Below are 275,873 nucleotides of genomic sequence, written 5' to 3'. Positions count from 1 at the left end.
TACGAAAATCATTTATAGAAATACAAGGCCGAGAGAAGCCAGGCGCAAAAACTTTAAAATTCTGAGCTTTAATAAGAAGGTAATAGTTTAGACAATATATTTAAAATATATAAATTATTAAAAAAAATATATAAATATTAGAAAAAAATTATTAGCATGAAAATTCTAATTACATCTTTTTGTTTCCACTTATATTCTTTTTTTAAATTTAATTTATTCATTTTAAAAATTAAATGATAGAATTATATTGGTGGGTGGGTCCCCTTTGTCTCCAGGCAACCAATATTTTCAGACCCATTCCGCCACTGAATCTTCCATTACAATGTCATTTTATTTCAAAACACTCCTATACTCTCACTCCAAAACATAAATAGGTATACAGTAGAGTGTAAGGGTAAGGGGAATTATTAATTAGCGAATAGAATAAACATGAAAGTGGGATGAGGGTAAGGGGAATTATTAATTAACGAATAAAATAAACATGAGAGTGGGATGAGGGTCTGAGAGGAGTCATCTATCTGCCAGTACCATACCAAATGACCGACGAAACGTAGAAGACACGCTCCTATGCAAAAGATTTGAGTCTAACATGCAGCACGTTCATTGTACGCAATTATTCAATCATGACTACCAAAGTAAGTACCGTAGACGGAGACAAATACATAATGTTCTAAGCACACATATAATATACTTAATGTATATTCTATTCCGTAGACTTACATCAAAATAATTAGTATCAATATCATAACAATAAAGTATCAAAGATCAGAAGTAAATCCTAAAAAAAAGCCTTTTTGTAACATTCAGAAACACTACGAATTTGGTTTTGTATAACGTCCTTGTAAAATAAGAATCCGTTCGCATTAAATATTCGGTGCATCGAAGTAGAATAAAGAGTTTCCTCCCTTCAGTACTCGATTACGGTGTATTCAGTCCGGCGAAGTCAGTTGGACTACGATTATTGCACAACAGATTGATATACCGCGTGATCATTTTACTACATTATGCTGACTTGTGTTATTTGTTTAATCACTAAGGTAATTATGTACACTACCTGGCAACAGTTTGATAGTTACCTGCATAGGTAAGTGGATTAAGTAAGGGTATCTGAAGGGGTTTATTGATTTCTCCAGATATAGATATATGTAGACTACAATCGGTATTAACCTCAAAAGAGCCCCTCAAATATTTCTCCGTGTTGTGAAATATGGATTTATTGCTACGCCAGCACAATACAGTAGATTTGTCACAGTGTATATCTGTAGGTATATAAGGCTTCGTATCTCAACCGATCGACATTGTTACATTCAAAGCTGTAGAGACACACAACGTCTTTGCAGTGTAGCAATCACTACGCTTACTTCGATGGCTCTACTTTGTACTGAAACTTTACGTAAATGACGCTTACTTCGGAACTGAACCACTTTCTAGTGTGTTCAACCAAAATAACTATACACATGTATAACTAACTCGGTCTAAGAGGGGATCTCCTCACAAGCGACCACGCTATCACACCTCGAGTGTGCTATGTGGTAGAGGGGTGAACCTCAAAGATCCCAATTTGTACGGGTTGTTAGGGTAGAGATATTTTATAACTCATCCTACACTTGTACTTGATGGGGTTTAATTTCAACATTTACTGGAATATGCTATGTGGAAGATGGGTTGAACCTTAAGGACACAAATTTGTACGGGTTGTTAGGGTAGAGATATTTTATAACTCATCCTACACTTGTACTTTATGGGGTTTAATTTCAACATTTACTGGAATGTGATATGTGGAAGATGGGTGAACCTGCAGGACCCCAATTTGTACAGACTGTTAAGATAGAGATATTTTATAACTCATCCTACACTTGCACTGGATGGGGTTTAATTTCAACATTGATTGGAAGTTTCAAAACGACTGTTGATATAAAATCAGTAAAATCAAAGGTGCTTTTATTTCAGATTTTGTGGTACATGTTATTATATCTTTTTTTTAAATATAAATAATCAGCAGTTACGAAGGCTAGAAATGGTAATGGAACAGTCAATATTATATTTCTGGTAATAAGGATTCAACTGACAACAAGTGTAATAGGCCAATTGTCACCTCCACCGGATAAATTAAACATTATTATATGGACCGAAGTAAATCTGAAAACCCAATTCAGAAAACTAGACTACACATTTTATTTCCCTGTTTCATAAATCTGCAGTTTGTAGAGCCACGGAAAAAATCGTTTTTGCTCCTGTTTTCCGGACCCATGGGTAATAATTCTGTTTTTGTCTCTACAAAATGGTACTAATTCAACTGGACCAAGGTTATAAATTTGATAGTTTATCTATTGTGGGTCTATCTCTCTTTCAACTCATCAAAAACTAGTTTCATGAAGTATAATCTCTTTAAGTTTATTATCATTTAACAACAGATGATAACGATTAACTGCAAAATATATGAAAATAAAAGAATATTGAGAAATTGAGTTTTAAACTGACAAAATAAGTCTTTCTATGTTTCAAAATGTTCATTGTTGTTTCATAAATGTTTTGATTCCCTGCTTGATTTCAAATTCAAGACGAAATATAACATAAAACATTTGGAAATTCTACTTTTCTATTTAAATCACATGCACTGTAAATAACAACAAACTATGGCCTTAGTCCAAGACAAAAAACATGCGGTGACTAATTAAGATACGATTTCTCACAATTGTATGCAAATGACACATGCTAAATTATTGTTTAAGGTGTTATTGAGACCTATTTGCGTTTATTATTACCGAATTGTTGACGACCACGTCCTATTTCTTTGAATTAACGTTGAAAGGTTACAAACACCGTATATTCGTCATACGCCGACTTCATTTTCTAAGAGAAGATAACTCACAGATAAGGGGGAAATCTCACAAGACAATAAATAACCAATATAGTGAAGTCTCGCAAAAACGATAAATAACACTTGACATCCCCATAGGAAATGAAATGAAATAAAATGGGGTTTAACGTCCTACTGTTCTGCTCCTAACCTGGGCTAATGAAGACGGGCATACGCCATACAGTGTATGAGGGAAATTTTGCCCGGACAGCGGCACTACGGCCTACTCTTATATCGAATTCCAACTGCCAAGGGATCTTTTACGTGAACGCCAATGTGTACATGGGACCTCGGTTTTTGGTCTCATCCGAACGACTAGACAGCTTTCCTTGTCAGCCCCTCCGTCCTGCATCACTTACAAGGGAGAACCACGCCGGAAAATCTGGATGAACTTTCTCGGCCAATGCAGGGATCGAACACCCGACCTCCAGGAAATAAGGTCAACATAAATTAAGATCTTAAACAAAATGATATGCATTTTTTTAAATTTACACCAACCCTTAGATAGTCTCTGTCACCCAGAACTCCCTAGTCTTCAACGTACGGAGGGTCTGGGGCCGTTGTCAAAATTTGACGGAAAGTCCATTGCCCGTGTCACGTAGGGTGACCCACCATAAATAAATATCTCCAAATATCTCGACAATTACGCCACAATATTTATATATATGCCAAGCCTCAAATCAGTTTCACACAATTATAGTCACTAAATAAACGATCATGTTGTACTTATAATAAGCTATGACCATTAATCATCTAACCAGTCTATCGACCATTCTACGTCTGATTGACAAGTCGGGATAATCAAGACTACTTTTTTACGAAACATAACAGAAAGCTAGAACAAGAAATTGAATTTAGAAATAAGCACTTTAGACAACTCAACAATTGTTTTAAGTAACTTGTAAAAGTAAAATGAAACTACTGCTAGTATCATGTTCCTGCTAAAGAAAGTGATTCAGAGATAGTATTTGTACTAAACCAAAAGATGCCGCTCTTAACGGTACAGTTAATGATAAAGCAATTTAAAAAATAAAACTAACGTAATTTCTAAACCTGCTGTAATAACCAAGAAGCTAAATTTTACTGCTATTCAAAATCGTCAACAATAGATTTTTTACGGCTGTAATAGTTGATATATTTGTAGAGAATTGCACGTGCCATGGCTAGTTATCGACTCAAAGAGAGTGCGGGGTAGTCAGAAATCAGTTCGAGACACGCAAGTGAAGCGTGCACATTTAGCCGTGTCGAGACCAACTTTCTGTAGAGTGCACGGGTCACCCTACAATTTGAGGTGGGAAACTTCAAGTTTGTTTGGTTGACTTTTTATCGCAGACGACGTCGAGTTGTCAAGCGAGGCCATTTGAAAACAATGTAAATTCAATCGTAGGAGTTACCTCCCCCCAACTATGACAATAGGTCGCTGAATAGTGTTTTTGCTTTTAGCATTATCGAATTTCTGTTTTTGTCATGCAACGCTCAGCCGAAGTGGAGTATCGAGATTTAATAATACTTCACTTTATATATTATAATGTAAAGTAAATGTTTTCGAGGGCGTGTTTGTGGTGGAAACTTCTGTGTTAGGTAACATATTGTTTTAAACTCAAAAATTAAATGGTGTGTGTTATCGAGCATTATCGAATATTACATTCTCGGAAAAAATTATATAGTATTGTCTACAGTAATGCTAAACTTATAATAATGGATGGTGATACAAAGTCTACGCAATCAACATATATTTAATTCAACAAATTTAAAGATGTATTTGGTTGTTACGTGCCGTCATGAACTACACAAGCTAGAGAAGATTCCTTTTGAAATTTCACTGCCTCTATTGTTGGAATGACAAGCATCGGAGAAAATTGAATGCATGTACTCTATAACACATCTTGACAAAGAATTTGCCGCTGTTTTCTGTATCGATATTCACCTTTATAGAAATCTAAGGTACCATTGATTCTTTAGAGCAATCAAATATATAAACCCCACAGCCAGAACGTTCCATTACCGGGACCCCCCCCCCCCCCATTCAAAAAAACAAAATTTTACGGATGTAGTTATTAAGGACATATATCTGGGGCAGTTGAGATTTTATCATAATCGTGAAAACCTTATTTTGGCCTACATATTCGTTCAGTGTAAATAGTCAACAATACGTGTACTATCAATCTTTACGATAGCTGTATGGAACATTTTAGCATATGTTATATTGATTTAGGCTATAAATAGTTGTTGTCGTAGAAATATTGATCAGGTAAGTGCAATAAACAATTATGACTTCTTGAATTACCTGTAGTTGCTTTCAGGTAAACAAAGCACTATTTAGCATCTTTGAGCTTTTATTGGTACCATGAGAATTCATCTTTCAAGGGAATCTACGGACTCCTTGTTGAATAACATGCAGATTTGAAAAAAATGATTCTGATATCCAGGTACAAACAATTGCCCTATTTATAGTTACTATAGTAATGGCGGTTAACTATTATGTCCTTGTATTTTATGTGCAAATGAATGACGGCAATTTGATGATAAGCTTAAACTATCCAAATGGGTACGGTTGTCATTTCAGCCTCTAGTGGTCACCCAGAGGGATAACGCTGGGTGGAAATATCTACGTGAAGGGATGTCGGTGTGCTTTCAGGGGACCGCTTTCTGTGAGCGGGGGGGGGGGGGGGGGGGGGGGGGGCTTGTGACAAAATAACGCCTAGCCCCGTGAAAGCATATTTGTAACGACGTGTTAGGTTCCAGTCGGCGCATTACCTTAATGTGATTCAGGTTCAATAGATCACAGCCAGGACAGCAACGTGGTCCGGGCCGCACCTGCAGAACATATCCACGGCGGTTCTGGTTAGGCTATACGTCACTTGTACCCAGGAGCAACCTCGAAATTAATTATAAAGTTTTGTCTGGATTCACGTCGACTGATCCCTCCCATAAGGGGCTTCATGTTGCATTCGATCGGTATCGTGTTTATACTTATTTTCTCGGCTAAGGGTTAGGAACGCCTCCGATCGGACGATGTCCGCTGACCGTTCCTATCCGTCCATATATAGCTGCAATATTAAAATATCGCTTCCACACACCTCTGTTCTGAAGGTATTTTGGAATCCTTACTATTTTTCACCGTGATTCTTTATTTTTCGCCGAATGGGACCATTTCTAACCATATCTGACACAACTATAATAATTGAACACTATTTTCAAGTACAATGTTTGGATTAAAAAAACATACACAACATACGTTTGAACTGATCAGCCATTACGAGAATCGAACGTACGCAGACCACGTGTTTTTTAAACGCAAAATTCTACATTTTGAAAATATCTACTGCAAACTTTACAAACTTGAATTTTTTTAAGACTATATTGCCAATAGTTTATATACATGTAAATGAATGCTAAATCAAATGATCTTGAATGTGAATAATAGAATCCAATTTCCGTTATTAATCACTTTAGTTGAAGATGTATTATGTAAGAGCTAAATCGTCCTATTAACGGTCTTTATTTTGTGAAATGTAATATAAACTACTAGTTAAACATGCCTATAATTAACTCTCTAGAGCATCGGTTGGAGGAGATTGAAATGGGTTAGAACACATGCGAGACATAGAAATTTAACGATAAAATGAATAATCAAGATTTAGTCTCGGTTGTCATCTGCCGTTGCTTCGAAAATAAACAATCTACACTAGATATTCATATTCAGCACTATTATCCTTCGTTAATAAAAAAATAATTTGAATGATATATTCAATATATTCATTTTCCATTATCTATTTTTGAACTATTATAACAAGAACTTCCTGCTCTTTATCTAAATCTTACATAATGCATCTTTAATACTTGCTAATCTTTGTACATGCACACCGCACCTCACCAATATCGATAAGAAGTGATAAAGAAATACGAAATGTACTCAAATATATGTTTATATTTTTATTTTTTTATTTTAGGATTTGCGAAATGTGGGCTGTTTTATTGACAACAGCTTGTATCATAGTTAAAGGTAGATAACCCTTACTATCTTAAGTTACAGCATAAATTGCCCAAGAGCATATTTTTTCCGATAACTGGCGTATACTAAATTTTCAATTTGATATGGATTTTCAGTAACTGGAGATAATACAAAAGTTATGAATTGTTTTAGAATTGTTTATTGCAAGTTTAGAGTAAATCGAATTCCCGATTACTGATACTGACGATAGTAGTACCTGCCACTAGTAAAACAAATGTCTAACTGTATCGTCTAATTAAGCTATATTAATTTCAGTTAGTGGAGATATTGATTTGGACCTTAAGAAATTACAACAAGATTTTTATCAATGGCGATTAAAAGATTCTCCAGAATTTTCTTCGGAAATTGGACAAGTTGAATACAATGACCTTGTCACAGATTTCAGTGTTCAGCAATTCGATAGAAGAAAGGTTAGTTTTAAAGACGTAACGAAAGTTAGAAAATGGAAATTTTGATATGTATTTGAATTTTGCATGTCCCATCATGATACTTGGCTTATTTGCCTTTAAATGTTAATCTTAGTAAGGCACTGGCTCACTAACCTGAAGGTCTTAGGTGGTAGACCCCAGTGTTGGTCGAGTACGTTCCCCCGACATTAAAGGGACTATCCCGATTTAAACAGAGTCTCAAAATTAAAAGTCCGAGTAAGTATAAAATTTAATCGGCAAAATATAGAGGAATGGTGTATTTACCCTGTCCCAAAAATTCAGCTCAAAATATTGAGTCGTTTGGACGTGAACGCCAAAACTGCTTATCCGGACACGTAACCCTTTTAAGATTTCGGATCAATTTTTTCGTTGGGTGACCTGATAATCGATTCCCGTTCATTTAGAGGTCTATACAGTGAATGACCAATGTGCTGTACTTGATAACGAAAGGTAAATTTCACCTACACATTATTTTTATAAAATAAAAGTCTGGTTTTATCCAGACACCGCATAATACAGCTTGGGACACCGGTCTCTATTTCTAGATTAAGAGACTGACGGGTTTAAGTTGTTTGAAAACGTATCACATATATTGAGTTAGTTGCTCGACCCTAGGGTAGAGGATTTTAAGGGATTTTAACACAAACTAAGCAGTTTTATTCTCCAAACTATTTTCGGGATTGGCCCTTAAAGAAAGTTTGCGGACTGGTTTCCACTCTCCAGTGATGTACACACCTTCAACCACCAACAAGAGGTATTAGTTATGTGTTTCTTTCTATTTCTATTTCAGAAAATCGTTGAAGACTATATCATGAAATTAAATAAAATAGACAGAATACGCTTGTCTAAAGATCAACAGTACAGCTATGATGTCTTCTTGGATACCATGCAGACCTTCGTCGATAATTACAAATGGAGATAGTAAGTCTTTGTAGCGGCTAAATGAACAATATGACACATTTTCAGAAACAGTAGTCTTAAAGAAATTTATGTTTTAACTATTTAATACTAGCCTTCATGTTTCCCTAAATGTAATTGAAGTATATGATCTTAGTTTGTAATTTTCATACAGCTATGGAGCCCTGAATCCCATTACAGCCATAGAGGGGTTTCAGACAGATCCAGCTTTTTTTCTGAAGGTAACACCATTTGATACAAAGGGAGATTTTGAAAACTACATTGCTCGTCTTATAGCATATCCAAAACAGGTACAGTATAAAATCTTTCTCTAAATTGACAAGAATTGTCACTGGTCAAGAATGCCAACCTTAGTAAAATACAGATGGTTATTGTCCAAACTCCGCGATCATTAATTTGTTGTTACAGATGTATCATTATTGTTTTTATTTGATGTTAATTTTATCCATAGTTTAATATATGGCCCTGATTCAACCCTTAAAAAATGATGGCTTATGGAATACTGAAGCAAAAAGACGGATGATATAATAGCAGAGGGTGTTTTTGTAAATTATTAAACTGTTGCGTAATACGGGTTTAGTTTATCGCCTAGGACAAAAATCGAAATACAAGACCAAATCAAATTTATTTCTATGAACAATAGTCATTGTCATTCCATAACAAATTAGTCGTTTTAAAAATATTGATCTATAAATTTGCCTTGTACCTGATTTGGTATCATTCTGAATATAATGAACCGTTCCTAAATCAAATTGGGCATAATGTCTGATGTGAGGTTGTAGTTTTTCTCTTACAGATTGACCAGATTATTGAAAGATTCAATATGGCTATCAAGGTTGAAGCAACGTATCATAATGTGACCATAGTAAGTATTATCATGAGCTATTATAAGTTCAGTTGCCCAATAAATAGCATTGAATGGCGTTTGGCATCATACTTCTTTTTTTCTGAACAAACTGCGATATGCGATATTGTCGGGATTGCTGTACCTAAATCGCCTCTGTGGCTATTTTGTGTGTTTAGCCCGCTGTGTCTTGATTCTCGGTATGTTTTAGTAGCTACTGAACTTTGGGATGCTGAATTAGGGTTAATTTATAATACTGGAAAACACCCACGGCTCTTCCTCCCACCCTTCCCACAACCGTAACAAATGTGAAAGCCATGTTCATTTGGTCCATGTTTTATTGAATTTCAGTCTCATGTTCCAAGTCAACTGGCAAAGCTAATAGTATCAGATCCTACACAATCGGTTTACTTCACACCATTTAATGATACTATTAAGAAACTGACCGTACCACAAGCTGAAATGTGAGTTCGATATATTCTCCCTCCCACTCCCTTTAATATAATGTTCATCAAACATCGTATACCAATTTGTATATGCCCACATTTCACTTCCATGTGTATTGTTTAATCTCCTCTTTATATGTCTGTACATTGGTAAGTCCGTCCGTTTGTCCACATTTCCTATAAAGGTCATTTGTCCACGTTTTCTACGATTGGATCCCTATTTAGATTCAGTGGGCCATCTCTGGTTCATCATTAGGTCAAGCCCCGTGGTTTGGATCCCAGGATTACTTGCCTAGTCTCGTGAGTGTTCTGCGAGTTCTCCGGCTTCTTCACGCTGCTAAAGAACCATGCAAGAGAATTGTCGAAATACCGATATAGCAAGATGTATTAGTCCCGAAATAGCGTAGTTTATTTGCGTTGAGTGGACATTGACATATCTTGAAATTCGAAGTCTTTTCGCAATACAGACCCTGTCAAGGAAACATTGTAAACGTTCTAGTTTCCTAATTTGCTTCAATGGTTCGGCTAGTCTTCAGTTAAGGGCGTTCGGAATCGTGTAACCCTCTTTTCCCTGTACATGAACATCTGAAAGCAACACCCAACTAGCCAATGGGTGGTGTATATTCGTAGCAGTGCGATGCTAGGCTTTAAAACCCAATAATAAGATTTTTATAAATCAGAGAGTTATAATAGTCTTTTATTTTACTAAAAACAAAATAAAGTACAGCATCGAATAAAGGAGCGTTATGGGAGATTTGATAAAGAGTTGACAACTCACGCTATAATCGTTGCAAATAAATAACGTAAAGCGAATATGCTGAAAATTTCAGTCCAATTACTCGACTCTGAACAAAGATGCTAGATTTTGAATTTTAAGCTGGATGGTGTATATTCGTAGCACGGCGACGCTAGGCTTTAAAAACCTATAAGAAGATTAACATTTTAAAATCAGAGAGTTATAATAGTCTTTTGTTTTACTAAAAGCATAATAAAGTACTGTATCGATTAAGCTGTTGTTTTATTTAAATTATTTAGATACGATATGGTAAAAAGAGGAAAAGAAGCCACGGCTAATTTCATTAAATCTATAAAAGTATTAAAATCTTTCATAGAAACGGTAAGTACTTGAAACAAATCTCACTATATAGATATAGTGAATAGACATAAAAGTTATTGACTTGTAAGGCCTGTTCTGTGCACGCTATCAATGAAGTACCGACGAATAATCATTGTTTGTTTTGTGCACGCTATTAATGAAGTACCGACGAATAATCATTGATCTGCCGCGAATCCCACCCACTATCAATGAATAATCATTCGTCTGTCGTAAATCACAATATCGATGAATAACCATTTGTCTGCGGTGAATCACACTTTATCACCCAATAATACATTCTACAGTAGATATCGCTTGTGTGATATATTTCATAATCTACCGCTTTACAAGAATTTGATTGGTCAGTTGAAAAGGAACTACTTTTTTTTATTTTCAAAGAACAGTTCATTTCTTATTAAAAGTAACTTTTTTTTATATTAAAAATGAACTATTGTTATTCAATTGACCTTGATGGAAACACTGGGCCAATATAAGTGGTTGAATTGCTGTCGGTAAATGATTTATCACTACGCCGTAGTGTTCAGTAAAAGTGAAATCTACAGCAAATAATTATATTTATCTATTTGTGCATGCAAGAAGGGATTGGGTGATAAATAAAACCTCCTATTCGTCTTTTTTGATATCAGAAAATATCAACACTCGTTGATAAAGTAAAAAATACTCGGCAGAGCCTCGTTTTTTGTTACTTTTTCAACTTGTGTTGATATTTTTTGATATCAAAAAAGACTGGTAGGAGATTCTTTATATCAACGAGAAGTCATTGCTCTGATGAACGAATAATCTTTAGTCTGCCTTGAATTACACCATCAACGAATATTTTCTCCGATAGGTGGGTGAAATCTATTTCTCAATGCATGATTTTATAGTCAGTTCAACTGATTTGTTGTTTTTATTTTAAATAAAAATCAAACGTGTACATCTCCAATACCATGTGTTAAACCCATAATTTAGACTTGTATTGGTCATATGTTTTACATTAAAGAAGCTAAATCGCTAAATATTTGGGACCTAAAAATTGACGCAGCGCAAGTTATAATGTAATATGAATGTATATAAATCGATTTACATTCAATCGTTTCCGTTTTTACCCTAATTCCAAATCAGTTACCAGAAGTCTCAGTCGAATGGCAATCTCTATCGTCTGTTTATTCCAGTCTACACCGATAGTATTTATTGCGCATGCTCTCCGAATAAGAATATGACGTCACCGTTTGACATGACTTGTGAAATATGTCTAGCCTCGTTCATTGAGCCCCTTGTTACAAATGGCGCTGAAACACATTGTACCAATGATAAAATGTTTATTTTGTCTTAAATATTGCATATCAGATGCCCAACTTTTCTTGGTAAGATCACATCAAATTAAATTGACAAATTATTCGGTAAGATCACAACATCAAATTAAATTGACAAATAATTAGTGTTTTCAATGTCGAAGACTCTGGATGATATTGAGTTAGAGACTTAGCTACTTTAATATATTAGGAGCCACGGTGGCTAAGAGGGTAAGACGATGGCTCGCTAGCCTGGAGGTCGCGTGTTTGATTCCTGCATTGGCCGAGAAAGTTCATCGGGATTTTCCGACGTGGTTTCCCCTTGTCAGTGGTACAAGGCGGAGGGCCTGACAAGGATAGCTGTTAGTCGTTCGGATGGGACGAAAAACCGAGGTCCCTTGTATACATTGGCGTCCAAGTAAAAGATCCCTTGGCAGTTGGAAATCTATATAAGAGTAGGACATAGTGCCACTGCCCGGGCAAAATTTCCCTCATAGCACACCGTATGGCGTATGCCCGTCTTCATTAGCGCAGTATATGAGCAGAACGGTAGGACGTTAAACCCCATTTCATTTCATTTCACTTTAATATATTGCTAACTTAGTTTTTAGTAGATATCAAGTTTTCAAGATTTGTTTTTCTTAATTTAGACATATATGTCAAATACGAGAAAGTCGTATGGGGTAGATGGGTGGAAAGACGGACAGGAGTATTACAAAGCCTGTTTAAAATGGCACTTATCAACAGATATGTCTCCAGCAGAAGTTCACCAAAAAGGCTTAGATGAAGTTAAAAGAATTAAAGAAGAGATTACAAAGGTAAAAAACGCATATTTGTCTTTTCGTATTTCTTCATACTAATCGAATTATTGAAATAATGTTATTTCACAGTCAGAGGCATCCGCGGTATCCCCATTGGTTTCATTCCCTTTCACTCCACTAACCCCTGGGTTAATCTATGGGGGAGACACGTTTTCAAGTTACCCGCCCTGAATAATTGTGCTATTTTGATCGACCAATCCAATAAATCGTTAACTGAATAGGAAGTAGAAAAAGAGAAGTAACTCTCGTCGACAAGGTTTGGAGTTAGCCTAAATGAGAGAAGTCCGAATTAATCTAAATGCATATTTATTACTAAAAAATTATACACTATTATATTATTAATGAAGACCGGATGTTTATATATACTATTCAAAAAAGTAGGGGATATTTGATTTTTAAGTGTTATTAAAGTCACCTAATGAAACTGACGAAGAAACAAATGACAAAATGAAATGAAGTTCACATTCATCGATTTATTCCAAATGATCGTTAGACTAAGTAAGGCACAGACTGACCATTATAAGGGTAAAATGATACCCGGGGTCAAACAGCAAAGTTACCACAGCATCACAACCAAGTCAGTAACGGGTAAATCCTCCTCTGTTTGCCAAACAAGCATTGATCCGACGTGGCATACTCCTAATGAGACGTCTAAGGTCATTTTGGTCCAGATTGTCCCATTCCTGTTGCAACGCAGCAGCAAGTTCTTGGACATTGGCAGGACGTCGTTGACGTTGACGTAACCTCTGTCCAAGCATGTCCCAGACATGCTCGATGGGGGAGAGGTCGGGACTCAGTGCTGGCCAAGGTAATGTGGTGATGTTCTGTTGTTGGAGGTAACCTGTAACGATCCTGGCCCTGTGACATCTTGCGTTGTCATCCTGGAAGATGAAACGGCGGCCATGACGTCGTGCGAACGGCACAACATGGACTGCCAAGATGTTGTCCCGGTAGTACTGGCCTGTAACACGCCCTGCAACAACATGTAAAGCCTTTCTTCCCGCATCACTGATCCCTCCCCTCTCCATAACAGAACCACGTCCAAATCGATCATGTCTGATGACGTTAACGTCTTGGAAGCGCTCGTTTCGACGACGACACACCCTCCTAAGTCTGTCCAAAATATCAACAGTGAACCTTGACTCATCTGAAAACATCACATTGCTCCAGCGTCGATTATCCCAGTGTTGACGATCCCTACACCAACGACGTCTTGCCTGAATGTGATGATCTCTCAAACAAGGGATCACGCGAGGACGTCGGGCGCGAAGGTGACCACTATGCAGTCGATTCCGAATCGTCTGGCCACTCACTCTCACACCAGTGTCTGTTTGAAGACGAGCGCTGATCTGATTTGCTGTGATGACACGATTTCTCAAGGCCAAGGTACGGATAAATCGATCCTGGGCTTGAGTTGTCGCCCTTGGTCGACCTGAGCGTGGTCTGTCCTGTACAGATTGTGTATCACGGTATCTGGACCATAGCCTGCTTATGACAGACTGAGAAACATTCATCGTCCGCGCCACAACCGCCTGTGTTGTGCCGATCTGTAGCATGCCAAGGGCACGTAACCTTTCATTTTGGGTAAGCCGACGCATATCAAAATTTGTTTTCTGGTCACTAAAACAATTAAACTGATGTTTCCACCCTGGAATTCAATGCCACAATGACTGTAACATTCAAAGTCAGAGTCGTGCAAATCTTGGGTTGGACCCCCATGATGATCCCAAGCATCACCTGCATTCCATGCGGTAGCTATTGGTGCGTTTGGGCGTCACATGTAACTGGAAATGTTTCTTCTGTTAGGTTCTATAGTGACTTTTTTCGTAGTCATTTGCATATTTTAGTATTATGCCCCCAAAATCAAATATCTCCTACTTTTTTTGAATAGTATACATATGTAGGGTCAAGAGTTTTTTTGAGTATCGTTCCTTCGTTCGTTCGTTCCCCGAGTTTTATGTCCACGTGATATCGTAGACAAGTTATTGTGAATCAAATTGCCAAGTATAAGTTCAATAATAATAAACATAACAGAATAAAACGTTTCATACAAAGGACGAATAGTAATAATAATAACAAAAGTCAAACATATAGATGTTGTATATATTTAAAATCTGATCATACAATTAAATATAGATGAATTAGAAATATAGACATTATTTACATAAATCATTCAGTAAATCAACATAAATATGGTACGAATGGTTTGTAAACTGGTTTTTGACTGGTTCGTAGACTTTAGCTACAATTAAGGCCAGGGCAGATAATTTGAAATCGTGGAAACCCTATAGATTAACCCAGGGTATAGTGGAGTAGAACGGAATGAGAACACTGGGGATACCGAGGATGTGTCAGAGGTTAGTCCTGAAAAGAGCCTTTAGTTACACGGCTTTCAGTTATAAATCTGATCTGCTATAAAGAATGTAGGACATATCAGCTGAGAGATAAGTTTGTCTTTATATTTTCAAACCTTTCATTTACAGTTAATGAGGGAAAAGGAAGATTTTAAAGGAACGTTATCTCAGTTTTATCAAATTATTAAAGCACGGCCATCGCTTCACATGTCAAACGGTGTAAGTACGAAACGAAACATTCATGTCTATAACTGTATAAATGTATATCTCTTATTTAAACATAACTTTCTGTGTGACAATTAGATTTGCCCTAATAGAAGATGTTTTATGTTGTAAATTATGATGCACCGCACAGCTTAATCTGGATGGATACATAACAAGATACTACTGTAAATATTATGTGGGTCTTTAAACCTCGAAATAACCCTATATTTTTGGTCTATAATTTAGTCTACATTAACGGTCAACGCCATGAGAACGACACATCTCGGGCCTTTTAAACAAATAACAATCATCACCGTTTCATTAAGTTAAAGAATGGCATATATATCTAGTTTTTTTCTTATAACAAAATAATATATTGTTCTGATTAAAATTACTCAGAAATGATTCTTACTAACAATGACACCTATGGTCTTCCATACGACAGAAATGAGAAATGTTACATTCAAGGAAAGGAATTCGGGCCTTTTAAACAAATAGCAATCACCACCGTTTCACAAAGTTCAAGAATGGCATATGGCTATTTTTTTCTTATAACAAGAAAAATATATTCTTCTGATAGAAATTATTCAGTAATGGTTCTTACGATCCAAATGACACCTATGGTCTTCGATACAACATAAATGAGAAACTTTACATCCATGGAAAGGAAATGCAATGAAATGGGGTTTAACGTCCTACTGTTCTGCTCCGAAATGGGCTAATGAAGACGGGCGTGAGGAAATTTTGCCCGGTCAGCGGCACTACTGCCTACTCTTATATCGAATTCCATCTGTCAAGGGATCTTTTATGTGCACGCCAATGTTTTTCGTCCCATCCGAACGACTAGACAGCTGTCCTTGTCAGGCCCTCGACCCTGCATCACTGACAAGGGGGAATCACGAAGGAAAATCTGGATGAACTTTCTGAGCCAATGCAGGGATCGAACACCCGACCTACAGGCTAGCGAGCCAGCGTTTTATCCACTTAGCCACCGTGACGCCCAACCAAGGAAAGCACTTCGCTTTAAGAGATTTGAGCAATAGAATATAACTTTTTTTTTCAGTCCTCTTAACTTGTTTGTATAATGCGAATAAATTAGATAAACTTGCCAATATTTCGAAATGCTTTTCAGCTTGAAGGCAAATACAACAAGGAAGTTATTGCTTAAATACGCAATGATTTAAATTTAATTCAACCACAGAAAATAAAAGAACAAAAACTATACAACTATATAAATTATTAATTAGATATTTATTAACATAAAAAGATCATAATCAACTCTCGATGCCATCTTATGTGTCGAATTTTCACTGGATTTGAATCCGATCAGATGCTCAACGCTCATTGATGATTAAATCCAAAAAGTCGATAATCGAGACTATTTTTTTTTATTGTATCGTATTTAGTAATGATGATCGAGGCTAGGACTAACATTCAATTGCTAATATCTCGGTCCTGAGTGTGAAGCAATTTGACTGAAATTTTCAGCATATTCCCTTTACATTATCTAGTTTTTAACTATTATAGTGAGAATTGCCAGTTCTTTCTTTAATCTTCCATAATTCCCCTTTTAGCGTGGACTATCTTCACATATATTTATTTCTGCCTCAAAATGGTGCAAATGTGGGTTGACTGCAAGCAGTCGTTGGACTTGTTTGACGAAATTTAAAATGGCTATTGGGTAATGCTGATAATGTCGACAATAAAGAGAAAGTGTTTGTGAAAAATATATGTTTTATGTACTATCGTCTCTTTTGGGCCGTTATATCCAAGGGACATGTGGTTAGTTTTGGAAACAGCATTATGGCATTTTTAGGCTAAGTTGGGCGTAATGCCGCCTTTTGAACCTCCTTAAAGATGTATTACGACCCATACCGTTATCTGTTTTTTTCTTTCAGGGAGAATTATTACAGGAATACAATAACATTATATTTAAAAGAATTTACCCAGCTCTACCAAAGATGTTTAAGAATTTACCTGATTTAAAAGTTGTGTAAGTTTAACAAATATCTATTTCATTCATTACAATTAAATCATTGGCGAATATATCGTCACGTTGGATTTATACGTGGTATTGTGTATTATGTTACATTTTGATTTGATATTTTAGGGTAGAAGAAGAACCCTATGATGGTCCTGGTGGTCAATATATTATTGGTACTGAAGACGGTTCTAGACCAGGAGTATTTCAAGTTAACCTATTAAAACCTGCAGAATCGTAAATTATTTAAACAATTTTTTATCATTGGTCTTCCATTATAACTAGATACAAATCAGCAATGATTTGACCACATGCAGTTGATCTTCCACCTATTTTTAAGTGTAAACGAACATGGCTACTGGAAAAGCTAAACATATGGGTTAGAATCTAATTCACCAAGAAATATTCATCTTAAAGTACTTCCTTAAATTAAGTAGTTCGCCAATTAACTGCATTACTTTGGTGGTTTCCTGACGTTACAAGACCTCATTGATTTGAGACCCCGATCTGACAATTGAACGGCTAAAGATCAATCAAGTGTTGAGATATACCCAAATGTATGTTCCATAGTCGATCTAATATTAATATTATTAAACAAGACGACTTCCGCATAATCTTTCGAAGCAAATTTCAGAATAATTCCATTCAGTAATTTATTTTTATCTAACTCAAAGTAGGTTTGGTTACATTGTGTTGCCTGGTATAACCATTCTATTGTATTTTTCAGACCAACATTTAATATGATGGCTTTAAGTCTACACGAAACTGTTCCTGGTCACCATTTACAAGTAAATATAAAGTTATTTTCTGAGATACAAATCGGGTATTAAACCAAAAAATACAAAATCATATGATTTATTTTAGCGTATTTTCTACACACGCATTCAGAAGACTGTGTACTGTAGCCGGTGTTCTATCCCGTGCTATGAAAATAGAATACAGTGTCTGTCACTTGTTTAACATCGTGGGTTATTGTCAGGTTTTCCTGTTTTTACGCACCGCCACTGACCTGAGCACCAATCAAATTAGTTAGAAATATGCCATGTTTGCCCCGAAATATCTGTGTATAATTAAGGATGAACTGTATCACTGGTTATTTGTTGAACTCTGTTGTGGGTTATTATTTTCAAAACTTTTAGAAAAAATTAGACATGGGGCGGGGGGGGGGTGGATGAGAGACAGAAAATATTGATTATTGGCGGGCGGGGGCAGAATAGATGGAATTGTTCAGGTAGTCGTTTTATAGATTTAGAAACATTCTATCCAAAAGTCCTTTGAAACGCATGCAGTTTAATCTAAGACTCTTGAAATATTTTCCCAATTTACTGACCATGCTACCATCTGGAAAGCAGGAATTGTGGTTTATCGAATGAAGTTTCATTTATGTAAAGAATGTTATAGTCCAGGACACACGGCACCCAGAACAGGTCATGGGTCTATTTAAAGGGAATCGTTTTATTATGGAGTTTAGGGTCTTTTTTATTGTCGATCTACCCTACTTGTAATACTAACTACTCGTTAACTAGTTGGATATTTTCTAACGAATTATAATAAATATATATATATTAAACAGGGTGGTTACGCATTGAAGGCTGGTCTTCCAGGATTTCAGAAGAATATAGAATATGAACGATATTTCGCCATTCCTTACCATTTCCCATTCTATACGGCATATACAGAGGTAACTTAATTAGATTTACGCATAATCTTTTGCAAGAATGGGTGCAATTATATTACAGATTTGCGTAATGTGCTTTCTAACTGACCAGCTTGTTTTGTCCTAGTAAGTGGTGCAGAGCGTCTAGTTATTCGGATATTACGAAAAACCGAGGTCCCACGCAAGGAAACCAATGACAATTGGAATTCTAAATTAAGAGTAGATTGGGCAAAACTTTACCTCATGGCGTATGTCCGACTTCATGAAGAAAAGTAGGACATTAAACACCCATTTCATTTCATTTACTACACTTTTCTCAACAGATGGCCCCACATTCAATTTATTGATGGATATTCTCCAATAGATTTTGTATTTTAGCTGACGATTAGGATTTAACAGTGCTTATTTTCCTTTAAAAGGGCTGGGGTCTGTATGCCGAGTCATTGGGCGAGGATCTGGGACTATACAAGAATTACATGGAATTGTAAGTAATGACTTCATATTGTATTATAGAAGCAACATTAATATAAATCTGGGGATCGAAGATGCCCCCCCCCCCTACACACACACACACACCCACACACACCCACACCAGGTATATGCATAATTAAAGTCATTATATGCATTAATGCAAAATAGCCCTCTCTTGTCGGTGATTTGTAACACCGTTTTTGTCAAAATTTCAACTATACATAATTTGTTCAATGTTTTGGATATGATGTGTAGATACATGTATAAATACATGCATACAACATATTTTCCTTGTCGGCCACTTGGACGCTGCTGACAAAACCCTCTTGTTGATGATTATTAGAACCCATTTTGATGAAAACACAGATCCTATTTAGTTTCGTTTTTTATAGTTCAAACTTCCGTATTACTTTTCTTTACTACACTAGGACCTGGAAGAGTTGTTATATAACCCGCGTTCTGGTTGATGTAAGGGATTAGTCAATGAAAAGATCCCTTGCGGCGAGTTCTTGGCGTGCGGTGCACGGAACTCTGGGTATTTCACTAGATACATCAACACTGATTGGTTAATCAAATGCCTGACGTAACGGGGTCATATGCCGCTCGTATGACCCTTGACACCTCCCGCTACAACCTGTCAGATCTTCATGTAGTAGAGGCCATTGAAAGTATGAAAAAAAAACCCAAACGAAATATAGGTCTGTTATTTTAATCAGATTGATTAGAACCATTCGGGCCAAATTTAAGATTATCCTTAACTGTTTTATGAAATCGTTTCGATTTGGATATGATATGTAAAATGTTCATATCTCTCACAAATCTTTCCCTGTTGGACACTTTTTGCAATACTTTGGGCGCTGTTGACAAAAGAAACGCTCTTGATGGTTCTTGTAGATTGGTATAGGACCTGATTTGCAGATCGAAAGAAGCGATGAATAGTTTAATAGGCATATTGGGAACCGCGAAACATACAAATTAAAACCCGAGTTTGTAACCCCACGATCTCTGTCATACGTGATTAAATATTCGATGTATTACAAATGTAGACAGGTTTTCCAAAAAAACAAAAAAAAATACCAGAACAAAACCATTAAAAATTTAAACATATATTATGCAAGAGCGAAATCTGCCTATTGTAGGTCATTCCTTAGGCCTGAAATGTTATCTGAATTATTAATTAGACATTAATTAACTTCTCCAGACCATAAACAACTCTCGATGCCATCGCTAGTCTGTGATATTTAGCGGGTTGGAATACATTTATTGAAAAATAATTAAAAGTAAAAATGGATAATCGAGACTTTGTTTTTTATCGTACCGACTATAGTAAAGATGATCGAGGCTAGGCTAAAATTCAAATGCTAATATCTCGGTTCACATTGGAGCAATTTGACTGAAATTTAGTAAAGATGATCGAGGCTAGGCTAATCTTGGTTCACATAGGAGCAATTTGACTGAAATTTTCAGCATATCCTATTTACGTTATCTATTTTTTAGCTATTATAGCGAGAACTATCAACTATTGATCTGATCTCCCATAATGTTCCTTTAAACAGCGATAATCGTGTTATTTTTTAATAGTGGTTAAATGAAGCTATCCATTAGGCAACATATATATTAAAACATTATAAATATTACTATGTTTCAGAATAGGACGATATGGTTTTGAAATATTTAGAGGTTGCCGTCTGGTTGTGGATACAGGTCTGCATTATTTTAAGTAGGTATATAAATAATACATACTATTATGATTTTCGTTATTTCAACCACAATATCTTAAAGTATGCTATATCCTGAATTGAATTTGAATTTTAACTGCAGCCTGGCGGTTTTTTTTTTTTTTTTTTGCTCTTTGAACTATACCGTTTAATCAGGATTCACTGGATACACTGGGCATATACCATGGGTATATGGCGTAAAACAATTACATTTAGGACTCTCTCGATAACTAAGCATCCGAAGGCAACACGGGTCAGTCAGCATCTGCCCCCATCTACACCAGGGTCTTGATTAGGGTATGTTATAGGGTATATATCCGATTTGGCACGACAGCTCATTATGTCCTTGGATCGATGTGGCGAGTTTTTTATGTCCTCACTTTCGCATCCCACATACTGGGCTCTCTAAAATGATTGGTCTAACCTACAAATTTCCTACGAAAGACGTGTCTACGGAAACGAACCTTAAGCCTTAGCTACTACTACTACTACTACTACCAGAGGTCCGTTTTTGGCACAATTTGACCAATTTCCCCAAATTGGGCGGCGCACTAGAAAGAGGCTCCAGAGCTCACCAACTTAAAGAAAATCCCATAGCCTAGTTAAAGCTATTCATATCCTGCCATGTATTCATATCCTGTAACCTCGGACCTCCCAAATTGGGCTCTGCATTTTCCACAACCGGCCCTGACTACTATTACTACTATAACTGACCGATGGAAAGAACACACAGTAAACTGGGCCGTGTCTAAATTATCTTTAGACTAACCAATATTATAATTATGCTATTCATAACGTAAACAATTGTATTTCTTTAAGATGGAGTAGAGAGCAAGCAGTACAATATATGATTGATAATACACCTTTACCTCGTGCTGAAATAGAAACTGAGGTCAATAGATATATAACATGGCCAGGACAGGCATGTGCTTATAAAATAGGTGAAATGAAAATAAGAGAGCTGAGAGAAAGAGCTAGGACAGCACTAGGTAAAGATATAAGTTAAAATATGTCATACTTCAAATAACGTTCGGGGATTTTTGATTTAAAAAATAATTGCAATACCTATGTAGTATATCCCCAGGAACTGGCTTCAAGTCAATCATATTTGTCCCACAGGCTCTATAATTTGAAAGTGGAGAGGGCTCGCCCATTCTAAAATAAACGGGTCCCGGTTGGAGTGCTTTAGAATGTAGAATATTCTACCATTTTCCAAAAGCCAGGCATATTATACATGTATGCAATATTTCTGATTTTCGTGTGTGTGCATCAATCCTACATACTTATATTACATTGTCATATACATGTAATAGTGCTTAAGATTTAATGCAATAAAACATGTTGTTAGTTTCACGAACGATTTGATATGAAGTTTCACAAATTGTTTCACTTACTCGATTTTTTTAGTCCGACAGTTGAAACTCCCCTTGGGGCGAAATGTATTCTAGTCGTGTTTTCGTTTTCACTTTGATTTTTAGTAAAAAAAAATAATGTTTGATTTGTGGTGTTGAAATTATACATACAAATTGAGACAAATTGATATATACTTTTTCACTTGCAATTATCAACATTTAATTTTTTTTCGTGGGAGTGATCAGGGCTCTTTAACTTTAATAAAGTTTGTGATCTATCTGAATATTTTTTCAGGTAGTAAGTTTGATATCAAAGATTTCCATTCGGTCATACTCACCCATGGACCCGTTCCACTAAATCTCCTGGAAACTATTGTCAACGATTGGATAAAGGAAACGGTTAACTATCATTCCGCAGGAATTGTAGGTTGAGTTGCTATATGGATGACATTCGGAAATTATCTAATAAAATGAAAATTGTTTAGATAATAGTTGAATCGTTTATTGTTTTACTTTGAGTCTTCTTACTGCCTCTAATTTTTGTGAATACATCCGTGAAAGAACTTTACGGTTAGATCTATTTTATAAGGCCAACTTCAAGTTTGGTCAAAGGTCACGAGATGTAATCCCAACACTAAACCTAACCCCGGACCTAGCCCTAACGCTTACCTATATAGACTCTTGCCAACAATCACGTGCCCTAACCTTAATTACATCTCAGAGACCTTGACGAAAATTGAGGGTTTTTTTAAAGTCACATGTGATCGGTTGTAGTTCCGGAATGCAAGAATGATATTTAAGGAGATCGAATTAAGATACATTTCTATCGTACACTTAAATTCTAAGTAAGAAACTAAGTACAGTGTATTGGTTTAATTGTATATATAGCCTGTCTAGTCACCATTTACGTCTACTGTTCACACAATACCCAAAATTAGGCCTAAATTTTTAAATTTGATATGTGTGTACGCGTGGGTGGAGTGGGGTGTAAACAAAATGAAACGAATTGTACTTCAATAGTATTTGATTGTAAATCATGATTTTTACATGATAATAATATTTAAAACCGAATGTCGCAGGTCACCATGTTAATTCTTTACCCGGTTTTCACTTTTCCACAACTTGGAAGTACATCTAGCATACACGTAAATATGTAACTACACTCCAAAGCCTGCAGAAAATGTTAATTCTGGACAAGAAAGTCAACAGAGACCGCTATGCAAAGGATGGTTGCAGTACTGTGAATCACAAAGAACTACCTTACGGCTAGCCCCCGGATCCATTCACTTGATTTGATATTTGTTTATTTGGTGCAATGTCTATTTTCTGTCTTGTCCGCAGGTTTATCGTGTAGATTTGTGTTTTACGTGTAGTGTGGTCCTCCTGCACTTACTACTATAGACCGTTATACAAGACAGAACGATGGAAGCAGATGTGAATTAGGACGATGGCCGTAATGACTACAATCTATTTTGATATGTTATGTTCCTGTGTGCTGTATTGATTGATAGAATTATAGATGTAATAACTTTTAACGTGTGTTCCTGTATTGTTAAAATAAAGAAGTCAAATACACAGTCAGCGTTATCATTAGATCCTTTGATACTATGTTACAAGAGATTAACTATACGTACCGTACGCAGGGAGCATTAATTTTAACAACAGTACCAGATGTAATGTTTCCCTTAGTGTAAGTCTAGGTTTATGTATTATAGTTTCGAGATCAAATATCACATGTAAAGAATCTTTTTAGCAAAGCAAGCGAGTTTTCCGCCCCCCCCCCCCATCTCACACACACTTAGAATCTGATTTGTCAGTGATACAGTATTATTAGCTGTTATTTATTCTAAGAAATATGCGTAATATATTTACATACTCTCTTTCGGAACTCTCGTCCATCAATACCATTGGCATTACATATGATTCGTTATGAAGTCAAACATACAAAAAAAAATATCAATAAGCACAATAAAAATCAACAATAAATTTTATTATATCAATTCATCTATCTTAAGGAAGTATGTGCAAAATTAATCAAAAGACGCATATCTCTAGAAATAATCAATTTTGAATTCAGCCACTTTTATTCTTGATCCAGTTGTCGATTAACATCTCGAGAACACTCAATGGAACTGGTCCGTTTTCTAGAACAATGGAGTGAAACTCTCTAACATCAAAACTGGAACCTACACAAAAAATATAAAAACGTAAAAATCATGTTTTATCTATAAGCTACCAAACCACATCGCCAGTAAAATATGGTTATTTAGGGGTTTGAGAATATCACATAAAGTTTAAATATTCTTCAAAAAATAAATTCGTTAATGTTTTATTTCAATCAATACGAAACTGTTGCTATACAAACATCTGATATAACTGAGACGTGGTATTGATTGTTCTAAAAGATTAAGTAGACATTTTAGAATGAATGAATGGAATGGGGTTTAACGCCCTACAGTTCTGCACCGTAATATCTTAGAACACGTCTTACTAATAGCTTATAAAAACTTTCATGTGTATAAGTGATTGGACATGATTACTGAACTAGAATCAGCCTATAGAAGTGATTATTAAATGCATGGAATTTCCGCCTCCCTTCCGCCTAGGTGATACCTAGCTTAATGCAAGCAAACCATAAAGTAATAAAAGAAAATACGACTAATGCATACCCTTGTATATTACTTAGTTAATTAAAAGCACGTAGATTCATCAGCCGAGGATTATGCAGTCCTAATTCTTAACCCTTTCTAGAACATGTTCAATAACATCAGAATGTTTTACTGGAACTTATTTAGGATTGCCGTTAAAGTGTAATGGATACAACACTATAAATATAAGGTCCATGATCTCACTATAACTTACAATTCACCCACCGTTTGCATTTGTCTGCGATATAACTCTAGGTGGAAGTGGAAGTATTACCCCAGGAACGAGCTAACGAACGAACCGGGTAGACTATCTTAATTAAAACCAGCCAGTCAGACAGATAATAATTAGAGAGTGTATACCAACATATCGAGCTTACCAAATGCTTGTCGGGCCTTTTCTCTTAATTCCTTTATTTTCAGTTCACCTATTTTATAGGCACAAGCTTGTCCTGGCCATGTCATATATCTATCAACTTCATGTTCCAGATCGGTTCGGGAACTGGCGGTTCTCTCTAACATGTAATCTACGGCCTGATCACGTGTCCAACTGAAAAAAAATTAAATCGTGCACTTTTGGAGAGCCCAGATGTAACCCCCTTTTGTTTTAGTCTTTCTCTCCCTTACATCTTTTCTCGCTTAAAGCGTGGCGATTTGCGTATAATGGAGGGAAAGGGTTTGCATTTACATTTTCGGTCAGGTTTTGTATTCATGATTTTGAGGCTGGGGACGGGTTAGTGTCGATCAAAGACGAGAGAAATAAAATTAGTGCAAATGGCGAAATCATTGGTGTACCGTGGCCGGATGACTTGGGTTCTAACCACCATGATAATCATATTTAAATTCTAGAGATGGTTTTCATGAGGACAGCCTAAATGTTTAAAAATGGAAATATTTTATGAGTGTTGAGCTAATCCATTGATTTTCAACCAGTGTGCGAATTGTGCCGTGAGATCTGGCTAACACTAAGAAAATGTGAAAAACCAAGTGATCTCAAATGAGTATTCACTGGTGTCTACTGATAAGTTCATAGCTGTGTTTTTCTTTATTGAGTTTTAGTCATTCTATGTGTCTATGACTAGTCTCTATCTACGGTTGTATTCCGTCGGACTTACCATGTTTTTATTTTGCAAAATTCAAATATTTATTATATATATTTAGCCTGGTGTGCCGCAATTATTGCATGTGTTCCAAGGTATACCGTTGCCAAAAAAAGGTTGAGAACCACTGAGCTAATCATAAGTTTCAGGTCCATACAAAGTGATCCACAAAAATCACAGAAAACATAATTATTACTTACTTGAAATAATGTAACCCTGTATCAACCACCAGGCGACAGGCACGGAACATTTCAGAACCATAGCGACCCATTCTAGTAAATGAAAAATTGATAAAACTATGTTGGTAAAGTGTAAGTAAAAGATGGATATAGTTAAAACTTCGTAAATTAAGGCTTGGCGTTACATTTTATAATTACCATGTATCATAACTAAATGATAGGGGACTTACAATATATAATCATTATCATACAGTCCCAGTTCTTCTCCTAGATATTCGGCATATAAACCCCAACCCTGAAATAATATATAACAACCAATCATTAGTATAATCTGAAACTTAATATAATTAGAAGGAAAAAAAACATTATTGTATCATAATTTTATAGACAATACTATCACCTTTTCAGTTTTCCATGAAATGATTCAATATTGATTATAGTAATGTCTAAATATATTTGGTGAATACCCTTATCCTCTTTCATGTGTTCAAATTTCAAATTACACCAATTAAATTTGCAAAGGTTTACAAAATATGAGGAGTGTTATAAGACATTCTAGAAACGTGAAGTTGATTTACTCTCTGAAACACAAAATTGTCTAAATAATTCCGAATTTACCTCTAAATAAGCTGTGTAGAACGGGAATTTAAGTGGTGGTTGGTAATAATTAGAATCTTCCTGGAACTTCCGGTAGTTTGGTAATGATGCAGACAGGGCATATATACTCTATAAAATAAACATTTTATGGTATTTCAGTATTGATATAATTCAAATTAGGACAAATTCGTGATCGTCATCCACTTAACAAAAGAAGAGATGACCGGACTCCTTGAAAACAACTATTAAATACATACCAATCTTAAAACCATCTTTATCTCTGTACATGCATATATTGGTAGATTGATTACTATGGACATAATCTAATATATACATGACCAAGAATCTATTTAATTTGGAGACGACTAGTACAATAATATTAACTCTACCTGTAGATGATGACCTGGAACTGTTTCATGGAGAGCTAATGACATCATATCTATTGTTGCTCTGGAACAGATATATAACATTGTTAGTTACGGTAAGAAAGTCCACAATGTCCATGTATCGGAAAATGCATAGAATTCATTTGTTATCTAAGTTACAAACTGAGAACAAAATTAACGAAATGCACAGGAGTGCATAACCATAATTGGCACCGTATCTGAACGTCAATAATAATCACAGTAAAACCTACGTATCTTCTGGTCTTCTTAGATTGACATAAAAGACACCAGGTCTGGAACCATCGGCAGTACCAGATAAATATTCACCACCAGCTCCATCGTAAGGCATCATTTGTATACTGCACGTATAATAAAATTAAATGATATGAAATGGATTTTAACGTCTTTCTCACTGAGTCAACGTATAAAAAACAGTCATAATATGTTAGTTAAAGTTATACTTTGGGTACTTTAGGTTGGCATATAGAAGATAAACTATAAGGATATTAACCCGATATAAACCAAGAATGGGTACAATCCATCAACTTAGTGATCGACCAGAAACGAAAGGAATGTAATGTATCGTTAACACAATACTTCAGTCAATTTCAGACTATAAAATTCCATTAATTTTGTTTCTATGGTCACCTGTGCAATGCTAGGAAGGAGAAATTTACCGCCTACTCTTCATCGAATTCCAATTGCCAATGGGTCTTTTATCTACCTTCTGAAATATTACGATATGATCTTTTCGGTCAACGCCGGTATTGGAACCCTTGAACTTTCTAGTTGAGCGGAAAGGTCACGGGACCGACTAGCAGCTCATCGTGGTTTATGTTGAAGCAGTCGACCAGATATACTATAGCTTTGAGGATCTATCATTTGCAGCCAAAATATAACGCACAAGAATACACCTTGAATGGATGCTTGTACCGTAATACTTACGCTAATGGAAGATTTGGAATATCTTTGAATAACTGGTCTAGTTTGGGAAAAGCCTGATTGTAAATAATGTCTTCATATTTCCTCAGAAGAACTTCCTACAATACAATAAAATGTGTTGATTTACACACCTTGCCGTTCTTACAAGATTCCTTAAGTTCTTAAATATTTCTCTCACTCTACCCACAAATTGATAAATCTTCTTAGAACAAAATCTGATTTTTCTAATTTATCCACAATTCGAAAAATTCTGAAAATAATTGCTTAAATGATCCACTTTCGACAAATATGCTGAAATAGATTTCTTAATTTCTTAACTTACAGCAGAATGGATATGAAATTTGGGCTCATCTCGAATCATTTTAAAAAATTCCGGAATCGACCCACTAAAGCCAATAGCCTTCATTGTCTGAAAATGTAATAAGAAGGATTAAGTAGCAAACAAATGGGAGTTTTAAAAGTAGAATTATAACCAGATGTCCAATTCCTCCATATGAACCCGGTTTATCTTTACATCTTAGATCTATAAAGGGAGAAAAAATTCTTTTGGCTAAATTAAAGTCTTTACTTTCTTTACTAAATGGGTTTGGGTGGTTGAGTGGTCTAACGCGTGCGGTTGATACCATAAGATTTGTAATTGAGTCAGGTGAGATGGTTTCGACCCCAAGTTTGTACGTGATAAGAAATAAGATCGCTTGTCCAGCCCCGTGGGTTTTCTTCAGGTTGCTCTCACGGCTATATACATTGTACCTATAATTACTGGAATAAAACTGAACAATAGTTCGTCACGAATTGAATTAGTTTGTGTCGAGTGGACGTTAACCTTACTTACTTGATTCATACTCTTTCCAATTCGTTCAACTTCTTGTAGACCTTTATCATGAACTTGTTTTGGTGACATGTCTAAAGACAGATGCCATTTTAAACAAGCCTCATAATCCCCTTTACCATCTTGCCAACCATTTACGCCCCAAGTTGTTCTTGTATTAGGCATGTAGTCCTGTAAATAGTTTTATACCAGATAAATATAACAAAATGTTCTCTCATGTAGTCCTGTAAATAGTTTTATTTCAGATACATATAACAAAATGTTCGCTCATGTAATTCTGTAAATAAATGGTTTTATACACGAAAAATATAATAATAAGCTCAGAAAGGTTGTCGTCAGAGGGTTGTTGTGAGCCATAGTTTGATTATAGCTTTATTTTGACAAATTACACATACCTTTTGAATAAAAGATTTCATGTCCCTGTATGCTTCCATTATTCCTTCAATGGCTTTTTGGGCGCGCTGACGAATGCCTGGTCTGAAAGAAAACAACACACGATGTCAATTTATGTGGATAATGGAATATTTATTCTGGATATGACATATACCAAATAAAATTATTAGTTTCTACTCAATGGCATATGATAAATAGGGATTAGTAATTCTAAATAAAAAAAATACGTTGTGTAGTTAACTAAATTGACCAAACCTCATGGATTTGGGTACAAAAATGTGTCAATTTAAGTGAATTCACTGTGCGGATTTATTTTATCAAATATCGGACTATATCTGTCTCGATTATCCATTTTTTGATTTAATCATCAATGAGCCTTGAGCAGCAGATCGGATTTTCAATCCAGTAAATATCGCAGGCTAGCTATGACATCGAGAGATGATTATGGTTTGATAAGTTAATTAATGTCTAATTAATAAATTAGATAACATTTCAGGCCTCAAGAAAGACCTGCAATATGCAGATTTAGCTCTTGTATAATGTATGTTTAATATAATTAAGTACTGGACCATTCACTGCTCGTCACTTTCTGGAAACGATGGCGATATATCACATGGTTGTCTGCTTAGACTCCTTAGATCTATAGCAATAATTAGACTACACAAATACAAAAAGTCCATATTGCTGAAAGTCTTACTTGACATTGTCCGGTACCGAAGATTCATCAAGAAAAGTTGTAAAGGGAGTGTAATATATAGACTTGGTGACGTCATCAACAAGGCGTTCATCTATTTGACCTGGAACGGCGTTCTAGAAAATAAATATCTATTAATTAATGATAGAGCATTTGATACATCGGTGGTGGTAGCATGGCTTTTTGGCGAGACCAGCTTAGTGTTTTACTCTATAGTTCATATTTGTTTAGAATGTGATGTATATAATTTCTTTCGCTACTAATAAAGCTTATTTCTACATGTATATATACTTACCATTGAAACATTGTTATTCGTATTGCCTTGCTTAATAGCCTCTCTCATCAAGTCTTTATACTGTGAAAACTAAAAAAAAATAATATCATGAAATCATAAATTTAGTCTCTTCGACAAAGAATTTGCGCACAAAGAGGACGAGCACACGTGACTAGCTGACATGGTGTGAAAATGTAAAATACATGGAATTTAAAGTATACTGTTAGTGAATGTATTCGCTGTCGTGTAACACTTGTATGACCCTTAGTGAAATCAAATGAATGGAGGTTTAACGCACTACTTCGTCGGGCGGATGTGCCAAGCGGGCTAATAAAGATAAATTTTCTGAATTCATGTCAATATAAAAGATACGAACTTAGTGGATTTAAAGAATCGTGACATATACATTAATCCCACAGTCCTGTACAAAAGTACATAAAAAAATAGGAAGCTATATGAACTTCGCCATCTAAAAGTGATATCAAGTGTATTATAAGGTGAAGAACACCATCCCGCGTGACCATCTGATCTGTTCACGCGAATTGATATCACTTTGTTGTTTGTAATATCTGTTCAGTATAGTTTGTGTCTTGTCCGCTGGTTTGTCTTATCAGTGTTCTTTGCGTATAGAGTGAGCCTCCTGTAATTACTATTATAAAGGATCGGGTAGAATCTTGTAACCAATGACACCAACAGAATCGGCACCCACGTTAGTTAAATTAACAATATACTTTGGTAGCTATATGAACTGAAATGACAAGTTGTTACCTGTTTAGGTATTTTTTGAAGTCTTTCAATAAAGTTTTCAAAATCACCTCTTGAAACAAATGGAGTGGTATTAACAAAATGATCAGGATTGGCCGTTAATCCTTCCAGAAAGTTCACTGGGTTGAGGGTATTGTGACTGAAAATAGTCAAATAAAATTAATTAAGCCCATGATCGTCTAATTAAATAATAACGGGTTAATTTGAAGAATTGAATCAAGTCAAATTCGCAAAGTCACTTCTATTGCTATTTTAAAACTAAAGACCGTGTAAAGATAACCGCCTAATGTTCAACTAATATGGATATTCAAGTAATGGACTCCTCTCTCAAATACTTCATCATAAAAAATCATTTACTCACATATGCTGTATTTGTACTTTATTTCTTTACATTAGAAATCATAACTCACTCCTAAAATCTACAAGACCTTTAAATGCTATACAAATAAATACGAGAGTACTATATGGACCGAGAAACGGACCAAGGGGTCACCAAAGCCATCTTGGAATTGTGACGTAATATAAGCCCCTCCAATCAATGCGCAGTTGACCAAGAAACAACTATGCCAAGTGTCATGTCGGTTGTACTTGAATTGACAAAGCCTTAAGGCCTTTTACGAAGAGCGTTGCCCGTAAAAACAGCAACAACAAGATGTATAGCGCTTGGGGGACCATTTTCTGTTCCTTAAATTAACCAGATGGCGTGGAACATCTGGCCAAGTGATTTAGACCGAGCTTGTTATTCTCGATTCAGACTGTACTACAAACTGTTGGTTGAAGTATTCAGATGTTTCAATATTAGTGTCACAGACATACACTTTAGGAATCCAATTATGGTTGAATCCCTTTATATCATTTAATAAAAATATGTCATCTTCTGATAGCTTCCAGAATAATTTTGTATACTTACAGTCGCCATTTATATCCATCAACGTATGTTTGTAAACTATCTTTAAATATCAGATAATCAGCTAGTTGTTTTTGGTTGAAATCGTCGGTATCGATGGCATTTACTCTTTTAAGGAAACCTTCCACTTTATCCTGATTAACATAACAGATTAATAGTCACTGTATAGTTTAGCATGTTGTTATGTTGTATGTCTATTGCAATTATATCTTACTCTTTATGCGTATTGAAAAAGTGAAATGAAATAATACAAGATTCGTTAACACGTAACCCAAAAGTTTACAGAAATATATCGTTTGTATTTATAAAACGTAGAATGAAATAAAATACTCTTTACACGTATACAAAAATAGAATGAAATAATATTATATTCTTTAGTTACGCATACAAATGTACATTCTCTTTATATGCATATTATTATAAACGGTACAATGAATTATTACATTATGTATGCGCACTTAATTATTGTCATGCTATAGATTACGTATATAAATATAGTCTTCCCTATATGAATATCATTCATTTTCCACTAGATGCAGCATAACCAGAATTTAACTTACATTGCGTGGTTTAAAAAGATCAACACCGAACTGACGTAGTCGATCATTGCGTCTAAAATCCCCTGTAAGTGTGGCAAACTCTGGGGAATCATCTAATCTCCATTCCCAAAATTCATTTTCTATCGATATTAAGTCATCCACTGCACTGCCTTAAAATATAAAAAGATAAATTGCCAGACATCGAAAATACTTCCGCTAACAGCTTTATCGTCAAGGTTTTTTTTATTTAAAAGATAGGTTGCCAAGCAACAAAACATACGCCCACAGCAGCTAAATCGTCCGCGCAGTTGACAAGGATTGTCGCATATTCATTATTTTGTAGGTAATTAGGGGAATTTAATAGACAATTTCATACAGATGACATTATAATTTTCGTCGTTTGAGGGTTCACACGGTTCTAAAAACTAAAACAAGGGCCGTAACTCTGGAAGTAATCTACTGAAATTGTTGAAATTCCACAAGCTTTTTAGTTTTACTAATTCAAATAATGCATATAAATTTCATACAGATCGGATGATAACTTTTGTCGTTCGAACGTTCCCAAGGAACAACAAAGGGAAACAAAGGCCATACCTCACGGCGTAATTAACGGAAATTGCTGAAATTCAAAAGGCTTCTTCGTTTCAGTAATTTAAATGATGCATATCAATTTCAATCAGATCGAATGATAACTGTTGTCATTAGAGCGTTCACAAGATTCAAGAAAGTGAAACAAGGGCCATAACTCTAGATGTACTCAACTGAAATTGCTGAAATTCACTAGGCTTCTTTGTTTTACTAATTTGAATGATGCATATAAATTTCATACAGATCGGATAATAACTTTTGTTGTTAGAGCATTCACAAGGTACAACAAAGTGAAACAAGAGCCATAACTCACGGCGTAATTAACGGAAATTGCTGAAATTCAATAGGCTTCTTCGTTTCACTAATCTTAATGATGCATATCAATTTCAAACAGATCGAATGATAACTGTTGTCATAAGAGCGTTCACAAGATTCAACAAAGTGAAACAAGGGCAATAACTCTAGATGTAATTAACGGAAATTGCTGAAATTCAAAAGGCTTCTTCGTTTCACTAATTTAAATGATGCATATAAATTTCAAACAGATCGGATGATAACTGTTGTCATTAGAGCTTCACAAGATTCAACAAAGTGAAACAAGGGCCATAACTCTAGATGTAATAAACGGAAATTGCTGAATTTCAATAGGCTTCTTTGTTTTACTAATTTAAATGATATATATAAATTTCATACAGATCGGTTGATAACTTTTGTTGTTAGAGCGTTCACAAGGTGCAACAAAGTGAAACAAGGGCCATAACTCCAGCAGAAATTAACGGAAGTTATTGAAATTAAATAGGCTTTTTCATCTCACTAATGCAAACAACATATATCAATTTCAAAACAATCAGTAGATAAATGTAGTCTGTAGAGTGTTCACAAGAAATTGTGGACGACGGACGGACGGACGGACGGACCGACGGACGGACGGGGGCAACGGCAATATACGACCACATTTCCATGTCGGCGTATAAAAATAGTTTGATCGCCATTTTAATGTTTTAAAAAACACTATTTCCTTCACGACCAGGTAACAATTCCTGGCTGTTTTCAAAACATCAATCAGGGTCTACTGTTTATTTCAATACCCATAATAGCCTACAACATTCTTATCTTGCAGCTAAAGTGTAGGAAACTAATCGAAAGTCCTGTTGTTTGTGTATTATCTATCATAGATGCTTTCGTGCTTTAAATGAAATGAAATGAAATTAAATTGGGGTTTTACATCCTACTGTTCTGTTCCGACTGGGCTAATGAAGACGGGCATACCCCATTCGTTGGGCGCTGAGGGAAATTTTGCCCGGGCAGTGACACTATGACCTGCTCTTATATCGAATTTCAACTGCCAAGCGATCTTTTACGTGCATGCCGATGTGTACACGGTACCTCTGTTTTTCCTCCCATCCGAACGACTAGACAGCTGCCTTGTCGGGCCCTTCGTCCTGCACCAATGACAAAGGGAAACCACGTCGGAAATCCCGATGAACTTTCTCGCCAATGAAGGGATCGAACACGCGACCCCCAGGCTAGCGAGCCAGCGTCTTACCCACTCATCCACCATGGCTCCCTGTACATCTTTAACATATTATGTACCCCAATATACTGACAATATAATAAGTCTTACTGGGGCTTTTATGCTTTCGTAGCTATATAAACTGCGGTTGACATCTATAAGAGTGCAAGATATTTTAAGGTTAGAGTTACGAATTCTGGGATTATGTCTTGATAGCGTCAGTAAGAAGGGTCTTTCTCCATTACCTCAATACCAAAGAATACCGAATGCACAGGAGTAGTGACCTACTTGCGTAACTACTGCACTGCTGTAAAGGAGGCACTGTAAGGAAACGTTACACAGTTTACACCAAGAAATGCGATTTCTCGATTTTATATGTAGTGACCAATAACCTTTGTTGTTTGTTTCACTCACTGATATCAACGCCGTTATCGGTCCTCACTTACCTCGCTCATCCGCCATTATGTAAACGCTAGGTGTACGCTGTCAGTGGCCAATACTGATAACATACAGTCTATATTATAAGTCTCACCACTAATAGTCTATTCTTTACAGCAGTTATAAATTTACAAGTGACTAGCTCAACACTTGAGTGAGTTGCTTTTCAGCTTAAATTATAGTCATATATACAATACCAACGAATAGTATTCATGAACTGAAAATATTGCCTTGTATAACCTCAACACAGGAAGTAGATCTACGTATATTGTTAAACGATACCGAAACACCCATTAGTAGCTTGTTGTAATTCAATCACATGGCTATTGCCTTACTATATTAATGTTTCCCTATTTGACTTTAATTCTTCCTATAAAAGTTTACCCGAGAATCTATTTTGATGATTTTTAAAGACACCGAAACACCCATTAGTAACTTACTGTAATCCAATCGCATGGCTATTGTCCCGGTCGCCTTATAATGTTTCCCCATTTGACTTTAATTCTTCCTATAGAAGATTACCGGAGAATCCATTTTGATGATTTTTAAAGACATCATTGTGTATAAATTATACCAATAATCTCCGGAAATGATAGCATTCGATAACATTGTTAAAGTTTGATTCATTGACAATCAGTAATTATAAACTGTAAATAAAGTGTAGACCGTAGCGCCACTTCTAGGCAATATTTCCTTCATAGCACACTGTATATGGCGTATGTCAGTCTTAATTAGTCCAGTCGGAGTAGAACAGAAGGATGTGAGACCTCAATTTCTATTTACAAATCACATCTTCCAGAAGGATTGAACATACGCTGGCTCATATACCGCAATACGACAATCTCCATCTATCGTTTGACAGTACACTGTATCTGTTACATTTTTCAAAGGGAGCGATAAATATACTCTTCAAAAAAAGTTGGGGATATTGAAATGCAAATACCTACGCAGGTTGGGATATGATAAATAGTCATGGACAGTTGACATGCTTTGAGAGTATGTTCACAGATGAAGAACTTATTGCGCCAACAGAACCACTGAGCTGCATGTGCGACACGCAATAGCGCCATACACGTGGGAGGGGTTCATTGTCAAATTTGACACTTCAAGGAAGGGTTGATGAAAACTGCCGTTTGCTGGTTTATCCTATCCATGTTTGCTTTCCTATCGATTCTTGCATAAGATTTACTGTTTAGTGTATCTTTGCTTTAGTGTGTTACGTTTAATTTGTTCGTCGACGTCAACGTCAACCGACAACACTGTAGGAATTGACCTTGGCACTGCAAGAGGATTAGGTCAGATTGCCCCAAATCGTGATTGGACGGTCGATTAGGAGCATGCCACGACGAATTGTCGAATGTCTGATGATTGGTGGAGCAATTCCTCATTATTAAGACAAAAATCAAAAATGTCCATTTTCCCTTTTGATAGTGTATCTCTTTGCGAGTGAAATGAGGCCGTCAGATAAGCCGCCCAGATGAACTGTTTATGTTCATGGGTAGGCAATTGACCTGTTATTAACATACACTGGTTACTATATTCATAATAACACAACTTTATGGATTTGCTACTTCTTAGTTTATTACATGCAACGTTTCAATACTCTTACAGGTATCTTTATCAAGCAATGATCAATAATGAATAATAAGCTACATTTATAGTACATCCATGAGTAAAAACAATATAACAATCAAAACATAACATTAATTAAGATTTATAACAACAACTATTTCCCTTTGAATATGATTTCACTATTTCTATTAAATATACAGATTAAATAGGGGACTGAAGCCACCAACTAATTAAAATATAATCCTGCAATCAATACGCCCTTATCTACACAATTAACTAGGTTAATGTCTTTAATCTTATCTTCTAACTAATTCGGTAACCTTAAGATAATAATTAGGTTGATTATTGATCATTGCTTGATAAAGATACCTGTAAGAGTATTGAAACGTTGCATGTAATAAACTAAGAAGTAGTAAATCCATAAATTTGTGTTATTATGAATATTGTACCTCTACTTCTAAATGTCATTCAAGGAACATACACTGGTTACCTCTAATAAAAACAGCAGAGCATTTCCGCAGTTTTGTATTGTTTCTGAATATCCCCTACTTTTTTTGAAGAGTATATAATGTGCTGTCAGTTAAAGATACATTATGGGAGATTAGATAACGAGTTGGCAGTTCTCACTATAATAGTTAAAAACTAGATAATGTAAAGGGAATTTGCTGAAAATTTCAGTCAAATTGATCCACTCTACTGAGAATTTAGCGATTGAATTTTTAGTCTAGCCTCGATCATTATTACTGAAGTCAGTACGATATAATACATAGTCTCGATTATCCATTTAATCATTAAATCGTGAAGGAAAGTTATGCAGTAATCGAATCCTAATCCACTACAGATCACAGGCTAGCAAGTTGGTTATGGTCTGGATAAGTTATTTAATGTCTAATTAATAATTTAGATAACATTTCAGGCATAAAGAAAGACCTGCAATAGACAGATTTAGCTCTTGCATTATGTATGTTTAAGCACCCATTACGCAAGAGCCAAATCTGCCTATTGCATGTCTTTCTTTATGGTCATGGGGGCGCAATATTATAATTATAGTTCATATTACACGAAACTCCACACCCACGTATTCCGAAAGAAAACTCAAATTGAATCCTCATAGATGAAAAGACAATTGTGATTGTAATATTTCAATATTTCTTAAATTGCTAGAATAAATCCTATAATTATAATGAATGTTATAACTGTGGAAATATTGACACCAACTCACATACTGAAATACATGCTTTAAGAATATTATCTTACCTAGTATTTTGGGTAATAAACCTGACAGAAAAACTAACAATAAATTGACATGAAACATCTAGCTGTCTACAGTTTTCTCCTGAAACTAAAAAAAAGAAACAAATATCAATACACCCGATCGAAGTGGAATTGTAATTGTGCATATTTAACTGTCGTGAAACAATACTTGAATTTTCTAAGCTCACTGGTATATTTGTGTTGCTTATTAGAAATAACACCAAAAATTGACATTGCAGATAAACATTTTAATCTTTTAGTAACATTTAGTTACTTTGGTTTTACTTGTCGTATATAGATAACCTACATTCATTGCTAATAAAACTGATATAATAGTTGCAGTTTTCGATTATTACAAATAGTTTAAACAGTTAAAGGCAATGTAAATAGTGATGCAAATAAAACAAATCTAAACATCACATTGTTGAAATAATGATTTCATGTCATCAGTTCCCATTTGAGCCATAAAGGGGGGGGGGGGACAACATATAACTTATATTGTCGGTAAAAAAATTCAGAGAAACACATGGGTCTATATTAACGGGTACGTCGGTGTAATCTGAGTGATATAGTACGTTTAAACACAAGTCATCATAACGAATATTTTTCCATTTGAATTGTCTTCGATTTCTATTCTACAAAACACGACAACCTGCAAACGACAGACAAGATCAAATGAAAAATTGTCATAGAATAGATACCCTCCGAATCAAATTAGTCTAATCATCAATTTGTTTAATGTTGATTTATTGTTATACTTTTAAAACTATAAAATGTAAATTTATTTATTTATTTATTTATTTATTTATTTTTCCAAGAGGCATATCAAACATGACAATATAGATGATAATATGAAGTTACAAGATAATAAGATGAGAAAGTTTTGATGAGAGAAAAAGTAATGATGTCATGGATGACCAGCCCCTTGAGGATAACCCATAAAAACCTGCTTAAAATAAAACTAGGTTTATTTCCAATGGGGTCCTTGGATGAGGATCAGTTTATGTCATCATGGAGGGGCAGATTCATTTATGAAAGATGAAAGATGGAATATGACAATAAATAGTGAAATGTGTGTTTCCCATAAGGGCTGTGAAGTACAAAGAAGTATGAAAGACATCGGAGTATACATACATAAACTAAAACATTTGTATTTGTTTTGCTAGCAAGTGTTGTTTAACATTTTTCTTAAAAGTACCAATGTTACCTATTGATTTAAGTTGGTTTGGAAGTTCATTCCAGGCCTGAATACTTGAATAGTAGAAAGTTGAGTATTGGGTATTATTTTGCATTTTGGTACAACATAATTATAAATGCTTGATCTAGTACTATGTAGATGAGCATCCCCGACTAAGCGAAAATTTGCTTTCATGTACACCGGAGACCAATTATGAAAGATTTTGTGAACACGGTTCAATTTCAGTTGTTTGACTCTATTATCAAGATTTAAACTATTTAAATCTTTGTACAAATTTTGGGTAATTGAATCTCTGGGACCTAAGCCGTATATGAATCGGATAACTTTGTTGTGCATAATTTGTAGTTTGGTCTTCAGCTTCTTGTTTAAGCCTGAGAACCAAGCTGAACATGCATAATCTAAGTAGCATTGTATAACATAACAAATTCTAACCAAGTTTCGCTTTCGAAATGTGCGATCCCTAAATTGGGATTTCGCTAGGGCTGTTCTTTATGCCCATGTGGATAATCTGGCCATTTGTTCAAATAATTCCATAGATTTCATGTGTTTGAACGTAAGCGAAGACAAAAAGTCCCTACTGGATATCTTGAATAATCCTTGTGAAGCAAAAAAATAAATCTAGCCTGAAGAATGCTCATTAGTATATGTAGGCAGAAAATGAGATACTATGTAAGTTTTTTGAACAGTGATAATACACACCATTTTTTACAGATTACTTATAAATATCACGGTGTGATAGATGAATTATCTCTGACTTCCACGTTGGGTATAAAACTTCAGTGATCAATTAACTCTGGAACACTGACTGTGTTTGTATAACTATGTTTATATATGAAATACAGCATCTATGATATTACATTATGAGTTATTATAATATCTACAGTCTGAGTTTAACACGCCTAGAACTCAGATCTAACGGCTGAAACACTACATATTGTCTATATCCCGGCCTCGAACTAGAGGCTGAGAGTATGCCCTTCTAAGAACCACGATGTCTTCACTCTACCTTGGAGCCAGAGGCTTTGAATTAGTCATTTTAAGAACCCTACATGGTGTCTGTATCCCGGCCTCTTAGCAGCGGAGGCTGTGGGAATGTCCTTCTGAGAATACTAAATGGTGTCTGATTCCTGGCCTCTAAGCTAAGGAGGCTGTACAAAACGTCCCTCTGGGAACGATAATGATGTCTGAATGATATCTGATTCCTGACCTCTCATGATGCCTGAATCCCGGCCTCTCAGCCGAGGCAGCTAAAGGTCCATATTGGACCTCTCTATGTCTAATGGATGCTGGAAGTGAAATTTAACTCCACTCTTTCTATATATTAGGGCGGGGCAATTACCATTTCTGGGTAAGTGTTTCGTATGGACACCGTTTTACGTCAACGTTATTCTATTTTATTGGGCTAATCCGTGCCTGGACCATAGTTAGTCTATGAAAGTAGTAGAATAATGCGAGGTACTTCATTAGCCTAGTTTTTGTCACACATCATGTAGATAACGAATTTCTATATTAAACAAACCATCAGTTTTAAACAAACCTCTACGGTATTATAACGGTAAATAAAGGCTTCTAACACATCTTTTTCTTTAAAATTGTCTTTTATAGTTTTAGGTTTAGTCTTGTAATCTCGTATTATAGTTGACATATTATTGTACTTTCCAGAGGCTACACTATAAAGTGAAAGTTTCAGATCTTTTTACAATTGTTAAGGAACATGAAATAATCTCATATATTTTATATTGTTAGAGGTTTCCTGTATTTGGAGGGATGCGATAACTTCACTGTTATATTATTGATTTTTCAACATATCATCCGTGTCAATGTAACATGAATACTAAAGTATTAGTCACGTTATTTAAGCAAAACTGCTCTTTATCAGATTAACTAAAGATAAGTCATGTTTTATTCATATACTACGTATTCTGGTCGTCTGCCACTTGCATGTGCAGCCTAATTGTCATTGTCTAATCTCAAAAACAATGCTAAATAACACAAAACAGAATTTGTTTTAAGTCAATTATTGGGCGTATCTGGTAAGATGAGAATGGGAATGACCCCCCCCCCCCGCCACCCACCAATACAACACTTAATACACCACAACGATATTTACTTTCCTCTGCAAACTCGGTAAACGTCTGTCAAATTTGACTTGCTAACTGGCCTATAACATGTTCTAGCGAAAAGAAAACAGAGACAGGGCATTTTGCCTATTCCCTGATCTCCCAATCATTTATATTGAAAAAAATATCCCCCCCCCCCATTAAAACGAAAAAAAAACAACCCAAAAATGCCTTTTCATGCGGAATAAGTAGATATGTAGGTAATGAATTGCGATGGATTCATACTTGTCATTTCGATGTACCCCTCATGGGTCTATTATGTAGGTAATATGTAGTCTAACACTATGTATATTGCTTTCTTTTAACTGAAATTCGTTTCCAAAATTACATTTTGTCCAAATTCAGACAAGGGTTCAGACATCCTGTGTAGACGATAAAAAGAGCCAGCTCCTCTTATAACGTTGGGTAAAACCTTTTGATGGACCCCCTTTTAATTTTGTCGAATTAATGCCAGGCGTAACTTTGGTTTATGTTTTCTTAATTACATCTTAAAATGATAAAATCATCAGTTTAGCGTGGTTTAAGTCGTAAAAAATTAGATATTGTCCGAAAAATGCAATGGCTTTAAACGTACATTATTATCCAAGAGCTAAATCTGCCTATTGCGGGTCTTTCTTTAGGCCTGAAATGTTATCTAAATTATTAATTAGACTGTGATATTTACTGGATTAGAATCCGATCTGCTGCTCTACGCTCATTCGTGATTAAATCAAGAAATGGATAATCGAGACTATGTATTATATCGTACCAAAATTCAATCGCTAAATTCTCAGTACAATGGATCAATTCGACTGAAATTGTCAGCAAATTCCCTTTACATTATCTATTTTTTATAGCTATTATAGTGAGAACTGCCAACTCTCTATCTAATCTCCCATAATGTATTTTTAAGTAATGAAACCAGCACATTTTAGTGAAGAAAGATATACTGATGACGGATTTCATATCGTGAACAAATATTGTTTTACATTTGTTTAGGTAAAAGAAATTCAAATCAATTCCGGTTATGGCGTATTATGGAAGTATCTATATTGTTTTTATTCACATTCTATTGAACATGAATTCAGCCGTAAACCAGTTTTTAACGCAATAATAAGAAAATGTCTATAAATCTTTCATAAGTCATCCATTACTGCTTGCTTTAATAAATAAAATATTTGACAGTGTTCTTGAACAAAATCATCGCCGTGTAGATATTACCAGACATTCGCCACGAGATCTGACGGAAGATATTAATTTGCCGTTAGTCATTATTAGCGCGATGCGTTCTACGCTTAATAGCTCTTCTGCTACTAGAAATAGACCACATTCATGAAAACTTGCTGAAACACCCAGTAACGCGCGGTTGTCCTTGGTGCCTTTAGCGCATACTTGACAATCAGTGGGTACCGAAAATAGCACACAGTCCAAAACACGTTCTGTCCACTACGTCATGTTGAAATTTCTATATTTAGTTTTGTATAAACTAATCATTGTATAGGTTACCGCTTAAGATCTTTAGAAGTCATACTCACCCTCTCCTCATATGAGATTTATTTCAAAGTAACCCGTAAAGTTAAATTTTTTCTGTCGAAATAAAACAAAACGTCCAGATTCCAAACTTGTATTTTCAAGTTTAAAACACATTTCTAACTTCTAGGCCTATAGGGTTTCAAAATTACAACAGTCATTGTAGTGTTTATACCAGTAATCTTTGTCGTGGGGTTTTATGTTGGGATTATTTGGCGGAGGAGGGGGGTGTGAATGGTCGAATGGTTAGCAAGTGCGCGCTGTATCATATATGTCTGTCATTGAGTCAACTGTCGTGGTTTCAATCCCCGGTTGTACGTGACAAGGAGTAGTGTCGCCTGTTCAACCTCGTGGGGTTTCTCCAGGTCCAACGGTTTCCTCCCACTGCTAAATACCCCTACGCGCAAGCGAATTATTGAAATAAAATTGAACCATATATTAGTCCCGAAATGACCTAGTATGTGTCGAGTGGACGTTAAACCCCATTTCTCTCCCCACCCCTCACAATTTTCGTGACCCCTTGTTCATCTTGCTCCATGGTAAATTCAGCACTGGGAATAATTCTGCACCCAGTCCCAACTAATCAATAAAAAAAAAGATTCAAATGCGCATTAAAAGAAATGTCAAGATTACCGGAATAAAAAGAAAATATGTCCCATTTGAAAAGTTCAAAAACGAAATATTTGTTTATAAATTTCTGAAATGGATTATATCGACAAGATCAATAAAACAGTGAGAAATGCCACGTGTGAATGTCTTATCTACAGCAACTTATCAGTTTATCTGTTATATATTATATAGTGTGGTGGAAACATTGGTGGATTTTTGTTGGGGAGGCCGGGGGGGGGGGGGGTGTACTCCCGCCAAATATACCACACAAATATACCTTTTTTCACCATCTGAAAATATGACTGAAACGAAGTTATGTTATTTACTTTATCCCTGAAGAAGTATTCATTGTCGATCGAGTATCTATTTAATGCTAGATGTCCACTGGTATCAATCGAATGAAATTCGGCTTAAATCTAAAGATATGCCATTCATTCCACTGATATTTAGTTTATGAGCTATTTAACTAGGCGTTTTCTGATCGGACTCCAACATCCACAACGACGAATGGCATATTGCATAACGGTTTTCATTCTAAATGTGCCCAAACTAAAAGAAAAAGTTTAGAAACGTGAAAATTAAACTCCAAGCATCTTGATTGTTTCACCAAACTGTGCACATAAGATGTCAAAAGAAGCAGAAAAATGTTTATGCGTATGTGAATAGGTTGATGTAAAATGGGGTTCGTACAGTTGCAAATGGCGATATTAACTGACGGTTTGATGACAGTTTGATCACAGTGGAATAATAAACATACGCACAAGAAAATAAGCAAGAAAGCAAATCTCACTTCGCTTTACACAACAGTGACATTTTCAATATCCATTGCAATATAACACGGCATCAATACCAAATATCAGCATAAATGTATTTAAATACACACAAAACCTAGAACTTGATTCAAACAATTGTAATTACAAGAAAACATGAGCAATGTTAACAAAATTTTTTAACAAAATTCTCGCTTCTCTCAACAATCCCTTATTATTGGCGAAAACAAGAATAATTTGCCATCGCAACTTCAGATGTTTTTAAATTCAAACACATGCATAAAACGTACCCAAAACAACAAGCCAGTCTCAACACCAATGTTTAAGCAATATCAGCGTAAAAAAGTATCACGACATCTAAAGTGCCGATGATGACATTCAGATGAGTGTTAGCCCCTTCACTGACAAGATTCGCCCAAATAACAATCCACAATGCAATATTTTAGTAGGTGTTATTACACTCAAAGTGAAGTAATTAATTTTGACTTTGAAAAGCATTAAAATAATATGAAACAAACAAGAAAAGCAAAAATGGTGACAAACCTCTCAATATATAAGGTAAATCCAAATTAAACCGAACCGAACCCTACAGACTGTAGTCTCTTAAATAGATGTTCTCGTTTATGTTCCTTATCAATCATTAAGCTATTCACTGAGCTAATTGCTGCCTTCAGTTACCGTACTTGAATGAAAGAAATATCGAGACGAACTTTACAGTCAACTGCTTGCTGATTGTGTTTTCTGTCAATTCTCTGTAACGTGCTGGGTTATTTCCCTGGGGATAAGTCGGCTCAAGTCAGCCAATTCTATCAGACATTTGTTTACTTATCGAAGAATTGGAGATGAAAGGAATTCGTTTAACGACCCCGGATCTCTTTTTAAGATATTTCTGACAGTTGCATTTAGTCTAGGACTTTTGAAATCTTTATTGTAGTATCCACATTACACCGCCATCCAGATCAGCTTGATTTGTTATACTTAAACATACATAATGTGGTCCATTTTCTTCTTTATTTGGATTTAACCTGTTTGTATTGATTGTCGCTTATTTGTTTGAATTTTGAGTTAAATGGGTTTTTTTTTTAATTCAAGGCATATTATTCAAGAGCTAAATCTGCCTTTGCCGGTCTTTTTCTGGCTTCAAATGTTATATTAATTATTATTTAGACATGTTTTCACTTGAGAAGCCCATTATCAATTCTCTAGATCATCGGAGGTCGAGATATTGAATGGATTAGAACCTTTTATACTTTTAACAATCTGTTGTCATCAGTATTTTGTTGGAAATATTATTTGCGAAAATGATTTTCAATTCAAATATTTAGAACTATTACCACATAGATTTTTTCTCAATGAAACTCATCCAACTTATTTTTTACTCGCTTATAACTGTTATAAACAGAACTGCCAACTAATTAGCATTAAAATACAAATGTGACGTCATCCTTTGATGTTGGCGTACCATTATTTCCAATAATGTACGGGCAACTTGCAAATCGTACATTATCTATACTAGATGAAATATTGGACTCGCGTGACGTATTTCATTGAAAAGCACGTGCGGGATACTGTCTGTATTTTAAGTTGTTTAATGGTCTCGAGCTAAAGACATTGCGTAATATATTAAACAACACTCGGCTGACGCCTCGTGAAGTATCAATATATTACTTAATGTCTCCCTCTCGACCATTAAACCATTCAGACAGGATCTATTTACAGCGGGCAGTAGATAAACCTGTTAACACACACAATCTGGAACGAAGTAATGGCGCGAAAGTGGAATTACGAAGTCGTTTGATTACTTCTATTTATCATGATATTCTGGCCCTGGACATGGGGGTAATGACTGAATTGCTGCCAGGGTCCCCAAAATTAGTTATGTCTTTATTTATTATGTTGTGTATGTGTGTGCCAAATACCATACTGACATACACATTTCATTTGTGTGTGTTACCAGAATATGCCAATAATTTTGATATTTCTATAGTTTGTTTAGCTATATACAAAGAGGGAGTCTACCAATGAGCAACAAGTTCTGACATTAATTTCGGAGTTATTCTCCCAATTTTTATAATACCTTGACAACTTACAGTATTAGGGAGAGTGGTTTTACATAGGCTAATTCTGTTCTAATATCCCATTTAGATATATGAATAAAAATATTGCTTAAAAAAACAAAAAAATTCACAGTGTCCCGAATGTATCATCCGCACTGTTGGGGATCATTAGTATGATGATTGAAAGATTGGAATGGAGTAGTATTTAATGCCAACACAATACTTCCGTTAGTTTGAGAGTGACCTGTGGTAACTTTTGATTCTACTGTTACATGCACGTAAAAATATTTACACACGCGTTTCTTTGTCTTACGGCTAGTTACAATTTCGCGATCAGCCCTACAAGTGAAGACCGGGCTGGGAAAAACATTCTGAATGCCTTTCTCAACCCACGGTGCCGTCAACAGGCCTATTGTACATGTAAATAAGGTTAGGGCTCGTGATTGTTGACGAGATTGTTGGTTAGGGTTAGGGTAAAGTATCTCCTTCCGTGTTGCTCATCAGAGCGTTTAGTGATCAATATTGCTTTTAACGGGATTAAACGCCGATGCTATATTGTTTGATAAATATAAATCAATATAGATTTGTATGCTTCGAACTTAAAGCTCCAATATACCAGAATATACCAGAATAAAGATTAAATATATTATTCAAGACTACAAACAGGCAAATGCAATTGGATTAAAAGGAGAGAATGGTCAAAAACGTTATCAGATCAATCAATTTGAAATTTACATTGAATTCTATTGATTTAAAGCCGCCATTGTTCACACGAGTTGGTGTAAAACTGAGAAACTGATCGCGTAACTAGAACGTCGAAGGCGTCTGTGGTCTTTGACTTGCGTAGTAAAGTAAAGCCCCCGCCCCCACCCTACCTTGAAAATCTAGGCAAAGCCTACCGCCCCCCCCCCACACACAGACATATCCCTTTCCAACATATAATACTATTTCGAAATATCATTACTTAGTTAACTTTTTGTCCCATCGTTACTCTGCCAGCATAAAGTAAATAGTTGTCTTATTTGTTTTTAACCAGGCCGTTAAAATATCTCAATATCTGAGATGGCGAGAACAATTTGTCACTTTGAAATTTTGACCCCTGAACGCATAACGTATGTCATCGGCATGTAACAGTCATCTGTGAATAATCTCTCCGCTATATAAACTGCAAAAATAGCCTTTGATAAATTTGACAGAGTTCTGAGATAACGCAGACAGCATGTTTCTTAACGTGTTACTTGTAAGTTTAACTGTGATTCTAACAGATGCAGCTATTAAGGACGATATTTTGAATTTATATCGTCATAAATTTAATGGGGATGTAAGTATTTATTACATATTAAAGCGTTGATTGTTATTCCTTTGTGACGAGTGTTGGGTGGTTTTTCTTAATGAAACACCATATTACATACAATAAATGGTGAGCTTGTAGTTTTAACTAGTGAATACAGCTAGCACTGTATAATCTCAATAATGACTTACATTCTAGTTCAAATAATCCCGAAAATATCTGAGATAAAATCCGCTATTAGAAGTAGGTTTTGTTTGTCTTAAAATACAAATCAATAAACAAACAGAAAAGTTAAAAAAAGAACATTTGCATATTGGGTAATTGTCCTGCCCCTGCGGTTGGACTTAGATGTAGGGGTGTAGTTCAATGAAAATTGAACATCAACAAATTTGGACACTTTCTTGTGGTCGACAATTTAACCAAAAACCGAAATAAATAAACAAGTGAGCAACGCGATATTCGCTTACCCACTCGGAACTAAAATATACACGTGTAGAGCTTTAAACAGAACACTATGTGGAATACGAATATAAATCAATATTGTTCACTAAATCATACAACAGGGATAAAAACAATTCAAATGTGTGCAAAAAAAACAACTTCCAATTCTGATTTGAGTTCTGTCATTTTCTTGAATGTCAATTTCCCAAATGCAAATCACACTTATTATTTACAGGCTTAGCCATATGAGATTAGAATTCATTTCTGATTTAAACCGACTCGGCGGGGAATAAATAGTTGCGTGACTGGAAATAAGATTATTAACTCGACGGATTCGCTTTCAAACAAAGATAATCAGATAAGAAATGAGCTTACTGTGTTCACCAGACGACTTCTGTGGAATAATTGCACGAATCAATATTTTGTTGCCAGAAAATTAGCTTTTCTCTTTTTTCTTGTCCGTGAAATCCAGTAGCTTCATTTACCATTGTCAAAAGTTTTATATGCAATTTGAATAATATGAGATTGTTACTACCAGAAGATTTCCGCTTAATATTGTATTTTGTAATAATGGTTACCATTTATTCGAAATAAAATGAATTTTAAACGTATTTCCAGATTGTTAGAAGATACTTGAATTGGTCGAATAATAAGAGAGTTTATTTCTTTTTAGTTTTGCATTTACAAGGGATATTTTTTCCAAATGTAGTGGCATCAAATTGTTTTTGATTTTTAAATTCTAAATATGCTATTATTCACCATCATGAAAGGGGCAGACAATTCATTACTAGTATTTATTATCATCACAAGAACACACACATGTCCTATTTCAGGGAACTTACTATGGACCAGCTGATACCGGTACGTGTCAGTATAACCCACCAAGTCGTCCACCAGCAGCACTTCATCCTACCATAAAACATTTTGTAGCTCTTAATAAACCACAGTTCCTAGGTTCCTATTCTTGTGGCATGTGTTTTAAGGTAAATATGTCTTTGTAAACGCCTCTTGTTCTTAAATTAGAAAAAACAAAATTTGGAGAGTAAAAAGCAAGTTGGAGTAAGGCGATGGCTCAATCGCCAGGAGATCCCTTTGTAGTGTTGGCCGAGAAAATTCCTCGGGATTTCCTACTTTTGACGTGCAGGTAAAATAAGTATTGACAGCTGGAATTCGATGGTGAACAGACGGGAACGTTTACATTAACAACAAAATCCACTGCATGGCATATGAACGTCTTCATTATCCCGGTTTGTGCAGCAAAGTAGAACGTTAAACCCCATTTCATTTATAAACAAAATATAAAGGTTATAAGAATTGAACAGTTTCCTTGAAGCATTGAGAGATCATTATCAGTGCTATGACAGTTATTGTGGCGTGATGTTTCTGATTGGATTGAAGCACATGTCCGGTTCCTTGGTCAACTCTGGTGTAGGTAAATACATAAACTTTGTGAGACACGAGTCCATACGCTGTTATAACCTAGTACAGAAGCCTTGAGATTTCAATTCACAATTTATCTGCTATAAGCACTACAATTGTGACAAACTGCATTTTTTACCATAACCGTTTGAATGGCATATTATGGTTGATCAGTCGACTAGTGTGGCAATGGTACGAGGCCTGGCTGAAAAGTTCTAAGCCTAAAAAGGGTAGATAAGTTGGGTTGCAACAAACCTTTGTCACCAACAAGTACAATCATAGACATAAGAACTACAACTGTTATTATTGTCTTTGTACCAGACCATCTTGTGAATCTACCCATTGAAATCACGCAGAAATGAACAAAACTGGCTATAGTGCAGTCATCAAGTACCTGCAGCTCAAAGGACTAACCCCAACACAGATACATACTAACATGGTCACCACTGTATGGGATGATGCCCCTTCCTTTTCCACAGTAAAGAAGTGACCTATATGGTCACCACTGTATGGGATGACGCCTCTTCCTTTTCCACAGTAAAGAAGTGGGCTGTGGAATCTAAGCGGGACAGAGAGAGCCTTGGCTATAACCTGCGTCCTGGAAGGCCATCAACAGCAACCATTCACGAAAAAATTACCCGGGTGAATGACACGGTGATGGCTGATCGACGATTGACCACTCGACATATTCCCAACGTTGTAGGCATATCTCGTGGGAGGGTTAAGCACATTATCGCCAACGAGTTAGGAATGATACAAGTTTCTGCAAGATAGGTGCCAAAAGTCTTGATCAGAAACGTGTCAGATTTCTGACGTCCCGTGACAATCTGCGACGTTTTGAAGCAGAGCCTGATAATGTTTTGGCCCGATTTGTTTCCAGAAATGAAAGAAGTACTGGCCGGTCGTTATTTTCCTAGCTTTCAACGATTTATTTTTTTAGCGTGGCCGTAGAAAATTCCCCCCTGACTGCATCCAGGCCTTGCAACATCGTCGGCTACAGTGTGTACACCTCGAAGGGGACTATGTAGAAAAATAAATGGAAACCATCGACTTGGATAGACTTAGAACTTTTCAGTCAGCCCTCTTATGGTCGCTACAAGAAGTACGAAATAAAACGCGAGATGTTGTTTCGACTATTTTAATTAGCCGACAAGTGAATCCAATAGACCAACGAAAACATAATTGATATCAAGCGTGGCAATGATTAGTGAGCTGATAATGCTCGTTACCGTTGCTTTAGAATATGATTTTGAATGTTATAAGAACCGATTATTTATTTATCCATTCACAAAGTGACTCTTTGACATTAGAAAGAAAATAACCCCAATAGGTCAAGGGAATCAGATATAACTGGGATCTCAAGAGTACTCATATCATGCATTTCAATAAGTTGGAATAAGGCGGGTGATTATAAGTCTCTACAGAGATAATATTATTCTATATTATTTAGACGTTTCGTCTTGTTCCATTATATACGTGATAATCGATATTAGAACACGAATGGTAAAAATAAGTTTAAATATGGTATTGTCGTTATTCCAAGACTAATCATCGACATAATGAAACCTAATGGAACTCAGTCATTTTATCGTTTCTGATTTTAATAATAGATAGAAGTTCGTAAAATAACTTAAATTTTTTACCTGGTAATATAAGTCAATTTTTGTTATGCTTTGGTATTATTTACAATGATGTTGTATTAATTATTTTGATTAGTCGATCAATACGTTTGTAAGTTAAAATTTAATGCATCACCGAGAGACTTTTCATGATGACAATGGCGCGAATGTAAACAGTATAACAATTTGTGAACAAGAATACACACGTGTGAAAAACGAGCTACAACCCCAAATGAGAATATATCCCACATTATGTAGACGACATTGGAGTGGCATCAACAGTTTCCTTTAAAATCAAATTATTTTATTTTCACAAATCTTTCTAGGTTCATGCAGAGGGACAGGGGTTAGGTAGTAATCCTATTAATGGAGATTTTGTTGCATTTGCTAATGATCTGTGTCCAGAATGTGTTGCAGGTAAACATTATCTAATTAATATTAATACTGTATCACATATTTACCATCGATTGGGTGGGTTTAATGGCAAGTTCATATTACATGTACTCGTCCTTGGCTATCAGGAATACTACTATCTCCCCAATGATTTCATGAATTTATTGACCGCTAACAATATTGTTTTGAATAGTCCAACAAACTTAATCTATGGGGTTGGCCATCTTGATTTGTACCTACGTTCAGTCAAAGTCATCTATAGTCCGTGACGTAATTTTCAGGGCTGACTTCCCTAATTCAGCTCTGTTTACTTCATGAATATTTACAATATATAAACAAACTTCGTGAAACCGGGGTACACAATTAGGTCTGTTAGTCCGTCCGCCACTGAAGCATTAATATAATATTGAATGTCAAATGCCAGTTCCTTACCGTCCCTGAGAGGCACATGCAAACTACAAGATTATTAAAATTGGATATCTAATCAGCTCATCGCTGAAAACGGGCTCCGTGGATGAGTTTCCTATTATTAGACCAAAACTATGTACAGTAGTTGATAGCCCCTATTTGTAATGCGAGAACTGCGTACAGTAAGCAGTGCAAAAAAGGCCAGAAGATTAATCACATTAGCGCATGCATGATATTCAAAATGAGATAGCCATTCTAAACATAATATGTATCAAAGAAATATATCTACAATAATAGTAGTCATCAGTATATTAAATAGAACAAAATGTTCTAGGTGACGAGCATAACATTTCGTGATTTCCGATTTAAGTTAAGATGGTGTTTTGGCGTATCTTTGTGATTTCCAAGAATACACAGCATTATGTACAAACTCTAACATATCGGTTCAAATGCAAATGTATACCTGATGCGCTGGAGGTCATGGTGTTGTGTTTCATATGAAAGGCTAGTTAATAATTGGAAATTTAAATCAATTCTCTTTACTGTAGATTATTCAATTTCTGATTTGATCTGATATCATTAAGACACATGTGACTCTTTCCATAATACTTATCGGTAGCTAGGAATATTACACTAATACTATATTATATTATCATGGTTCTATTGATGTTTTTATATAATATGATATTTCAGGGGGTGTAAACATTTAACAGTTTTGTGCAAATAGCAACCACTGATAAATATTCAGATTGACTGTCATTTTTCGTTGACTGTGACAAAGAGTGTATATTTTAAATTTTATCAAACATTTTCATTAAATAGCAAAAGTTATGGCTTATTGACGTTTAAAAAATCATACTGCAGTAAGCAAATTATAACCAATTCACGTCAATTTCATGACTGTATGTTACAAATTTTAGCAAATAACATTCAACAAAAGTATAAAAAAATCGACTTATTTAATGATTCTTAAATATGCTCCGAATTTTTGGGAAGTGAAAATATAATTGCTAATCTGCAAGGACCAATAGTCACCGTTGACCAAATCACTTTCAGACCCGATAAAATTTCAGATTTATACTAGAGTATAAGTGTATAAATACTGCTGTAGGGGGAACAGAACATCCGGGAACCGAAGACATAATGACCTTTGCACTTTACATTTGTGGATCGCAAATGTACCAAATGACGCCATGTTCATACCTTTAGATAATTTTAAAAGTACATTATTTTATGAATGGATGCATTTTCAGGATCTCTGGATTTTGGCGAGAATGGTGATGGGCGGTGGAAGATTCAGATACAAGCAGTACAATGTCCTGTGGGGAATACTAAGCTAGAATATAAACTACAGGGCAGCAACCCCTATTATATTAAACTTCAGATCAGAAACGGGAGGTGAAGAATTACTTAACGCATTCTGACATGAAACAGTTAATATTTAGTAGCATTTAATGATGTGTTGCAGAATAATTAATTGTTAATCATATGCAGTAATAAGACAGGGCAGAATGGGAATAGCTTATACATCAAGATACTAAATACTTGACCGTACATGTGAATCTACCATGAAGGTTTTGTTTCATTTTGTCCAAACTCAAGGTCCAGATGATTTTAATTTCATCAAAGACAAATTGTATTTTAAACATTTCAAACTGCATTCGATGATCCAACAATTTTGATTGCAAGGGCCTTGGACCTTGAGTTGGTATTTAAAGTGCACATAAGATGGGTTTTGGAACTTTTGGATATGTGTAGCCAATGGTTACTATATCAACTTTACGGCAAGTTCACACCAATCTGATTGAAATTAATTCAGTTATCTTCACTCAAAGTCGTAAAAATGGACCTCCCGTGAAAACGACTTTGCCAATTATCGAAAACACTCTTAATCCCCTCAGACGCCAGTGACGTCACAGTGACCGAATGCATATTCGGAATGTTTATTCCTTAATTACCTATATACAGCCGGCGTGTGTACTCATTAACGCCTGACTGATTCCTTAATCTCCCTTAGTTCTTAATTAAATAAAACAATTGACTTCGGAATAATTCGTTTTGTAATTCATCTTAATTTAAGATCCAATTTAGATTGCCTACAACTTTTAAACTTTGAAGTCTTGAACTCTTAATTAATTTTTTACAATATGGAACTTATTGGACGAACACTTTTAATATGTAAATAATATACCGGTCCAGCTATGTGTTTTTTACTGCGAGCACTTCGCTTTTCCACATAAAGTGTAGTGTCGTTAATATTTGTCATTAATTAATCAATCCGACTATAAAAGTTATACAGGCATGGGTCATAAATTACACGTCGGTGTTAGCAGTGAGTGTTAGTGGGATTAAGAATGTTGATTAGGTAATTATCTTTTTTTACGCCGGCCAGATCAAAGACATCACTCTAAGTGGAACGTGTGCATAATACCTCATGAACGAACTAATGGTAGAATCGTACACCCACACATTAATTGTATAAAATCATTAAGTTTTACTCATCAGTTGTTTATAAGTATTATTTACCCAATAATTATTGCTCACCAGTGTTTTTGTAATCAAGTAGCCTCGTATTATTTGTTGATTGGCGTTTAAACAACAATCGTTTATCTTCTTTTTAATAAAAGTATTTTACAATTGCATTGACAGTTTAATCACTCACCAAACGGCACCAGGAACTCCACGTATGATCCCGTGCAATTTGCGTGCCGAAGTTTAACCTCATTTACTACACCCGTAGTACATGTAACCGTAAATGGTAATAAGATTCCCAGCGTTGATTGGCTGAGAAATGAGGGCGATCTATTGTACATGTTATGCATAGTCATCGGAAAATTCCATATTCACTGTAAATTTCAAATGGAGTTACGATAAAAGTTGTTCTTTATGTATAGAAATGGTTATTATTATTATATATAGCTAATAATGAATATATCGACAAATGACGGGCGCCATTATATCAAGTATTACGGGGTTATCCAAATTACCGGTAAATGCGCTAATTTCTTGAGTCGTCTTCATTTGACATGTGGCCTATTTGATGATGAGTTAGTTGTATTTTACGTCCGCTTCCACCGAGGTGATATCGCAGACAATGACGTGTTATGTGTACAAGGTGCATTAATTTACAATGTGATTAATGAGGCCTATTTAAACAAAGGCAGCTTAAATGGATCTACGGCATGATACGGCATTTGAAATTCACTCTAAAATATTCCAAATGAAAGACGATAATTCGGTGATTATGATTAGGCCAGTCATGTGGTAATTGGAACGTCAACAGACGCTTGTCAACTTGCCGTGTGTATTGATAGTGCTATATTGTACAGACGGTGAGATATTGTATAGATAATGTATATCCTATGTGTAGTGCCTGTGACGTCACCAGCCAATCAACCGGATTAAGGTCGTAATTGAAAAATTGAAAAGCGTTTTGGCGTGTCGGACACTTAAACGTTAACAGCCGACTTAATTTTAATCAGATTGGTGAGAAGTTGCCGTAAAGTTGATATAGTAACCATGGGCTATAAATACATGTAATTTAGATTTTCGATCTTACGTGGTCTTTAAGCACAGTTATGTGGTGTTTATTGATAGAAGAAAACTTACAACACTAAGTCATCCGGATGAGCCTTTGGAATAAGGGTTGATTTCATCTAAACCATGTAATTTAGACTGTAAATCACTTTGGTGTTGGGTTAGTTTTGATTCAGTGTTGGATATGACACATTGTCATCATTTGCTTTAAACAAATGATGTTATCTTCGAATTTATCTTCTATTATTCAAAATTTATAACATACTTAGAACCATAAAAATCGATATTTCTGAAAACTGTTATGTTTGGTTTCCGTTTCAAATTTTTGATATGTCTTAGTGTTACTGCTAATCAAAGAACAGTAGTAAATGTATGTATTGATAACCTAGGATATCAATGTGTCTGACTTGAATGCCCAAGTTAAAGCAAAATGAGAGCACCGCATTAAAACTATATAGTTTTAATAACACAACACGCAACTCTACACTAACAGAACTATGTTCATTCCAAAGCTTGAAATGACCCAATGCATGAACGTGTTTCTTTGTTAGAACTGACGACATTGTTTTCTACTTAAATATATAGAATCCCCGCAGCCGATTTAAAAATGATGCAATCTGGTAGATGGGTAGACATGAAACATACTGCTGATGGTTTCTGGGTTTTATCTAACGGTAAACCAGTTGATACAACTAATATTAGGATAAAGATAACAGCTGCTAATGGTGAGATTGTAGAAGATGTTATCCCTAAATTAGGTATGTATGTATTTTTACAGTTCCATAATGTATGAAACATGCATGATAGGTTGACATGAGTAGCATATTTCTTATTGGAAGAGGCTTGGTATTTGTCATTTCATATAAATGAAATGAAATGAAATGGGGTTTAACATCCTAATGTTCTGCTCCTAAACTGGGCTAATGAAGACGGGCATACGCCATACAGTGTGCTACGAGGGAACTTTTGCCCGGGCAGCTGCGCTACCGCCTACTCTTATATCGAATTCCAACTGCCAAGGGATCTTTTACGTGCACGCCAATGTGTACACGGGACCTCGGTATTTCGTCCCATCCGAACGACTGGTCAGCTGTCCTTAAGTATTTAATGTAGACAATAATTCTACTAGAACAGCAATCCAATTCCTATTTAATGTCATTGTGTACATAAACCAGGATAAACGAATAAACAAGCAACTATTACCAGAGCTAAAGACCCATGCTACTCCTAAAGACTAAAAAGCCAAGTGTACAGGGCATTTCTAAAACAATGATAAGTATGAAAACAATATCTAGTATTTGTTACCTTGGCAATCTGGGTTAACCAACATTATCAACGGAAGTGTAAACATTTTGGATCAATATGCAGCCTAAAAGGATATATATATGGTTCGTTATATCGTTGAAATTCATCACACCTATGGCCACCGAGATCATGACATATCACATATATAAAAGCATTCCTCCTGAATTATTAATGGCTATATCTTATAACTATATCGGTCAATATCTTATAACTTGAATTGTGTTTTCAGTTAATAATCAAGTTTTACATGGAGCAAAAGCAGTCCAGTTTGCCTTAGATAAAAGTCTTCCCACTGCCTAGATTGTATTATTATATTTATGATCGATTAAAAGTTATTATCCTGACCAGTGTTGTCAATGATATCAATACGTTTAAATTCTTCCATACCAATTTTTTAATTTTCTTCGTGATGCTATTATTCCCATATGACGTTTAAGATCATCATCTTAACTGGCATACACATATTTTAATTATTTGCAATTCTTGATTTTGAAATAATTATGTCCAAACCTCAAGTGGTTGAAAAGAATAATTGTGGTCATAGAAATATATAAATTCAGTGGTTGTGACAATAGACATTCCTCGATTAGCGCGGTAATTTCCGGAGTAGCGGGGGAGGGATTTCTTTAGAACACGCCTAGTGAGATAAGATCAACTCCCGGGCATATCAGTATACGTGGATAACATAATTTGTTAGGAACTTGATTATTTTCATTACTACTTTAGAATTGTCTTGAAATACGTTCCATGCCGACCATCTTTTATATTAAAGAAACGGAGGTTTTGGCCGAAAAAGTTCATTGGGATTTTCCAGTCTAGTTTCCATTGGATGAGAACGGAGGGCATGGAAGAGAAAAGTATTACGTCGTTCGGGGATCCCGTTTATACTATTAGAATCATGTTAAAGATCCCTGAAGCCTTAAGTGAACGAAATAAAGTTTCTCATAACACACTGCATGGCGTCCGCCAGTCTCCATTAGTTTGGTTGCTGCGGAAAAATACGTCAAACCCCATAGCAGAGGCTAGCATAAGATCTTAAGTAGGTACTGTGGGCAGTTTTCCCGCGTCACCTGACAATAGTACTTTCGGGAAAATATAGTTCTTAAGATAGGATTAATCATTTTGAACTACTATTATTAATATCGTATCAATTTCAAAAAGGCTAGTGGTTGCGTTTTGTAAATCAAGGGAGGCTACTCCAGATTTTACCGGGCAGAATACGGTCTCAGACTAGCAATTATTTGCCCATTGAATTCAATGTTAAATGGCTGTAACATCATAGGTAGTAACTTTTTACTCAACATTCCGTTGGTTCCAATCTTTATAGGCACAATGGGTACCACATTTGGCAATCCCCAAATTTTTTAAAACTCGCAATACATCATGAAATAAGGGGAAATAATTACTAGTCTGAGTCCATACGGATGAAGTCCATCTTGGAAAATGGCCGATGTCCGGTCGAAAAATAGTGACAGATCAAGAAAATCGAAAAGAGAAAGAATTTTCCATTGATGCGGGTCTTTCCTTAAGTTTTTAAGGTACATGTAATTCTAGAAATTCGGTCTCAATTTTTTAGAAGAGAAGGTATATTTTCGGAAGGGAGGACACACAGCCACACACATCCCTATACCCTGGTAGGAAATCTGATCTAATTCAACCATTTCCAGTTTCTTTTGTTTTGCATTTAGGGCAGGGTGGACAACCTGCATTCCGGCACAGCACGCCGCTGTCGTAAAGTGAACTAACTTTAACAGTGTAATTGTATGGTGTTCTATTTTGGCCATTTCCCGCGTCGCGCATCGCCCTTGAAAAAAGCGACGCACTACGTTGAGATGATTTTACTCCTCCAAATTTTTTGCCGAGTTTATTTTACCAACGCGCTATGTTGTATGGTGCCATTTCGTTTTAAATGCACACGTTTGCGTTGAAATATTGTTACTCTGAAGTTTTGTCGATATATTCCATTTGTGACCATATGCTATGTCAACATATACTATTCAAAAAAAGTAGGGGATATTTGATTTTGGGGGCATAATACTAAAATATGCAAATGACTACGAAAAAAGTCACTATAGAACCTAACAGAAGAAACATTTCCGGTTACATGTGACGCCCAAACGCACCAATAGCTACCGCATGGAATGCAGGTGATGCTTGGGATCATCATGGGGGTCCAACCCAAGATTTGCACGACTCTGACTTTGAATGTTACAGTCATTGTGGCATTGAATTCCAGGGTGGAAACATCAGTTTAATTGTTTTAGTGACCAGAAAACAAATTTTGATATGCGTCGGCTTACCCAAAATGAAAGGTTACGTGCCCTTGGCATGCTACAGATCGGCACAACACAGGCGGTTGTGGCGCGGACGATGAATGTTTCTCAGTCTGTCATAAGCAGGCTATGGTCCAGATACCGTGATACACAATCTGTACAGGACAGACCACGCTCAGGTCGACCAAGGGCGACAACTCAAGCCCAGGATCGATTTATCCGTACCTTGGCCTTGAGAAATCGTGTCATCACAGCAAATCAGATCAGCGCTCGTCTTCAAACAGACACTGGTGTGAGACTGAGTGGCCAGACGATTCGGAATCGACTGCATAGGGGTCACCTTCGCGCCCGACGTCCTCGCGTGATCCCTTGTTTGAGAGATCATCACATTCAGGCAAGACGTCGTTGGTGTAGGGATCGTCAACACTGGGATAATCGACGCTGGAGCAATGTGATGTTTTCAGATGAGTCAAGGTTCACTGTTGATTGTTTGGACAGACGTAGGAGGGTGTGGCGTCGTCGAAACGAGCGCTTCCAAGACGTTAACGTCATCAGACATGATCGATTTGGGGGTGGTTCTGTTATGGTGTGGGGAGGCATCACTGTTGCTGGAAGAACGGCTTTACATGTTGTTGCAGGGCGTGTTACAGGCCGGTACTACCGGGACAACATCTTGGCAGTCCACGTTGTGCCGTTCGCACGACGTCATGGCCGCCGTTTCATCTTCCAGGATGACAACGCAAGATGTCACAGGGCCAGGATCGTTACAGGTTACCTCCAACAACAGAACATCACCACATTACCTTGGCCAGCACTGAGTCCCGACCTCTCCCCCATCGAGCATGTCTGGGACATGCTTGGACAGAGGTTACGTCAACGTCAACAACGTCCTGCCAATGTCCAAGAACTTGCTGCTGCGTTGCAACAGCAATGGGACAATCTGGACCAAAATGACCTTAGACGTCTCATTAGGAGTATGCCACGTCGGATCAATGCTTGTTTGGCAAACAGAGGAGGATTTACCCGTTACTGACTTGGTTGTGATGCTGTGGTAACTTTGCTGTTTGACCCCGGGTATCATTTTACCCTTATAATGGTCAGTCTGTGCCTTACTTAGTCTAACGATCATTTGGAATAAATCGATGAATGTGAACTTCATTTCATTTTGTCATTTGTTTCTTCGTCAGTTTCATTAGGTGACTTTAATAACACTTAAAAATCAAATATCCCCTACTTTTTTGGAATAGTATATACTACGGCCAAATGGAATATGTTGACAATATAATATTAGCAATATATTATTATTAACAAGAGAGAGAGAGAGAGAGAGAGAGAGAGAGAGACTTAACGTCCACTCGACACAAACCCGGTCATTTCGGGACTAACATATGGTTCAGTTTTATTTCAATAATTCGCTTTCGCGTATGGGTCTTTAGCAGTGGGGGGAAACAGGCGGACCCGGAGAAAACCCACGGGTTTGGACAGTATATTAACGCAATCGCTTTTAAACCGCAATGACGACACACAACATGTCGTGTTGATTCAATTAACTCAGCAAAACTTAGGGTTAAAAACATCTCAACGACCACAATATTTTGACATATCACCCTATTTATATTGCGATATCTTTCACGAAATTGACCCCTATAGCTTCCATAGTCAAATAATGTTTCTGATGACGCAATTGCTGTTTCCGAAAAAATGTTTGTGCCATATATGTGCAATATACGGTGAAAGGCAACTTACTCTGTTTTTGATTTACATTTCCAGATCTCTTGAAAAGTATCATTTTAAAGATACATTATGGTAAATTTTAATAGAGAGTTGGCCATTCTTGCTATAACAGTTCAAAAAACGATGATGAAAGGAGAATATATTGAAAATTTCAGTCAAATTACTTTATTCTGAACAAAGTTATCACCATTGTAATTTTTGACTAGAAATAGGAGTCAAGTCTATCTTCACCGTCTCCGAGAATGGCCGATGTTAGCTGCGATGTTTATCAATTTCCATAATTTTTCTTTAAACGCAAGTGACAAAAGAGCGTATAATACCGACATCCAAACTCTGATTTTAACCACATTTAAACATAATATCAAGGCCGTATATCGAACTTTCAATCAAATTGACTGACATGCGGCCTCGCTCAACAGCGGCCTCGCTTCGTACGCTCTATAATTTGGCCTCGATCATCACTGCCTTTTATGGATAATTTCCGGGAGTATGATATGCAACGTAACGGTTAATCTCCGCTTACGGCGACATTTAAAAATTTAATCAATCAATGAAATCCTGTTTAAATCCAAGCCGAATCCAAGCCATCCGTGGGTCTACAGAGTTGATTTTGGGCTTGTTGTGTAAATAAAGATCTAATTTATAATTTCTATGACATCTGAAGCCTAAATAAAGACTTAAAATATGCTGATTTAGGTCTTGCATAATGCATGTTTAATTTAATATTTTGAATGATGAAAATGGTACTGAACGAAAAAACTAACGAGAAGCCACTTTCAGGTCAGTTTTGAACCAAGTGGTTTCTGTCCCTACAAATACAATTTCCCCCCACCCCCTCGCACTCAATGGGAATCTTATACACATTATTTAGGGATGTGCAGCGGTATTAAAGAGTAATGTTTTTACAAAGCTCTAAGAAAATCATCATTTATATCAACGTGAACTCATTTCCCGCTAAAATGCGCACATTAAGAAAACAAAACCAAAATATCAACTATATAGGACACAGATCCCCAAATATTTCTACGCCGTCATGTAGGGCGGAAGTTATTTTTAGTCTTTCTCTCCCTTTCCCCTTTTCCCCCTTTTGCATGGCAATTTTTGTTGACGTTTGGGTGTAGAATCGAAGAAAATACATTTTCTGTCAGGTCTTTGTGAATATTCATGATTTTGAGGCGGAAGGATACAAGAATTGAGAGGTTGGTTAGGTTGAAACAAAGCCCTATATAGGGAAAGTTACGACAACTCATTTCCAGGCACCATTTTGGGTCCCAATTATGACGCCATGAAAGCTATGACGACATGGCGTCATACAGGTTTACATACCAAAACGGGTTTTTTTTCTTGCAGTATTAGGCCTTGAGTGATAACGTTTTACCCTAAAAAATGCAAAAGAAACCAATGCAGTTTGGTTCAGTGATAAATATCAAACAAAATCATACTCAAAATCGGTAATTTTCTGAGAGCGATATCTCGTATAATCAGTGTGTTTTACTATTTACTCGTTGGATTATAAATGATTTCTTTTTAAATTCCTCAAACACGTAGTGGTTATGCAAGCGAAATGTGTTGAAAAATCGAATTTGACAAACAATAATTAAAAAAATGTATTTTTATATGGTGCCGGGCGTTTCTTTCATAATGGCTGCCAAATTTGGTATTATTATTATTATTATTATTATTATTACAGCATATTCATAGTGCGCCCTTTCATATAACATGTTCAGGGGCACTTTACAAGGTGACAATGTGATCATAAAAAAACAAAAACGATTATGGACATGTTAACGATTGTAAACAGAGTCAGTTAAAAGCCTGATTAAAAAATATGTTTTAAATGGTAGATTATTCCATAAAACAGGTGCTTGATAACTAAAAGGTTGCTGACCATAAGAGACTAGTTGGACATTTTTGGACTTTTAAAGTAGTTTGTCTGATGTACGTAATTTTCGGCCATTATATCGTGGTTATGTACGCGAAATGTGCGGAATAATCGAATTTGACAAACATCAATTAAAGAAATGTATTTTTCATATGGTGCCGGGCATTTTTTTTTAAAATGGCTGCCGAATTTGGTACTATAATGTCATTTAATAAAAACTCAATAAATATGGCAATACAAGGGCATCTCGTAAGATACGTAAGATATGTCTTTCATATGGTTTTCGGTAAACGCGCTTTAAATATCTGGATGCGATAGACTTCGTGTAGAAAAGTCAAGGTACAGTATATCATTGGCAATAATAAAGATCCAATTTTAGTTTTTAGTTACACACTGTTAACCACCAATAGATGGTTTAATCACAATAATTTAATCATAAAACTTATATATTCAGCTCGACGTAATACTTAAATATAAATAGCTACAGTTGGTTTAACTTGAATGGAGATTTAATTATCTATGCTGCATATATGCATATATCACCTTGCAGCTGAATCACATTACATCTTTTTTAGTTGATGTTCATATCGTCTTACGTATTTGTCAACATCAAGGTGAACTTGCTCTATTGTCCAATTAGCCTATTCAAAATTTCAGACTTGTTACCACGAATTTACTCACCACACCCTCGCATAGTTATGAATTTTCTTGTTTCACTTGACTAAAGAAACATTTTGTAGGAATGTATGCTTTTATAGATTGAACCCTTGTTTGCGATATCATTTTTGATGGAAACTGGCACTATATACTGTCCGTGTATTTGTTTTTGTGTAAATTTTGTGTGGTGCAGTCCCCCCGCACTTACTATTAAAGAATGAACAAAGCGGAGACGGGGTTTCAGCCGGCTGATTTAAATTTTTTCTTTAAATACAGTTAACCTTGAAATATGGCAGTTTTCACTCTTTAGAATGTTTTTGTAAACATGTTTTTATTGTAGTTTCCGTGACGTATTCCCAGTAAGCGTTAGAAATAAAGATATATACCCTTAATCCCGGTGCCGATAAATGTTGGATTGTGTGGAACATGCTAACAAATCTCAGGTACGATAAAGGTTTGATTCCGGTTGAGAACAGCATCAGAGCAACATGATTGTTTTCATAGGGGATGGGACGCAAATATTCAAAGGGGTCAGACAAACTCTAAACCAACTGCGCCCCCTTTACTGAGTCCCTTCAAGGGGGGGGGCTGTCTGTCTACCTGTGGAATAACATGCATTTGTATTTGTTAAATTTGTGTGGCACCGGGCATTTCTTACAAAATGACTGTCAAATTTAAAATGGAATTTTTCCGACAAGACCAGCGATAATCTCGTAAGATATGACTTTTACTATGTCTTAAATGGTTTTCGACGTCCTTTATAGGTCACCGTCGAGTGCCGAAGTCGTGAAACGCACATCTGAACTCCAATCAACAAATCAATCAATCAGGCTGTTGTCGTTGCAGTCATATTATGACACCAGACGTGTTACTGATGAAACAAATATGCCCGAAACACATGTCGCAGTTAGTGCGACCCATTTGTGACAATTTCTAGTTCCCAACTATTAGCGATTTAGCTCCTTTAAAAGCGAATGCAAGTTAAATATGTTTAATAGCGCTTTTATCTAGTGTATCTTTTATTTTGATTTTTCTTATAGAATAATGCTAGGCCTTTATAGCAATTATGTGCGCTTTTTTGTTGTATACTATTCAAAAAAAGTAGGGGATATTTGATTTTGGGGGCATAATACTAAAATATGCAAATGACTACGAAAAAAAGTCACTATAGAACCTAACAGAAGAAACATTTCCAGTTACATGTGACGCCCAAACGCACCAATAGCTACCGCATGGAATGCAGGTGATGCTTGGGATCATCATGGGGGTCCAACCCAAGATTTGCACGACTCTGACTTTGAATGTTACAGTCATTGTGGCATTGAATTCCAAGGTGGAAACATCAGTTTAATTGTTTTAGTGACCAGAAAACAAATTTTGATATGCGTCGGCTTACCCAAAATGAAAGGTTACGTGCCCTTGGCATGCTACAGATCGGCACAACACAGGCGGTTGTGGCGCGGACGATGAATGTTTCTCAGTCTGTCATAAGCAGGCTATGGTCCAGATACCGTGATACACAATCTGTACAGGACAGACCACGCTCAGGTCGACCAAGGGCGACAACTCAAGCCCAGGATCGATTTATCCGTACCTTGGCCTTGAGAAATCGTGTCATCACAGCAAATCAGATCAGCGCTCGTCTTCAAACAGACACTGGTGTGAGAGTGAGTGGCCAGACGATTCGGAATCGACTGCATAGGGGTCACCTTCGCGCCCGACGTCCTCGCGTGATACCTTGTTTGAGAGATCATCACATTCAGGCAAGACGTCGTTGGTGTAGGGATCGTCAACACTGGGATAATCGACGCTGGGGCAATGTGATGTTTTCAGATGAGTCAAGGTTCACTGTTGATTTTTTGGACAGACGTAGGAGGGTGTGGCGTCGTCGAAACGAGCGCTTCCAAGACGTTAACGTCATCAGACATGATCGATTTGGGGGTGGTTCTGTTATGGTGTGGGGAAGCATCACTGTTGCTGGAAGAACGGCTTTACATGTTGTTACAGGGCGTGTTACAGGCCAGTACTACCGGGACAACATCTTGGCAGTCCATGTTGTGCCGTTCGCACGACGTCATGGCCGCCGTTTCATCTTCCAGGATGACAACGCAAGATGTCACAGGGCCAGGATCGTTACAGGTTACCTCCAACAACAGAACATCACCACATTACCTTGGCCAGCACTGAGTCCCGACCTCTCCCCCATCGAGCATGTCTGGGACATGCTTGGACAGAGGTTACGTCAACGTCAACAACGTCCTGCCAATGTCCAAGAACTTGCTGCTGCGTTGCAACAGGAATGGGACAATCTGGACCAAAATGACCTTAGACGTCTCATTAGGAGTATGCCACGTCGGATCAATGCTTGTTTGGCAAACAGAGGAGGATTTACCCGTTACTGACTTGGTTGTGATGCTGTGGTAACTTTGCTGTTTGACCCCGGGTATCATTTTACCCTTATAATGGTCAGTCTGTGCCTTACTTAGTCTAACGATCATTTGGAATAAATCGATGAATGTGAACTTCATTTCATTTTGTAATTTGTTTTTTCGTCAGTTTCATTAGGTGACTTTAATAACACTTAAAAATCAAATATCCCCTACTTTTTTTGAATAGTATATAATACTAATAATAGTTCAGCTATACTTTTCGTTTAAAAAAATGTATGTTTTATCTCCTATAGACACTTATTCGCTGAAATCTATGACATATCTATCAACGTGACAACCCTGTTTGTCGGGACCTCCAACAATATAATAGGGCATGTAAATAGATAGTGAGTTGGTAGAGTTACTTGGGACTCAAGATGGCGTCTTTGTACACTTGACGTCATATTTGCATGGCGTCATTATGTAATTCCCGGCTTCACAGTACTGTTGTCGCAACTTTATCTATACGGCTTTGATATAACTTTACTTAACAAAACGTTTTATTTTTTTCTTGGTATAACGTTTTACGGGTCCTAAACAAATTGCAAAAGAAACCAATGCAGTTTGGTTCAATGACAAATATGTCAGACAAAATCATACTCAAAATCGGCCAAGGCAAAATAACACGATTAACAAAATTAAATTTGGCGTTCTTCAGGAATTATCGGAGAGCGATAACTTGTACTGGATGTCTTTCAATGGTGGAAGGATAAATAATTCTTTTTAAATTCCTCAAACACAGAGTGGTTATGCAAGCGAAATGTGTCGAAAATCTGTCATTTGGCGGCGGGCATTTCTTTCAAAATGAATGCCAAATTTGGTAATATAATACCATTTAAAAAAAATGAAAAAAAAAAAAACAACAACATTAATTTGGTAATAAAAGGGCAGCGATAATCTCAAAAATTTAATTTCTAGAATTCCTGATGGTAGAAATTCAAAATGCCCGTCAAAATGAAATCCAAAATGGCGGAATTTTAATTAATCGTCATTTCTTTCCGTTGGGGTATGGCTTGAAATATGTGGTATATTAATCCCAAAATGAATATAATGTTAACGCACTTTAAACATCTAGATGCAATAGACTTCGTGATGAAAATTCTCGGTACATTCTAATGTTGGCAATAAAGATCCAATTATAGTTTTTCGTTATGCATGTGCTCTGTTAATCACCCATAGATGTTTTAATGACAATAAATCATATACTTTATTCAGCTCGGCGCAAGACTTAACATGAATAGATGCAGTTCGTTTAACTTGAATGTAGATATTATATATCTATGTTGCATATATAGGACCTTTCGGTTGAATCATATCATAATAGTATCTTATTTCATAGTTTTACGTATTTGTCGACATTAAGGTGTACTTGTTCTATTGTTCCATTTAGCCCATGAATTTTCTTGTTTCACTTGACTGAACAAAACATTTTGTGGGAATGTAGGCTTTTATAGACTGAACAAAAAGCTGATAAATGTTGAGATGTGTGGAACATGCTCGGGACGGTTTGTAAAAAACCTCAGACACGATATATATTTGATGCTAGTTGAGCATCAGAACAACATGGTTATTTCATTGGAAATGGGGCGCAAATACCCAAAGGAGTCGGACAGACTTTAAACCAACCGTGTCTCATTCACTGGGCCCCTTCAATGTCTGTCTACCCGTGGAATAACATGTACATTATTTGTATCTGTTAAATTTGTGCGGTTCATATATTAGATTAATATTGTTATTAACACATGGGCGGGGACCGGGGAGTGATAACGTCTTACCCAAAACAAATTGCAAAAGAAACCAGAAAGTTTCGGAGAGCTCTATCTCGTATCACATGTCACTTATGAAACATAGGCCTGAAACACATGTCACACTAGACACATTTTTTTAAATTACACTGATTTTACACTGGTTTTAAGCTACGCTGATTTTAAATGTTTTATCCATTAGACAATTTAAAGAAATTTCTATTTTCGAAAAATTGATGATACAATTAATGATCGATGACCGAAAACTGACACACAATTTTCATTATTACATCAACAAATATCTGTTATAAAAGTATTATTATTTTTTCCTTTTCTTTAAAATGATTTTCTATCCCCAATTCTTTGTACACCTTTAACCTGTCATTACTAAAATTAAAGCAATATATGGGAGCATGGATTTTATCCTCAGTTGAATGCTACATTCTCACATAGTTTATAACTCTTACATCAGAGATTTTTTTTGTGTCTGTCCCTTATGATCGGCTGAAGTTTAGTGATTTTTTTTTCTCTTGATTTCTGATATTTTTAAAATCAAGTTATTCCATAAGATTATAATTTTGTTTTATTTTATAGTAAATCTAATGTTTTAAATCTGTATCATTAGTCGAGTTTAAATTTTGAACAGTTTTACAATTCAAGTAATCTTTGTTAATATTGAACCTATCATTGAACTCGCTATAACATATATTAACCATAACAAATTCATTATGCATATTTTGTACACTTTAGTCCATGAATGATTTAGTATAATTATAAAATAAAAATCAGCATGTTTATTTAAATTTTAAAATGACTTTGTATATATGTTTTTACATACCTATTGTATGCTGATTCACGCCTATAAATTCATATCTTATCAACAGAGCTTGTACATACTGTTTTTTCCATATTCATTTTCATTAAAATCAGAACTTTTGTCAATTAAAGTCATTACAGTAATATTTAATGTTTAATTTTTGAACTCCATGTATTAAAAATCTTAACTAATTCTTTATATATCAGACATGTGCAGCATACATATTTATTTTAGTCTATTATGGTACATTTTTTCTCAGTTGTTTGATGTTAATTATCAATGAATTAGTGTATGTGTAGTGTGTACATGTGTGTGTGAGTGTATGTAATATATATATGTGTATATTTATGTATTTGATTTATTATTGTAATTTCATTATGTTGTGATTGTAATGTTTATATCTGTTTGTATTTTTTTTTTTGGAGAGTGGGGTTGCCTGCTCTATAATCCAATTATCTTTAATAAATAAAGTTTTAAAAAATAATTTATTTTTAAAACTCCCATAGACCGCTCCTTTCAGCAAGACCATGTAGTCTATATATATTTTTTAAAATAGGGGAATGGACAAACAATGGACATTTTAGCCAGTTATTAGAACACAACCTGTATTATACCTATGCATTAATTTCAAAGAGTCATAATTTAGCAAACACAAATAACTGTCCACAAAACATCAGTTAATTGTTATTACATTGCCAAACCTTATTAGGGGTGCCTTTGGTATGGATGTGGTCGGGCTTTAGGAATTTCCGTTTTGTGGGTATATTGATATTAAAAGGTATTTCCAACCTTATATGGAGGGTGGGGGATTAAGCAGTGTGTGAGGGGGGGGGGGGGGGCTGGGCCTTGCATTTGATTTATGCATAGTTGTATTATATGGATGCTACAGTGTCAACTTTATTAGAGATGAGGAAGGGTGGGCTTAGGGGATCTCTTCTAACCAGTTAATATTAGGGTGAACTCGACAATGCAAAGTATGTATGTCTACACACCAAAGACAAATACAGTAGGAAGAGAGCCTCTAATAAAATATAGCTTCATACACCTTTATTGATTTTGATATTTGGCAATTATCTATATTTATATTCAATTATATATAGGCCTATATCATTGCTATCAAACAACATTTCCAACCCTTCTCAAATTATCTTAATACTCGGAACTGTGGTGGGACGTTAAACACGATGCATGCAAAAATTAATTCCACAGTGTCGTGTACTTTCTTAAGAATAATAAATTGATTCATCACATTTACACAGGCTAGAAACAGCCCGTCAGGTATTACCGACAGCGGCTTCACGGGGGTAAGAGGGGTAAAGCTTGTCTGGCTTCTGGGAAAACTGTCCGTCTGATGGGGTGAAGGGTCCGAAAACACTGCACATAATCGCCAAGTGGTAAGCAGCTTTCAGTTGGACACTCTACCCAATGAGTCATTGCTGACCTAAATCTTTCACATTTATGCATTTATTACATGTTAGCCGACACCGGTAAATACCAGTATTAATAGCGCGCACTTTCTTTTCATTAGAAATATGATTTACAACGAGTTTGGCTAAAAAAAATCGAGCTAATTGTATTATAGCAAAACAACGACGGTGATCGATTAAATTCTCCTTAAGGTCACGTTTATTTACTGTTATTCGCTATTTACTAGATTTTCATTGGCTGAAAGCTCGCCGTCTCACTACTTTTATTATTGCGAGGACAAAAAATGCTGTCGTTTAGATTATTTGTTTAAAACGTTTCTGGCACATAAATTGGAGTGTGGCAGTTTTGTTTACAACACATTAGGCTTATTTCTCGGGAAATAAATATTAAAACTTTCCACAGCGGTGAGTTGCAACGACTTTTGAAAACTAAGCTAGTTAGAACTTCCCAGTCCTCCGCCTAGAATAATCAAGGCTTTGTTTCAGTCACTGACACCACTTCCCCGCTGTGCTTCCCATTGACCCTGATCATTAAATGACACGTCAATCAGTAAGGGGATGAGAGGATGTTTGACCCTGTTACTATATCTGGTTTCAACCTCGTGCGGTGAACTTTAACTTCAACAGGGTAATTGCACGGCTCTTTACACACTGGCACAGTGTGCTAAACTGAATAACGATGAACAGACAAATAGTGCCTTGTTTCTTTACCGTCCTCGTTCTTGTTTTCAGCTATGATCTACAACAACTTGACAAGGATATAGAGGAAACCTTTAAGTGTCACGATAATCCTGGATTATCTGTTGCCATTGTCAAAGATGGACAGACTATATTTACAAAGGGATATGGAGTAAGAGATTTTGACAGTAAAGACAAAGTAACAAATGAAACATTATTTCTTATAGCATCGCTATCCAAGGCCTTTGCAGCAACTCTTGTAGTAAAATTACTACAAAAATCACAGTGAGTAAAACCTATCGAATCCGTCTACAAACTACATTAATTATCTGATCATTTTGAAATTTATATACGTTGTTTACATTAGTGAGACGAAGAATCCTATTTAATTTCAACAATTTCTGTTAATTACTTCTAGAGGTATGTTCCTTCTTTCACTTTGTAGAACCTTGTGAACAATATAACGACCAAAGTTAACACCAGGTCTGTATTAAATTTACATGCATTATTTTAATTAGTAAACCGAAGCATCCTATTGAATTTCAAAGATTTCCGTTAATAACTCTAAGGACAAAGGTTATCATTCGATCTAAATGAAATTGATATCAGGGTTTTGAAAATGCTCCCATTACGTGCAAAAGAATAAATATGCCTCAAGCAGTGTTCACTGTCCGTATGTTAGCCGCTGTGTGGTATGTTTCGTCATCCCTGCATTGGCCGAGAAAGTTCATCCCGATTTTCCGGCGTGTTTTCCCCTTGTCATTTACGCAGGACGAAGGGCCTGACAAGGACAGCTGTCTAGTCGTTCGGATGTGACGAAAAACTGAGGTCCCGTGTACACATTGGCGTGCACGTAAAAGATCCCTTGGCAGTTGGAATTCGATATAAGAGTAGGCCGTAGTGCCGCTGTCCGGTCAAAAATTACCTCATAGCACATTGTATGGCGTATGCCCGTCTTCATTAGCCTAGTTTGGAGCAGAACAGTAGGACGTTAAACCCCATTTCATATCATTTCATTTCGTATGTGTCATGGCTTGGCAACATATCTTTATACTACCTTAGTGTTAGCAAATGGAAACAATTACAGTTGTTATTAATCTTTGAGAGGCATTTAGCAACTGGATAGAACAATAAACTATAAAACATACTTATGGTTTAATTACAGTTGTATTTTGACAAATGTATATTATATAACGCCCAAATGTACATTTTTATAGTTGTAATAATTTGTTTTTAAAAAAAAAGCGAAAACTTCATATTATGACAATCTAAAATAAACATAGCGATAACAGACAGAGATATGCAGTCTGTTGTACAAAACATCTGTCGTTGCCTACACAATGTGGCCTATTTGATTTGGTTTAATAAATCACATGATATAAAAACTGCTTTGTAATGGTTTACTTCATTTGAAATATTATGTCCACAGGCTATAATACATTTCTGATTCCAAATGTCGACAGTGAAAAATAATACCGAAATTTACTAGATCTCCCAAAATTCTAATTTAATAGTATATTGGCTGGTCATATCAACTTGATTCAAAGTATAATTTGGCCCAAGTCATAATAATGTGATAATAATGTGTTGACCTGTACGTAAAATGCAAAGTTTTTAGGATGGGACGAAAGGCGATCTCGTGTACATCTTGGCATGCACGTAAAGAAAGCTTTGCGTTTAGAATTCGATAAAACTAGCGTTAAACCGAACTCCATTTAGTTTCATGTACAATGGATCTTGCTCGACTTTGTTTTATTGTTAATTCCAGTAAAAAGAATCTGAGAATAGCATGTTGATGACTGATGAACAAAAGTACATTAATATGACATGTTCTACAGGAGCACGATAAATTTACATTGATGACATACCACATGATTGTGAAATAGTAATGCACTATTAATTATCACATGGCAACACGCTATAAAGTGACGGCTACATCGATAACTTTTCAGTAATTATCATCATTTTCCCACTGCCACATTTTATATGCCGAGCCATATTCTTTTTTATACGCCACGTGGAAATGTGTCATATATTGCCGTCGCCCCCGTCCGTCCGTCCGTCGGTCTGGACGTCCGTCCATCGTCCACAATTTCTTGTGAACACTCTACAGACTATATTTATCATCTGATTGTTTTGAAATTGATATATGTTGTTTGTATTAGTAAGATGAAGAAGCCTATTTAATTTCAATAATTTCTGTTAATTTCTTCTGGAGGTATGGCCCTTGTTTCACTTTGCTGCACCTTGTGACGCTCTAATGACAACAGTTATCAACCGATCTGTATGAAATTTATATGCACCATTTAAATTAGTAAAACAAAGAAGCCTATTGAATTTCAGCAATTTCCGTTAATTACATCTAGAGTTATGGCCCTTGTTTCTCTTCGTTGAATCTTGTGAAGCTCTAATGACAACAGTTATCATCCGATCTGTTTGAAATTGATATGCATCATTTAAATTAGTGAAACGAAGAAGTCTATTGAATTTCAGCAATTTCCATTAATTACGCCGTGAGTTATGACCCTTGTTTCACTTTGTTGTACCGTGTAAATGCTCTAACGACAAAAGTTATTATCCGATCTGTATGAAATTTATATGCATCATTTAAATTAGTACAACAAAGAAGCCTATTGAATTTCAGCAATTTCCATTACTTTTCATCTAGAGTTATGACCCTTGTTTCACTTTGTTAAATCTTGTGAACGCTCTAATGACAACAGTTATCATCCGATCTGTTTGAAATTAATATGCATCATTTAAATTAGTGCAAAGAAGAATCTTATAGAATTTTAGCAATTTCCGTTAATTCCGTGAGTTATGGCCCTTGTTTCACTTTGTTGTACCTTGTGAATGCTCTAACGTTATTTTCCGATCTGTATGAAATTTATATTTATCGTTTAAATTAGTAAAACGAACAAGCCTATTGAGTTTCATCAAATTTCCGTTAATTACATCTAGAGTTATGGCCCTTGTTTCACTTTGTTGAATCTTGTGAATGCTTGAACGACAAAAGTTATCACCTAATCTGTATGAAATTCATATGCATCATTTAAATCAGTGAAATAAAGAAGCCTATTGAATGTCAGCAATTTCCGTCAATTACTTCTAGAGTTATGGACCTTGTTTTACTTTGTTGACCTTGTGAACGTTCGAGCGACAAAAGTTATCATCCGATCTGTATGAAATTTATATGCATTATTTGAATTAATAAAACGAAAAAGCCTGTCGAATTTCAACAATTTCTGTAGATTATTTCCAGAGTTACGGCCTTGTTTTAGTTTTTATAACCATGTGAATCCCCAAACAACGAAAATTATAATGTCATCAGTATGAAATTGTCTATTAAATTCCCCTAATTACCTACAAAAGAATAAATATGCTGTGGGCGTATGTTTTGTTGCCTGGCAACATATCTTATTGCATTGAAAACTATTACATGAGGCTGTTCTTTAAAAACATAGCAGTTCGAAGTTCAAGAATTTTCGAAATAATGAATAAACAATTAATTTACCAAGTATCTGATCTTTTGAAAATCTTGTTATTAAAAAAAAATATCTCCATCCGCAAAACAATATGCATATTAAAAAAAATATACCCTCGAAAATATAACAATATCTTTTTGAACTCTTGTGGTGAAAAAACTGAACACCTCCACCCAAACTTTGGCATGCATGACAATAAATTTTGGTGTGTAAGTCATTATACGTTAAAATAAATATTTTAATAATTTGGAAAGGTTTATAATAAAGCGTTTCATACTATAGACAATTAGTATGTTTATTGCATTCGAAATTTCATTACAAACATATTTATATATTTTTGTACCTTGTCATTTATTTATAAGATAATATAACAAATGTCCATTTTCAATACATTTATTGTGTTGGTGTATCATATGTGCTTTGATCAAACCTGGCAAGATACTGTAACTATGACGATTAACATTATGCAAGAGCTAAATCTGCCAAATGCAGGTCTTTCTCTAGGCCTGAAATCTTATCTAATTATTTAGACATTAATTAACTTATGCAGACCATAATCAACTCTCGATGATCCCATTTGCTGCTCGAATTCCGTTCATAAATTAATCATGAAATGAATGATCGAGACTATGTTTTTTTTATCGTACAGACTTTAGAAATGATGATCGAGGCTATGCCGAAATTTCAATCGCTTAATTCTCGGTTCATAGTCGATAAATGCATTAAAGGAAGCGTGGGCTGTCATTCCCTCATAGCACACTGAATGATGTATACCCGTCTTCGTTAGCGCGGTTGATCCAGAAAAGTAGGGCGTTAAGCCCCATTTCGTTCATTCAAGGAATACATTTTGTATGGTTCCGTGCAGCCTTTGTTTTGATGTTCGAAAAGAAGAAAGTAAATAAAAGACAAGCCATTAATTCAGTATGGTATTTATATCACAAGTAATATATATATACGTACATTATCTATATTTGTGTTATCTAAATGTTTGGATGACTTATTTGACGTTGACTTTTGTGCTGCAGTTATACGCGAGCCCAAACTTCCCCATCTGAAATTCGATGAAGGGACTCCTATATGAACATACGCGAATGGCTTTATATAAGGTGGGGGGGGGGCGGTGGATGGCAGAATGGTTAGCACGTGCGCGCTGTATCATAAGGCCTGTCACCGAGTCAACTGGCGTGGTTTGGAATCCCCGGTTGTGCGTGACAAGGAGTAGGGTTGCCTGTTCAGCCTCGTTGGTTTTCTCCGGGTCCTCCTCCCATTGCTACAGACCCCTACGCGCAAGCGGATTATTGAAATAAAATTAAACCATATGTTAGTCCCGAAATGACCTAGTCTGGGACGAGTGTACGTTAAACCCCATTTCTCTCTCTCTCTCTCTCTCTCTCTCTTTCTCTCTCTTTTGTTAGTTAACAAAATTATAACTGATTAACTAGTTGACTCCGCATAGAGAGAGGTTATTCTTTGCCAAATGGCACCACAATTAATTCGTCATGAAAGAATGGTGCCAACAGATGTTCGATTGTCTGACGTGGTTTCTTTTCGTATAAATAAACTGGTGTAGTGAAATGTAAATCCTCCAGTAAAAAAAGTCTAGCAGTAAGATAAATAAATGATAGTTCGTTGTTAACAAGTAACACAGATGTTTCTGGTTACTAGTTTGATAATATAAATACAACCGAAACTAACTAGGAACACCGGCATGATGTGATAAAGTGAAATCTAATTACAAACATATAGAACATAACCTGTAAGCATTTGCATTTTTATACGCCTGCGTGAAATTGGGGTCGAATTTTGCCACCGTCCGTCGGTCCAACCTTCGTCCACCATTCTTGTGAACAGTCATTATCTGATCATTTTGAAATTTATATATGCTGTGTTTAATTTCAATAGTTTTCGTTAACGTCTTCTGGAGTTATGATCCTTGTTTCACTTTGTTGCTCCCTGTGAACGCTCTAACAAAAAAAGTTATCCGATCTGTATGAAATTGATATGCATCATTTAAAACGGTGAAACAAGGAATCCTATTGAATTTCAGCAATTTCCATTAATTACGTCTAGAGTTATGACCCTTTTTTCACTTTATTGATCCCTGTGAATGCTCTAAAGACAAAAGTTATCATCACATCTGCATGAAATTTAAATGCATCATTCAATAAAGTGCAAAACAAAGAAACTTGTTGAATTTCAGCAATCAATTTTCGTTAATTACATCTTAAGTATGGCCCTTGTTTTAACCGTCGTTGGCCGACGGATGATTTAGCTTCAGTGGGCGTATGTTTCGTTGCCCGGCAACTTATCTTTCACATAAATAAGACGTATAGTGTCAAGAAATTGTTTGACAGAAATTGATTGAAAAAATTGATTGACAAAAATATTATACTTTACAAGAAAAGTTTTACTTTATCATCCCTGAATTCGAGAACATATATGTTTTAACAAAATGTTCTTTCCCTCGAACAGGATTACGTGTTTATATACATCGAAATACTTTTCATAGTTTGTTATCACGCTTAAAAAGTTAATCTATAATTAGTAATTCGGGTAGTCGTAAATAGATTTATCTGACATTAAACATGCAAATATTAATGAATGGTGAAGCTGGCGCCACAATACGAGTACTGGAGTACATTAGCCTTGAAATTTACGACATCATATGCTCAAAATGCAATTAGTCGATGTAATGTGCAAACCAATTTATGTTTGAGGGCAATTCAATTAAAAATAAGTCTGGTCATCAGAAATATCACATGTTTATGTTTGCTTTTCATTTTCTGTTCTCTAGGTACACCTTACAAACTACAGTTAAGGAAATCCTTGGACCGAACTTTAAATTTGCAGATGATCTCAGAACCGAATATACAACAGTGGAAGATTTACTCAGCCATAGAACGGGAACACCACCGAATAACTTCATCCGTTATGATAACAACTTAACCAGAAATAATCTGATAAAGTAAGTGGTAAATTTCGTATAATAACATTCCTTATGATATCAACTTTACCCGAAATAAACTGATAGAGTAATACTTTTGTATTTTGTTTATGTTTACACGAAATTACTGTGTGATTAGAATACCCTGTGATTAGATAGCCACTTAAGCTGTAGAACAGTCAATTTGATTTATTGAATGATGTCCTTGGTGTATGAATTTGGTAATTTATGACACAGGCCTGAAAGATTTTTTGGAGGGAGAAGGGTGGAGTTCAAGAAATTGCCTAGCCCATTATTGCATTTGTGCAATATTATAGATTCGATTTGGTCGATTAACTAAAATTGACGATTTATTCAAAGAATCGCATACATATGGAAGCATATACGTGTCAATAGCGAGACACATACCGAGATATTACTAGTGGAATCATAGAACTGTACTAGAAAGGGAAACCCCGACTGTTTTTTTATGTTATACATCGCATGCGCGAAAAAGATGTACCACAACGTACTTCCGGTTAAATAATAAAAATGAAGAAATAAGTCCCGTGAGCTTCGAAATAAAATAAGAACAAAACGTCTTCTGCACAACTACCAAGATACATCGGAAATGAATGCTTAAATATGTGTAAGTTATATTGTATCAATACGATTAGTTGTCAGTAAATGTTTCGTCGAACCCAAGAAAAGCTATGCATCTAGTCTATGTTTTTATTAACTTCATTAAATAGGCAGGGAAATTCAGTTAAGATTCTAAGGAAATTCTCTATAAAAATTCAGACCTTAATAAATGGTCACAGCATTTTGCCAATTTCAAATGTATGTATGCACACACTGAAATTTCAGGGTAAACATTTTTAAAAATCGTTTGAAGGGGTGTCTGTTTTAAGCCGAGGTTTAATATTTAAAACATTATCATATTAATTCTAATCCTGTTGAATTTTCAAGAGGCATTTGAAGGGGTGCCTGTTTCTAAGCCCAGATTTAATATTCAAATCATTATCATATTATAACACAACACAGTTCTATGGATAACAATCACTATATTATATACACACGACGTTTCGACAAGAATTCACTGGTCGTTATCAAGCATACAAATTACAAATGAGGAAAAAATTGTGACAGTGTTATATATAGGTACATTGAACAATAATAAGAGAAACCAAAGTTAACAATCATGAAACGCTAGCTTAATTGGTTATCAAAGTAATTATACACAGATTTAATTATGATAGCAAATAGTATAGTAACAACAGCGGATAAAGGGTTAAAGAGGAATTAATGAAAACATAGATGATGGGTGAAACCTAGGTGAAGCCATAATATATGTATCTGGGCATCAGAGAGCATAAAGTGACTGGTGAAAAACACTTTAATTATAATGATATTCATATAGGACTTATTTGCATTGTGACATGGAATAGTACATAAAGATAAATGATGGATCTAGTTACATCATATTAATTCTAATCCAGTTGTATTTTCAAGAGGCATAGTAGTAGTAAATATTGGTCATATTGACATTGTAAATTTGGATATATGATACAACGCTGTTATTTTTCTTCTAACAATATTTATTTAATCAGTAGTTCACCTCCTACTGTATGTTAGGATTATGTTGAATATATTAATACGAAAAAAAAACTCCTCACTGTTCTTTATGAATATGATAATACCTCTTCAAACTCTGTACATTCTTTCTTTTGTAGGACCCTGAATATAAGATGAAATGTTCCCTGTCACTACCCTCCATTAATAACAGGGTGTAAAAAAAAGACTATTGCAGGTCACAAATAAAATCGTATTTTTCTATTATTTAAAGGAGCTAAATTGGTAATATTTTGGAGCTAGAAATTGGCACAAATGGGTCGCAACACATATAATAATATAATAGGAAGTTATATAAACTGTTTTACAATCGTTTCTGTTTTACTGTGAATTGTCATCAGTTATGTTCGGCGATATACGCCAGAAGTCTCAACCCAAAGTCAGTTTCTAGCGTCTGGTTATTCCAGTCAACATCGATAGTATTTATTGTGCATGCTCTACAAATAAGAATATGGCATTACCGTTTGATATGACATGTGGAATATATGTCTAGCGTCATTATTTGAGCACCTTGTTACAAATTGCACTGAAACGTATTATGGTACACGATTCGTGTACCAATGGTAAAATGTTTATTTTGTCTGAAATATTGGATATCAGAAGCCCATATTTTCCAGGTAAGATCACCACACCAATGCTGATTTAAATTACAAAAAAAATCGTGTTTTCAATGTCGAAGATTTTGGATGATATTGGGTTACGGACTTAGCTACTTTAACTGGAAGAATCAAATAATTTCAAATATAACAAGCTGTTATTATGCAAGATAAGCCCATACTTTCCAAGAGATGGACAGAGAACAGGGTAAATCGATAGAGCTCATCCTCTCATTGCCCTAATGCTTCACACTAAATTTCTAGAGCCGCAGAGGGTCTGGAGTTCAGTCCCGGTGGTGTTCGAGAAAGTTCCCAAGAATTTTCAGGCGTAGTTTCCCCTTTTCAGTAGTTTAGGGCGGATGGCATTGTCTATTCGATTCGTTGGCGTGCATGTAAAAGAATCCTTGACAGTTAGAATTCGAAATAAGAGTAGGCCATTACGCTGCTATCTGGGCAAAATTTACTTCATAGCACACTGTATGACAAACACCTGTCTTCATTAGTCTAGCTAGTATACAGAAAATAGGCGATAAATCCCATTTTGTTTTCAACCTCTATCGTGTTCGAAGAAGGGGGTGGGGAGCTCTGGAACACCAATTTGATATAAATCTGTTAAAACCTGTAGCCTCTACTGATTTCAGGAGGTTTTAAACAAAGGGAGTAACTCCGGAACGTAGTTTTGTAGATTCACCTTGTCAGTGGTGCAGGAAGGAGAGCCTGACAAGAACAGCTGCCTAGTCGTTCGGATGGGACGAAAACCCGAGGTCCCGTGTATACATTGACGTGCACATAACAGATCACCTGGCAGTTGGAATTCGATATAAGAGAGTAGGCCATAGTGCCGCTGCCCACGCAACATTTCCTCATAGCACACAGTATGGTGTATTCTCCATCTTCATTAGCCCAGTCGGAGCAGAACAGCAGGGTCTTAAACACCATTTCATTTCATTTAATTTTTTTTAAGTAATAATAATATACAAATTAATAATAATAATATTTTTTTTTATTTATTAAAGTGTCACAAATCATTCTATACAGCTAAAACATAATATTATGTTAAAAAAATAATAATAATAAAACTAGAATGATTTCCGGCCATAATTGACCTACGAGACACGACTACACACTGAAAAGTCCCTTGTGTTGGATCTCAACACAAGAACTTGTGTTAAAAATATTTAACACATGTTTGTGTTGTATTGCATTGCAATGACACAAGTTTGTGTTCTTTTCAATGTCTTAACACAAACTTGTGTACATTTATAAAATCTTATGTGGTTTTTTTTTTCCATATAATTAATTACGTCGACATTAAAGATAACATTTATTATGTTCCTTTATCACATTATGTTTTTTATTTATTGAGAAAATCTGAATGGGATTGGGGAACTGGATTAGGGATCTGGCCTAGCCTATATGTAAAACCACTCTTCCTGAATTTGAATGTCGAGTAATTCACTTGATTTATTTTTTAATATTTCTAATTATCTAAAAGGATATTATATTAATTATTACAAACATTAAGTAGAAATCGCAATGTATGTATCGTGCGATGCATTTAATATCTCTTTTAAAACAACGTATTTTATAACAGTATACTGATATAAGAGATCAAAGTTTTAGTCAATTATTATCTAAATATAAACTATTTATTTAATTAGATATAATAAAAGATTATTCTGATTCTACTCTTTGTTTATTTTCACATCTTGTCTCAGACAATATACAGAGACAGGTTATTACAATGTCTGCATTTGGAAGTGTCTGATTGATATCGCCCCAATAAACTTGACACATCAAAGACAATAACAATTGTGTTATATCTACGTTTTAAAAAAATGTTAGAATGGGCGTGGAAATAGTCAAGTTAATCTTTTTATTTAATTTAATTGGTTCATTAATCGAAATTGGAAATTTATTCTTACCTGTAAATGACCAATTAAAATGAATTACTCTTAAAACAAAGAAAGAAATATTTATTGAAGTAATTTTGCGGTATTAAACCCTGTGGTACTGCAAATGTTAACTGTATTATTAAGCATTAGTATCGAAAAAAAGTGATATTGTTGTGAAAAAACTTTGTTCAGAAAATAAGAACATCAGGTTTGTGATTTTGGTATTTTTTAATACAATGTATTTATAACGCAAATTTTTCGTTTCGGTTAAAACAAAATATACGTCCATTTTAATTGGCCGAAGGATGTGTGACTAATAGAAATATGGCGGGCGGACAAACTGACCAAACAGTATATTTCGAGGTATTTGAGGTAAGCTAATTTAATATTATATCATAACTGCATGTGCATAATTGTGTTCTGTTTGATTAAATATTCAAAAAATCATTCTTAGGATACAACCTCGACACCAGTCCGCCCTGAATTGCAATGTTTGTTTTGTGTTCTGGGCGCCATTTTGAATATAATACAATCCAGCGATAGTGTAGTCTAATTCCTTTAAAAGGGAATCCGAATTTGTTAATTTTCTGCAATATCACTTCGGTGGAAGCGGACGTTAAATAAAGCTATTTCACGTACAAAGACCTACAATAAAATCCAGGTGGATTGGGAAAAATATTCATGTATTTTCTTGATGAAGAGTAGCTATTTCAATTTGTAAATGCCCAGTCATCTTAGACAAATAATAATTCCAACTTCAAATCAGTTGTATTTATTCAAATCATACCATGAAGAATTGTATTTTTCCACTTGCATAATAATAAAAAATTGACTTTTATTATTTTATTTCTTCAGGCCAAGAGCATGGAAAATTGGTAATTGCCTTGTATCACTGCTAACTATAAATCACAGGGAGCCTTGGGCAGAAATGATAATATGGTTCTCAGATATGTTACTGTGTACAGACTGAACAGAAAATATTTATACACTTGCTATTACAGTACTGGCCAAATTAATAGCAATTTTTTCTAAAAACGTTGCAGAAGTAACTCACTAAAATTGAAGTATGAATAAAATCATACACCGTGAATATATTGAACTGAATATTCTTACACATAACCATAGGCGTACGGGGAAATTTTTGACTGGGGGGCGGTGGTGGTTGGTGCCCCAAAAATGTAGTTAGGTTCTTAGTATGTTACATAATAATAATAAATTCGCTGTTAAATTGGACACATTCAAGAACACAATATTTCTTTATACAACTTTTACAAAGTACAATTGTGTGCCCAAATTTTCCCAGCATTTGGTTCCCAAAATGGGGGGGGGGCGCCGCCCCCAGCCCCCCCCCCCCCAGCTCGTACGCCTATGCACATAACCATATTGACATCTACTTCACATTGCATGGTTGGTCGACGCAACGCCGTGTATAGATAAAGTTGCGACAACTGTGAAGCCAGGAATTTCATATGACGTCATGCAAACTTATTATCTATTTATATGACCTATTATATTGTTGGATGTCATAGATTTCAGCGAATAAGTGTATATAGGACATAAAACATACATTTTTTAAACGAAAAGTATAGCTGAACATACTATTATTAGTATTATACAACAAGAAGCGCACATTATTGTTATATAGCCTTATTCTATAAGAAAAATCAAAATAAAAGATACACTAGATAAAAGTACTATTAAACCAGGGGCGGATCTAGGAATTTTGAAAAGGGGGGGGCTGCAAAATGAAGGCATTGACCGCGGAGACGGGGCTTGCCGCTGAGGGGGGAGGGGGGGTCCCCAAGAAAATTATCCGTCATTTCCTTGCATCTGTAGCCATTCCAAGAGCTATTTCCCAGACTGGTGTGTTTGAGTCGATGGTTCGAGTCATTTGGGATCCCTACAACGGGTTGGGAACTGACATATTTGAGTCTGAGAAAAGGCACTTTCAGCCGTAAAAAAGGGCACTGTTGAAAATTAGGGAGGGGGGGGGCGCCCCTCGCGCCCCCCATTGAATCCGCCTCTGATTAAACATATTTAACTTGCATTCGCTTTTAAAGGAGCTAAATCGCTAATATTTGGGAACTAGAAATTGTCACAAATGGGTCGCACTAACCTTGATGTTGACAAATACGTAAGACGATATGAACATCAAGGTGATATATGCATATATGCAGCATAGATAATTAAAACTTCTATTCAAGTTAAACCAACTGTATCTATTTATGTCTTTCGTCGAGCTGAATACATTTTATGATTTATTGTCATTAAAACATCTATTGGTGGTTAACAGTGTGTAACTAAAAACTAAAATTGGATTTTATTATTGCCAATGATATAATGTACCTTGAATTTTTCATCACGAAGTCTATCGCATCCAGATATTTAAAGCGCGTTTACAATATATTCATTTTTTTTGTATCGTAAAATTCATCTTCATTTGACGAACTACACCCAAACTACAGTCAGTGTAAACACGGTTTGGAGACTGTATCTGAACTACAGGGTACATCGAACTACAGTGTACATCATGCTTAAGAGACACTATCTAATATCCAACAGGAAAAATGGCGATTAATTTAATATCCGCCAATTGGTGTTGCTGCTATTTTGTATTTTCAAAATTTATCTTCAAATTCAGAGACATCGAAAACCATATAAAGGACATTGCAAAAGTCATATCTTACGTATCTTAAGAGATGCCCTTTTAGTCTACCAAATTTATGTTTTTTTTGTTAAATTGCCTTATACATGTATTACCAAATTCGGTAGCCCTTTTAAAAGAAATGCCCGGCACCACATGGAAAATACATTTCTTTAATTGATGTTTGTCAAATTCGATTTCCGCACATTTCGCGTACATAACCACGATATAATGGTCGAATATTACGTACATCAGATAAACTATTTTTAAAGCCCAAAACTATTCAACTAGTCTCTTTTAGTTATCAAGCACCTGTTTTATGGGATAATCTACCATTTAGTTTAAGATCTTGTACATCTCTATATTCTTTTAAAAAAACAACTTAAATCACATTTATTTAATGAGGCTTTTAACTGACTCTGTATACAATTGTTAACATGTCCATAATCTTGTTGTTTATTTATGATTACATTGTCACTTTGTAAAGTGCCCCTGAACATGTTTTATGAAAGGGCGCGCTATAAATATGCTGTAATAATAATAATAATAATAATATTACCAAATTTGGCGGCCATTATGAAAGAAACGCCCGGCACCATATAACAAATACTTCTTTTTTTTAATTTGACGTTTGTCAAATTCGATTTTTCGGCACATTTCGCTTGCATAACCACTCTGTGTTTGAGGAATTTAAAAAGAAATCATTTATAATCCAACGAGTAAATAGTAAAACACACTGATTACGAGATATCGCTCTCAGAAAATTCCCAGATTTTGGGTATGATTTTGTTTGATATATTTATCACTGAACCAAACTGCATTGGTTTCTTTTGCATTGTTTTTTAGGGTAAAACGTTATATTATCCCTCAACGCCTAATACTGCAAGAAAAAAACAAATTTTGGTATGTAAACCTGTATGAAGCCATGACGTCATAGCTTTTATGGCGTCATAATTGGGACCCAAAATGGCGCCTGGAAATGAGTTGTCGTAACTTTCCCACAGTCTACTCACTCATGTGCTCATCGTTGTATACCAACTATCGTTGAAAAAATCAATTTACGTCGATTTTTGAACATTTTAAAAGCCGTAGTTCGATTCGGCGCCCAAGAAAAGATATAAATCTACACCAAAAACATGGCAATCAATCAAGTTGAAGCGTTTTGGCGTAAAACATCTGTTTAGGCGAGATGACGTGTTTTTGGTGTACATGAGTAAGCAATAATGCTACCTGACTAAAATACCCCCCCCCCCCTCTTGCATTCGCATGTAGTCATACATATGAGTCTCAAAATAATATAATATATTGTTAAATTATGCTCTTTTCAACTCTATACCCATGACTGGTGTACCAAGTTAAATCCACATCAAAACCCCATTTGTCGATAAGTGTATTTATAATAATCACTTGAACATCCTTGGAGAATTATATCTATTTAGTGAATATTAATACCAAAGAAAGAAAACAACTCTAAATTCTGAATATAAAGTCATCAAATTCTTTTACAGATCTTATTGTGGAAACCCAAAAGTTATATGTCACCATTGCCTTTTTAATCACATTTTTTTTTAATGTCAAATACCAAACCATCTCTAATATTGTTTCATTATATATAATGCAGTGTAATCCTAAACACTAAAGATTTGGCCTGAAAATTTGAAATAATATAGAGGGATCATCAATAATTAATAGTAACATTCGATAATTATAAAAATGTATTATTGTAGGATGAAATCAACCTTTATTTTTAAACATTTAGTGAACATTTCGAATGTTAATGCCTCTTTTATATAAAATGGTTTTATTAATTAATCAATTTTTGTTTTACAAATTTTTAATTTTCTCCATTTTGTTTGATTTTTATGCTATATTTATTTTATCTATCTATAATTATTTGCCTGTGCTTTATCTATTAGTTCCCATTTATATACTGTAGAAAATTTTGAATTCCTAATCTGTTAAAGGGACTATTTTTTCTTAAAAGTATTTCAATTTAGTGCATTATTAATGTCTTTAGTGCTTGGTTTGGTTGATATTAAATTTAGATATTTTTAAAATGTATGTTTTGGGACCATGGGGTAGGGATATTGTGAACATATGTATTATATTCTCAGTTCTTTTTAAGGTTAATTGTAAAAAAAAATTAAATAGCTTTTTTTGAGGGGTGGGGGGATATTGTTATTATTGAACACAATTTTATTAGTATTGAAATTAACTTTTTTGATTAATATTCCAAATGTCTCGGTGCTTTATTTTTCAATTTAAATAGCTACTTTTTATTTAATAATTGGGAATGGGGGGTGGGTATTTTTTCATTGTATAACACAATTTTATTAGTAATGGAATTAACTTTGTTTATTAACCTTCGAGATGTCTGTATTGGTATTAATTAGGCATTAATTTATTTTTTCATATCATTTATTGAATAAATAATAATTTAACAAACAAAATTATTATGTCATTTATCAATAATTACAGTTTAAACAGAACGAATGGAAGGGGTTGCATTCGAAAGGTTGTTATACTGGATATAAATTGGTAAAATACAACACAAGTTTTTGTTATACACAAGTTTGTACGAAACAACACGAGTTTCAGAAATTTCAACACAAGTTTCAGAAATTTCAACACAAGTTTCAGAAATTTCAACACAAACAAGTTTCAGAAATTTCAACACAAATAATGTGTAGATTTTCACATAAGTTTTGTGTTGTTTCAACATTTAACACAAGTTTTGTGTTGTTTCAACATTTAACGAAAGTTTTGTGTTGTTTCAACATTTAACACAAGTTTTGTGTTGTTTCAACATTTAACACAAGTTTTGTGTTGTTTCAACATTTAACACAAGATTGTGTTGTTAAATAGAGACACCTAACTTGTGTTGAAAATAACACAAGTTTGTGTTGTTTCAACACAAGTTTTTTTTCAGTGCATAAAACATATATAATTCTTTTAGTTCAATAAAATATACTTTTCACTTAAAACTCAAACTTCAACGCATATTATATTGTAACATTTTGTTTTTTTGGATTATACAAAAGTTTTCAGAGACTGCCTTAAGTATGTAAATATAAATGTGTCAGAAAATTATTTTAATATTTGCAAAGAGAAATGAACGTGCTCTTTCGTGATGTATAACACGATATCCGGAATTCATATTAAGACAGGTATGTTTACTTTAAAAGCACCCGACTTTGATCATTTTTCTTTCCCCGTGTCAGTGATGCAGGACGGAAGTCCTAACAAGGACAACTGACTAATCGTTTGGATGAGACGAAAGAACGAGGTCCCATGTACAAATAAGCGTGCACGTAAAAGATTCCTTGGCATTTGGAATTCGATACAAGAGTAGGCCGTATATAGCACCACTGACCGAGCAAATTTTTCCTCATAGCACACTGCATGGTGTATGCCCGTTTTCCTTAGCCCAGTCGTAGCAGAGCAGTGGGACGTTAAGCCCCATTTGATATATCATTGATCGTCGACATTGTAGATTGATCGCATAAACTATTAATTTCCGGACTTTTTTCCGTATGCAAATAAGCTTCGTCGTAGATCCCATATATGGTATATGTTCTATTATGCATTTGTCTATTATGCAAAATGCGCAATGAGGAAGTGTAATGTGCAAAATAACTATTATACTGTATTTTGTATTATTGAAAAGTGTATTCTGTATTTTAACACTGTGACATTGGTAATGTGGAGCAATGGAAATTGCAAATTGTAAAACTAAAATACGTATTTTGAACGGATGCCATTCATTTTTTATCGTGAACATTGAAATAATATTGACAACGTTATTCTTCCATATATGGCAACAGTATGTTTAAGTTTGCAATAAAACACAATTTAATAGCGTCATTATAGCATTATTCATTTTAAGTTATATTTTCATGATTAATTTTTCTCCATTTTTATACACCCACATTGAAATGTGGTCGTATATTGTCGTCGCCCCCGTCCGCCTCTCCGCCCGTCCGTCGGCCCGGCGTCCACAGTTGCTTGTGGACGCTCTAGAGGCTTAAGTTAGTATCCGATTGACTTTAAATTTATACACAGTGTTTAAGGTCACGAGGCAAAGAAGCCTATTGATTTTCAGCGATCCACTATAATTACTGCCAGTGTTATCATCCTTGATCACTTCAAAAAATCTTGTGGAAGCTCTAGAGGCCAAAGTTAATATCCGATTGACTTTAAATTTATACACAGTGTTTCAGGTCATGAGACGAAGAATTCTATTGATTTTCAACGATTTCCGCGAATTACTGCAAAAGTTATGGCCCTTAATAATTATGCATTTCCATAATTATTTGGACAAATCTAGAGAGGCCAAAAACTTTAAACTAAACAATGAATTGACGCATTAAATTCCAATATTTGTCGATGAACATGACATCGTAGGTGATAAGTAAAATAGGCTAGAGGTGAATGTGAAAAGAATATACGGTAACGGAGTCCATCCGTAAAACTTGAAGTGATAAAGTCATATCATATCTGTCATCCAAACCAAAGAATGGTAGCTAGAACATTCACCAAAGACCACATATATACTCTATAAGGCACTTGTCATTTGTAATAAAATTAACAGAAAGATATAGATGTCTTTTAATTCCTGCTAAATTATTTTATTTACGAGACTGTTTCAAATATATTAACACAGCTAGATAAGGTAAATAAACTATTTAAGGATTTCCCTTTATCGTTGAGTGTTTATAATATGTCGATATTAAAAAGAGACGAGTATGACATTTGATCACCCATAAACTACTACAAAAATACAAATGAAATGGTGAGCAAACGTTAAACTAATAATATATTATTATGTCTTTGTAACTGGTGGCTGGAAAATTATAAGGATTGTCTTGACCTCGATTTATCTATTGGGAAAGATTGTATAGATAACACAGGAAACCTAAAATATAACATGCAGTTTCTGAAGAGATAGCAGGTGGTTCAAGTGGCGGAAAGCAATTAACAGAAATCTCCAATGGTTAACGAATACCCGTTGATTTTATTATGAATTTCCAAAATATGTTCGAACGGTTATGAAATCTCTCTGGTCAGAACTATTGATGCTGCATCATATTCCATTTGAACCCCAGAGTGTAATATTTTAAATGTAAATAACGGAAGGTTTCTTTCAAAGCCCTAAGCTTCTTGGGCATCACCCCGTCAATCCTCCCGTCATCTACAATTGCTTGTGTACACTAAAGTTAATATCCAGTTAAGATCATGAGACGATTTCTAATAATACTACCAGATTTATTGCCCGTGGACAATCTACAGACCAAAATTATTATCCGATTGACTTTAAATCAGGGTATACGGTCATGAGAGGAGGAATCCTATCTTCAACGATTTCCGAACATTTCAGTCATCGTTATCGTCCTTTACGTCTTTGAAACATCTTTAGATCCTTTATAGAGTTTCAACAAATTCCTGTAGTTACTGTCATAGTTATGGATTTTGATCATTTTGAAAATTCTTGTGTGTTCTCTGAAGTTGCCAATTTAGTTAACTTCTCAAAATAATAAATATGACCTGCTTTGTACTTTTCCAAGAATTAATTTTGACATTTTGATAACTCCAGTTTTCTTTTTTCAGACGTGTTAGATATCTGGAAGGTAGTAAAACTTTCCGTGGCAGTTTTATTTATAGTAATGTGATGTATGGGCTGATAACAACGATTGCTGAAAAACTTGGTGGCAAGAAATGGGAAAAGCTGGTTAAAGAGGAAATATTCGATCCACTGGAAATGACGTCATCTACTTTTTCTACCACCATTGATTACAACAACTCGAACGTAGCTCGAGGATATATAAAGGATTCTGGCGAAGACACACTCGTATCAACAGAATTCTTACGGTATTTAATATCTCTTGATTCGTTTTAAAATAAAAATCTAGAAATACACATGAGACACGTTATTATGTGTTTTAGAAACATATCTTGTTTATGGTCCTTGACTAAGATTGTCTATATATATTTTTATTCGCCCACATTGAAGTGTGGTCGTATATTGTCGTCGCCCACGTCCATCGGTCGGTCTGTCCATTGGTCCGGCGTCCATAATAGCTTGTGGACGCTCTAGAGGCTAAAGTTCATATCCAATTATACACAATGTTTAAGGTCATAAGACGACAAAATCTATTGATTTCCAACGATTTCCGATAACTTGAACTAATTAATTCATGGTATTAAATGTTTTATATACTACACGTTAGCATATAGAAGAACTAGAAGCCAAACAAATTCTAATTATTTCTGATAGTTACTTAATGGGTTGTGACTTGTAATCAGATTTTAGTGTGTTGTAAATGTTTTCATAAATGACAAAAGAAAAATATGCGACACCCTGGTTGACTGCAGGACGACGTAGCTGCTGTGGGCATATGTTTCGTTGCCTGGTAGCCTATCTTTAAAATATGTAATGCTTGAATGTAAAGTGTTAGTAAGTGGATGAGTTGTATACAGCCACACTGAAATGTCGTCAACCACGTCGGCCCGTTCATCTGTAGGCGCTCTTGGGTCAACTGACCTCAATTTTTTTTATGCACAATGCATTAGTTCACGAGACAAGAAGTTTTCGATATTGCTGCTAGAACTGTGGCCCTTGATCAATTTGAAAAATTGTAGATAGTTGTCAGGAACATGATTTAACTAAGTTTAAATAAATAGAACAGTACCAACATATATTTCAGCAGCTTCACGTGTCTTTACACAATTATTTACTGCCAAACCATTAACGATTTGTGAAACATCATTTAAACTATTGTTAAGTTTACTTTGAGTCCTTTCACGTATCCACCGTTTTTGTTTCTGTTTATCTTAGACGATGGGGTCTTCTATGTGGTTCCGGTTGTGTTATGGTCAATGCTGTCGATATGACAAACTGGATGCTGTTTCATCTAAATGGCGGAAAGAACAGAAAAGGCGAGCAAGTTCTTGACACCCAGGTTCTCATGGATATGGGCAAGTCTAGAAGTGTCGCTAGGTCATTCAAATATTACAACACTCCAGAATTTCCAAGAATGACTTCAAGAGATGGTTATGGCCTAGGCTGGTTTATTGGCTATTATGATGGTAAGAATATTGAAATTTTAATAACTTCGTCTGCAAAGAACCGTTTAAAATATGAAAGACACACGAATATCAATTTACATTTACCTCGTATCCACCTTGATGAACACGTAATTAAAACGTAAGAAGCCCTCGGGCACCATCGCGCTTGGGTATGGCATGTCAAATGCTTAAAAGTGTTTAAAAGTGCTTAAAGTTCGTTGATTATGCCACACAATTCGATGTCACACGAGGGGGTACTGGAGTCATGAGTATCACTATAAAACCTTGCGTTTTATTACATGTTATTTCAATATGCCGAAAAGCGCAAATTGAAGTCCATACAAAAGTTAATGAGTGGGGTCGTTAGTACTCCTTCTTATAATGTTTTATAAACATGTGGAAGATTCGGCGGGGCGTTAAATAAACATATTTCAAATAATATTACATGTCAATGCGCGGTCTGGTAAAACCTAATTTACATTGGCCTTAGACAATTAAACCTTTTAGTACTTATTGGCGATGTTCAGGTCAGGGAATAAACGTGTTTGTTTTGCCTTGAATCCGGCTACAGAGTGTAACACTATGATCCTGTTGATTCTGTGTCACGGCTCCAAAATTAATCATTAGGCTACCTTTGTCATGGTTGTAAATCTAACTATGTAAGACTACACTGTGTCACAGCAGCAAAACGATGGATTTTAATATGCACTTAGATTTTAAATCTTCACTTGATTTCACATTGTGTTATTTTTACATATTGAAATTCGAGGAAACCGTGTTGGTCTAAATTGCACATAAATGTGTTTAAGTTACTCACACCTCAAACCGTATAAGTCTAAGCCATCTACATTGTTAAGAGCACCTTCTCAGCTTTGTGCTTTGTAATAGTTCACCTATATATCTATACAAAATATGGGTTGGTATGCTCTAATAATTATTCAAAAAATTTTTTTTAAAGGATCGGGAGTTGATATCCGACTACAAAACAACGCACCATGCGTTTGTAACTTGTATTTTAGTTTCCAATTCATAAATTATTTTGTTTGAATTCGGTGTACTAAATTGGTGATTTCTTTTAATTTTAGGACTCAAGATTCAGTGGCACAGTGGTTCAACATTTGGCTACAGAGCGCTTCTCACATTATACCCAGATGAAAATTTGGGTATCTTTACAAGTTTAACTGGACATGACGATAATTACAAATACAGAATAAGCCTTCATAACTATATCACAGATAAAATATTAGGACGAGAACCATGGTTAAATGTGTCCACGATATGTTCTTTCCCACTACCTTGGTTAAATGATACAGAATCCGTTGATAAAGTTTACAAATTTATAAGACCATCTTTGGAATTATCCGCCTATGAAGGTGAATATGAAAACAAACTTTATGGGAATTTGGTGGTATACGTAAACGCATCTAGAAACCAACTTGAGATAGTTTATGGAATTACTAGATTTTCTCTTAAGAGATTTTCGGTCAATTCCAACAAAACTGAGTATTTTTATGGTGACGGCATGGGAATAATATACCAGAAAGATGTATCCCCGTTCGTTTTCAATTTGGAATTACAAGACGGCAAAATACAGTCGGTAACTGCTGAAGGCTTTTATGGCGCAAAAAGTCCACCAATATTCACTCGAAAGCGTGTAAATATTAAAGGCATATCAGCAGCGTTATCACCGTCCAAATGTTTTTATATATTTGTATTGTATTTCTTGTGTAAAATTCTCTTATAAAACTTGTCCATAGTGTAATAATAATGATTGCTCAATCTTTTACTACTGGTATATGCTCAAAACCGTTTGAGAGGAGGAACTATTGATATAATATAGGTGTATCCCCGTTCGTTTTCAATTTGGAATTACAAGACGGCAAAATACAGTCGGTAACTGCTGAAGGCTTTTATGGCGCAAAAAGTCCACCAATATAAAACTTGTCCATAGTGTAATAATGATGATTGCTCAATCTTTTACTACTGGTATATGCTCAAAACCGTTTGAGAGGAGGAGCTATTGATATAATATAGGTGTATCCCCGTTCGTTTTCAATTTGGAATTACAAGACGGCAAAATACAGTCGGTAACTGCGCAAAAAGTCCACCAATATTCACTCGAAAGCGTGTAAATACTAAAGGCATATCAGCAGCGTTATCACCGTCCAAATGTTTTTATATATTTGTATTGTATTTCTTGTGTAAAATTCTCATTTTCTTATAAAACTTGTCCATAGTGTAATAATGATGATTGCTCAATCTTTTACTACTGGTATATGCTCAAAACCGTTTGAGAGGAGGAACTATTGATATAATATAGGTGTCTGCATCCTATATTAATAAGATGGATTTACCTCCCTTATATGAACCGGCATATATTCGAACATGACTGCATCACAAAATACGGATTTCAGAATATTCCTGCTTCACAATATTATATGCATACTTCAGAATAGTGAAGTTGATAAACGAACCGAATCTTGATAAGAATTTTAGCCCGGTCTGCCATTTATCCATAGGCGTACGAGGCGGGTACCACATCCTGGTTAGTTTTAGGGCAAATAATTGTGTTTTAAATTTCAAACATTAAAATTATTAACTCTTTTGCTACTGATGATGAAACCAAGTGAAACCGTAGCATTATATTTCAGAGACACCATATTTAAAAATCATATTTTACAAAGTGAAATCGCCGCCCCAATGAACTCTTTAACCACATCAATGAGACTCTCTTTTACAAAGCGCCCTCTGTGAAATATAACTTTTAACAATGTAATTTATTGATAAGGCACGGGATTTTCCAGACTTGCTGAAAGGTTTACATCGGTCGTTACGTTCTGTTGCTCCACAGCCAACATCGATTCACAATTGGCACATTTGCCCCGTTTACACTTGGCCCCGATAAACGCGCCGTTCTCGGCAAGGTACCAGGCCGCGGTGTATTTCTTATGAACTCTCTACAGACTACATTTATCATCTGATTGTTTTGAAATCGGTATATGTTGTTTACATTAAAGAGATGAAGAATCCTATTTAATTTTAATAATTTCCGTTAATTTTTACTTGAGTAATGGTCCTTGTTTTACTTTGTTTAACCTTGTGAACGCTCTAACGACTAAAGTTATCACCCGATCTGTATGGAATTTATATGCATCATTTAAATTGGTGGAACAAAAACCTTATTGAATTTCAGCAATTTCCGTTAATTTATTCTGGAGTTATGGCCCTTGTTTCACTTTGTAGCACCTTTTTTATAAGCAATAATTATTTTTATTCAGATTTGTATCTGAATTTGAATTGGGGAACAGGCATGGCCTATAGTAGATCCCTTTCTGAGAATTACTTCCAGTGTTAAGGCCTCTGTTTCAGTTTGTAGAACCTTGTGAACCCTCAAACGACGAAAATTATAATCTGATCTTTATGTTAATAAATGCCTCCAATTATCTACAAAAGAACAAATGTGCCGGACGATTTAGCTGCTAAAGGCGTATGTTTCGTTGCCTGGCAACCTAGCTTATTTTGTTGGGTTTTTATACGGCAACATGTCCGTACACAATTTCCGATAATTACTGCCAGAGTTTTGGCCCTTGATCACTTTGAAAAATCTTGTGGACGCTTTAGAGACCATAGTTATCACCTGATTGATTTAGGCCTTTATATAATGTATGAAATGTGGCCGTATATTGTCGTCTCCCCCGTCCGTCCGTCCGGCGTACACAATTTCCGGTAGTTACTGCCAGAGTTATGGTCCTTGATCACTTTGAAAAATCTGGTGGACGCTTTAAAAGACCATAGTTATCATCTGATTGATTTACGCCTATATATAATTGTTTTGATTGACTTTAGATTGATACACAGAGTTTAAGGTCTTAGGGCCCTGTTGATTTTCAATGATTTTTGATAACTTGAACAGCTAAATCTATGATATGTAGCTGTTTTGTATACTAAACGTTACAATGGGCCAAACAAATTCTAATGATTTTAGTGTATTATAAATGTTTCATTACCGACAAAAGTAAAAATATCCGACAACTCTTGTTGACTGTCCTGACCTGGACGATTTAGCTGTTTTGGGTGTATGTTTCGTTGCCTGACAACCTATCTTTTTCTTTGTTTGGGTGGGTTTTTTTACAATTTGCTAAAATACATATTAGACAGTACGTGGTGCATTTTTTAATTAATCAGAATCTAAATACAAAAACAAATATTATGTATTAGATCCCTATTTAACTATACATGTATATAGACCTGACTATTACATCTTTATTTTGATGATTAAGTTTAATGTATATTGCCATAAAGTATCACATAATTTGCAATATAAATATTTGTATTTCTATCGAAGTTGAAGTTGTTAAATTATCATTGAAATTTTGAAATGCTCCTAGCTTACCGGTCGACATACTGCAAAACATCCCGGTCAAAATAATCTCCCAATCAGGTAATAATGTCCAGAATAATGTGTAAAATATAAAACCAAAATTATGTGGACCGTTGTTGTGATTATTTTAAAAGGAGACCAGGACAAAATGTTCAGGGCAATTCCCCCCCCCCCATTATTATCTTTCTTCCTATATTCCTATGTCAACTACTTCTGCTGATCACTTGCAGATCTATTTCAAATTTACTGGCCAAATATCTGTCTGAAATAAATATGCCATACCCAGATAAGTCTGACAAAGAAACCTTTCGAATAGCAACAGGTTCTATTAATTACCTACACGGATATATGAACACACGTTTGAATGTTTTAGTATCAAAAGCCAGAATCCGATTTATCAGGTTTTCAATAACTATGTTTGGAGTTATTCTCAACAGAACGTTCTACTCATGACATACCTATTACTAAAAAGAGACAACCTTTGTGAACTTTCCAGGCTGGTGTAGGAGTGTAATAATAGCGAGAAAACACAAAGCCTTGAAGGCGACATGTCTGCATACAATCTCTATTCCAGCATATTGTTTTAACCATTGAAGAATGGAGATGTAAACAAAGATGAAATTATTTTCTTATGCAATTTTCATTTGCATTGCTGTGGAACATCTCTCGCAAAGAAAAAAAAAACATAAAAGAATTGAGTCCTTTTTTTTAAATATTTTTTTTCTAAACCAGAAAGAGAGAAACAAAACAAATATTAAAGATGTATAACATACATTACTCAGCTATGTTCGCTAAAGCAGTATTAATAACGTTTAACGTAATAACGCAAAGGGCTTTTTTCTTTGGCATTTTCAATAATTAACCAATGAAAGCACGATAACTCAGCATCTGAGTATACTCAAATGTTGCTTATTTATAAACTCTTCTGTAGATTTCAAAATAACAATTAATAAAAACATAATAAATCATCTGAAAATATACCAAAATATATGCTTTGTAATTTCATACAAATTCAAAATACAGTAAATATACAAACCTAAGGAAACCTCTTTTATTCTAAGTTTGCATGTTAAAGGAAGTCGCGCTGGCTCACTAACCGGGAGGAGGTCCCGCTTTTGGTTGCAGTTGGTTAGATTTTCCATACTTATCTCCCTTGTCATTGGATCAGAACGCGGGGAGAGGGGAGGAGGCTAGCTGTTCGGCGGTCACGAGAAACCGAAGTGTACACGTAAAATAAATTCTACGAACAGTAGGTGGAAACGCCTCTATATATCACTCCATAGCGTATGGCTGTCTTTAATGTCCTTGTTTAAAACGAAAGTTCAAAATCGTGGTTTTACTTTGATGCAGAAGAGTAGGACGTTAAATCCCTTTCCAATGATTAATTGCTTTTAGTCTACAAAATTATACCAAGGTGAACTTTCTAAATATATATACATGTATGACCATCAGAATTATAGTTGTCAAAAGATTCAAAAGGCTGAAGCCACTAAAACAGGGACCAAAAACAAATTGAGAAACATAGTTATTATAGATACAATTAGTGGTTTTAAGATGTCTGTGTAGATATGTATATAAAGTATATCCATCAATTCAAAGTAATTAATTTTAAGTAGTAATTTGTTCGAATGTTATCGTAACATTAATAAGTGAGAGAGAGAGAGAGAGAGAGAGAGAGATGGGTTTAACGTCCACTCGACACAAACTAGGTCATTTCGGGACTAACATATGGTTCAATTTTATTTCAATAATTCTCTAGTGCGTAGGGGTCTTTAGTAGTGGGGGGAAACCTGAGGACCCGGAGAAAACCCACGAGGTTGGACAGGCGACCCTACTCCTTGTCACGTACAACCGGGGATTCGAAACCACGCCAGTTGACTCAATAACAGGCCTTATGATACAGCACGCACGTGCTAACCATTCGGCCATCCAACCCGCCACATTAATAAGTAATCCTGTTAATTGCGTATAATTTGAATTTGTCAAGCGTTGGTATTTATATGTCTTTTTTCACTATTTCATAAAATTAAAATGTTGCTAAATAAAAGGACTGCTGGTCAACTGGAAAATATGGTACATAAAATTACTGGTTAATGAAGTATTTGTCATATAGAATTACTAATTAATTAATTATTTGTCATATAAAATTACTTTTTAAAAAAAATAAAGTATATTATATTATAGAAAATCATAATATAGTACCTGTATAACGAAAAAAAAAAAATTTTCCCATATGAACACTCCCTTATTGCATTTTATAACCGATCCAGTTAATAAAAAGGGTCATTTAATATATATGATACTGAAATCTGTACCGAAACTTATGTATATGTAATTATGAATAGAAACTGGTATATTGTCGTCGCCTCCGTCCGTCTGTCGGTCCGTCCGTCGGATTGCTTGCGGACGGTCTACGGGCTAAAGTTGATATCCGATTGCAACGATAAGCTCAATTTCAATCATATAACAAACCTGTATAAGATTTTACCCTTTTTTTGCCTCTTGTATATTTAAGATTTGTCAATTAATTCTAATGTGATATTTTACTGGAAATTGAGGACTATAGACATTTTATTTCTAACTGTAATAAATACTCATCAATTAGATACGATCTTTGCGTTAAATCCTGTCAGTATAATCCTGATCTTAATAATATAACTAACCAATATAAGCTTTTATTTTTAAATGACTGTAAAATGTAGAGATTTTACCTTTATTTTGCCTTTTGTTTCTTTTAAGATGTTTAAATTAAGAAAGAACTTGGTGATACTATGATATTTATTTTAATTAATGCACGTGTGGCATATGAATAATTATTTTAAATTTATTACTAAAGCAGTGATACTCAACTAGTGTGCCGCGAGATCTTACTAAGTGTGCCGCGAAAGTTTGAACGGCACACTAAGAAAATTCCTCACTAAAGAAGCCAGCTATTTGACTGATGGAATTCGAAACGCTGCAAAAAAGTAAGTTCATAGCTGTATTTTTCTTTATTTAGTTTGAGTCATTCTATGTGTGTATGACTACTCTGTGTCCAAGGTTCTATGCCGTTTATGACTTGCCAAATTCAAATATTTTTCATATATATTTTGCCGCTATTGTTTCATGTGTTCCAAGGTGTGTCGTTGGCATAAAAAGGTTGAAATCCACTGTACTAAAGTGAACAAAATATCGATTGACATCTACATTTTACTTATATGGTGAGAGCTAAATAAAATATATTATTATTAGTAATAGTAGTAAAAATATAAGTAAATCTTGTGTTAACGACATCTGAAGAGTTAACGAAATTCTTACATATGTATCTTTAAGGTCAATATAACAAAATACCAAAAATGTTTTTCCAGATGAAACCACCCTTATTGAATTAAACAATCAATCTAATTAATAAAGCGCCAATTTAAGAAAAAATATAAATAAATCTTTTGTTAACACCAAACCACGTGTTTATGTTTATGTTTATGTTTAAACTACAATTTATCATTTAAAGCACAATATAAACTAATTACAGATTCTAGTATACAAAGCAGATGAAAATTAATTAATAGTCTTTTAAATTATATAGATTTACAAAATCGAATATAAATTAATTCATTTTTTTTAATTATTTAAATACTTTACACAATATATATTAGTGTTATTCAAATACGATTGCAACATTAGAAAGGTGTAAATGGACTAAAGGAAGCATCATAAGAACAGGGAAGAAAACAATAAACTGAACAGTGTAAAAGGATTAATACAAGGTGTTAATATTTTACCTACACAATTAAAATATATAATCTGTTGTACAAACAAACCTGTCAGTTGATTGACAGTCACTATAAGAACATATAATCAATGTCAATTATTTGGGCAAATTTTAACCTTAAATGATCCATGTCACTCGTCACGTGTGACTTTTGACACCAACTGTGTAATAAATTCTGGTTCAACGTTTGGTTCTGCATCATTCATTCTGTGTGGATCTCTTTGGATAATAGCATCTGTCTATAACATAAGGATTTTACAACTTGTTCAAATTATTCTTCGCCAAGATGGATTCCAGTAGATCATCTCTAGATCTCATGAAGTTTGACCAGCTTGAAAATTATGATAACTACGATTCCGATGGTAGGTCATCGTGTTTGTTATACTAGTGTGGTTTATTTCTTTTACTAGTTGTGGCATAGAAGCTTCAAATAAGTGACTCCACGCCCTTCAAGCAATAATCCAATCTGTCTTTATTCAAATTTATCAAAAGCCGATTCTCTTATCAAAATATTTAGCCGAATTAAATCTAAATTATGAAATATTATTTAAAACTTATTTATTTATTCCAGATAATTCAAGTCGATCATCTGGATATGAATCTTGTGACGACATCTGTCGATCAGAAAGAGATACCTCTTCAGCTCCACGAGATTCTACTAAAGAAATGATGGTGTTTAAAAGTAGAGAATCTTTGTGTGATAATCTAGATTATATTCTGTCTATGAATGAATTATGTGATGTAGTGTTTTTAGTAGGAGAGGCGAAGATACCAGTTTATGGTGTAAAAGCTATTTTAGCAACCAGAAGCCGTGTTTTATATCAGTTGATTCTTCACAGCCAACGCGAGGTCAAGGTCAATAAGAAGAAGGTTAAAGGTGAAAAGTTGAAAGGTAAACTGGTGATAGAGATAAAGAATTATGATGAAGAAGTATTCAGAAGATTTATCAGTTTTATTCACTGTGGTAAAATCAAGGCGGATATTAATACTGTTATAGGTAAGTTGTCGTTTTATAAATAAAAGAAGTATGTGTCTCTTAGAAATAAATATTTTAAGAATTTTAATATTCATAGTACCTAGACAGTCATGTAAAGCTTTTTAGCAGTATATGAAATTGATCTATATTAAACATTATAATAAACCTGTTTACTAAACTAATTCTCACCCTTTCAGGTTTATTTTGTGCTTCTGTTGAATATGACATGCAAGATTTGCGTAAAGCATGCTGGGACTATTTTCTTAGGTGTTTCCAGAACCAGAGAGAGGCACTGATGACGTCAGTAGATCAATATAGAAACAATGACTACAGAGGAATGAAATATATCTTAAATAAGGTAAGAAACTATCTAATAATAATAATAAATAGATATAATTTTCATGTAAACCCACTTGGACAAATTGGCCATTTAGTCTTCAAAATGAGATTCATATTGAAGCTACGACTCACCAATTCATTGCAAAAGACAACACTGTGTCTCATAAGATTGGTATGAACTGTATATAATTGCCAGTGGTAAAATAAGATAACTCCATACAACTGAAATATTTCAGATATAAAAATCTAATTAATGTTTTTAAATTGATAATTTTCAGGTATCTTCTATTAAAGAGGTTTGAGAATTTATAGATTCTGAATAGTTCAAGACAAATAGTCCTAATTGTTTCAGGACAAAAGCCACCTTCTAATCGGGGTGTAAATACAAGAGTTTACGGTTAGAACCGGAAAAGTTAGAAAACGAAGAGTAACCAAGGGGATTGTCGTATTAACGACGCGTGTCAGTAGAGAGAGTTTAACGTCCACTTGACACAAATTAGGCCTGGAAAGATCCGGAAAAAAACCACGAGGTTGGACAGGCGACCCTACTCCTTGTCACCTACAACTGGGGAATCCAACCCCCACGTGTCAGCAGATAATATGCTTCTTTTGATTTTTGGAATTGAAATGAAAGTAAAATCAAATAGAAGAAACGGCCATTACATTGTATAGTCGACGACCAGAAATAAGATTTTAAATATGTTCCGAAAATTGTAAATCCTGTTTATTGTTTTATTGTTATATTTATGTTATTACTGTTAACCAATGGGAATAAAAAGTTTCTTTAAAATCTTTTTGTCTTTAGAATTAATCAAGTTACATCAGTGCAAGATTGTATAGATTTGAACGGAATAAAATAATTGTGTACTTTGCAAGACATACGTCCTGTCCACGTTAATAAAGCAGTAGGATGCTTTTATACTCCACAACCCCACCCCACAACACATCCCAATTACTAAATAGTCCGTACACGTCTATCTTCCAATGGAGCCGCGGCGTCTTAGTGAGTAAGACGTTTACTCGCTAAAATTTTACATCTCAGTGTTGGCCGAGAAAGTTCATCGTCATTTTCTGGCGTGGTTCCCCACAAGGGGCAACGCATTGTCATGAGACGAAAAACCGAGGCCCCGTGTACACATTGGCGAGCACGTAAAAGAACCCTTGGCAGTTGGAATTCGATATAAGAGTAGGCCGCATTGCCGCTGTCTGGGCATAATTTGCTCATAACACACTGTATTAGCCCAGTCGGAGTAGAACAGCAGAATGTTAACACTAACTTCATTTTTATCTTCGAGAATGTCGGTAAAGCACGGCATCAGTCTTTCGCAGTAGACTAGATTCGGCACTTTGCGTCAATTAAATGTGGAATTATAAATCAGAACATGTAGGTTATTATTTTTATAACATAATTGAATGTACTAGTAACAGAAGAAAGGTAGAACTTCTATATACACGGGAAACGGGTCACACTTCAGGTATAATCGGTTTATCATCACCAGAAACATACTTTGTATATGGTATACATAGCCTTACTACCAACCCAGACCACATGTCGACTTCTTAGCCCCCATCTTTCAGCTTCACTCTTATTCCACTATTCTCTAATCTCATATGATATTAGGGAGCCACAGTTGCTCAGTGAGTAAGACGTTGGCTCGCTTACCATGAAGCCCCGTGTTCGATCCCTACATTTGCCAAAATAGGGTTACCTATTGAATCGCGTATCAACTTTAAAATCCTCTCCTTAACGTACCTGGCTCTCCATTCTGAAGACTCTCCACACTATCTTCAATCTCTACTCCATCGATACACCCCAACTAGAACTCTAAGATCCCAGAATAACAATTTACTGGTACAACCAAACACCAAATCGTCCTACGGTCAGAGATCTTTTGCTTACGCTGCACCAATGTTATGGAATTCTCTACCCGAACACATAAAAAACTCGTAATCCCTGGTAACTTTTAAAAAATTGTTAAAAACAGAACTTTTTAAGCAAAGTTTCATGTAGTGATTGTGATAACTTTTAAAAAATCAACTTTTAAGCCAAGTTTTATGGAGTGTCTGTGATGACTTTTAAAAATTGCACTTGTTAACAAAGTTTTATGTAGCGATTGTGATGACTTTTAATAACCGAACTTTTTAGCTTGCGCTGTCGTTTTAATAACTTCATATTTCTTAAATTTTCTGTGATTATATGTACTATTCATTTTTATTTATTCTGCATCTACCATTTTTACAAAATGTAATAGTGCCGCGGAGCAGTAATTTTTACTGGAATGCAGGCGCTTTATAAATTCATTATATTATTTATTATATTATCGTTAGCATATATTTTAAGTTTCATTTAAATCGGACACAATTGTGCTCATAAGAGAGTTCACAAACGTTGTACAATTCCTATTTTGCATGAAAGGCATGGGCCATAACCAAAGAAGACGAGGACTGATACCGCCAAAATCGAACCAAATATTGTGGCCCCTGGAAGGGTCCACAAACTTCACAATTATGGATAAAAGGCAAGGGACATAACCCCAAAAGTTGCGGCCCTATACTCACTAAAATCGAACTCATCCGAGATCTTTTGGTAAGAAATGTCCCTCGATTAACCAAAATCCGATAACCAGTGTGACCTCTAGACTGTCCTTTAAGGTCTATTGATCTTTCATTTGGATCTGACCAAACATTGTGGCCTCTGGAAGGGTCATTGTCGATATTCTTTTTTTTAAAACAACATTTTTTTCACAGGACACCGAAACAAGCCAAAGGCTTATATACATCGGCTTCCGAAAAGCAATATACATAAATGATATAAACATATATTATAATTATCAATATACTTGTATATCGAGTATTAAAGTACATACATGTATATAATACGATTACAGGAAGAATATAAACAAGTTTTGGCTAGGATTGTGGATATTTCATAATTATGTGGAAAAGGCACGGGCCATAAACCAAGAAGTCGCGGTCATATACTCACCAAAATCAAACCTATCCGAGATCATTTGAAAGTAAACATATCTCCTTACATTTATCAAAATCAGATAACCAATGGGACCTCTAGACTGTCCACAAACAAACATCAGTATGGCCAGACATTCAGGCGTACGGACAGCCGGTCATTTGTGACGACATAATATGTCCAAATGAAAATCTACTGAATCGTTCTAGTGGGTAATATTCTGTGAAAGAAAATGGCAACCAACTTGGAACATAAGGACTATTTTGAAATTTCACGTGATTTTTTTAAATAAATGCATATGCATATTTTATAGCGTGTATACATATTTTGAACAGTTGTTACAACATTTCCCTCCCTAAAACATGTCGCGAGCTAGAAGTGATGTGATCTTTAAAAACAAATAGTAGCTAACGTCCGAGGGTGGGCTGATGTTAGATTTCTGAGATGTATCCACGGTGAATTGATATCAACATTCAAAGAGTTAATGAAATCCTTATATGATTTTCTTTAAGGAAAATATTTTTCAGGTGAAACCTCCATTATTGAATTATATAATCGATCTACCTAATAAAGCGCTGATTTAAGTAAAAATATAAATAAATCTTTTGTTCACACCAAACCACATGTTTATGTTTAGACTACAATTTATCATTTAAAGCACAATATTAACTAATTACAAATTCTAGAAATTAATCTTGGAATCGGGATTTACAAAATTAATCCAAGTCAGATACAAATCAATTAACATTCATTTTTTTATATAAACTACATAAATATTTTAAATTATCTATATTAGGTTTATTCAATGAAGCTAGCAACATTAGAATAGGGTAAATAAGGTTATAATGTCTGAAAGGGTTGACAACAGTAGAACGGGGGGAAATAAAACAGAAAAGTGTAAATGGATTAAGACATGGTGTTGATATTTTACATACGCTATTAAAATATATAATCAGTTGTACAAACAAGCCTGTCAGTTGATTGACAGTCACTATAACAACATATAATCAATGTCAATTATTTGGATAAATCTTAACCTCAAATGATCTATGCCACTCGTCACGTGTGACCTTTGACACCAACTGTGTAATAAATTCTGGTTCAGCGTTTGGTTCTGCATCATTCATTCTGTGTGGATCTCTTTGGATAATAGCATCTGTCTATAACATAAGGATTTTACAACTTGTTCAAATTATTCTTCGCCAAGATGGATTCCAGTAGATCATCTCTAGATCTCATGAAATTTGATCAGCTTGAAAATTATGATAACTACGATTCCGATGGTAGGTCATTGTGTTTGTTTTACTAGTTGTATCATCGAAGCTTTAAATAAGTAACTCTAGGTTATCAAAATCCGATTGTTAGATCAAAATATGTACCGAATTAATTATAAATTATGTTAATGAAAACTATTTTTATACTCCAGATAATGTAAGTCGATCATCCGGATATGAATCTTGTGACGGCTATCAATCAGAAACAGATACCTCTCCAAAACCACGAGATTCTACTAACGAAATGATGGTGTTTAAAAGTAGAGAATCTTTGTGTGATAATCTAGACTATATTCTCTCTATGAGTGAATTATGTGATGTAGTGTTTTTAGTAGGAGAGGATAAGATACCAGTTTATGGTGTAAAAGCTATTTTAGCTACCAGAAGCCGAGTTTTATATCAGTTGATTCTTCACAACCAACGTGAGGTCAAGGTCAATAAGAAAAAGGTTAAAGGTGAAAAGTTGAAAGGTAAACTGGTGATAGAGATAAAGAATTATGATGAAGAAGTATTTAGAAGATTTGTTAGTTTTATTCACTGTGGTAAAATCAAGGTGGATATCATTACTGTTATAGGTAAGTTGTGGTTTTATGTATATGCATCACCGGTCAGTTTTAGAAACTGCATTCATAAATACAAGAAGGGCGAGGCTATTTTATAAACAAGTACCGCCGTTCTATGAACCAGACGTCACCACGATCATCTAAAATATGTCATATCCCAAATGGAAATCCGTCAATTACTGCGCAATAATCCAAGCACCCGTATACCAAGTTTCATATCGATCGTTTCATTAATTTCCGCAGTTTAATCATTTTTCGAAGACCGTCACTCCCAAGAACAACAACAAGAAGATGGGCATCGGTTGGGCGACGGTTCGTGGTCCAAAAATATTTTGAAGAACGGAAATATTGATAATAACCAAATATTGAAGCTTTTAACAGCATTTAACATCATTATTCGAAACACATGCATTTGATAGATATTTGTATGAAATGGATCTTTGTACAATATGATACACATTATAATAAGTCTGTTTACTAAATTAATTCTCATCTTTTCAGGATTATTTTGCGCTTCTGTTGAATATGACATAAAAGATTTGCGTAAAGCATGCTGGGACTATTTTCTTCGGTGTTTCCAGAACCAGAGAGATGCACTGATGACGTCAGTAGATCAATATAGAAACAAAGACTACAGAGGAATGAAATATATCTTAAATAAGGTAAGAAGCTATCTAATAATAATAATGAATAGGTATTATTGCCATTTAATTCCCCTGGAATTTTAGTCTTCCAAATAGATATCATATTGAAGATTCTCCAATTCTAACCATATTATTTAAAGCCAATTCCCAACCAAGGAGGTGTATACATATTGGCCCTTGAATAACTTACAACGATACATCTGAAACCGCAATGTAATTTATAACTAATTAATATTTGATACTTTTCAGATATATGACGTTAAAGGTGTTTGAATATCTACATAGAATTTGATCAGTTAGAGGAATATCACCATGATTGGTTCCATAGCAGTGCCACCTGCTGATTTTTTGAAAGTTACGTATGGTTAGAGAGTTGAGAAATCAAAGGGTCATCAGTTGACGAATATCAGATCAACTCGTACAGCCACACCTAAAGGTGCTCCCTTTAATTTGTGGAATTGAAATCAAAGCAAAATCAGATATCAAAAAACAAACAATGTTACTGTGTAAGCTATAGTTGACATCAAGTTTTAAATCATAACTTACAATTTCATAAGAATTGTGCTGGGAATTGTTAAACCTGTTTATTGATTTATTGTTATATTTATGTTGTTACTGTTAAGCAATGGAAATAAAGTTTACTTGAAGAAATCTTTTGTATCATTATTATCTACACATTCAGGCTGCAAAATAGACGGAACGACAGTTGAAGTCATATAATCGTATTCATTAAATTCGCACCGTCGATGTAGAATTGTAAATGGACTTTTTATGGGGCGTGAATGTTTAAATACAATAGTTTGTGAACACCGGGAATAAATAAAATAATTATTGAGTTATTTATCTTGCCGTCCCAGAACATCTAATGTGGTTATGATTCCCATGTTGGTCCTATGTATCACGGGCTGTATAAGTTCAAATATATATATTTAAATATCTACATAACCGATTCGATTATAAAGCATGGATACAGAGCGATAAATGTGGGCCAGATTCCAAATCACCCACGATGTAACAACAAATTTGCATCTCATGTCTTTTTGCCAAATTCATTCCATGCCACTATCCAATGTGAAACAATAAAACTCGCCTCAATACATAGCAAAGTAATAAGAATTTATTCTTAATTACAAACATTCAAATCCTATTTACAGAATTAATCATTGTTGTTCTTGCTATTAAATTGTGTTTGAAATAAATGGTGGATGATTAGAAATCTAAAATAATACTTCAAACAATGCTAAATTTATAACAAACTGTGTTACGGGCACAGTAACAAGCTTTGATGGGCCTTCGAAAATAAACCCCTAAATACCAGTTTTCAAATAGAAAAAAAAAGAATCAATGAAATTGACATTTAATTAAGTATGATGAGCTATTTTAATAGTATGTTCCCGTCATTGACGTCGGATGACCCTACGACCGTCCACAGGTTTCGTTTTCAGAGGAGGTTTATCCAAGGTCGTCGTAGCGATGTACAGTTATGTACAGAGAGTTATTTTCCACTTCAATAAAACCTATTAAACGTGTTATAGACAAAAATAATATCAAACTATGTGAAAATCGGAACATTTCTGTGATTATTTTGACATGAAAATCTTGCAAACCCGCTAGAGAGAAAGATCCAAGAATATTTTCTAAACTGGCATCTTATCATCAGGATGAGCACTAAAAAATCAACACATATTGATAATTATTTTACTTTGACCCAAAAACCTTTTCTTTTCTCATTAATGGTTAAATCATTTTATTTGATCTTATCATGAATTCATGCACGAGTCGAAATTAGTCATTTTGATTTTTACTAACGCAATTCCTAAAAAGTATTGTTAAACTACTGAGTTTGTTAATTTTATGGAGCCACCCTGTGGCTCAGTGGGTTAGGTGCTCGCTCACTAACAAGGATGTTGGCCGAATCAGTTACCTACGATTGTCAAATGTGGTTTCCCGTTGTCAATGGTGCAGGCTGGGGGCCTGACAAGGACAACGTCTGGTCGTTCGGATGTGATGAAACATCGAGGGCGATGTAGACATTTCCGATATTAAATGTAAATACTAAAACAAAAATGTAGTACCAGCAGCTTGTCCTGTCAAGGACGTGGTGTTGGTATATAATTTGAGAGTTAGACGCGTGGTTAATGGCTGATAACACACTCCTCACACTGCACTTTTGTTCATCATATTAATGGAAGTAATCATTACACATGGTATAATGCCGATCAAGACCAGAAAATAAATAAAGTCTAGAGAAAGAGTAATAATTGAATGTTTTATTCCTTAATTGCAATGTAACACAAATAAATAAAGCCACAATGCTAATATAACAATACTATATATTATTAACACAATTTATCGTCTAACGAGAGTCAAATAATTTATATCTTCAGGTAGTGTGATCGCTATCGTTATTGGCTGATCAATATCCAATATGTTAGTGCATTTGGGTGGACGAGGTTGTGTTCAAACTTCTTTTACTTTAAACAACTGCAGAATAAGAAAATGTTAGTGCATTTGGGTGGACGAGGTTGTGTTCAAACTTCTTTTACTTTAAACAACTGCAGAATAAGAAAAGGAATATTTATATTTTCAAATGCAATGTAACATAAATAAATAAAGCAACAATACTAAAATAACAATACTGTATATTATTAACACAATTTATCGCCTAACGAGAGTCGAATAATTTATATATTCGGGTAGCGTGATCGCTATCGTTATTGGCTGAATATCCAATATGTTAGTGCATTTGGGTGGAAGAGCTTATGTTCAAACTTCTTTTACTTCAAACAACTGCAGAATAAGAAAAGGAATATTTATATTTATACATTCATCAAAAAAATTAAAGTATGCTTTGGATCTTGAATGTGTTTGTAGAACATTGTTACATATCATATCAATGGCAACAAACAAGGTAGCAGAAAATAACTGGCGTTGAGAAATGCCATATAGATTATAAAATATTGTACTCATAAATTTAATTCTTACCTTATCCAAGATGAATTTCATAGCTTTATGGTTCTTATATTTACATACTGACGTCATTAACACGTCTACGTCATTATCAATACATCTAAGATAGAAATTCCAGCATGCTGTACGAAGATCTTTAATTCCTAATTCTACGGAAGCACAGAATAAACCTGCAATATTGAAAGTTAGAAATATTATACGAATTATATTCGGGAGATCGAACCATAGAATGTGTTGATACATCCATGCAATATTTCACTGGAATGCTCATTACATGATACATCCAAGCCATTCTATATGGGATTGTTCATTACAAAAACAGCATACACCCAGGCATTTCTACACTGAATTGTTCATTATAAATAGAAGATACATCCAAGCAATTCTACACGGGAATGCGCATTACACAGACAAGATACATCAAATAATTTTTACACTGGGATAATGATTACAAATACAAGAAGGTAATTGTTTTTCAGTTGTTTTTTATATTGAAACACCGAAAATACTTATCAGAGACTTACTTGGCCATCGAATAAAATTCCTTTCTTATAAAGAAAGAAATGGCGATCGACCAAAGCCGAGTTTCATGCGAATGATGTCAACTGAAATCCCGCTTGGGCGATATTAACACTTTTAACATGGCGATGAAATATATAAATATTGTAAAAGTTAGTTATGGTGATATTTAGGCCAATGTTACAAAGTGAATTACTTACCTATAACAGTGTCAATATCCACATTAACTTTACCACAGTGAATAAAACTGATAAATCTTCTAAATACTTCTTCATCATAATTCTTCATCTCTATCACCAGTTTACCTTTCAACTTTTCACCTTTAACCTTCTTTTTATTGACCTTGACCTCACGTTGGTTGTGAAGAACGGGTATCTTCTCCTCTCCTACTAAAAACACTACATCACATAATTCACTCATAGAGAGAATATAATCTAGATTATCACACAAAGATTCTCTACTTTTAAACACCATCATTTCTTTAGTAGAATCACATGGTGCTGGGAAGGCATCTCTTTCTGATTGACAGCTGTAACAAGATTCATATCCAGATGACAGACTTATGTTACCTGGAGAGAAAAAGAATAACGTATAATTAAAAATAATTTTTCATACATAATTTATAATTTATCTGGCTAAATATTTTTTTTCGTAATTGGCTTTTGATACATTTAATTGTATTAAATTGGATTATTGCTTGAAGAACATACATTGAACAGATTGCATTATTTGAACAGTAATTAGCAAATTGTAAGTGGTCGGTGTCAAGCACGAGGCATAGTATGCTTATCACTTTCTGGACTGTTTATTGTTCTAGCTATTGTTCGGATGGCAGATTTCGTGCCTCCTACTTTGACTAATTACATTGGATATACTGTCCATCGATAATAGTTTAAACCAAATGGTATGTGATCAATTAATTAAAAATGAAACTATAAGATTTATTTGTAAAATGTCTTCCACTCTTTAATAAAATATACTTTACCGTGCGAACGACAGCTGTAATCAACTTGGCTACTTTCAATAAGAGACGAATTACTGGAATACATGTTTTTATTAAATATTTAAAAGTAAAGATATACTAAATATTAACAGTTGAATGATATATTACAATAATACTTCGTTCGTCTATTATATAGACTTCAGTAGTGTCACCTTGGTCAGAATCTTGGACAGGAGTGATACAAGTCAATCAAGACAGTTTTCTAGTTAATTATTGTTAATTAACAAGCTGATTAAATGTTTGCATACACAGCTGATAGTCAAATCAGTACCTTTCATCTATATTTACTTAACATGTTTTTAAATAATAAATCTATATTATCTATATTAATCATATATATTTAAATTGTGTTTTCGGTATCTAATATTAGAAATGCAAATTATTCTTTAAATATATGCTTCAATGACAATTAGATAAATTTCAAATAGATGTCTCTGAAAACCCTTCATGTGAATGGGGCTACTACATGGAAAATACACAACACGTTTTCTTCTTTTGCCCAATGTACAAAGAAGAATGCATCCGTACAAAACTACCATTGATAATCTCCCCTACCATATCCACACTATATCAGCCTGATAAAGTATGATTCAATTAAGAGTCTTACATACAGAATCCATGTGCCACATTTAGTGCAAGTTACTAGATACCTTCATCGTATGGGACATCATAAAATGTGCCTGGTCTATGTAAATTTTACATTGTGTTAGGGATGTTGAAAATGTTTGTATCAACATAAGATTTTAAATACAAAATGGTGCACCTCATTCCATTCGGAGCGATCAGAAACATGTTCCCTGTCCCTCTCCATACACTGCACAACAGACAAGAATACGTGTTTCGATCTTTGGAAGAATAATAGTGCACCAGATAACTGCATAATATCAGGTAAATCTTTCAAATTTGGATACAAGTACCACAAACGGCACAAATATTCCTTGAAGACTACCCTTTCAGAAAAACTTATTAGAAATTCGAAAATCCAAGATTTTCTAGATTGTTGATTTTCGATCAAAGAAATATCATATTTGTCGATAAAATCACACTAAATTTTCATATTATTTTATTGATCTTTAACATATATTTTAAGTTTCATATATGTGCACAATCGTGCGCATGAGACAGTCCAAAACCTTTGTACAATTCCTATTTTGCATGAAAGGCATGGGCCATAACCCAAGAAGTCGCGGACTGATACCGCCAAAATGGAACCAAATATTGTGGGCTCTGGGAGGGTCCACAAACTTCGCAATTATGGATAAAAGGCAGGGAACATAACCCAAAAAGTTGCGGCCCTATACTCACTAAAATCGAACTTATCCGAGAACTTTTGGAAAAAAATGTCCTGCGATTAATCAAAATCCGATAACCAGTGTGACCTCTAGACTATTGATCTTTTATTTGGATCGAACCAAACATTGTGGCCTCTGGAAGGGTCATTGTGAATATATTTTTTTTCTAAACAACATTTTATTCACAGGATACCGAAACAAGCCAAAGGCTTATAGAAATCGGCTTCCGAAAAGCAAGATACATAAATGATATAAACATGTATTATAATTATCAATATACATGTATATCGAGTATTAACGTACATGTATATAATAAGATTACAGGAAGAATATAAACAAGTTTTGGCTAGGATTGTGGATATTTCACAATTATGTGGAAAAGGCACGGGCCATAACCCAAGAAGTCGCGGTCATATACTCAACAAAATCAAACCTATCCGAGATCATTTGAAAGTAAATATATCTCCTTGCATTTATCAAAATCGGATAACCAATGGGACCTCTAGACTGTCCACAAACAAACATCAGTATGGCCAGACATTCAGGCGTACGGACAGCCGGTCATTTGCGACGACATAATATGTCCAAATGAAAATCGACTGAATCGTTCTAGTGGGTAAAATTACAACATTTCCCTCCCTAAAACATGTCGCGAGCTAGAAGTGATGTGTTCTTTAAAAACAAATAGTAGCTAACGTCCGAGGGTGGGCTGATGTTAGATTTCTGAGATGTATCCACGGTGAATTGATATCAACATTCAAAGAGTTAATAATGAAACCCTTATATGATTTTCTTTAAGGAAAATATTTTTCCAGATGAAACCTCCATTATTGAATTATATAATCGGTCTACCTAATAAAGCGCTGATTTAAGTAAAAATATAAATAAACCTTTTGTTCACACCAAGCCACGTGTTTATGTTTAGACTACAATTTATCATTTAAAGCACAATATTAACTAATTACAAATTAATCTTGGAATCGGGATTTACAAAATTAATCCAAGTCAGATACAAATCAATTAACATTCATTTTTTTATATAAACTACATAAATATTTTAAATTATCTATATTAGGTTTATTCAATGAAGCTAGCAGCATTAGAATAGGGTAAATAAGGGTGTAATGTCTGAAAGGAGTTGACAACAGTAGAACGGGGGGAAATAAAACAGAAAAGTGTAAATGGATTAAGACATGGTGTTGATATTTTACATACGCTATATAAAATATATAATCAGTTGTACAAACAAACCTGTCAGTTGATTGACAGTCACTATAACAACATATAATCAATGTCAATTATTTGGATAAATCTTAACCTCAAATGATCTATGCCACTCGTCACGTGTGACCTTTGACACCAACTGTGTAATAAATTCTGGTTCAGCGTTTGGTTCTGCATCATTCTTTCTGTGTGGATCTCTTTGGATAATAGCATCTGTCTATAACATAAGGATTTTACAACTTCTTCAAATTATTCTTCGTCAAGATGGATTCCAGCAGCTCATCTCCTGATCTCATGAAATTTGAGCAGCTTGAAAATTATGATGACTACGGTTCCGATGGTAGGTCATTGTGTTTGTTTTACATGTTGTATCATCGAAGCTTTAAATAAGTAACTCTAGGTTATCAAAATCCGATTGTTAGATCCAAATATGTACCGAATTAATTATAAATTATGTTAATGAAAACTATTTTTATACTCCAGATAATGTAAGTCGATCATCCGGATATGAATCTTGTGACGGCTATCAATCAGAAACAGATACCTCTCCAAAACCACGAGATTCTACTAACGAAATGATGGTGTTTAAAAGTAGAGAATCTTTGTGTGATAATCTAGACTATATTCTCTCTATGAGTGAATTATGTGATGTAGTGTTTTTAGTAGGAGAGGATAAGATACCAGTTTATGGTGTAAAAGCTATTTTAGCTACCAGAAGTCGCGTTTTATATCAGTTGATTCTTCACAACCAACGTGAGGTCAAGGTCAATAAGAAAAGGGTTAAAGGTGAAAAGTTGAAAGGTAAACTGGTGCTAGAGATAAAGAATTATGATGAAGAAGTATTTAGAAGATTTGTTAGTTTTATTCACTGTGGTAAAATCAAGGTGGATATCATTACTGTTATAGGTAAGTTGTGGTTTTATGTATATGCATCACCGGTCAGTTTTAGAAACTGCATTCATAAATACAAGAAGGGCGAGGCTCTTTTATAAACAAGTACCGCCGTTCTATGAATCAGACGGCACCACAATCATCTAAAATATGTGACGTCATATCCCAAATGGAAGTCCGTCAATTACTGCGCAATAATCCAAGCACCCGTATACCAGGTTTCATATCGATCGTTTCATTAATTTCCGCAGTTTAATCATTTTTCGAAGACCGTCACTCCCAAGAACAACAACAAGAAGATGGGCATCGGTTGGGCGACGGTTCGTGGTCCAAAAATATTTTGAAGAACGGAAATATTGATAATAACCAGATATTAAAGCTTTTAACAACATTTAACATCATTATTCGAAACACATGCATTTGATAGATATTTGTATGAAATAGATCTTTGTACAATATGATACACATTATAATAAGTCTGTTTACTAAATTAATTCTCATCTTTTCAGGATTATTTTGCGCTTCTGTTGAATATGACATAAAAGATTTGCGTAAAGCATGCTGGGACTATTTTCTTCGGTGTTTCCAGAACCAGAGAGATGCACTGATGACGTCAGTAGATCAATATAGAAACAAAGACTACAGAGGAATGAAATATATCTTAAATAAGGTAAGAAGCTATCTAATAATAATAATGAATAGGTATTATTGCCATTTAATTCCCCTGGAATTTTAGTCTTCCAAATAGATATCATATTGAAGATTCTTCAATTCTAACCATATTATTTAAAGCCAATTCCCAACCAAGGAGGTGTATACATATTGGCCCTTGAATAACTTACAACGATACATCTGAAACCGCAATGTAATTTATAACTAATTAATATTTGATACTTTTCAGATATATGACGTTAAAGGTGTTTGAAAATCTACATAGAATTTGATCAGTTACAGGAATATTACCATGATTGGTTCCATAGCAGTGCCACCTGCTGATTTTTTGAAAGTTACGTATGGTTAGAGAGTTGAGAAATCAAAGGGTCATCAGTTGACGAATATCAGATCAACTCGTACAGCCACACCTAAAGGTGCTCCCTTTAATTTGTGGAATTGAAATCAAAGCAAAATCAGATATCAAAAAACAAACAATGTTTACTTTGTAAGCTATAGTTGACATCAAGTTTTAAATCATTACTTACAATTTCATAAGAATTGTGCTGGGAATTGTTAAACCTGTTTATTGATTTATTGTTATATTTATGTTGTTACTGTTAAGCAATGGAAATAAATTTTACTTGAAGAAATCTTTTGTATCATTATTATCTACACATTCAGGCTGCAAAATAGAACAGAACGACAGTTGAAGTCCTATAATCGTATTCATTAAATTCGCACCGTCGATGTAGAATTGTAAATGGACTTTTTATGGGGCGTGAATGTTTAAATACAATAGTTTGTGAACATCGGGAATAAATAAGATAATTATTGAGTTATTTATCTTGCCGTCCCAGAACATCTAATGTGATTATGATTCCCATGTTGGTCCTATGTATCACGGGCTGTATAAGTTCAAATATATATATTTAAATATGTACATAACCGATTCGATTATAAAGCATGGATACAGAGCGATAAATGTGGGCCAGATTCCAAATCACCCACGATGTAACAACAAATTTGCATCTCATGTCTTTTTGCCAAATTCATTCCATGCCACTATCCAATGTGAAACAATAAAACTCGCCTCAATATATACATAGCAAAGTAATAAGAATTTATTCTTAATTACAAACATTCAAATCCTATTTACAGAATTAATCATTGTTGTTCTTGCTATTAAATTGTGTTTGAAATAAATGGTGGATGATTAGAAATCTAAAATAATACTTCAAAGAATGCTAAATTTATAACAAACTGTGTTACGGGCACAGTAACAAGCTTTGATGGGCCTTCGAAAATAAACCCCTAAATACCAGTTTTCAAATAGAAAAAAAAAAGAATCAATGAAATTGACATTTAATTAAGTATGATGAGCTATTTTAATAGTATGTTCCCGTCATTGACGTCGGATGACCCTACGACCGTCAACAGGTTTCGTTTTCAGAGGAGGTTTATACAAGGTCGTCGTAGCGATGTACAGTTATGTACAGAGAGTTATTTTCCACTTCAATAAAACCTATTAAACGTGTTATAGACAAAAAATAATATCAAACAATGTGAAAATCGGAACATTTCTGTGATTATTTTGACATGAAAATCTTGCAAACCCGCTAGAGAGAAAGATCCAAGAATATTTTCTAAACTGGCATCTTATCATCAGGATAAGCACTAAAAAATCAACACATATTGATAATTATTTTACTTTGACCCAAAAACCTTTTCTTTTCTCATTAATGGTTAAATCATTTTATTTGATCTTATCATGAATTCATGCACGAGTCGAAATTAGTCATTTTGATTTTTACTAACGCAATTCCTAAAAAGTATTGTTAAACTACTGAGTTTGTTAATTTTATGGAGCCACCCTGTGGCTCAGTGGGTTAGGTGCTCGCTCACTAACAAGAATGTTGGCCGAGACAGTTCCCTACGATTGTCAAATGTGGTTTCCCGTTGTCAATGGTGCAGGCTGGGGGCCTGACAAGGACAACGTCTGGTCGTTCGGATGTGATGAAACATCGAGGTCGATGTAGACATTTCCGATATTAAATGTAAATACTAAAACAAAAATGTAGTACCAGCAGCTTGTCCTGTCAAGGACGTGGTGTTGGTATATAATTTGAGAGTTAGACGCGTGGTTAATGGCTGATAACACACTCCTCACACTGCACTTTTGTTCATCATAATAATGGAAGTAATCATTACACATGGTATAATGCCGATCAAGACCAGAAAATAAATAAAGTCTAGAGAAAGAGTAATAATTGAATGTTTTATTCCTTAATTGCAATGTAACACAAATAAATAAAGCCACAATGCTAATATAACAATACTATATATTATTAACACAATTTATCGCCTAACGAGAGTCAAATAATTTATATCTTCAGGTAGTGTGATCGCTATCGTTATTGGCTGAATATCCAATATGTTAGTGCATTTGGGTGGACGAAGTTGTGTTCAAACTTCTTTTACTTTAAACAACTGCAGAATAAGAAAAGGAATATTTATATTTTCAAATGCAATGTAACATAAATAAATAAAGCAACAATACTAAAATAACAATACTGTATATTATTAACACAATTTATCGCCTAACGAGAGTCGAATAATTTATATATTCGGGTAGCGTGATCGCTATCGTTATTGGCTGAATATCCAATATGTTAGTGCATTTGGGTGGAAGAGCTTATGTTCAAACTTCTTTTACTTCAAACAACTGCAGAATAAGAAAAGGAATATTTATATTTATACATTCATCAAAAAAATTAAAGTATGCTGTGGATCTTGAATGTGTTTGTAGAACATTGTTACATATCATATCAATGGCAACAAACAAGGTAGCAGAAAATAACTGGCGTTGAGAAATGCCATATAGATTATAAAATATTGTACTCATAAATTTAATTCTTACCTTATCCAAGATGAATTTCATAGCTTTATGGTTCTTATATTTACATACTGACGTCATTAACACGTCTACGTCATTATCAATACATCTAAGATAGAAATTCCAGCATGCTGTACGAAGATCTTTAATTCCTAATTCTACGGAAGCACAGAATAAACCTGCAATATTGAAAGTTAGAAATATTATACGAATTATATTCGGGAGATCGAACCATAGAATGTGTTGATACATCCATGCAATATTTCACTGGAATGCTCATTACATGATACATCCAAGCCATTCTATATGGGATTGTTCATTACAAAAACAGCATACACCCAGGCATTTCTACACTGAATTGTTCATTATAAATAGAAGATACATCCAAGCAATTCTACACGGGAATGCGCATTACACAGACAAGATACATCAAATAATTTTTACACTGGGATAATGATTACAAATACAAGAAGGTAATTGTTTTTCAGTTGTTTTTTATATTGAAACACCGAAAATACTTATCAGAGACTTACTTGGCCATCGAATAAAATTCCTTTCTTATAAAGAAAGAAATGGCGATCGACCAAAGCCGAGTTTCATGCGAATGATGTCAACTGAAATCCCGCTTGGGCGATATTAACACTTTTAACATGGCGATGAAATATATAAATATTGTAAAAGTTAGTTATGGTGATATTTAGGCCAATGTTACAAAGTGAATTACTTACCTATAACAGTGTCAATATCCACATTAACTTTACCACAGTGAATAAAACTGATAAATCTTCTAAATACTTCTTCATCATAATTCTTCATCTCTATCACCAGTTTACCTTTCAACTTTTCACCTTTAACCTTCTTCTTATTGAGCTTGACCTCACGTTGGTTGTGAAGAATCAACTGATATAAAACGCGACTTCTGGTAGCTAAAATAGCTTTTACACCATAAACGGGTATCTTTTCCTCTCCTACTAAAAACACCACATCACATAATTCACTCATAGAGAGAATATAATCTAGATTATCACACAAAGATTCTCTACTTTTAAACACCATCATTTCTTTAGTAGAATCACATGGTGCTGGGAAGGCATCTCTTTCTGATTGACAGCTGTAACAAGATTCATATCCAGATGACAGACTTATGTTACCTGGAGAGAAAAAAAATAACGTATAATTAAAAATAATTTTTCATACATAATTTATAATTTATCTGGCTAAATATTTTTTTTCGTAATTGGCTTTTGATACATTTAAATATATTAAATTGGATTATTGCTTGAAGAACATACATTGAACAGATTGCATTATTTGAACAGTAATTAGCAAACTGTAAGTGGTCGGTGTCAAGCACGAGGCATAGTATGCTTATCACTTTCTGGACTGTTTATTGTTCTAGCTGTTGTTCGGATGGCAGATTTCGTGCCTCCTACTTTGACTAATATTACATTGGATATACTGTCCATTGATAATAGTTTCAACCAAATGGTATGTGATCAATTAATTAAAAATGAAACTATAAGATTTATTTGTAAAATGTCTTCCACTCTTTAATAAAATATACTTTACCGTGCGAACGACAGCTGTAATCAACTTGGCTACTTTCAATAAGAGACGAATTACTGGAATACATGTTTTTATTAAATATTTAAAAGTAAAGATATACTAAATATTAACAGTTGAATGATATATTACAATAATACTTCGTTCGTCTATTATATAGACTTCAGTAGTGTCACCTTGGTCAGAATCTTGGACAGGAGTGATACAAGTCAATCAAGACAGTTTACTAGTTAATTATTGTTAATTAACAAGCTGATTAAATGTTTGCATACACAGCTGATAGTCAACTCAGTACCTTTCATCTATATTTACTTAACATGTTTTTAAATAATAAATCTATATTATCTATATTAATCATATATATTTAAATTGTGTTTTCGGTATCTAATATTAGAAATGCAAATTATTCTTTAAATATATGCTTCAATGACAATTAGATAAATTTCAAATAGATGTCTCTGAAAACCCTTCATGTGAATGGGGCTACTAAATGGAAAATACACAACACGTTTTCTTCTTTTGCCCAATGTACAAAGAAGAATGCATCCGTACAAAACTACCATTGATAATCTCCCCTACCATATCCACACTATATCAGCCTGATAAAGTATGATTCAATTAAGAGTCTTACATACAGAATCCATGTGCCACATTTAGTGCAAGTTACTAGATACCTTCATCGTATGGGACATCATAAAATGTGCCTGGTCTATGTAAATTTTACATTGTGTTAGGGATGTTGAAAATGTTTGTATCAACATAAGATTTTAAATACAAAATGGTGCACCTCATTCCATTCGGAGCGATCAGAAACATGTTCCCTGTCCCTCTCCATACACTGCACAACAGACAAGAATACGTGTTTCGATCTTTGGAAGAATAATAGTGCACCAGATAACTGCATAATATCAGGTAAATCTTTCAAATTTGGATACAAGTACCACAAACGGCACAAATATTCCTTGAAGACTACCCTTTCAGAAAAACTTATTAGAAATTCGAAAATCCAAGATTTTCTAGATTGTTGATTTTCGATCAAAGAAATATCATTTTTGTCGATAAAATCACACTAAATTTTCATATTATTTTATTGATCTTTAACATATATTTTAAGTTTCATATATGTGCACAATCGTGCGCATAAGACAGTCCAAAACCTTTGTACAATTTTTATTTTGCATGAAAGGCATGGGCCATAATCCAAGAAGTCGCGGACTGATACCGCCAAAATGGAACCAAATATTGTGGGCTCTGGAAGGGTCCACAAACTTCGCAATTATGGATAAAAGGCAGGGAACATATCCCAAAAAGTTGCGGCCCTATACTCACTAAAATCGAACTTATCCGAGATCTTTTGGAAAAATATGTCCTGCGATTAATCAAAATCCGATAACTAGTGTGACCTCTAGACTATTGATCTTTTATTTGGATCGAACCAAACATTGTGGCCTCTGGAAGGGTCATTGTGAATATATTTTTTTTCTAAACAACATTTTATTCACAGGATACCGAAACAAGCCGAAGGCTTATAGAAATCGGCTTCCGAAAAGCAAGATACATAAATGATATAAACATGTATTATAATTATCAATATACATGTATATCGAGTATTAACGTACATGTATATAATAAGATTACAGGAAGAATATAAACAAGTTTTGGCTAGGATTGTGGATATTTCACAATTATGTGGAAAAGGCACGGGCCATAATCCAAGAAGTCGCGGTTATATACTCAACAAAATCAAACCTATCCGAGATCATTTGAAAGTAAATATATCTCCTTGCATTTATCAAAATCGGATAACCAATGGGACCTCTAGACTGTCCACAAACAAACATCAGTATGGCCAGACATTCAGGCGTACGGACAGCCGGTCATTTGCGACGACATAATATGTCCAAATGAAAATCGACTGAATCGTTCTAGTGGGTAAAATTACAACATTTCCCTCCCTAAAACATGTCGCGAGCTAGAAGTGATGTGTTCTTTAAAAACAAATAGTAGCTAACGTCCGAGGGTGGGCTGATGTTAGATTTCTGAGATGTATCCACGGTGAATTGATATCAACATTCAAAGAGTTAATAATGAAACCCTTATATGATTTTCTTTAAGGAAAATATTTTTCCAGATGAAACCTCCATTATTGAATTATATAATCGGTCTACCTAATAAAGCGCTGATTTAAGTAAAAATATAAATAAACCTTTTGTTCACACCAAGCCACGTGTTTATGTTTAGACTACAATTTATCATTTAAAGCACAATATTAACTAATTACAAATTAATCTTGGAATCGGGATTTACAAAATTAATCCAAGTCAGATACAAATCAATTAACATTCATTTTTTTATATAAACTACATAAATATTTTTTAATTATCTATATTAGGTTTATTCAATGAAGCTAGCAGCATTAGAATAGGGTAAATAAGGGTGTAATGTCTGAAAGGAGTTGACAACAGTAGAACGGGGGGAAATAAAACAGAAAAGTGTAAATGGATTAAGACATGGTGTTGATATTTTACATACGCTATATAAAATATATAATCAGTTGTACAAACAAACCTGTCAGTTGATTGACAGTCACTATAACAACATATAATCAATGTCAATTATTTGGATAAATCTTAACCTCAAATGATCTATGCCACTCGTCACGTGTGACCTTTGACACCAACTGTGTAATAAATTCTGGTTCAGCGTTTGGTTCTGCATCATTCTTTCTGTGTGGATCTCTTTGGATAATAGCATCTGTCTATAACATAAGGATTTTACAACTTCTTCAAATTATTCTTCGTCAAGATGGATTCCAGCAGCTCATCTCCTGATCTCATGAAATTTGAGCAGCTTGAAAATTATGATGACTACGGTTCCGATGGTAGGTCATTGTGTTTGTTTTACATGTTGTATCATCGAAGCTTTAAATAAGTAACTCTAGGTTATCAAAATCCGATTGTTAGATCCAAATATGTACCGAATTAATTATAAATTATGTTAATGAAAACTATTTTTATACTCCAGATAATGTAAGTCGATCATCCGGATATGAATCTTGTGACGGCTATCAATCAGAAACAGATACCTCTCCAAAACCACGAGATTCTACTAACGAAATGATGGTGTTTAAAAGTAGAGAATCTTTGTGTGATAATCTAGACTATATTCTCTCTATGAGTGAATTATGTGATGTAGTGTTTTTAGTAGGAGAGGATAAGATACCAGTTTATGGTGTAAAAGCTATTTTAGCTACCAGAAGTCGCGTTTTATATCAGTTGATTCTTCACAACCAACGTGAGGTCAAGGTCAATAAGAAAAGGGTTAAAGGTGAAAAGTTGAAAGGTAAACTGGTGCTAGAGATAAAGAATTATGATGAAGAAGTATTTAGAAGATTTGTTAGTTTTATTCACTGTGGTAAAATCAAGGTGGATATCATTACTGTTATAGGTAAGTTGTGGTTTTATGTATATGCATCACCGGTCAGTTTTAGAAACTGCATTCATAAATACAAGAAGGGCGAGGCTCTTTTATAAACAAGTACCGCCGTTCTATGAATCAGACGGCACCACAATCATCTAAAATATGTGACGTCATATCCCAAATGGAAGTCCGTCAATTACTGCGCAATAATCCAAGCACCCGTATACCAGGTTTCATATCGATCGTTTCATTAATTTCCGCAGTTTAATCATTTTTCGAAGACCGTCACTCCCAAGAACAACAACAAGAAGATGGGCATCGGTTGGGCGACGGTTCGTGGTCCAAAAATATTTTGAAGAACGGAAATATTGATAATAACCAGATATTAAAGCTTTTAACAACATTTAACATCATTATTCGAAACACATGCATTTGATAGATATTTGTATGAAATAGATCTTTGTACAATATGATACACATTATAATAAGTCTGTTTACTAAATTAATTCTCATCTTTTCAGGATTATTTTGCGCTTCTGTTGAATATGACATAAAAGATTTGCGTAAAGCATGCTGGGACTATTTTCTTCGGTGTTTCCAGAACCAGAGAGATGCACTGATGACGTCAGTAGATCAATATAGAAACAAAGACTACAGAGGAATGAAATATATCTTAAATAAGGTAAGAAGCTATCTAATAATAATAATGAATAGGTATTATTGCCATTTAATTCCCCTGGAATTTTAGTCTTCCAAATAGATATCATATTGAAGATTCTTCAATTCTAACCATATTATTTAAAGCCAATTCCCAACCAAGGAGGTGTATACATATTGGCCCTTGAATAACTTACAACGATACATCTGAAACCGCAATGTAATTTATAACTAATTAATATTTGATACTTTTCAGATATATGACGTTAAAGGTGTTTGAAAATCTACATAGAATTTGATCAGTTACAGGAATATTACCATGATTGGTTCCATAGCAGTGCCACCTGCTGATTTTTTGAAAGTTACGTATGGTTAGAGAGTTGAGAAATCAAAGGGTCATCAGTTGACGAATATCAGATCAACTCGTACAGCCACACCTAAAGGTGCTCCCTTTAATTTGTGGAATTGAAATCAAAGCAAAATCAGATATCAAAAAACAAACAATGTTTACTTTGTAAGCTATAGTTGACATCAAGTTTTAAATCATTACTTACAATTTCATAAGAATTGTGCTGGGAATTGTTAAACCTGTTTATTGATTTATTGTTATATTTATGTTGTTACTGTTAAGCAATGGAAATAAATTTTACTTGAAGAAATCTTTTGTATCATTATTATCTACACATTCAGGCTGCAAAATAGAACAGAACGACAGTTGAAGTCCTATAATCGTATTCATTAAATTCGCACCGTCGATGTAGAATTGTAAATGGACTTTTTATGGGGCGTGAATGTTTAAATACAATAGTTTGTGAACATCGGGAATAAATAAGATAATTATTGAGTTATTTATCTTGCCGTCCCAGAACATCTAATGTGATTATGATTCCCATGTTGGTCCTATGTATCACGGGCTGTATAAGTTCAAATATATATATTTAAATATGTACATAACCGATTCGATTATAAAGCATGGATACAGAGCGATAAATGTGGGCCAGATTCCAAATCACCCACGATGTAACAACAAATTTGCATCTCATGTCTTTTTGCCAAATTCATTCCATGCCACTATCCAATGTGAAACAATAAAACTCGCCTCAATATATACATAGCAAAGTAATAAGAATTTATTCTTAATTACAAACATTCAAATCCTATTTACAGAATTAATCATTGTTGTTCTTGCTATTAAATTGTGTTTGAAATAAATGGTGGATGATTAGAAATCTAAAATAATACTTCAAAGAATGCTAAATTTATAACAAACTGTGTTACGGGCACAGTAACAAGCTTTGATGGGCCTTCGAAAATAAACCCCTAAATACCAGTTTTCAAATAGAAAAAAAAAAGAATCAATGAAATTGACATTTAATTAAGTATGATGAGCTATTTTAATAGTATGTTCCCGTCATTGACGTCGGATGACCCTACGACCGTCAACAGGTTTCGTTTTCAGAGGAGGTTTATACAAGGTCGTCGTAGCGATGTACAGTTATGTACAGAGAGTTATTTTCCACTTCAATAAAACCTATTAAACGTGTTATAGACAAAAAATAATATCAAACAATGTGAAAATCGGAACATTTCTGTGATTATTTTGACATGAAAATCTTGCAAACCCGCTAGAGAGAAAGATCCAAGAATATTTTCTAAACTGGCATCTTATCATCAGGATAAGCACTAAAAAATCAACACATATTGATAATTATTTTACTTTGACCCAAAAACCTTTTCTTTTCTCATTAATGGTTAAATCATTTTATTTGATCTTATCATGAATTCATGCACGAGTCGAAATTAGTCATTTTGATTTTTACTAACGCAATTCCTAAAAAGTATTGTTAAACTACTGAGTTTGTTAATTTTATGGAGCCACCCTGTGGCTCAGTGGGTTAGGTGCTCGCTCACTAACAAGAATGTTGGCCGAGACAGTTCCCTACGATTGTCAAATGTGGTTTCCCGTTGTCAATGGTGCAGGCTGGGGGCCTGACAAGGACAACGTCTGGTCGTTCGGATGTGATGAAACATCGAGGTCGATGTAGACATTTCCGATATTAAATGTAAATACTAAAACAAAAATGTAGTACCAGCAGCTTGTCCTGTCAAGGACGTGGTGTTGGTATATAATTTGAGAGTTAGACGCGTGGTTAATGGCTGATAACACACTCCTCACACTGCACTTTTGTTCATCATAATAATGGAAGTAATCATTACACATGGTATAATGCCGATCAAGACCAGAAAATAAATAAAGTCTAGAGAAAGAGTAATAATTGAATGTTTTATTCCTTAATTGCAATGTAACACAAATAAATAAAGCCACAATGCTAATATAACAATACTATATATTATTAACACAATTTATCGCCTAACGAGAGTCAAATAATTTATATCTTCAGGTAGTGTGATCGCTATCGTTATTGGCTGAATATCCAATATGTTAGTGCATTTGGGTGGACGAAGTTGTGTTCAAACTTCTTTTACTTTAAACAACTGCAGAATAAGAAAAGGAATATTTATATTTTCAAATGCAATGTAACATAAATAAATAAAGCAACAATACTAAAATAACAATACTGTATATTATTAACACAATTTATCGCCTAACGAGAGTCGAATAATTTATATATTCGGGTAGCGTGATCGCTATCGTTATTGGCTGAATATCCAATATGTTAGTGCATTTGGGTGGAAGAGCTTATGTTCAAACTTCTTTTACTTCAAACAACTGCAGAATAAGAAAAGGAATATTTATATTTATACATTCATCAAAAAAATTAAAGTATGCTGTGGATCTTGAATGTGTTTGTAGAACATTGTTACATATCATATCAATGGCAACAAACAAGGTAGCAGAAAATAACTGGCGTTGAGAAATGCCATATAGATTATAAAATATTGTACTCATAAATTTAATTCTTACCTTATCCAAGATGAATTTCATAGCTTTATGGTTCTTATATTTACATACTGACGTCATTAACACGTCTACGTCATTATCAATACATCTAAGATAGAAATTCCAGCATGCTGTACGAAGATCTTTAATTCCTAATTCTACGGAAGCACAGAATAAACCTGCAATATTGAAAGTTAGAAATATTATACGAATTATATTCGGGAGATCGAACCATAGAATGTGTTGATACATCCATGCAATATTTCACTGGAATGCTCATTACATGATACATCCAAGCCATTCTATATGGGATTGTTCATTACAAAAACAGCATACACCCAGGCATTTCTACACTGAATTGTTCATTATAAATAGAAGATACATCCAAGCAATTCTACACGGGAATGCGCATTACACAGACAAGATACATCAAATAATTTTTACACTGGGATAATGATTACAAATACAAGAAGGTAATTGTTTTTCAGTTGTTTTTTATATTGAAACACCGAAAATACTTATCAGAGACTTACTTGGCCATCGAATAAAATTCCTTTCTTATAAAGAAAGAAATGGCGATCGACCAAAGCCGAGTTTCATGCGAATGATGTCAACTGAAATCCCGCTTGGGCGATATTAACACTTTTAACATGGCGATGAAATATATAAATATTGTAAAAGTTAGTTATGGTGATATTTAGGCCAATGTTACAAAGTGAATTACTTACCTATAACAGTGTCAATATCCACATTAACTTTACCACAGTGAATAAAACTGATAAATCTTCTAAATACTTCTTCATCATAATTCTTCATCTCTATCACCAGTTTACCTTTCAACTTTTCACCTTTAACCTTCTTCTTATTGAGCTTGACCTCACGTTGGTTGTGAAGAATCAACTGATATAAAACGCGACTTCTGGTAGCTAAAATAGCTTTTACACCATAAACGGGTATCTTTTCCTCTCCTACTAAAAACACCACATCACATAATTCACTCATAGAGAGAATATAATCTAGATTATCACACAAAGATTCTCTACTTTTAAACACCATCATTTCTTTAGTAGAATCACATGGTGCTGGGAAGGCATCTCTTTCTGATTGACAGCTGTAACAAGATTCATATCCAGATGACAGACTTATGTTACCTGGAGAGAAAAAAAATAACGTATAATTAAAAATAATTTTTCATACATAATTTATAATTTATCTGGCTAAATATTTTTTTTCGTAATTGGCTTTTGATACATTTAAATATATTAAATTGGATTATTGCTTGAAGAACATACATTGAACAGATTGCATTATTTGAACAGTAATTAGCAAACTGTAAGTGGTCGGTGTCAAGCACGAGGCATAGTATGCTTATCACTTTCTGGACTGTTTATTGTTCTAGCTGTTGTTCGGATGGCAGATTTCGTGCCTCCTACTTTGACTAATATTACATTGGATATACTGTCCATTGATAATAGTTTCAACCAAATGGTATGTGATCAATTAATTAAAAATGAAACTATAAGATTTATTTGTAAAATGTCTTCCACTCTTTAATAAAATATACTTTACCGTGCGAACGACAGCTGTAATCAACTTGGCTACTTTCAATAAGAGACGAATTACTGGAATACATGTTTTTATTAAATATTTAAAAGTAAAGATATACTAAATATTAACAGTTGAATGATATATTACAATAATACTTCGTTCGTCTATTATATAGACTTCAGTAGTGTCACCTTGGTCAGAATCTTGGACAGGAGTGATACAAGTCAATCAAGACAGTTTACTAGTTAATTATTGTTAATTAACAAGCTGATTAAATGTTTGCATACACAGCTGATAGTCAACTCAGTACCTTTCATCTATATTTACTTAACATGTTTTTAAATAATAAATCTATATTATCTATATTAATCATATATATTTAAATTGTGTTTTCGGTATCTAATATTAGAAATGCAAATTATTCTTTAAATATATGCTTCAATGACAATTAGATAAATTTCAAATAGATGTCTCTGAAAACCCTTCATGTGAATGGGGCTACTAAATGGAAAATACACAACACGTTTTCTTCTTTTGCCCAATGTACAAAGAAGAATGCATCCGTACAAAACTACCATTGATAATCTCCCCTACCATATCCACACTATATCAGCCTGATAAAGTATGATTCAATTAAGAGTCTTACATACAGAATCCATGTGCCACATTTAGTGCAAGTTACTAGATACCTTCATCGTATGGGACATCATAAAATGTGCCTGGTCTATGTAAATTTTACATTGTGTTAGGGATGTTGAAAATGTTTGTATCAACATAAGATTTTAAATACAAAATGGTGCACCTCATTCCATTCGGAGCGATCAGAAACATGTTCCCTGTCCCTCTCCATACACTGCACAACAGACAAGAATACGTGTTTCGATCTTTGGAAGAATAATAGTGCACCAGATAACTGCATAATATCAGGTAAATCTTTCAAATTTGGATACAAGTACCACAAACGGCACAAATATTCCTTGAAGACTACCCTTTCAGAAAAACTTATTAGAAATTCGAAAATCCAAGATTTTCTAGATTGTTGATTTTCGATCAAAGAAATATCATTTTTGTCGATAAAATCACACTAAATTTTCATATTATTTTATTGATCTTTAACATATATTTTAAGTTTCATATATGTGCACAATCGTGCGCATAAGACAGTCCAAAACCTTTGTACAATTTTTATTTTGCATGAAAGGCATGGGCCATAATCCAAGAAGTCGCGGACTGATACCGCCAAAATGGAACCAAATATTGTGGGCTCTGGAAGGGTCCACAAACTTCGCAATTATGGATAAAAGGCAGGGAACATATCCCAAAAAGTTGCGGCCCTATACTCACTAAAATCGAACTTATCCGAGATCTTTTGGAAAAATATGTCCTGCGATTAATCAAAATCCGATAACCAGTGTGACCTCTAGACTATTGATCTTTTATTTGGATCGAACCAAACATTGTGGCCTCTGGAAGGGTCATTGTGAATATATTTTTTTTCTAAACAACATTTTATTCACAGGATACCGAAACAAGCCAAAGGCTTATAGAAATCGGCTTCCGAAAAGCAAGATACATAAATGATATAAACATGTATTATAATTATCAATATACATGTATATCGAGTATTAACGTACATGTATATAATAAGATTACAGGAAGAATATAAACAAGTTTTGGCTAGGATTGTGGATATTTCACAATTATGTGGAAAAGGCACGGGCCATAATCCAAGAAGTCGCGGTTATATACTCAACAAAATCAAACCTATCCGAGATCATTTGAAAGTAAATATATCTCCTTGCATTTATCAAAATCGGATAACCAATGGGACCTCTAGACTGTCCACAAACAAACATCAGTATGGCCAGACATTCAGGCGTACGGACAGCCGGTCATTTGCGACGACATAATATGTCCAAATGAAAATCTACTGAATCGTTCTAGTGGGTAAAATTCTGTGAAAGAAAAGTCGAAAATGGCAACCAACTTGGAACATAAGGACTATTTTGAAATTTCACGTGATTTTTTTAATAAATGCATATGCATATTTTATAGCGTGTATACATATTTTGAACAGTTGTTACAACATTTCCCTCCCTAAAACATGTCGCGAGCTGGAAGTGATGTGTTCTTTAAAAACAAATAGTAGCTAACGTCCGAGGGTGGGCTGATGTTAGATTTCTGAGATGTATCCACGGTGAATTGATATCAACATTCAAAGAGTTAATAATGAAATCCTTATATGATTTTCTTTAAGGAAAATATTTTTCCAGATGAAACCTCCATTATTGAATTATATAATCGGTCTACCTAATAAAGCGCTGATTTAAGTAAAAATATAAATAAACCTTTTGTTCACACCAAGCCACGTGTTTATGTTTAGACTACAATTTATCATTTAAAGCACAATATTAACTAATCACAAATTAATCTTGGAATCGGGATTTACAAAATTAATCCAAGTCAGATACAAATCAATTAACATTCATTTTTTTATATAAACTACATAAATATTTTAAATTATCTATATTAGGTTTATTCAATGAAGCTAGCAGCATTAGAATAGGGTAAATAAGGGTGTAATGTCTGAAAGGAGTTGACAACAGTAGAACGGGGGGAAATAAAACAGAAAAGTGTAAATGGATTAAGACATGGTGTTGATATTTTACATACGCTATATAAAATATATAATCAGTTGTACAAACAAACCTGTCAGTTGATTGACAGTCACTATAACAACATATAATCAATGTCAATTATTTGGATAAATCTTAACCTCAAATGATCTATGCCACGCGTCACGTGTGACCTTTGACACCAACTGTGTAATAAATTCTGGTTCAGCGTTTGGTTCTGCATCATTCATTCTGTGTGGATCTCTTTGGATAATAGCATCTGTCTATAACATAAGGATTTTACAACTTCTTCAAATTATTCTTCGTCAAGATGGATTCCAGCAGCTCATCTCCTGATCTCCTGAAATTTGAGCAGCTTGAAAATTATGATGACTACGGTTCCGATGGTAGGTCATTGTGTTTGTTTTACTAGTTGTATCATCGAAGCTTTAAATAAGTAACTCTAGGTTATCAAAATCCGATTGTTAGATCAGAATATGTACCGAATTAATTATAAATTATGTTAATGAAAAATATTTTTATACTCCAGATAATGTAAGTCGATCATCCGGATATGAATCTTGTGACGGCTATCAATCAGAAACAGATACCTCTCCAAAACCACGAGATTCTACTAACGAAATGATGGTGTTTAAAAGTAGAGAATCTTTGTGTGATAATCTAGACTATATTCTCTCTATGAGTGAATTATGTGATGTAGTGTTTTTAGTAGGAGAGGATAAGATACCAGTTTATGGTGTAAAAGCTATTTTAGCTACCAGAAGTCGCGTTTTATATCAGTTGATTCTTCACAACCAACGTGAGGTCAAGGTCAATAAGAAAAAGGTTAAAGGTGAAAAGTTGAAAGGTAAACTGGTGATAGAGATAAAGAATTATGATGAAGAAGTATTTAGAAGATTTGTTAGTTTTATTCACTGTGGTAAAATCAAGGTGGATATCATTACTGTTATAGGTAAGTTGTGGTTTTATGTATATGCATCACCGGTCAGTTTTAGAAACTGCATTCATAAATACAAGAAGGGCGAGGCTCTTTTATAAACAAGTACCGCCGTTCTATGAACCAGACGGCACCACAATCATCTAAAATATGTGACGTCATATCCCAAATGGAAGTCCGTCAATTACTGCGCAATAATCCAAGCACCCGTATACCAGGTTTCATATCGATCGTTTCATTAATTTCCGCAGTTTAATCATTTTTCGAAGACCGTCACTCCCAAGAACAACAACAAGAAGATGGGCATCGGTTGGGCGACAGTTCGTGGTCCAAAAATATTTTGAAGAACGGAAATATTGATAATAACCAGATATTAAATCTTTTAACAACATTTAACATCATTATTCGAAACACATGCATTTGATAGATATTTGTATGAAATAGATCTTTGTACAATATGATACACATTATAATAAGTCTGTTTACTAAATTAATTCTCATCTTTTCAGGATTATTTTGCGCTTCTGTTGAATATGACATAAAAGATTTGCGTAAAGCATGCTGGGACTATTTTCTTCGGTGTTTCCAGAACCAGAGAGATGCACTGATGACGTCAGTAGATCAATATAGAAACAAAGACTACAGAGGAATGAAATATATCTTAAATAAGGTAAGAAGCTATCTAATAATAATAATGAATAGGTATTATTGCCATTTAATTCCCCTGGAATTTTAGTCTTCCAAATAGATATCATATTGAAGATTCTTCAATTCTAACCATATTATTTAAAGCCAATTCCCAACCAAGGAGGTGTATACATATTGGCCCTTGAATAACTTACAACGATACATCTGAAACCGCAATGTAATTTATAACTAATTAATATTTGATACTTTTCAGATATATGACGTTAAAGGTGTTTGAAAATCTACATAGAATTTGATCAGTTCCAGGAATATCACCATGATTGGTTCCATAGCAGTGCCACCTGCTGATTTTTTGAAAGTTACGTATGGTTAGAGAGTTGAGAAATCAAAGGGTCATCAGTTGACGAATATCAGATCAACTCGTACAGCCACACCTAAAGGTGCTCCCTTTGATTTGTGGAATTGAAATCAAAGCAAAATCAGATATCAAAAAACAAACAATGTTTACTTTGTAAGCTATAGTTGACATCAAGTTTTAAATCATAACTTGCAATTTCATAAGAATTGTGCTGGGAATTGTTAAACCTGTTTATTGATTTATTGTTATATATATGTTGTTACTGTTAAGCAATGGAAATAAATTTTACTTGAAGAAATCTTTTGTATCATTATCTACACATTCAGGCTGCAAAATAGAACAGAACGACAGTTGAAGTCCTATAATCGTATTCATTAAATTCGCACCGTCGATGTAGAATTGTAAATGGACTTTTTATGGGGCGTGAATGTTTAAATACAATAGTTTGTGAACATCGGGAATAAATAAGATAATTATTGAGTTATTTATCTTGCCGTCCCAGAACATCTAATGTGATTATGATTCCCATGTTGGTCCTATGTATCACGGGCTGTATAAGTTCAAATATATATATTTAAATATGTACATAACCGATTCGATTATAAAGCATGGATACAGAGCGATAAATGTGGGCCAGATTCCAAATCACCCATGATGTAACAACAAATTTGCATCTCATGTCTTTTTGCCAATGCCACTATCCAATGTGAAACAATAAAACTCGCCTCAATACATAGCAAAGTAATAAGAATTTATTCTTAATTACAAACATTCAAATCCTATTTACAGAATTAATCATTGTTGTTCTTGCTATTAAATTGTGTTTGAAATAAATAGTGGATGATTAGAAATCTAAAATAATACTTCAAAGAATGCTAAATTTATAACAAACTGTGTTACGGGCACAGTAACAAGCTTTGATTGTCCTTCGAAAATAAACTCCTAAATACCAGTTTTCAAATAGAAAAAAAAAGAATCAATGAAATTGACATTTAATTAAGTATGATGAGCTATTTTAATAGTATGTTCCCGTCATTGACGTCGGATGACCCTACGACCGTCCACAGGTTTCGTTTTCAGAGGAGGTTTATACAAGGTCGTCGTAGCGATGTACAGTTATGTACAGAGAGTTATTTTCCACTTCAATAAAACCTATTAAACGTGTTATAGACAGAAATAATATCAAACAATTTGCGAAAATCGGAACATTTCTGTGATTATTTTGACATGAAAATCTTGCAAACCCGCTAGAGAGAAAGATCCAAGAATATTTTCTAAACTGGCATCTTATCATCAGGATGAGCACTAAAAAATCAACACATATTGATAATTATTTTCCTTTGACCCAAAAACCTTTTCTTTTCTCATTAATGGTTAAATCATTTTATTTGATCTTATCATGAATTCATGCACGAGTCGAAATTAGTCATTTTGATTTTTACTAACGCAATTCCTAAAAAGTATTATTAAACTACGTGTACTGAGTTTGTTAATTTTATGGAGCCACCCTGTGGCTCAGTGGGTTAGGTGCTCGCTCACTAACAAGGATGTTGGCGGAGACAGTTCCCTACGATTGTCATTGTGGACTCCCGTTGTCAATGGTGCAGGCTGGGGGCCTGACAAGAACAGCGTCTGGTCGTTCGGATGTGATGAAACAAGGATGTTGGCGGAGACAGTTCCCTACGATTGTCAAATGTGGACTCCCGTTGTCAATGGTGCAGGCTGGGGGCCTGACAAGGACAACGTCTGGTCGTTCGGATGTGATGAAACATCGAGGTCGATGTAGACATTTCCGATATTAAATGTATTTACTAAAACAAAAATGTAGTACCAGCAGCTTGTCCTGTCAAGGACGTGATGTTGGTATATAATTTGAGAGTTAGACGCGTGGTTAATGGCTGATAACACACTCCTCACACTGCACTTTTGTTCATCATATTAATGGAAGTAATCATTACACATGGTATAATGCCGATCAAGACCAGAAAATAAATAAAGTCTAGAGAAAGAGTAATAATTGAATGTTTTATTCCTTAATTGCAATGTAACATAAATAAATAAAGCAACAATGCTAATATAACAATACTATATATTATTAACACAATTTATCGCCTAACGAGAGTCAAATGCTTTATATGTTCAGGTAATGTGATCGCTATCGTTATTGGCTGAATATCCAATATTTGGGTGGACGAGGTTGCGTTCAAACTTCTTTTACTTTAAATAACTGCAGAATAAGAAAAGGAATATTTATATTTTCAAATGCAATGTAACATAAATAAATAAAGCAACAATACTAAAATAACAATACTGTATATTATTAACACAATTTATCGCCTAACGAGAGTTGAATAATTTATATATTCGGGTAGCGTGATCGCTATCGTTATTGGCTGAATATCCAATATGTTAGTGCATTTGGGTGGAAGAGCTTATGTTCAAACTTCTTTTACTTCAAACAACTGCAGAATAAGAAAAGGAATATTTATATTTATACATTCATCAAAACAATTAAAGTATGCTGTGGATCTTGAATGTGTTTGTAGAACATTGTTACATATCATATCAATGGCAACAAACAAGGTAACTGGCGTTGACGGTGTTAGACGTTAATGCTGGTGTAGGGAAATGTCATATAGATTCTAAAATATTGTACTCATAAATGTAATTCTTACCTTATCCAAAATGAATTTCATAGCTTTATGGTTCTTATATTTACATACTGACGTCATTAACACGTCTACGTCATTATCAATACATCTAAGATAGAAATTCCAACATGCTGTACGAAGATCTTTAATTCCTAATTCTACGGAAGCACAGAATAAACCTGCAATATTGAAAGTTAGAAATAATATACGTTATATATTTGGGAGATCGAACCATAGAATGTGTTAATACATCCATGCATTATTTCACTGGAATGCTCATTACAAATACAAAATACACCCAAGCAATTCTACATGGGATTGTTCATTACAAACACAGAATACACCCAAGCATTTCTGCACTGGGTTGTTCATTACAAATACAAGATACATCCAAGCAATTCTACACGGGAATGCGCATTACACAGACAAGATACATCCAAGAATTTCTACACTGGGATGCTCATTACAAATACAGAAAGGTAATTGTTATTCAGTTGTTCTTACATTGAAACACAGAAGGTACTAATCAGAGACTTACTTGGCCATAGAATAAAATTCCTTATAAAAATTAGCCCAGTCCATTATTAATAAGAGGGACTGGTCAATTTTACTACACAAAGAAAGAAATGCCGATCGACCAAAGCCGAGTTTCATGCGAATGATGTCAGCTGAAATCCCGCTTGAGCGATATTAACACATTTAACATGGCGATGAAATATATAAATATTGTAAAAGTTAGTTATGGTGATATTTAGGCCTATGTTACAAAGTGAATTACTTACCTATAACAGTGTCAATATCCACATTAACTTTACCACAGTGAATAAAACTGATAAATCTTCTAAATACTTCTTCATCATAATTCTTCATCTCTATCACCAGTTTATCTTTTAACTGTTCACATTTAACCTTCTTCTGATTGACCTTGACCTCACGTTGGTTGTGAAGAATCAACTGATATAAAACACGGCTTCTGGTAGCTAAAATAGCTTTTATACCATAAACTGGTATCTTCTCCTCTCCTACTAAAAACACTACATCACATAATTCACTCATAGAGAGAATATAATCTAGATTATCACACAAAGATTCTCTACTTTTAAACACCATCATTTCTTTAGTAGAATCACATGGTGCTGGGGAGGCATCTCTTTCTGATTGACAGCTGTAATAAGATTCATATCCAGATGACAGACTTATGTTAACTGGAGAAAAAAAAATAACGTTTAATTAAAGATAATTTTTCATACAATATTTATTTTTCGTAATTGGCTTTTGATACATTCAAATATATGATGAGACTTTGGATTATTGCTTGAAGAACATACATTGAACAGATTGCATTGTTTGAATAGTAATTAGCAAACTGTAAGTGGTCGGTGTCAAGCACGAGCCATGGTATGCTTATCACTTTCTAGACTGTTTATTATTCTAGCTATTGTTCGGCTGGCATATTTCGTGCCTCCTACTTTGACTAATATTACATTGGATATACTGTCCATTGATAATAGTTTAAACCAAATGGTATGTGATCAATTAATTCAATATGAAACTATAAGATTTATTTTTAAAATGTCTTCAACTCTTTAATTAAATATACCTTACCGTGCGAACGACAGCTGTAATCAACTTGGCTACTTTCAATAAGAGACGAATTACTGGAATACATGTTTTTATTAAATATTTAAAAGTAACGATATACTAAATATTAACAGTTGAATGATATTACAATAATACTTCGTTCGTCTATTATATAGATTTCAGTAGTGTCACCTTGGTCAGAATCTTAGACAGGAGTGATACAAGTCAATCAAGACAGTTTTCTAGTTAATTATTGTTACTTAACAAGCTGATTAAATGTTTGCATAACACGGCAGATAGTCAAATCGGTACCTTTCATCTATATTTACTTAACATGGTTGTAAATAATAAATCTATATTATCTATATTAATCATATATATTTAAATTGTGTTTTCGGTATCTATTATTAGAAATGCAAATTATTCTTTAAATATTTGCTTCAATGATAATTAGATAAATTTCAAATTGATGTCTCCGAAAACCCTTCATGTGAATGGGGCTACTACATGGAAAATACACAACACGTTTTCTTCTTTTGCCCATTGTACAAGGAAGAACGAATCCGTACCATCGATCATCTCCCGGGGGGTTGGATGGCTGAATGGTTAGCACGTGCGTGCTGTATCATAAGGCCTGTCATTGAGTCAACTGGCGTGGTTTCGAATCCCCGGTTGTACGTGACAAGGAGTAGGGTCGCCTGTCCACCCTCGTGGGTTTTCTCCGGGTCCTCCGGTTTTCTCCTCCTGCTAAAGACCCCTACGCGCAAGCGAATTATTGAAATAAAATAAAACCATATGTTGGTCCCGAAATGACCTAGTTTGTGTCGAGTGGACATTAAACCCCATTGTTCTCTCTCTCTCTCGATCATCTCCCCTACCATTTCCACACTATATCAGCCTGATAAAGTATGATTCAATTGACTAAAGGTACAATTTTATCTTAGTATTAAACTCAGTAATTGTGTATCCATAAAGTTGTACCTTGTGGTAAATTATATAAATTGTTCAGTGTAATTCAATCTGCGTTTAGATAAAAGCAAAAGATCAAAAGCCATTATTCTGTTTAATATTCTACTTCCAAGTATGAAGAGTGGCGAATGGGTTCTTTCACTCAATTCCATATAAAAGACAATTCTGGATGACTTTGCTCATATTTAATGTATTTTAGTTCAAATATATTCTGTGGTTCTTAAAATATGTTGCAGTGATTGAAATGGTTTCATATAAAATCAATGTAATTTTCAAAGTTTATTTTATACTCTAGTTGCACAATCCTATCGTGACTTTAATGGTGAATTTTCTTTTTTCTCGCATTTTGTAAAGAAGTTTATTGTAAATTCAATTGCAAGATAAGCAAACGATGTGAATAACACTTCTGTGAAAACACCAAGACGTGTGTTTGTTTTAACAGCAATTCATCATTTTAAAAAAATTATAAACTAATCGCAGATTTGGTCCATTAAATCTATTGATTAGCTTCATTATCAATTAATGACTGCTTGCGTTAGAATGTCACCAAAAAATCGAAACTGTTATGTTTTTATAGAGAAGATTTTATCCAAGGCAAATAATATTATTAATATATTAAGATTTGTAGTGATACTACTACAGACAAAATAATTTATATAAATAGAGAACTATTGCGGCTCGTTGTGTTGTTTGCGATATCACCCAAGGTGGATCCAGATGTTAAGCTTTAAGCAACGAACGCACTAACGGCTTATTGTGCCAGATAAGTAAAGAGGTGAAAGAGGATATAGGCCTACTATGACTAGTAATAAAACAGAAAAGTGTTAATGGATTACGGCAAGGTGTTGCTATTCTACCTTCACTGTTATTATGTACATTCAATACGTTAATCACTTGTATAAATAAACGTGTCGCATGATTGGCAGTTACAACAACAACTTATAATCAATGTCAATTACTACTAATTAACTAATGATTGTATTCACTAAAATTTAACCCAAACTGATCAATGTCATTTGCTACGAGTGAACTTTGACACTACGTTTATTATATATTCTGAAAACGTTGTTTTTATCTTCATACATTTTGACTTACCTACAACATATCAGGCCTCTGCCATCAAGATCTTGTTCATACAGCTGTATATTTAACGATGGATTTCTCTAGATCTTCTCTTGATCTTATGAAAAATGACCAACTAGAATCGGACAAATACGATTCTGATGGTAAGATGTTTATCCAACAAATCTATCAATCTTAAGAATTCAGTTATAGCCGGAATTTTAATAACAACTGAATTTTGGGACGTTTAGTAAAATTTCTATTGTAAAGGTTACTAATATCCTTGTCAATGCCCTCCATGAAAACAAACACCACACTGTTTTGCTTTCGTATTTTGTCAATGATGATTTACTAATGTTTATCATTCTTTCTTCCAGATACCGTAAGTCTTTCATCCGGGTATGAATCGTGTGACAGCTGTCAATTAGAAAGAGATGCCTCCCCAGCACCATGTGATTCTACTAAAGAAATGATGGTGTTTAAAAGTCGAGAATCTTTGTGTGATAATCTAGACTATATTCTCTCTATGAGTGAATTATGTGATGTAGTGTTTTTAGTAGGGGAGAAGAAGATACCAGTTTATGGTGTAAAAGCTATTTTAGCTACCAGAAGTCGCGTTTTATATCAGTTGATTCTTCACAACCAACGTGTGGTCAAGATCAATAAGAAGAAGGATAAATGTGAAAAGTTGAAAAGTAAACTGGTGATAGAGATGAAGAATTATGATGAAGAAGTATTTAGAAGATTTATCAGTTTTATTCACTGTGGTAAAATAAAAGTGGATGTCAATAATGTTATAGGTAAGTTAGATTACATTGAAAAAAAATTATTTCGTATTGCCTAGAAGTATACCATGCTCCCGACATACTTTTTTATTTTCCTTTCATCCTTCAAAAAGTTAATTATTCTACTCTCTTCAGGTCTTTATTGCGCTTCTGTGGATTTCGGAATGAAAGATCTTCGCAAAGCTAGCTGGGATTATTTTCTTAGATGTCTAGACAACCAGAGAGCGTCTTTGATGGGGTCAGTTGATCAATACAGAAGTCATCGAGGAATGAAATATATCTTTAATAAGGTAAGGATTTTATCGTCTGAAATCATAGATACAGTATCTTAGTTTAAAAAAAAGAATGATAATAATAATTTATTGAGAATGACTTTCGATCGTGGTTTTAGCTACAATATATAAAATAAAATCAGATATTTTGGTTGTATCCTTATGGTTAGATATATATATTCTATCAACTTTTTACCAAGAAAATATTATCAGCATGGGGTACCCCCCCCCCTCCGCTCTTAAATGAAATATTATTCTAGTTTACGCCCCAAAAATTTCTAAATGGATTTTTTTACTTTCAGATCTACGCTATTGAAACAATCTGAAAGTCTATAGCTATAACTATAATGAAATGTGACCAGTTCCGGAGACATCGTGGCGATGGGTTGGTTATACGATCAACGTAACCTAATGAGTTGGTGGTATGGAGGTTATAACTCCGCCAAGAACGAGAATAGGAACATCTACACCGTGACGATGGGTTATTGATCAACGTCACCCAGTGAGTTGGTGGTATGGAGATTATAACTACGCCCGAGAACGAGAACAGGAACATCTATATGTGTACATCGTGACGATGGTTTAACGATCAACGTCATGTCATCCAGTGAGTTAGTGGTATGGAGGTTATAACTACGCCGAGAACGAGAACAGGAACATCTACATCGTGACGATGGGTTAACGATCAACGTCACCCAGTTGGTTGGTGGTTATGGAAGTTACAATTACGCCGAAATCGTGAACAGGAACATCTACATAACGCAGCAGGCATCCTTGTGATTATTACCATATTGGGAAACGTATATGCGAATCAAATTGGAGAATCACCCCCAACCTTCCTCTGGTCATTATTAACATGTACCAAAGCATTAAATTCAATGCAATGATAGCCGAAAACAACGACACTGCAGTGTTAGCCACATGTAGTCGGCCCAAAAAAGAAGTTTGACGAGGTATCTAGGAACAGTAAGCATGTCATGGTTCGTTCAACCGTTTACTTAAAATATGCAGATGAAATACATGTTTATTAAACGCATGTCTATAAGTATCCACTGACTGTACAAACAGGAGTGTTAAAGAAACGTCAGATAAACACAATGTTGAAAGAAATCAATGTTTGATTGTTACATTGCCATGGTTAACTTGTTTTTTATGATTGTTAATAAATACCAAATATAAAGAAAAGAAAACTTTCTTTCTTGTTATTGTTATTTCACATCCATGTCTTTAGACCTGGCTTAAAATCGATAACAAACTATGTTGGCAATTCTGTGGAGCATGGGGGTAGACCAAATATCAAACACAGCGACGTTATATTATATTATGATACAAGGTCAATAAATATAAGTTAATTAGTATGTTTAATAATATACATTGACCCACTTATTATTCAGACTTGCTAATCGGTCTGATATTGTAATCTTTTATGCGACTATGATTGCCCTGCTGGGTATAATAAGTGGTTATGATATTCAAGAACAGCTATAATTATGTGCATGGAGATCTGGTACAAAAGGTTAGCTGCAACAAATTGCTAACAGCTGAGAAAAGTGTGTGGTTCTAATATAGTCAGATACTATAGACCAGCGTAGGGGGTTGACTATGTGCCTAGCTTGCTTAGATACCCTTTTTTATTTACAAAAAAAATGACATATCCATAACATTTTTGCAAGTAAAATGGTAGACATATTTAATGAATAATAAATTACCTAACTGGATCTTAGTAACACCTACAAATCAATTGAATGCCTCCCAATTGGGTTTGATCAAACACTTAGCGTAGCATATGACACATTAAAGTGTAACTTAGTGTTATGTGGTATCTTATATGTTTATTCTTACACAAATGTCGGGAATTTTTCTTCGAGTTCGTGTGAGTCTTATGCAGTGGAATAGTATATTTGTCTGGTATTGTCTATTCTGTACTCCATGAAGTGTACCTATCCATTTCGATTAACTTTCATATGGTACCTCCAATGTTAGATCCAACACATTGTTGGGCTCTTCGTTTGAGCAGAATATGTTCGGTTAAACAACAATGTTCCGGTACTCGGATATTGATAAAATAAGTTTCAAAGAAAATTGGAAACCACTTTGTCACTCGAAACCGAACGAGAAAATAAGACAACCGGCGATATCAGAATATGAATTATGTTTGCTACCATCGAATTAGGTGTAGTCCAACTAGCGGGGTTTATTTTCAAGCCAGATTCCACGTTTCTCATTCACCCTTGGTGTTACCCATGGTATAAAACCCATAAGCTATATCATAAAGCAATTCCCAAAACGCTTAGACAGTTTGATGCGAGTCTCTTACCGTTATCCAAGGATCGCTACGATTAATAGGCGGGATGCGGCCCTGTATAAATTTACAGTCTATCAGTGACCTATAGTTTCCTGTGCCATTGTTCGGAACTGTATGGTTACTAGTATATTTTATATTATTTGAGTTTGATTTACACAGATTTGTTGGTATCAATCAAGATACGATAATTCCATACAGCACGGCACAATAAATATCATCAGCCACGATACATTAAAGATACATTCTGTAAGATTTAGATAAAGAGCTAGCGGTTCTTGCTATAATAGTTCAAAAATACATAATGTAAACTGAATATATTGAAAATTCCATTCCAATTACTCTATTGCGAGCGAAGATATTAGCCTTTGAAGGTGTGACAAGACGTGTGCAATAATTTCAATCACCGCACTGGTTGTTCAAAGATAAGTCTCGCTCCTCCATTTTTAAATTAAATCAAAATATGGCTATCATCAATGATGCTACATGGGGTGTAACAGCGGGTTACAATAAGAATATTTATCCTCGGTCAAGAGATGGTAAATAAATCTTGAAATATGTACATTATGCTATAAAAATCGTTTAAACTAAGTACATGAAGACTGATTTGAATAAGGTTTGTAACCTAAGAGATTTGTATCGAGCTTGGATATATATTCCCTTTCAGATTTCTAGTCTAACCCTATTGACTCGCATTTTATTCAGTCGGTGTTTTATTCTTATTGATTAAAACTTCGGAAAGAATAGTAAATTAAAGGTAATTGTCCACAAGGGAGTAGAAATTTCAGCCTATCTATACGTTATTACCACACCAGATCAATACGACATTGCAGATAATTTGACGATACTATGCTTTCTTTGTCTGTCACTGTAGTTCAACTCGACAAATTTATCGTTATTAAATTAGCACCATGGCAGTTAAGATTCGTCATGTAAACACGTTTGCCTTAACAATGACCATTCTTCTATTCACAGCTATGTCGCACCGAACGAACGAACTGTTTCAGGATCTTATCAAAGATACGTGAATTCTGGCTATTTGTAATTAAACCGAGCTTTGTTTACATTAAAAATATAAATCATTAGAATGCAACAGAATTTTTTATAGATTGCTTTTGTTCTTTCGATGTGTAATAATAAAAATAGAACGGTTTTACTGTCATGAAATCAATAATGACGAAGAAGAGCTGTACATGGGTACCTTTACTTTATCGGTAAACTACTGACATATTACTGGTTGAAGTCAACAAGACATAACATGCCGCTAACAAGGCGTACAGATATGCATCACATTTAACCATACTTATAAAGTACTTGATGAGGCGGCAAAGACAGTGGAGTAAAAATGGACGAACGAAACCACCTAACATGTCGCCTAGGTTTAGAAATGTAGATTTGGTGAAATGAAAGACGACTCATTACTGTGGCACCAGTTCTTTAAGAAATCAACCGATTACCACCGTAAAGAAAAGAAAGTCTAAATATAGCTAAGAATATTATTGGATTTCTGACAATAAGAGTTGTGTATGATTGTGGTCTTCGTGCCCTGTTTGCTTGTACATGTATATTAGAATTGATCCGAGTTCCAGGAAATTACTTTTTGTGATTTGTGAGCCTTTTGCTGCCGTTGTCTGGTTTAGCAGACGAATATTGGCATTAACTGGGTCATACGCCGAAGTCATATCACTGGTGCCTATAATGTTTGAGGATATATCGCCTAAAGGTGATATTGATTTCTTGTCATATATAGTCAACTTGGTGCTAAATTCATCGAGAAGTTTCTCTCGGCCAAATAATTGGTATAACGACGTTTTGATAGCGGTGACCTATTACTGTAGTGGCGTTTGTCAGATTCATTGACAGCTCATCGGCTACTGAATTATTTTAGGACGGGCTCCCTGTGTTGATGGTTTTTTTTTCAAATCTGTTTGCCGTTAATGGAATCAACCACAGTATACTTTTATGGGTATATTGTATGACGTCAAACCTCCAGAAATACCCCCACTCTGTCATCTTCTACCGCTCCCCGACGACAAATCCTTTGTCAGTGAGCATTAAACATTTTCAAAGACTCTTTTGTGTTGTTTAATACCTCAACGAACCAAAGAAGTTACCCGTTGTGCTTGATAACGATAAGAGAATACTTGTCGAAACGTCGTGCTATACTTATAAACCAGTGATTGTATTTCCATATAAACTGTGTTGTGTTTTTAAGTTACCCAAAGGCGTATCATATACAGGTCACGAAAAGTGTTTGCGTGTTCCGTGAGTGATACACGTTATTTCTTCTGTGCCGGATTACCACTGTATACAAGGTGATATATATGTTTTATGAAATCATCTAGTTCTATGTAAATCAACCATGGAGGTAACTCCCCGATACTTCTCCATATGTTGCTGACTTCGTAAACGAATTTCTCATCAATGAGCAACCCAATCTAAATTGTATACGTACTTCAGTCGAACGATCGCGTAAGAAACAGTTGTATTGATCAGGGTCACACCACTATTTTTTTGTGCACCATTCTAGACTAGAAGAAGCTATTTTGGATTAAGCATTCATTGATTAAGCGTGTATTGTGTTGATGTGTAGTCCTGGAAGTACAATATGATTAAATATCTATTCAATGAGCTGTTGGTTTATGTAAGTCTTATTCAAATATATTATTGATCGTGATACTGAATTGGCCTACCAGGCTACATTATGATATTACATGGGAAATATCATAATACTAAAAGTGCTGAAGATAAGTATCATGTTCTAAAACCTAGATGGAAAATGCGATTTTATCACGGCTTCGCCCGGTAATCTGTGAATCGGATTGAATATAATTATTTACCTGCACTAAAGGGATGTTTAAAACCAATGCTAACTTATTCAAGGATTAATCGCCTTCAACCATTTCATAACGTCTGATGCCACCCACCGCTGTTATGTCGGCTATTGGAGGAAACGCCATGTCTGAGAAGGAGCAGGAGGATATCAATAGGATGCTCAACTATTCATCTTCGTCATTATCATCTAATGATGATGATGCAGATGTGGATGTTGAAAAGAGACAGGCGTATGAAGAAGCTAAGCGACAGGTACGTTTGCTATTTTTGAATGTATATATAGTTTCTCACTAACTTAAAATATCTGATACTTCCTTATTGTGTTATTTATTGTGCTATACATCTTCAACAATTGGCCCTTATTTTGATTTCTCAACCAGAACAACCATTATACCCCTTTCTGTTATATTCATATTCTCGCCTTCCGGAATTCAGCTATAAAATAATAGTCAAACTTTTAGATTGTAAATTCGCGTTACTCTTTAAAACAGTAATGCGCATGGGTATCATCAGGATTAGGGAGACAGATTCCCCTAGATACCTTATCAATATATACAATGATTCGCAATGATCCGCAAAGAAAGTTTTAGTACATGAGCCTTCTATGATGACATATTCCAAAGTTACTGAAGTACCCTTTTTGCACATATCATTGAGAGATTTATATGGAAATTTCCAGAAAGAACATAAATTTAAGGCACCGGCTAATATTTCAATATAGTAATACAGTTTGCATTTTTACATAATTTGGTTGTGGGATAAATTGGGCAGCTCCTGTTTTCATTTTTATGTTACGAACACTACTTCTTTAAGAAGTTCACCTTAACCTGACTTCTCGTAGCCTATAGCCAGTGAAGAGATGCCTTGTGCGAGATTGGTTTCAACCAATCGAAACGTTTTAGGCGCGACTTAAAGCAGAAGTGATCGTATTTGCATGTAGTGGTATTTGAACACAATAGAGATAAACAAAATAAAAGTGCAGTCGATCTCAACCGAATCTAATTTTAATTATATTTCCAGAGAAGAAGATTTGACTTAATTTCTCTGTATAGGTCAACAGCTAGCGTATCTATATGTTATCGTCACTAATTCTCTCTTTTGTAAATAATATATAATACAATCAATAGGGAGATGTGGTGTAATAGATGTTATAAAAAGATAGGTAAATATCATTGTACATCTATTTTTTTACATTTCTGTAGTGTTAATTGTAATTTGACCAGACCATATATTATATCAATGTATGTCATGGAAGATCTATGGTATCCTCATTATTGATATTCATCATTAATTAATAATCATGAAAATTCTAAAACTAGCCACACGACTTTCTAATTAATTAATAGTTTTCATTTTCCGTTAGGGGTGCCAAACTTTGGAATGAACTACCCAGAAACATCAGAGAGTGTACTCAACTATCTCAGTTTAAATCTAAACTGAAGACTCATCTGTTTAGTGACTCTTATAAATAGAACCATGTGCCTACCATTGTGTAGATATGACTGTACAGCGCTTAGAAATAACTATTGTTATAATGTAGCGCTTTAAAAATGAAATTATGATAATAATAATAATAAAGAGATTATGTTAACCTTATTGTATAAATCAAATATCGGATAGAAGTGTTATTGGTATTTTGACCAGGACATTTATACCAGAGTTAATTGTCATGGAAGTTGTATGGTATTTACAATACTAATATTCGCTATTCGAAACCTTGCCGCGCGACTGCAATGCGACTGCATAATCTAACAAAGATTATAATGTGATTGCATTCCATGTCAGTATTTCACGGTTGAAATTCGATATGAGAGATACCTTAAAAATGGAATAATTTAACGGATCCAACCGAAATTGCACAAGGTATGAAATAAACCTACAAAATTTTTATTCGGCATTGTATGCCGTCTCTGGAATTTACTGTGTATTTGAAATATAAACTTAGTTCTATCAAAGTGATTTACAGTTCGTTTTATTTTTTTTTTTGGTTCGTAGATTGAGCTTGGTATACATTATAGCTCAAAGCTCTGTAGTAATATTAAATAACGAATATTTTCTACATTATATTATACCCCAAAGACATATACACGGCAAATATTAACCATACATATAATGTTGAGGTTTTATGGCAGTTTACCAAACCACCATAATCTAACTTATTTGCCGGTCGTTTATGTGGAGATTAATATCAAATCTGTTAAATACCGTAAATACTAAGAGTAGTGATTTGTTACTGAATTCAAATTATAGAAAGATAAGTTTTGTTCAAACATTTTTACGGGATCGTTTAATGCGATCTTATACCGTCATTCCTTTGTAGCCTGCCGAATTGAACCGTAGAGTTCCAGGGCTATGGCCATGCATGTGATCATTACGTCCTTAAATGACATGGGAGTGGGAGGGGCAGGGGATTTGGGAAATTTTAGAAAAATGTACTCCTGCTGTTTGTACATCAATATATCAAACAGGTGCCTATAGGACAATAACAAATCTGATTCCCTAATTTGATTTACATATTTGTGGAAAAATTGGTTAAGGGAGAAATATTTGTTGGGCTATTGAATTATCTCGTGTATACGTGAACCACGTTCGATTCAATTTTGAAAAGAATTTAGTTTTAAAACAAATAATCATCGCTGATTTACAAGCCAGACTAAAGTTGATTTAATTTGCTGAAGAATACGTGGGACTTTGTAACGGAGACGCTTTCTTTAACGCTCGATTATCACATGGGTTAGATGAAATTCCAACTAACTGATGTGTGGCTTATTCGAGCCTTGCGGAACATTATAATCCATAAACCTTAAATGAAATGAAAAGGGATTTAACGTCCTACTGCTCCGACTTAGCTAATAAAGAAGGGCATACACCATGTAGTGTGCAGTAAGGAACATTTTGACCGGGCAGCGACGCTACGGCCTATCTTATTATCGAATTCCAACGGCTAAGGGATCTTTTAAGTGCACGCTGATGTGTACACGTGACCTCGTTTTTCCATACCACTCGAACGACTATACGTTGTCCCTTGCCAGGCACTCGTTCCTGCACCACTAACAAGGAGGAACCATGCCGGAATCATTTTCTCGCCCAACGCAGGGATCGAACACGGGACCTCCAGGTTAGCAAGCCAACATCTTACTCACTGAGCCATCTTAGCTCCTCTTGAGCGTTGCTATTCAGTCAGTCCGTTGCTATTCACTGCTATTATTACTGAGAGATATCCTATTTTGAAGACAAATTTAATGTAATGTAATGTTATGTAGAACGCGTGTGTATAGTGCGACCTAACAAAGATACACACAAATAATATTGTATCGACATTAATATGTTTGTTCATTATAGAACCAAATCATTAACAATAATTGCGCTTGAGTTTGTTAAAGGGACAATAACACTCTTACTGGCTTGACACCTCCAGAAAATAAACAATAGCCTTATTCTAAGAATTATATGTTTAAGTGTCTTACCATTACATCATATTTTACTTGTCCAGAGGGTTCGAAAATATTTTTAAATCCAAGTCACATTTGAAAAGGTTTACGTTAGGCTTTTCAAATCATTTAGTTAAATTTTTCCAATTTTTAAAATTAGGTGTGTTAAGATGAAATTTGTATCATCAATTAATTGGAATATTATATATAAAATAGTACAATTTGTTGAGCAGAATAAAGATTGGGACATATTATTCAGTTACAACAAGAGTTGTATTGAGCCTTTAAATCTTTTGAATGCGTGGAAAACACTCCTTGAAATATTTATGAATTATTGGAAGATGTTTTGCTTTTAGTTATGTTAGTAATAGCCATTCTTCTTGAAAAATAAAGTTATATGTGACTAATGACCGATAGCATTTTATCACGGTAGACTTTAAAATGAAAGTACAATATTAGGCGGGTGTATGACGTGTCATCCCATTTGAATCATTTATTACCCATGGGGAATCGGCCCGTTGAGAAAGAAAGGAACGTTAAAAATCTCACTAAAAAAACTTGCCCTCGTGCAGGAAAAAAATGATTTCAGCTACATAAATTGTCTATATAGCTACACGGGGTTGTCCATATTAGATTGTATCCAATCTGCCAGTCCATCGCTAAGATGAAGGAGTTTTAACTTTCAATTTACGAGTCATGCACATTTTGTAGCATTTTTCGAGAGGTCACTGAACATTCAGTCAAAATGCTTTACTCTGAATAGTTCTTTAATTTATAGTAATTTGGTTACCCCAATTTAATTACATTGGTGAAAGTCATGATGTCTCTTTATGTTTGAAGTGTAAAAATCGACAAAAATTATTTTGATGAAACTGATGATGTCTTTAAGTTTGAAGTGTAAAATCGACCAAAATTACATTGATGAAAGTGATGATGTCTTTAAGTTTGAAGTGTAAAATCGACAAAAATTACATTGATGAAACTGGTGATGTCTTTAAGTTTGAAGTGTAAAAATCGACAAAAATTACATTGATGAAAGTGATGATGTCTTTAAGTTTGAAGTGTAAAATCGACAAAAATTACATTGATGAAACTGGTGATGTCTTTAAGTTTGAAGTGTAAAAATCGACAAAAATTACATTGATGAAAGTGATGATGTCTCTTTAAGTTTGAAGTGTAAAAATCGACAAAAATTAATATTGTTAATATCGAGCTGTGCTAATTTAAAATTTGAGTCGACTTATGTTTGAAGTGTAAAAATCGACAAAAATTATTTTGATGAAACTGATGATGTCTTTAAGTCTGAAGTGTAAAATCGACCAAAATTACATTGATGAAACTGGTGATGTCTTTAAGTTTGAAGTGTAAAAATCGACAAAAATTACATTGATGAAAGTGATGATGTCTCTTTAAGTTTGAAGTGTAAAAATCGACAAAAATTTCATATTGTTAATATCGAGCTGGGCTAATTTAAAATTTGAGTCGACTTAAAATGTTTTTGAGAATTGATTATTATAACAACGAAAGAGAAAATGTAAACAGCATATTATTTGTAAAGTGTTTTAATGACGTGTGGTGTTGTATATGTAGGATTATTAATTAAAACTTATTAAACCCCGATCAATTAATCAATGGAAGAAGATAAATAGGAAAACTAGATGAAAGGGTCATAAAAGACAATTATTTACAGAAACATGATTCGATAATGATAATATTAAAGCTGTGTTTCGGGGTGTGTCTGTAGACTCGCATCGATTTTGGAATCATCTACAAGCCGAAAAGATGGCTGATTAGACTAGACACAAGAGGTTATTATATTCAAGGTATTGTTTAATCACGTATGCATTATTAACGCACTATATGAATCACTTGATTCCATCCTTATTTTCCTGTAGACATATGAACAGTGGAGCGGAACACCCATCTGTGTATAATTCGCTTGGCTGGGTTTCATAAAACGTATGATCACACCTAAATCAACCATGCAATGTCTTATACGGCGCATCCAATGTACCGTACGTGCGTGGTATGTTAATAATTAATGGAATAGAAACATAGATTAAAAGAAGCAGCAAATAATTAATTTGTTTGGCTATATTTTATGTTATTATGCAGAGCGATTTTCAAACAATCTGATTTCTATGACATAAAGCGTCATGTGCATCTTCTTTGATCGATTAACACAAAGAAAGATTAGTCATTGATGCTCCTCTTTTTTGATTTGACGTTCGAAAGTGGTTCTTACGCAATTCGGGAATTAAGGTATTTGAATTTGATTGGTTGTCTGATAGACGTGGCGACGTGAAGTTAGCTTGTTGTTCGTTGTTCGGTATTCGCGAATAACGAACAACGAACTGGTTTGTTGTTCGTTATTCACCAGATATGGAATTAGTAATATAATAAAGGCACTTTTAGAGAGATTATGCCGGGAGTGGGTTTTTATTAGCCTAATTGGTTCATAAATCTCCAAAGTCTTGGGAAAAAGATTCTAACAACCTGTCTTTCTACTCGAACAACAAGCAGTTTCATATTGGCTAATAACGAACAACGAGCTGGTTTGTTGTTCGGTATTCGCGAATAACGAACAACGAGCTGGTTTTTTGTTCGTTATTCACCAGATATAGAATTAGTAATATAAAAAGACACTTTTAGAGAGATTATGCCGGGAGTGGGTTTTTATTAGCCTGATTGGATTATAGAACTTCAAAGTCTTGGGAAATAGATCTAACAACCCATCTTTCTACCCGAACAACGAGCAGTTTCATATTGGCGAATAACGAACAACGAGCTGGTTTGTTGTTCGTTATTCACCAGATATGGAATTAGTAATATAATAATGGAACTGTTGTATGGAATACGCCGGGAGTGGGGTTTTATGAGCCTAATTGGATTATAAAACATTCAAAGTCTTGGGAAATAGATTCTCACAACCCCTTTTTCTACCCGAACAACGAACTGTTTCATATTGGCGAATAACGAACAACGAGCCAGTTTGTTAGAATATTTATTCCCAAGACTTTGAAGATTTATGAACCAGATATGGAATTAGTAATATAATAATGGAACTTTTGTATGGAATACGCCGGGAGTGGGTTTTTATGAGACTAATTGGATTATAAAACTTCAAAGTCTTGGGAAATAGATTCTAACAACCCCTCTTTCTACCCGAACAACGAGCTGTTTGATATTGGCGAATAACGAACAACGAGCCAGTTTGTTGTTCGGTATTCGCGAATACCGAACAACGAGCTGGTTTGTTGTTCGGTATTCGCAAATAAAGAACAACGAGCTGGTTTGTTGTTCGTTATTCACTAGATATGGAATTAGTAATATAATAAAGACACTTTTAGAGAGATTATGCCGAGAGTGGGTTTTTATTAGCCTAATTGGTTCATAATGTTGTTCATTATTCACCAGATATAGAATTAGTAATATAATAAAGACACTTTTAGAGAGATTATGCTGGGAGTGGATTTTTATTAGCCTAATTTGATTATAGAACTTCAAAGTCTTGGGAAATAGTAATATAATAAAGGCACTTGTTCGTTGTTCGTTATTCGCCAATATGAAACAGCTCGTTGTTCGGGTAGAAAGAGGGGTTGTTAGAATCTATTTCCCAAAACTTTGAAGTTTTATAATCCAATTAGTCTCAAAAAAACCCACTCCCGGCGTATTCCATACAAAAGTTCCATTATTATATTACTAATTCCATATCTGGTGAATAATGAACAACAAACCAGCTCGTTGTTCGTTATTCGCCAATATGAAACTGCTCGTTGTTCGGGTAGAAAGATGGGTTGTTAGATCTATTTCCTAAGACTTTGAAGTTCTATATTCCAATTAGGCTAATAAAACCCCACTTTTAGAGAGATTATGCCGGGAGTGGGTTTTTATTAGCCTAATTGGATTATAGAACTTCAAAGTCTTGGAAATAGTAATATAATAAAGACACTTTTAGAGAGAATACGCCGGGAGTGGGTTTTTATTAGCCTAATTGGTTCATAAATCTTCAAAGTCTTGGGAATAAATATTCTAACAAACTGGCTCGTTGTTCATTATTCGCCAATATGAAACAGCTCGTTGTTCGGGTAGAAAGAGGGGTTGTGAGAATCTATTTCCCAAGACTTTGAATGTTTTATAATCCAATTAGGCTCATAAAAACCCACTCCCGGCGTATTCCATACAAAAGTTCCATTATTATATTACTAATTCCATATCTGGTGAATAACGAACAACAAACCAGCTCGTTGTTCGTTATTCGCGAATACCGAACAACTAACTGGCTCGTTGTTCGTTATTCGCCAATATCAAACAGCTCGTTGTTCGGGTAGAAAGAGGGGTTGTTAGAATCCAGTCCCCAAGACTTTGAAGTTTTATAATCCAATTAGTCTAAAAAAAAACACTCCCGGCGTATTCCATATAAAAGTTCCATTATTATATTACTAATTCCATATCTGGTGAATAACGAACAACAAACCAGCTCGTTGTTCGTTATTCGCCAATATGAAACAGCTCGTTGTTTGTGTAGAAAGATGGGTTGTTAGAATCTATTTCCCAAGACTTTGAAGTTTTATAATCCAATTAGTCTCATAAAAACCCACTCCCGGCGTATTCCATACAAAAGTTCCATTATTAATAACGAACGAACGAACAACGAACAACGAGTTGGTTTGTTGTTCGGTATTCGCGAATAACGAACAAAAAACTGGCTCGTTGTTCGTTATTCGCGAATACCGAACAACGAACAACAAGCTAACTTCACGCCGCCGATAGACGTTATTACAGGCACAGAACATGGAGTTTAGATCTAAAAGAAGCTAAACCTCTTATACGATATTATCCGTAATCTTCAACATTAAAATCACGAAAATATGGGTTCCTAATATACAATATTTAAGACACAGTGTACATTTTAAAATCAGTGAGCTATGTTGTTTTCTCTATGATTCCAAGCGCCGTATGTAATGATGCGCCTTGTTAAATGGCTAGATCTATTTCTTAAGACCAACTCAAGATTTCGCCAAAGTCGTTGAGGTGTAAATAAGGTTAGGTCACGTAGGTTAGGTCCAGGGTTTGGGTTAGAATTGGTGTTAGCTCTGTTTACATTTCGAGACCTTTGATGAAACTTGAAGTTGGCCTTATGAAATAGAGCTAACCTAGCGTGCGATGGCCATTCACGCTAGGTTACTCGTGTATTTCGCTGAACACAGACGATAACAAACTACAATAAAACGGTTTAAAACTTTGAACGTAAATCAGTTTATATACATTCAAATTAACTTAATATGTACCTTTTGACTGATTTTCTTCCATTTTTAAGTTCCAAGGAATAGCGGTTTCGAGGCTTTAAATACTGAGGACCGGAATAAACGAAACGAACTTAATCTTATATTAAATCTGATGCAACTGCATAACAAGGTCAAAATATGAACGAATAATGAAAACATCCGTTGGAGAAGTCTTAAGTGAATTTTGTTCTCCCTTCCCTTCATTTTGGATTCAAGCATTCGGCAAGTGGTCATTTTGGTCTTGAACACGTGAGCTTTGGTTACATTCCTGGTCTGATGTATCAATAGCCAAGTTGAATCAAGGACATTGTGGTCATATTAATCTGAAATGCATTTCAGTTTGTGCTTTTCAATATTCGATAGGATTGGCTCCAAGTGTATCTTTGTCTTTATTTTTCGTATTCTATTCGAGTGTTAAGGGCTGATATTTATAAGAAGGAAACATGCGTGTCTCCGGTGTTTTAATTTAAATAAACTATCATAAACGTTTCAAGGAAATGAAATTACTAAGGGTGTTCCTTTCAATGATATAAAACCCAAAAAATCTACATTTTCACAAAATTAGATAAAAATCGAGGTGACCAATTCGCTTCAAGATATTAGTCAGATAATTGTTACTTATTGGGATCATGTAAAATATTAAAATTTAGACTTCATGGAAAGTTGAAAAGAGAGAAATTCAATGTAAAAAGTATTTACCAGCCCCGGTTTATGTGCACTTTCTCCATTGACTTCAGTGTTAATTTAATGCCATTAACATTCCTATGATTGTAACTTTCATAACCATATTACAATTATCCAACAAAAGTCTTGAAGGGGGTTTGTTAAAGCCCCGGTACCCACCAAAGTAAATTCTTCTGTTTTTCGAATTTGTAAATGCGTTAGTGATCTGTATCCACATCTTATTTTATAGTTATCTCCCTTTTGTCATTCAATTCAGCACAAACTTGGTTACAAAACAATGCTCGTTTCTTTTTTTTCAATTGTGGCATTAATTATATTGCGTTGAAGGGTGGAAATATTAAAATAGTGTTTAGATAATAATCGGAATTCAAATTGTCATTTGAAGGACAGTTAATACAATGCAAAGTACAATAATTGTGAAATTTGAATCTCTAAATGAAATATCCGTCCAAAATGGTCCAATTTCAATCTATTGACAGGTTTCATGTTAATCAGATTGAATTCGGGCCGGCTGATATCAACCGTTGATGGGGTTTTTCCGTTCTTAATTAAATATTTTAATATTTAGAAATAATATATTTGTGTACATAAAATTAGATATTATCCGAAAATGCCCCCAAACAAACAATCAGCGGCTGAAACTTTTTAGGGGAGTAATTGTTTAAACGATTATCAAGAATGTGGTTCCCCAATGTTTCCATTTGACTAATATTGATAAAGGTTGTATCGCCGACCTTAGCGATTTGTGTGTTGCTGCTCATTTCAAAACAAAGAAAGAAATGTACTTTAAACAGGTTTTGCCAGAAAAGGTACATATAAAAGTACATTGCAGTTAAATGTTTAAGTATGTATTCCGGTCAATCTGGTATATGCCATAGCAATCCCTATAGTGGTTACCGACCTGTCTCGAAACAAATATATCACATGCAAGGAGTTGTCTAACATAAAGTACAAGATAGATCTTAGGATTTCCATGACACAGAAGGAGACATCATCATGAATATTTTGATATACTCATTTACTCATTTTAAACTTCTGTGGCTCAGGGGGTATGGCATCGGCCCAAAACACGGAGATCCTGAGTTCCATCCCGGTAATGGCTGAATAATTTCATCGGGGATCTTCCAACCCCGTTTCCCTAGGTCTGTGGTACAGGATGGGGTGTAACTGTAACGTCCTACTTTTTTGCTCAAAGCTGTCTAATGAAGTAGGATATACACTTTGCAGTGAACTATAAACCGGAATTTGGCCCTGACAGCGGCGTTACGGCCTACTCTGATTTTGAATACCCACTGTCAGAGGAACTTTAACGTGTCTCCGATAGCCTACACGGGAACTCTGTTTTTGTCACATCCAAACGACTAGACGTTTTTACCTGAAAGAAAATCCGCCCAGTACCTCTCCGAGGAACGTTCCCGACCAACATCGGAATCGAACCCGGAACTAACAGGTCAGTGAACATGAACTACAGTCACCGAACCATTTGGTATTTTAGATTTGCAATATACAATGCTAGATGCAAAATTGTTACGCGAGATACAAAGTGGTATCACATATTCCCGAAGCAGTGATTATACACAACACTTGCAGCAACTTATAATAATAATCACTAGAACGACTAATACAAGTATAAAATAGTATTCATATAAACTCAGTTCTATAAATTACACTATTTAATTAATTTTATGATAAATAGTAATACAAATAAACAGTTATGATAAATACTTAATATAATTAAATAACTAAACATAATTGTAATTTAAGTCATGGCTTATTTCACATCTAAAATCGTAGGCTTTGTTCAGAGGGGTTTTTAATCATCGAAAAAATATTTTCATATGAAGAAAGATAAAACACATATTTAGCACCGAAGTTCGTCATTTATTTTGAATCTGAATTAATCATTACAATGTTTATCCTACGTATCAGTGTCTTGATCATTTCTATACGACATATTTACAGGAGAAAGTACGAAAATAACATGATGAGTCAAACATATCACATAGATTAGGCTGTTTGTTGTGTTGAACTTTCAGCCTCTTTACCGTCTTTTCCTTCTTTTCCTTCATCATCCTTTTCTTTGGAACCGTGTTTTAGTGTACGCGTGAAAGCCAGATAGTCGAATTTACCGTCTGCTATAGGAGAACAGTTAAATAATTCATCTACCATTTCTTCTGTCCATCTATCCCCCATCGTCATCATACATTCCTTGAGGTAGTCCTCTCCGATCACTCCCATATTTTTATCATCGAAGCAAGCGAAAGCGTTTTTTATTACGTCCTCAGGGTCCGTTCCGTTTAACTTTTCACCAAATAGGGTCAGAAACATAGTAAAGTTAATTGGTCCCGGCGCTTGATTAATCATTTCGTCCATAGCATCCTCTGTAGGATCTTTTCCTAGTGACGTATACATCTCTATAAGATCGTCTTTGTCTATGTAGCCATCACGATTCTGATCTATCATATTAAACGCTTCTTTAAATTCCTGGATTTGAGCTTGATTGAACATCGCGAACACATTAGATGTGTACCGCTGTGTGCGGGTTCGCTTGTTCTTCTTGGATTTTAAGCTCGACATTTTGATAAATACAGTCTACAACAATCCTTTAGAAATAATGGAATATTAGACACAAAACACAGAAATTACTAAATTTACCAGCTCACTGGTCAATGGAGCTTTCTTCTACCCTATTTCTGACTATAGCAGCACGCGCCAACCAAACACCGCTGCGTCATAATCATCCAGACGCTCTTCGCGGATGCACTGCGTAGATAACTTCACTGGATAATTATATCTATAAGTTCCAGATGTACCGAAATCTGATATGTCTACACTCCTGCATGAAGGAAACTATGGTAACATCGTGATAAACTGTTCACGCGGAAGTCATGATTCAAATAGGTTACTTTTATTTGCTTACATTATATCATAAGATATGGAAATATGAATACATGACTTTGTATGAATTTTTTAGATAACGGATTACAACTCTCCAAAACAGTTAATCAATATGTAGTGGGACGGTGTGATACACGTGGATTCATCTGCACAATAATAATATGTTTGCTATATAATAATACTTTGACAAAAACGTTTTACAACTACTATGAACAGCAAAGTATTTTTGTGTATACAGTCGGAGGACGTTGGAAATGACCCCCCCCCCCCCACACACACACACACACACACACACACACAAAAAAACCCTAAAATTTTAATTTCTATCAAAGCACTCCTTGCGCCAGAAGGCCATTTTAATCATTTTTTATATATATTTACATACAAAGAAGTTATAAGTAGACTTAAAAATGTTCTTAAGATAGTATTTTGGACGATTTTTTGGACGAGGCGTAGATGTTCGAAAATATAAATTAATTGTTGTTCAGATGCTAACTAGCGACCCAAGAAGAAGAATATGACAGAAAGAAATCAACATAACTTTATGTGAACTTCCTATGACTATAACTTTCGCTAGAATTGATTGATTTGAATCAGTTTTGGATGAAGATGATTTTATTGTGTATGATCTGGAAGTCTATTTTTGCTGTTTACTCGGGATCACGTGCCTATATAAACTATTTTGACAAATAACAATATAGTAAATGAATTTCCTGGTGAATTTATATATAGTGTTAATGACTAACCAATTTATATTAACAAATTAAACTGAATAATCATTCAAAGCCACATGGCAGAGAGGAAGCGGGGACGAGTGGTTTAACACAAGCGCTTTAGATCATAAGATCTGCCATCTTATCTTTTCATTATCTATTTGTTTAACTATTATAACGAGAACTGTCCGCTCTTTATCTAATCTTACCTAATACGGCTTTAAATTAGTGGAGGGGGCGAATGGTTAGCGCGTGCGCGTTGTATCATAAGGTCTGTCATTGCGTCAACTGGTGTGAGTTCGATTTCCCGGTTGTACGTGACAAGGAGTAGGGTCGCCTATCCAACCTCGTGGGTTTTCCCCAGGTCCTCTGGTTTCCTCTCACTGCTAAAGACCTCTGCGTGCAAGTGAATTATTGAAATAAAATTAAACCGTGTGTCAGTCCAGAAATGACCTAGTTTGTGTCGAGTGGACGTTAAACCCCCATTTCTCTCAGCACGGAGACAAAATGTGTACAGCGGACACTGCTACTCATAAGGCACTTCTGCGTCTTTAAAGTAGCTAAGTCTCTAACTCAATATCATCCAAAGTGTTCGACATTGAAAACACGAATTATTTGTCAATTTAAATCAACATTGATGTTGTGATCTTACCGGGAAAAGATGGGCTTCTGATATCCAATATTTAAGACAAAATAAACATTTTACCATTGGTACACTAATCGTGTACCATAATGCGTTTCAGTGCCATTTGTAACAAGGGACTCGAAGAACGAGGCTGGACATATTCCACAAGTCGTGTCAAACGGTGACGCCATATTCTTATCTTGAGAGCATGCGCAATAAATACTATCGGTGTAAACTGGAATAACCAGACTCTAGAAATTGCCATTCGATTGAGACATCTAGCGTATTTCGCCGAAAGTAACTGATTTGAACTTAGAGTAAAAACGGAAATGATTGAATGTAAATCAGTTATATACATTCATATTACATTATTATATGCGTTGTGACTCATTTGTGTCAATTTCTAGGTCCAAAATATTAGCGATTTAGGTTCCGTGCACAGCATGCCAAGAACTCACCGAAACAGATCGTTTCATTGGCTAATTCCTCACATCAAGCAGAAAGTATGTTTTATAACAACTCTTCCAGATCCTAGTGTAGTAAAGACAAGTAAAACGAAATTTTGAACTATAAAAAACGAAACGAAATAGGATCTGTGTTTTAATCAGATTTCCCCAGGAAACACTTGTCTGCGATGTCATCCTAGGTGGAAGCGGACGTTAAGCGATGAAGACTATATCTCGGTCATGGCCTGGTATCATTCCATTCCAACTTTATTCATTTTAAATGATAATCTGCGGTAACTTGTTGTCGAGATAATATAATCACCTGAAAGGTTTTTAGACCAAGGCGACTAAAACATAACGTCACGTGATCGCAATTCATCCGCTAGTAAACACTCGGGGATTACTATTTTTATTTGTCTACAAATGTGGTATCATTTTTCTTACGCAAAGTATTCCTGTCAACGTCAACCCTTTTCTTTATAATGGGACGAAAAACCGAGGTCACGTGTTCACATTGGAAAGAACCCTTGAAAGTTGGAATTCGATATACGAGTAGGCCGTAGTGCTACTGTCAGGGGAAATATTTTCTCTCTGCATGGTGTATGCCCCTCTTCATTAGCAGTCAGTGCAGGACAGTAAGACGTTGAACCGTGTTTCATTTCATTTTCACACAAAGTTATGGTTTTGGATTGGTCTCTGAACATTAACAAAGAACGGGTGCAACCTTTCAAAAAATATTGCATAAACGTTTAGAGTTTTACCTATATTTATCTTTTCATTGATAAACACGAGAGTACCATCGTCGAAAAGCTGAATGGTAATAAACCAGTAAATGTGATTGTTATTCCATAAATAGTTTAGCAGAGACTGAATGGTTAACGCGTGTTACTGTTCGATTACTAAATGTCACCCAAAGGAGATCTTTTCAATACTCTTTCACAGGTAGTAGGAATGTAATATTGAATGGTACTGATAGTGCAGCCAATAGTGGCAAGGGCCTTTAATCCCTTTGTTCTATGTCATCTGCCTATGAACACTCCTTGAATAAATAATAGTTTTATCTTTAAATCAAGTTTCATTGTATTGCCTATTTTAGTGTATTGATTGTGACATTTATATGTGATATTAGAGAATTGAAATGAAGTTTAACGTCTTATTCGTCTGCATCAACCGTGTTAATGATGATGAGTGATTATATGCAAGCTGTATACTCTAGATAACTGACAGAACTCGGCTTACCTGATCAAATTACGCTTCTATTGTGATTGACATAATGTATATAGGTGTTTAGTTTACCCTCCTTTTGAATTTATAATGGCGTATGGTAGTTGGCCCTACTCATCCATGACAGTACATGTATATAGATAGGTGTAACTGTGTAACACAACTAAAACTATGTTCAGGATTTAGGATACATGGTTTCAAGTTCTGAACTTTAGTCCTTTAAACAGGTATGTGTTTATATTTTGTGTAATAATAATTTCAAATTTTATGACATTTTACATCGGTCTCGTCGGTTTGGTCGTTATAAACATTGGACATGCGTATATAGAGTAGCAATGGGAATAACATGTACCCTCGTTAACTGCAACCGTGACAATTAAAATTACGAAAAGCCATTGTAGAATTGGCGACATAACTGTATGTTTCGCTACACGTTCTGATTTCATACACTCATCTTACTTGTACAGAATGGAATGGGGGTTGGCGTCTTATCGACACTTAACAAGGCCATTGTTAATTATTATGGTTATGTGTATTGCGAGAGGACGAAGGATCTAACTCAGACAGCGGCTTGCCGCCCTTTTTACTCTTCTTCGAATCCCGACAACTGGATATTTTGCGTGTGCTAGCTATTTCAAGATTTTTTTTTTATGATTTTTACGTTTCACCCGAGTAACTTGACAAACTTTCAGCTCTGTCGGCACCACTCCTGAAAAGCGGTCTTAGAAAATCACAACCCAGTGTCATAATTTGGCTCTTTTCTTTTTTTGTACTTACGGAAAAAGCAGCCTTAGCCATGACTTTTCTGAAATTAAATGATTGGCTTGCATAATATACTATAAAGCACAGCACTCAGTAGACGAAAGTGGACCTTATCAGAAAAAGATTATACTCATAAACAGCAGGCCCCCTAGCAGTTCCATTGAGGTTTTCTTATACCAAAACCGCAACAACTGCTATGGAAATAGATAGTAAGTGCTGAGATCATTTGCCGAGCGGGTTATTGGTGAATATTATTAGGCGTGCGGCCGTCTGCATGTGTAGCCTGAACTTCCACGCTGAATATTACATAGTAAGGCAAATTGTTGGCATCCGAACTTGTATTCAATGTTTCCATTCATGCGGAGTGAAAGATCACCTGATTAGTGGTGTCGACAGCTGATTGGCTGTAAATCACTAGAGGTAGAATTTTATGCAGTATAAACTACATGTTCAATATGTTATACGTACATTGTATTTTCGTGAGTCCGCAGTTTAGTAAATAATCTACCTTTTTAACCTGACCAAGACTCGTCTTACCCAATAGGGGCTATTTATATAATAATGTACATTGTAGAGCGTCAAATCCACCCAAAAGCATGATCAAAGCGCAATATATACACAGTAAACAGAAAGTCTAATTCTCATAGCATTCTCAAAATAAGCGATCCTTCAGCTGTGATTTGAAAGTAGTCAAAGTTTCACTGTTTCGGATTTTCAGTGGTAATTTATTCAACAACTTAGGAGCAACTACACTCAAACTTCTGTCACCAAAATGTCTCAGTTTTGACTTTGGAACGACAAAAGTGTTCTGGTTATAAGATCTCAAGGACCGATTTGGTTGTGTTAGTTCTGATAAATAGCTTGGGGCAAGATTTCGTAGGCAATGGTATGTGAGGCACAGGACCTTAAAGTTGATGCGAGCTAGAATTGGGAGCCAATGTCAGGATATTAAAATAAGTGTTATGTGAGATGATGTTTTGGTTCGGGATATGATTTTGGCTGCTGTAGAGACTTGTTTGATTAATCCCAGACGACAAACTGTTACAATAGTCTATTCCGGACAGAACTAGTGACTGTACTAGAGATTTGGCGGCGTCGAATATCACTGATGCGCCGCAAATGAAAGTAACAGGACTGACGCAGCTTATTAACCACTGTTTCAAACGACAAACAAAGATCTAGATAAACATCCAAGATCCTTCACAGCACTTGCTAGCTGAATAACCGAGTCTCCATTTGTTTTTGAGATATGGTCTGAAGGCATCTATTTGTTCCAAATAACATTTCACCACTGTCAACTGAACGTTTCAGATCGTTTACAACTCTCAGCAAGGTATATTCTGTACTATGTCCAGAACGATAAGCTGATTGAAATGTATCCCAAAGATTGTTATTTGATTATATGTGTACGTATACAATATTGTCCATACAATAACGGGCTTTAGTATTCCTTAAGGTTTTGCTGGCATTGTTTCGATTTGATTTATAGATGTTGAGGTGAACCTCCAGGTTGGACTTACACCACTTTCGTTCTGCCACTTTGCTTGTAACTGAACTTTCCTAACGTCCTCATTATACCATTTTGAACCTGGTTTTATAATGATCGCTTTCTCGACTGCTGGAGCATGTTTACCGAAAAGCTCAACCAGTGTCTTGTGGTAAAGATCACATATATCACGTTCTGTAACAAAATAATATTTAATGCGACTCCACAATTTCTAAGGGGCGTAGCTGGAATTTGTGCCGCCCAGGATGGTTTTGACGTCGCGTGTTCCTTTACCGTCACGACAAGAGAGAGAGAAATGCAGTCTAACGCCCACTTGACATTTCGGGACGAACACATGATTTATTACAATAACTCGCTTGTGAATAGGGGTCTTTAGCTGTGGGAGGAAATCGAAGGACCCGGAGAAAACCCACGAAACCATGCCACTCAATGACAGGCCATGTGATCTAACGCACGTGTTAAACTAATCCCCCCCCCCAGCCATCCCCATAATCCCTATAAACAGGAAACTTTTAATGCAGTACAAGTTGAAAGCCCCACGCCCCCACCCACACATTTAAAAGGTGAATATATGCAGGATTTAGTTTAAATCACCGATGGACGCAACATCAGTTACCATCCAAAGTTTATACGTTAATTTATATCATTAAGAAATAGAAATGAAATGGGGGTTAAACGGCACCAAATCCAAATGTCAAAATTTTAATTGTCTGCGTGGGTCTATAGTTATTGGGTCTTCTTTCACCTTTCCATCAAATGCACCACTGGCTTCCAATTGCCTATAGGTCCGCAAAGCTGTGGTATTGCACGATAAAGTATCGCACCTACTCTTACTTTGCTAATGTGTGTCATGGGAGATATTTTGCGAAATGTGTCTTTAATTTGACATGGTGTTATACTACGTACTCTTGGGTTGCTAGTCAAATAAACCCAAGATCTTCCCCATATAACAGCCCAAGAGGCTTTATTAACTAAATTATTTGATCGATTTTATGATAAAAAAAAATTATAATCAAAGGTCATCTGGGAATGGCACAAACCATGTAATGGCAACGATATTTGACGGCGAAGAACATCTGGTACAGTTGAGACACAACTTGCTTTCGTCATCGATTGATCCAAGAATAAATGCGTTATTTCATACTTTATTTTTGCAGCTATATGTGTAGTGGGTGCATGCTCACCTTCTTATCTTCGAAACACAAGTTCCAAGAGATCTTTTACGTCCATTAGCACTTCTTGAGAAAATCACGACGCGATTTTGAGTCCAGTGTCCGAGCCTCATAACCCCCTGAATGCGTTGAGGTGATAAAATCCATGACGATCAGATAAATAGGGTGTCCATCTTAATTGCCACAAGTTTAAGATAAATGTAAGTCCTGTCAAATGACCCCATTAGTGGCTTTCTCGTGTTTTCTAACATCCATTATACTATTTTATGGCAGGAAACGTTCATGGTTCTTTTACGTTCCGCAAGTGAATCTTTAAAGCTCCCCTGGGTAAAGTCCGCAATTAGCTCTATATTTAGACTTTCGTTCAGTATTAATAATATCTATAGGGAATCCCGTGCCACCTATAGATCATAATGGCACGCATCATAAATGACATAGTGAATGGTCGTATAGTATCAGTGATAGCTGTGTAGTTTGCATTGTGTTGTTGATGTTACTGTGCGTGTGTGCAGCAATAAAGTGGCAGGCATTAGCACCTTACCCAGGCGAAGATCCTTGGTGATATTGGAGCACGCAGATGAGAAATAAAGACGGATAAATGCAACAAATCAGCCTACTTTATCGATAATATATCGAGACATTGTAGTGTGTGTCTGTTTTTCTGTGTAGAAACTATCTTGCGTTCAGTAATAGTATCGATCGCTTTAGTGCCACCATTCTAAGAGCCAAGTTAGTGATGACAGTATTACTTTATTGGTCAAAGGCAGCAATGGAAACTAGTACTGCAAAATACTGTCGCTTGTATTAAAAGACCTATTAAACATAAATGGTACTGGTACTGGTGTTTTCTAAACAATGTGATTCTGCTTGTTGTAGTTTGAGGTGGAAATGAAGAGGAGAGAAAAGGAGTTGGATTGCGATCTGTCGACAATACTACAGCCTGTTGATTGTAAGTATTAATTTATAACTCGTGTATCTTCAGTTATATTGATGTATATACACAAACCGTTTCATAAAATATGTACACTAGTTGTAGTATGTTTAGTATATATAAAAACTATATTCATTTGATGATTTTGATTCCTCGGTTGAACATGACAAGGTGTAGGGTCGCCTACCCAACCTCGCTGGTTTTCTCTGGGTCCTTCCGTTTTTCCCCACTAAAAAAGACCCCTACACGCAAGCGAATTATTGAAATAAAATAGAACCATATGTTTGTCCCGAAATGACCAAGTTTGTGTCGAGTGGACGATACCCCCTCCCCCCCTCCCCCCTCTCTCTCTCTATCTATCTCTCTCTCTTTCTCTCTCTCTCTCTCTCTCTAAGGGAGCATATTTACTTTTACATTTTAAAGGTTACGGAATTTACATGCAGGATGGAGTTCCTGTACACAACAATACTACCTGTGTTTTTTTAAGTAATGGAATAGGGTTTGACATTCTGTCAGTACTGGTCATATTGAGACTAACATGTTCATTTTCAACTCAATGGGTCAAGGGTGCAATGTTAGTGTGTGGGGATGGGGGTGGGGGGAGCTTGGACAGCGGCCTTACTCATCTTCGAAAGCCAACCGCCAAGAGTTCTTTAACGTGTTTGCTAATGTTTGCACGAGTGGACCTCGGTTTTTAAATAGGTCAAGGGTGCAATGTTAGTGTGCGGGGATGGGGGCGGCTTGGACAGCGGCGTTTGTACTTACTCATCTTCGGTTTTTCGTCACCCGAACGACTAGTCATATTTTACCAGTCCGGCTTGAACGTAAGCGCACACATAGAACTGTCTACTTTGAGATTTGATCTATACACTGAATGACTGCCATATTGAAAAAATCAGTATACTATTTTGTAATGCGGGTCTAATCCGTTTACATCTTTCATACACACAAAAGCTAAATAAATATTTTCAGTTTTATTAATTCGGAGCATAGAAAATACCTCTAAATATCTTCAAAGCGTAGTTAGTATTTTCGATTAAAATTGTCGATTTAAAATATTGCCCAACCAGCTTTGTGTTTGTTTTTAAATGGAAGCTTAGAAAATACCTCTCAAACTATTCGAAGCATAGTTAGTGTTTTTGATTAAAATCGTCGATTTAGGATTCAAAATGTCGGTAAACCAGCTTCGTATAAGTTCTCAAACGGAGCTAATTGTAGGCATACAGCACAACTTACGTATGAATAAAAGCAACGCTAAACTATAAACATGCAGCTATGTGAATCCTGCAATATACTGTGCCTATTGAGTAATCTACTCTGCTTATTGAGCAATGTAGCAATGCAAGGGGAATTGATTTTTAAGAAATAATTTAATTGCGTAGATAAACATACCCATGATCTTTTCGCAAAGCACTTTACTTTTCGCGCCTTTGTTGACAACTGCTGCAAACGAGCAGTTTATTATTGTCTCGAATAATACTGATCTACCCTGACCAGTCAACTAGATATCACATATAACCGCAATCCTATTGGTCGCATTATTCCCAATAACAGAACTGGGTAATTTCACTAGAGTATTCCTGCGAATATATGTAAGTAGCCTAGAGACACTACGAGTCTCCAAGGTAATCAAAATGGACGATTGAGTTCGGTGTTATGGAACGTCGCTTATTGACCCCGTTTAAATTAGACACAGAATATACTCCAATTATGTTTTATGATGGGATATTCGACTTAACACCCGCGTTAGCTAAAAGAAATTAATCTAATACATCTATAAATTTATTTCGTTGGTTGTATAATTATATTTTACGAAATAGAAACCATTTCCCAGATAAGGCTAATGAAAAAAAAATATGCGAGGGAGTATATTATATTAAATCTCATATTATAGTTTTGTTTGTAATACTGGTATACTCAATATTCGGTCTTGCAAGTAGTCGGTCCTACAGAAAATGCATGAAATCTCAGGAACAACAAACTAGACTTGAGTATTGTATGTGCCAATATCATAACTTGATTTTAAATTATATACTCGCTAGCCTGGAGGTCGGGTGTTCGATCCCTGCATTGGCCGAGAAAGTTCATCCAGATTTTCCGGCGTGGTTTCCCCTTGTCAGTGATGCAGGACGGAGGGCCTGACAAGGACAGTTGTCTAGTCCTTCTGATGAGACGAAAAACCGAGGTCCCGTGTATATTTTGGAATGCACTAAAAGATCCTCTGGCAGTTGGAATTCGATATAAGAGCAGCCGATTGTGCCGCTGCCCGGGCAAAATTTCCCTCATAGCACACTGTATGGCGCATGCCCGTCTTCATTAGCCCAGTATAGGAGTATAACAGTAGAACGTTAAACCCTATTTCATTTCATTTCATTTAAATTATATAAAAATAGTTCGGTAGGATCGTTTTAGACGCGCATGCATGCATATATATTGTTAATTCGCGAATAAACATAATATGATTTAACTTAAATTAGTGTCGTTAATCTGTTAATTCAGAATATGATAATCGTATTACTAGAAACATTAATCCAGTCAGTTCGTTACATAGAAAGGTGTGTGTTGGATTAATACTATGGATCATGGGTACGCCTAATCCCGTCTCTTAGTAACATGTTACTAACGACGGGCTACTAATACCATACCATGATGCAAGTTAACTGATATTAAATTCATTCGGCAACTTAACTTGGACATTAGACGGAGACCTCAAACAATCTCGCAGGTGTCGTGGTTGGAATCAAGATGAAGAGTTTGGTGGCTTGTTTTATATGCCTTGCTTACGTTTCTGTGGGAGAAACAGCATGTACTTTCCCAGCTGATTTACTTGGAAATTGGGACAGTAGTTCGTTGGAGCAACTTGATTTTACCGACTCCTCAACGGTCGTTATACCGAATATTCATACCTATGGCGCTGTAACCTTTAATTGTGAAAGTATGTCCGGCTCAAAATATATACTAAGATCAGCGTCAACTGTTGCGACATTATTTGGGACAGCGATGGAAGCTGCTACTTGTCTGCAATTAACTCAAGTGACATCTTCAGCGAAGTATACGTATATCCATGCCACAACTCCATTAGCGCAAGCTGGAAACGAAAGAATTAAACTAAATCCTGTATCCACGAGTTTGACCCAAGCGGCAGTATGTGATGAAAGTACACCTTATCCAGATGGCACCTACGATATGCTAATAAAGAATGGCAGTCTTTCCCTTGCGACGATCACCTGTCCAGTTGTATTTTTTTCAACATTTTCATATACTGTGGATGGAAATTGTTTTGCAAACTCTTCATTAGATGTATGTTCAGATAAAACCAAGCTTAAATTCGATTACAGTATTTGTTCTAGTGTAGCAGCCTATTCTAGTGGGGGTGATTTGAGTTGTGTTTACAGTAACGTTTATAATAGTATGACTTATGTGACTCTGTATAACAATGATGCTACTACTGATGAATCAAGTACCTATCGATATACATGTATGGTTGTAGCAGCCAATGGGAGTCTAGTTGACGCCACACAAAATCCCCAGCACTGTTCGTCAACACAGACCTCAAATAATATAGCGAGTCCTGGATTAGCGTTACTGTTAACCCCAGTGAGTAATTGTGCTGTTGATACCACTCCAAACCCAACAACTGCTGTTCCTGGTAATGAGGCACAAGTTGGTACCGCATCCGTAGCCGCAGGAACCACCATTGCAATTATAGCTGTCGTTGCTCTTATTTTCCTCCTGCTTTTCTTCTTGGTATTCAGAAAGGGTGCGCCATATCCAATGAAGGGCGGTCAATGCGCATGCTGTTCAAAATGTGGTCCTCTTCTGTACTGTTTATCATGCCAGTGCTGTTGTGGGAAAGTCGGTCGAGGTGCCAAGATTGACCCAGAAGGGCATGTTTTATCCCCAGAAGAGATTGGCGTTGTTACTGGCAGTGAGGAGTCTCAGGTCACAGGCAATGGGCGAGAGGTGGATGTTATTCCTGCTCCAACACCACCAGGCGCAAAGGATATTGAAGAATTACAAGAAATATCTACATCTAGTGATGATGGAAAACCTAGACGACTCCCACCTATTGAAACAACCGTATCTGAGACTATTGACGAGAATGAAACACAAAACCAACAAACTACTGAACAATCTGTGGATGCTAATGACTCCCCGGCAACAGTGACTCAAGACGAACCGGCTCAAGTGGAAACGACAACAGATAAAACTGAAAATCAATAATTCTTTTAAATGGCTCGAAACTTACATTTTTTAAATGAACATTATCTGAAGAAAAGAATAATATACTTCGTTGCGTTTCACCATTGAATAAGTTTACTGTCATAATATTTTGAACTGTTTCAGGTATCATACAGTCCAATTACTTGATACGGTATAATTAGTTGAATTTAATCGATTTTGATAGTGAATGCATGCACTAAATTACCATCAGTCCATTAAGACAATTGGATTAGCTAAAGATCAAAAGAAAATCTAACCAATGAACGTTATGCTTAAACTAACTTATTAAAATTTATTTATAGATTATTTTTGTATATACGTTATATGTAATATTATCATCTTGCTAGTTTGTTTATAATTAAAAGTCATTGTTGTATATTCATTGTAGAAAATATATATTTTACCTAATATTACCGTGTGTGATTTTTGGACCAGGAACTAGACACCAAGCGCTACTCATCTTGTTGCTGTTTTTCTTGGAGACAGCATTCTTTGGAAAAAGCCTAAAGCTCCGCCAATTCAAGGAAGACCGACTTGACACTAGGTATACCCCTTGGACAATTGCCCATCGATTAATGTTTGATATGAAGTCGCAAATGTAAGAAGGCTGCGATGAAGTGCTGATCTTATTTTGACAAATGTAATTTAACTTTAAAAAAAAACAAACATCGAATATGACATCCAGCACTGAGTAATATCAAGCAGAAGTTTGCAAGGACATGTTCAGTATTCCGCTCCAATATTTTATTTGTGCAACACACTATAGCTCGAAGAAATATTATGTGTGCTCGATCTAAAATGACCGTAAGTAACCCATTTAGTGCAATTTAATATCTGAGTGGTGTGGGTACCGTTTATATCCGGAATTTCCGCAGAATATTTTTGTATCGCATTATACGGATTCCGAAGATGCAATTCATGTAGATAATCGATAATAATCTTACTAGAGCATTTCTGTAATATAGCTATAAATTTTGAATGTTGTTATTGAAGGCTCTGAGGATTTTGCCATCTGAAAAGTAAATGCGGTATACATGTATATTAAATGTAAACCATCGTGTCTTCAAGGTCGCCTTCTAAACTACAGGCAGCTGTTATTCTGATCGATATACAATACTATCTAATTGAAATAATTGCCTACACTTCCTTCTGAGACAATTGCTTTGAGCGAGACGTACTGTCAGCTCACAAGAATCAAGTTCATGTTAAATGGAGATGTTGCGTGATGGGATGTGTCAATTGAATCTACAACGGTTTGTAAAAAAAATGATGAACATTTGACTTCAGCCTTGACTTCCATTTAGCGCTAAAATAAATAATTCTACAATGAAAACAAAAAAAAAACAACCGACGTATTCATGTTTCAAGATTCTTTATATAGTGCATAAAACATCTATGATATTAGCAGTCTTTAAAGATACATTATCCATTTTTGGATTTAATCACCAATGAGGGTTGAGCAGCAGTTTGGATTCCAATCCAGTGAAAATCCGATACATAAGATGACATCGAGAGTTTATTATGGTTTGGATGAGTTAATTAATGTCTAATCAATAGTTTATATAACATTTCAGGCCTAAAGAAAGACAGATTTAACTCTTATGTTTAACACACTATGAAAGTATTGTTTTATAACGACGTAAAATGTGTGCCCATTGATCAGAAACCAAGATGCAGCAAAGTTATGTATAGACAGCTTCTCAAATTCACTGACTTCAGTGATTTAGGAAATTATTAATCAGAACATAAACAATTCATACCAACCAGCTTTGTATTCCTGTTATATGTATTAAGCTGTATATAATTATCTTCAATAATTAATTAGGGATAAAAAGATTAATACTATCTGTGTAATCAGTTCAGAATACCCATATACAATGCCTATAAATTAAGTTTCCAATAAATCTTAAGACCTTTCGTTTATGTAAATGTACCGTGGTATGGGATAATGAAATTTATACATTGTAAAAGAAAAGCTTATTTTGTAACAATACAAGCGTGTGTTACTTTCAACACAAGACAAACTTGTATTGGGTGTCAACAAATCATTTGTGTCAAATGTAAGAAACTTTTGTTTTTTATCCATACACAAACTTGTGTTGTTTTCATACATAAATTGGTGTTAATGTATTAGAAAAGAACACACGTTTGCGTATATTTGTTTTTACACTAGTTCTTGTGTTGAACTTCAACACAAGAGTTTTTTTCAGTGTTAATAAATCTAGCTTTGTCAATTCCACGCAAAAACCACAAGAAACATAATATAAAGCGTATTATGTAACTGATAAACGAATACTATGAATTGAACAACTATATCATTATTAATTATTTAATCACCGTCTAATATTTTGCGCCACAGGGGCATCATCAGGACATAACATAACAATATTAACATGCACTGCGCAATTTGTTTAGCTTTAACAATTGTTTAATACTCGCATGATGGGGCCCACGTGCAGTTAGAATACTTAAAAATGTACATAGGATGAGGAGTTGTTTGAAATGTCAAGAAGGATGTGCTTGAAATAACTTAGATAGCTTTTTTCTATTAATTGAAAACGGGCGTATGTACATTTAATGCTCATATTTTTACCTATATATAGGGTTTTTTAGAGTCCGATGAAATTAGCCAATAACGTCCAGCAAGAAACGGCAAAAGCGTTTTTGTCAATAGCGCCCAAAGTATTGAAAAAAGTGATCAACAAGGAAATATATGTTATAGATATGCATATTCTGCACATCAAATTTTTAATAAGATGTGTAGAATATGTATATATGATGTAACATGTTTCCTTGTCAGTTACATTTCGCAATTGAAAAAGCAAAAATGCTCTTGCATGTGATTCGTAGGACCGGAATATTGCATAGTTATGTCGATAGTTTATTGCCGAATGATGCCACGAAATGTTTCTTTAAGATTCGATAACTCATATCAATGTTGGCCAAATGAAATAAATCGGATAAAAGTAATTAGTGACATGTTCGGTATTGATCTCAACGATAACATGTAGCTAATATCCTGACGTGCCACAATCAACATAGAAATATTTTCAGTCATCTATTGTTCTCTAATATTCTATGATTGTTGGCAGTCAAATTCCATGATATGGATCCCTATTTATTAGCTATGGTTGTATTGTTCTATTTCTCTGTTAGCTTTTTGATTCCAGTTAATCGTACAATAGTAATTATCTCTGTATACGTCAACAGTGGTTATTATATTATATAGTCTATTCAACAACCAATTTAACTCAACCGATTATTAAAGGGATATCGGTCTTCATTATGCTTACTCAATGCACCAGTGATAGGTGTTGTACACGTGGCAGAATATGTTTACGCCTTCTAGAACACTTACTACCACGGCTGAAAGGCCTTAAGCTATCTTTGACTGGTATCAAGTCATTTGGAATCAAAGAATGTGGTGTTATCAGTGGATACGGAATATTAATCACCCTCATCCTTAGAACAAAGCTCGCTAGCCTGGAGGTCGGGTGTTCGATCCCTGCATTGGCCGAGAAAGTTCATCCAGATTTTCCGGCGTGGTTCCCCCTTGTCAGTAATGCAGGACGGAGGGCCTGACAAGGACAGCTGTCTAGTCGTTCGGATGGGACGAAAAACCGAGGTCCCGTGTATATATTGGAATGCACGTAAAAGATCCCCTGGCAGTTGGAATTCGATATAAGAGTAGGCGATAGTGGCGCTGCCTTGGCAAAATTTCCCTCATAGCACACTGTATGGCGTATACCCGTCTTCATTAGCCCAGTATATGAGCAGAACAGTAGGACGTTAAACCCCATTTCATTTCATTTCAATTCACTGTGTGACTTTTTGATTTTAAACTCAAATACCATAATACATGTAGTTCAGGAACCGAGCAAGGCAACGTCGCTGCCATCTTAGAATTGTGACGTCATATCAATAACAGAAGTTATCCAATCGAAGCCCAATGGTCCGAGGACCAGCCATATCAAGTTCCATATCGATCGTACTTGACATACCGGAGCTTTGGGGGTTTTTTTTATCGAAAAGCGAGGTCCCCCCCCCCCAAGAAGAATAGAAACGAAATAAGTAGTGCTTGTATCCCATTTCCCGAGTCCAATAATTTGCAGTCAAATCTCATTGACCAATGCAGAGAGAAAGGTTATTTACTTTATTCTCTTACAAATAATCTCACCGAGTGTTTTACGTCATCATATTAAGCTGTTCGTATAATGCGTTTATCATCAAGTATGTCTGAACATGTCTGTAACCTTTCGAGGTTGTTGTCATTGTATTACATTTTATGTTTGCTTGACGTGATCATAACTTTATAGGGTTGTACACTTAATTACTAGGTAAGGATATAATGGTGCATCGAAATATCGAAATTTCTCAGAATTGACGGGTTGGTCAAATTAATATAAAACTCCGTTACTGGTATATCCGCTTATATTGTCGTCACCGTCCGACGTTTCGTCCACAATTCTAGTAAAAGCTATTCGGGACTGAGTCAATGCAGCTAGTCATAATGAGGAAACATGTAGTAGCTAGAAGTCATGCATCACGGTCAGTTCTTTATATTGAAACCCCACATGTTCAGTTAGTATCCAGACACGAAACAACTCGAAACAAACATGACCGTAGTTGTCTGTATTAACACACTAAGGTTCAGAGATATTGGGTGTTTAACTTCCAATAATGTAGACCCACCCCACCCCTCGCAAAGCCGTCATGATATATGAGCTTGAGTAAATTTGCTGCTTTCCATGAAACAGTCACATAAAGTATTGTATGTAGTTAACTCGATCTCCTAATTTCAAATCATTTAAACTGTGAGTTGTATTCTCGAATGCTATGCATTTCATATCACCACCCTGGGGCGTTATTCCGTATTTTATTTTAAAAGGTGACCTCAACAGATAAAAGATAAAATACCACGTCATGTAAAATAGATTAATAACGGATGTGACGGCACTAGGTCTCTATTTAAAACCCCTGTTTTGTTAATTGCTGTAATCAACAAGTGGTTTAGATATATATATACAATTTACAAACGCTATTATATACTTGTAAATTTCCCTCGAGGTTCTTTCCTGCTTCCGTTAATAAGGTCGGGTTACTGTCGGTCGATATCATATTGTGGCAATCTTATGTTGATTAATAGGTCAATGGTTTATCACCTATGTTATGTATGCCACTTCCAAGATCACTATGTCGGATAGACATAGAAAATCTACAGATATGCAGCCAATAGTTTTCTAATGAAGTTAGATCTGACCGACTTTGAACGAATTGATGGATAATTTCCCCTTGATTTCTACACATGCCCGAAGCAATTCAATCTGACTTGATTTTTCAGTTGGTTGAGCTTTGATATTGGTCAATACAACTCTTGTGGAACGCTGCAGAATGTCTTCAATGGAATGAAAGGCTAATAAGGGTGACATAGTTGTCTTTGTTCCTAAATGCAGTCGTAAAAGGATAAATCATAATTGTCGAGTGTTGATTAACTGTGTGAAATGACAACATTTGAAATGACAACATTTGAAATACATGTACATAGATATAAAAAATATTGTTGGGATGTGGTTGTGTTTAGACAAAAATAAAGTTAAAAATTTGTAGCCCATAGGCTTTCTGCTGCTAATTTCCTTCAAAAATAACTGGAGTTTGCCACTTTACTAATCAAAATAACTGATCAGATTTAAATAAATAAAAGCGGTAGTTTATTTAATCACATGCTCCGAACAAATCAACAAATTGATAATATTTATATTATTATTTTTACAGTGTCTAGAAGAGAACAAAAGTTACACCAAGCAGCCAAAGAAAATGACGCAGCTACAATCCGTGCTCTTTACTCTCAAAACAGCAAGGAGATCAACAGTAAGAATAATGTAAGTTTATGTTTCAGCAATTTGGGGTCGACTGCTTGGAAAAGGAAGAAAACCATTTCCACCTTCAAAACATCAAGCACACAACAGATGAGTAGATTTATCTTCCCAGAGAGGATAGTGATGTATTAATCATATTGCTGTAGTTAACTATAAATAGTAATATGAGTCGTGCACGAGACGGCGTATGATCACTCTTTGTAAAGCACGTGATAACACTTCTCATTTCAGCAGTTTACATAGCTAACAAACGACCCTTGACCCTGTTCAATCAACAGTATTTTAGTCCATGGTCTTGTGATAAAGTATAACTCTACATGTACATACAACATTAATTGTGAAATATTATGTATTTAAAGTTTTATATATATTTTATTGTAAGCAACCATCCCCAACCTATACCTATTGGAGTAGAATCTTGATGCACTATATCAAGAAATGGGCGAACAGACAAAGCCCAAAGCAGTTTATATTCAAGTTCCCGAGATAATTTTAAATTTAGGCCCAATACATTTCTCAAGCGCCGAGCTCACATAGATACCAAACGCCTGTAGTTTTGCTGCAGACAGATTAATAAAAAAACCACTTCAAAGATAACCATGTTTCTTGTAGTCGTCATCTATACAACGATATCCTGAGAGCGGAATGTAATTGTAATTGTTCTTCCATAAGTATGTGTTATAGTTTATTGCTCTATTGCAGCAACTAAATGCAGCTAAAAAATAAATTATGCTATGGTACCCGAGATGACACATGCTCTTCAAAGATATCTTTCTTTTAGTCTGATCCCTTCTGTAATTGTTCTACCATAAGTATGTGTTATACGTAGTTAATTGCTCTAGCCAATTGCTAAATGCCCCTAACAAAATTAAATTATACTATAATACTTTTGTTTACAAATAATATTATTGAAATGCCTTAGAATTCTTACATGATAACCCCTTAAAAATAAAATCATCCGTTAATTTAAAAGGATCTTAATATCATATTTTCTCAGCTTGATAGAACGCCGTTACATTGGGCAGCTGCTAATGGCAACATGGAAGCTGTTCAGGCTCTTATTGAAGGTGGTGCCGATCTGGAAGGAAAAGACAAGGTAATGTAATTAATACATGTATTTTCAGATGGATAAGTCTACAGATCATTACACACATTTTAATGAAATGTATCGACCAGATGATATCCTATTTGGATGCAAGTTGATTTGTAGTTGAATAGCTGAAAACAAGACCATTCACTGCTAATAATAATAATACTTCCAGTACTTAACTTTCTTATACATGTATATCCATACATACTGATATCACAGACAGTACTTTCCAGATGAAACTCCCCATATGTACGAATGATCGTTTAATTAATGAATGATTCTTTATCTGAACCAGGTGTTTGTTTGTTATCCATATATGTGTTTATACATATGCCCATTTTTTCATTTAATGCTCACAATAAAGTTTAAAATTAGAAGATATTTACAGGAAATCAACATAGGATAGAATCCAAAATACACCAATTAACATAGGTGAAAATGTACATGTACTGAGTAAGCTAACCATGAGATATAAAAATACAGCGGTTGTGCAAACTTTATTCTGGAATATCTTGTGGGAACCCATTAATTAAGACTCGTCCAGTTTAAAAGCCGTCTACGGGGACGCCATTCATTTTACATTGCATGCTACTGAATAATCTAATCATAGTCTATAATCTAATAGAAGAACATTTGAATTGTAAATATTATTAGACATGAAGTAGCTCCAGCAGAATACCAAACCCCGTTGGCTAATTTCTATATATCGTTTTTAAATGAAACTTTATTTCCTACAGACTTAATTTGAGATTTGGGTTTTTTCCCCTTATACTAGACGTGACCTCCAAGAATTAATCAATTGATGAAATTGTATTCTCCTTGTGGGGAAATATCACTTTATCAAATTTCCATCTTTCCAAATGAACAATGCAAACAATAAGATGAATATGTTTATGATTATGTTGGTTGATCGACGAATTTCACAAAATGTTTAATCGATATTCGCAGTCTACTTTTGACCGGTTGTCGTAAGCCATCTTTGATGAATCGCAACTAAATGGCGATTGTCAGACTATTTATGAAAATGCCCGACAAAGCAATGGTCCCTGTTGTCTAGCGAATTTGAATTCGCATCTATAATTCTCCCATTGTGGTAGTTAAACCCCCGAGAAGGAATCTGTAACTCATGTCTGTTGAAAAGTGAATAGAATGCTTTTAGATACCATAAATTATTCAGTACGTGATTCGGTGCCAAGAATTTCTCATTTTCTCTTAACTTTCAGTATGGTATGCGACCGGTCTTATGGGCAGCTTGGTTTGGACATCTCCCCGTCTTGAAAGCTCTTATTCGATCTGGAGCAACACCATTGTGCTCCAATAAGGTAAGTTTCATTCTGTCTGTGTGTCTAGCAATGTACTGTTGTTAAGAACTGTAAATATTTGATTAATGTTTTGTGAAGATATAGAAACTATTTTCTGACTAAAAGCTTATCGTTTCTTCTAGATTGTCTCTGAAATACAGTTACAGCGTTTGTGATCAATAAATTCAGACATTTTAGAAGATCTATGGCATCCATGACGAACTCTATAGTTTAAGTAAGGTCTCGGTTTAACACAGATATTATGCAATACTTGCTATTAATCCAGCTTATTCACGCGTACCATGCGATAAGCACCCCAAAGGTCTTTAGAAGAGTTTAACGCAGCTTCTTTGGGGTTATCCCAGAATATCGAGGATAGAATCAATCAACTAACAGGTAGCAATAGTAACCGTGTTATAGGGTACCTTAAAGTGAATAGCTTTATCATACATTAAAGCATAATAAACTGTCATTTTGAATTAGTTATTACGTTTGGTAGTTATGGAGGGGCGGGTTAAACATTTTTCCTAAGGTTGATAAGTTAAACTATCTATACAACGTAAGTTCAACCCCACGATTATACATGACCAGAGGTCCTCTCCGTTCTCTAGAGTAGATTATTTTATTATCAGACCTGATTCATTTATATTTATTGGAATAACAAAATAAATACGAATTTGTTTTTATCTTATTTTCAGCAAGGCCTTAGTATTGTTCATTGTGCGGCTGAAAATAATCACGTAGACGTGATGAACTTTATACTGGAATCTTTAGAAGGTATAAATGTCAATGAGGTTGATAAGGTAAGAATGATTTTAATCCTTCTATTGTGTTCTATTTTGTTATCTCCAATTTTTTATGGAAACGACTGTCTATCATTTAAAAACGTTCTTATAAACTTATTGTATTTTGTTTGGTTTGGATTTTGCTTGAATTTTGTTTTCCTCTGCTGCGAATAACGTACTGTTAAATGCCAATCTGGTATTTGTATTCTTCCTGGTACCAAGTCGATAGAGGTCGATTTTATATATATTTTTAACTATTCAACACTCTATGTACTTGCTTTCATCAAACTGTTCCAAGAGATCAGTCTATTGTAGACATATACCAGTGCCGTTATTTGTGTTCAGGGCAGTTTGAATTATGGTAAATCGTCAATAAAATGTATTAATTGTCATTCGGATAACGTTACAAATCCGTTGGTTTTGTTCGGAAGTCATGTCAAAATGATATATCATTCTCCTGTGGAAATATAAACCAGACAGTATTATAAAGCCATAAATCGATGGAATTCGATTAAATGAGTGGATTTTACCCCAGAATGGGCAGAACCCAGCAGATGGAAATTTACATACATTACCTACAAATATATCATGTTTGGCCTTCCAGACATTGTATATATCTACATCAGGGACAGATTTTCAGCGTTTTTATCAGTCTTGGTTGAAATCCCTTGTGTACTTGTCTGAGTCTGGCTTCCGGTCAACGAGAATGGTAATTTAATAAGATATTGCCCATTTGTAAGCAAAGGGTACGATTTCAGCAAAAGGACTTCACTGATTTGTGTTGAATTATGTACTCGTCAATCGATACGAAAGTGTCTGATTGGTCAGTTCGATCGTTTCTAACATTGCGTTATACATTTTAATGTTGGCAAGGTCTCACAGATTAATCCCTAATAACTATGACTGTTACTTTGATATGTGTTGTTTATTTCTGGCAAATCTATGTGGCTTGTCTTGTCCGCAGGTTTGTCTTTTCGGTTCTATTGTACATGTAGTGCGGTTCCCCCGCACTTAATGGTCATAGTAACATTGTCTGGTTATAGACTTTAGGTTCTAACGTTATTGATTAACCCATCAAGCCAAACGTTGCATCTCAAATGCGTTCCCGTCACACTTATTCAACTAAAATGTCTGTTACTTTAGATTGTTGATGAGGAGGGACATTATCTCAGCAACTGAAAATTCGCCGGGTTTTATTTCTCACACGTTAAAGATGTTCTTGGTGGGGCTTGATTCAATTCATCTCCCAATTTATCTGAAATTGACCTCTTGTAACTAAGACTGGCCTTTAATTAAAATGGTGTCCAGCTTCTTGAACGATAGACATAAAGTACAGTATCAAAGTCTGTTATCAAAGTCTAAATGATTTAGTGCAATAAAACTCTTACACAATGTGGGGTATGCTTATTCTTTTTAGAACGTTGTGATCAACTTCATTTTTATTTGGTGTAATTTACATCCACTTTCAATGATAATTTCCCTCTAGAACTGGAAATTTGGCGTCAGGATAATATCATCTATTTCTTCAATAAAAAAGGCTGAAAATAAAATATGAAATTCAAAATCATATACATATTTTCCTTTTGAATATTTTCCTTCAACTCAGTGACTAAAAGATAAGTTTGTTGTATTTTATGCATATAGGACAACTTAGGGTAATTTTTAAAGATACATTATGGGAGATTGAATTTTCGGCCTAGTCTCGATCATCATTACTAAAGTCGGTACAATAAAAATCATAGTCTCGATTATCCACTTCATGATTAAATCATGAATGAAAGTTGAGCAGCAAATCTGATCGTAATTCAGTAAATAACGCAGGCTAGCGCTGACATCGAGCGTTGATTAATAATAATAATAATTTATTTATAATGCGCCTATTACCAATATAAAATACTGTTCAATTGCGCAGTTAACATTTTGTGGACATCACACATAGAAAAATAAAATAAAATTAAATGGATGATAAAATAAATTAAAATGGCATACGATAACAATCAAAATATGGTAGTAAAGATTATAATAAAATATGACGTGTAATAAACAAATTAAAATAGTTAAAAGTAATAAAGAATAAAATAGAACAGCGCCTAAAACAGTATACAATGAACTCGGATACCTGCATTAAAAGCCATAGTAGTCAACAAAAAGGTGTGTTTTTAAATTGCGTTTAAAACTTTCAATGCTATCAGATAGTTTAATATTGAGAGGTAAGGTATTCCACAGAAAAGGAGAACGATTACCATAAGATGTGGAAGGATAAAAAAGGTGTAAGCAGGTAGCTATTTTTAGATCGGGGTGTACGGGATGGAGTATAATAGGGAGATAAGGGATTTAAAGTAATCTGGCGAATTATCTGAATGTAATGTAGAGTAAGTAAGTAAGTATTTTGAAAGTGATACGGTGTGATATAGGAAGCCAGTGTAGATCATGTAAAACAGGGGTAATGTGATCAGTAGGTTTAGTTCTGGTAATGCTGCTTTATTCTGAATTTTCTGGAGGAGAGACACCTTATTTTCGGAAAGATTACATAGCAGGGAATTACAGTAGTCCAAACGAGATGTAACAAGGGTATTCACAAGCATTTTACAGGTTTCATTATCAATGAAGTTTCTTATTCGCCTCATTTTATACAGTTGAAAATTTGTTGATTTACAGATGGACGATATATGGTTACCCATGTTAAATTTACTGTCAAATTAACACCTAAATTTCTAACATTCTTACCAACTTGAATTGTATCGATGGACAATTTTTCTATTTTTTGATTTGATCCAATAATAAGCACTTCAGTTTTATCATCATTTAGTTTCAGGAAATTGTTTGTCATCCATTCTTTTATTGATAAGATGCCGTTTTCAAAGTTGGAAATAATACTTGATTGAGAGTTTGGTTTGATAGCTAAATATAGTTGTGTATCGTCGGCATAACTGTGATAGACCAGGTTATGGTTTCTAATAATATTACCTAGAGGTGTAGTGGAGGCTGTAAACAGAAGTGGGCCTAATAGCTATCTTTGTGTCACTCCAAACTGTAGATTAACTGGATTTGATTATCTTGGTCAATAACAATTACTTGCTGTTTTCTATTATTTAACTTAGTGCACATCCTTGAACATGACATCGCTTTTCAAGTCTTTTCAGTAATACATTTTCATCAATGGTGTCAAACGCGGCACTAAGGTCTAAAAGAATCAAATACAACGGCGTTTTTACTATCTAATTTACATAGAATGTCATTATAGACTCGAAGGAGGGCTGTTTCTGTACTGTCGCCAGTTCTATATGCTGATTGAAAAGATTCATTTAAATTGTTATTCTGAAGATGTTGTTTAAAGCGGATTGAAACGATTTTCTCAATTAATTTAGAAACAAATGACAAGTTGGATACAGGTCTGTAGTTTTTAAGCACATTAGCGTCGAGATTACACTTCTTGATTAATGGAAAAACTAAAGTTGATTTTAAGTTGTCAGGAAATCATCCTGTTTTTAGAGATGTGTTTATAATATGGGCTAAAACTGGACATAATTTATCGATACACTTTTTAACAAGTTGGGTTGGTAGTGGATCTAGTGCACGCGATGCAGAAGAACTGGACAAAACATCACTATTTTTCAATAAAACATTTATTATATTTTGGACTTCCTTCGGATTAGGCTTATGTTTGGAAATTACACTAATAACGTAATTTTGTTTAGTGCGTTTTGTTAATCTATTAGTATCATTCATAGACTTACAATAACTGTCTATGAATTTTGAGTTTAAACTTCATCCAATTTTTTTCACATTTTCTACGTTGAATTTTACTATTTCTAATTTCATCTGTAAACCACTTTCGATTTGGCCTAATTGTAATTTCTTTTTCCACGATAGGGGCATGTTTATCTAAAAGTTCCGATAATACCTGGTTGTAATATTCAATTTGGTTTTCTCAGTTCGAAATTGTTTGAAGATTTAAGAGAAGATCACTCTGAATAATATCAGCTTTGAAAGAGCCAATATTAATGTTTCTAGTTTTCCTAAATTTTTCTGTATACTCACTTTATCAATAATGTTATCAGTCTCGCGTGTAATAACAATATCTAAACGATGCTCTCGTCTGTGGGTTATGTCTGTAACATACGGCACAAGGCCAAAAGAGTTCAATATATTATGGAATTCGTCAGAAACAGTATCATCAACCTTATCAAGATGAATGTTAATATCACCAGTTATAAAAATCTTACCAGGTTTAGAAGATATATCCAATAAACGATCCGAAAATTCACTAAGAAAGACACTAGTTGATGTTCTATTTGGAGGTCGATAAAAACACGCAAGATGTATATTATCATTGTTGGATTTGAGAAAGGTGTGAAGAACTTCAAAACTTTCTTAATTAATAGCTGACGTAACAGGAGATACATTCAAAGTTTTCTTGTAGAATATTGCTAAGCCACCACCAGGTTTCAACAGCAACAAATATGTCAATGTCATTGTCTATAATTAATTCTTGAATTTCATCGGTTTTATTTTTTATGGATTGACAGTTCAAGACACATAAATTTACTTGATCACACTTTTTATCTTTACTATTAACATCTAGTTGTACTAAATTAGTAAAATCTACTCACCTTTTCCCTCTTTTTCTGGATACAATTTCCTACCCCAACAGTTTGAGTTAATTAGATGGTCAGTTGATAAGAGTTCGGGAAATTGTTCATTAACAACATTGAAGATAGGAGAGTTGTATTGTTTTTGGGTATAATCCAGAGATTCCAGCTCACTGAAACTGTTGGTGATCATCTCTGATGATTACTATTCGTCACTATACACTGTCAACTATGGGCTATTTTCATCCAAAATACACATTAAAATATAAAAAATTCCAGAATAAATTTTCTAACAGGTATCCTTATGTTATAAACCAAGTCCATGCAAAAAATAACTAGTACTAATATCATTTAAAACATATAAAATTACAAACAACTAGCAGACAAGACACAGTGCAACCTCTTGCTAGCCATCTTGATCAATTATTGTGGTCTGGATAACTTAATTAATGTCTGGATAACTTAATTAATGTCTAATTAATAATTTAGATAATATTGCAGGCCTAAAGATAGTCCTGCAATAGGCCGATTAAGCTCTTGCAAAATGTATGTTTAAGTTGCTTTTTAAATTGATATTTTATGACCCTGGTATCAAAACCAATCACTTTTATCTGAAAGGTTTCCTTCCTGACCCTGTTAAACGTGTGCCTAAGTTTTTGTTTGTTATTTTTTTTATTATATTATTGTTTTTAAATGTCACCAGACATTTGATTTCAAGGCGAATTTGTACTTGAGAACTATCAGCTGACATATTCAAAAGTTCAAAACATGTCTAAAACAGATGTCTCCATCTTCTTACTTTAATATGACAGTTTTTATTTGGGGGGGGGGGGGGTATAGCACCGAGTCATTTCTGGGTTCCTTCATTTATTATTATTTTCTGTCTTCTTTCAACAGAATGATAGGACGCCCTTACACCTAGCTGCTGATAATGGTCATTTAGAAGCTGTTTGTAAATTACTAGAATCAAAGGGGGAAGTTCATCGGAAGGATAAGGTTGGTATTTTTACTGGCAACGTTTGTATCAGATGGTAATTTATGACTAGGATGTAAACGAACAATGTTCGGTTAATTCCGGGCACAAAACTAATGTCTCCACTATATAGTTTAAAATCCATTGATCACGTCGAAACAGTATTTTTCTAGATTAACCATGCATGTCAAACTGACAGTCTGGTCGAAATCTGGTTAATCGAGATGCGCTGTGATCTCTCGGAACCGACCCTGTTTCGAGTAAAAAAGAACAGACCAACCAGTCCATTTTCCCAGCTTTCGATATCATTTGCTATCCAGTGTATTCAAATTGATACATATCGTTATATTCGAATCAAACTCTTTTGTAGAATGGAGAAACAGCTGTGCATTTAGCTGCTACAAAAGGACATGCTGATGTATTAAGAAGTTTATTATTAGTTGGTATTGAGGTAGATGATAGAGATGTGGTAAGTGTTGCTGTATTCCTCGCAATTCTATGGTTCTCCTTTCACAAATAGTAATCAGATCAAAGAGGGATTAACCCTATGGCTGTAAATATGGCGAACCAAACCGTGCAACTTTATACGATTAGAAATACAATGAAGCCCGGTGTTTAAATTACAGAACCGCCTAAAATGAAACGAAAATTTTTTTGGAGTACGATTTTATTGGACCATATTTATATAGAACTCATACTGATATTTGGAATCGAGTTTCCACGCCCAAAACTTTACGGTGTCCGAAATTTTATTGCATATGTCAGATTGAAAAGAAAAGTTTGTGATTTGTTATCGTGAAAATAGCTCAAAATATTGATTATTCCTAATTACCCGTTCTATATTTCTGTCCCTGAATTTAATATCAAATTCGTGTAATATCAAATTGGACATCCTTAACTGTAATAATTTGTTTATCTGTTTAGGAAGGTAGAACAGCTATACATGCTGCTGCTGAAAATGGACACAAAGAAATAGTTGATATGTTATTAGATTATATGGCTAGCCCTGATGTTGAAACTATAGTAAGTATGACTATTAATTCAATTTTGGTACTACTGTCTGTTTAACTTCAGTACGATCAGTATATCTAGGACATGATTATAAATAGTCGAGTTAATGACGTACAGGTGTAGTTGGAGATGAATTATATATAACATGACCATATGAAGCAACCATGTGGAATCATTTAGAGTGTTACAGGAATATCGTAAAGTATGAGAACATTTGAAATCAGTAACAAGGAACTCATGATACTGCATCTCTGTTTTCACTGCAAATTTTTCGAGGTTTTTGAAGTTTCGGGGGCAGGGGTGTTAGGTTTCATTTTTGTTTTGTTTTCCTTTGTATCTGTATACGTTCATCAAATTGTTTTGGATTTTTCTCCTTTTTTGTTTTGGTTTTCTTTTGTATCTGTATACTTTCAGCAAATCAGTATTAATACGTGCACCCACCAGAAACACATGCAACTAGTAATTATGATTTTAAATATTCTTCTTCTATCTAGGCAGAGATTATCAGTTCTAGAACCAGTAGAAAGAATAAGCCTTGTTTTCTTTTGACATATCTAACAAAATATTTAATATTCGTATGCAATCAAATGGTGAGCTTTCAAGAGTGCTGATAATATTTTGATCTGACATATTACATTGGACCCTCACAGATCACGATATCCCAGCGGTCGAAAAATAAACGTATAGTTTATATCCAATTTCATCGCCCTAGTTGATTTTCCAATGCGAATTATATATTGAATTAATATTTGATACCAATTTGGACATTATTAAAATATTTGAGATTGACTTGTGTCTTTAGATTAATTATTAAAACACTGTTGTAAATTCTTAAAGCATAATTACGCGTTTCTATCCTTTTTATTTTATGAATATTAAATGTGTGAAAACTTTAGTTAGATAATTTTTTCTTTCAATTTCAGCGTGAAATAACACCATTACATTTAGCAGCAACGCATGGATTTGGGGACATTTGTCAAAGTTTAATAAAAGTAGGCTGTAACGTGGATGCTCAAAACTTTGTAAGTTTTTATATTGATGTTGTGTTTCGTAACTGGAACTGGATATTTTTTCTTGTTCCTAGGGCGGCGGTTTTTAAAATAAATCATCCAAATGTTCCCCGATCCAAATGAAACTTCGCATGCCTTTTCCTTGAAATATTGCATATCGATTGACAACCTTGATTTTTGATACATTTCCAAGATCACTGCAAAGGCATTCTGGTCGATTCCCAGTTCATATACTAGGCCTATATGCCCGTACTTGTTTTATTAATGAACCAGCGAAATATATTCTTTATTGACACTTTATATTATGCCTTCATGCATTTACTTTATAAATTAGCTGATCTATGTGTTTCTATTGTTATAATTTTATGATCTATATTACCATATTGCAGCAAGGTAATACGGCACTTCATATGGCGGCCCTAGGGAATCATAAAACTGTAGCTTTAACTCTGGTCGATGCCAAATGTGAATTAGATCTTCCAAACCATGTAAGTTATAATCCACTGGGAATTCAGGTTTATTAAGTTATATAATTTTTATAGTCTTCATATTGAAATTCAAATAATGAAAAATCAATATTGATTCGAATATATGTTTTATCTACACTGGCAGAATAAAACTTGTTCGGCATAAGCTGTGTAACAAATAAAAGACAGTTTTGAAGAAAACATATAAATAGTATTGATAGAGTTACTGTGAAATTTGCTTTAATTCGCTAATTGTGCCGATTTACTTGCACCCATTATAAATTATACAGATAATTCTGAATTATAATCTATTATGTTTCTAAAACATATATGTGACTCGCCGCGTCAATATGAGTCAGAATGCGGAAAAATTAATTTTGCACAAGAGACAAAATAAGCGAAAATATTGATTTTGATCGAAATTGAGATTTTCACAAAAATGAGTCAATAAATATACTATCTATCGACTCTAAGGATCAAAATAGCAATAAAACATTTTAAAACGCCTTTATTTGGACGTTTTGTAAGAGTACCGTATTCTTAAATCTGTATTTTTCTGAATATTCTCAGTGGAATTAGATTTTTTTGTCTGCTCGCAGCGGGGCGACCTGTCAATCCTCTTGCAAAATGCATGGCATCGTTGTAAAGCGGATAATCTCTAGTTTATAAATATGACCAAAATATTGCCGATGAATTCATTTTGAAGGAATACAAAAGGGTTTTAAAACCCCTAAAAATGTAAACACACTCCGCTTGTTGCTATGCTTCCAACAACGCGTGCAAAGCATTCTGGTTCCGTGACCGCATCGAGGCTTAAGCAGACGATAGAAATTAGATTTGGGCAATGTTATGGGGTGTCTACATGCGATTCACTCTGAGAAGTGGCAGAAAACAACTGTTGTTGTTGTTTATTAAAGATTTAACGTCCAATACAATGAATATGATATTATGGACAGGTTGATTTCATTAAATTATTTAGACTTGAAAATTGTTAAAAACACAAAATAAAAAGATACTTGGTTGGATACCAACAACTTAATTCTGAATCTGATCGTATATAGATAGCCGTTGAGTGTTAATCAAAACATTGTAAATCAATCAACAAGCCGTTCGTGTCATTGAGTAATACTAATCCGTAATCACTTCTCACGAATTAATGATTAGTTGATTGATAATTAACAATGAAAAGGGCGCATTTACTACGATTTTCGTCTTCGGCACCTTTGAAAACCTAAAGAAGAAAATATTAATATTAAACAACAAAATAACGAAAGATTTAATGGCATGGTTCCTGTGTGATATTGTTTTAGAACATACCGACACCTTTCTAAAAACTGCAGATGTCAGTGCATTCAATTCATTTGCAACTGGGAGCTCGCCCTTTTCCATTCTCGAACGTTAAACAGTCGCCCATGCCCGATGAATTAATAAATTAAATTCTCGTAATGCAATTATAACCACTGTAATTAAATAGCGTTTGTTTACAGCTGTCTATACACTGACATCGTAACCGTGCCCTACGAAAACTCCATAGTATATACAATGGAACTAGTTTCAATTAAGGTTTATAGTCAAACCATGTTAATATCGTATCTTTGATCATAAGGCCTAGTACCATCTCTTTTAACTAGAACTCGGCAGTCAAAACAGTAGATCAATCAGTACCCAATTAATTAAGCTGTATTCAATAGTCAAACCATATTAATAAGGGATCTTTGATCGACGATTTCTTTGGGGGTCATGGAGAATATTCCACCACCAGCGAAACGTGGTCGTGGTCGCGGTCAAACCACGAACAGTGATATTGTTCCACCATGGTCGACATGGGCGTTAACAGAACATTAAATTAGTAATCATAATAAACACGCAATAGCTAAATGATTCCGCACCCCACCGTATCGTAGCAAAATGAACTGGCTCATCTAAATGGCCACATTTCCAGTGCTCGAATTACTTTTCTTTTACAAATCATCTTATTTCGAGTGCTATTATTATTCCATTTGTTAATATATTTTATTTAAAAAAAATACTAGTAATTTGTGATGCATTATAATACAAATTGTTATTATATTTTATTAAATTTATGAGAGTTTTTAGCATACTGTTGTCTTTTGAAGAATGTTCTCTTTTCTTATACTTAACATCATAAGGTGTTGAATACCGTCGTTTCATTGGTATACCCTATCCTGCAAGGTGTGACCATAACTGATGGGTGACCATAAAATCACCGAATATGTAAAATGATAAATATTTGTTGCATCGACCCAAAACCATGTTTTCGTATTCAGCGCCCCCGAAAACCTCTAAAATGATATATTACACGAGTACCAAGTATAAGAACTCCATTAATTGCCATTTTGGTGGAGGATACAGTCCAGTCGACCCCTGATGCTACAACCTTTGTGCCTAATAAAACATATAAAATGACATTGCACCAGCCGGTTACAAATATACGGTGATAAAAAAAAACGTATATTTGTCATTTTGGTCGCCATTTTGTTAAAACAAAATGGTTGATATTGTCGGATTAATTTTACTGCTACGATTATCATTTCGGTCGCCATTATTAAAAACCAAATGATGGGCATTATCGGATTTACTCTTATGCTGCAATTTTTTGATGTAGCACCCCCAAAACGCATTCAATGACGTTAATAAACACATAACTTATGAAAACTCGAAAATCTGTCATTTTGGCGTCCATTTTGAAAAAAAAGATGGTGGAAATTGTTGGATCAAATTTTTACTACAATTTTCGTCTTCAGCACCCCTGAAAACAATATTCAACGACAAAACAGCAAATAAATGGCTTGGTCGCTATGGGATTTTGTTTTGAAACATACCAAATCTTTAACTTGATTTTTCTCAAAACTTACTTTGGTGAGTTGGATGGCTTTAAGCAGTCACAACTCAGTCAATTTTTGTCCGATTCAAACAAACTATATATCAAATTGAAGGTAATGAGTCGGAGAATGTGAAAATAACAATAACTCAATTTTCAAAATTTCCTCATTCCGACTCAGTATGCCATGGGGGGGGGGGGGGGGGGGTGTCACATATTTTGAACAAGAAATTGTTCCGAAATATAAAACAACTCATAATATTAACTTACTTAATATTATGTATCTGTCTGATGTACTATTTCTTTACTTGAATTTAACTAGAAGTTATAATTTGTAGATTTATCAATGACTCGAAATGGAAGATAAACTAAGGTCTCGTGTACACATTGGCGTCACGTAAAAGATCGCATGACAGTTGGAATTCGATATAAGAGTAATCCGTAGCGCCACTGCCCGCATAACACACTGTATGGAGTATACCCGTCTTCGTTAACCTAGTCGGAACAGAACAGTAGGACGTTAAACCCCATTCATTTAATTTTTTAAATATATTCTGCAATGAAGTCACACACATCGACATTTTAAGCGTGTATCATTCATTAATATTTTACACACACGTTCAATAGATTATTTTGAGAACAAAAGGTGAAATATAAAATATCACACTTCAATAATCCGGTTGTCAAGTTATACAAATCGTTGGCATCAAACACCCAATTAAATATAATACAAGCATTTCAATTATAGATTAAATATTTAACAACATCAGTTACATTAAAAGTGCATATTCGATATCGAATTGTATTTACGCGATCTTGAGCACTTGAATATGTCATGTCAGACAAGGCTGTCGAGAAACTTAGGAAGCAATTACCGGTTTTACGCTCAATCAGAGCTAAATGCGCTTTCATCGACATTTAACTGTCATAGTTCTTTTGGGGATTTTCCGCCCATGACTCTCAAACTGATTTATCTAGTAGCGATATCGTCCTGTACATATAAGATTTATAGATTTTGCTAATGAAAAAAGGTAGATAGCTTCCCGTCTATCTGATTAAAATATGGATCTAAATTTAATCTCGGTTATTTTATAGATGTATTTATATGCTGTTATTTCTCCGGCAAAGATTTTGTAACCGTCGAATGAATATCTCCTCACCATGATATCTCATTAGCTAATGTCTTAAATAACAGTGGCATTATTAAGGAATATCTTGTAAAATAATACAGTCACTGAATAATCAACGTCATCAAATCTCTTCCTTGTATAAAGTCAATCAGATTAAATCAAGATGACATTTTCGCTCCGTTTATTTGACATGGTCTCGCCATGAACATATTTAAGAAAAGTGCGGTCTATGGCTTATTTGACCTCAATTACAAAGAAAATCAAATGTCTGGATAACTAAAGTATTTTGTGGAATTGATTTTGAACCGATCACAACCTGTGCCTTGCCGAGAGGTTCTTAAAAATAAATCAAATTGAAGAATAGTGTACAGCGGAAAAATCCAACATAACGAAATATTGCTTTTATTTAAATTAGATTAATATTGAAGTAAGAATATGAATTCTGGTTTCCTAATCTCTTTGTTTCGTTATAAAGCGAAAACTTAGGTTACAATCATAAAAAGAGATTTGCATTTTTTATCATATTATCGGCCCTTATCGTATTCTCGATACTGTGACAATTGTTTTTAAATAAAAGAAATCATATTTGTTATAGAGATTACAAACTGCCTTACATTTAGCTGTAGAAAATGGTTATTTAGATGTTGTGGAGGTTTTGTTAGCAGGAGGTGCCAGCCTAGAGGCCAGGGAAAAGGTAATGGTCGTTCTAGCTCTAGCTTTGTGGGGGTTTTTTTATTACTGCATACTAAAGTAGATTGTGAATTATGCGCGATTTTCTATTTTCTTAAAGTTAAATTGTTCTTGAAGAATTAGGGGCTGATAAAATTAATAAATGTTTTGTTAGTTTTTTCGTCGAAATATTTTCGGTGTTCGTTCTTTTGATTGCGCATGTGGGAACTATCTGTTTTATATTTTGAATTGTTTTGTAGACTGGTAAAACTCCGTTACAGTTGGCAAGCCGTGGAAGTTTTGTAGCAATAGTTGATATGATTATAAAAGCTGAAAGATATTATGCAATAGCTCGGGTATGTATCATACAAATGTATTGATGATTTCATAATAGGTTCATATTTTACTCTGCATTTCATAATAACTTTTGTTTGTTGACTACGTGTAATGATGTTTCACATAATTAACTGAATCAAATATTGAATTTGGTTGATCTGATGCTTTATTTCGAACAGTGACAGGGCAAGCTTTATGTGATTAAGTGTTTAAGTGTTGGTCCTTTTTTAATTAAGCAGAGTTCGGATGTGACTGATTATGTCCACAGTAGAACGCAAATTCGGCTATATCTGTTGGCTTTGTCTGTAGACTTCAACGAAAACAGATTATTGTCACACAAAAAATAATCGACATATAAAATCCAATGAAATCACCGGTCACTATTATGTGCACTATCATATTATTAATTTGTCAGTTTATATTTATGGAGATTGAATTTAGGATCCATGGAATTACATATCTTATTTTCGTTCCTTTCACACCTACATGTATACACTGCTAACTGTTCATTATAACAGATGGGCTGAGAAGGAGCCTGTAAGTAGATCTATGGAAGGCGAGGGGGCCCCTAAAGAAGTTAATGTTCTAACGTACTTTATGGACTCCTTTTAGTTTGGAGGCCATAATCATTCTTTACGATGAATTTCGGTGAATTGGATACATTGTCACACTCTGCATATTGTGCATAAGTTTGAAAGATCAGGATATACTCAAGAAAGCCCCATTTATAGTCAGTTTTTCAAAAAGGTTGTCTCCTAGAGTTGGTGGGCGCCCACGAGACCAGACTCCGAGATTTCTTACCCCGGTCCATCACGGTGGTCCCTGCATTATAGATGCATATTCATGTATGAATTAATTCTATTTTGTAAAATATATTCAAGGATTATCATGATAGTGATCTGGGTTATGTTGATCCTCACCTCTATCTAAGACGACCAGCTCATCCGTCCGCTCTCCAGATGAAAGATGTCATGTGGAAGCTAGCTACTAAACATCTCAAGCCCACCGACTGGAAAAAACTTGCCGTTCATTGGAAATTTACCCCAGAACATTTAAGGGCAATAGAACACCAGTATACGGGTAAGATAAAGCATTTGATAAATTCATTGTATAAATGCATTATTAACTTCCTCCGCTTCTTGTCCCAGTGCAATAAACTTAGATTTTCTCCATTAGTGATATAAACATGCTTCAATAGTACTGTATGGAAGTGAACATAACTGGTGTTAACAATTGTCATAGGCAGTGCATACACCTGTTCTAAAATACATTATTCTAAAATGCTGAATTGATATCTAAAACGTGTATTGTGCTCTTATTTAAATAGTGCACTGGTCTCTATCATCACTACACCGTTATTGGAAATCCACTACCATATCTGAAAGAAATATTGTAAACTCAAACACGCTATGTTCTCTAGTATGCCTATATTGATATTGGTACTTAATTACCACTTCTGACATATATGATAGGCTTTAATCTTGAATACCGATGATCTCTATCATCTCTATGTTATTATTACTGGGCATGCCATATCTAACCTTGTATGTATTGTGATCTAATCTCAAATACTTTTTTCTGTCATGTCTACTTTGTTTTGGTACTTCACTTAACTACGGCCGTATCTGACCAAATATACTGTGCTCTAATCTCGAATACAAATGGTCTCTACCACCTCTACATTTTTACTGGCCATAGTCTGACATTGTATTCTACTCTTAATCTCGAATACGCTGTTCTGTCATGTTTCCATTGTTTTGGTACTTCACTTAACTAACATATCCGACCAAATATACTGTGGTCTACATGTTTACTGGTCATAATCTTACATTGTATTGTGCTCTAATTTCCAATAGCTATGATCTCTATCATCTCTATGTTGTTAATGGTAATTATTCATTAACCCAGTTTTATCTTTATGTTCTTTCCGTCATTACAGGTACAAATTCATATAAAGAACATGGCTATAGACTGCTGATGATTTGGTTACATGGTATAAGAAAAGATGAAAATGTGATGAAAAAACTATTTGAGGCCCTGGTGGCCACCGACAGGAGACAACTTGCTGGTATAAACATTTTTAAATCTAGTTACTACTGAATATTAAATGTGCTTTTAGAATATTAATTGCATGATCTTATATAAATATGGAAACTTGTTGTGTTCAGTTTGTAATCTCGGGCTATTTTTATCGCCGACGAAACTGTGGAACGCACGACGTGAACACATGTTCGTGGAAGATATAATTTATGCATTTAATACAGATAACGTTCTTTTGTCATTCAAAAAGTTAGAAAAAAGTCCACTTGCTTGTTGATTAACTTTGATTAACAAGTTATTGTTCGCCCACGATTTATTTTTTTGATTTTGTCAAAGTGGTAAATTTGTATATAATCTGACATAGATATCCCAGTAATAGTTAGAGCTATTGTTCTTCGTTAAATACCCCGTCTTCAATATCCCAGCCGGAGCCGAACAGTAGGACGTTAAACCCCTTTCATTCCATTAAATACTGGCATTAAATCGAGGCGGGAAGTCGAGGGCCGGGGCGCAAGAAGACGACGATTTTAAATGCGAGCTGTCGAGGGAGCGAGAAGTGGAGGAAAATAATCTCTAGTATTCTGCACTTCTCGCTCTGGTTCTCCAAGTCTTGTGACCCCGTCGTCGAATTCTCGCACTCTAGACTTCTCGTATGTTGAAATTATAACATGATATCAACCAGCTTCCATATATAATCAACATTAACTGGATTGTCAAGATATATACAGTGACCAACGTCGTCTATTCTATTTTATAGAATCCATCAGAAGAAAAGCAAATCTACAAGCTGAGAAACCATGTTCCCCGTCATTTTGTGCTGTTTCCTAGCTTCATCGGGACAAACCAAGTGGCAAAAGAAGTTATTGTACCCTCATTGCTTTTGAATACGACAACGATGACCTTTGTTCGGGGATCCGCGTAAACTATGCCTGAAGTGTCAGTTTCTTTCTGAAGTAGATGAAGAAAAACAAATGAAAGGCTGTGGTAGATTTGACCTCCACCATAAAAACTCTTATTGGTATAAATAAGGATATGTGTGAAGCCGGTACGTTTGTTATATCGATATACGTAAAGCATCTTCGCCTATACAAAACGCATTCGCAACATGACTATAGTCTATGAGCTTATGGCTTGTGTTGTTTACTTTTCGAATTCATCGATCATCTTCATTTCAAGACATCCATCGAACTGAGTCAACTCTTCTAAAAGGGATATAACTCTTATTTACTGTTGTGTAAAATTGACTTTTTCGTGTCGGGTTGTTAGAAAGTGTTCCTGAGAAATGTACTGACGTTTGAATCTTGTTGATCAAGATTATAGAAATGTAGTTTGGCAGAGTATGTTATCTCCCTTTACCAGTGACCCCGTACAGTGTTGGATTTCGGTACATTTGTTATCTGTTACGTTTTAGATGGCGATTTACTTCAATACCCATTGAAAGGACCGATTTCATTGAAAATAATATTCCATTGTGTTAGATAATAGAGTGGGGGTTTTATGTGTTGTCAATGCATTTGTGATAATAGTGTTGAATATTTATTTAACAATTGTTGAGATATTTGTTTATTTTAAAACTTAAACAAATTCAAGTACAGAATAATTAGTAAATACCAATAGGATAGAAAATTTTACTTCTCTATCACTAATATAAACCCATAATTACGAGAAGGGCTATAAATGTACGACAGTCATATGTTTAGTATGCCGCATTTCTATGGGCATCCTCATACACACTATGCTCAGGGAAAATTTGGGATTATTAGTTAGAGACGGATAAAGAGATAAGAATTAACACTAAAGTGAATGAGATATCTTAGGTGCTCTGTTTCCTCCCAAGTTATTCCCCCTGCTTATTTAGTTATTTTTTTTCTTGTTTCCCTTCTCATCTTGTGGTTTGTCACTTTTGTCCTTGATGTTTAGGATCTATCTAAAGTGTATTGAGACAGTCGTGCATTCAAGTAAAGGACGTTTAGACTTAGCCCAGAGAATACTCTAGTTAGTAATTATGAGTTGTTCCCCCCGCTGGGGTTTTCTATTTCCCTTCTATGATCTCGGTGTTTTTTAATATTATGTGATTGTTGTATTCATTGCTCATTGATGCTCATTTTCTACCCTTTCTTTGTTATATCATGGTTATTTTTCATGGTTGTTTTTTTTAATAATTTAACGACTGACAAATGCCGAATTATGAGAACATTTTACAATTAAAATAATTTATAATATAAAATTGTACTGGGTTGTGTTTGTCCTCGTTGGTCGATCAGCTGCTGTAAAATGACCTCAGCACTGCTTACCGACATGATATACAAAGAAATTCATAAACCCGGAATTTCATTGGTCCACCACATTGGATCGCGATTAACAACTATCTATTAAGAGGATGCATCACTGACAGTTGGAATTCGAAATAAGAGTAGGGCGTAGTGCCACTGTCAGGGAAAAATTTCCCTCACAGTACACTGTATGGCGTATGCCCGTTTTCATTAGCCCAGCCGGAGCAGAACAGTAGAACGTTAAACCGAATTTCATTTCAATTCTCTATTGAGAAGTTAAAGGTCATTAATCGCTAAATCTTAAAGGCTCAATACCACTCTTGTTGTAACTGAATAATCTTTATTCTGGTCAACAAATTGTACTATTTTACAATATTCCAATTAATTGATGATACAAATTTCATCTTAATACACCTAATTTAAAAAATTGGAAAAATTCAAGTAAATGATTTGAAAAGCCTAACGTAAACCTTTTCAAATGTGACTTGGATTTAAAAATATTTTCGAACCCTCTGGACAAGTAAAATAGGATGTAATGGATAATTTACACAAAAAGTAGGACACTTAAACATCTAATACTTAGAATAAGGCTAATATTTATTTACTGGAGCTGTCAAGCCAGCAAGAGTGTTATTGTCCCTTTGGTGGACTTTCGAGGAAAGCAAGACAGTGCAAGGCAAATTGTGTGATCTATGTCCAGCGTTTTTGTGGGGTCTATAATTAATATAAAAACAAACACCAAACAAGCAGTGATGCATCTATCGATTATAATAAATAATGTTATCTTGATTAGAGCTATGTCGCTAAAGTGAATGGTTTAATCCCTAGTGGTGTCTAATAGGTTCATTTTATAATCATTTCCATTAAAAATATTGTAATCTATGTGATCTGAAAAAAAGTAAAAATGTTTATCAAGCGTTTGTGAAATTTCAATAACAACGTTCCGGCACATTTCCGAACTTTTGGATTTATCATGCCCACGATGCTATCTAGAAGAAAAACTTGTTTAATTATAAAAGTTTCTTAATGTATCTTTAAAAGTGTGTGTCGACCCAAACTAATTTGCCATTTCCTGCTTTGCCATCATTTAAGGAGAACAAGAAATTGCCCACGGCCTGTACTTGTAAACTCTATAAGTAACTTTACTTTTTTTGTACCGGTAACAAACAAAAACTCGCATTACTGCCACTTTCTAAAATCTTAAAAGCCAGCGTTTCTGCGTTTTGTAAACTTATGTTTGTTGAAAGAAAAATGTAAACGAAATGCATGTCATCGATCATCTCCCTTGGCATTTAAATGTCAGATCTCTCGTGTAACAACATTTTAATAGTACACGATATTCAATGTATTTTAATATTGATCAGTTATGAAAATCCATGGATATGTGTACAACTAGGACTACTCAGACCAATCAAGTAAACCAAATGCCTAGGATATACATCAATCACGACATCGAAATGTCAATGACTGCACAAGTTCACTGTGGAGGATACCAAATTAAGAAACAAGTATTTTATTAGTTTTCGAGATAACACGTAGTAGGTCCTCTGTCCCGCCCCATCCCACTACTAAAAATTCCTACGCGAAAACGAGTTTTTGAAACAAAATTGATCCATATGTTAGTCCCGAAATGACAATGTATTGAGTGGACGCTAAACAGCATTTTCGTTTAGCGTCCTGATATCTCACTGATAATTTCGTTGAAGTCGAAAAGTTGTTTCATGAGGTCATGAGAGGGTATCTGTTCGAAACGCACTATTCATAAATTAACAATGTATGCAATGTCTGATGGTCCACGTAGCGAAGACTTTATTTTAATAACCGTTTTTAAAGATTCCATGACACTTCAATAGACATAATAATATAAAATATAAACTTGAACAATTTTATTTACAATAAATGTCTGTACAAATCAACAAATATAATAAACAATAGCTGCTCGTTAGGCCCATATGGTCACATGACATGACACAACACAATCTCTAAAACATCATATTCTTCTAATGCAAACAAAAGTAAATCATATCATTTATGTATGTATTTATCTATTTATTTATTTATTGTTATCGATAGTAAATCTACTTGGACGGCCGACATACGACTGGCAAGTACATGTTTACTACTATTAAAGTCTCTGGTCGTCATTTGGGGGATTGTTAATCCTTTACAAACTACAATACTGTTTAAGTTGATTCTCTCCAAGGAATATCAGTCCAAAATTGATTCAGTATTTACTAAGATATGATGAATTGAAAATTTACAATTTACAACATTCGACATCAACTGCGACAGAATATATATAGGATAGAGTCAACACAAGCCAGCGCCATCTGTGATTTTCGATTAAAGCTTTTGATTCGCCTATTTTTAATCAGACTGAATCCAATCTGGGAGAAAACCTAGCGCTGATAGTTTGATTTGAGTTTGTGTTCTTGATTAAATGTTAAATAATCAAATTGAGTAAATTTTAGCATGGATTTAGACGTGAAAAATGAGATGTTAACCGAAACAAGCAATTGACGAACAGCGACTTTCATACATAGGCACTGTGTGTATTCCTACCTTAGATATACTAACTTGACAAGCGCTAAAAACTAAATAAACTTTTCGAGTGATTTAGTACGCCTTGATCATAACTTGTCAAATTACGACAGTATTTTGTATAACGTGCCACAGGGATACTTAATTTGATTTCAATGGGCCCGATATTCGATATAATGACACTCACGGCCCAATTAATTACTGAGGGCGTTATTGATATTGTAATGTCTGAGGTACCATATGGATTACTCTTTACTTTTAAATGTTAACGCTATTCTATTCCGAAAAATAACATCTTACATTATATTTAATATATTTTAAGTTCTTTAGTAAGATCTCTGCCACAGTTTGATATGCTTGTCATTTGGGATAATCGTTATGAACATGTTCGACACATAATTTGTTTTCAAAATTGGCCAAACATTCACGATAAGAATGATTTTGAATTTTTGGCAATCTTTCAGAAATATGTTAAAGTAACATGAGCGGAAATGGACAAAATGATTGGTATAATTTATTTGGAGATGGTAAACTTGTATTCCCTGAGGTAGATCAATTATCATAAATGCTGTAATTTTGGTAGATGTGACTTGTGGCTACATATAGGATTTTCTACTCGTCCTGTTGGGATAATGGATACGGGGTCGACAACATTACTAGAATGTAGTAATAGTTCAATCTATGCAACTTAGAAAAGGGTTCAATGACCACCACTGAAATTAGTTAGAGTACGAGAACGGAAACGAAAATTATAGCAAAAATTTGTGTAAATGTGCTGTTTTTCATAAATTAAATAATCAGAGGTTTCCAATCTCCGTCCATAAGAACTGGTGGATCAACATTGATGATGAATATTGTTTTGTTTCTTTACATTAGAAGTCCATAAAAGTAGCATAAAGTCCGTTAAAGCTCTTCGCCAGTATAAGCCGGAAATATGCCGCATTATTTTAATAAAAATATCGTAAAATAAGAAAGTTATAGATAATACCTCTTTTGTAGATAACGAAAGGAATTTCCTGAAAGCATTTTTAGTACATTTTTGTCTGTACTCCTTCCCTTCATAGTATTTAGTCAATTTATAAATTTTGATGTAAAGATAAAATTAAACTCTGATCATTTTAAATATTTTGATATTTTAGTACTAAAAGGTTCTATATAGACCTATAGACCATAATTGGAAGTCCAGTATCGGATTTTACTCAACGGCGATAACCACTGGCCCTGGTAAATTGCCACTTTTGGTAAAATAACGTTGCCAACCAATAACTACGAATAAAACTGGTTGACAAGTCTGAATTTCGATATAATTATACTCATAGTGATTGCCTCAAGAATTCCAGCAAGTTTGAAAATAAGATCTCAAACATTCTCACCTATAGTATATTTACAATGTTTCAGTGACAGGGGCAGTAACTCAATGTGCGACTCTGAATTTCTCTAGGGTTCACCCTTAACTCCTTGATCTGTACAGTGTTTACAGTGTTTACAAGAATTGTCGAAGGCCTAACGGGGGTGGGGGTAAACCGACAGTGCCGACGACAATATACACTAAGATGAACTGGAGGCGTAAAAAACGTAAGCTTATCACGGTACTTTAATTTCTAAAAAGTAAAATTTACAAAGGAAATCACGTTGGCAAGTATACGACTCAAAACTTGGCCGTAACCATTGTTTAGTTTTCAGCTTTAAACACAACAAAGGCGATTATAATATAATTTACAAAATAATTGAAATTAACAAACACAAGAGCCCACATGGGTTTAATCACCCAGCCGTTGGGTTCGGTTATAAATATATTAGCAACTGGTATCTGTCCAAGCAACAATGTCTACTTTGGCTTACAAGTACGTACGTAAAAGTCAGCATTTCTAGAAACTGTAGCTCAACTGCATTTGAACAAAACTGAATAAGCATAAGCACTACCTAAGCAATATACTTACGTCAGGCTGTTCAAAATAAGAAGACCAAAGTTTCATAATTGTGCCCTAGCAGCAGTACGCCACCATACAACACGTAGGTGTATTCGTATTAATACACTGATTAACCTCGACTCATCACTACACAATAAATAAATAAATAACGTTACACGGTGCTGTCTTTCTAAGCATTGGACGATTTAATTATAATCTTGTCTTTGTTAACCTTTAGGACGACATTTTCATATAAATTATTCATCCCCTCTCCTGTAGACAATTACAATCTAAGTGAGTTAATTCACGAACGCTTTCAATCATAAGTTCACCTTTAGATTAGTGAACTTCGCTATTATCTAAAAAGTAAGTGTATGGTACACCACAGTAAATACAAACTCAATTATTTTATTCAAACGTTTTTAACCAGCTGCTGTGTTGAGATGAACTTAGGATTAATAAATGAGACATATCAGATCAATATTCATATCAAATACACGTTTAATGGCAAATTATCATCTAATTTTGCGTTCTTATGTTCATAATTTGGCAAGTCGGGGTAAATTTAATCTTTACCCCTGCAGAAATGTCACCATTCTGAGAAACATAAAGAAAATAGATGGTTTGAAAATAGAAAGATGGATTTAAAAAAGTTTAGCACTTCACAGTTACAATTGTCCAGCAGTTTCAACCACAATTAAGACATTATTGCAAACAAACATTGACGATATCTTAATGTCCCCATACATGTCAAATTACATAACATTTTTATATTTCGTCTAAAACCGCAGATGACAGAAATGGGATGGCTTTAAAACCTCCACCAAACGGAAACGTCTCCACACGAGACTAGATCGTTCAAAGGGGTGATTCCCTGTTACAAATCTATCAACACATAATTATTCGATTCTCAAGTCTTAACTTAAAAGTCAGCAAACGTTTTCATACTGCTTATATTACGTTCTTTGGTCAAACCAAGTCGTCTTCCATTCAGCAAAAAAAAAATGTAGTTTCCGAGCTAAAAGATCGTAAACCATAATTTCCCCAGGAAAGCAATATATCTAATCATAGCAAACACGCATCCGGTCAAAAAGTCTTATGGCACTTTCACATTTTTTTTCGACAATAAAGACTTATAAACAATTAATGACAAGGGGAGTCGACTAAAAGGAAATGACATGCCAGCCAATTTTTGTGTTCAGGTTTTCGCAAAAACACATACATTGTGAAACACTCGTCATGAAAGTCGTCTGTTGAAAGACGCCGCTGTTCATATTAGATTATCTTTTCCTTGATTACGTCAACAACCATCAAATTATGTCTCAAGCTATGACGTCAATATAATTTGGCTGGGATAGACATAGACTGTCTAAATGTCTATGTATTTCTCTCATTGTCATTCGTTCATGGGGTTGTCTTTTCCAACAACATAACATAACCTTATATACTTCTTCTGGACATCCACGTGGACGCTCCAGTAAGTGACCGTTCTTTATGTACTGAATAACCTGAAATACATGAAACAGGAGAATGTTTAATTAAATAAGTAGTATGAAACAAAATAATGAAAGTTCGCCCTGTAAATAAGACCAAGTAAAGATACATTATTTAAGATTTAGATAAACAGCTGGCTGTTCTAGCTATAATATTTCACAAATTGATAATGCAACATGAATATATTGAAAATTTTATACAAATTACTTTATTCTGATCGAAGTTATGACTGTTTGGAGATCGTCGCAACGGTTCTTGACAGTTTAACATTACATTTCTAAATCTCGCGGGTGTTCAAATTCATTTAAATCTCGGCCATCCGGCGTTTTAGAGAACGGATTATAGGCTTGTCGTGTAAATAAATATCTATATAATAGTTTATATAACATTGGAAGCCAAAAGACCTGCAACAGGAAGATTTAGCTCTTACATTATACATCTTTAAATAAATACAACAAGAAGTGATAATACAAGAAAGAAATTTATTAAAGCTTACCCTGTAAATATGTTTAATATAAAAGATTAACATTAGTAAAATAAGCAATAAATCTATAATACCATATAAACTAATTTAATTAAATAAATGACAATTTTAAGTACTAAAACAATAAAAGAAAATAATTAAAGCCTAGCCTGTAAGAATTCTAGAACTATTTTCTCCGCTTATGTGGCACCATGCTTGTATCGATGTTTGCGTAAATCAAAGTACTGGATACTGCATGTCATGCAAAATATGCGGAAACACAAAAGCAAATTTGTTTTAAATGATTTGTTTTGAAAATAATCTGACATACGCCGATCATTATTTTGAAATCGGAAAATTTTTTACTCAAAATAGAAATTGATGTTAACCTAATTATAGAATGAATGTTAACTACACATTTGCCGCGTAAAACTGGATGTAATGTATTATACATTTTTACGTTTTTAAGGTCTACTTTGTCTTAGAAATAATAAACACCCAAAAAAAAGGAATAATAAATGATAATAATTGAGATTCGAAATGGGTTTTTTTTCTTGTTTCATTGTAATACATAAAAAAGAAATTTGTATAAACATTCATCGTTTATGTCTATTTACACTATTATAGTAAGTGCAGGGGGACTGCACCACACACAAACAGTTACACAAAACAAATTTACGCAATACGCAGAAATCAAAAACAAACATACATATCAGTTTCAGTGAATTATGTTATTAATTAAAGGCGTATAACAATTCTTTGGAACGCTATAATGGTCAAAAATGGGTCTAAAAGCATATATTAATCCATATTCCTGAAGCAATGGCCCGAGAAATCCCTCTCTGGCCATCGCTGGATTGGCTTCTGATACTTGAGCTCTGTTTAAAGCGTAATGGTATTGTTATGCAGTTAGCTATTGGTTGTTAATTGGACTAGCTCTAATCAAACGAAGCACTGCGAGATATTAATGTAACAAAAGTTTATATAATGTGATTTACAGTCAATTTCTAAAACATGTATTGTAATTTCTGTTCAGCCCAAATTGAACGACCGTCGTTTGCGCCTGTTTTGTCTATTCTACACGTGTTTTTTATTATTTATTTTGTCATTTGTGTCTCAGTCAATTTCTATTACTTCCGCGTTGTTTTCGGGGATCTGGAATGGTTTGTTTTTTGGGGATTATACTGATTTTTTTTTTTAAAAAATATGTCCATTGTGTATTAAATACCGGATATAAGGGTTCCATATTTTCACGGTAATAACATAACATCGACATTGATAGGAATGGTCCAATATTGAATTATAATTCGTGTTTTTAATTTCGAATATTATAGATAATATTGAGTTATAGATTTAGCTGCTTTATGATTGGACATGTGTGTATATAACTTCATTCATTGTCACATCGTTAGAAAAGATAAAAAATCTCCCAATTATGGAATATAAATTCACTCATTATTCATTGCTTTGCTAAAAAGGGCGACAAAGTATTGTTTGTTTTCAGAAAAAAATATGAATGGTTCGTTTGTTGACATAGCTATGTTACACAATCATTATCTAAGATCTAAATTAAACTGGCATTATATAAGATTAAGATACAGAGCTGGCCGTTCTCGCTATAATATTTCAAAAATTGATAATGCAAAATGAAAATACATGTTTGTATTTAAAATTTCATTCAAATTACTTTATTTTGAGCGAAGTTACTAATGGTACCGGTCATTCGAGTCTTTGCCTCGCTTCTCCACTTTTTAATTAAATCATTAAATGGCCGAAACGTTCTAATTTACTTCAAATCCGAGCCATTCGATTGTATTGAGAGTTGATTATGGTCTTATGTTAATACATGTCTGTACCCTATATATCATGTATTCAATATACCTCGATTCCATTGAATACTGAAACGTTTCTTGACTGATTTAGATTTAGACTATTTTTAATATATATATATACATTTCATCGATGTGGTTACTGTATAGTTGAATTTTACTACATATGCTTGCATTCGTATTTCTTGTAGCATATAGCAGATCATGACCCAAGCTGACATTACACAATGGTTTCTTTGGGTTGTATTCCTGATTGTTTTCAAATTTGAGTGAAGTCTGTGTCACTACAGACCCGGGACTGTCCCGGAACTGTACAGCACAGTGGACGCTTACGGCTAGCCCCCCGGATCCATTCACACTTTTTGAATTGTTTGCTTGTTTGTGTTTTTCTGAGTATAATGTCTTGTCCTTGTATTTGTTTTTGTGCAAATTTTGTGTGGTGCAGTCCCCCTGCACTTACTATTATATAACATTTAAGGCCCATATAATATGTACTAGGAAGATTTAGCTCTTAAATAATGTCGGTTTAATGATTAGATATTTGGTCAACACAGGGGCATTTATTTATTTCATCAAAGAGATATTTTCACTTTCACCAAGAAAATATATGTAATTAATTTGTTAGTAAATATCTTCGTTTTTATTGACAAATATTTGAGACTGATGTCTTGGAATATAATCTGAACAGAGAGCCAAAAATAAGGCTGATTTTTCACGAACACTGACGGAACAATATGCATTACTCACCTCCATATTTGATAGTTCATACCACGGTTGTTTACCGTAAGTAAATATTTCCCATAATACAACACCAAAACTCCAGACGTCAGATTCTACAGTAAACGTCCGATATAGCATACTTTCAGGTGGCATCCATCTTATAGGCAACATGGCCGTCCCGCCAACCTGTGGAGGATATAAGCATTCATTTTCTAAACCATATTTAAGATTATACGCTTTTTTATTCTTATAGTAAGTATTATAATACACACAGTTATCCCTCGTTATGTCGAACGTAGTATAAAATAAAAAAAAAACATTTCATGCCTATAAGGTGATTTGAGTGATCGTTAATGAAATGTTTCCGAAATATTTACACCCTGTCCAGACTATAGTTTGCATAGTTTGGTTAAATAATGCACCCATATTCGTATCCTGGCACTTATTGGTCAGCGGGATCCCCGATAGATTAACGCAGTGATTCTCAACCAGTGTGCCGCGGCACAAGATCTTGATAAATGTGCCGTGAAATTATGAACCGCACACTAAGAAAATGCGAAAAACCACGTGATCCCACTTGAGTATTCACTGGTGTCTACATATAAGTTCCTAGCTGTGTAAACCTGTGTTTTTGTTTATTTAATTTATGTCATTCTAACCAATAAAAACTTCGATGTTCAATGACAACTTTAATCGAGTTCGACATAAACGTTTCATTTTTTCATTGATTTCAGTCAGTATGTCAAGCTTAAGAGAATGACCTGAGTTTATTGCATTAATAACATATTAAGCAATGGAAACATAAATTTAAGTATTTTTCATTCTATTGAATACGTACCCTATAATAATCTGTACTATAAACATCACGTGACATACCAAAATCACCTATTTTAACCAATAATTTTTCTCCAACTAAACAGTTACGTGTAGCGAGATCTCTGTGAACAAAATGCTGTGAGGATAAATACTCCATACCAATGGCTATCTGATTAGCTATATGTAGAAGTTGAGCCGCAGTCAATGATTCGGTGCCGACTGTTTCAGCAGTAATAAAAGAAGCATCTGGACCATGGCATCTAGTTGTTAAAAGAAAGTAACACATTTAGATCATTAAACATGGACATTGTGGGAAGCCATTATATTTAGAATTTGAAGGTACCAAAATGTATTGCAACATTCGTTCCATCTACCGATTGTTGATATTTTTGCAAGGCGCATCAAGTGCACCACACAGACTTCCTAAAGTGTGTTCTGTTCGGATGGACTTTCCATTTTCACAACCCGAAGTAGCACCTGTCGAGCTAACACGTAAAGTGATGCCAATCGTTAAGACGAAAAACAAAAGCTCCAACGGTGTAAACATCGGTGTGACATAAAAAAATCAAACAGTTTGAATTCCATGATCATCAGAGAAAACGCAAAATCTCCTACGATGTAGACATTGGCATGACGTAAACAAAACTAACAGTTGTAACTACATGACCAAATGAAAAATATAACGGCATATTTGTCTCAAAATGACCCAATAATTGGGTTCCATTTCCATTAATCTTTAATTGAATGATATATTTTTGTGGGTTAGAATAGGATAATCTAAGATTTATTTGACATTCACAAAATAGACTATAACTCATTGAAAAAATATCATAAAGGATGATTACTAGTAACGGATCTTAGAGTGTAGTCTATTACAAAAAGCAATTCTTTTGGTTTCTACAACTTCAAAAGTCGTATTTAAAAAGATTCGACGTAATTAAAAGCCATACTTTTTTTATCAAAGCTACAAGCTTTTAATGTTATGCCGCTTATACAATCTATTGAGGTTAATACAAGTCAAATGCGTGTCTTTAATGCACGGATTAATCATTGGCCTGACACATAAAGAGATGTTCTTTTTATCATAACTTTTTACAATATTATCAAAAGTTCTTTACAAATCGTACATCCACAGAACAGCTCTTTATTCAGTGTTCTTAGTTCTTATTTCTTAATTCATAGTCCTTAATTCTTATTTCTTCATTTGTTGTCGTATTTCGACATTTTGTAGCACCAGGGGTCTTCTGTCTGACGTGGAGAGCGGACTACACAAACCGGTCGCCACATCCTACATACGACCCATGCATCTTTTCTTACTACATATTTCTGTAGCCTTGTGATCGTCTAGAATTGGTCTCTAGATGTCTTTACTTCTGCTTCACGTTGTGTATTTACTTCTACAGTTTTCTTAAGACGTTTGTCTTACCAGGAATAACAATGCAACAGTTCGCTTCTACATTTTATATAGCATAGCCGAATACATGTATACAAGCACAGATTACAATACAAGCTAAAACCGTTTCTCAACCCTAGCCAGCCTCGCGGCTGTCTAGGAACTCAGATGGAACCTCTCTGGAATCTAATGGAAGTCTAACTTAAAACTTTACTATGATTTCTTTTATAAGACTCCTGCATATCACACACAGAAAGCCTGTTCATGGCCCTGAACCTGCGCAATTAACAATATGATTGGTTAAATTAAACCCAATGATGCAATTAGAATAATTCCACTCACGTGTAATCTGGTGGTATATTATTGACACATGTTTTGGCTAAATAGTTCTTTTTATGTGTCAACTGTCAATTACAGTCTAAGTTGGTTTAGTACACACTATATATAATATATATGTGAATATGTGTGAAACTATTAATTTGCCAAATATATTAATTAATGAAATATAAAGTCATCTTATTTCTCTATTCTTTGCCTATAAATTTAAAAAAAGGTCGCAACGACTATATTGTTACAATTTGTACAGAAAAATTAACATTTGTATCTTAAAATCAATATTTGTTTTACAAATCAGACATTTGTCATATCTGATTTGTAGGCTAAAATGTATTTTTGTTTAACTTCATTGTATTTTAATATAAAGATAAAATTCATTTTAGAAAATCCAAAAATTAGCCTACATTTACATTTTATCAGAGAATTATAATGAAAAGCAAATCTCGAACAACAAATTTCCAAACACAAATCTCCAAATAAAAATCTTGCAAAACATTTCTCTAAAAACATTTCTCTAAAAACATTTCTCCAAAAACAATTCTTGAAATACATTTCTCGAAATTCATCGAAACGGAACATTATGACGACATGGACAGAAATCAACCTGACATACAATAAGTCACCATACAATAAAGGAGAATTGAGCAAGCATTTATAATACAATAAGAAAAATCGCTCGATGACCATGACTTTAGTGAAACCACGAGCGTGTTATGTTTCTATATATATAAAGAGCTGTTTGGTCTTCCATACAGAAAACGTGACCTTTCTTTCGATATTGTTTAAGTATTTCTGACCATACCTGCATAAACTATACGAATTATGAGAAATGAATAGAAGTCCAGTACCTGAACAATAAAGATCCTGAGTTTTTCAGTAAAACCAGAATAGTTATTTGTGATCCAGGCGATGTTTAGATGTGTATGAAAAATAGAATAATCTGTAGAGTTTATGATAAAACAAAATTCATCAAGTCAATAAACCGACTAGGCTAATGAAGACGGTCTTACTGAAGAATCTTGCATGGACCTAAATGGTTTTGTTCGCCGAATTGCGATTCCTATTCAATGGCATTTTGACCTTTCTAGTCAGTTCTATAATCTTCCGATCGAGTTTACGGATCAACAACGTGTTCTTCTTTTTGAATAAATATATATCTGGAATCTTTAAATCAGATCTACAACACTTAAAATATGTGGACAATGATAATGTTGTCCTTTAATATATATAAAGATGGATACGAATGCCTTCGTGCAGTCATTTTTCCAACAGTTTAGGGAATATTTCAAGGAATGATCCACAATAACGATGTAAATCAAAAGTCTTCTGAACGACAAATCTGTTTGTTGACTGTAATGGAATTTACAAGTTATAAAAACAGTATTCTCTTTTGGTGCTTTTATCGTTTTTTACATTTGCTTCCTTGTGAACTGCATTGGCATCTCTTTTAGGTGGGGCGGGGGAGGTGGATGGCCGAATGGTTAGCGCGTGCCCTCTGTATTATACGGTCCGACATTGAGTCAACTGGCGTGGTTTCGATTCCCCGATTGTACGTGACAAGGTCGCCTGTCCAACTTGTCCTCCAGCTGCTAAAGACCCCTACGCGCAAGCGAATTATTGAAATAAAATTGAACCATGTGTTAGTCCCGAAATGACCTAGTTGTGTCGAGTGGACGTTAAATCTCTCTCTCTCTCTCTCTCTCTCTCTCTCACACACACACACACACACATACTTTGAATGAAACACACACAACTAATTAAACAATCTTACCGAATATAATTATTCAAATCTCCATTTTCCATGTATTCAAATATCATCATCATTTCATCATTGTCAAGACATACACCATAAAATTTTACAATGTGCTCATGTTGTAAATTTGTTAAAAGTTCAGCTTCTCTCTCAAAATCTTTCTTAATAGAGTCAATTGAGGCATTCTTCAGCATTTTTATGGCCACCATACTGACTTCATCTTCTTTGATCAGACTGCAACAGGTCCCGAGATATACTCGACCAAACGCTCCTTCCCCAAGAGTTCGTAAAAACGTAATGGTCTCGAACCCAATATTTCGAATCGCTGTAAAAGAAATGGTGAATTGAACAGACCACTTTCAAGCTGTTAACCCTTTTTCCAGCTTTTTTCTATTATCATTTACAAGTAGATAACACCGACAATAAAGTGGGTCTTTTAAAATTACACCCATAAATCAAACATATAGCAGGCCTTCGAGTAAAGTCAGCTCTTGTGTTGTTTTCGTTCATTTCATTAACCCGTTTTACTTCAGATTTTGTAGTATGCATTGCTTTACATTAGTAATTATATGGTTATAGGATTCAAAGCTTTTGTAAATGTCGATTGGCTGGGGCATGGTACTGTCCTATTTGATGACGATTGCAACATTAGCCACATTAATAGTTGATTGACTAGTTCCAAGACGTATAGGTCTTGGTGTTTCTATCGGTATAGTATGTTAATCCGCGTAATAGTACGTCCATACATCAACATACGTTAAAGAATCAGCAAACCTAGTTCTGCTTTTAAAGTGAGCCGAGTTCTATTTGTAAGGTTATTTTACTCAAGTGTTATTTTTATTGACGCCAGTCAGACCTTCTTTGTATTCGTAGAAGGTAACTTGAGCGCAATTTTACATATGGGTATACACGCGCAATTTGCCGCGACGTATGTGTGAAATGATCTATCAATTTGCGAACAACAGGTTTTTATTACGTTAATAATACTTGGTGGGCGTAGTTTCTGTTCACTTTTTTGAATACCATCTTTCATGGGATTATTACTTGCACTTTTAATGTGTGCCCAGTAATCATGATGACGAGAAACATAAACTGGAACCGGAAATATTTGCCGTGACGTATGTGTGAAATGATCTATCAATTTGCGAACAACACGTTTTTATTACGTTAATGATACTTGGTCGCCGTAGTTTCTGTTCACTTTTGTTTTGAATACCATCTTTCATGGGATTATTACTTGTACTTTTGATGTGTGCAGTAACCATGACGACGATACACATAAACAGGAACCGGAAATATGTTCTTCTGGGGTTATAAATGTTAGATGTTTACGATTAACTACGCGACTAACCTGACACAGACTTATTAAAGATGTATTATGTAAGAGCTAAATATGCCTATTGCAGGTCTGTTCTCTAGCTTCAAATATACATCATTATTTAGACACACAAGTATATTCGCATGGCAATCCCATAATAAACTCTCAGGGCCTTCGAATTGTTGACATATTAAATGGATTAAATCATCCGCGCCATATAATCGGTTAAATTTAAAATTGACAATCGAGTCATCGTTTATTATGTAGGTCTTTAACAATCGAGACTATTTAGGATATATCTTGTCAAAACTTCAAATATCCATAACTTCGCTCAGTATAAAGTAATTTGACTGAAATTTTAAATATTTTATTCATTTTTTATTATCTATCTTGGAACTAGTATAGCTAGAAGGCCCGACTCTTTATCTAAATCTTAAAATATATCTTTAACAAGATTTCTGTATAAATGTTATTTTACCTGCTGAACCCGATCTACTTCGTGATGCGGATTTTTTGGTGTAATTTGGATTATCGACCATCATAGAATTTAACGGCATTGCCTCGCGTGGTACGATGCCATTTCGTTTAAAGCTATGATTTCTGGAACTACTTTCTGCATCGGCATTTCGTGAAATATTACCATGATATCGTCTGACGACCAGTACAATACATATAACTATTATAATTATTGTAATTATGACTCCGGCTAAAACTGAATAGATCTGAAATTGTAAAGTAATTCAGATCACAGAAGACGTTTAATATAAAAATAACCTAAATGAGCCTAGTATAATACAAGCATATATGAATAATGTTAATGTGTATGTTCCTATTCAGGGTAGGCCTATACATCATAAAAAACAGTCACCATATAAAAATAACCTAAATGAGCCTAGTATAATACAAGCATATATGAATAATGTTAATGTGTCACCATATAAAAAAAATTCATAATTATTATCACGCTTGGTGGTAATGTAAAACCCTAATTGCTACCACTGATGGCGGAGGTCTAAAATTCTAATTGTTGCCACTCTGGGCAGACATGTAAAATCTCAATTATTACCTCTCTTGGCAGACATGTAACAGCAGGTTTTAAACACAATAATCCAATTGAAGCGCTAACTCTATTCCAGTAATAATCAAATTAATGTATGTACATGCAAGTACAAAGAAAAGGTTGACTGATTTGTGGAGAGTTTCGGTAGTTTTGGGTAACAGAATAATGCGAAAAGTCTTACAATGTTGGTATCTCCAAACACGTCATTTTGTGTTTCTTGGTCTACAATTTTCGTTTCTTGTGGATTTCGTTCGTCATTTTGAAGAAGATGATTATTGGGGTTAAACTGTGGGCTGGCAGCAGGATACGTGCTTGTTTTATCTTTAAAAAGTGAGAGAAAGAGAAATGGGGTTTAACGTTCACTCGATACAAACTAGGTCATTTCGGGACTAACACATGATTCAATTTTATTTCAAATCGGGGTCTTTAGCAGTGGGAGGAAACCGGAGGACCCTGAGAAAACCCAAGGGGTTGGGCAGGCGACCATACTCCTTATCACGTACAACCGGGGAATCGAAACCACGCTAGTTGACTCAATGACAGACCTTATGATACAGCGCGCACGTGCTAACAATTGGGCCATCCATCCCCCCTTTAAAAAAAACAATGGTTATAATACATTAGTAATTATCTAGCTTAACATAATCGTCTGCATCTCAATCAAAATTATCCATTTTGAAGTAGGGAGAGGTAATGGTGGCTACCGTCATGTAGATAAAGTGAAATAAAATGGGGTTTAGCGTCCTACTGATTTGCACTTAACGTGCTACTGAAGATTTGCTTATCTCATGAAGTGTACTATAATGTAAATGTTTTGCCCAGACAGCGCAGTTTAGAGCTACTCTTTGTCGGAATCTACTACCATGGTTTGTTTTAGGTACACGTTAACGTGTACTGGGTACCTCCTGATTACCGCGACAACGCCTTACTCACTGTGCGACAGTGACGCTCATCATGGAGAGACCAAAGAGCTTATATAACTGCTGGTGCAGCTATTCACTTCCTTTAAAAACAGTTTTAGATAGCTGAAAAAAGGTCGTACTGTTGTTCTCTTGCATTTATCCCTAAACTCAAAAGCAATTATTCCCATTGGACTTACTTGCTGTTCCGTATTCATTATGTGCCTCAAGCGTATAATCGCCACGAAAGCTAGGACTATCCATCTCAAAAGTAAGACAACCCTTAATCACACCATATCTCGGATCTTCTTTATGATCATTCTGCATTCTGGACACGGCTAGAGGTTTACCATTCCTCAACCATTTTGTCTGCGGTTCTGGCCAGCCGCTAACTTTCCATCTCAAGCAGGGATAAAATTGATCTTTGTCCATATATAGTTGTTTTATGTCCGGGACATCTGTAGAATAATTTTACATATAAACGTTATGTTTTCCATAATTTACAGAACGAAAACTTGTATTATTTTAAAGCCAATACATGATCGCGAACTAATTTTGTTTCGGAATTTCCGCGCATGTATTTGTATTCTGTTCTGGACACCACATAGCATTGGAAATGTGACATTCACATGATAAATGTATTTGGGGTCACTCTTTGGCACTTATATGGGTCTACATTGTTATCATTTCGGTATATTAGTTGTATGTGGCTTGTAACTTATTCAAGGACGTGTTCATGCATTTCGACAAGCACCGCGCTCTAATTTATAATGTAAACATGATTTATTCTTTATGTTTATGTGTATTTCAAATATGGCTTTAATGTAATCAAGGAATTTAATCTTTCAGAAAATCACTGATGAAGAATGCCCTCTAAAGCTACACACCAACCACCACATCCGGCGCGTATCGAGCTGAGGACCAAAAATGGAGATTCGGGATTAGAATGACATGACCTACTCGAAGTATATAAATCATGCATCTGCAAGAACAAACCATCGTTTTGTGCATTAGCCAAATCTGTCAGTTTACGCATTGTTGAACGATACTGGCCAGGAATCAATTTACGAAAGCTTATCTATCACACAAAACACCAATTTATCAGTGAGATACGAAATATGTGAATTGATCTTGTCTAAAAAAAACAGATCGAAAATGATAAGCCTTACACGCAGTAACAGATTCAATCAAAATGTGGTCCTGAGCTGAGCTTTACCGTCTCGTCAACAACATATTGTGGTCAGTTCGATATGAATATATAGCCTATTACACGTGTAATACAAAGGGTGTGGGGATTTTGCCTGAGACCTACTTTTAGATATAGAAAAGAAGTAATCATCAGCTGTAAAGCTTAACACAAGGGGAGTAATTAACTAGGATTATATACCATATGCATGTTTGAATAATATATAAGTTGTGTAGCAATGAATGTAAATTTAATACAATATGCAAAGATGTGACCGTCATTCGGCCAGAACGCCAAATCATTAGTTACAGTGGTGATAACTATCAATCTGGGAATAAATATATACTGCGCGCCATGGAAAACGCATCACTTTTTTTCCCAAATATTTTATTACTAGGTGGTTTTGTATGTATAATATTATGCAATACTATGAACTATTGTTTCACACAATGCTCCCAAACGCAAAGAATATCGGCCCGTGTGCACAAAAAAAAATTGCACGAGATGCACATTAAAAACCCAATATTCACGTGCAGCATTGTGTGTGAGCCCTTTAAAAGCATGTTTTCAACTTAATGTGCAGTACATGAACTGTGAAACGTCAATCTGTCGTAATTTGTTGTTGGACGTGTGAAGGAATCGAGTTAGAGATGCCGAGACTTACTGAAAATCAACGGAATGAAGCCATGGGAATGTCCAGGGCTGGCATGTCTACACGTGATATTGCCAGACACTTCAATTGTCATCAGTCCAGTATTGTAAGGTTGGTGGAACGTGTTCGAGTTACTGCATCAACACGTGACCGACAACATCCTGGTCCACAACGCGTTACATCCCAAGCTCAAGACCGCTACATCCGGGTCACTCATCTGCGTGACAGATTCCACCCAGCGACTCGAACAGGTGCAGCAGTCGTCAAACGACAAGGACCAGTAAGTGCCAACACCGTAAGACGTCGTCTAAGAGAAGTAGGACTCCGTGCACGACGACCTTATGTTGGAGCTATCCTCAGGGATCATCACCGTCAGCGGCGTTTGATATGGGCTCAAGGACACCAGACATGGAGAAGAGTAGACTGGCAAAGTGTGCTCTTTAGTTGTGTGGAGACGTCTTGGGGAACGTCTTGCAGACTGCTGCGTCTTCGAAACGAATCGATGGGGTGGGGGAAGTGTAATGGTGTGAGGAGGCTTCACATTTCATCACCGGACCGCCCTACACATTTGCAGGGGTCGCGTTAATGCTGTAGCCTACCGTGATGATGTCTTGCAACCAATTGTTGTTCCGATGTTTTGAGCGCACCCACAACTTCAGCACTTCCAACAGGATAATGCACGTCCGCATGCCCCTCGTTTTAGTATGGACTACCTGGCTGCTGACAACATCAATGTCTTGGACTGACCAGCCATGTCTCCGGACATGGCACCGATAGAACATGTCTGGGATGAGATTGGACGCCGTCTGTATCGGAGACCACAGATGCACACCATTGCTGCTTTAGAAGCTGCCCTTGTCCAAGAATGGAACAATTTGCCCCGGGCCTTCTTTCAAACATTGTTAAATTCCATGCGACGTCGCTGCACAGCGTGCGTAAGAGCCCGTGGAGGACACACGCGCTACTGACATCTGTGTCGTACTTTTGGTTTTGACCCCTCTGACTTTGTACCGTTGATTACAGATTAAACATTCATAAGTGTACAAATGTGTTGTTATTGATGTGTTCCCATTTTAATATTGTTCACAATAAGAAGCAAAATAAATAAGATATGTTTACAGGATCATTTTGTTATACGAAAAACTAAGTGATGCGTTTTCCATAGCGCTCAGTAGATAGGTGGCAGACATTTGTTTTATTACAGAAAGAGAGTTAGAGAAATGGGGTTTAACGTCCACTCGACACAAACTAGGTCATTTCGGTACTAACATATGGGTTAATTTTATTTCAATAATTCGCTTCCGCGTAGGGGTCTTTAGCAGTGGGAGGAAACCGGAGGACCAGGAGAAAACCCGCGAGGTTGGACAGACGACCCTACTCCTTGTCACGTACAACCGGGGATTCGAAACCACGCCAGTTGACCCAATGATAGGCTTTATGATACAACGCCCACGTGCTAACCATTCGGCCATCCAATCCCCCGTTTGATTACCGATCATATACAAAAATATCAGTCTTGGTATTTTAGACAAAAAATAAGTTTCGAAATTTATTTAAAAACGCACCCGATCTGATCCTAGACAGAAATATCTCTTTGACGTAACATATAGTTAAAATCGAACTACCCCTAAATAGAATGCATCGTAACAACTGACATGGCCAAGTCTAAGGTAGGTATATAAGCTTATTAAGATTGGGTATAACTACACCTGACTATACGGTTTGTACATGCCCAGGCAAGATCTAAATCTACAGCTGTAAAATACCATTTTTGTCTCAGTGTCCAAAGGGGAAACCTAAATCCGTTTTATCTTGACGTTGAATGTTTTCCCCACATAAGGAAATCTATTCATTTTAATATTATAATACATGTAATTGATACCAGAATTCAAACGCTGTCGTTGGACCTTACTGTATTGTAAATATAAACGACTAATTTAGATTTGAAACACCCGCATATAATTTTAATTCATCCCATTAAAAAAGCAACTCTTTAATATATAAGAGGTATACAAGGACAAATGACTTACGATTGATTAATAAGACTGAGCTGTTGCTACATTTTGTTCCTGCTTTTGGATCATAACAAGTTAGCTCTCGACCATGGTCTTCAAGTGTAATATTTATCAGTGTTAAAGTTGAAATATCATCAGTCGACGTTGATATTTTGTATTTTGATTTAATGTTTGTAGTATTCCAGGTAACTATTGATGATGATGGTAAACCAACAGATGAACAGTTTATAGTTAAACTATCTGATTGATTCACTGTATAACTACTGTTCTCTATATGCACAATAGGTTTCTCTGAAATAAAACAAAACAAGGTAGATAAACAAAAAACTGCAACTCCACCACTGCCTTGCTTAAAATCATTGTAGTTTTAGACCCTCTTGCCACTAGGGTCAGTTAAATATATAATTCTACATGTTTCGTGTTTTTAATATATACTCTTCAAAAAAATTAAACGTAACACACTAAAGAAAAGATACACTAAACAGTAAATCTTATGCAAGAACCGATAGGAAAGCAAACATGGATAGGATAAACCAGCACGCGGCAGTTTTCATCAACCCTTCCTTGAAGTGTCAAATTTGACAATGAACCCCTCCCACGTGTATGGCGCTATTGTGTGTCGCATGTAAAGCTCAGTGGTTCTGTTGGAGCGATAAGTTCTTCATCTGTGAACACACTCTCAAGGCATATCAAGTGTCCATGACTATTTATTATATGACAACCTGCATAGGTATTTGCATTTCAATATCCCCTACTTTTTTTGAAGAGTATACTATTTGTTAATTTATGTCGAGAATGAATTTCCGTGCATAAAGAAATACGGTGCGAAATGATATGTCTTTAACTGGAGGTTGCGCTATCTTTACATTTTGGTTATTTTCAATTGTCATATTGACACACTAAATTAGCTACTAACGATTCTTGGTTTTTGGTGGGATTATTCATTTGGGCATCACTAATCCAGGCGAATTCCATCCATTTTATTCTCAACCTGCATGGGTATTAAAGCGTTATATTTGCCATCGCTAAACTTGTGTCGAGACCAATTTAGCTGATTTGCCACTGACCAGGAAGTAACGACATATACTCATAGACGAATCATTTCAGCTCAAATATCACAAATACACTCGCACTCGAGGGGCTTACCACATTTTGCTGACAATTTCTCAGGAGTCTTCCTCAATCCATTTTTAAATCTTGGTTTTAATGGATTATATCTAGTCACAGTCGGTGGTTTCACATGGTTTCTGTATTGTGTTGTCTTGTCTGTAATGAAAATTAGTAATTCATAATTTCCTATTTAGTGAACGACAGACAGATTTTCATTATCAATTTGATGAATAGATTTTAAACACAATTTTCAGTTAGTCTGATGTACAAAGTGTCCGAAATTGGTCACTTTGTCATCTTTTTGACGGCCATCTTTAAAAATGGCCAGTGTTTTTTCTTTGCGAAACCTTCAGAACTCATCAAAAAGTTTACCTATTGATATGTAATATGGTTCAAAATGTTTATAATACATTTCGGCATCTGTTGATGATTGATTCATATCGATATCGTTTAATAATATTACTATCAGTTTCCAAATAAATGATAAATCTGAAAAAAGTGACATTTTCGATTTTATTTCATGATTTCTGTTAATAAGTTTACTAAGAAATCATGTTCAAACCCATCTTCAATAGAAGGTTTGATCTCGCTTCAACTCCGTACCGTACATCTTATCAAGCCCTTCACGTAATATACTGCATATTTCGTCACTAATTTCGATTGGCTACTGGACCAGCCGATGAAAATATCATAGCAAATACCAAGTCTCGCGCATTCCAGCTAAAATGTCTACCTGTGATAATTGAGTTGCAAATTTCATGGTTCGTTCAATGTCAAGGTTTCCGTGGAGGTCGCCATGTTTGATTTGAGTGTGTTTGTGTCACAACCTCTAATTTGACAACGCTTTTGTTCACGTGCCAGTGGTAAAGAGGAATAACGTACCTATATGTTCGTGAATTTCAGACGGCTAGATGTTATAAAACTCGCGGTCGTTGCTTCGGAAACGTGGTTCAGAAATTATCTGTTTGGTCAACTAAAGTGATTATTTTACATTGAAATAACTGAATTTATTATTTGATTCAATTTTGCGGTTTGTGTATTTATCCTAACGTACACCAGGTTTAGCCTTCGTCGCTGTTGTCTGACTGCACCTCATCCTCATCTTGCATGTTCGTGCAATTCTGTAATGTGCATGCTGTTATGCAGGGTAATTCAATTCTTACATATGGACAGTTTCATCGCAACGTCTAGGGCATGTACAGGCCATCAACTCCAGAACAGCATCCGGTGCTGGTGGTCCTGCACACCCAAGCATGTAGCACTCTAACTAATAAATGGAGTCAAGGTATCGAGTTCATTTTTGTTATTTTTGGAACATGGTGATAGTGTGCTGCAGGTAAGGGAATAGTTGGAAAGCAAGGCGGAAAAGCGTTGAAAACCACGGGTATAGAACACTCGGCGAACCTTGCCGACGAAAGTAACATAAAGATGTTCTAATTTGTTGTCAATATCTAATCTATCGAAAGCGTTCAAGTGACCATTATTGTGAACACCGGGGTTTCGACGGAACGGGATTTAAACTCGATTTCATAATTCTCCACCCCGCTATTATTGGGCATGCGGTCGGATATTGGGTGCTACAGGATTCCAACAGAAATTAGATTTACAAGTAGTTATGGTATGATGCACACGACAAATCATCCTGCTGTTACATATTACATATTTGGATATATTAGTTTGATAAAAGCCACAGCACCCTGGTGGAAACGCCCCATGACATAAAATCTAAATTGATGCTTATGTCTACTCCCACATAGAGAACACTGACTTCGTACTTCAATAAAGTACATAGAAGAAAGCCTTTAAAACCATGAGTACTATTCAGAGTAAATCTCAAATATAGCACAATGCATGGCATATGTTTGCTTTTATTATGCCCGTTGGGGCTGAAAAGTAAGACGTTATGCTCCATTTTATTTCTTTTTACCTTACTGTTGCATATAACAAATAAAACATATATACTCAAGTATTACGCTTACTTATCAAAAGTGCGGTCGTTTGGTTTATTGCGTTATGATTTTTTGAAGGCTGAGACTCAGGTTTAAAATCTGTATAAGCAAACCGGTAATAAAGATGATACATTTACAATAAATTTAAAGTAAAGACATTTCAAGCACTTACTAGTTTTTCCAAAGGCATTGAATGCCACTAACGTATAATCTCCATAAAAATTAGGACTATCCATTTCAAAGGTCACTCGTCCTGTTACTACACCGTAATCAGAAGAATCCGTGTGGAATTTCTGTATTTTTGAAGGTTTTGGAGGTATGCCATTTCTCAGCCACTTCCTTTCTGGTTCTGGCCAACCGCTTATTTTCCACCTCAGACATTTAATATAGGCCTCTTTGTCTAAATAGAACTCTTTTATCACTGGGGCATCTGTAAATATACATAATGTATCCATTTGGGGCAATATGTAATTAGAATATCGTCAATACAATACATCACGGTTACATGTATTTTTATGTATTATAGTCATATACAGTTTCTTTTATGCTGTGCCAGTTTGCGCAAGGACACGTTTTAGTTTCCCCTTTTATGCAAACTACATAATCATAGCTAGAGGTTTGTATTTTACGCAAAAATTAGACACTTTGTACACAAGGCGATTGGCTTTCAGTTTCTATTTTACCCATCATTATGACTCCAGGGAGCGACGGTTGGATTTCAGAAGGTAATCAAGTAATTCAAGGGGCAAAGACGATAAACCGAATCACCGCCTATGTTCTTTTATTACTAAGTATATAAAAGAAATCTACTTTAAATGCGTTGTAGACATGTGTAATTGAAATGAATTGTGTACCAGTCATCTTATTTAAATAAATTCCGTATTTTTCACCGGTACTGTATTTAATTATGTTTTTGTCTGCAGCATGAGAAGTTTCCTCATGAGTTTCAAATATTATGTTTGAAACCAGGAACCCTCATTATGTGGATTTTACTTTACATGTAGATCAAACGGCAAAGACAGACATCTATTCGTACATAAAACTTAATCATATCAAATGCCGCTTTCATCATAGTTCGAATTTATAAATGCAGATATAAAAAACTGGGATAATGATCAGTTTTTCAAGATCTATCAGAATGACTGGATATTTAACAGACTCGCTTGAGGCATTGTTTTATTTAATATCCTCTTTAATTTAAGAACAAAATGGCTAACATGATATTGTTATTCTACTCAAAGTATTACCCATGTATCAGTTGTTTCTGTCTGTTAAACCATAACAAAACAAATCGCAATGCGCCGGTTATATATTTCTTATTCTGGGTGGTTAGGAAATATCTTTAAGATGAGCACATTCAACTTTTCATGCCCGTGGCAAAATGGGTTGAGATGTAAAACTTCACTGGACCCGATATCTGAACTACATAATTTGACAGTTATTAACAGTAATGTCAAAATTATCTAATTACAGAAACGTCATGTTTGGAAACAGATATCACTTACAATTTAAGGACAGTATACAAGGATTTTATAAAGTTGTTTCTCAATCCAACAAACGAATATGTCAAAGAAATTGAAAGAGTTTGTTTTAAGTTTATTTTGAAACAAAATAACGATAAATCAAATGAGATCAAAGATATAGGTGTAAAAATGACAAACATTAATACAAGCTGGATAAGGCTCAATATACAGTTTCAAACTTTATGAAAATTTTATTAGTATATTACAAACTTACGGTTCACCAAGAGAGTTGTATAACTGCTGGTTTTGGCCACCTCGTTTTCAGCGTAACACGTTAACTCTCGACCATGGTCTTCAAGTTTAATATTTATCAGTGTTAAAGTTGAAATATTATCAGTCGACGTTGATATTATGTATTTTGATTTAATGTTTGTAGTATTCCAGGTAACTATTGATGATGATGGTAAACCAACAGATGAACAGTTTATAGTTAAACTATCTGATTGATTCACTGTATAACTACTGTTCTCTATATGCACAATAGGTTTCTCTGTAACGAAAAAAAGATAATTCATACAACGCACCCCCTGAAACCGAAGTATTTAAAGGACAACATCATCGGTCAAAATGTTTTCTTATATTTAATGCCTGCACACTAGGTCCAAGTAATTATATATACATAAAGAACTGCGACGGACATCGTCGGCCCTTTAAGACACTGCTTGCCCTGAAATGGTGTCATGAGCCTTAACCAGGACTCAGGACATTAGGGACATAGTTATTGTTTAGCCACACAGCAATTTACGTATGAAAATTTTATAACATACAATTTTAACACACAAAATATTACTAATTCTAAGAACTAATATGAGGACACTTTTGTAGAAACCCACCATAAAAGCATAACGTTTAAATGTAGAAACCCGCCTTACCGCATAAATGTAGTCGTCTTAACATAATGTAGAAACTCGTCTTAACGTATAATGTAGAAATCCGTCTTAACCAATTAATGTAGACACCCGTCTTAACCAATTAATGTCGAAACCCGACTTAATATTAAAATGTAGAAACCCGCCTTAATGTTTGAATGTAGAAACTCGTCTTAACATTTGAATGTAGAAACTGGGCTTAACGTTTAAATGTAGAAACCCGTCTTAATGTTATAATGTAGAAACCCCTCTTAATGTTTAAATGTAGAAACCCGTCTTAGTGTTTAAATGTAGAAACCCATCTTAAAGGCTCAATACCACTCTATGTCCCAATCTTTATTCTGGACAACAAATTGTACTATTTTACAATATTCCAATTAATTGATGATACAAATATCATCTTAACACACCTAATTTAAAAAATTGGAAAAATTCAACTAAATGATTTGAAAAGCCTGACGTAAAGCTTTTCAAATATGGCTTGGATTTAAAAAATATTTTTGAACCCTTTGGACAAATAAAATAGGATTTAATGGATAATTTACACAACAGGTAGGACACTAACACATCTAGTACTTAGAATAGGCTATTTTTTATTTTCTGGAGCTGTTAAGCCAGCAAGAGTGTTATTGTCCCTTTAACGTTTAAATGTAGAAATACGTCCTAGTTTTTAATTTTAGAAATCCGCCTTAACGTCTAAATTAATGTTGGTATAGTTGGTAAAATGGTTCATAATAATAAAAGACAAAACACAAATGCTCACCGCAGTTTTGAAATATTTCGTTCCGCAAAGGCTGGGGTTGATTATTAACATCTAAACAAGTAATGTTTGTATTTTGCAATGGTGAGGGTTTCTCTATCTGTACAAGTTGTAGCCATCGTAAACCACACCCACATTTAAGAGGATTACCATGCAAGTCTCTAGAATTAAAAAAAAATACATATAACATGGATATGAATTTTAAAAAATGGGTATGGATTTTATAAGACGGATATGGATTTTACAAATGGATATGGAATTTTACAAAAATTGATTATTTTAACAAACATATCTAAATAACTTCCCGTCTTCATTAGCCCAGTTTAGAAGCAGAATAGTAGGTATGTCTTTATCTATCAACTTTTCTATTCCTAGTTTCTGATCAGCATTGCTTTCAAAACATTTACAAGAATACTAAAGGTTTAGTTCATAAAGCCCATTGAAGTGCAGTCGAAATCACAAATTCCGAAAGCTGAATTCGATGCAGTATTAGCAGGCCAATACTTCATGATTCTAAATACTCAAATTAATTTCAGTCAGTTTTTCTGTTGTTTTACAAAGTAAATCAAATTGGTGATTTAACACTCTCCAAAGTAATAATATTCAAATATCATTCCTGAATTCAAAGAACTAAATCCAAATAAAACGTAATGCATTTATACGCCTGTTGGGTATTTGTACATATATATTTCAATTGTGTGCGTGTGTAGTGTGAAAAACAAATTCTCAAAAATAGCCTCTTTTCAGATTCCATTCAAACTTCATCTAAATTTAGATTCTAAAATCAATTATGTGTTATTAGAACTATACACATTATTTACTTCATGTTGGTATAAAGTAATTCCAGATAAAACCACAAGCTCTATTTTCGCCATGCAAATATCGTATCTCGACAAATTTGTTCAAACGTGTCATTAGTGCTCATAGTGGAACGAGCGGTGAGTGAGTGTATTGTAAGCGTCTTCTTAATTTGGAATTATATTAAGTCTCAAAGGACACTTTTTTAAATTATACATTTTGATGGATCTGTATATCGCATTATTTCTCTTTCAGAATAAGGGGATTGGGTGGTCGATTGGTTAGCGCATGCGCGCTGTATTATAAGGTCTGTCATTAAGTGGTTTCGATTCCCCGGGTATACGTGACAAGGACTAGGGTCCTTTTTTTCCTGGATCCGCCGGTTTCCTCCCACAGCTAAAGACCCCTATGCACAAGGGAATTATTGAAATAAAATTGAACCATTATGTTAGTCTCGAAATGACCTACTCTCTCTCTCTCTCTCTCTCTCTCTCTCTCTTAGAATAAAAAAATAACACAAATCTATTGTCATTGCAGTATGTTTTAATACACCACCTGGTTATCTGTGGGAGTTCTACCTGTCTCCAATTTGTAATAGGTCACAAGTAGTAGACAGCTGGGTTTAATGAGTTTGTTACTCTAGGTTGAACACATCTTATAAAGATATTATTTATACGTTTCAAATAAGCACCATTGAAATATTTCAGGGTTCAGTAAGAGTCATCCCGAGGCAACACAGCGGTATCTTTGTTTCTTTTTAAATTCACATTTTATAGTCCGAAGGCTAGCAGCCACTTTCCTTTTAAAATTGAAAAAATAAATGCCGAAAGATGTTATTTAGATAGTAATCTAGGTAAGAAGCCCTCCATGATCACGTATCCAAATGAGTTATTCTTCAAAGCTGACTGACGTATAGGACAGAAAATGGTAACGCCATGAATCGAAAAGAAACTAAAGGAAACTTTAGATGATGACTGATCGATTTGAATCATTTTAATATGCATTTTGCTAAGACTACTTTCTAGTGTCCGTGGACTAAATGTCAGCATTGTGGTGATGAAAAAACTTTATTTGGTTATAGGCTCTATTGGTATACATAATACTTACAATATTTTTAAAGGTAAATCAAGCAGTTTCCTTGAAACACTGTTCAATTGATTATTGTGTAATTTTCTGAAGAAAAATAAATAAGTTACATAACATAAAGACAATAAAAAGGGAAAAATTACTACAACACGTTTAGATTAAATTCCACGCACATAGTCACTCAAATTGATATAATTTATGTTTTGTTTGTGCTGTTCACTGAAACAGTTCCGCCCCATCATGGCTAATAGTACAATTGGGAGCTGACATATGTGGCAATATGTGTTTCTGTTTGAACTCGAGATTTTTAAGTTTCCAATGAACACTGTTCATTAGGTATTTCGTTAATTAATATATCGGAATAAGATGGTGGTAGGAATGTTTGCATGCATAAAGCAAAGTCCAAAACTTGTTGAATTTTGCTCAACTCTATCTATCGGAAACGCAAAATTTGGGGGTGTAGTTGAAAAGTGATCAGAACACTGGAATATCGACTAGAAAATTCCCGATTCGAATCCAGGCGTTGACCGAGAAAAACCTTTGGAAATATCCAAGTCCGGTCTTCCCTCTTGTGACACTGACAAAGAAAATATACCTAGTCCCCTGTGCGTTTAAAAGAACTCCTGGGGGAAGAGTGAACGGATACGCGACTGTTTGGGCAAGATGCTCCTGCCTCGCATTTATCTCAAAATGACGCAAACGGTATTTCTAATTCAATAGGGTTGCGTCTTATCCCACTCAGTTTTAAAATTACATCGATGACATTGTCCAGTACTAAAGTTGGTACGATAAAAAACATAGTCTCGATTATCCATTTTGGGATTTAATCAACAATGAGCGTTGAGCAGCAGATAGGATTTAAATCCAGTGAAACATACTAAATAACTCGGTGAATCACTTTAATCACAAATCACATCATGCTTTGAAATTGCCGCGAATCGATTGTGTGGGGAGATCGCAGATAAATCTGTGATTTGAGATACAAACATATTAATTTCGATACGGATTTTTTGTAGGTTTTCTTTTTTTCTTCTTCTTTTTTTTATGACCAAAAGTACAATCCATTAAATTCTTTAAAAAAAACCGTAGTCTGCAGAAGGTTTACAAAAAAATTGGACGGGCGCAGGTGGCGGATATATACTCTTCAAAAAAAGTAGGGGATATTGAAATGCAAATACCTATGCAGGTTGTGATATGATAAATAGTCATGGACACTTGACATGCTTTGAGAGTATGTTCACAGATGAAGACGGAAGACGCCACACAAAAGATTCTACAAAGGTAAAAGCACACAGTTACTTGTTTTTGGACTATGACTTAAAACTTACATGCTTTCCAATTTCTTGTTCTTCAAAAAGGCATCTCTTGATATTGTGGTTAAACGACTTGATTGTATTTCTCTGAAAGTGATTTACAATATATCTATACAATAATTGATAATAGAATATATATATATCGATATTGAAAAACACGGCCTAGTTCTGTTTCACCTTCTGATTACTTGCTGGCAATAATGATCTCTTTTATTTTCCAAATGTCATACTTTATTAGTATTGAAACATTAAATCACGACAAGTAATAAAGTTATCGATTACTAAAAGTAATTTTGATTTAGCACGGAATGGTATTTGTAAAGACGTAACATGGGCCGATCGGAGTGCACGTCCTGAAATATAAAGAGCTGTTAAACAATGTTCCAATGGCATTTTCTATGGTTGTTCAATTAGAGCCATTGTTGACCGGGTTATTGCCCTTCCTGAAAAAAACTTGATAACAGGCTATAGACAGCAAAACTTTTAACCACAGTTCATGAAACATATATAGTACGAATCAGTACACCGTGGTTGTGGGTCTTATTTGATATTTACAGGTTCAGTATTTCAAAATCTCTTAACAAGCTAAATATACTATCGTGTTTCTTTTAAACGCAATGGGTCCAGATTCCTATCAGTGTACCTATTGTGTATGTACTACGTTTCGACTGCTGGTGTTTTAACCCTAACCAGTTAATTCCTATTTAATATTTGAAACGAAGCCTTCTTTTTAAATTATAGCAGAAATCCATCGATTGTTCTTATATTGTCCCTGTTCCAGATTTCAATCAATATGGCATTAAAGGATACGTTTGGGAAAATGTCAAGAGTTTTAGTTTATATTTTCAGTTGTTTTGTATTCCAAACTTTTTTAACCTATAATCTTATAATCACATATCTTAACAGGGAATCATAAAGTGAAGTGATTTAGTGGTGTGATCTATCTGATGTTCCTACACATTACAGCCTACATAAGGTACTGGGGTTATGACCGTCTGTACTGTTATAATAATCATGATGAAATTGTGACAATTGATCAAGAATGTAAGAGAGTGGGTAGCAGTGTATTAATACCATTTGATCAACAAGGGGGATATTTCAATTTAAACATCCTTTTGTGAAAACCTGGAAAATCAAAAGGGGTCATAAAGGGGTCATATTTAGCGCCATGCTGAGCACATCTTAATATTAGATGACAACTTCAGAATGTGTACATGTTTGGTTATGTGGAGTTACTGTCGCAGACAATCTTTATACGCAACCCTTTTCGGCTAATATATAGAATATCCTAATCGAGAGACGAGCGTAGGGTATCACAAACCGCTACTCGCTAGTGATTGGACCGGTTAGAGGCTTTCAGGTGTAAGCTAGTGGTACTATCAACTTGCAGGTATGTAAACTCTGCCATAGAGACAAACCGGCTTACACAAAAGCCAATCAGTTATACGATCCGGACTTAAGCGTGCTTGATTAACAGTTATTACAACCTATAAAAGATATTTTATACATTTATGAAAATACTTACAATCTGATTAACGTATGATAAATAACAATATACTTTATAGATCTTAGAAATAATGGAAATTAGATATACATGACATGTAATATACCAAAATTTGCAAAATATAATTCTTTATATTATGGTTAATAAATTGAAATGAATACTATAACATGATAATTATTAGGAATGATTATATATGTATACGATTACTTATCGTTGCATTTGCAAATATAAATAATCCATAAATTCCTGGCTATTACACCGTTTATCCCGTAAAATAACAGAATTAAGTCCATTTTAGAATGCAATGGAATAAAGATCTCATCCCTAAATTTAATGGAACTTCCTGGCCATTCCATGGTTTATTCCGTAAAATAACCGAATTAAGTCTATTATAGAAGGGAATTTAATAAAACATTTTATCCCCAAATTTCACGGAAATTTCCTGTTTAATACTGAATATTCCATAGAAATACATAAAACACGTAATTTGCAGAAATAATTCACACTTTTAACACAATTTCTCGAAAAAAGCCATCGATTAACAGAAAAAAGGAGTTAAACTACGAAATTCGGCCACATAAAAATGGATATTTTTTACAGTGTGGGTAACAAATTAAAACTCACATGCTTTCAAGATTAATATAATCTTTTAAGTCGTCATCTGTTAACTGAGTAAAATCATTTTGGTTTGCTATAAATCTGAAAGTATAAAATGACAAGAGCATTTGAAAGAAATACTAAAAAATATCTACCAAAATGTAAGGACGTACCGAATAATGTTTGCCATCTAAATGAGAAAATATATAAAGAGTCAATTGGGATAGATAGTTGACAGCCTTTTAAAAAATGGCATATTTCTTTCAAGACAAAAAGGTTACAAGGAAGCAACTTAACACAATCAGTACACGCAATAATATCGGTGACTAAAAAAAAAAACATTTTATCAATACCAACTACACATAAATCTTGTTAATAATCCCCGATTTGCACAATACCGATAACTGCTACAATCACATAAATAACCAGATCAACTGAACTATTTTATTGACCTACAATATTGTTGGTGTTATCATTAGTTATCTTCGTTTCAGGAAACGGTATTAGACAATCTGTATTTGTTTTTTTTTTAAAGAACAGCGATCATTGAAACACCAACAGTGCGAAGGATGAAGCCAGTTATTGATATTGGGATTCTCTACGCGCTCATGTCTGGCTAGTGGCACCAAAAAATAATATGGACTTTGGGTGATCCTGCGCATTTCATAGTTGTAAATTAGATTATAATCCTAAACAATTGAATCATCGAGATAATGCAACTATGCAAAAATTACCGCTATGTTTCGTGAAATGAAATAGGGTTTAACGTTCTACTGTTCAGCTCCGAACTGGGCTAATGAAGACGGGCATACGCCATACAGTGTGCTATGAGGGTAAATTTAGCCCGGACAGCGGCACTACGGCCTACTCTTATATCGAATTCCAACTGTCAAGGGATCTTTTACGTGCACGCCAATGTGTACGCGGGACCTCGGTTTTTCGTCCCACCCGAACGACTAGACAGCTGTCCTTGCAAGGCCCTCCGTCCTGCATCACTGACAAGGGGGAACCACGCCGGAAAATCTGGATGAACTTTCTCGGCCTATGAAATAATGATGAAAATAAAACATCAAAGCATGCTTTATCAAATTTTTCATAATTCTTTGACATATTTTTATAATGAGACACGATTATCTACATCATTACCCAGTGAATTGAAAGAACAATGACCCCTGTCGTGCATCAATCTGATTAAAATACAGATCTATATTTCGTTTCGTTTTTTTATACTTTCGAACTATTTAAACGAAATGAAATAGGATCTGTGCTTTAACCAGATTGGTCGTACATTAGAAAGACTGCAGGACATCTTCAATGTCCTCATAATAATGAATGAAATAAAATATTTAAAAGCATTCGTCTAATCTTGCTTATCTCAAGACGAATGTCGTTTTAAAATATGACACAATTTCTGTACGACGTAATTCATTGTGGTTTTTTAAACGGAAAATTTTTCCATTGTTGTGATAAAGGCATTTTTTGGTGCAGTCTGGAAAGGTTTTCGGTTAGTTTCTATCAACGGTAATCGGCACTAGTTCCACGTGGTTTTCTAGTGTCGTGTCTTCTTTTGGGCGACATTGATGTGCCCGTAGAAGTTTGGCAGTTGGAATTCCAAATATAGTAGACGGATAAGCCGCTGCCTAGTTATAAATTCCTTCATAGCACTCTGCGCTGCGTATGCCCATCTTCATTATTCCAGTTTCATAGCTGAAGGTGAATTCAGCTGATATCTGATGGCTGACATCATGGCGTCATACATTGGATTAATATCAAACGATGTAAATGATTAAAGATTGGGTGTTACATGATATCGATCGCTGTTTCTATTTATAATATTTACTTTTTATTTTGGAACACATTACTTCACTGATTGAATGCATGAATAGTATAACTAAATAGAAATTGCATAAAAGATAGATATATCAATTGGAATAGCACTATCCCTCTCGAAAGGCCGGAAATAAGAAATTATTTATTATTCTGTATCGGGTGTCAAGGAAATAAAATGGGATTTAACGTACTACTGTTCTGCTCCGACTGTGCTAATCAAAACGGACATACGCCATAAGGGGAATTGTGCCCAGATAGCGGTTCTTATATAGAATTCTAACTGCCAAGGAGACTTTTGCGTACACTCCAATGTGTTCACGGAACCTCGGTTTTATATCCCGTTCGAATGACTAAACGCTGTCCCTTGCCAGGCACTCTGTCCTGCACCACTGACGAGAGGAACCAAGCAGGTACATCCCGACGAACTTTCACGGCGAACGCATGGATCTAGCACCAGGTTAGTGGGCAAACGTCTTTCTCACTGAGTCACCGTGACTCAACTATCGGATGTCAAGGATATCGTTCTACAATACTCAGAACAAGATTTAAAATTTTAAGCAAACATTTCACAGTTGCTTGAAAGAAATGTATGCAAGAATACCAATAAAACTGATGGAAGAGGTTGTTTTTGTTAATGATGTTATTAGAAAGTACATGATATCGAACTCGGATATTATTATGAATGATTTAGTTCGTCAACATTACATAAATTGGACAATCATTGACCAGTACCTTGAGGTGGCGACCATATAATAAATTAACAACAATTACACTTTGTAAAACAATCTGATCAAAATACAGATCTATATTGCGTTTCATTTTTTTAAACTAACTTTCGATGCCCTACACTACATGAAGATCTGACGACAAGTTGTACTCGGAGGTCGTATCAGGGGTCGTACGAGCGACTTTTGACCCTATGACGTCAGCGTTGACGTTTCTAGTGGTTTGCCCACAGCACCGTGCATGGCACGCCAAGAAGTCGCCGTAACAGACCGTTTCATTGGCTTATCCCTCACTTCAATCAAATCACAGGTAATATAACAACTCTTCCAGATCCTAGTGTAGTAAAGACAAATAAAACGAAATTTTGAACTATAAAAAACGAAGCAAAATAGGATCTGTGTTTTAATTGCCTTGTGAAACAGCTTCCGTAAAATAAAAATTATCTAAATTATCTCGAATGATTCCTATGTGTCTGTGCAATTATACCCCGCACAATAGCATCCCACCCACTTCAGGTTGTTTAGCAAAACAATTTCTTATATCCGGAGATCATTTGCACTGTTTATGTGACGCTGGATTATATTTGTCAGCTAATTTGCTAGCTAAAATAGTCATTAAATAGGCGGCATAGAGTAGCGAAAAACACATACCGGCGCTTTCATTAAAATCTGTCCATTCACAAAAGTAGCAATATAATTATGCTATCCATTCTTTTGTCGCGCTAATTAGTCTAGAAGGACAATATTGGCGTCAGCCATTATTACATATGTGGGAGAACTGGTTAAACATGTTAAAAATATAATTTTAACACAAAGACCATTGCTACGATAGATACGAAACGAAGATTTGAAGAAACGGAAGTGACGCAAAAAATGGAACACAAGAGTTATCCTTCTATATAACTGACTGAAGTAACGAGCGATAACAGATACATTCGCCTGTGTATCTGTTATCGCTTGTTACTTCAGTCAGTTATCTAGAAGGATAACGCGTCTTTTCCTTTTGCTTTCATCACTTCTACTTCTTCAAATCGTCGTTACTCATCTATCGTAGCAATGATCTTTGTGTTAGAATTAGCCAGTTCTATCACATATTATGTGATAATGGCTGACACTATATATTGTCCTTTAAGGCCAAATTACAAGCATATTTAAACAGAAACAGTATCACACTGACAAGTTGTCCACTTGTCATTGATTCAGGAAAGGGGACAGGGAGCTGGAAAGGACAATGACTAGTCGTTCAGATGGAACGAAAAACAATATTTGATGCAACAGAATGAATCGGATTGAACAACATGCAAGTGCAATTATTTAAGTTAACTCTATACAGTATTTCTACTTGAAAAGCTGTAAATAGATATGGCAAAACTAAATAATTGTGGTAATTGTAATGAAGAGAAACGAAATCGCGTCTTACTGTTCAGTGCCAACCGACATAATAAAGATGTGATACACCATGCATTATGCTGTAGGGGGAATTTTGCCAAAACAGCGACATTACGACCGACTCTTTTTTTCGAATTCTAATCGTCAAGATCTCTCGTATACACCAGCGTGTACACAGTATCTCAGTTTTACGTCCTATCCGAATAACTAGATGCTGCCCATGGCATACCCTAATTTGGACATTTCCTTAATTTCATCAGTAATTATATTGAAGGATTTAGTCAATTAGAATTGTGGACGTTAATAAGTCATATTCACATCACTTAAAGCCATGGACAGAGGCTGTCATTTCAGGTGTTGTTCTGGATCGGAAATGATATCTGCAGATCATCATTGATTGATTCATCAAGTACAGGAAGATTGAACGATAGCCTAGAGTCTATAACTTGATTTAAATTGTGTCTCTTATTACCAGCTGACAATGTATTATTATAGAAGATGGGATAACAACCGACCAGTTAAATATCTCGCGACACTATATTGTTAAGCTGAGAGGAAATCAATGAGTGATGAAAATAATGGACAGAACTAAACAAGCAATATTACAAAAAAAACAATCAAATTTTGAAAAAAGTATTAAGTCATTTATATAAAAATTCCTTAGAAATATAATTACAGTTTTAAGAATAGTTGAGTATAAAGGAGGATGAGTGGCTGTTCACAAAGAAAATAGATTACCTTTATGATAATGGTCAAAATTATCAGGTTTTTGTATATGAAATGTTCCTTGTGGCCCACGGACAAAGAGTGTTATCATCTTTTAAGTTTTTAACAGATAAATTGTTATCTTATCAATATAAAATATCAAAAAGTCTCGAGGTCATTGTCGGTTGAAAACCGTTTCTGGCTTTTACACGCATTAGCGTACTTAGTGAATTTACATGTACGTTTGAGTCTCCCCATTGACTTCAGTTTACATTAATGACATTTATTGGCCTATAACATCTTTTGAACATTCCAGTGATCTTAACCTTTATAACCACAACGGGGGGGGACGTATCGCAATAATCTGATAACGATATTTTAGGGGGGCCAAGGGAGTTTACGGGTAGTAGGCGATTACCTTATTTCTTGTCTGTTAAACCCTGATCCTTCCGCATCAATCAAAATCATTAATAGTTACCAAAACTTCCCAGACGGTGTAATTACAAATACGCCTCTTTAATGCAAGACCAAGCAATCAACAAATAAAGCCGTGCATAAGGGGTATGGGATGGGGGGGGGGGGGCTTTTAAACACAAAACAGCAAAATTTGAAAACCATGGAATGTTAAGGAATAAGAGATAGATAGATCCATGACTTTCGGGCAAGGCGAGGACCCATCTCCAGATTGTTCCAAGACTGTCAGTTAAACTGTTACAAGGATCCATGAGAATAACATGAAAATTGGAGACTAAATAACAGAAAAATGTAGCAAGCCTGAGAAAGTCAGCATCGGATGAAATAATACTCAAACAAAATGCTTGGGCAGACATACGAAGAAAACATCTTTGATCAACAGTATCATCAGAAAAAGAAAGTAAACTCCAACAAAATGGTATATTAAATGTAATCTTTTAGACGGGAACTGGACCCAAAGCGCTATTCATCTTGTTGTTCTTTATGTTCTCAGGGGTGACGTTCTTCGAAAAAGTTTAAGGCTCCGTCAATTCTAATACGATCGTATGAAACTGGGCACGTTTGTTCCTTCGATAATTGCGTGTCGATTGACGAACTTCGATATATCATATCACAATTCCAAAATTGTTGAATAACGCCATGATCGGTTCCTATTCATAGTACGCTCGTGTTTGTTTAGATTGATCCCAGAACTTTTACCAACAGCAAGATCATGACGCCCATTCACTGCTACATCGTAGTGATCGACGAAAAACAGTGAATCAAATGATTGTTAAAGTGAACATTTAAATATGCATTATGCAATGTAGCACCATAGGTCTTTTGTCTGAGGTGGAGAGCGGATTAGGGGATGATCGAGGCTAGCCGAAAATTTCATCAGAATGAAGCAATTAGGCTGAAATTTTTCAGCATTTTCTGTTTTCATTATCTATTTTTTAACTATTATAGCGAAAAATGTCAGCTCTTTATCTAACCCCCCTTAAGCTACTTCACAGTGAATCAAATGATTGTTAAAGTGGACATTTAAGCTTCTTTACATTAAAATCTACACCCACCCACACTACTTGGTAGATTAAAAGAAAGTCACAACTAAGTACTAGCTTAGCCTACTAATGTGACCAAATGTGACGGACAACCCGTTGTTTATTTTTACTTGGTTTTGATACATTTTATTTGTATTTTGTTTTCTCTTCTGTGGATATTAACAGTAGCCTACACAATGTATATGATGAATAATATCAATCTGATTAAAACCTGATTATTTCGTTTCGTTTTTTATAGTTCAAAATTTCTTTTTATTTGTCTGTACTACACTAGGATCTGGAAGAGTTGTTATATAACTTGCGTTCTGGATGGCGTGAGGGATTAGCCAATGAAACCATCTGTTACGGCGACTTCCTGGCGTGCGATGCATGGGTGTAGGCCATCGAAAGTGTAAAAAAACCCGAAACGAAGTATAGATCTGTATTTTATCTAGAGTGCAATAATAGGAAACTTGTCGAAATGTTGTGTTTATATAATACAATCAGTGATTGTTTCGCATAAAAATTGTGTTTTGTTTATGCGTTTCCGAATCGCTAAATGACACTTAAAGATTCTGTGGAAATGGACATAATTATTAATTAGACATTTATTCACATGGCAGGCCCATAATCAACTCTCTAGATCATCGGATAGTTTTGACTTTGAAAAATATCCGTTTCATTATCTGTTTTTAAACTATTTTAGCGAGAACTGTCATAATCGTTATCTAAATCTTACATAACCCCTGATCCATTATCTTTTAGTACAGATAATATACAAAATATGCTACAATAAGATGACAGCTCTGTAAACTGTTTGGAACTGATCCAGTTCAATTATTGATTTTCGATCATGTTTTTGTTTAGGAACTATTTAAAACCCACACAGTCTATGTCATAAACATGTTTTCGGCCAGACATAGCCTGCCATTACCATATTATTTTTTTATATTGACAAATTGTAAATGAAGATTAAACGCCCCATGTCGGGACATCTATTACTTTGCCTCGGCTTATTATGCATAAACGAATACTGGATAAAGATCTCCCCCGTCATTTCAAACAAAGATTATCTGTTCAAAGTCATAATACTTTTGCTGACAACACCGCGTGACTCAATGACTTTTTGTCATTGACGAAGAGAAAAATAGAATTATGGAAATGGTTTTATTTGTTAGCAACCTGATTAACTGCTCTCTTACTTAAAATACACATTATAATTACATTACGATGTTGAAATACGATTTTTGACAACGCCCTTCTTTTTAAGTAAGGAAACACGTCCAGAACCTTTTTAAGTGAGAGAGAGAGAGAGAGAGAGGGGGGTATACTTAATTGTTTCAATAATTCGCATGCTCTTGTGGGTCTTGGGTAATAGTAATGTCTAGATCGCGATTTTCATGACTTTACCTAAACGAACTGAAAATAACATTTACTTTAAATTTACATTTAGTTTGGAGTTGTTTTTGCAGGTATGTAACAGTAACTTTTTTAAAATATCGATTCTACAAAGAAACACATAACAAAATCGAAAAAAAAAATTAAACTTCAGTTGTTGGCACGTAAATTGATTAACTTTTCTGTGTTTTGTTGTTAATGTCGCAATAATTATTTTCCATTTTAATAGAAGAAAATGTTTGGATTTCTAATTTAACGTGACAGAATAACTGTCTTAATTAAACAAAAAACAGTGTAATTTGTTAATGTCATTATAAAATTGAACGAAAGAAGGTGAGCAATGGCGACGTTTCTCAACAGGTGTCTGGTTAATATATTGAGAAAGAATGATTGTCTAAATAAAACAATAACGTCATTTGTAAATTACGTTATAATACTTGACAGAAGGGTGTGGGTTGGCAATTGGCCGACATGTCGGGATAAGGTCAAAGATCGAATTTATTCTCACTTAGAAGTGTCATTATGTTACAATCCAATTATAGAATATACTACATATGATTATACAGATGATTGTGTTTTAACGGGAACTGGTTAATTTTTTAGGATGTATCTGTTTCGTAGTATTCGATCTGTTTCGCATTATACATTAACTTATAATCCAATAGAGGTGTGCTGAAATTCTTCAGTATCAGTTAAAACATGAAACTGGACACCTATACATGTTTTTGTGCTCATCAATTCAATATTTGGGAACACTTCCGGAAATACTTTAAAATGCATTTTTAAAGCTTATAATAAGGGCCCAGATTTCATGTTTAATGACTGAAAAAATACGCCGTGGGTGTAAAAATGAAAACTAAAGGATTTAATATTGCAGATAAAGAATCCCGCTTGACACCCCGACACTCTAGTTAAAGATTAAAGGTCAAGACCAACGATTTTAAACAAGGTTTCCATAAACCTTATATATATATATTAAGAAATACTCCCCTCTGTATTACAAGCAAAAAAGTTTTTGCAATCGAGAAATTAAATTTGATTAAAACCGGAAGTGATGTAATTGGTTCAACAAACTCGCTTACAAAAACTTTTTTGTTTGTTTTACAGGGGTATTTCTAAATATATATTTAAGATTTATGGAAGCCTTGTTGAAAATCGTTGGTCTTCCCCTTTTTTCATTCTTGTCACTCAATGGTCTATAGGCAATGACTGCGCTGACTTAAAAATCGTCTGTAGTACTCTATTTTAACATTTCCCACGCTTGATACGTAGAGAATTAAACTTGGAATATATTCGACTACTCGTGGGCTGCTGCAGATAATGACTGTTCTCGCTTGACACCACTATAGTACTTTATAGTACATGCTCTGTCGTATTCCTGTCTCATAATTTTCTAAAACAAATTTACAAAGTTTTTCATGTATATTGTTGGACTTAAATGTGAATGGATTGTTTTTTAAATTTAACATGAATTTCAGTCACGGATTTGATGAATTTTTTTCTGGAGTTATTAAAAACTACTAATTAGCTTTAATATGTGGATATTGAAAAAGTTATATTTATTTTTTCTGAATCGGAATTCTGAATTGGGATGTTAAAGAGGGACATAATGATACAAGGGTTTTTAGAAACTGGTCTGGTCGTAGTCCCATCATAATTCTACAAGTTATGTTACATTTTGGTTTTAGTGGAGATGTTTAAAATACACTTCATTTTAAAATAAACTAAACGATATTATTCTATAAGACACAGAGTGACTCATTAGGCATATCATGCAAACCAACGCTTAATAACATTTTCTCCCATAGTACGACGTAGTTGGCTACATCCGATTTTATTCTCATTTAAATGTCGTAAAAAATAATATGGCTAACATTGAAAGGGTGAAGAATCGATTCCCACCTACACTACAAGATTCACGTCTATTAATCAACTTTGGATTTACCTGTCTTTATTTCAGAATTTTAGATGAAATTACATCTAGAAAAACAGTTTAAAAAGTAGAGTGATTGGCATTTTGTCTTTTAATGGAAACGCTTGAGGGGACGAATGGTTAACGCGTGTGTGTTTGATCATAAGGTCTGTCATTGAGTCAAGTGGCGTGGTTTGGAATCCCCGCTTGTACGTTACGCGGAGTAGGATTGTTTTCCCAACCTCGTGGGTTTTCTCCGGGTACTCGGGTTTCCTCCCACTGCTAAAGATCCTTACGATCTAGCGAATTATTGAAATAAAATTGAACCATATGTTAGTCCTGAAATGGCCTAGTTTGTGTCGACTGAACGTTAAACCATTGGTTTCGAATCCCCACTTGTACGTAACAAGGAGTAGGGGCGTCTGTCCAACCTCGTGGGTTTTCTCCGGGCCCTCCGGTTTCCTCCCACTGTTAAAGACCCGTACGCGCTAGCGAATTATTGAAATAAAATTGAACCATATGTTGTCCCGAAATGACCTAGTTTATGTCGAGTGGACATTTTAAGACTGACATAGGCTAAATTTAATTTCTATGCTTAAAGTAGCTAAGTCTCTAACTCAATATCATCCAAAATCTTCAACATTGAAAACACGATTTATTTGTCAAATTAAATCAACATTCATGTTGTGATCTTACCGGAAAAAGATGGGCTTTTGATATCCAATATTTAAGACAAAATAAACATTTTACCATTGGTACACGTATCGTGTACCATAATGCGCTTCAGCCCCAGTTGTATCAAGAGACTCGAGGGACGAGGCTAGACACATTGCACCAAATCAAACGGCGTATGTAGACTGGAATAACCAGACGCTAGAAATTTGCACTCGCTTGAGACTGCTGGCTTTTTTCGCCGAACATAACTGATTTGAAATTGGAGTAAAAACGGAAACCATTGAATGTAAATCAGTTTATATACATTCATATTACAGTATTATATGCGTTGCGACCCACTTTTGTCAATTTCTAGATCCCAAATGTTAGCGATTTAGCTCCTTTAACTATACAATTGAAAGGGCCGACCGGGTTTCCGACTACTCTTCTTCGAAATCCACTTTCCAGGGGCCACCTGTGAGGACACCCCAAATGATTTTCTCGGCCACGCCTGGTTTCGAACCCGTTAGTTTCTCGTCGAGTTCATTACCACTTGCCTATCGATGCCACAGCATATAAATACAGTCAAACATACAACAACATGGTGGCCAAATCTGTTATCTGTACAGTAATCAACTTCCAATTGGCGTACAGGTAATGGTGGAATTGAATCAATAATTATTTTCACCACATTTTTTCTTTCTAATAACAATATGCATCAATTCACCCCTTTATTTGTTCGATTAGAATGGAAAGCATCATTGAATTTCATGTATAAAAAATAGCTTTAAAAATCAGACATAATTGGGCCTATGTGGTACATATAACGCAAATAAAGCAGACGGTGGATTTGGCGAAACCAATCCATTACGCTAAACTGGCTTACTAATATGGTAATCATTGTCAGTAGATAGAGACCGCAACAAGTGAAGGCTTTGACTTTATCGTCGATAGCTTAATATAATACTTCAACGAAACTCATAAAACAAGCTCTTAGGAGAATAAGATATTCATAAGGCAATCTTGTTGGGGCTAGATAGAGACAACGGGGTTTTTAGTCATGTCGGCTTGATCAATATGAAACGGAAGACTGGATGCCTAAGACCTCTCTTCACTGAACAGTTGTGTAATTAATCACCATATTTTTGTTACTATAGTTTGATTAAATTAATTCCAACGTTCTTTAAAAGCATTAATCTTTCCTACGAACTACTAATTAAACCGCATAAATTTCCCATGTGGAAGAGAGGTGTTGGTGGTTAGCTCAACGTGTAGAACGTTTGACATTTGATTAGAATTAATCCGCACAACAATAACGAGTACAGCAATATCAGGTACCAGTAAATTCAACATAAGTACTTGTATTTTAGAAACTGAAATAAAACTCCTTATAGCGAAATAATTCTTCACTAAGGGTTATTGACATTTCGATGTCGAAGCGTTAATCAATGGTGACAAAACTACAATTACACTAACAACCCCTTGCTTGTTGCGAAATACTATATATTTGTATTTAATCATCACTGTATTCTATTACTTATGTACCAGACATGGGATCGGCTACTAGAAGACTAGTCATTGTTTCTACGCCAGGTCAAAGGAATCTATGGGCTGCAGTATCATATTTAATTCGTAGGTAACATTCGCCTCGAAACCATAAATATATATCAAGACCCTCCAGAAAATTTAGATCCGCACATTTTTCTTCGAAAAGGGGGAAAAGAGCAATCAGATCTATAGTTCTTTGGGGGGTTTTTATACTTTCGATGGCCTCTACTACCTGAAGATCTGACCGGTTGTAGTGGAAGGTCGCGTCAGGGGTTATACGAGCGGCTTTTGATCCTTTGGCATCAGACATTTGATTAACCAATCAGCGCTGATACCTCATGCCCAAAACTCGCCATAACAGACCGTTTCATTAGCTAAACCCTCACATCATCCAGAGTGCGGGTTATATAACACCTCTTCCGGATCCTAGTGCAGTAAAGACAAGCAAAGCGAAATTTTGAACTATAAAAAACGAAACGATATAACAACTGCGTTTTAATCAGATTGGAGGAAAGATCGAAAAGAGCATTTTTTATAAATAGGCGAACTGCATCCTGGCAAATGGTAACCAGTTTTAGGCCTTTACGGGTTGATTTTTTGTCTCCTTATTGAAATAAAATTTTACTTTCACTAAGGATTTTTCTTTTGACTTTCTTTGTCAGTCTAAAGAAGCATTATGTAAAAGCGTAGACTGGCTATTGCATGCTTTTTTCTAGCTTCAAATGTTATATAAATTATTATTTAAACATTTATTCAAATGGCAAGACCATAATCAAATAGTGAGTGGATTAGATAATTCTGCCATATCTTTCGTTAAACGTTAAAATGCAAACTCGAGACTTTTCATAGCAATGGTACTTGGTAATCGAGACTATTTATGCTATCTTTTTATATATATCTTACATAATGCATCTTTAAATTTTCCAGTGAGGATGTTTATATTTAAATTTAGTACACGTGAATGACATCACACCCTACTAAACAAGTTTCCCATTAAGTGTGGATTTGTCTCCACCTTTCATGGTTTTACTAAGTGTTACAAAATCGGCTTTTAAATTAGTAAAGCACGCGTGAATTGCTTCTTCAATTTCAATTTCTCAACGGCTGCGAGTATAATGAAATTGTGTGTAATTTATTAAATTAAACAGTAAAACTGAAGTAATCCGTGTATAACTGTTCAACACCTATATAAAGCACCTTTGACATTTGGACATGGAGAGAGCAGAATAATCAATGTTGACACTGTCATGGCCATTTGAATTTGTCATAGTGAAATTCCAACAAAGAAATTGACATGAAGCTTAATTACTTCCGGTCATTTCAGCTCCCTTTTTCGTTCATTAAAAACATTATACAACAGCACAACAACGTTTGTTGTTTATTAAAGTCTATGTAGTTTGTGTGTCTTGTCCGCATGTTTGTCTTGTTGGTTTAGGTTTGTGTGAGATGGAATATCACGAAGCCTTATTACATCAGGTCACTGCGACCCTCGTTATACAAGTGGATAAAGGTTGTTCAGTATTCAAGTGCTTAAATAGAACCCACGGCCGACACAGATAACAGGTGTTATTTTGTACCCCACACGCGTTATATAGACCACTCCCCCAATATTTTGAAACCCTGGCGCCAGATGTTCCTTTTAGGCCTATACATATTATACATTATTATTTCATATTATACATCTTTAAAGAAAACAAAATGTTATGTACTTTGGAAACCGATATAATTCTAAAAAGAATGCGTTCAGGAAAACCATCATGCACATAATATCATCTGTTAGGATAATATTTCCTGTGAAGTAAGCTGAATATTTATGGAATATCAGATCACAACGACGACCTATATTATTTACACTTGTTTCATAATATTTCCTTATTTAGATCCAAATAGAATTGGATGTCGACTTTTTAAGAGTAATTAATAAACTTGGTTCCCTGATTAATTGACATGTATGACGTACAACAATATATATGTTTTCCGACAAACCGTCTACACGACAGAGTGAAAATAACCCGCTACTGATAAATTACAAACATGTAATATACTAGTTGGAAATTGAGATGGTGTAATTGGGTATTTTACAGCAGCATAAATGTAAACTTAGTCAATATAGGGTAATCAGAATATTGAATGTGTTTTAGGTAACACTCCAATACGTTTACCTGAAATCCTAGCTTAAGGGTGATAAAGAGAAATAAAAAATACTAAATTGCCAATTACTTGAGGAACTGTATAAAAGTTAATTGAAAAACTGAATACTTTATACGGTGTTTTCTGGAAGTTTTACAGCTTAAATCTAGAAGGGGCGCTGGAAGGGAAGGGGCGCATTCATCTATACAAATTCCTACTGCGCATTTAAGAATTTTGCGATATTTTTTTTTAATTTTCCTATTGACTTGTTTACAATTATTAATGCTTATTGTCTAACGTGTGCGATTTAGAGGTTTGTCATTGAGTCAAGTGGCGTGGTTTTCATTCCATCTTGTGCGTGACAAGGATCGCCTGTCCAACCTCGTGACTTTTCTTGGGGTTCTCCGGGTTTCGCCCAAAGCTAAAGACCCCTACGCACAAGACCACTAGCTTATGTCGAGTGGACGTTAAACTCCTTTTGACACTCTGGATAAGTATTTTGACCAATAAAAGATCGGATCATTAGTCGTAGTATTTAAATGTAAACATTCTGTCGACATATTAGTGATATTTTGAACAGTTAAAAATGAAGTGAAATGGGTTTTAACGTTCTACTGTTCTACTCCGATTGGGTTAATGAAGACGGGCATACCGCCATACAGTGTGCTATGTGGAAATTTTTCCCAGACAGCGGCGCTACGACCTACATTACGTGCACGCCAATGTTTACACGGGACCACGGTTTTTCGTCCCATAAGGTGTGAAATAATCGTAATATATTTTTTCATTTCAATAACCCAATGGTTTTCCATTAGAGATAGATAATCCTGTGATAAAAATAACATTAGATTTCAATTTCTAAATCCCCTATGTATTTGTCATGTCATTAGGAATTCTATTGTGGCCTCCGGGTGTTCTTCTGTATGTTTGTTATTGTTCGTTTGGTACTATAGATACACGCTAATTAGTATTAAAATCGTTGTCACAGAACGTTAGCCGGTTCTTTTGTACAAGTGCAAAGTCGAAATACATTTATAAGAGGCATCTCACAATCTTGACCGGACATTAAGCCAGCTGAGATGATCAATATGATTGTTTAAAAATATACAGCGCACATGATGAACTGGGCCATTTTATCAACATGACAAGGGTTCGGGAACCGAGATCTGTTTATCAAGGAACCGATTTTAATTTTTACTGTAATTGTCATCTAAATGTCAAAAACCTCTTTCTATTCGATGGGAAATATATATACATGTTGGTAAATTATCACCCTATGAAGTGGGTTTTTGAAAGAGATATTTTATTCACTATAAATTAATAGGAGATTGGGGAACAGGCAAAATGCCAGACCCCTATCCCTATTTAGATTACAAATTATATGCTAATAATGAAAAGCAGTAGATACACTATAATATACACAACCCGTATTTATTATGGTTTGTAATAAGAATAATTCAAAATCGTTTAGTTAAATTGAAATATGGGTGAACTGTTGTAAATATAAGATTAATAATTACGTTGTTGAAATTTGGACAGTGTAAAAGATAGTGTTCGCTATCCTCGAAAGGGTAACCACAATTGCAAGCTGGATTTTCAGAGATGTGTCTAAGAAACATGTGACCTATTAAGTTACTGCATGAAAGTCGTAGCTTGCTGTGGATAATTTCAACTTTTCTAGAACCAACGTAGTAGTGTTTGGGGGTGGGGGGAGTCTTGTTCAGAGAGATTTTATTTAAAAGAAGAGAGACTTGTTGAACGTTTTGTTGACTGGTCTAACCGGTTCCATTCCTTTATTGCAGATGGTACAGATGAGTTGGAAAATGATTTCGTTCTGCACCGATATTCAGTGAAGTCATTTATATTTCTAAAATTGTACAAAGATTTTCTAGACGGTGGAAAAAGTGTAAAAAGATAATTAGGTATAGCGGTATTGCAAGTTTGATAGACAAGAATAAGTTTGTCTTCGTCGACGTTCCTTTAGAGGAATGGAACCGGTCTCCTTATAAAGAGAATCGTGGCTCGTATACTTTTAACGGCTCCGCAGATAGTCCGTAGTGCGTCCAGTTGCAGGTGTTCAAGTTAATTTGTTAGTAGTTCCGAACACCCATCCCAAACAATATCGAAGTGAGTCAGAATGAAAGCGTTCTAGATAGTAAAAATCTGCGTTTTATGAGATATTTCAGAGATCTCAAGCAGTTTACCATGGAGCGTCCTAGTTCTTGAAGGTTACTGTATTGTATTAAAGGCACTTCTGTCTTGTTTTGTTTTAAGATTAGCGAAAACAAAGTGATTTAGATTTGTTGTGGTTTGGCATGTGAAAGAAGCTGTTATATCTCCTACTTTATTTGAGCCGTTCTGTTCAATTCCATCATAGAACTATTCCATTTTACAATTTAAGATACGATCTATAAATATTTTAAATTCCTAACCCCGTCATGAAGTTTCAGTCCTTACATTTAGTAGTACTCACTTGCTTACTTAGTTTTATGATCTCAATCAAGTTGTATTTATAAATAAAGTAAAATGTGGATATTTAATCATATTATTGTTAATAATCTATAATTATCTTCTTTAGAACTAATTCTTTGACTAAACCGACCAACTGTGGTTAAATTACGTAATGTGTCAAAAGTAGGTAAATCATATACCGTTAATTAGCCTAGTATTTATTGTGGCCAGTGATAACACGAAACCATAAAACTATGTCCTGGCAATTTGACACAATTACACACCATAGAGAAATCTTTGAACTGCAGGAAGTAATCATTTGTCTGCTGCTTAGTTTTATTCCAGTTTGTCGTCACAGAAGTCTTGTTATATTATTATAAATGCCGCACGGATGAAAAAAAAAATACTTCTATGAAATTTTTCTCCAGGATCTCCCGCTTGCACTTTGATGACGCCACCAACGTCAAAACTTTATTAATGACCAAAATTGATTTGAAATGTTAAATTAATATCTAATTTGTCCAAAAAACATGAATTGGGGGTTATTTTGAATACATTTGGGTCTAACGTCTGGGCGAGTGGGCTTTTACTATAATTACATTCCCGCTGTTGCGTATTTATTGCACTTTAAGAGATCGATGAATACAGGCAGAGGATATTCGCCATCGGGATGGCAAAGAGTAATTCGCCACTCTTTTTCGTTATTTACCATTTTTTTTTTCAAAATCGATATTCCCCGTCCTTTTACAATGTCTGATCGAAGGGTATTGCTACCAAGCACTTAAAATAGTTTCACTTTTATCCTAAAACATGAACAAACATCATTTTCTTTGCAGTAAAAATGCGAAAATAACTACTGTAACAAAGGCTGATTGACACCGTGCCATTGGAAAGCTATTTCTAGCCTATTGGTGACAACCAGAAAAAGTACCTTACTTTAAGACCTGTCTATGAATTTTGAATTTGAACCCTTTCTTACTATTTTTCCGAGGAAAAAAAAGCCACGGCAAAATAGACTAAAAGGTGCTATTTGTTACAAGTCACTCTTAAACAGTTTGTGACATTTTTATTTCAGTTTCATACGTTGGCCCAATACTGTCCGTGGCGTAGTTTTAATTTCTTACTGCCATAAGGGATCACCTGTCCGACCTTGTGGGTTTTTACCGCTTCATACGGTTTCTTCCTACTATTAAAGATCCTTATTCACAAACGAATTATTGAAATACAATTGAACCATATGTTAGTCCCGGGATAGGCTAGTAAGACCTAACCCTGGTTTCCCTTGGTCAGTGGTGTAGGGCGGCTAGTAGTTTTGATGGGAAATAGCCGACTCAAACTATAATGACGCCGATTAAACTGATTTTAAATGTTCAAAATGTTCATCCATTAGTCAATTTAAAGAAATTACGATTCCCGAAAAGATAGTGAAACAAATAATGTTCGATGCATAAAAAATGTCGCAAAAACAGTATCTCTCGACAAAATGTTTAAATCCATAGTAAACATAGTACAAATTCATCGTATTCAGATTTTTAAAAAAAAAGTGACATGAGTTTCTTATTATCACGTAAAAGTCATTGGATTTCAGACAAAAAAAATTATTATATTAAACCTGCGGTTGGCACGGGCGGACAGATCAGAGAAACAGGCAGACCTATTTCAATAGACCCCTACTTGTTTTTTCGCTCGACAGGAATGAAATTAGATTAGGTTTGTATTTTATCTACACTACATTGTGATCAACAAAAGTGCAAATAAATGCGTTTTACAATGTTTGCAATTCTTGTTGAGAGGTTATGACTCGATACAGGAATACATTACCGATAATAAAGATTCAAGCTAGAGGAGTGGTAGTAGGGGTAGTAGTAGTATAGAGAATCTCCTACGAGTCTTTTTTGATATCAAAAAAGGCGAGTAGGAGATTTTATTTATCACCAAATCTTTTCTTACATGCACAAATAAATAGCATAATTCTTTGCTATAGATTTTACTTTTACTGAACCTGATAACATTACGGCGTAGTGATACATCATTTTTTGACAGCAATTCAAAACCATTGCAAAGTTCATTTTTAATAATAAAAAAAAATAAGTTACTTTTAATAAAAAAAAAAATGAACTGTTCTTTGAAAATAAAAAACGTAGTTCCTTTTCAACTGACCAATCAAATTCATGTAAAGCGATATCTACTGTAGAATTATTATTGGGTGATAAACAGCTATGTATTGTGACTGGCGACTACCGATATTAAAGATACAATATTATTATTAACATTACCGATATTAAAGATTCGAGCTAGAGGAGTAGTGATGGGGGTAGTAGTAGTAGTAGTAGTAGTAGTAGTAAATACAGCTATGTATTGCGAGTGGCGACTGGATCTCCCATCAATGAATACATTGAAAATTTCAGTCAAGTTACTTTATTCTGAGCGAAGTTATGACTATTTGAGGTTTTTACAAGATAGTCTCGATTGTCAAGTACCATTGCTATCCATTTCATCTTAAAAATATTAAATGGTAAGAGTTTTCTAGTCCATTCAATATCATGGCCATCCGACGTTCTAGGGAGTTACATAATCATTTATATAACATTTAAAGCAATTGACAGATTTAGCTCATGCATATTGCATCTTTAAGGCATGTGGCGTGACAATGAGACCAAATCTTGTAATAATTATACAGACATTACGATATTTCAGAATTAATCATTCCTTGGAAGCTCAACGCATCCCGGCAATGTTTATGGTATTAGCTTTTAAATAAATATGAAGGGTTTGGGAGAACGAATTTAGCTCAGATTATGATTTTAAAAAGACGGTGAAAATCCCTTTCTAATAGGAACGTGCATTAATTTTGTAATAAGCACCATTTCGATATAATGCTATTATTAAATACTAATTACAAATTCCAATACTGTCCAAAGCATTATTGCTCTAATCCTATGATCACGAAACTTGGCCCGCGATACATACAAACTTTTGAAGTTTTCCAGATAATTTTTGCAGATGCCTTATTTTGAAGTTTTCAAAAATAAGAATAATGATAAGGTATTTTACATTTTAGACAAGACGGAAATAACGAATCAGTCATTGTTTCTGTTTTCTAAATGGTCATTATTTGTTATTCACTGGTCGATTTTAACGTTCGATTCCATACACTCTCAATACTGCTGACGAAGTTGAACTAAAGATTAATTTTAATCTATAGCAAGCTAATTATGCGAGTGCTACTTGAGTGTTATGGGAATATAAATCAAAATTTGCCTAGAAGACGGCCTAAAAACGGCCTCTCTACTATAACAATGAGATAAACAATCAACACCTTCTATAGAATTGATTTGCGATGGGTCACTAAGTCATGTAACAAGTTATTTAGTATGTTACTATTTATTCATGATAACAGCACAAATTTCCTCGCTCTAAAAGAGCTAAACCTCTCACTTAATATTTTCCATAATATTTGAAATTAAAAACACGAATTAGAATTCAATATCGGTTCATTTCAATCAATATTGATGTTGTTATCGTGTCGTGAAAATAAGAGATTGTAATATCCAATATTTAATACACAATGCACAGTTTATAATCAGTACGCGAATCATGTATTCTTTTTTTTCGGGTGCCATTTGTAATGAACAAAGGAAATCATATCCTATAGGACAATGCGGAAGTAGTTATTAATGACTGGTTCACAAACGACAAAATAATATTTTTTTAAAAAACGTGTAGAATGGACTTAACTACAGTCGTAAACGAATGTCGTTCAGTTTGGAAGGTTCACGTGTTTCACCGACAATAAGAAATTAAAATAATTGATTATAAATAACTTTATATACATGCATATTATTGTTCTTTTAGACCCCTTTTAGTCTATTTTAATGTTCTAAAGAATAGAGCTATACGCCCTTTAAACATAGACCATCAAAAGCGGGAAAACAATAAGCTAATATATCAAACGAGACCGTATTGAATCTCCGCCAAGAACCTATTTTGCTGCTAGCTCTTATTGAAATTAAGTCCTTTGTAATGAATTCAGGAGCAGCTCGCTAAATTGATATATTTACAATTTATAGTTCAATATAAACCCATTATCTGTAAAAGCACACCGCCTTCGTATCATTATCATCCCCACATGGATAATTTGAGAATATTTCCCGTCTATTTTTTTTTTACATCAATTCTTTTTACAATAATTTGGTTCCTCAAAATTTCTTTGCATGTTGATCCGAACATCTAGACGCCAGCAGTGAAAATAGAAACCTTTCCAAAACGGATCATGTTACAACAGAAACCTTCATTTTTGATTGAAGGTTATGGATTGTTCGGTGTCGCCATCGTTATAATTTACCTCTATTGTATTTTATATTGAGACAAGACTTACAAAACATTTGCAGACACTTTGTTGATTTGATCAGAGCAATCATATACTGAATATATGCTGACTGGAATTACGTTTCATGTTTTGAAGAAAACTTGGCTAAATCTCGAAAACAGCTCTTTTTGCCATAGAAGAAATTGTCTAAATTTCCTCGGCCCCAGACTTGACTAGTTTTATAAGTCTACTATGAATGTTATTGGTATTTTATCTTTTAACTTTGAGTCATGCTGCAATTTATTTCATTTGTTCCATAAAGAAGATTAATCTCTTAGAAAAAATTTGTGAGTATTCTGAACTGTCTGTAAACATTGATAAAACAAAATTTATTGTTTTTCAAGAAGCTCAATAAAGAAAAAGTGAAAAGTGGTATTATAAAGAGGCAAGGGTTGATTGTGTTACTTAGGTGTTACTTATAGTTATTTAGGTATCTTGTTTTCTTCCAGGTTACACTGGGATAAATGTCATTTGTTGAACTTAAAGCCGAAAAAGCTCCCATTCCTACTTATCCATTCATTTGAAAAACTGATCAGCCTCATCCGCAGGTATGCTTTAAAGGACAACATATGTGATACAACTGATTCAATACGTTCCAGATATAATTTTGACACAAGGATCATTGCTACGATAGATGCCTAATGGAGATTTCAAAAAACGGAAATGACGAAAGGAAAAGGAAAACACCAGTTATCCTTCTATATAACTAACTGAATTGGCGAGTGATAACAGATACATTAATAATTCCTTCAAAGGCCAAAAGTTGTTATATCAGACTGTGGGAGGATATCTGACAATTCCTAAAATCAATAATTGACTCACTATATAAGAGAAAACGAAAAAAATATAAAATATCAATGCATTACCATGTTTTATTAAGCGTAGAATGGATAAAAACAAGGGAATGTACGGACTTTTTCTATTTTTCTCGTTTTCTCTTATCTAGTGACATTCAATTACTTTTTTGAATTGTCAGAGAGCCTCTCGCAGTCTCAGATAACCACTTTTGTCTTCGAAGGAATTATTAGTGAGTAGAATTCGTCCGAGTATCTGTTATAACTCCTCAATTCAGTCAGTTATGGCTAAATATATTTTTTAAGGCCAGCTCAATTTTTGTCAAGGTCGCTGAGATGTAAATAAGGTTAGGTCACGTAATTGTTGGCGAGATTGTGGGTTAGGGTAAGGTTTAAGAATTTGGGAGAGAGGTTAAGTCTCCACATAAGCACTGACCATAGAACTAAATACACTGACCTAGGATGATGAAAAATTAGTTCGTGACATTTCCTAGTTATTGGGGCTAGGTCCAGGGTTAGGGTTAAGGTTGGGATTAGCGTTAGCCCTGTTGACATCTTGTGATCTATGACAAAATATTGAGCTGACCTTATCATTTGGCACTAACCAATCGGTTATATAGAATGATAACTCGTGTTTTCCTTTTGCTTTCGTCACTTCCGTTTTTTTTTTAAACCCTCATTGTGCATCTATCGTAGCCATGATCTCTGTGTTAAAATAATATTTGAAACTTGTATAACAAGTTCTATCACATATGTGATAAAGACTGACACCAATATTGTCCTTTAAAATATTTGATGTTATAATCAAGCCGGTTATATTGTACGGCTCGCAGCTCGGGGGGTTTCAATACAGACCCGATATAGAACGGGTTCATACAAACGTTTTTATGTATGTGTTAGGTATACATAAATCTTCCACCACTTCTGGAACTGTAGGATAATGTGGCCGACACGGCCTCAATGTTTACTACATGTTGTCTTGTATAAATAATGGATGTACTTTAATCAATATGAATATAAACCGTTAGCTAAAACAGGAGTATCTAATGTTAAAAATTAGATTTGGGTCGGAAAACATAGCTTACTCATTTGAGAATGATTTTATTCTCATTTGGATTTAGTTTTATGTTATATTTTGACAGCATTGTTAACGTAAGCCAATTTGTACTATTAGGGAAATTAAGGCTTAAGGATATTGATATCAAGTTATTACCACATGATAGTCTTACTGAATACAGTAATTTTAAACATGAGTGCTGTTTACCAAAGAAGAGGTATTCTGAATATCCAGTATGTCCTTTATGTAATGAAGGAAATGAAAACTTATACCATTTAAGATTTCCAATAACAATAACAGTTCTGCAAATTGCTGTTTACCAAAGAAGAGGTATTCTGAATATCCAGTATGTCCTTTATGTAATGAAGGAAATGAAAACTTATACCATTTTAGATTTCCAATAACAATAACAGGTTTACAAATTGCTTGTAATGTTTTGGGCATTAACCATGGTTTTGGTTGATGGTTCTATATTAAGGATCCCGGGTGTCGAGTAATCTACATTTATGGACTTAAATAATCCGCCATAACCACAGTGACGTGTCTAACGGTAAATATATTCATTCTATACATCATCATTTTCATAATTGATCTAAAGTTATATTACTTAATATAGAGGTTCGAATAGATCGTAATAGCAGATGACATAGGTCGCGCTGCCATTATGAAAGCAGACTGTTTCTGACCTTAGTAAGCAATTAATCAATTTCTATTATTAAGATGGTCATCGAAAACTGTAATTACCTACAACTAAATATCTCTCACTTATAGGTTGACAATCAAGATAACAATCCCGTTAATACCACAGTTTGAGACTAACATCTGGTAACTGTACGTTACGTGCTGATGGGCAAAATTTTTAGTTGTCAAAATGACTTTTTACCAATTTACTAAAAAGATTTGAATTTTTGTTCCGCCCGGAGGAATAGAATAACTTTACTCGTGACAAATTTAAGCCGGAATTTGATCATGGTGGAGAGTGTTCTCGGCTCACACAGATACTCCAGGACGGAGCATTCCAGTCGTGTCTCGAGAGTCCATACCCGCACATTTATCTTGTTAAAACGCCATGTTACAATATCAACGCATCGTTGCGTTTTCTGTAGTGTGTATTTTCTCCCTCGTTCTGTATTCCCTTTTATATATTATATCATATAAACGATAAACAACCCAAATCTAATCTTCATTAAGCTAAAAAGAAATACATTATGTCTGTAAGCGAAATCAATAAAGTTCCTTAGATTACTCTGATTGTGTCTGTCATTGAATAATTACCTTTGTGAGAACCAGGTGAAAATCATTATGTATATATAATTTACATTAAGGATTTCGATAAAGAGCTAGCAATTCTCGCTATAGTAGTTCAAAAATAGATAATGGAAATGGAATATGTTGAAAATTTCATTCAAATTACTTCATTCGGAGTCGTTTCAAGAACAGTGTAGTCTCGGTTGCCATTGCTACCGCTATTACGATAATAAACAAAATCTCAATTGTCCGTTTTTAATTGAATTTTTAGCTAGCAATCGTGTTTAAATCCATTGAAAATCAAAAGGATCCGATGGTCTATAGCGTTGATTTTGGGCTTGGTGTGTGAATAAATGTCTTATTAATTATTTATATAACATTTGAGGCCAAACGTAAGACCTACATTAGACAGATTTAGCTCTTACATAATGCATCTTTAACTTATAGTTTTTAAAACTAGCTCGTAATCTTACTTATCTTACACATGTAATAGTAGGCCTATAGGTAAAATAGATTCAAAACATAGTTTTGAAGCTAAGATCTTTGCTATGATTCATTCGTAGCGTCCCTGCACAAATTCCAATTTCGACAAAAGTAAAAATATTGTCAGTTATTGTTATAGGCTGGAATACAGAGGCGTGATTTTGCTATGCATTGGTCTCAGTTCTCTTACAACTGACCTGAAGAATAAGAGTTGTCAGTGAAGTTAGGAAACATTGGACACGATAGTAAACTCATAAATTATGTTCTTTACTTATATTCCATGTGACGTAAGCTAAACTGGCATTTCATAGACCGAAGCCACTAGCCATCCGGCATTTTAACATTCCCTTAAGCACCACAAGTACTGAAAATTTGAACTCTTTGAATAATGGGCTAATACAAACGATACCTGTTACTGCTTTCGATAACTGGTCTTCTTTATTCGCGTCACATCCGGAATTTGGGCCTAGACGTTATGGATCAAGCATAACAAAGACCTTTACTTTAAAATTATATTTGGAATCTGTTTATCCTATTCCACCTCATATGTAAAATTAAAGGCAACATAATGCTTTAAACAAAAATAAATCGATTTATCTACACTTATTATTAGAATCGATTTACGCAAGAATTACTATAAAAACCAATTCCAAGTAAAACAACCATTGAACATTTCTCACACACTAAAATTAATTGAGTAGGTGTCAGATGTGGGACACAAAGGCACAACTATTTTTTTCAAAAGGAGGTGTTGTACTAGGTGTTCCAGAAAGAGTAAGTCTATAATGTCGAATAAGTTTTTCATATAGTTCCTTATATTTTCCACTGCGGAGTTTCAGCCTGTCCAAACTGTTGTCGCGAGGTCGTTGTGTATAATGAACAATGAATGACTATGCAAGTTCCGAAAATACCTACCCACTATAATGTATTGGGCGTTTGACGTAGACTTGGTTTGTAAGGCCAATTATTTTCATTAATAAAACGGTTAGCTTATATTATGTTTTGTATATAATGTGTGTCCATTAATCTATCCCAGGCAAAAATGTTGCGTGTAGGAGATATTATTTGTCTGGGAGTTATGAGTTGGATTTATATTGACCGTCTGTGTAGATCATCGTTTATGATTGTCTTACACACGATTACACAAACTTAAGTTATTCTCTAGGCAACGTAACTCAACTAGTAAATTACTACATGTATATATTATATCCATTTCATTTTCATTATCTCTTTTTCCAATTATCCACATGTCCCTAGGACGGACTTTGCACAAAAGGGTAAGAGCTAACTACGTAATACGTAATTCTAAAAGTACAACAGCATGGAGGTTTACTACAAGAACTGTCTCTTTTATAGCCCGTGTTGTTGATGTTACAAACTTTAAACTTCGATTACTATGTTTCGACGGCAAGGGCAATAACTACGAAACATTTATAATAAAATTCATAACAGGATTATGAGGAGTTGAATAAATAAAATAGAAGGCTGATCATAATTTAGAGAAAATATAAAAAAAGCTGGGCCACTTACATATTATGTTGGGTAAAATCTTTTGTTGTGTCTCTCTTTAATGAGATAGAGAAGATAAGATAAATTTTATTGCATAAAAACGCTCATAATTGCAAAAATACAATTGAATCAAAGCCATGGGATTGTGGGGTTTATTTTTTTTTTCTTAAAGATTAATTAATTAATTTGAGTACGTTTATCTCATTTTTGGTAGTATTTACCCATTACATTAAATAAATAGATTGACTTTTGACAGTAAAATACTTGTTAGTAGTGGGTAATCAAGGGAGGTAACTGGAATGGCGAACTCCTGATCATCACTTTCGTCGTACTTACGAATACAAATTCCTATCTTTACTTTTCGGGATTGTGATTTTCAAGATTATAGACATAAACATCAAGTGACCATCGTTATTGGTCAATATCATTCTTTAAAAGTCATTGCCAAAAATAAAGTCAGAATAAAATTGCTTAATTTTGTGTTAAAAGCCCTTAAATACCTTACGGCCGAGCAACTAACTCAATATACGTGATACGCTTTCAAACAACTTAAACCCGTCAGTTTTCATCTGGAAATGGAGACCTGTCTCCCAAGCTGTATTATACGGTGTCTGGATAAAACCAGACTTGCATTTTATAACAATAACGTGTAGGTGAAATTTATCTTTCGTTATTAAGTACAGCACTTGTATTTTATAAGAATAACGTGTAGGTGAAATTTACCTTTCGTTATCAAGAACAGCATGTGGGTCATGCACTGTATAGACAACTAAAGAAAAGGCAAAATAGACTATCACAACGACAAAATTTACCCGAAATCTTAAAAGGGTTACATGTCTGGATAAGCGGTTTTGACGTCCACGTCCAAACGACTGATTATTTTTAGCTGAAATTGTGAGATAAGGTAAATACATCATTCCAATATATTTTGGCGCTTATAGTTCATACGTACACAAACTTTTATTTCTAAGATTCTGTTAGAATCGGGATGGTCCCTTTAAGATTTTGTTGGACCTTGCCCTATTGGGAATGTAAAATAACCATAAAGAGAAGAAAGTTGGGTCTATGCCATTTATCACATGTACATTATTTTGTCCAAAACTGACATTTTATGACACATTACTTCTGATCGGATTTATTCTTTTTTTATTACTGCGTTGAACAGTTTGAATCGCATGTTCTTTACTTGAATCACAATGTTTATTGATTACAGTAAATAAATTACAAAAATAAGAGGCAGTGTGAAGTTAGCTCGATTTTCGTTTTTCGATATTGGCGAATAACAAAAAACAAATAGCTCGTTTATCGACATTCAAACTTGAATCTCAAAAGCAGATTTGATTGATGTATGTCTACAGAATGCCTCCAAAACACATTTGATTAAATAAGTTTTCTAAAACAAACTCAAGATATCATAAATAAGGATGCCTGAACAGCAGACCCACATAAAAACTGCTTTTTCTCCTTGTTTTTTGATTCACCAATATCGAAAAACGAAAATCAAACTAACTTGACACTGCCAGAATAAGAATATTTATATCTGTCATAAAATGAGATCAAGAGGGAGAGGTATTGAAACAGCAGTGCTCTTTTAAAAGGTATATAGTAAGACAAAGATTAAATACATTACGGGCTACTGCAAGAGAATATAATGTCATGATCCGGAAAAGAAACTGTAATGGCGGATGTTATGAAACGATCTTATTTGGAAATCAAATACAGCATTTAGTGACCTATTAAATTGTTTTGTAACTTTGATATTCTAAATATATTCTAGCTCAATTAAAACTGTAATTTGTGAGATGAATATGATAAAAGTGTAATGTAAGTATTATAAAAACGATTTATACAACCTCGGGTATCCGTGTATAGGGAATCCACATACTTACCTTACCAAATGATGTTTTCTGTTGAAAATATTTTAATTCGATTGATGGTTTACATCACCCAGAAAAAAACTGATTAGTTTTGTGTGAGAGATTCTTAGTGTCCTTTATTTTATTCCCAAGTAAGCAGCTGGAGCTCTGTGATTTGTTTTCAAAGAAATACAAGCGTCCAGTCATCGGGTAGACATAGTACGAGTATACTGAACATCGTCGTCAACTTGTATCGTCGTTGTTGCTTTGTGTGTTTTGTCTTTTACTGTTTTTCAGCAAGTAATAGTACTTTGCAGCTTATTGCTGCATTTTAATAACCATTTGGCAGGGTTACAATTGTTACAAACGATGTTTATAGTCGAGATCATTAGGTGAGCAACCCGAAACAGTTCTTTGCTATGTTAAATAATATTCTATTTCGTCACATTTGGCGTTTGATTTTCATGCTTAAAGATACATTGTCCCGAAAGTATTTATCGGATAGTTATCTCCAATGAAAGAAAGAGAGAGAGAGAGAGAGAGAGAGAGAGAGAGAGAGAGAAATGGGGTTTAACGTCCACTCGACACAAACTAGGTCATTTCGGGACTAACATATGGTTTAATTTTATTTCAATAATTCGCTTGCGCGTAGGGGTCTTTAGCAGTGGGGGGAAACCGGAGGACCCGGAGAAAACCCACGAGGTTGGACATCTCCAATGAAAGTATGACAAATTTGGTATACATGGAAAGTATAGACACACAATCTTAATAGCAAAATTTTCGGATTACCCGAAAAATACCCACAGGGCAAGCACCAGGCAAAAATGTCAAGGTATCACTAACTGGCAACCCGACTATTGTCTGCCAGCTTATAGTGTGTGTGTGCTAGCTTGACTGAGGGAGCGGTTGTTATTTCTTGATCAAATGGTTAGGCGGTTTTGGGAACATTGTGGGGTGTCAACGTACTAAAGACTCTGCATTAAACGGCGGAAAAAGTAATTAGCAGAAAATAATTAAGAATTTACTGATGCCTCAATATGTATGGTAAATTGACAGTAAGTAATGAAAAATACATTCTGAAAAATGGACCCTCTCTCCCAACGAATACAAAGTTTTGGGAAGTAATTGAAGCACATTTTTATGGCGATATATTGGATTCAAAATTCTAACATGCTATCGTCTAATTTCTAACTTCTATTCATGTAATTTCTAACTTCTATTCATGTTAAGACAATGTATAACCCAACTTCTTTATTTGTTCGGGGTAATTTTTTTATTCTGTTTCATCTTATTTCTGTTATTAAGACTTCATTGTCGGTTTACATGTTAATCATGAACGTCGATCAAATTTAGAATTTTGATACTTCTACCTAGCAACCACCATTGGGACGTCGTTTGGTGCCCCACCGTGTGCTCAATTTGTCGATTGAGCACCTGATCGGACCATTATGTTGATACAAAGGGCTCACTCTTGGTCAGGTTGAATGTTTTGGCGGAGTGTTAAAATTGAAAACAACATCGAACGTGATATGGTTTGCAAATACTTTTTCAAATATATTGCTAAACAGCATTTGTTCATTTATTTTTTTCAAGGCAAGTGCAGGATTTGGAGAATTTTATTTAGTCTTCTCCGGGTCCTCCGCTTTCCTCCCACTGATAGACCCCTACGCGCAAGCGAATTACTGAAATAAAACTGAACAATATGTTAGTCCCGAAATGACCTACTTTGTGTAGAGTGGTCGTTAAACCACATTTCCCCCTCTCTCTCTAAATTTCAGCACTCCGGCCAATCATCAACCAGACAAAGGGCGAGCCGTTTATATCAACAGGTGCGCAATTACCAAATGAGCACGCAGTGGCGACACCAACCGACTTCGTAATGATGGTTGCTAGGTAGAAGTGTAAAAATTCTAAATTCGTTATGTTCATGCAAAGCATCAATGAAGAAGTCGTTTTCCGTATAAATAATAGAAATAAGATGAAATAGAATTAAAATTTACACTGAACAAATAAAGAAGTTGGATTATACATTGTCTTATACATGAATAGATGTTAGAAATTACATGAATAGAAGTTAAAAATTACATGTACAGTAATTAGAAATTAGACGATAGCACGTTAGAATTTTGAATCTAATATACCGCCATACATTTTTGATAGATTAATTATGTTTTTAGTTCAAATATGTCATCAAATCACACAATTTGTACGCGGGGCAGTATCTTTAAACGACCTTCAATTTTTTTTCCGTAGACCCAGTCAAATTCGCCCTCATATGGATCGATAGTTAAAACTATTAATCCATATTTTTTGTCTTTATTTACAGTTATAAAACTAAGATCAATGACACATGTCACGAATATATCAATCGGTATCCGTGTGTAGGTTGTTATTTTATTGATGATGCGAAGTAGTTTGCTTTAAATCAAATTACAAGAACATGTACTTTTTGCCTTTCAGAGTTCTCAGATTCTTACCATGCACGTAATCTTGCAATTAACTATGATCACAAAATTGTGATTAACTGAAACGAATGAAATGTTAAACAGGGTTGGGATTATTGCATTTACCTTTTTATCAGAGAAATATATATCTTTTCTAAACTATTATTTATCTTTAACGGTATCTAATACATAGATGTCGTAAAGTATAGTCGTTTGAAGACGAACTTGGACTCGATGGGAGCACGCGGGGGTGGAGGGTGGAGACAAATGCCAAATAATGATGAATGTCGGTCCTAGTGAACCTAAGTAAACCTAAATTTGAATTAAAAATTTGATAACCATAGTATATTATTACGTTTTTATATCTCAAAGTACTTGCCTTTTCATCTATTGAATTGTCGAATCTAAATTATAAAAAAATAGTATATTTGAATCAGTTTCTAAACAAATAGATATTTTAAAACAGTCAGCCTTTGACATATACCTCAACTTAAATGATTGAGAGATAAATTTCAATAGTTTGTTAGTTAATATCATAAGTTTTTTTTAAGGACCTAAACCTCTAACTCAATATTTTTCATAATATTGGAATTTAATAGCACGAATTAAAATTCAATATTAGTCCATTACAATCAATAGTGACGTTGTTATCTTGCCGTGAGTGTTCACATATTTCACCAAACATAATTGAATAGAAATTACAATAATTTAAAAAAAAAAAATGAATATATACATTCATATTGCATTAATGTGCTTTTAAACCTATTTCGTCTACTTTAAGGTTCCACAAAATAAGGCCATACGCCGTTTAAAGTTATATAACCTATTGTGTAATGTGAACCAGCTGCCGTGTGAACGTTCTAATTGACTGTTGGAATTATAGTATAAAATTGTGTTAATATATATTAAATCAATTACATTTGAATGTAGCATTACTCAAATTATGCAGTTATGGTAAACAGTACTACTTTCGATTCAAAGGAACTAGAGCTCAGAAATGCAAAGTGCATTGTTCGAATCTGCATTCAGTTTATTGGCCTATAGAGGGTCATTTTTTAAAATAAATAATACATTAAGCTATAATTTAGGTTCCTAAGTTATTCGTGAACACGGCAATCGTTACCTGTATTTTCCGCTTTTTGATCGTTTATAAGACATTGATTTCATCGTCTAGAAAGACCATTAATGTACATGCAATTGTGTTAACGATATGGTCTTTCGAGTATTATGGCACACGTCACCTAGGCGACATACAATTACATTTATACATGTATAATGGCCAGAAGAAGGGGGTAAAATCCACTCAACAAAAACTAGGCCATTACTTCACTAAGGTATGGAACAGTTTTATTTCGATAATTCGCTTGTGCGTAGTGGTCTTTAGCCGTGGGAGAAACCGGAGAAAAACCCACGAGTTTAGTCAGGCGACCTTACTACTTGTCACATACAAGTTTTGAAATGAAAACACGAGAAGTCACTTAAATAAGAAACCATTTGCTCCCACTGCCCCCATTCACATTCCCAAACAATGGCGTTAAGATTTGTAGATGTTTTAATGTTTATGGTATCAAATGTATTTTCCCCAACAATTTTAATATTGTATTTTCAATCGATTGTTAAAGATGGATTATGTAAGATTTAGATAAAGAGCTGGCGGCTCTCACTATAATAATTTTAAAAAATAGGTAATGAAAGGAATATGTTGAAATTTCATTCAAATTACTCCATTCTGAGCGGAGTTATTACCGTTTGAAAAACAGTGTAGTCTCGATTGTCATTGCTACCGTTGTTACGATAATAAACAAAGTCTCGATTATCAATTTTTAATTGAATTATTAATCGTGGCAGTCGTGTTTAAATCCGTTGAAAATCAAAAACATCCGATATTTCAGAGAGTTCAATATGGGTTTGGCATGTTAATGATTTATACAACATTTGAGGCCAAACTAAAGATCTGCATTACGCAGATTTAGCTCTTACATAATGTATCTTTAAGTATTTAAGAACTCGACCACTGCAATACTTGTTCGTTCAGTATCAGATGTTTTAAAGAAAACCGACAAAAATTTAAACAAAGATTTTATGGTATTGAAAACATCAATCTTCAGAATTGTGAAGATCAGTTATATTGGATAAAGTATCTTAGCGTACAGTAAGCTTCCGATTGTCAATAAATACAAGAGTTATATCAATATCACTTGTGCACCAATTCCGCGGCTACAATTTAGTTATTGGAAGTTCTTTTCTGTTTATCAAATACCGATAAACAGTTCTCTTACCTTATATTAGATTTTACAGAGAATTGTAAGAAATAATATGCGATGGGGTTTACCGTCCTATTAATGACGACGGAATAAAAATAACGGTACATAATAAGGAAATATTAGTTACATGAACGGCTGATGTAAAAAAAAAAAAGGAAACGGTATCTCGTGCACATAAATTCGCACGCGAAATGAAATGAAATGGGGTTTAACGTCCCACTATGTCTCCTCTAAAAATACACCCAGGTAGCACCAACAATCAAAGACGCTACGCCAAAGGGGAGAGTCCCAGATTTCAAAGCTTGTATTACTTCGAAAAGGTATTACCAAGCTTCAGATAGTACTGTTACACCGGTCTAAAATATAGATTTCTTCGAGTTGTTCACTGGCAAATCTTTTCATTTTGATAGTAATATTTTGTAACCGCAGCTATATACATCTTATAAATCGGGAGAAATTGGTCGTTTCTTAATATGAGTTGAAAAAATAAAGGGGATTACGAAGAATCAAAGTAATAGTACCAATTGATCAACAATGATTACATTGATTGTTCGAAATTGACCACAGCAATGGTTTGATGATACGTTAAAAAGACAAGAATAATCGATACTTAGGTATAGTTAAATTACAAAATCCAGTGGACGACATCCCAATTAAATAATTAATTACAGAAACAATTTTTAATTCTTCTTAAGTCCGAGCATGTTCCAATTAGTTAAGTTATAAGCTGTGACCGATGTTGTTCAAGGGATTGTACTTTAATATTAAATAACATATACTAGGCCATCCCGATGCTTTATCGGTTTGACAGCCCTGTCATCAATGGAAATAACACATGTAATCTACTCCGCTCAATTCAATAGAATTAAACTATGTAAATTGTTCGTGTTTAAAAACCGGCATACGTCTGGTTGCTCACTTCAAAATTTACAGATATGGTGTATTTGTGGAAGATTAAGAGGTTGCTAATGTCAGATTTATGCATGTGTTTGCAATACACATTTAAAATCAATTAAAACCCTTGAATTAAATATGGCCTACGTTCCTTGTCTTGAAGCTGCATTATTTAAAAGCTAATTCTGCCTATTGCAGATCTTTATTTTAGCCTCAGTTGTTATACATTATTAATTAGACATTTATTCACATGACAAACCCATAATGGTTATGATTTTGCACAGATTGAAACACGATCGCCATTTAATAATTTAATTTAAAAATGGATAATCGAGATTTGTTTAGTATGATAACAACGGTACTAATGAAGATCGAGACTAAGCTATCCATCATACAGTCACAACTTTGATCAGAATGAAGTAAATTGACTGAAATTTCCATAATATTTCTTTTTCATTATCCATTTTTAAACTATTATAGCTCTTTATCTAAATCTTACATAATGCATAATCAAAATAAAACTTACATAACAAATTTGTACTTATTTCCACAAACTTCATGTTAATTCATGTTAATTACATCTCTGATAAATTGAATATTAGGAATAAATTGTAAAATCGACGTCAACATTTAACATTGTCGCATTGTGAACTTTTAGGTAAATAAAAAAGAAAACTTTAATAATGTATAAAATCACCGGCACTTTGATTATAAAGAGCAATAGCTATGTAAGTAATTATCAGAAATTGTTGTAATTGCTAATCATCTCAGTAACAGAAACAAATTTAAAGTAGACCATTGTGGTGACTTTCGCTAGTTTCTACAATGTGGGAAAGGGCAATAAGTTAGGTTTCTGCATTTCACTTATCTGAACAATACATAAAAAAAATTCAAGCAAAACGAATGATGCCTTTTGTCGCTGGCACGCACACAAGATTTTGCAGAGTTAAGAAGGGCCATTACTCTAGAAATGATTAGTGGCATATGTTGAAATTCGACAGACCCTTGTCTCTCACTAATATAAATAATGCATATATAGCTTTCAAACAGATCGCCAGATATCAAATACGTCTGGGGTTACGGGTGACATTTAGTCTCACTAATTTAAATGATATATTTATAAACACAATTTTAAAAGATCGCATAATAAATGTAGTGGTCACAAGCAGTTTAAAACGACTGATACCACCACATTTCAAAGCCGTGTTTAGGGAACCCCAGCTTGAATCGACCTTTTGGATTGGTCGATATACTGCTGGCGTATATTTCTTAAACAAAATACTTTATTGATTATACAAAATGCCCTGTATATACATAGCCTGGGGGTCACCGGTTCGATCCCGGTGTTGGCAGGAAATTTCCGGCATGGTTTTCCCCTTTTCAGCAATCTGATTAAAACACAGATCCTATTTCGTTTCGTTTTGTATAGTTCAAAATTTTCTTTTACTTGTCTTTACTATACTAGGATCTGGAAGAGTTGTTATATTACCGGCGTTTAGGTTGGAGTGAGGGATAAGCCAATGAAACGGTCTGTTACGGTGACTTCTTGGCGTTCCATGCACGGAACTTTGGGTAAACCACTAGAAACGTCAACGCTGATTGATTAATCAATGTCTGACGTCATAGGGCCAAAAGACGCTCGTACGACCCCTGGTACGACCTTCAAGTACAACTTGTCAGATCTTCATGTAGTGTAGACCATCGAAAGTATAAAAAAACGAAACGAAATATAGATCTGTATTTTAATCAGATTGCCTTTTCAGTGGTGCAGGACGGAGGGCCTGGCAAGGACACCTGCCTAGTGGTTTGTGCAGTGGCGTGCACGTAAAAGATCCCCTGCCACGTCAAATTCGATATAAAAGTAGGCCTTTCCTCATAACACACTGTATGGGGCAAAACATTGGGACGTTAAACCTCATTTCATTTCACTTCCGTCACTGACATTCAAAACTAATTGAGAGAGAGTAATCATTAAGGCCACCATGGACTGTCTTTTAAATGAATCTAAACCATAAAAAGATGATGCGATAATGACAATGTTGGTTTTAAGCTTCCTAGACTGACACAGTGTTCTGACTGGAGCTGGAAGAGAATACTTAATAATAGCTGCAAATATATAATTGAACTTACATTGATGTGACATTAGCCATGATGTCAGGTGAAGCAAGTCGTGGAACGGAAGTAATGGTGTCTTCAATGATCCATGATAAGTGTATGTTGTGTCTTTCATCAATTATACAAACACAGCTAACATTTCCACAATAACGGCAATCTCTAGCAAGGCTGTAACTGATACTGGCCACATAAAGCACTATCAGATATGAGGGCTTCATGTTGTTTATTTTTTTAAAATAATCACAGCGATAAACAATTATTGTAGTCCTGAATCCATAACATTTTCAAAATATATAATTTCGTTTTAATCGTCTAGCAATGCGGACTACAAAATAAACTAGGTTGTATTCAATTCATAATGTAGTCCGTTAATACGGCAGTTCTTCGGGAAGCGACTCTAAAAGATCTATAGTTACTTTTTTAAATTAACGTACTAGATAATTAATTGGATTCTAGCCTACAATTCCACATTCTTCAACTGTGGTTAGCGATTCTGAAACCGATACCCACAGATCAAAAGGTTTCATGGTGAATAACGGTTTACCGTACAGTCTACTTTAATTGAAAACCGTATAATTAGAGGTGTTTTCAAAGTCTTTAGTTTCAATGTTTCCTAAGCAAGTTACTAAAATACAAAAAAAATACTTCGATTCAATATTGAACAAATTCTAACTTTATGATATGGACAAAAATTGGGAAAAATTTCTCAATCAGCGAGAATTTATCTCTGGCTGCTAATTGTTACCGTGAAAAACTCTCCAGCGCCTGACCGTCCAGCATTATAACACATTCTTCGTTCAGTATCAACACTGGGGATGTAACATGTTTATCTATTAGCATGACCCACATATCCATTTGATCACGAATGAATCATAAACGACATTCAATAATAAACGGCATCCACAAACCTTGTAAGAAAAGGAAATTATTCAGTATGACTATATCAAAGACATCATTTTCAATAATACAGTGTTTTCCAAATCAAATGAGTGTTTTCATTCGAGTGTCAATATATATCGGATATAAAGATTTCAACAATGCTTAGCGAAACTATTAAGGCGATAGAATTAACGGAAATTCTATAAGTTATTGACAAGTTTCTTGTCACCGAAGCTAATCACATTTCACAATCAACTACTCTGTGTTCTTCTGTGTGCAGTATATAAAACATTTCAATTAAACACGACAGAACAACTGGAGGCTTTCGATCTCCATTCCGGATATAAACTGTATGCTAAAGAACTAATGTCTTATTCTGAGTGGGCGACGTTACCGTATTACTATTATCCAGCTTAAACAGTCAGCTTTGTAACAGATATTTGGAATATGAGATGATGGCGTTTAATTATTTTTTGATAATAAGATTATCCTATTTTATCATTAAACCCCTATCACTAAATTATAGTCCTACATTTTGGACCTTTAATACACCGATAAAATCTGTCAAAGAGCGACGTCTATTCAATTTAGCTATAGATACCAATACTGTTTAGAAGACCATATGCTTAAATTGAATATTACACTGGAGTCAATTCAAATCAAGCTGTCGCAAATATGGAATGGGTCTAAGCACGCACATCTTTTCGATACAAATCTGTAGAATACTGAATACAAAACGTCGATACAACTCCATTGGTGGTCCGGATTAGCGAAAATCAAGTCAATTGTTATTTGATTTCGTATTTTCCTTTTCTCAATTCAGTCATTTACTGGTTGTCTGACATTATCTGGAAGAGTATAGTGATGACCCGTTAGATGACATAATATTTCAACAAGAAACAAGATCAATGAGGCTCAGCATCTGAAAAAAAGAGTAAAAATTACATTTTAATTACTAATAATCTACACCCATATAACACTTAAACATTGTACTGTAAAGATTCGCTGTGTTAAGTTATTAATATGAATTCATATTTCTATTTGACTGTGAAAATACTGTCTTTAGTAACAATAGCTAACATTATACACGTCTAAAAATCTATAAATTTTCTTTTATCCCATTTTAGACGTGAACAAGCTGTTACCAAGCTTTGGAAATCATAATTTCTAACAAGTTTATATATGATAAACTGTTCAAAGTTTAGAAAGGCATATACAATAAATCACGATATTATTAACCTTAACTCGGCCTCATAACTGATCTCATAATAAAACACTAGCGCGTATACCACCTCTGAGAATTACACAGTCGTCTGCTTCAGTTTCCGGCGGCAAAAACCGATATTTCGTAATTGCAGATATTATTTTTTTTCCTGAGCCTTGTAATCGACACCCATCAAAGACTAATATAATGAATAAGTATCGAAGTGGTGTTTGATAAACAAATTAATCGAGTTATCCATTAAATGTCACAGGGGTGCCGATATCAATAAAAAAAACGGAACACGGGAAAAATCGATGATCGCCGCCCGATAAAGTGTTTATAGTACCGAGTGATGCGCTCTTGACTTTTCCCACATGTTGATTATTTTAAATAAAATAAACGGAATTATTGATAACCAATTAAAGAAAATGACCAGTCAACTTACTGACTTCAGGGCGTCACGTCAGAGGTGATCCTTGTTACCAAGTCTTCGCTGAACTGTTTCGAACACAGATATTGGCTTTGAATTGGCCACTCGGATATCGATCGATTCATTCATGTTGTGAACGGTTCGATATTCCCATGAAATAGTATCATTATTTTTTCAGTGACTAGTAGTATTACACGGTTGTTGTGCGACACAGCAGAAAATTAGACAAAACAAACGCAACCTTTTACCTTTCGTGACAGACATTTCCTTTCGGAACTTAATACATATCTTACGCCGGTTGAAACTTTTCACAATACATGATTTTCAATATACTATATTGAAAGTGCTCCTTTGTGTGGTCAGAAACTGGCGAATGTTCTTTCATAAACCTACAGAAAGTTTACACACTAGTATAGTGACCTTGAATATATAGAGAAATTCACGAAAAATAATAATTTCAAATTCGGAGCAGTTCGGTGCTTGGTCATGCCGTCATGGTTCGACTTACTGTTCTACGACTTTGGTATGTTTCTCATAAATTCTTCTCGGGCTTTAGCTTTATTCATTTACAACTTGAATTGGTTTGGATTAAGATGGGAGGAGTGACTGTGCAATGGGGTCCTATTCCACTGCCATTTTCAAAATGGCCACCATTTATTGATAAAACAATCCAGGGTGTGAACTTTGATTAACAATCGAGAAAAAATACTATATGGTTATATATATTTGTCTCAAATGCGTCATCTTAAATATGAGACAGGTGTACTTGTAGATAAATTCGGTCAGTTGGTTGACTTCTTGTTTGCGCCAAATGGGGCGCTTGATTCTCAAAGAAACATGAGGTTTGTCATTCAAAAAACATCTACAGACGTCAAAATAGTCATCTTCCTTACGTACAGTATAGGCCTATCTCTTTCAGTGACTTCTTTGTGTGTAAGCAAATTAAGGCTTCAAATTTATGGGCCGAAATTAAAATTTAATTACTAAAATCATGGTACATCTCCTTAATATTTGAAGATCACGGTAGGACAATTATGGAGTTTGATTTATTATTAATAAACTAAGGGCTGGTTAGAATTTTAACAAAGCGCTCATTCTTTACTGGTTTGGTTTACACTGTAGATTGTCATGGCTGAAAGTATGATTCTGAACGGGGCTATTGCTATGAAAACTAAATGTGTCCTTGATTTTCGGATGGTCTTAAAGTTATCTAATTCCATGTTAAGCTAAATCAGTCTGTGTCCAGTACTAAATAGTAAAACTGAGACCGACTATAATATATACAGAAAAAAAAACAAATTCCAAAAATACAGAAAAAACTCCGAAAAGTGCCGAAAAATATCCCCAAAAAACACCGAAAAATAAAAATCTTTTTAATATTATTAATTACCGAAAAAAACTAAAAACAGAAAAGTCACTAAATACCGAAAAAAAAACATGAATTAAACGAAAAAACCCTATGAAAATGGTAGACACTCTAGGTGAGTATAGGTCATGCTAGTCCACACATAAATATAGTGAGATCCTCTAGGTTGGTCATGGATCACGACAGGTCATGCAAAAGACTTATGGGAACTGTAGGTGTGTCATGGGTCAGCCTAGGCCACTTATAAAAACTGTGAGGCACTCTAGGTTTTGTTCAGGCGGCAATTTCTTCCCCGTTTACACCATTCAGCACGGAATTTTCTTTATGAACTAGTTATAAAATATCCCAATGCAGCTTTTGATCTTTTAGCTTTCGGTGTTCTGGTGTTCAGCATTTAACCGACCGTCAATAATCCACGTTTGAAAGTAACAAAGAAAAGGAGAGGAAAGTCAGGGCAGCCTAAAAGTTCAGCAAATAAGTTTCAGACTATTCCTGGTAAAAGACCTTGCTCTACATGGGATCAGGACTGCATTCACTGTAATACATGTAAACGTTGGTTTCATTGCACATGTACACATATTGAAGATCTACTTCCGGCATGGGGAAAGGTAGGTTTCATTGCACATGTACACATATTGAAGATCTACTTCCGGCATGGGGAAAGGTAGGTTATTTTTCTTTAATGTTGGCTTTACTTTCAACTATGATGGATAATTACTAGGTGAGTAGATTACAACTAGTTAAATCTGAAACTCTAACTCTTGTAATCCCCTAGAGGACGGTCGGTTGAATGCTGAACACTAAAAACTAAAAACACAGAAGCCGCCGAAGAATGCTTACACCCTGCATCGGAGTGTTATATAACTAGTTCATGCTGAATGCTGTAAACGGGAGAAATTATCATCTGAAAAACCCTAACCCATGATCCAACTAGAGTGCCCGCCGATTTTTATAAATGGCCTCCTAGCCTGACGCATACCCCACCTACAGCGCCTCACAAGCCTTATGCAGGACCTATTGTGACCCATGACCAACCTAGAGTGTCCCACTGTATTTATGATTGGCCTAGCGTGACCCATTACCCACCTAATGTGTGAACCATTTTCTCACGCGTGACCCAACTAATAATGTTTATGTGTGGTCTAGGTTTTTTTTTGGTAATTAGTGTTGGGGGTTTTCGGTATTTAGGGATTTTCGGTATTAAAGGTTTATCAGATTTTTTTCTGTAATTATATAGTATCAAAAACGTTTTTCGGTATTTTACGGTGATTTTTTTTTTTTTTTGGGGGGGGGGGGATCGGTGTTCCATTTTTCGGTACTTTTCGGAGTTCTTCGATATTTTTCAGGGCTTTTCTGTATGTTATAGTACAGCCCACTGAGACGACTATAAACTAAAATAAATGAACATGATAAAGAGAACAGGAAATTGAATACTTTTGATGACGGATATAATTATTGGCAAAATATAAAGGTAATTTTAATTTCACTTAGAATTATTGACAAGATATATTGCATGGAAACTTTCATGTTTCTTTAGGTCCATGATTTGTGTTACACAAGTGACATTACATAAATGTATTCCGCTTCTACATGTCTCCCAGATGTGATAACAGCTACGTCAAATATATCACTGCCGCCATTGGAGCCTTAGAGATGAACTTTCTTAGGAAACAAACGAATACCAGCACATATCCAAAACAATATTGTATCGGGTTCGAATTCTGGCGTGCGCCGTGCGGAATTTTTTGGGGTTTAATACCTGTGTTAACAATTCTAAAATACACTGTGCATAAGTGTTAAAAAAAAGATAATGAAAGCAGTATGAATATGGAAAAGCTTCTTGAATCTGGTGAATGAAATCTAATTTACCACAGCAACATTAAAAGGAACGTTGATATGATTTCCCAGTGTCTTCTCGGTCCACTCGTTCGACGTTATATCTTTATTTTAAACGCTGGACCTTTCTTCACCATATGAATCGTTCCTGTGGACTCGAAAGGGAGTATGTTTAGAGAATCCCTTCTAATCTGCATTGAGTATTACGATATTATTTAGTAAAATGATTAATGCACTGTTAAAAAAAACAAAGATGGACGATTAGATTAAGCCTACTTCGGATGTAAACAGAGCGAAGATGTCTTCATTAATCCGTAGTATTTTTGACATTGGTAAAATCATTTCCAGTACCAGTTAGCGCCGGTTAGTTCTAATACAATAGCTTGAAATTCGGTCTATAACGGGAACGTGTCGCAATAACAAACTGGCATTTGTCTTCCAGTAAAACCAAATTACCTTGTTGAATGTGTTATTCTCACATATCTGAGATACTTGTGGCAGAAATAACCGAATCTGTCTCTTTCTTCTACTTTACAAAATAATTGGTTTTTTACAACAAAGAGTTCCACTAAGAATAAACTTCCGCTTGTTATTTATTATTTATAAGCTATGGCTATGATAGGCGTAGGTTGTGCCCAAATATTTTAGTTTTTAATCGATGTCATTTTCTATTTTTCTTTTTTTTTTTCATAATCTCTATCAAACAAGGGGATATCATCGGAAATTACATAAACTGGATGTGAGAATTGCGTAGGCATACAAAGAGCATTAATTTATCTGTTTCCTTTTGTTTTCTCTTTATTTGTAAATGAATCATTCACATATAAATTAGATATCGAAAAGCATTGTTTTTACATAGAATTTCGGGATGGTGAGCTTCGAGAGTTTTTAGTTAGTTGCGTTATCTGTAAACATAACCTTATGGAATGTATATTTCTCAACTTATTTAATATGCTAGAGCATGTTCATTTGATAATGACCTTTTGGGTGGTGTCTAACTATTAACCAATCGGGCTTCATTCTGAATTTCAAAAGTGTTATGTTCGTCATCACATTTCTGCTATCTTTCAGTTTTATCATACACGGAGTTTAAAATTGCAGCAATTGCGCGTGGTGTAGGGTATACCTACCCTGTTACCACTTTCCTTTCTGGGGTTGACCCAAACTGATCCGCCGTAAATATTTGCTTGAAAAGATGGCTTCGCATCACCGCTGTTTAACAGTTTCCTGTCTAATGTGTCTAAAGGGTTGTACTTTTTTTTATCCGCAACATACACTTTTAATCACTTCAAGGGCCTGCTATTGATAAACACACTTATAATTCTGTCCTTACGACTTTTTACCCAAATATCAAATACATGTAAGGGTAATTGTCAATCTTCAAAAACAAAATCAATCAACAATTGATGCAGTTTTTTGTTATAGACCAACTCGGAAATATTTGTCCGAATACTTTACAAATTAATCAATAAACCATATAATTAATTAATCCATAGTACAATGGTTCTTTTGATTGAAAAAAAAAACAAAAAAGGGACAAAAAAAAAAAACCGGCTCCTGTAAACTCCTATAACATAGACATTACGTAAATGTCGTTCCATTTTACTAGGCTCATTTGGTGTTTATTCAAACCTACGAGATACATAGAGAGAGATGGGTGGGTACTTCTGTGCGTACGTTAATATTATGTATTTTTATGTCAAAAATTACCTTATAGAAAGACATCGTTACGAATAAGAGAGAGAGAGAGAGAGAGAGAGAGAGAGGGCTTCTATGCTTACGTTAGATATTATGTATTTATATATCTAAAATAACGTTATAGAAACAGGCATCTTTATGTAGCTTCTAAGTTCTATGCTTACGTTAGATATTGTGTATTTATATATCTAAAATTACGTTATAGAAAAAGACATCGACATGAATAGTCAATACTAAAAAAAAGATCTCTGACTATTTAATTACAGCAAATAAATTACCCAGGTAATTTAATGAGACATATAAATGTATTTGATATTATGTCTATAGTTATATTCTTGCTATGTAATCCTTTTTCACGATAATTTTACAGATCTCCAGTAATCCAATAGAATAGATTATGAAACTAAATCACCAATCGCTGTTGCGATAATCCGTCTGATTTTCTTGACTGAGTAGATTATATCAAAAAGAAGTAGAACTCTTTTCTGGATTCTATATTTAAGGTGAAAGAAAGGAAGTATTAGGAGCAATTTTTTCAATGTTGAGTGGAACCTGATAATTTATTCGAAATCTCCCATGAAATTCTAGTCACTTGTACTAGTAGTCAACAGTGCGCATTTAGCTGCAGGAATAGAGCATAGTCTTTCTAGAACACCTGGTACCCCTTGTGATCAATGGGCCAGAGACTCTGTCGGTAGTCTTCTAACCAGTAACCAGTGGACTATATGTAACGACAAGTACACATACGAGTATATCGAATTTTGTCTGCGATAACACTCTTGTGGAAGCAGTCAATAACATAAACCAACAAGCAAGTATACGCGGACATTATGGCGCATTATATCAACAAGAAATAATAATACCATTTTCAAACATATAGTTTAGATTGAACGTACGAAACAAGCAATTTAAATATAATTAAAAGTTGAGTTTTAAAAAAAATTGTCTTTTATGACCATAGGGCCATTTGACAAAGTAAGCTTGTTGGCTGTAATAACCTGGTTATCTATTCCCTAAAGGTGTAAGCCCTTTTATATACTATTCAAAAAAAGTAGGGGATATTTGATTTTGGGGGCATAATACTAAAATATGCAAATGACTACGAAAAAAGTCACTATAGAACCTAACAGAAGAAACATTTCCAGTTACATGTGACGCCCAAACGCACCAATAGCTACCGCATGGAATGCAGGTGATGCTTGGGATCATCATGGGGGTCCAACCCAATATTTGCACGATTCTGACTTTGAATGTTACAGTCATTGTGGCATTGAATTCCAGGGTGGAAACATCAGTTTAATTGTTTTAGTGACCAGAAAACAAATTTTGATATGCGTCGGCTTACCCAAAATGAAAGGTTACGTGCCCTTGGCATGCTACAGATCGGCACAACACAGGCGGTTGTGGCGCGGACGATGAATGTTTCTCAGTCTGTCATAAGCAGGCTATGGTCCAGATACCGTGATACACAATCTGTACAGGACACACCACGCTCAGGTCGACCAAGGGCGACAACTCAAGCCCAGGATCGATTTATCCGTACCTTGGCCTTGAGAAATCGTGTCATCACAGCAAATCAGATCAGCGCTCGTCTTCAAACAGACACTGGTGTGAGAGTGAGTGGCCAGACGATTCGGAATCGACTGCATAGGGGTCACCTTCGCGCCCGACGTCCTCGCGTGATCCCTTGTTTGAGAGATCATCACATTCAGGCAAGACGTCGTTGGTGTAGGGATCGTCAACACTGGGATAATCGACGCTGGAGCAATGTGATGTTTTCAGATGAGTCAAGGTTCACTGTTGATTTTTTGGACAGACGTAGGAGGGTGTGGCGTCGTCGAAACGAGAGCTTCCAAGACGTTAACGTCATCAGACATGATCGATTTGGGGGTGGTTCTGTTATGGTGTGGGGAGGCATCACTGTTGCTGGAAGAACGGCTTTACATGTTGTTGCAGGGCGTGTTACAGGCCAGTACTACCGGGACAACATCTTGGCAGTCCATGTTGTGCCGTTCGCACGACGTCATGGCCGCCGTTTCATCTTCCAGGATGACAACGCAAGATGTCACAGGGCCAGGATCGTTACAGGTTACCTCCAACAACAGAACATCACCACATTACCTTGGCCAGCACTGAGTCCCGACCTCTCCCCCATCGAGCATGTCTGGGACATGCTTGGACAGAGGTTACGTCAACGTCAACAACGTCCTGCCAATGTCCAAGAACTTGCTGCTGCGTTGCAACAGGAATGGGACAATCTGGACCAAAATGACCTTAGACGTCTCATTAGGAGTATGCCACGTCGGATCAATGCTTGTTTGGCAAACAGAGGAGGATTTACCCGTTACTGACTTGGTTGTGATGCTGTGGTAACTTTGCTGTTTGACCCCGGGTATCATTTTACCCTTATAATGGTCAGTCTGTGCCTTACTTAGTCTAACGATCATTTGGAATAAATCGATGAATGTGAACTTCATTTCATTTTGTCATTTGTTTCTTCGTCAGTTTCATTATGTGACTTTAATAACACTTAAAAATCAAATATCCCCTACTTTTTTTGAATAGTATATATGTTTATAATTTAGTATCGACTATTTTGCCCTTTTATTACAACCCTGTTTGCTCTTTGGGTTTCATTTCTAATCGAACACTATGGTTGTAATAGAAATAACTCGGTGTGTGTATATATATCTTGGATCTTCCTTTTTTATAAACCTATAACGGTAAATCCCTTTGATCATTGGGATATATTCTATGCCCTGAATAAGTTGTGGTCTGAAAGTCGGTGGAGGCTTTGAATATATACAAGGGAATTTGGGGTTATTCTTTGGAAAGCTTGGGTGGGGGGGGGGTCATAAGAAAACATGATATAAGGTTTACTGGAATTCTGGGATATTCTCATTTTACGTACATGTAAACAAAGACGGTTTATAATCAAGATAAAGTCCTTAACTTCGGTCATGCTGGGGAGGAAAGACTTGAGAAAAAAACCTCGAAAGAAAAATATCGGCTTCGGTTTTTCTTTTTCTCGCGTTATTTTCTTCGGTCTTTCTTTCCCGAGCATAACCTCAGTCTCGTACTTTATTCTTCATTTTGTGCATGGGGTTGGGTCTTGGTTTTATAACTGTTTCCATTTTTGTTCGTTCCTGGAGTTCTACGTCCACTTCCACCAAGGCTGGTATCGTAGACAATTGTTATAACTGGACGGGTCAACGTTTAATAGTTGGTCTACCGATGGTTTATGTAACTGGATGGGTCAACGTTTTATAGTTGGGCTATTGTTTTAAAGGGCAATATTGGTGTCAGTCATTATTACATATGTGATAGAACTGGTTAAATACATTTCAAATATAATTTTAACACAGAGATCATTGCTACGGGAGACGTGTAACAATCACGTGAAGAAACGGGAAGTGACGCCAAACATGACAAACACGAGTTGTCTTTCTATATAACTGACTGAAGTAACGAGCGATAACAGACAAACGATCGAATTTCATTTCACTGATAATTCGGTTGAAGTTGAAAAGTTATTATATGGGACGGTGAGAGGGTATCTAAGAATTCAAAAATAGAATTGGCTGTCACTAAATAAGGGACACGAGATAAATTGTTTTTATTCATTCTGTTCTTAATAAAAACATGGTAATGCCCGGACTTTTTCTAATTTGTTCGTTATCTTTTATCTACTTACAGCCAATTCTTTTTTGAATTGTCAGATACCCTCTCATCGTCTCATATAACAACTTTTCATCTTCAACTGAATTATCAGTTAAATAAAATTCGATCGTTTGTCTGTCATCGCTCGTTACTGCAGTCAGTGATATAGAAGGACAACTCGTGTTTGTCATGTTTGTGTAACCGCGTTCCGGTTGATAAAACTAAAACAACTGGTAAACCCACTGTTGTACAAACATCACGTTATGGTCGGCAAATAAATAAACCGACTCGTTTTCAATAAGTTTATTTCATGTACATGTCCCTTTAACTTTGTCACTTTAATTGTAGTTATATTGTGTACATGAGTCATCGGTCTTTTATCCAATCAGCGACCGCGCTAGCGATCAGCTGACTAGAAACGGATGTCTTGAAAAAACTTCTAGAATCCACGTGTGTAAGAACATTCCCTGCACGAGGCAACTTTATTTCACCTTCGGGAAATAAAATAAGACTAATTTTAATTCGGCATCATATGGTAAGATTTAGCCTAATATTATAGCGGATCTATGACTCAAAGTAACGATGTTTTTATGTTTATTATATTGTTCAAAATGTCATTCGCATTTGCCTAGTGCGGCACTACACTAGTCTAAGTTTAAAGTGAGCGTGCCTCTATTATTTTATTGTCATTTTTTATGGACATAAGTTAATTATTGTCAATCAACCATAAATCATTTTAAATGTTTAATGTTATGTATAGTAGTTTATTATACATTATAGCTGTTATATCGTACTTCATTTTGTTTTCAGATTGAAACGCACGCAAGTGACGTAACACAACGTAACTTTCGTCTACCTACTTCGCTCCACTCTGTATGTACGCTTGTATGCAGTACAACCATTTGTTGACTATAATTATTGTATTTGATGGTAATTAAAGACTCATTGAACTTGATAATATTGTTGTATTCTGTGGATTACATCACGTCAACGGGGACTTTCCATGCAGTATTTGTGGTAAATGGTGGATGTGACGGTAGCTGTTGCAATCTTTGAAGCTAAATTAGACTGTTTCTGTGGAAACATATTTATGAGTTAAAATAATAATTCAGGAATTTTTAGATACACGCACGTTTATTCAGATCTACTGTTCAGATTCCTGGCAGTAGATTTAGTTTGACGTCACTTCCCGTTTCTTCACGTGCTTGTTACACATCTCCCGTAGCAATGATCTCTGTGTTAAAATTATATTTGGGATGTATTTAACGAGCTCTATCACATATTTTATAATGACTGACACCAATATTGTCCTTTAAAGTGACCCGTGCTTTCGGTAAACAGTTTTGTTTTAGATATTTGGTTTGCGTAATTCACAAAATTGGCGTAGGCTGTAAAAAATATCTTCTAGGGATAATACTATATAAAATCAGTACTATGAAAATGTCATATACATATATCTGAGATTTATTTTAGAAATTTGACAAAGGTTAGATAAAACAAAACGATCCTTCTTTGACGCAATATATCTTTAATATCTAGGTTTCCATGGTTAATAACATATGGGTCAATGTCTTTCTTTTCTAGCTTACATTTATCTAGATAACCAGTGAATGATGACACTGGTGATAAATGTCAAAGTTGTCGATTTTATTCAGATGTAAACACAAATTGATACATTCCAGATGGGTCGTGGAACATAACGATATACTAAACAGACCCATATAAATGATGGGCGGTGTTAACCTTTCGTGAGCTCCCATTTTGCAATCTAATATAGCAAGTACGGGAGTCACCTACTATATGGATGAGAAACCATCTTGAAATTGTGACGTCATTAACAAAATCGAAACCCGTAAATCGATGCACATTGTTAAAGGAACAGGATGTCAGGTTTCATGTACTTCAATTTCCAGAGTCTTAGGTTTTTCCAAAGCGTCGCCCCAAACCAATCCAAGAAAAACAACAAGATATGTAACGCTGTGGTTTCCATTCCTCTGTTGTACGTGACTAGGAGTAGGGTCGCCTGACGAACCTCGTGGGTTTTTTCCGAGTCCTCCGGTTTCCTTCCACTGCGTGCAGGTGAATTAGTTAAATAAAATTGAACCACATATTAGTCTGGAAATGACCTGGTTTGTGTCGAGTAGACGTTAAACCCACATCTCTCTCTCTCTCTCTCTCTCTCTCTCTCTCTCTCCAAATATTCCAGGTGCTGAGAGCACTATATTTGTTCCGTTGGAAACACCAATCCATTCTAGCAGAGATATGACCAGACGACAAAGTATCATGCCAGTTCTCGACTACCTGAAGGGTTAATATCTGTTAAGGGTTATTACTAAAGGTGAATTTCCAATAGGAATATCAGTCTAAAATAGTTCAATTCCGTTCAGTGTTTACAAAGATATGTTATATTGAAATTCCATCTGTAAATCCCCGCCGCCATTTTTTTGTCCGCGAGTATAATAGATGGGCCTGTTTAAAATTCGATTGAATCCAAGCCAGGGGATTATCTAGCGTAGATATTTTTATTTTTTTTCTTCAATACCAATGTAACTTCACCAATAACTGAAACTTGATAGATATACTAATTCAACTAATAATGGCCACCGACAGATTGTCTACTATGGCATGTCATTCCATGCATTTATTGATATATTTTATTCCGCTGGAATCTGGGATGCAGAAACCAGAGTGAGATATCACAGGGCATCCAGAACTGAATGTTTTGCAGCTGATTGTGCCAGAACACAGGTATCTGGCATAAAGAACCCATGAGTAGCACTAGTAACTGATAAACATGTATATGCCTTGAAAAACCTCTGTCCTGGTAAAACAATGGAACGCCGGTAGAATTATCTTACACCAATTATCTGATTAACCTGAAAATATAGAATGAAACGCAGAGACAGCACAGCTATAGAAATACATGTGGGAGGGATGGGATGGGTTAAAATGTTATGAATTGATCTGCACAGGTTAAAAATAACAACCTATCGATTTTCGGTATTAAATAAATTCCAAAGTTGATTAAATTGTTTCACAATTTGTGAAGGCTGCTGCTCACGTTAGGCGACGTCAACACAATGTGGAACAAGGCGACAACTGACGTCTTTATAACCACTTGCTTGGTTCGAATATACTTTACCGTAAACTTCTAACAGTTGAACTTTGATAACATATTTTTAGTTAATCCTTTAAATCATTGCTAAAAAAAACCAATAGGCAGTGTGTAATCTT

At 34.8% G+C, this 275,873-nt stretch overlaps 6 protein-coding genes and 2 long non-coding RNA genes across 14 annotated transcripts; 5 read left to right on the top strand and 3 right to left on the bottom strand.

Moving 5' to 3' along the window:
* Nucleotides 1–4,291: 4,291 nt before the first annotated feature.
* On the top strand, nucleotides 4,292–24,035 carry LOC126817315 (uncharacterized). 4 transcript variants are annotated; one of them, XM_056100661.1, is made up of 20 exons: nucleotides 4,329–4,441; nucleotides 5,164–5,289; nucleotides 6,814–6,866; nucleotides 7,131–7,285; nucleotides 8,094–8,224; nucleotides 8,376–8,511; nucleotides 9,018–9,086; nucleotides 9,417–9,529; nucleotides 10,547–10,628; nucleotides 12,553–12,720; nucleotides 15,207–15,296; nucleotides 17,180–17,274; nucleotides 17,392–17,499; nucleotides 17,990–18,050; nucleotides 18,836–18,943; nucleotides 19,339–19,403; nucleotides 21,039–21,110; nucleotides 21,928–22,097; nucleotides 22,756–22,883; nucleotides 23,802–24,035. In XM_056100661.1, exons 2-20 carry the CDS (start codon nucleotides 5,273–5,275, stop codon nucleotides 23,859–23,861), a joined length of 1,881 nt encoding a protein of 626 aa, XP_055956636.1. In that variant the 5' UTR covers nucleotides 4,329–4,441; nucleotides 5,164–5,272; the 3' UTR covers nucleotides 23,862–24,035. The 4 variants fall into 4 exon arrangements, with proteins under 4 accessions (XP_055956637.1, XP_055956634.1, XP_055956635.1 ...); XM_056100662.1 differs by lacking the exon at nucleotides 5,164–5,289 and having other exon boundaries at nucleotides 4,292–4,441; XM_056100659.1 differs by lacking the exon at nucleotides 5,164–5,289 and having other exon boundaries at nucleotides 4,309–4,804.
* Nucleotides 24,036–24,429: 394 nt separating this feature from the next.
* Nucleotides 24,430–45,017, bottom strand: LOC126817314 (uncharacterized). 2 transcript variants are annotated; one of them, XM_050544171.2, is made up of 18 exons: nucleotides 44,825–45,017; nucleotides 38,079–38,163; nucleotides 32,732–32,880; nucleotides 32,175–32,305; nucleotides 31,268–31,403; nucleotides 30,521–30,589; nucleotides 30,229–30,341; nucleotides 29,534–29,615; nucleotides 29,142–29,309; nucleotides 28,632–28,718; nucleotides 28,313–28,407; nucleotides 27,619–27,726; nucleotides 27,371–27,431; nucleotides 27,003–27,110; nucleotides 26,615–26,679; nucleotides 26,406–26,477; nucleotides 25,486–25,655; nucleotides 24,430–24,646 (listed from the first exon to the last, which is right to left on the bottom strand). In XM_050544171.2, the coding sequence occupies exons 2-18, from the start codon at nucleotides 38,134–38,136 to the stop codon at nucleotides 24,534–24,536; spliced, it is 1,785 nt and encodes a 594-aa protein (XP_050400128.1). In that variant the 5' UTR covers nucleotides 38,137–38,163; nucleotides 44,825–45,017; the 3' UTR covers nucleotides 24,430–24,533. The 2 variants fall into 2 exon arrangements, with proteins under 2 accessions (XP_050400128.1, XP_050400129.1); XM_050544172.2 differs by lacking the exons at nucleotides 38,079–38,163; nucleotides 44,825–45,017 and adding an exon at nucleotides 35,258–35,474.
* A 2,499-nt stretch (nucleotides 45,018–47,516) lies between these two features.
* Nucleotides 47,517–53,181, top strand: LOC126817313 (uncharacterized). Its single transcript, XR_007678975.2, has 4 exons — nucleotides 47,517–47,659; nucleotides 48,904–49,053; nucleotides 51,435–51,525; nucleotides 53,163–53,181. It is a non-coding gene; the product is annotated as an uncharacterized LOC126817313 (long non-coding RNA).
* A 17,044-nt stretch (nucleotides 53,182–70,225) lies between these two features.
* LOC126817312 (uncharacterized) lies at nucleotides 70,226–94,977 on the top strand. Its single transcript, XM_050544170.2, has 5 exons — nucleotides 70,226–70,678; nucleotides 76,673–76,843; nucleotides 89,176–89,436; nucleotides 90,404–90,654; nucleotides 91,719–94,977. The coding sequence occupies exons 1-5, from the start codon at nucleotides 70,395–70,397 to the stop codon at nucleotides 92,375–92,377; spliced, it is 1,626 nt and encodes a 541-aa protein (XP_050400127.2). The 5' UTR covers nucleotides 70,226–70,394; the 3' UTR covers nucleotides 92,378–94,977.
* Nucleotides 94,978–130,545: 35,568 nt separating this feature from the next.
* LOC130012376 (uncharacterized) lies at nucleotides 130,546–131,647 on the top strand. Its single transcript, XR_008787813.1, has 3 exons — nucleotides 130,546–130,653; nucleotides 131,148–131,308; nucleotides 131,540–131,647. It is a non-coding gene; the product is annotated as an uncharacterized LOC130012376 (long non-coding RNA).
* Nucleotides 131,648–143,516: 11,869 nt separating this feature from the next.
* Nucleotides 143,517–194,349, top strand: LOC130012511 (ankyrin repeat and death domain-containing protein 1A-like). Of its 3 annotated transcripts, none has more exons than XM_056100618.1 (17): nucleotides 143,517–144,353; nucleotides 163,728–163,800; nucleotides 173,779–173,885; nucleotides 174,880–174,978; nucleotides 176,196–176,294; nucleotides 176,972–177,076; nucleotides 182,548–182,646; nucleotides 182,994–183,092; nucleotides 183,548–183,646; nucleotides 184,049–184,093; nucleotides 184,558–184,656; nucleotides 185,034–185,132; nucleotides 189,679–189,777; nucleotides 190,013–190,108; nucleotides 190,970–191,168; nucleotides 192,028–192,156; nucleotides 192,886–194,349. In XM_056100618.1, exons 1-17 carry the CDS (start codon nucleotides 144,183–144,185, stop codon nucleotides 192,954–192,956), a joined length of 1,788 nt encoding a protein of 595 aa, XP_055956593.1. In that variant the 5' UTR covers nucleotides 143,517–144,182; the 3' UTR covers nucleotides 192,957–194,349. The 3 variants fall into 3 exon arrangements, with proteins under 3 accessions (XP_055956593.1, XP_055956594.1, XP_055956595.1); XM_056100620.1 differs by lacking the exon at nucleotides 143,517–144,353 and adding an exon at nucleotides 159,503–159,637 and having other exon boundaries at nucleotides 192,886–194,348; XM_056100619.1 differs by lacking the exon at nucleotides 184,049–184,093 and having other exon boundaries at nucleotides 143,518–144,353; nucleotides 192,886–194,348.
* Nucleotides 155,156–156,229, bottom strand: LOC126817342 (myosin regulatory light chain 12A). The gene has a single exon (XM_050544225.2). The coding sequence runs from the start codon at nucleotides 156,079–156,081 to the stop codon at nucleotides 155,512–155,514; it is 570 nt and encodes a 189-aa protein (XP_050400182.1). The 5' UTR covers nucleotides 156,082–156,229; the 3' UTR covers nucleotides 155,156–155,511.
* Nucleotides 194,350–196,272: 1,923 nt separating the features above from the next.
* Nucleotides 196,273–264,171, bottom strand: LOC126817341 (BDNF/NT-3 growth factors receptor). Its single transcript, XM_050544223.2, has 17 exons — nucleotides 264,095–264,171; nucleotides 261,582–263,367; nucleotides 226,323–226,397; nucleotides 224,210–224,281; nucleotides 222,903–222,968; nucleotides 221,001–221,158; nucleotides 219,583–219,858; nucleotides 218,018–218,275; nucleotides 215,933–216,052; nucleotides 214,802–215,077; nucleotides 211,134–211,391; nucleotides 210,216–210,355; nucleotides 209,453–209,696; nucleotides 207,675–207,981; nucleotides 204,197–204,434; nucleotides 203,386–203,544; nucleotides 196,273–200,360 (listed from the first exon to the last, which is right to left on the bottom strand). The coding sequence occupies exons 2-17, from the start codon at nucleotides 261,782–261,784 to the stop codon at nucleotides 200,175–200,177; spliced, it is 3,036 nt and encodes a 1,011-aa protein (XP_050400180.2). The 5' UTR covers nucleotides 261,785–263,367; nucleotides 264,095–264,171; the 3' UTR covers nucleotides 196,273–200,174.
* Nucleotides 264,172–275,873: the final 11,702 nt, after the last annotated feature.

This window comes from Patella vulgata, chromosome 4, assembly GCF_932274485.2.
Source record: "Patella vulgata chromosome 4, xgPatVulg1.2, whole genome shotgun sequence".
Taxonomy (NCBI): Eukaryota; Metazoa; Mollusca; class Gastropoda; family Patellidae; genus Patella; species Patella vulgata.
Note: the sequence above shows the minus strand (reverse complement) of the source record. Positions and strands in the feature narration are given on the sequence as shown.

Bases quoted from the DNA above. Each gene is read 5' to 3' on its own strand.
- LOC126817315 (XM_056100659.1), top strand. From the start codon at position 4,728: ATGTACTCTATAACACATCTTGACAAAGAATTTGCCGCTGTTTTCTGT. The intron at 4,805-6,813 runs GTACCATTGATT...TTTTTATTTTAG, and splicing joins CACCTTTATAGAAATCTAAG to GATTTGCGAAATGTGGGCTG. The intron at 21,111-21,927 runs GTAGGTATATAA...TATTTCTTTAAG, and splicing joins ACAGGTCTGCATTATTTTAA to ATGGAGTAGAGAGCAAGCAG.
- LOC126817314 (XM_050544171.2), bottom strand. From the start codon at position 38,136: ATGTTTCATGTCAATTTATTGTTAGTTTTTCTGTCAGGTTTATTACCC. The intron at 29,616-30,228 runs GTAAGACTTTCA...GTTTTCTTTCAG, and splicing joins TCGGTACCGGACAATGTCAA to ACCAGGCATTCGTCAGCGCG. The intron at 28,408-28,631 runs GTAAGTTAAGAA...ATTGTATTGTAG, and splicing joins AATTTCATATCCATTCTGCT to GAAGTTCTTCTGAGGAAATA.
- LOC126817312 (XM_050544170.2), top strand. From the start codon at position 70,395: ATGAACAGACAAATAGTGCCTTGTTTCTTTACCGTCCTCGTTCTTGTT. The intron at 76,844-89,175 runs GTAAGTGGTAAA...TTCTTTTTTCAG, and splicing joins ACCAGAAATAATCTGATAAA to ACGTGTTAGATATCTGGAAG. The intron at 89,437-90,403 runs GTATTTAATATC...TGTTTATCTTAG, and splicing joins GTATCAACAGAATTCTTACG to ACGATGGGGTCTTCTATGTG.
- LOC130012511 (XM_056100618.1), top strand. From the start codon at position 144,183: ATGCCACCCACCGCTGTTATGTCGGCTATTGGAGGAAACGCCATGTCT. The intron at 163,801-173,778 runs GTAAGTATTAAT...TTATTTTTACAG, and splicing joins AATACTACAGCCTGTTGATT to TGTCTAGAAGAGAACAAAAG. The intron at 190,109-190,969 runs GTATGTATCATA...AATATATTCAAG, and splicing joins GATATTATGCAATAGCTCGG to GATTATCATGATAGTGATCT.
- LOC126817342 (XM_050544225.2), bottom strand. From the start codon at position 156,081: ATGTCGAGCTTAAAATCCAAGAAGAACAAGCGAACCCGCACACAGCGG.
- LOC126817341 (XM_050544223.2), bottom strand. From the start codon at position 261,784: ATGAAGCCCTCATATCTGATAGTGCTTTATGTGGCCAGTATCAGTTAC. The intron at 222,969-224,209 runs GTAAGTTTTAAG...ATTTTTCTTCAG, and splicing joins AACAAGAAATTGGAAAGCAT to AAAATTACACAATAATCAAT. The intron at 209,697-210,215 runs GTAAGACTTTTC...TTACAATTTCAG, and splicing joins TGTTTGGAGATACCAACATT to ATCTATTCAGTTTTAGCCGG.